The sequence below is a fragment of the Alligator mississippiensis genome, chromosome 8, assembly GCF_030867095.1.
Source record: "Alligator mississippiensis isolate rAllMis1 chromosome 8, rAllMis1, whole genome shotgun sequence".
Lineage (NCBI taxonomy): Eukaryota > Metazoa > Chordata > Crocodylia > Alligatoridae > Alligator > Alligator mississippiensis.
Window position 1 is genome coordinate 14509282 of NC_081831.1, and position 288358 is coordinate 14797639.

The window sequence follows — 288358 nt, forward strand, 5'->3', positions numbered from 1 at the left end:
GGGATGGAAAGGATGGTTTTATGGTACCTTTGTTCTGAAGTTAGAGGAGAGCATAAGCAACCTATATGGCCCATGATTTAAATCCAGGCAGCTTTGGGACTTCTGTAATTGGCATCATTTCCCACATCCACCTCTGGAGCTTGGGAGTCAGGGAGAGGCCAGAGTGCACCCTCACAGTATCTGCTCTGGTGCCTGGAAGCCCGTAAGTATAGCTTTTGCACCAAATGTAGATTGTCCAGGCTTGACCCCAGTGTCCACTTTTGACCTTCTATACTGGGCATTGGGCTCACTGAATCCTCATTGTCACTAGTTGGGGAATTTGGAATTGGGCCCACTGCCTTATAGATAGAGTGATGGATGTAAGTTTGCACTTTGCAGTCGAAAGGGAACCAATGATTGAAATGCTTTAGGTTAAATTGACTTTTATAAATGAATAGTACCATTCTTTAGAGCTACAGTAGTAAAACATCACTCAGGGGAACAGAACAGTTGCTGAGTCTAAGTGATATAATGCTCATAGCATTTGGATATCGTAGATCTCACACTCAAGTTATATTTCCTCTCTCAAGGGCAAAATTGTATGTAAGGAGAGCTCAAGGAAGTAGCTGCTCTTATAGTGTGATAGCATATTGCTTCATTACAGTTCTCTTTAATTTTTTCATGTAGTCATGAAGATGCAGTATGTCTAGGCTGCAACATTAGGAGAGCAAAGCAGGCATGCAGATTACCCCCTCACCCTCAGTTTGGAAAGCACAATGCACTGTTCTGCTGCCCTGACCTATTTCTAGCAAAGGCTGTCTTAGCCAAGCAAGACTGATAGGGAACTAGAAAGGCATAATAATCCTAGAAAATGAGCCTGTATCGGGCATGGAGTTGAAATCTTTCATCTTCAGAAGCAATAACCTTGTCAATTTATGTTGACAAGCTGAACCAGTGTGTCAGATCATGTGACTAGATAAAGAAGAGTGACTTTGCGTCTATGTGGCGTCTTTATTTCGAGCATCTCAAAGCTCTGTACAAGCATTAACAAAGTTTCACAGCTCCACTTGGGAGTCATGCTGTCCTCCAATTTCACTTGATGAAAAAACGTAGGCTTAGAGGTATGAACTCTAATGTGCCCCCAGCATAAAATCCAGTTTTGCCCCAAACCTGATGCAAATCTGTCTCAGACTGTCACTGGGACTTGATCTGACATTGGCTTTTTTGCTGGCCTTTCTGATCAGGGCTGAAATTTTGCTGGTGGCAAAGCTGAGACTAAAACTGGCATCCTGGCTCCTATATGTTTGCGTCAACAGGTTTCCCATGACTTTGTCTGGTTTTGAACATGATGAAAGATGCTTTTGTGCTTTCTCTGTGCTCACATGGGAAAGAAGTCTTGCCCTCCCGTGGAGGTCTTGCTATATCTACCAGCTGTTCCTTCTGCTTGCTCCATTTCCTGACACTGTCCAATTTGTAACAACAATATATATATATATATATATATATTTCAAAATATTGATTTTAGGGGCCATTGCTTTGTGGCTGCTTGCATAGGAGATGATTGATTGCTTTATTACCATGCTCTGGTTTTATATTTATTAAATTAAACAGGCAGTGAAGTGGTTGTTAATTAAGATTATGTTTCATCAAGTGGCCTGTGGAAGAGCGAAAATGCGCCCATAATGTTTTTCCTGGGAGATAATTGGCCCCCGCCTGTTCTAATAACAGTCCTTTTTTTTTAGCATCTCTGCCCTGTTCACCAGATTCAGGAATTGGCGAAGAGGGAATTAGAAAGATTTTCCATAAAGCGCTTAAGGGACCCTCAATGCCTGGCTAATGGGATGATGTTCATTTGTTTTGGACAGTCCGGCTGGCCAAAACAACACTTGTGAAGGCTTAAATTCAGTATACATGACTCCTGGCCCTGTAGTCTCTGAGAGTCTTCAGTATACTTATTCTCACAACAGCCCTTAGAAGCAAGGAAATTGCTATTTTATGCCCATTTCACAGATAGGCCACTGAGATGCAAGGAGCAGAGCAGCTTGCCCAAGATACCATAGGAAGTTGGTGACAGAGCAGGGATTTGAAACCAGGTCTCTAGTCATAGGTCCTGAGTTATAGGTCCTTGTTTCTTGAAGCTGGTCAATATAAGGCTTATGAATAAATGTGCATAAATCATGTCTACGTTTGGTGATAGCTTTGGTTTTACATGAGAGATTCAGCATTTGCTGTCATGGGTGATTATCTTCACAAGAACTTGCCTAGTAAACTGGAGAAATAATGTCTGGTCTGGACTGTTTCTGAACTCATCCCCTTCATGATTTGTCCTGCCCTGTTTTTATTGTTTGCTGTAACTGCTTGCCCAAATTGCATGCCTACTGCAGCACTGTTGGCCTTGCTGTGGGGTGGGTGGGGGTGGTGGTGGTGGTGGAAGTTGGGGGGCTTGCATTTCTTGGCGTTAGGCTGATAGAATTCAGCCATCTATCAGTGCGCTTTTAGACAAGATTGTCTTTATTTTCATACTTGCGAGAGGCTGCAGAGCAGAGCATAGCTGCAGAAAAGGTCAGTGATTATCAAAGGACACACAGTCAAACCGTTGTGAAGTGACCTGCAGCTTGTGCCCAGTTTAGAGCAGCAGCAGCAGCAGCGAAGCCCACCAGAGCCGAAGACCTGTCACCCCCATTGCCTCCCACATCCTCCTCTTCCCCAAGTCAGCCCCAGAGGCTGGGAATCAGGTTCGAGCTCTTTATCATTCTGAATCCAGTGTGGCCATTTCTACTTGCTGACAGGCAGGACTTCATTGCTGAAAGAAGTCGAGTGTCTGAGAGCCATTTATCCATCCACCTACTCTCCATGCCCAGAAGCATAACTTATCCCTGGGGGGAAGAGCTGGATGCTGCACTAGCCAGAGCTACTCTCTTGTTTGCCCTGAGGTAGTCACTACAAGACTAAAGGTCTGGATTAGAGGTGGGACCAAGCATGGGATCTGAACTTAAATCCCCCTTGCACCTGACAGGTTACATTAAAAGCCCCCAGTTCTCTAATCTCGGGCATGTCATGAGCAGAAATGACAGACTCGGCTCTGCTGGAGCTCTCATTCTGCCACTCCTCATGCTATTCTTGGCCAACCAGGAGTATATATAGACAACTTCAGCTTCCATCACTGCCAGCTTTATGAGTCTTCTGAAGCAACCAAGCCTCCTACACCACCTTCTCCCCCACTACCCAAGAGAGCAACACCCAACAGAAGCAGAGACAAAGTTTACATAAGTGAGGTATAAATAGAAATACAGCAGTTCAAGAGCCTATTGAAATAGAAGAGCGACAGCTGAGCAGAGTCCCTGCAAGGCTGGAACCAGACTGTTGGAAGGAAAATGTGTTACCCAAATGGGCTGTGTGATGCAGTGGGCTGGTTTGCTGACCTGGCCCCTCTGCGACCTGAATTCAAAACATGCGGCAGATAAATCACAACAGGGCCCCACATCCTAACTGCCATTTGGGCATGTCATTTGAGAACTGCCGTGTAGCACTTTACTCCAGATTGGCCTGACCACTATTGAGGAGGTGCTGAGAGTCGTAACTAGAGCAGCAGCAGCAGAGCTAGTGGGAGAAGTTCAGGATTAAAAGAGCAGTTACGTTCTGTATCAGGATGAAGGTGTGTTAGTAGAACGTGGTGCCAAGGTTGGGAAGAGCAGTAAGGCTGTGTGGGAAAGATGCAGCCTCTGCATCTGTCCTAGCGATGCCTGGTCCAAGCTGGAGCCCCCAGGTCCCTGGTCCATGACTCATGGCCTCATAAAAATGAAATCTGTCCCTGCAAGTCCCTGGGTACTATGTTCAAACAGGAGGCCAGCAGCACACAGACATCTGAATGACTGGCATCCAGGCACCCAGACATTTTTAGAGCTGGTGAACCCGAAGCAGTGTCTGTCCCTCTGTGGTTTGAACAAATGTCAGCATGACACAGAGAGGAGGTGGCTGCTGGAAAGGGATCCAGGGCAGAGGAAACACGGAAGACAAGTCTGCACTGCTTTATGCCTGAGACCACCACTGACAAATAAGCTCTGTTCACTTCTGGTGCCTGAGAGACCAGCAGTAAGACGGAAGAGGTGACTTGGGAGCAGCCCCAAGTGACTCGGAGCAGCCCTAGACCAGGCATGTGTCCCAGGGCCAAGGCCATACTCAGACTTTGAGCAGGATGCTCAAGTCTGCTTGGGGTGTACCTGGGCCATCTAATTGGCTGAACGGCTGGCCTCTGGTATCTTAATGGAGGTGGGGGGTAGGTTCAAACTGGCTTATTTTGGTGTTGGTAGTCTTCGAGTAGGGATGGTGGCAGTGCAGACATGGTCTGGGGGGACTGATTTGCTTTTCTACTCTCTGGGCACATCTACATGAGCTGCTTTATTGTTCAGTAGAGCAAATTACTGTGCACTGTCTGCGTCTACACATGCAGACACTTACTGCACAATAAACTGCTCTACTTGCAAGTAAATTTACTCCCTGCAAATGCAAGTAGCAAATTTATTCATGACTAGTTAGTGCACAGTAGTGCACATATAGATGTGCTCCTGGTCAGCCCCTTCAGTAAGGGGCCAGCCTCAGGCAGAGCTTCTCCTGCTCCAGGACTGACCAGCTCTATGCCTGCCCCAACCCCAGGCCCCTAAAAGCCTGTGGGGATGCTGGGGCCCAGGGACATTTCTTGGCAGCCTGTGGCCACCATTGGCCACTGCAATCCCCAGGACAGACCCCAGGGCAGCTGCAGCAGCCTGTCTGTACCTCAGCATGGTTCCCTGGCACCACATTGCTGCGCAGCTGCCAGAGCTGTGCCATCCAGCTGCTCAGGGTACTACAGGCACCTGCCAGGTGTGGTAGACCCTGAGCCCACCTGCAGCCAGCTTGTGGCTACTGGGTCCCACTCCAGCTGGCCCCAGCCAACCTGCAGCAGCCTGCCCAGACCCTGCAGTTGGTGCCTGGCACTGCAGTCCTGTGCACCTGCCTGTCCTGCACTGTACCCCTGTGTTGGGTACTGCAGGCAGCTGGCTAGGACTGCCAGCACCAGGGACTGCTGTGCAGAAGCCCAATGAGCCTTTAAGGTAGCTGCCAAGGTCGAAGGAGTGCTCCAACGCCAACATTTATGAGGGGCTGTCAGGCCGCGTGTGGGAGGATGGGCATGACCAGTCAGCATGCTAGTGCCACATAAAATTTGAGGCTTTTCAGGCACAGTGGGTCACTGTCACTGACCACAGCTGTTGGTAGGGGACTGCCCACAAGTCCATGCCATTTATGCGGCAACTGGACGAGGTCCTCGTGCCCCAGGACTGTGGCTGCAGCCATGCTGTGTATTCCAGCACGGGGGGCTGTCCGAGTCTCTGCTATGGCCTGGCACCCGCAGTGATGTGTCACTGGGGGAGGGCTCCTCGACCTGCCAACAGCCCGTGCCGCCATGCTCCCCACCCCTAGCATAGTTGAGTAGTTCTGGGCGCTTGGGCCAGTGCCTGCCTTGCCACCTCCCCAGGCTCAGCCCCACCCATGAACCCAGGCTGACCACAGCACCGCCAGCAGCACCAGCGCCAGCTCCTCCCCAGAGGGGGCCCCTTCCTGGGCAGCGTTCCTGTCCCAGCAACCCAGGACACCACCAGGACCTTCACACCCTCACTGCCAGAGAGCACCAACCCTCGCTGCCAGGCACACCAGCACCACCCACACGATAAGACCCACGCTGCAGGGAGTGTCCCAGCCCTGGCCCTGAGCCCAGCTCCCACTCCCCAGCCCGGCTGTGCTCCCCAGGTCCCTGTGTTCCCCCCCACATCATGCAGGGAGGCAGAAGACAAGTGCCAAACTTTAAGCAGCCTGTGCCCCCACTGCTAGGTGGGCATGGGCCTCTTGCATGCAGAGGAACACATCAATGCTGGCAGTGATGTCCCCCTTGGTTTTGGGATCAGGGATGTGTAGTGCAGCCACAGGCAGCCCTCAGGAGGGCGGCAGAAGTTGCAGGATAGGGCGGGTGTGTCCACTTCTGTTGAAGCTCAGGGTCCCCTGCCAGGTGCATATGTGTGCCTGGGGCACCATGGCCATCAGCAGCAGAAGGACATAGTGGGTTGGGCACCCCTCAGTCCACACAAACAGCTCCTCATGCAGTGCCCAGGACACTTGCAGCAGGGGCATGCTCGAGGTGCATTGGAGGGGCTGGCCCTGGGGCACCTCCCTGAGAAGTCCCCTGTGGGAAGGGCAGGGGCTCTGGCAGCTCGACATCCAGTCATCCAGGAGCTCCATGCCCCCCAAGCTCAAGTGCCATGTGCTTGGTGGCAGCACAGGAGACAGGCTTGCCTGCAGGGGGAGAAGCGGGGGGAGTGGCTTTGGAGCTATGGCAGCATGTGCTGCCAGGAGCCAGGCCTGTACTGACTTGGGAACAGGGTGAGGGAGGCAGGCTGCGTGCGGCCAGCACCCAGTGACCCACTGGCCCCTGCAGAGCATGCAGGGATGGAAGGCTTGGCCAGTGGCTGCCTGCACCAGGGTCTGTCTGGCCAACTTACCATGGTCTGTGGGCACCACACTTGGCAGGTGGAGGACATAGCCCATGAGGATGCATGGGACCGGAGTAAGGAGGCCAGGGACTGGGTGGACCAGGAATTCAGGGACAGGGACAGCCTCAAGGTCCCAGAGCTGCAGACCATGCTGATGGCCAGGGCAGTGGAGGCCTGGACACTGGGTGCTGGACACTGTCCTGGCCCTGGCTGTTGCTTTGGTGCCACCTGCTGCCCTGCCCCTGGTTGCAGCCCTGCTTGCCCCCTGGCAGTTGCCTGCTACCCAGCAGTAGGCCACCCTGTGGGCCTGGGCAGAGGTCCTGCGCTGCTTCTCTACTGGCCAGGAACCCCTACCCCAGGCCCTGCCCCAGGTCTAGGGCCATCCTGCCCCCTTGCCTGGGCCCATCCCCACTGCTCACCTTGGCTCCATGTGGCCACAGAGCAAGAGCTGCCAACAATAGGGCCAGCAGCATGTACAGGCCCTGCTGACCCTGGCTACTGGAGCGGGAGCTGCCCATGTCCAGAAAGCAGCACCTGCTGTCGCCCCTGGATGAGCCCACTGGCCTCGTTGCAGTGTGCACCCCAGGGAATGGCCAGAGGGCCGGGGTCATGGGTGCCTCCACTCTCTAGGTGCCCCCACCCCACAGCCCTCCGCCCTGGGAGGGCACACACACACCACTTGTAAACAATTAGCATGGGGAAGAGGGTGTTTTATTGGTGGTGGATGGTGGTGGGGGGACAGGGTCTGTTGTGGGGGAGGGAGGGGGGTCTGTGTCTGTGGAGGGGAATAAAGTGCTTCTCTGAGAACTGTGCACAGTGAGTGTGGTGCTGAGATCTGTAGGTGGCTGTCCCGCCAGGCTGCAGCGGGCAGTGCAGGAAGGGGTCCTCAGCCAGAACCTCTCACACCTGGTACCCTGGCCCCTGCTGGCCCAGGGTTGCAGTGGGGGGGGAGGAGGGGGATGCCAGGGCCAGCACCATGGCCAGCAGGAGCCTGTGGCACTGGCTGTCAGTGCCAGGGGCAGGGGATGGAGCAGCCATGGCACAAGGATGCAGAGGCTGTAGCGAGTGAGCTGCTGTGTGCTGCTCCCACATTCTGTGTACTGCTCTTGGCCACAAAAGCATCTGAGCAGGGAGCACAGCTGCCTGGTAAACATGACTGCCGACCCCGTGCAGCTGCGGCCGGAGCCTCCCGCTCCCCCTGATGGTGACAGGGAGTGGAAGCAGTCTGCTGCTAGGAGCAGCAAATCTGCTCCCATGTCCCTGCATGTGTGCCCAGGACAGTTCACTCTAGTTTGGAGTTTACTGTAGAGTAAACTGCTCCTGGATTATTCACACATGTAGATGCACCCTCTGAAAACATGTGAGCCCACTGCCAGGCTCAGTGCTGTTCAGATTTATGCCCCAATTGAATCAGCCAGCCCAATCTAGCAGCAGGGACAACTGTACTGGGTTGAATAGGGCAGGACATCAATGTGTACATAAGGACCTAGCTGAACTGCAGATTTGGTGAACCTACGCTCCCTGCCACAAGAACGTGCAATATCTGGGAGTTGATTTGACTCTCACTTTTATACCACAAACCTTGGGACATTAGAGAGTTTTCTTAATGCCCCAACAAATGGAGACAAGCAATTAGGGAAGGAGCTTATCTTTGCTTTTTTTTTTTTGGAGCATACTGAGCAAGTTTCTAGCCTTTGGGGGCTGCTGAGAGAAGTTTGAACACATAACTTGAGCATGTCCTCACAGCCCAGAACCCAGAAGCAGAATAACAGGACTATGCATTCTTCAAATAATTATTTTAAAGCCAGTTCATGATTTGTGTGGAGGGAAGGGGGTTAGGTAACTCATGGCCTTTTGAACATTTAGGGTCAACAATACTGCAAGTTGGACATTGCTCTGTGATGAGGGTGTTCTCTGTACCAACATGGTGGAGTTTCACAGGTGACACTAGTGTTGCCTGAGACCAAATGCCCCTACCCATCTACCAGGCTGAGAACCTGAAAAAGACCTTTCTCCTTGTATATCAGTATAATCTTCAGGTATTTCCCCTCAATCCTGGGAATAAGTTAGAAGTTCTGAAAAGCATGACATGAGACGTGCCCCAGTGAAGTAATAACAGCCTTTCGATGCCTGATCTTCCCTCCCCACCAGACCATGGAGCTGTCCCTGCACATCTACCTTTCTCCACTACTGTTAGTGCTTTGAAGTGTTTTGCATATTGTCAGTGGACACTATTATGACATTATTCATGCTTCAGCAGTCCCATGTAAGATAATGGACAACTGGTTTTTAATATGCTGTGTGGACCCCCACCCTGTAAAAAGTCCATTAAAGAGTGATTTCAAACACAGTATTTATTTATATTTTTCATCCCTGGAAAGTCTCGGGCCCCAAATCAAAATGTCAAATGAAAGGACAGTCACAATTAGAGGCTGGAATGGGATTCAAGCTAAGCCATGCAGCTCGCTTCCTCCCACCGCTTCAGCAGGCAAGCTGTTCAGGCTCTCAGTCTGCCCTTCAGCTACTCCTCAAAGCCAGCAGGCACCTGCCCCTGGGTTTTGCTTTCTAAATGGAGGTGGGTCCACATGCCACTTGCCAGCAGAAGGAGATACTTTCTGATCTGACTCTGCTCTCTTTGGCAGGGGGTAACTCAGGCAGGCTTGGTTCCCTGGGGATTTGTTCCAAGGGGGATTTGTGAGTCTGATTCTCTTTTCTCCTGCCCTGACCCTGCAATGTGTTGGAGGTGGATGCTTCCATGCAGCTGTGCTGGCACCAAGCTATTGCTAAGTGAGTGTAGTTGGCCACTGGAGCATGCCATTTGTGCAAAAGGAACTTGTAGTGGAGGAGAGATGCTGTGGCTGTTTCTATGTCACCTGCCATCTTTGGCCACCAATGGAGGAAGCTTGGATAGGGAAAAAGAGATGGGTGACAATGACAACCTTCCAGCTGCCAGAAGGGCAATTAGTGTACCCTGGCAGTCAGCCACTCAAGATTGCTCCAATGATTGTTTTTTGAAGTGGTGGCATAGAGGAATCTATCATTGTGTTGGATGCTGTAGAAACACAGGACAATATGCAACATAATCCGCACCATGGATGAACTGATTTCCTCCTAGGATTGGTGAGAAAGTGGGTGGGCAGGATAAAGTAGTGGCTAGGGCACTATCTGGGGACTCCAGAGGCATGGAGTCAATTCCCAATCATCTGCAGACTCTCTCTGTGACCATGGATAAATCATCAGGTCCAACCAAAGCCTCAACTGCCTATTGGTAAAGTTGGAATAAACCTTCCCCACCTCACAACGGCTATGATACTAAAACTAAGTGGGGCCATATAAGTATCCAGATAGGTTGAGTGGGAAGATGCAAAGGTAGTTTAGAGTCCTTTTTGTGGCACAACTCAGGGACTGGGTTTATATCTCCATTGGTCTTAATGGATTCATGTCTGACTGACGCAGTGGGTAAGTGGGCAGAGAATCAAGCCCTTGGAGTTTTCTTTGTGCTCTAGGTTTAATCAAGCCCCAGCAACTTGAAACCCAGATTGGTCAAAGTCACTAAGTTTCTATGCAATGTTGAAGATAGAATTGTAGAATGGGTCTAGGGGATGTGTTTGTGTATAGGGGGGAAGGGGTCAGAGAGACAGCTCTCCTCCATCATGTTAGACATTCAGTGACTCATCCATGGATCCAAGTAGAGTTGCGTAGCACACATTTTCTATGCACACATTTCACGTGGTTCTAGTTATGGGTTATGCCAGAACATCAGCAGCACATACTTGTGGCAAATGTGGTAGAGATGCCCAAGACCCACAACTCTCTAGCTGATTGTACAGGTCATGGTGGACTGAATCCTGCTCCCGACCATTTCATGGGCTGCGTCTTCCCACCCTGTCCTTTCTCTACATGGCACATTGTGGGGTAGCAGTATATTGGGGTGTTCCTACTTTGGTTTTTGTAACGTGCTTTGTGGTGAGTGTGGGAGGTGTTGGAGTGGATGTTTGTTCTAGGACTTTTTGGATAAAAAGTTGCCTGTGAATGCCAGGGACTGGGCTGATGTCCCAAAAGGCCTCTTTCAGTCCTGTGCTTCTAAGGACCAGTTGCCTTACTTGTCTAAGACTGTTTTTGTGAGCCCTATTGGCTGCATAGACAAGTGGCACTTGCAATGGGATGGAGTCTTTGATTTTAACTAAAGAAAGGTTTGAAAGGCTGGGTAAGTCCAGCTCCAAACCCAGCATCCCAACATGACGGCTGATTCCCCATTTTTCTGCTGGGCTGAGCAAGCCACCTGAATTGTATGCAGATCTGGATTTGAATTTGGATGACTTGGGGCCAACTCCTAATTAAAAAGAGGCCTCTTCTCATCTTGCACTGCTCTAATCTTACCATAGGCAAGCACTTGTCCTACAGTTGCTGCCTGCAGAGTAAAGGGAGTCCTCATTCATTAGCTTCCAAGTGGATGTTACCCAGTGCACAGAGCCTGCCTGTATTCATGCACTTCCTCCCCTGATTGTCCTTCAGTCTCAGTTGTGGGAAAAATCATTACTGAGCTTTTTGTTCCTTTAATTCGGATGAAAGCAAATGCCATTTTGGCAGGGCCTGGGGTCTGGATGGAAGTTACAGTGCATTGTTCCAGTGTAAGGTAAGGCGGGGAAATGTCTTCCATCTTGGCAATATCAGCCTCCTGCTGTAATTCCAAATAGCTTCTAGTTTTTAGCTTTTTCTGCAGACATCAGAGGCCTCCCAATAGGACTAGAACCTAATGCTGTTATTTTGCCTTCAAAGTCTGAGAGGTGTAGCTTGACTCCCTGTGTGCAGAGAGGCATCAATTATGATGCTCTATAGAAAACTTTGCATCCAGCACTTACTGCCCATTAGAAAAATTTCCGCCCCCACTGAGCTGGGCTTGGCTGTGACCTTGCAGAATGGTCCTGGATTTCATCATTAATCAAAGGTGGTGTCTGAAGTGTTATGATTGGAGAATGGAGTCTCAAAAACAAATTTTGAGCTACTTTTATGAAAGAAGCTTTATCGTGGACCAAGGAACTTTTGTCCAATTAAAAGAGGATGGGGATGGGGATGGGGGCAGGGTATGGAGGGGAGGCCTGGGCATGGGGACATATAGGACCTGGGTTCTCGGACTGGAAAACACTCAAGAGTCCTGGTAACTGTGTCAGATTCATGGTTTGGTGTACTCCTTTGTGCCATAAAAAGCTGGTCCCAGAGCCTGACTGTGTAGTCATCCGGTGTAGTATAAATCAGGAACATCACCATTTCAGTCAAAGGGCCCAGTTCTGCTCCCAGCCACCTTGGTGTAAAGTGGAACTGACTCTATGGAAACCAGGGGGATTATTGGGTATAAAGCCAAGAGAATTAGGCCCCGGGTTTTCTGAAGCTCTCTTTCACTCCTGTCTCATTCCTTTTTCCCTCCCCCACTTAGGGTCTGAACACTTCCCATTGCTGGTCTTATCATCTGTCTTCTTCTTTGTGTGTATGAAAAGGGGGAAAGGATGGATCTTCCCTTTGGCTCTGAAAGCAGCAAGGTTATCAGTCATTCCTATGCTGTCAGTGGTGGTTGTGGGGACAAAGCAGGGGCGGTGACCTTTTGTGATTCTCTTGAAGGGAAGCAAAATCTGGGAGAGACTAGAGTGAGTGACAACATGATGAAGCTGGGAACAAAGATTTTGGTGCGGTTATTTCTTTCCTGGAGACTGTTGGGTTTTTGTGGTGCCAGTGTGAACCAGAAGGGATGATAAGGGGGCTGTGGTAAAATAGGCAGCAAATACACAACTTTCAAGCCCAGAGGGACAAGTGTGATCCTCAGCTGAGCACAAGACATGGATTTTCACCGGGGTCTGGGACAGACGTTGCATAAACTGTTTTGACCCAAATCAGTTCAGTCTGATACTACATTCAACCAGGGTTATCTTAAACCAGTTTCAGCCATTTTGAAGCTGGTTTATGTGCACTGAACTTATGTTATGTTCCAGGTTTAAACCAGTTTCTGTTCACTTAAACTGGTTTATATGTAACCTGTGTCCCCAGCCCCAGTGACCCCTGCTCTGAGCCCTGTCGCCTGTGGGAGGAGCACAGAAGAATTTCTGGGGATCCTTCAGAGAGGCCTCAGTAGTGCGCAGGTCTTGTGCTGGCTTTCTGCACAAAGCTGGTAGTGGTGAGCAACAGGGGTATACATGAGGTGGATGAGAGGATTCAGCTGTTCCTCCGAATTAGAGCAGTAACAGGAGTTCCTAACGGTGCAGAGAAGCAGAAGGCAGTCAGGGTTCTTTGGGTAAATCTAGTATCTTTTTAGTTAGTCTAATAAAAGATATCGGATTTACCCAAAGAACCTCGTCTGCCTATGTCCTTCGACCAACACGACTACAACCTACACCAGAGAAGCAGAAAGTATTTGTCACTTCCTCTGCAGGAAGAAACATGGTGTTGGTTGCTGCAATAACAGTAATAATAGTAGAAATCCTAGTGGCCTCAGCCACCTCCCTTTCCATCTCCAGCTTTCTATTATTAAATGTATGAGTGAATTTAGGCTGGGATTTTCAAGGGAGCTGGAGGCTGGTAGATGCTCAAAGCTTTCTGTCAATGGGTTTTGGATGTCTAATTCCCCTGAAACCAAATGCCGAACTCCTAAGGGATCCTCCGATGCCAGCCTTGAGGGTAACAAAAATGGGAAGATTTGATTGGGATGAAGAGATTATTTATGCTAAACAAACTTCTCCCGTAGGTCTGCTAGTATGCCTCAAATCTGGCTGCCATGCTCCAGCCTGTGATAGCCCTGACCTGATGTAGCCCCGATACTCCTGCATGGGGATCCTTCTCCCTGGAAATTGTCCCAGTTGTGCAGAACTGGGTGTTGGTATGTTCAGGTCTCTCATCTTCACCAGCAGGGAGGGTGTGCATGTGAGGAGCCTTCCCCCTAAATAACCCAGGAGCAGTGGAGGCAGCCTGTCTGATGGAAATTAAACAAAGAAACATTTTTTCTTTAACACATCAGGCCCAGAAGCATGTAGTTGGTCCTTTGTTACCAGCAAATCTCCACTGAGCATAAGCCAAGTAGTCACATGAGTTGTCTGTCCTTAATATGCATATGGAGCCCTCTATTATGTAGCTCTGAGCTGGTTAGGAAATGATTTTCTCTCTGCGAAAAAATTTAATGAACACAAAACTGTTTGTTTTCATTCCGTTTTCATCAAACACTGAAAATTATGGACAATTTTCATAAAAGCTGCTGTTTTGTTGGGAAAATATTTCAATGGAAAATGTCCAACTGTGTCTAATCTAGGAGCTCTGATTCTTTTTCCTTTCTATTGGCATGGTTTTGGCAGGGATGATTCTGTCTTGAGCTCCGGGTTGGACTAGATGACATCCTGAAGTCCCTTCTAGCCCTGTATATTGTCAATGATTCTGTATCCTATGTGATTTTGATACTGCCTTTTTGTCTGTGGAGCTCATGGATTTAGCAGAGTGACTGTGGACTTGCGTCAAGGTGACAACAGGATCAGTGCCCAGGTCTCATATGGAAATAAGAGTTACAGTTTCACAACAGTCATAATATGGCATTTCATCTTGATCAGCCTTATGGGAAAATGCCGGGCTCTTACATAAGCAAGGGAACCCTGCAATTAGTTTATAAAGGAGTGGGTGTTTGTCTTCTCATTACTGTGACTGTGTCATATTAATAATGTGGCACCAGGAAAGCGTATGATAGGAGTCAGCCTGGGTGACGTCTCTGCAGAGGTGAAGAACACACGAAGGAGGGAAAGGGTGCAGAGAGAAGGGAGGAAGCATGAGATGTGTTTGTATGTAGAAGCGCATCTAATACAGAAGAGGACATCATTATGTTACTATTATAGATGCACCAGTCAAAATCATTCCTTTCCTGTACGTCACACACTCTACAGCCAGGTCCATCCAGAGCCTGGTTCAAGTGTAAATTAGGGCAAATTTGCCCTTTTCATTTTGTTTCAGTCAGTCAATCTTGGAATCTGTTCAGCAGCCCAGAAGCTGGCATCAGACTCATATAGAAGAGAGACTTGTTAGTGGACTATTCGGGTATTCAGAAGCAGAGTTGGTAAGATCAGGTCTGTGAAATACAGCCTCATTTTGTACTGTTGGATGTATGTTATTCCTTATACTGCAGTGAAAACAACACGTACAGCAATTAGGAAAAGCCATGATTCCATGGATGGTATGTGGATGGTACCAGAACCACAGGAGCAGAATTCCTCTTGGGCTGAGTGGCTGTCTGTTTGGGAGATGCTTCAGTAATACTATGGTCTCAGCTGTAATAAGGTGTGTGGACTGTGAGCTGCTGGTGACTCTAGGGTTCAGCATTGCTATCACAGAGGCCCTGAAGAATCCTAGCACTTGCCTCTGTGTGTGTGTGCATGTGCATGTGCATGTGTGTGTGCATGCACACATGCGTGCTGTGACTCCAGATGTCTACAGCTGTGTGTGTGTGTGTGTGTGTGTGTGTGTGTGTGTGTGTGAGAAATCACCTCTCCCCTGTGTGGGCCTCAGAACTGTCTCCTCTTATGGGTGGGGAAAATGTCTCACTTGAAAACTGGTTCATGCACTGACCAGCAGTTCTGTTGAAGGGGCTTCCATAGAGTAAGGAGGGAGGTCTGGCCTTCCACAGAAGCTGGGGGGCTAAGTATGACTGGGCTGTGTCTGTGTGCTTGCCAGAGCCAGCTACGTGCAAGACAACTCTGCTAACCACGTCAACAGCTAGGTTCAGTACATGGGAAAACAGGGTGGCATTTTACTTCTTTATGTAGATTTGGTTCTTGATCACACTCCAAAGAGAAACTCCATACAAAGCTCTGGGCCCCTTGACTCACGAGAGCAAAGATTATACAAAGTGAGCAATGAAAAAAGTAGACACTGCCTTTATTTTTCCCAGCCCACCACAGAGTAGCTGGTCACCAGTCTTGTGCCTATGTTATACTTTCACACTCCCGCTCTTCCACCATCTCAGCCCTTGGCCAGTTTCTAGTCCATGACAGGTTCAGAAGGTCAGTAAATTCAGTTGTTTGAAACTCCTTAGGCTGTGATCACCTCTCTTCTCCAGTGCTACCTCTGTCATTTGCTATTTTTTTGTTCCAGGAGATGAAGATGTCCTCATAGCAAATGTTGCCTTTTCACATGGTGACTCCCAGACAAGTCAAATGATGACCCATCATCAAGAATTGCTAATTGTCATGTCAAGGCTAACAGGGCTGCAGTGGTGGGTGCTGTTCTAAGGGGATATTCAGAAATCATGGAAGCAGTACAGGTGGTTCCCTAAACAAGGCTCAATTCTGTACAAAGTTGCACTGGTGTGTGTCTGCAAAAACTCCATTACAAGTATGTTCCCTACATGTGTTTGTAGCAGTTGGTTAACAGGATGCAGTCAGTGCTGCCATGACGCGTCATGGATGAATCTTCAGGCCAAATATCTTGTTCTTATTTCCAATGCAGAAAATCAACTACTCACTTTTATTGGGATCTATGTACTGAGCCTCAAGCACTAACACCAGGAGGACTTTTGGATGGAGCCTTCATAAACAATGAACTGGATTCTGATCTGTTTTATGCCCATGTGAAATCCACTGAAAATCTTACCATAAGGGAGGTGGATTCAAGTCTGGAGTTTCTGTCTTATCTACACATATTTTCTGGTACTTCTCATAAGTGTAGGGGTTTGTCCTGGTGTCTTCCTGGAAAGTCTTCACTTCCTCTGTTGTGCAGCCTGCTGTTTCCAAGTTGACTGCCATCCTCCATACCATAGTGGCTGCATTTACAAGATGCTTCCTGTCTACAATTTGCAAAGTGCTTTGGGGTGCATATCAACATATAAATGAGCAATATTAATTGCTGTTGTCACTGAAATAGGAGTTTTCTAAACAATATGACAGCCAGGGAGAGCGTCCATAATTCTATATGGATGTGCTGCTGATGAGATATCGAATTCTCTGGAGTGAGGGAGTCCAAAGAAGCAACGCAACCTCTGCATCAGTCCTAGCATAGTTGCTTCATAGAAACTGGCCTACACCACACCCTTTTGTTGCCACTAGATGGTGCCCAATTCACAATTTAGCAAGGAAGCTTTCTCCAATCCCTGCTTTAACAGTGCAGCCTTCTCAGGTGGAAACAATGCGGTGCCTGCTCAAATTAAAGCGAAGGGCTGGATGCCGAAGATTGTGCAAGGGAGCTCCCAGGATGGGATGGAGCTGGATCCTGTAACCTTTGCATCCCTAGATGTGATCAGGAGCCCCACTGGGATCTCAGTGCTGTGCCGACTTTTGACTGCGGAGCATTGCCAGAGGACAGCAAGTAGCTGGAAGTGCTGAGCGCTGGCAGGGAGATGTCAGGCATTTGACTCCAGATGAGGTGAGGCTATTGGGAGGATAAAGTGGGGGTGATGAAGGATCCCATGAGCAGGAATCGAGGTCTCCCCCACCTTGCCCAGCAGTGGATTTGTCTTCTCCGAGGAGAGATGGACGGAGAGAAGTGCTGCTATTAGCTACCACCTGCCTCCAAAATGTGAATAACAATAATAATAACAACAACAAAATCCCACCAGTGCACACAGTTCAGTTGCTCTCCCTCTGCTGAAAGGTTGTTCATCGAGAGCAGACAAAGGTTTGCCAGGGAGGGCTTCCCCTTGGAAGAGGAAGAGACCACCTCCACAAGAAGACCTGTAGTCCTTTGCTGTGAACTTGGATCGGTTGGGGTTATTTTGGTACTGCCCCATGCACAAATCCTTCTCATCCAGCCAACCATGAGCTTCGAAGAGTGGCAGCGTGTGGCAGTTTAAAGTGTCAGGTTGCTGCTTTTTCCTTTTCTTTGCTAAGTTTGAACAATGATCACTGTCAATTCGGATGGAAAAATAATGGTCAGAAGATGTCTCGTCACCTTGAGACCTTTTAGGTAAAGTTACTTTTATTGCCCTATTTCCTGTTTTCTCTCTGCCTTTTCAACCTAGCCTGCTTTTAGCACCAGGGGATCAGAATCTAAGAAGTCTTCTAAGACTAAAATCTTGTGTCAGTTGCTGTTTTCCAGGGGAATCGATCCCAGATTAAAATGTCAAGAATCCAAGTAAGTGTGTCTTTAGGTCAGTGTGATGGGAGCTGACATGTGGCTCTGTTACATGCTGCACGTTGACTTCTAATTTATTCATTATGCTAATATCTGGTGGGTATTGGTTGCAGGTTTTTAAATGCCTTTTTGAGTGATGTTTGTACCACACTGGAGAATCAATACATACAAATTAGAAGCTAGCTTTGACTCTCAGTGATAGTGGTGCAAATCCATTGATATTTATGGCTAAGGCAAGATTCACACTTGTAGCCAACAGCAGAATTTGGTCCTAAGTCAGACAGTAATAGCTCCCCTTCCCATTTGTATTTGTGCATTTCCACCTACAGTTCCCTGCAACAACTAGAAAGTTTTACGAGTCTTACAATTGATTTGCCTAAACCCCCTGCAATAAATCTCCCCTTTTTTGGTTCATTCATAATGTGAAGACACATTTTTCCAGTGCTTGTCTGCGCGCTTATTTTGGAGGAAGTACAGCTCATTCACTTTCCGCCAACAAAGGGCACTGATTTGACTCTTATTTGTATGTGTTTTTTGGGGGGAGAGGAATTTGCAAAAACAGGCCAGGATTGAGGGACAACAGGAGTGAAGCAAACTCATCTCAGAAGTTACTAGTCACCCAAGTAGTAGAAAGGAGTCTGTGGAGTGTTTTTTAGGAACTGGGGAATCCTGGGTTTTTAACTTGGCCAGGTTTGGTCAGAGCTGTCTCTTTCTCTGATGGCATAAGCTTGAAGAATTCTAGGTGATGATATTTCTTCTGTCTGGTCTGTCTCCATGACTGGAGTACTTCTTGAGCACATAATGATCTTCAGTGGATTTATCCTCACAACACCCCTGGTCAGGTGGGGTGGTGGTAGTAACTTCATTGTACAGATGGAGATTGAGGCTAACAGAGGCACTAAAGGCCATAGTCACAAAGGTATTTAGGAGTCTAACTCCCTATTGAAATCCATGCGAATTTAGGTGCCTAAATACCTTTGCGAATCCGGATGTGACTTGCCCAAAGTGGCACAGGAAGTCTGTGGCAGTGTGGGGGAAACTGAACCCAGGTTTCCCAGCACTAGTGCTCTAACTACTGAACCATCCTTCTGCATCCTCTGGGTAAGCTGGGGTTCAGGGAAGTAATTCTGGTTGGAAGTAGGTCACTGAGGGACAGCGTCTCCACACTAGCTTGGCAGGAACTTTGGCTGCAATTGCACCGCAAAGAGGTTGAGGGGTAATGAATGGGGGGAAAGGGTGAGCCAGCAAGGCTGGTCTGTGGGGCAGATGTCTATTGGCAGCAGAACTAGCTACCTGCAGTGACAACTTAGAGAAGAGAGAGGTACGTACCTGAGGCTGGGGCAGCTGTGGGTGTATGGAATGAGTGGTGGGAGCCATTCCTTCTTCAGTGGTCCTCACCTTGAGGAAGTCCTGACTCCTCTGAAGCACCTAGAAGAACTCCAATAAGCTTAATGGGTAATTTGTGTACCCCTGGGTTGGGGCAGGGACAGGCTGGGGCATAGACCTATCCAGGAAGCAAGGGGCCAGCAAGGGACCGTAATTGTAGCAATGCACCCGCTGCGCCAGTTGTCATACACTATACACAGGCATCTCCTAGAACTGTCACTTTTTCTCATGATGAATGACACTCAGTTTAACAGAAGAGCAGACTCTGTGTTGCTGTGCTGGGCTTGGGGGCTGCCTTCCACAGGGGAGCATGCCCAGTGCAGCTTCGAGAGGGCCTATTTGCTGATCTTCATGACTATGCTTATTAAACACCAAGATGAAGTTATCAGCAGATGCTTGCCTGTTGGGAGAGAGAATCCTAGAGTGGTAAAATCTTATTTCCAGCTGCATCCCAGGAGCTAGGCTTGCATAGGACAAACAGCAGAGAGGCACAGGGCATGGGCAAAATCTGATTAAAATAAGGCTGGGGAGTCTGACCGGAGTAAGCCCATGAGAGAGTGATGCGGTGATGGTGAAAGGTGATCAGATGGGAACGCCAGCGACAAAGTCCTAAACAGAATTAGGGACTTGGCAATAATCCCTGTGTACCTGGGACCTGATTCTGCTGTCAAACTTGTATAAATAAGGAACCACTCCATTGAAACAGAAAGGCCTACACTGCTGCTGTTCTGTTTTAAGTGAGAGCCAAATTGGATCTTTTCCTACATCTGAGTGCGAAACAAAATACAAAATCTCAAGGAAAATAGAACAGGAATGTGTCTGGGATTGACAAGGTAACTCAGGGGGTTCCCCCTCACAACATTTAAGCAATTCAGTGACCAGTAATTTTTGATGGTTCAACTTGTTAATGGTGTTGTGTTGGGCTGTTTTAATGTGCAGGAGCTGCAAGGCTAGTATGGCCAGGGAACTGTGCTCAAGTGCCCCCCACAGATCCCTGACTTGTATTGATCACAGCTTTTCTAAACTTTCCCACCCACCCAGCTCTGCTGAGGCACCTCACGACTTCATCTGTCATTCCCCCACCCCACCTATCCTAGTCCTTTAGTTTCCACCTCAACTGGTTGTCCATATCTTGATCTGTAATTTTCCCTTATTCCCACCCCCCCCTTTTTTTTTTTTTTTTTTTTAACTAATCTCCACTGATCTGCCAGTGAGGTCCAGTCCTGATCTACAGCAAGCCCTTTTGTCCTGTGTACTTTTAGCACCTAGGTCCTCCAGCTGTAGATCACAATATGGCTGTCCCACAGTCTCTGGTCTGCGGCTGCCTAAATTTGTTGAGTACAGACACAAAGCAGTGCAAATTAGCACAGGTCCTTTGAAGTCAATAGACCAGATCTTCAGCTGGTATAAATCAGCAGGAACCCACCAAAATCAATGGGATGGATTGATAACTGGTTCAAATTGACATAGGTCCAGTATAGTCACCAAATACCAGCAGGAGAGTTGGCCTGTTGAAAGGAAAAAGGACATTAGTCAATTAATTCATTACTTACCTTGCCTGATAATGTTTGTAAAGAGACAAAAAGTACCCAACCTGTAAGTACCCAGGGGATGGAGGAGAGTCACTGGTTGGCAGCACTCTGCAGACACACTGAGGGACATAAAACATTGGAAGAAGGATTTACAGAATCTGGTGGAAGGACTCCTTTTTGGCTTCAAAATCAAAGAGCCCACCAGGGACAGATTCAAGGAAACACCTTCTGTAACTTAGAATTCATCACTAAGGTTGCCGTGAGGTGCTAATAATGCTATGGTCGCAGGTTTGATCCCTGTACAGGACGCAAAACCTTTCCTGCCTCAGGCAGGGGCTTGGACTAGATGACCTCTTGAGGTTTCTTCCAGCCCAACTTCTTTATGAATCTAAATTTCATAGATTTCATAGACATTAGGGCTGGAAAGGACCTTGGAAGATCATTGAGTCCAGCCCCCCGCCCAAAGGGGGGGGGGGCTGGACTCGATGATAGGATCCCAGCAAGATAAGCATCCAGTTTGCTCTTGAAGGTGTTCAATGTAGGCACTTGAACCACCTCCGGCGGCAGGCTGTTCCAGACCTTGGGGGCTCGGACAGTAAAGAAATTCTTCCTTATGTCCAGCCTGAAACGGTCTTGAAGTAGTTTATGACCGTTCGACCTAGTCGTCATCCCTTGGGGCGCTCTGGTGAACAAACGTTCCCCCAGATACTGGTGGTCACCCCTAATAAACTTGTATGTGGCCATCAGATCACCCCTGAGCCTGCACTTTTCCAGGCTAAAGAGCCCCAGGGCTCTCAGCCTGTCATCGTAGGGTCTCCTTCCCTGACCTCTGATCATGTGCGTGGCTCTCCTTTGCACTTTCTCAAGCTTCTCCACATCCTTTCTGAATTGTGGAGCCCAAAACTGGACGCAGTACTCCAGCTGCGGCCTCACTAAGGCCGAGTACAAGGGGAGAATGATGTCCCGGGATTTGCTTGAGAAGCATCTATGGATGCAAGCCAGCGTTTTGGTCGCTTTACTAGCCGCAGCATCGCACTGCAGGCTCATGTTCATCTTGTGGTCAATGATGACCCCAAGTCTCTTTCTTGCATAGTGCCAGCCAACATAGCACTGCCGAGCCTATAAGGATGCTGCGGGTTTTTTTCCCAAGGTGGAGAACCTTGCATTTATCGGCGTTGAACACCATCAGATTCTCGTCCGCCCACTTGCTGAGCCTGTCCAGGTCAGCCTGGATCACCCGCCTGTCTTCTGGTGTGGATGCTTTGCCCCAAAGTTTGGTGTCATCGGCGAACTTGGCCAGTCTGCTTCTGACCTCAGTGTCCACATCATTAATGAAGGTGTGGTCATTGTCCCAATCTCCTGATTCTCAGCAGTGGTGAGTGGTGTGAAAGTGTGTATATAGGAAGCCAGAGACATGTGTTTCTTCAGTGTCCACAAATGAATTGATAAGAGCAAGAGACTGTATTCCATGCCTTCTTTTTATTGCTCCCTTTGAGGATGAATGTTAATGCTTAGCAATTTGCTGTCATTTTCCTCCTTGCTCTGTATAATGACCCAAGCTGCGAGTCCTCCAGTGTTTCAGGACTCTGGACAGCTCATCCCCTCACTGGTTGGTAATGAACAGTCTCCTGCCCGCATAAACCCTTCTGTGGTTTATTACCTATCAGAATACAGAAACTCATGGCCAGATTCTTCTCTTAGCTACTATGAGGTAGGTCAGATGTGACTCCACACTGGATATAGTCCACATCTGTAGTAAATTCAGCTGAGCAGAGTTTGGCTCTGTCCTCTCTTGGATAGAATCCCAAAGCCTCTTATTGTGAGTATTTTAGTCTGGGGTAGAACTGGAGAAAGGATTGTGACTAAGGGGCTATCCAACCAAAGTATCCCAATGCTTAAGCTTAACATGGGATGGTAGTTATACTAACCACCAATGAAAATTGTTCCTTGGTCCAAGCTCTATGTTCTCAGCAAGGTAAAACTCATGGACCAGTTTTGGAACATGGAGCCCAGTACAGGTCTGACATGGGTTGTGAATTTCCACTGCTTTCTATGGATTTAATCCTGACTTATACAAGTCTAAGAGTCAGATCAGATTTAGGTACATTTGGCCCACTCCCTAATATTAGACAGCAGCCCAGATGTCCTTTGAAATTAAACAAAGACCTATCTCCTCTTCAGACATGATCAGAACACAATGAAAGAGATGGAAACTTCAAGCTAAAATGGCCAAACCCTGAAATCTCTTTATACAAATCTCTATATCACAGCAACAATTCCACTGATCAGAATGCTGCTCCTCTCCTAAATAACTTCATTAAGATTTGGCCCTGATATATTTTTTTAAGTGTCTGAAATCTTGAGCCTCCCCCGCTTTCTCTGAAACTCATTTGAAATCGTGAAGATTTTTTTCCTTCCTAACGAGATGCTAGAACACACAGCCCCTTTGAAATATTTTTTTTCTTCAGCAATTGTGGAGGTTTCTTTTTACTTTCTTTCTTTCTCCAGTGGTCTAAATTGTTAATTAAATGCAGTGTTTAACCATCACTCCTTGCCAGATTATAATTATGAAGATTAAAATGCATAAACAAGGTCTTGCATAATGATGAAGATATTATCAATAGGCAGGATTTGAAAGGAGAGCAGGATCAACTCTGATTATTTAAATACCAGTCCCCCAGGTAAGGCTTCATTTAATTTTGCCTTTGGGGACAAGAGGGAGACTGTACTGGGTCAAATGAGACCATCAGGTGAGTCCAATAAACATGATCTTTCTTTGGTTGCAGTGTAGCATTATCATCATTATTTGTTTTTCAGTAGTGCTCAGAAGCCCCCACTGAGATCCATGTCAGTAGTGCAGACTTGTGGGAATAGATGGTGCCTACCCTCACAATCTCACTCTCTCAGGAGACATACCAGTTGAAGTAGGGGTAATGGAGGCATTAATAATCACCACCTTACATTCATAGAAATGAAGCTCAGAGGTAGTAAGTGACAAGGTTAGGGTCATACAAGAAATCAGTTGCAGAGAACAAAATGTGGCACAAGACTTTGATGTCCCAGGTCAGTTCCTCTGTCTCCCTTGGACTGAGGCGTGCTGGTGTCTGTGCTGCTGAGTCTTTGCTGCTGTATTTGCCTGGGCTAGCCAAGTGCAGTGAGCACAGGCATCCTTCCTTTTGCTGTGTAGACAACCCTCCCCATTTATCAGATCTACTTTCACTGAGGGGTGGAACGTGTCCCATCATTTACTGTGCTGCTGAATTTAGGCCTGACAGTCCAGAGCAGGGATGAACAAAGAAGGGATAAAAAGGTTTAAAAAAATGCTGCACAGTTCAGGCATCCTGGCAGTTGAGATAGCTTTGGTTTCTCAGAGGCAATCACCCTCTAGTAAAGTAAGAACATCCCAGAGAGAGGACACAGTATTGGTGCATCTCATGGGCAACCATCGCCATTTTGGTCTCACTTTCAAAGCCCTTCCTAGTCCTGCCCCTCTGTCTTTTCTTTCACTGCTGTGCCCCCCTCCACCCACTCTGCCAAGATGCCAACATGGACCACCCACCACCTCCTGTAGACATGTAGGAGTTTCTCTGCCCCAGCCCTTATGTATGAAATTTCCTTCCTGAGCTGACACAAATGGCCACTATGGTCTGTCGAGAACTTTTCAAGACTATCTGCAATTGTAATGCCTTCTAGGCAATGGCTAGGCTGAGAGGCAGCTGGGGAAAGTCAGTGATTTGCTAGGTAATTGGAAAGCTCTGAGCATGTCCATGTGGAGCTGGCACTTGCTTAGCAAGATGGCCTTGTATTTATAGCACAAGGCTAAGTGGCCTTGTATTTATAGCGCTGGGCTGAGATGCAGTTGATTTGGGTTCTACTACCAGCTTCATTATATGCTGTGTATGGGACACTAGGCAAGTCAGTCAGGGCTTGTCTACCCATGGGGTACATCTACATGTGCATATTAATGCAATGCAATAAATGCTGGTGTTCATCACACTGTAGTTTATTGCTCCCAGGTACATGTTTACTAGAGGTGCATGGATACATCGGTCCAAAATCAGATTGGCACTGATATAAAGAAAATAGATTATATCAGAAATCGGCTTGATGTGGCTGATAATTTGGCCAATAAACGCCTGTGCATGCATGCAACTGCAGCACAGCACACAGGCAGCAAGGAGCACAGACAAGCAGCTTGAAGAGCTGTGTCTAGCTAGTAAGTCTATTGTGGTGGAAAGAGAGGGGGGAGAAAAGGGGCGTGGGGAGGCAGATCAAGTCCCCTATGGTGAGGGAGGGAGTGGGGCTGGGGCAGGTGTTGGAGCAGGTGCTGCCCAGTCAGGGTGGGGTGGGGCATGGGACAGAGCTGTGTCTTGTCCATGGTGGGGGCAGCTCCCACCATGGAGCACATCCCGGGAGGGTGTGGTAGGGGAAGTGTGTGCCACTGGATCTGCATGGGGTATGGGTGGGGTGGGCTGCAGCTGTGGGCTGGGGCTGCGCCGGCCTCTTCCCCGCACATGGGGGGGAGGAGGGTTGGACCAGGGCTGCTCTCTGGGTAGGTGGCAGCAGCGCTGGGAGGGCAGGCTACAGGGGGGCTATGGCAAAATTTGGGGTGGCTGCAGTCACCCCTGTAGCTCCCCTCCCAGCGCTACTGCCACCCGCCCTGAGCACAGTCCAGCCTAGCCCAGCCCCCACTAGGAAGAGCCTGGTGTAGCCCTGGCTTCAGCCCCGGCCCACAACTGCAGCCCCCCCTGCCCTGCCATGTGCAGATCCGGGAGGCACATGCCCCGCCATGCGCTCCCAGGGTGCATGCAGTGACAGGAGCTGCCCCCACCCTGTGTACCTCAGATGAGCCGTAGCTCCATTCTGCACCCCACCCTGCCCCAGCTGGGTTGCACCTTCCCCAGCCTCTCCCTCATCACAGGGGCCTTGATCTGCACCCCCACCCCCACGCCCCTTCCATCCTCCCACCTTCCATCACAACAGCTACTTAACAGCTGCATGTGGCTGTATTGGAAATCAGATCGGTATTGGCCAATATGCCTCCTTAAAAACTGTCTATCGGTATCGGCCCCTGCAATCTCTATCAGTGCACCTCTAATGTTTACACATACACCTGGGGTTGCAGCATGTTGAGCTAGATTGGAGAAGCTCCAGCTGGCAGAAGGCCTGCGGGGGAGGGAGGTCAGCCTGCCAGCCTAGGGCTGCTCCCTGCAGGCTCAATGTGCTGCAGAGGGGCTGGCTGGGGCACAAGGGTGCTTCAGTGTGGGGCCAGCTGGCAGGCAGCCCCCACATTGAAACACCCTCATGCCCCAGCCAGCTGGAACATTATCTACATGTGAGTTGCTGTGGAGTAAATCAGTTTACTTTGTCCTAATAGGGGCACATGTATAGACGTGCAACGTTTACTGCCCAGCTAATTAGTCTACTGCACAGTAAACATATTGCATAGAAGTGCCCAGGGACTCTCAGGAACAGTTCATCCAGATTGAGTAAACTTGTAACTTTAAAGTGGATTAGTTAAATTGTTTTATATCCCTGTGTGGACACTTGTAGCTACAAATAACATAGGCTCAGATTAATCTACTTTCCCTCACTTCTAAAATATCCATGCAAGGTTTTAATGCAGTTTAATTAATCCACTTTAAAGCCACAGGATTGATTTGGATTAACTTTCCTGTTTTGTCTCTGTGTAAACAGGCTCATATGATGGGCTTTTCCAAGAGTCCTCTGTGAGTTAGGCATTGACAGTCAAGGGAGTGCAGCATCTAACACCTTTAGAATCCTTTAAAAATCCCAGCCTGAATCTAATCCGTGTCTCAACTCCCCAGCTGCAAAATAGGAATGACAAAATAGCAATACCTTCCTGCTGCAGGGGGCTGTCCCGAGGAGAAGAACCATCAGTGAGTGGGAGAGGTTTGGATACTAGGGCTGTACGAAGCTTTGGGTGGTGATTCAATTCGGAGGAGATTCGGCCCAATTCGGTGGCTGAATCTCTGAATCCGAATCGAATCAGGGGACCAGTTTAAAGGTCCAAATTGATTCAAAGCTCTTCAAATTGTCAGGAAAGATTCAGAGAGCTTTGATGATTCGGGCAGTCCCTGGTGGCTGCAGCAGGGAGCTGCAGCTGACTCCAAGATGGTAGCACTAGGGGCGAGGGATGGGACCGTGGTGGGACCCCAGCCCCCCCATGGCTGCCCTGGCCTGTCCCAGCCCATGGCATTTTAAAGAAAAGCCCTGGTACTCATTGGGTGCTGCCGGGCAGGGTTTCATGCCCACTGCTTCACGCTGCATGGGGGGCTCTGCACAAGCTCCCTGCCCCCCACCCCCCACGGCTGTCCTGCCCGGGCCAGCTCTGTCCCTTTAAGGAAAAAAAAAAGGGAAAAAAGCCCCTGGACTCACCACTGCTGCAGTGGCCTCTGGGCTTCGGGGGCTTGTGCAGAGCCCCCCATGTGGTGTGGAGCAGTGGGGGCAGCGGGGATTGCCCCCCTGGTTGGCAGGAGCGGTGAGTGCAGGGCTTTTCTTGTTTTTTTTTTCTTAATGGGCCGGAGCTGGCCCAGGTGGGGCACCCATGGGGGGGTGAGGTAGGGAGGTGGGCTCATGCAGAGCCTCCCATGCAGTGTGGGGCAGTGGGGATCGCCTGCCCGGCAGCACCTGCTGAGTCAGGGCTTTTTTTCCCCAAAGAGCCAGGAGCTGGGGCAGGCAGGGCAGCCATTGCCGGGCTGAGCGGGATGGACCTGGCTGATTCAGAGCTAAATCTCTGAATCAGATTTGACCAAATCAATTCAGGACAGTGATTCAAATCACTGAATCGAATCACTTTTCCCCTAATCAGCCAAATCTGAATCTGAAGCGAATACAAGCTGCTTCGGACAGGCCCGTTCGATACCAGGGTACTGAAGGTGCGATCAGTTCAAAACAGCAAATTAATAGCTGTGTATAGGTCTCTTGTTCTTCTCCCTCTTCATACAATGCTTAGCACCCAGCATAAGACACCTGTGATCCTCAGTCAGGCCTGTGGGCATAAATAGTAAAAATATTAAGGAGCTGGTGCTCAGCCTCCACTGAGGACAGAAATCAATGTCCTTGTCTGCAGGGCCTGTGACAAAGTGGCCCGCTCCTTTAAGCAGTAAAGGGCCAGGGCCATGGAGCCCTGTTAATCATCAGAGCCAGCTGGGAAGGGAGCGAGGGATTATAAAAGCCTGCAAGGGGCTTGGTTGAGAAGGAGCAGCAGGTTTGAGTAGAGCAGGGCTTAGTGCTGAAGCAGGGCTGAGCTCACCTTCAAGTGCTGGGATAGGTAAAGGTGACTGAGGCCTGGGATAGGCAGAGGGGTTGCTTGCCTTTGGGATTTTGTTGAAGGTATGGTGATGTGATGTAGAATAAGATGTGATGTAGCTCAGGGAACCAGTTGGTAGGTGAGGGAACCAGAGCAGGTCCCTTTTGGGGTGAAAGAAGAAAACAGTGAACAGCTGGCCTTGTGGTAAGTTGTTCTTCAGAATAGCATGGGGCAAAACAAGACCAACCTGGAGGGTGAGGTGACTTCCCTGAGAGAGAAGATGGTGCCCTGATGAGGGCAGGAGCTATCAAGCTTGTCAGGGGTGGCGCTGGATAAGGCTTTATTTTTAGTGGATGAAGGGAAAAGAGTGATGAGATCAGCCAGTACTGTTCACCACTTTGGTCTTGCTGGGAGCTCAAATGCTAGTTCTTGAGTTGGCTGTGACATGGGGCATTGAGAGGAATAATGTGGTCTGCTCTCGATACAGTGAGAGGCCTGTGGGTAGATTTGGGTGGCACTCTTTAGCCAATTTGGGAGTGGGGAAGGGGGAGGGAAGTGGAAAAACTACTAAGATGTTATGTTACAATTGTTCTGAATCAAACAAAAACACCCTGCTGCAGCTGAGTCAGACTGTCAGGTCTCAGTGTCTTACAACTGTTTCAGCTCTTCACTTAGATGGATTTAATCACTAAGTTTCCTCTATTTAAAAAAATCCTGAAATAGCACACTTATTCAGGTAAAGCAACCTTTTGTTTGACCCAAAAGAAACAAATTTTTCATGCAGCTCTACCCCAGGCACTGTAGCCTGTGGTGAAGAGAGGAATTGTTCTGTTCTGCTATTTTTGCCCAAGTTTCAGTAGAAGAATAAAACTAACTTAATGAGAACTAGGTGCAGCAGTGAGAACCGCACCAACGCGTTTGCTACGCCAAAAGGTCTTTCCATCTACCTTGCTTCTGCGATTGGCAGCCAAGCATTTTTAAAAGTGCTAAATGCTGGTATTTCTTGTTCCCTCAAAGTCTATGGGAATTGTTACCCCAAACTGGACTCTACTCCTGGTTCTCAAAGATGCTTTGAACACCGAACTCAAAAGCTTTTATCCCTTTGGGGAAAAAAATAGCCTGTTGTAGTTTTTAGGTGCCCAGTTAGAAGTGCTGTAGAACTGCTTGTGGAAAATTAGCCAATATGATGTGTTTCTATTTAGATGCACAAACTTACTAGATATTTTTGTAAACCTTGATCATCACTGACCATGTGACCAGTTTTACTTGGCACCCTAGCTGTTTGCCATTTCCTTCAGTCAAACATTGCTGAAGCTTTTTCTTTTAAGTTGGATAAAATTATTCTTCCTTCTGATGGACACATGGCAATGGCTATTATTTTCAGCAGAACAGACTTAGATCAAATCTCAGGGGGAGAAGAGGTCATGACAGCAAGTGCTAGAGGATAATGGAACAAGATGCCTAGGGAAGCTGTGGAATTTCCTTTGGAGGTTTCCAAGAAAGGGCTGGATAGGGGTGTCACTGGCATGCCTTGGGAACAACGCACCTCCCTGCTTGGGCAGGGGACTACACCAGATGACCCTTGATTGATGTCTGTTCCAATCCTTTGGCTCTAAAACAAGAATGACCCCTTTGCCAGTAGGGACAAGATATGGCATGAGACAGAGAGAGCGCTGATCCACCCAAACCTCCCCCATCCCTATTCCTATATCACAGACAACTCATAGTCCCAATGACCATGTTCTGTTAACTTAACAGGGAAAGGGATCTGCTTAGTGTAGTGTCTGTTCCAGCTCACCTCCTACTGAATGAAATCAATAAGAGGAACAAGGGAATGGCAGTGCCCAGCATGAATGTGATCGTTTCAAGTCAAGGTCATCAGTCTGAGCAGCATAGGGCCCACAACCCGATTGTCAGCCTCACACCTCGCTTGTCCTCCGAATGCAGAGCTGGGCACAATGGGTAGCTCATGCAAATAATGGTAGCCTAGTTACATATAGAGTGATATCTTGTAGCCACTTGGCACAGGTGTAAATAACAAAGGAAAGTGCAAGGCCTCTCTCCTTTGGAGGCTTTCTCTGTATAAAAGAGAGCATCATTAAGTTACAATAGCTCTCAGCCTTTGCAGCAGAGATTGGTGTTTGATTTGCTAGATGTTATATGAGACAATGCCTGCACTAAAGAGCTTGTTGTCTGAATAACAAGACACACAGAGGTTGCAAAGGGAAGCAGACACGTGGAGGTGATTGTCAGACCCAAGACTCTGTGCTCCCTAGACCAAACCACTGTGCCTCTGACTAGTGCATTGGATGGGTATTATACAGTTCTTGTCACCACTTCTGAGGAGGTGAAAGGAGACCTGGGTGCCAAAGAAAGCAAGGCCTTTCACTTCTCACTTACCTGCTAACAGCTGGCTTGGGTTGAATAGTGTGGGCATAGCCCCCTTGGACTGAAGAGTTTAAGCATTAGGCAGAAGGTAAGCAGGGTGGCATCTTAGAGACTAACTACACCTATAGCATCCAGCAAAGTAGATTGTTGCTTATGAAAGCTCATGCCTTTTTGAACTAGCTAGTCTCTAAGGTGCCACCCAACCTCACCATCTGCCTGATTTCAGACTAACACAGTTAAGCTTTCTAGTGAACGTCAGCATACATCCCTCTTACTTGTCCAAAATGGGACAAAGGCATAGCCAAAGGAAACAAGAGGTAATGTACCATCATTCTACAGAACAAGACATCACTTAACAAGTTTGGATCTATATTGCATGATACAATATTATGGAGGCCATGAGCAAGCTGGATTCAAAACAGGATAGGCCATTCATATGGGTAATGAGCAATAGGTCAGATAGCTATGAAACATATTAGCCCTCAGGCTTCAGGACAAAAGTCAGTGACTTGGTGCTTGGGGTCAGGAAGACAAGGCTACTATGTCTTCCTGTAGAAGACATGTCTACTGTACTGTACCACTGTCTGTTATAAAGGCTTTATACCTTTCTGTAAAGCATTTGCTACAGGCCATGGTTTGGCAATGGGAAATTGGACTGTGGTTCAGACTGGTGGCTTGAGCTGATGTGATGTGTCATGTTTCCAGAAAGGATCAACACTAGTCATATGGACAACCCTCATTGAAACAGTCAAAAAGGGACTATTAGAGCTAAGAATTGGATCATTGCCAAGGGGCAGAGTTTACGGTCTTGGATCCAACCTTTCCTTCATTCTTCTCTGCTTCCTTCTCATGCAGAAGATGGGCTGTTCAATAAGGAAGATTTGTGCAAGGATGCTCAAGAGTCTGTATGATGAAGACTCTGCTAGGAGTCAGTCCTGTGAGCATGTCAGAAAAGGACCATTCCCTGTTGTTAGTTAATAAGTGGCAGTGACCTGGCTAGCAGGGAAGCTGTTGCTGCTTGCATCTCCTTATCTTTTCTTCTTCTCCTCCCTCAGGATATTTGTGCTGGGAATTGGATTTTTCACCCTATGCTTCTTAATGACATCGCTGGGAGGTCAGTTTTCAGCCAAGCGACTGGGAGACTCTCCCTTCACCATCAGAACCGAAGGTAATTATCAGACATTTGTATTTCTTACACAGCTATTTAGAAAGGAGGCAATCCAGGCCAGGTCTGTCCTCTGTGACTAGTATTTTTTGCATAAGAAGTCAAGGAACTCAGGAGCGCATGAGTTCCATCTCTTTCCATTGCTGCTCCTTGCTAAGCAGACCTTGTGCCTAACAGTTATCTTTACCAGCTGTACTAGCTTAGGGCTGGAGGCCTACATTTCTGGAGATCCTAACACTGCTGGAATCAGCATTAGTTGTTCAATAACTTCCATGTCTGGGTTTACAGTGTATCTATTAAGTGTTACAAGTTCTATAAACATTGATGGCAGATTGGCTGGAAATCAGAGGAGACTATGGGGAGCCTGATCCTGAATATTTTACTGACAGAAGGCTTTTCTTGAGAGAAATCATGTCCAACTCTGTTGGGAGGGATGTTTGCTATTCTAATCTCCTTTTTCCCTTAAAAAGAACCACTGTAAAAGGAAAGTAGGGGGGCAAACTTGGAGGTCTATCTAAACTAGATATAATCTTCTTTATATCAATACTTGATAGAGAGGATAGATAGAGAACAAGCAAAAGGTCCTGATGCAATTTTGATGGAGAAGCGCAAACTGTTCAGGACAAATGGTGCAAAAAGCCTGCCCTAGGTTTGAAGAAGAGTAATGCAAGTGATCTTCCAGCTTCCCAGCTGTTTTTGGGAGCGCAGCATGACAGGGATTTTGGAAGTTGGATGGGGAATTGGTGTTGTGCTTGGCCTGCTCACACCCAGGGGATGGGACAGCTATAGGACAGGGGTGGCCAACCTGCAGCATGAGTGCCTGTGCTACTTATGGCAGCCTCTATGTGTGGCATGCAGCACGTTAGGGAGCGCACAGGCAGTATAGCAGCAGATTGGGCAGAGAAAGGGGATTGGAGTGGCACTTGCAGAGGGTGTGGGGCTAATAATGTGGGACACCTGCCAAAAAGGTTGGTCCCAAGTGCTCTAGGGAATTGTGGAAGGCACATGAGCTGAAGGAAGGGAGCATGTGGCAGAAGGCTCTGTGACCTGTGTGGACCAAAGACTGTCTCTTATGTGCATCTATGAGGCACCAGAAACTACCAGTGATATTAATGAGCTAATGCATGAGTAAGGGCTGTAGTGATGGTCTTGATTTCATTTCAAGGGAAGGTACTAGCTGACTGCTTGCCCAGGGTGACATGTGAAAAGGTCAGGCAGCTCCAAACACTTGCTAAGTAAAAATGGGCCTGTCTACCCATGAATTTATGAGTTCCTAAACTTAATGTACCTTAAGGGGATTTGGGCATGTGTCTATATGTGCACACCATAAGGCACCTTAATGTGGCTCGCTGGGTGAACTCATTTACAATCTGCCCTGGGCAGCACCTCAGACAACCTCCAGCACGTGCAGCCGCTCTGGGGCCTGCAGGCGTTGGGCAGGTGCCACCCTGGAAAAGTGGCTGGGAGTGGAGTGAACAATGAGCACATACCTGGCAAGTATGTTGACTGTGTATGTCGATTGAATGGGCCACTGGGCACTGCCAAGAAGAAGTGGCATTTCTCCAAGGTACAGATGCTGGAGCGGCGGTTCCAGCAGCAGTGGTACCTGTTGGTGTGCTCCAGTGTTTTCAGCTTGGAGAACAGCACCCGTCACTGCTTCTTCTTGGTGGCACCCAGGGGCAGCACAGGGCCCTGCGGACTTGACTGTAGCCCACTCAATCAACATACATGGCGTTAAGATGCCTTAAGGCATCTACACATCCCTTGAGGTGCCTTAACTATTCATGCCTGAATTTGATACCTGCTGATATGCAGGTATCAAATTTAGGTGTAATTAGTCTAAAATCACCATTTTAATGTGCATTAAAGACATGCATGTGTAAACTTATGCCCTTAATGCACCTTAAAAATGGCTAATGCACCTTAAATCAGCATGTGTAGACGCACCCAATGTCATAGATTCATAGACATTAGGGTTGGAAGGGACCTTGTGAGATCATTGGGTCCAGCCCCCTGCCCCAGGGGCAGGAAGTCAGTGGGGGTCAGATCACCTCAGCAAGATAAGCATCCAAGCATTTCTTAAAGGTACCCAGAGCAGGTGCTTCCACCACTTCTGGGGGAAGTCTACTCTGGAGACTCAGATGGTAAAGGAGTTTTTTCTTATGTTCAGTCTAAAATAGTCTTCCAACAATTTGTGACCATTAGAGCTTGTCTTCCCTTGGGGTGCCCTGGTGAACAGATGTTCTCCCAGTTCCTGATGCACAGTACACCCCTTATGTACTTATAAGCTGCCATCAAGTCACCCTTGAGTCTTCGTTTCTCCAAGCTGAAAAGTCCACCTCTCCTCACAAGGCCTGTTCTCTTGACCTCTAATCATGTCCTGCTATTATGACCTCCCACAGGCTGTTCTGATACTAGATGCAGTGCTTCTTGTGCCGGGGTGTTGTTGCTCAGTGTTATCTGAATGGAGTTTCCGCTGAATCCCCTGAAGTCTGTCACAGGATGCTGCAGCTTGCTCACGTAGTTGAATTTAGCTCTTAATAAAAATTCCTCTCCAAGTGGCCTAGGGACAGTAAAGTACTTCTAACTCCAATATACCAAGGCGAGAGGGAATTTTCGAGACAACACAGTCCAGATTCTGTAGCAGCCAGTGTACATGCTCAATTTACAGCAGCTAAGGGTCTGGTCACCTGAGTGAAATCTGAAGCTGGCTCTGTGCAAGGAGAAACCCACGTGAAAGGGAAGGAGGCAGTAGCCTGCCATTCTGTGGGTGGACTCCTGCTGGGCACTAGAGGTGTAACTAGGAGTGGGTGAATGGAGCACTAGCCCCAAAAGCCAATTTAGAAAGGACACCAGAATGGCAGCTACTGGAGACAGCATGCCCAGTGGCCTATCTGTAGAGAGGTAAGACTCTCTAGTGCCCACCCTGTGTGTGTATGCGTACGCACATGCACCCCCCTGCCCAGGGCTCCAAAATTCCTAGTTATGCTTCTGCTAGACACCTAGGGTTCACCTGTGACAGGGAGAGATGACTCCTCTTCACACCATCTGAGCTGAATCCAGCCCATGCTTTCTCCACTAAATATGTGCTGGCTTTTCCCCCTGAGCATTTCTGGCATTTGAATATTTTTTTTTCTCGGAAGCTGAACAAGAAAGAGAAAGCAAATCATTTCTGCACTATGCTTATGGTTCACATGTAAAATAATGGAACAAAGCCGCGTCCCTGGGTGAGTAGATTAAAACGGATTCTGCATGTGAGCCCACTCACAGAATAGGAGACTGTCACCTGATAGAGCACAACAATGTGTGGGTGGATTAAGTCCCAGTCTAATCAGTAGAGCTTCTTGTGCTACCTATAGCATTAAATCTTTCTTGTGTATCTGTGTAAGATGTATTGATGTTTGTGGAGCATGTATGGAGGGAGGGTTCCCAAAATTCGGATGGTGCTTGTAAACTACTTAGTTGACTTGAAAAGGGATTAAGATGTAATACTGCCTTTCGTGCTTGTCTTGGTTTTCTCCCTGGCGGATAGAGTACAAAGGAGTTTTTATTTCCCCTTACCGCCCCCCTAATTGTTCCTATCATGAACTCTATTAAGTCTCTTCTCTAAGGGATTAGTGTTTACTTGCCTGGTTTTAGTCCAGCCAAATAGAGCAATAGAAAGCTGAGAGATCAATGCCTTCCTTTATTTTTGTGCATGTTTTGCTCAAGTTGGGTGTCTTTTCAGACATGTTTCATATAGGCAGGTGGGAGAGAGTAGGCATCTACCATCTGATGGTTACCTGGGTGATGGTCTCTGTTAGTAAGTGGTGGAGTTCGGACTGACAGCAGCTGTTGTATCACTGATTCGTCTGATCAGGACTTCTGTTACAACCCACCTAACCCACCTGCAGGATGTGATTTCAGGCTAAAGCACTGAAAAGTATTATCTTTAAAAAATAGGTGAGTAATGACAGGTTCCCTCATACACAAGGGGACCTCCTTCCTAATCTGATCACCAGCTCCATGATCATTTGAGAAATCTCCCCATGTCCAACCTATGAGTTCTGGTTGACATTAAATGGCTGCAACCCTAAAGTAATTGCTGTTATCATGAAATGCCTCTGAGTACCTGCCTTTGCATATGAAGCCTCTAGCGCGTGGTTATCAGACTCGGACAATGGAGAGTAGTTAACCTTAATGACTGTACTTTTGACTGAACAGTTGGTGTACTAAGGGGTTTGCTGAAGCCCAGGAGAACCATTTTGTTTTTAAAATCTCTTCAGGGAGCTGTTGTTTCATTGGGAAATTCCCAAATGCAGATCAAAGAAGCCATGTGTTGGAACTGGGGCATATAAACCAGGGAGGCTCTGAGATGCTGGAAGCACAGGGCACGAGAGAGGTAGAGATAAGCGTGCATTTGTAGTCCGTGGCTGCTGTTCCCCTGTGGGACCAACTAAGCTCAGAGCTGTTCTGAAAAGACCCAGGGTTCGGAAGAATGATCCTGACCCTAGGTGGGAGGATGCTTCAGTGGTGAGGAAACGGAGGCAGGGAAATAAGGTTGCAGCTGTTCTCGTTTGTGGTTTCTCTTTTCGTCTACAGTCCTGAGCAAAGTGTGACTGGGGGTCTGCTTTCACTGCCATATGATCCTAGGGGTTAAACTGTAGCTCCATAGCACCCCTTGGCTAACATTTGGGGAGCAGGTATCTTAAGTTACTGGTACGACGTGGGGGATCAGTGTTTGTCCTGGGGGACAAAAGCAGTTGGGAGACCGTGCACATCAAAGATCTACTAGAGAAGCCAAGTGTTTCTGCCTAATGAGACTCGGGGGAGTTTAGAGCACCTAGACAAATTGGACTGGCACCCAGTATATCAGCTACCTGAGTGCCCAGCTAGGGGCCTATGACAACTGACCATGTACAGCCTTGGGGTCAGCTCCTCAGCCTCTCTTAATCTGGCTTGGATTGTTCCAGTTGAACAGAGCACTCCTGGAGTTCACCTAAGTGGCAATTCTCCTGGCCTAGTGCTGGCTCCCTGCCAGCTGCCACCATCTTTCACAGATCCTAGCAGAGCAAGCATGGCAGGGCAGTAACATGGCTGTAGCAGATGGCAGTGGAGGGGTAGCTGCAAATAGTTGTAAATTAAAACAACCTTAAAGCTTTAAACTGATCCCTAGCAGCCCTAGGAGATTAGAGGAATACAGAAATGATGTGTCCTGTGCTACGACCAGCATGGCAGAAAAATAATTGGTTCCATGATAAAGGATATTCTCCCTTCTGCAGGCCAATTACCACATAAGTCTCTTGCAAGCTCCGAGGGTGGCTGTAATTTTTTGGGTGGCTTTTGAGGATTTGGTGTTCACCGGTGCATTTTTCAGGCTGCAGGAAACTCAAAATCCATCTCCTTGCTTTCCCTTCTGCAATGAACCTCTTCCCCTGAAGTTGAAATTTGCTGTGTCAAATTCTTCTTGGTTAGACCAACATTGATCCGGAGGGACTTCGCTGCCCGGGAGGAAGTTACCCCAGAGATATGCCTTTACACACAAGGAAAGAATTTGGTAGGGTAAATCCTTCAGGACTAATGCTGGATTGTTTCCCATGAGCTCTTGTCTTGAACTGATGATCACTTAAAGGATCCTAGCAGATGAAATGATGGTGTGTGCCTAGAGCTATCTTGCTAACATCAGTTTTGCACTGGTGTTAACTCCTGATTTCAGTGACACTCCAGTTTTTCACTAGTGTGTTGGTCGCCCTCAAGCCTAAAGGTGTGGGTGAAGAATGAGCCTTTTGCAGGCGTCTTGATGAAGGTGAAACTTTTACTCACAATCTGTTGAGAGCTGATATGTTAAAATTGATTAAATAAATGGGGCCAGAGAGAGACCAGCATCAGCCTGTCACCATACAATACTAGAATTACCATGCTGAATTCTGTGCATGGAGACCGTGGCTGTCTTACTGTACCACAGCAAACCTGCTAAAATGTCCATACCAAAGTATGGAAAGTTACTGACCAAGAAACAGAACAGAAAATAATCAAATATTGCAGTCGAGTGGCTAGGGAGAGGAAAAATCAATCCAAATGTATAAAGTGCCATCTCTCATTAGTTAGAGAGAGAGGTTATTGGTTAGTCTCTCCTTCTGTCAAGCAGTCCTTCACAATGGGGGAGGAAAGAACTGGTCTCTTCAATTCTGAGTTTAAAATGATAACCAGAGCAAAGCAGACAGGCGCAAGGGGGAGGAAGAGGTAGGACAGTAAGGGCAGAGGATGTGGCAGAGTTGATGTTCCCAGGATCTAAAGTGGCTGATTAATCACGGGTGGGTGCTCAATGCTAGTAGGTTGGCCTTGATGGCTGTTGCTCTAGTCTTTGGCTTGCTTCCTTGTAGGACCACATTTGGCTGGTTTGGTCAGGTCCCATTTCTCTGCTGATCTTTCTCAGACAGGGAAGGGATGGGTGGGTCATCTCATTTCCTTGTTCTGGTGCTTGGGTGAAGAGCCCAGAGAGGAGAGTAGGAATATCAAGGAAGATGGAACGACGACAGTGCAAAGCATGTTTCCAGTTGAGGTCCTTACTGGTGCAGGCATCCTGGCCAATGCATAGAGACCTGGGCATTGAGATGTTATGGTGACCCTTGAAGCTCAGGAGTGAAGGTTCAATTCCCTATGGCAAACTGGAGACTTGCTAGCCTTTCCTCCTCCTCTGGGAATGCCTCATTTCCTTCCCTCAAATGATGGCCTGAGAGATGCAGTATGGAACACCATAATGGCTCAGAAAGGGGTGAAGGGTGGAATGGACTCCCCTCTCCTTGTCCTGTGCATTAATTTGACCTTTTTTCTGGCACAGCAATCTTGGCCCATTGCTTTTCAGTTCCATACCTCCCAATTACCAGGTATGAACTCAGTCCAGTCCTTGGGCTACATAAAATGGCTTTTCTGTTTGCATTAATTTAGTCTGTCCCCCTTTTATTCTGTCTCATCTGTGCTTATCGCTCTAGGCAACTGAAACATTTCTATAAACTTGCTTTTACTTCCCCTCAGTTGAACTTATAACTGAGGTAGGCTGGCTGGTGGTTTGGATTGTAGAGATCCAATCTTCTTGCACATTGCAGCTTTAGGGAGGAAGAAATGGGGATTTGCTTCTCTTATCTGGATGCAGGAGAAGCAGTGAATGTTGACTCTGATGGAATTTTGTTAATCATTAATGGTATTTTTCATATCCCTGTGTCTTCAAGTTTTAAAAGTCTTGGGTTTTTAGGTCCTGTCTACCTAATAAACTGAGGTTGCCTAAGAGCAGTGTTTTCCAGGCCACCATGGTGCTCTGCACAAACTGCCTTCTAAAATGGAAGCAGGGTAGCTACATCTGCTCAACACTTCAAGTGGTCTAATTACCACTGATGGGTAACAGGGCTGATTAACCCATCCCTTTACTAATTATCTGTCTGCAGTGCCACATGGACATGGCTACATTGCCTCTGGTTTAGGTGGCAGCCTGCACAGAGCTCAGCATGTTTGAGGGCACCTCTCCCATGCCTAGTAACCTTACCATGTTGCATGGTGCAGCAAGCTCTTTCTATACCTGGGGTGGAGGCTGGGGATGAGCAAGGGTAGGTCCTGGTGCACCAGCATTCCCCCACACCCCTCTTTGATTGATATTTAGTTTTGCTTCAATCTTAAACTGAATAATACAGTCCTAGCTCCCTAGCATGTTAGTAAAGCTTCTAGTTAAAAATAAACTGGAGAAAAATATGTATTGTTTTATATATGATGATAGACCCTGCCATCTGCACCCTCCACCTTTTCAAAATTCTCGATCCTCCCATGGGGATGGGGTGGGAAATTCTGCTGATCACTGGAGAGCAGGGGGAAAGGGAGGAGGAATGGAGTCTTACCTGCCCTGGGTGTCTGCACTCTGGTGTCAGCTGCGACTGCTGCAGCTCCTGCTATAGCAGGATGGGCTCAGGCTGCTGCAGCTGAGAGACTGGCTGTAGTAGCCCTGTATCATAGACTTCCAAGGGGCAGCTTTTGGTGCACTGTTTACTTTCCCTCCCTACCCAAGGCATGCTACTGGGTGCAGAGCTACACCTTCCGTGGTAAAACCTCCTCGGGGGGTGGGGGAAGCACTGTTCCACTTGCTGTGCTCAAACCTCAACCCCCCTTGGATACACTAGTGGGTATGGGTCTGTACCTGCCTGACTCCTACAGACCTGTCTCACAGGGTTGCACTTGCAATGACAGAGACTCTTGGGGGGGGACCATACTGATGTCTCCTTTAAGTGAGTGCCTGGGTATCATGCTTGCCACCTTCTCTCTGTGCTGCCAGTTACACTACTGCCACGTTGGTATGGTCTCAGTTCTGTAGATCTGGTTACAGGAGCTATTACCCAAGGAGAGAACTCGGAGAATCTGATGATGTGATAGTCTTCCTATTGGCTGAGACTTGCCAAAACTGAACAGGCCACAGAGCTCCTGGAGAACCTGCACATCCAGATATGAGCCTGGCTAACCTGCATCGGGGGAGCTAGAAAGGAACTCTCAGCCCCATGGCCAAATGTTGCTGTTGTTTTCACCAACGTAAATCTGAACTGCTCTGACACGTTCTGATTAGAATGAATAAACCCAATTGGATTAATGAATTAAACCTAATATTTAGTTAATTGAATCCATTATAATTAGCTGGTTCTAATCACTTAGAATTAGTTAATTTGATTAATTGAGTCTGCTAGAGCGTTCCAATTGGAGCGCTCCAGCGTCATGCAGCATCTTGTATATTCAGCATCCCTGCATTTCAAATGGCAGTGGGGGTGCTTTAACTAAAGCTTATCAAACGAGCTTATTTAAAGCGATCCCACCACCATTTTGAAATGCAGGATGCTAAATACACGAGACGCTGAGGGCATTTTAATTAGAGCCGCTGCCGAGAGCCACTCTAATTTAAAACACCCTGCCTTCCCCCACCCTGGAACATGTTTATAGGGGCCCAATGTCCATAGGATTACTTTGGATTTGCATTGTGTTAACTCAGAACAGAGTAAAGCCTATTGACTTTTTCCCCCCCATATATTGATCAGGGACTTGGTTGTCTCCCTTATTTGCTGCTTGTTTGAAAGCCCCTGGTTCATGCCCTGTAGATAGAGAAGTAGATATATACAGGGCATGAACCAGATGCTTCCAAAACTAATAGTGTGTGTGTGTGTGTGTGTGTGTGTGTGTGTGTGTGTGTGTGTGTTGACAGTATCTATAGTTTTGAAAGTGTATAAAATATTAGTTTTAGAGGAAGTTTTCCAGGATGTGAATGAATCTGCTTTTGACTTGACTCTTAGAAAGGAGCCTATAGAGCTCTATTTTTGTAACTGTGATTTGGTAGGTAGAAATAATTTATGGAGGCACTTCATAATAGTCAAATATTTTATTCAGGTTCTTATCCATTCCATCATCACAGTCCTTGGATGCCCAGATATCTCCCTAGGATTTTATGTCTGACAATTAGGGAGGGGGCATTTGTAATGTTATGCTAATGCCAATAGCTATTTGCCTCTGTAAAGTTGCACATGGGCACAAAATGCACAATGGAAGGCTAGACTGAATTTCCTCTGGAAATTAGGGCTTGATTCAGATCTGGTTTATGCTGGTTTTTAGAGTGATCTAAAAACATGGGATTTATTAGAGCTCCCCTTGATTTTACACAAGTTGCCATAAGCACAGGGTTGGTTCCTCTGGTTAGAAATCACTGCATGACTTATTTAATTTGTAGTTAAGGATGAGGGACTTTGTGCTACATAGAGCGATGCTTTATTAAGAGCCTATTTAATTTAAAGAAAGCTGACAGTAAGAGAAATAAATACCTATCTTATTACAGTTTCACAGAGCCTCAATAGATCTGTTTTAATAACGAACTGATATTTGTTATAGGCATTATAGATTCCAAGGAAATCAAAGGAATACTGCTGGTGGTACTAGTTACTGTTTGTTAATTAAGTGCCCAATGGTTATCTGAAGTCAAGCTCAAAGAAGGACATCAGTATCACTGGATTGATTTTAAAGCTTATGAGAGCAGGAGGCATTTTGACAACCTCTAGCATGGTTGCAGAACGCACAGTGGAAGGTTGGAGACCCTTTGGAAAACCAGGCACCATCCTTGCTGGTACTAGCAAGCACCCTCACTAACAGGCTCCAGGCTTTCCCTTTGCCTTCCCTTCTTCCATCTGCCTCCATCGATCTCTTCTGATGTGTAAGCCATGATCTAGGGCCCCTTCCTTCACTCTTGAAAGAGGTGACTAACCCCACAGGGCCTGGTCTGCTCAAGAAGTCAATAGGAGTTTTGTTGCCAGTTCCCTCAGGAAAAGGTTCAGGCTCACTGATGTCAACAGGAATTAGTCAGGTGAGTAAAAGCTGCTCACTTAAATCCCTTAACTGCTAGAGTTTATTGGTAAAAGGGAAATCCCTGCCATAGAAAAATCATGCCTTGGAGTGCTGGGCGGGAGGGGACCGGGAGGACGAGGACTTTCATACTACATTGGCAGAAAGTCAACATGAAATTTTTCCTTGGAAGGGATAGTCAGAAAAATTGGGTGTGAGAGAGTGCATTTTTTTAGCTTGTCTGAAAGCAAAATTAACAAGAGCCACCCAGGGAGCCATCTCTTCAGTTTTTCTGATGGAAAATCTGTTCTGGTGAGAAATTCCTGACCCATTCTATTAATTTCTGCCTTGAATACTGTGCCTCTTCAGTCTCTTATAAACATTGCATGGCTGATTAAGTGATATTCTTCACTCATCTGATCCCCATTTCTCAAAGGACTTAAGGGCTATGTTGAATTCAAGTTGCAAAGCCTGAGGCCGTGAGGTACTGAGCACCTTTCATTCCCATTGACTTCAATGGGTGTTTTGCCTGAATGAGGACTGCTGAATAGGGCTCCTGGTACTTTCCTTCTCCATACTTACTCACTGACATTCCTAACTTGATGGGCCCTTTGTAGGCATTTGGTATTCATTTATTCGTACTGTATGTAACTAAGCACCCCCTCATTCAAGCTTGGGGTATATGTTGCATTAAAAATAGTGACTATTTGTTATTTTGGCTTCTCCATTACATACAGGAGCAATGTATCTCATGCATATAACAAGGGCCTGATGCTGAATTTCTTATTCACACACAGAGCACTTATTCCCTGTGGTCTCAATCCTGTAAATGCTTGTTGACATGTTAGTAGTCACATTGAGTTAAATGGGCAACGAGCTGCATACATTCGTATGCATATGCTTAAATGTTTGCAGCGTTGGGACCATTGCAGTGACTTACGTGAGTAAGACTGACAGGAGGAGACCCTGACAGATTGCTTTTAAATAAATTGAGTAAAACCCTGTTCTGTTGGAATATGTGGGAGGGATCCCACTGGCTTTAGTGAGGCCAAAATTTCATCCCAGTGTCTGTTTAGAGCATAACACTTGCCATGGCTATCTAGACTGAAATTTTGTCTGCTGAGAAATTTGCCTTGTAATTCCAGCCAGGTGTCCTGTTGTCCTAGGCAGCCCTAAATCTCAGCCTGACATTAAGCTATGGAGCACAATAGAGTAGGGCCATTGTGTTCTTCCTCTTAAATTCCCTCTGGGAGTATTGCCTTCCCCATGAAATACCTCATGAGTACGAGGTAAATCTGCATGCAGGCAGCTGGGGGAGGAAGTGAGGAGGGTGAAATAAAAGAGCTGGAAGAAGTGCGAGAAAATCCCATTGACTTGTCCTGAGGTTTCCTTGGCCTTAAAACCATGTACACAGCCAATAAGCCTTTAGAAGTGAGGCAGAAGAGAGGAAGGTAGAGAGCAGCTGATGCCACCATCCCAGAGTTGATTGCTTTTTAATTTCTTTATATACATTAAAATATAGTCATGTCTGTGAGGCTCTTGCCAAGTGTTTTTTAGCATGCCAGAAATCAATCTTCAGATGGATTCTACCCTTGATGATTTGAAGTGGAGGAGACTTTGTTGCTTGATAGACAAACAATAACAAGAGCAAAAATCCTTCCCAAGTGCTAGAGTTATTGTATCCTAATCCTGTGCTGCAGAGTACATCCAGATAGAGGCTCCTTTGTTTTGAAATGGTGGCTGAGCAAGTCTATCCTACAAACAAAGATCTGGACTAAAAAGGAACCAGACAAGTCTATACTGTACATTTTTGCATATAGAAGGCACTTTGGGAGTCACCTTGGGCTCCAGAGACTCGCGTTATTTATTCCTTTGTTTTATGGCATTTGTTGGTTTGGGTTTTTTCTTTCCTTTTCTTATAATCTGTGCTTTTTTTCTCTCCAAGAGGCTGTATTTGTTTGTTGTCTTAAGATTGCCAGGAAACTGTCTTGAAACCAAGCACAAAAGTACTGGTCTGAAATAATGGCAAGATCTCAAATTGTTGTGCAGGGCAATAGCTGGAATCCTGTCCATCTCCTCTCACACCCCGGTGTGATCTTGGTAGGGGCTGGTTTTGTTTTGCACTTCAGTGCAGAGTTGGCTGGTGGGACGCCATGCTGCAGGCTGCTGTCACAGGCAAACTCGGCAAGAGTTAAAATAGGATCAGGCATGATACCTGAATTTGGCTTATATTTGTTCTAGCTAGTGTAAAATTCCACTCCCCTTGCACCAGGGCATAAATTAGTGTTAAGCAACTGAGGCTGTAAAAAGACGTAGTCCTACAGTCATGTGCATGGGGGGTGCTGGGGTTATGAAAGATATCAACCAGCAGTGCCCTCTGGCTTGTGCCATATTACAGTAGATGGGCCATAGGGCTGTTCTAATGTGGTAGTCTTGATGTTCCTAATTCTTATGACCCCCATTCAGGACAGCACTTACATACGTATTTATGTTCTATTGAAGTGAGTGAATCTTAAGCATGCGCTTGAAGTTTAATCATGAACTTGAACTGGGAGCTAGAATACCAGTTCTCAAGATGTGGTCCCTGTATCTCTGGTGGGCCTCACAGTGCTTCCAGGTGGGTCGTGTGCGTTTGCGGGTCATCATTATCCCATAGTAATGGGAATGGTTTGGGCAGTAGGAATGTATCTCCAAAGGGATGGCCTCAACTTTCCCCTTCTACCTCAGCAACACGTGGCCAGTTTTGGGAACGCTGTTTTACAATGGGCTGTCTAAGGGCATCTGTACACAAGGAGCGAGGCTGCTCTGACACGCTGTGATTACAGTGCAATTAATCGAGTCTTCTGGAGTGTGGTAATTACTGCACTCCAGCAGCCTCCAGCATCTCATGTATTAGAGTCCCTGTGCTTAAAATGGCAGTGGGGGCACTTTAGATAAAGTTTGTTCAAGCGTTAGATAAATTTCCCTCCCCTGGCCATTTCTAAGAGCAGGGACACTAATACACGAGATGCTCCAGGCGCTTTAATTAGAGTGGCTCTTGGAGTTGCTCTAATTAAAGCACCCCCCTCCCCTCCCAGAGCACATGTCTAAATGCCCTAAATGTCTCTTTTCAGGAATCAGGGGTGGGGAGAAGGGTCTCTGAGTTGTACAATGAGGAGAACAGGTAATTTTTGTGCCCATGTTGGTTGTTTAAGATTAGGGGTGTCAGCAGTGATGGCCTCCCCTCATTCCATCTGAGGAAATTCCTGTCTGCAGCCCTGACATTCCTTGTGCAGTTTTAATTAAATACAGTATTTTTCCCTTACTGTCCTAAACTATTGTGCAGTGTTGCTGTGCATTGTTAAACAGTTGTTAGGGCAAAGAACTGGATGCATATCAGTAATGGGTGAAGTGACTGCTACCTATTATGTACAGTTTTTGCAATCAGTTAGCAAAGTGCCTTAAGATCCTTTTGGATGAGAGACTAGCTATAAATGTAAGCTTTGCCATTAATGGTTATTAGCTCTTTCCAGTGCATGGCTATTGTATTTGCCATCAGAGAGAGAGGAGGTAATTAACTCATTCCATCCTGCAGCCAGGCCTCCTGCTGTGAAATTCATGAGCCCTGACTTGGCATTTCTGGGGGCACAAAGGGGTTAAACCTATTGGAAGTTCATGAAGAAAGCCTGCTCATATCCTGCTGGGATGTGAGAGTCCCCCTCTGAGAGACCCTCTTGCCTATAACCTCCATCAGCCATATGCAGCCTTGTCTCTGAAATATATAGATGAGGCTCCAAAGGGAGTTCTGCTCATTTCAGTGCTGGGTTGCAGCCAAGAGAGAGAGAGCTGCAGAATGCTGACACAGAAGGGCATCAGTTGGCTGGCAAAAAGACTAATTTTTCTCTGCCTCTGACCTCGCTGACTTAGATGGAAAGCTTCTTTATTTCCCTTCCTTCCCCCTAATCGCATCCAGGAGCCAGGAATGATGGCCCAGCTTGTCCAATTTCAAAACCAGATGGAATCTGTCTTTTAGGTGCTTTGAGAGCACACTGTGGCTCGTCCCTCGGGCTTTCATTTTAGAAGGCAAGGCTCTAGCTGACAGCAGGCCTGCCTACCGCTGGGTGATGGCTGTGTATTGCCATGCCTGTGAGGTGGCACCAGGGATGCTTACTATATGGGAAAGGGTAGTGAAAAGCACTTAGCGGTTCTTTTTCTTTGTCCTTTCTGTTTCCACCAAAGTGGATGTCAGATAGCAGAAATATGCCATGAATCTACCCTGTTCCAAGTCTTCTAAGCCTCAGTGATGGAGGAGAGTAACCAGGGCTGCCATTTCAAAGCCCTTGAAGGGGCAAAAATCAGGCCCCTCCTGCTTTGGGGCCATCCTGCTGGCTGGCACAGGGAAAAGCGGCTCGAACTTGTTGGGGAGGGGAGGGAAAGGGGAAATACGAGGTGTGGTGCCACATTGCCTGGAAGGGGGAAAGTGCGTGCTCTTGAATGAAATCCCACAGGAGTACGTGTCCTTCTGTCTGAGGGGCATAGTCTGCCTCCAAGAGGCCAGGTCGTGGCACTTGCTGGTGAGTTTGTGGGCTATGCTGTGGTTTGAGGTTCAGTGGCTGATTCGTGGTCAAGAGACAATGCAGGGACATGGGAGGCCTACATACATTTCTCAGTTCCCTTACAAACTTCCTGTATTGCCTGTTTCCCTCCATAAAAGAAGAATAATACCATTTCCTTGTTCCTGCCCTTTTGATTAGAGACAGTAAGCTCCCCTGGGCATGGGCTGTCTTCCATGCCTTTTATATGGCACCCAGCTCATTGGGGCTCCAGTCTTGCCAACTACTGCTCACCAGAGCAACCATTCAAGGTCTGGTTTTACATTTGGAGCAGGGCCAGGTGTCTTCGTAGTGTAACTTTACTGTATGTCCAGGAGCCCTGTTCTGAACTGGAGGTGGTAACCTTAAGTGGGACACTACTGCCCTACTCAAAGCACTTAATCTTTCCACGTGTTCTTTTCTCCAACCCTTCCCTGCTGATCCAACGCAAAGAAGCCTCAAACTTTTCAATGAATGGCCGATGTGAGGTTGAATTAAACTGCTTAGTCTCCTTAACTGTTCTTGGAGTGTAGTTGTTCAGTGTCTTAACTTCCCATAGGCATAGTTTTGCCCAGGGTGATTGTGTTGTTGGGAACCCATTAACGTGCTCAGAATAATATAACCAGAGTAATTCCACTGATCTCAGTGGAGTAGCTTTGAGTTTTCATTCGTATAAGTGGGCTCAGGATCTGGACTGTTAGGGCAAATTGAAAACCTTATTGTGTACGTGTAATACCATGCACACTACACACTGCATGGTTTTTAAATTGCCCAAACAGTCCAGATATACAGAGGAGAGAACTTAGCAAGTTTATATATAGGGAGAAGCCTCTTTTCAGTGACATACAACTCAACTTTCAAATCCTAGCAACGTAAGAGGAGTCTGCATGTAACCGCGTGTAGATTCCAGCGCTGGAATTTTCATGTGGAATTAAATTATCTCATCAAGAACTGAAGACTATTGAACGAAAATGAAAGTCTTATTTCCTTTTTTCCCTTTTCATTGTCAGCAACACTTTCTCAGATTTCTTTCTGAAATCTATGTAGAAAATATTGGCAGAGGTTGATAATAGGGTTTGGAATGGTGTGGGCATGGTAGTCAAAAGGTGAGAAGAAGAAGGGAGAAAAAAGTTGTGATGTCTGACACACAACTGGCCAGGGAACAGCTCTATTCTGCAAAAACTTCTGAAGTGTCAACTGCTTCTGTTCCTCATTGGAAGAAAAGCAAAAACTTCTGAAAGATTTTACTAAACAGAATTTATGCAGTTTATGGACATCTCTTTCCCTTGCTTGAAAAATACCCAGATCAGCTTGAGTTGCACCAGTGCTAGGGGTAGAGGCGCAAATCTTCTTCATAACACAAAGCAGTCCAGGACATCTCCTCCTTAGAGCTGGGAAGTTGTCCTGTTGACATCTTAGCCCAAATCAGCATGTTTTTGCAGTGTTTCAGTTGCAAGGAAATAGCATTCTTTGATTGGGAGAAACAGCTGGAAAGTCTGAAAGCTATAGTCTGACATGGGATGTAAAAGCCCTCTGAGAAGGAGAATGATAAGCATTAAGCAAGAGGCATACAGACTTGTGCGCTGCAAAGCTTACCAGTCCTTCAGCAGAAAGCAAGTCCCCCATCTAGAGTCCAATACCTGTTCAGTTGCCCCAGGAGCTGCTGCCTTGACATCTCAGTGTGGCATTATGATTGCTGCTGCTTCTGCTTGTTGAATTCTCACCTGCTTGAAACAAAATGTCTTCCACGGAAGGAGGAGAATGCCATACCTTAGCATTTGCATTTCTATTTCCTTGGATGCAAGGGGAGAAGAGCTATGACTCAGGAAGCCATTAAATGGAACCTCTCATCTTGCCAAGGTTCAATTCGCTTTTGCTCCATTGTTAGAGCAGAGCTCCCATTGCAAAGACTGATCCATGTGGTTTAATACCTCATTTGCTTTTTTCCTTAATGAAAGAACAAGGAGCAAGAGCAAGGAGGAATGGTCTTAAGTTGCAGCAAGGGAAGTTTAGGTTGGTTATTAGGAAAAACTCTCTCTCAAGGAGGGTGGTGAAGCACTTGAACAAGTTACCTAGAGAGGTGGTGGAATCCCCATCCTTGGGGGTTTTTAAGGCCTGGCTTGACAAAGCCCTCGGTGGAATGATATAGTTGGGTATGGCCTTACCTTGAGCAAGGGGTTGGAGTAGATGACCTCCTGAGGTCCCTGCCAACCCTCATTTTCTATGATTCTGTGAAATTTCCAAAGAGACAAAAGACCAGGATGCATCAGTGATCAAAGGCAGCTCTACAACTTTATCAGTGTCCTTTTTAAATTAAGCATATACAAAGGGTAGCCTTCAGTGAAAGGCTTACTGATCCAGTTGTGTGCTTTCTTAAAGCTTGGCCAGACTCCTGTAATAAATAACAGACCATGACTGTCCTTAAGTAAAGAGATTGTCATTCGTCATGCACGAGGGCAGTGTATGACACCGCTTGGATGGTTCCATTAAATGATAAAGATAGCCAGATAAATGGCATTATACTTGGCTAGGCCAGCATGTGGCTGGCATCCTGTCACAACATCATACCTGGTCCATGAACCAGTTTCTCTTTTCCCTTGCTTGCAGGTGTTTCTCTTTCCCTTGCTTGAAAAATACCCAGATCAGCTTCAGTTGCACCAGTGCTAGGGGTAGAGGCACAAAGTGCCATATTAGGAAAACTAGTTCAGGGTATCCAAGTGCTCTTTGCCCAGCTTGCATGATAGATACTAGTAGTGTAGCAGCACCATTCACAGTGCTTGCCCCAGTGTCTATAAGGTCATACTCGGGGAAAATAATAGTAAGTCGTATTTGTTATAAGAATGAGCATTTAGGTACCAAGGTGTCCCTCTTCTTGAAAATATCTGGGATCTACTCCATGTTTGAAAGCACATCAGTCTCTCCCTGTTTTAGCTCAGCTAGAATGGTCTTTGATCTCAACAGAAGCTTTCTAGGGAACAGTAGCTCAAGTAAATGGGGCATCTGGTCTCCACCCAGAGCATCATGATTACTCGTAGTGATGAGATGTGATTCAGCCCTGAATGGGCTAAGGTACGATGCAGTAATGACCACTTCTTCTCACAGCCCTGGTATGATTGCCATTTTCATGCTTCCCACTAGGCCTGTGAGAAGTGGTTAGTATTCGCTTTGGATTCAGATTTGGCCGATTCTGGGGACAGTGATTTGATTCCGTGATTTGAATCACTGTCCCTAATCGATTTGGCTGAATCTGATTCGGTTGCGGCTGAATCTCTGAATCATACAGGCCCCATCCCCCACCTGCCCCAGCTCCTGGCTCTTAAAAAAAAAAAGAAAAAAAAAGCCCTGACTCATCGGGTACTGCCGGGCAGGGGGGGGCGGGGCAGAGGGGGGAAACACAATCCCTGCTGCCCCTCACTACCCCATGCTGCATGGGGGGCTCTACACAGACCCCCAACCTCCCCTGCTCCCCCAGCCCCACCATGGCTGCCCTGCCTGTCCCAGCTCCAACCCAAACAACCCGGACTTACTGGTTCCTGCCTGGCAGGGGGACAGTAGGTCCAAGGAGGTGATACTTCCCCTCTATCAGGCGCTGGTCAGACCGCAGTTGGAGTACTGCGTGAAATTCTGGGTGCCACGCTTCAAGAAGGATGCGGATAACCTGGAGAGGGTCCAGAGAAGGGCCACTTGTATGGTCAAAGTCCTGCAGACCAAGCCCTACGAGGAGAGACTAGAGAAACTGGACCTTTTCAGCCTCCGCAAGAGAAGGTTGAGAGGCGACCTTGTGGCTGCCTTTAAGTTCATCACGGGGGCACAGAAGGGAATTGGTGAGGATTTATTCACCAAGGTGCCCCCGGGGGTTACAAGAAACAATGGCCACAAGCTAGCAGAGAGCAGATTTAGACTGGACATTAGGAAGAACTTCTTCACAGTTCGAGTGGCCAAGGTCTGGAACGGGCTCCCAAGGGAGGTGGTGCTCTCCCCTACCCTGGGGGTCTTCAAGAGGAGGTTAGATAGGCATCTAGCTGGGGTCATCTAGACCCAGCACTCTTTCCTGCTTATGCAGGGGGTCGGACTCGATGATCTATTGAGGTCCCTTCCGACCCTAACATCTATGAATCTATGAATCCCCGCTGCCCTGTGCTGCATGGGGGGCTCTGTATTAGTCCCCGAAGCCCTGAGACCGCTGCAAGAACTGATGAGTCCCAGGGTTTTTCTCATTATTTTTTCCTTAAAAAGCCGGAACTGGGGTGGGCAGAGCAACCGTGGGGGGGGGGGGGCAGGGGTTGGGGGGCTCATGGCAGAGCCTCCCACATGGTGTGGGACAGTGGGGGGCAGGAGGGATTGCCCCCCCACCTAGCAGCACCCAGTGAGTGGGGCTTTTTTTTAAAGTACTGGGAGCTGGGGCAGGTGGGGGGGGGCTGGGGGAGCGGGCAGCGGTCAGGGGAGCTGGGGCACAGGCAGTGGATGGGGCCTGGCAAGGGTCCCCCGTGGTCCCCTCCTCCAGCCTCCCCTTTGCTACCCCTACTTACCAGCTCTGAGTCCAGCTGCGGCCACCAAGGACTGCCCAAATCATCAAAGCTCTCTGAATCTTTTCTGAAGTTTCACAGAGCTTCACATCAATTCGGACCTTTTTATTGGTTCCCTGATTTGATTTGGATTTGGAGATTCAGCCACCAAATCAGGCTGGATCACCTCCAAATTGAATCATCACCCGAAGCTTTGCACAGCCCTACTTCCCACCCAGTATGAAGAACCAGGAATCAGGGGGGCAGGCAAAGTTTTGGCTCTAAGTATATGGGACCATACTGGCCATGCAGCTGGCCTCCATCCTTAGGTGTCCCTACCCCCACAAAGTCACCTCTTACCCTGGTGAAAAGTGTCTCTCTAACCTAGGGGTGGGCAATTATTTTGGGCAGAGGGCCACTTACTGAGTTTTGGCAAGCCATCGAGGGCTGCATGACAGGCAGCCAGGGGCAGATGAATATTAATTTTCTAAATGTTTTAGGGGCCCCGTGGGCCGGACAGAATGGCTTGGCGGGCCTCATTTTGCCCACCCCTGCTCTAACCTCTTGCAGTGCTGGACTCCGGTTGTTGTGTGACCTGGCAGCTGGCTGGGATGCAAGGCAGATAAGCCTTCTACCATTTCCAGGGCCTTCCCCAGGGAATTTAGTGCCTCTGCCTTCAGAGATGGATGGCTAACATTGGTGACTCATTTTATCTTTTTGCCTCACGGTCATCAGGTCGTCACTGATTGTTGCGTTGCTCCCTCATGAGGAGGAAGCTTTTATATGTGAGGGAGTTTCTAGCTCCATCGCGATGCAAAGGACCAAGCCAGCCCTCACAAATAAGCAGCGCAAACCTGCAGACGTGAGCCAATAATTGATGATGGAGAATTCAGTGTGCAGCTGCCGCACGCAAACAAGCTGACGGTTAAACAAATATCTGCCACAGGAAAGGAAACAGTTTACAGAGACTGCAGCAGCTCTTTAATTTGACTACAATTAATCAGTTGATAGGCATAAGCAATCTGAGGTGAGTTTCCATTTTCTTTGCTTAGAGAAAAACCGTTCCCTCCTTGCTGTGCTGAGAGGGGTTGTGCTGGTAACTCAGGCAGGTACAGGGAAGGATTTGAGTGACTGGAAGCCTGAATGGTTGATTTAATTGGGTTTCACGTTGCAGCATGGAGCCGCCTGTCTGTCCTCATGCTCTGCTTCATCGAGGGCATGTGGGATCCTTTTGGCAGGAGGCTGGGTTGGGGCCAGTGCAAGCTTCCAGCGCTGCCGTGCGGGTTCGGTGGGTTTCATTACCTCCTTCCACACCGTTTAACCAGCTTGGGATACCTGCAAGACAGCTTGGGGAAAGAGGCTATTGGAGGAATTACACAGCTCAGTTCTGCTGGCTCTTTGGAGGTCTCCGTGGCAGTTCCCAGCCTCTGAAGACTACTGTAATCCTGAGATGCCTGCTTGATGTAAACAGTGCATAGTTGCCTTTGAGTCAAATAGGTGCCCAAGTTAGTGGGAAAGATGGTACCTGGAGAAATTCCATCTCCCCAAAGGGATAGCTAGGTCATGTCCCTGTTGCTTTTGAGCACACCCCAAATACCTCTCCTGCTTGCACAGGCTGAACCCAGAAATGCTATGGTGTAGGTACTTTGGGGGGGTCCCCCCTTCCTTTCAGTGGCCACTCTCAAGCATGTCCCTTATGGAGATCTCGGACACTGTCATGGAGGATGTGGCTTCCCTACCATATTTCCAGGTTTGGCATGTTTGAGGGGGAGTAGGCATGTGGAGTATGCTCAAGTAGCATCCCAGTTGGGCTGTGGTACAGATCTATTGTGACAGGGATCATACAGGTTGATAGAGCCGGGCACATGACTTCAAAACAACAAAATTACACTGGAGAAAATAATCAAGTGTGCATGGATAAGTTAGAAACAAATTAAAAGCAAGGCTTTGTCAAGCAAGTTATCTGCCTAATAACACTGGTGAATAATTGTCTCTAAATGGTATATAAGCAGCCTGTTGTTAGCATCTGATATTTGAAATGTAAGCTGTTTTGATTCAAATTGTATCATATGTCCCATGGTGGGTTTATGATTGGATGAACACAAGTCTACAGATCAGTCCTCCGTCACAAGCACTCATGATTTGAATTCCAAATCGGCTTAGTGTGTCTACTTCCTTAATGTGGACTGAAGCATTTCCACGCCCCACAAACATCCTTGCCAATAATCTCATTTGTTAGGATATTCATGGAGAGCAGCACTGTGCTATGTACACAGCAAAGGGAATTGCTTTAAGAGCAAGAAAATGTATTTTGAAGCATTTGCCCACATCCTCATGCAGATGTCTGAGGGTGCCTGACTCAGTGATGGCAGCAGAAGGACCTTCTTATGTGTCTTTGGGACCTGGCAACTAAAATAAATTGACTACAGCGTACCCACACTGTTTCCTACAGTTGCTCTCTAGGGCTAAACATGAGACTATCCTACAATCTGTTGGTCATAATGGGTGATCCTGGTGATCAAGCAATCAGCTCACAAAACCGCATGCTCTGTAACTTGAAGTATACCTCCCTTCACTGCACAGGTCAGTGACTTCCAGACCTCTCCATAAGCATCAGAGGAAATGCATTGGTCACTTTACTTTCAAAAGTCGACATTTCGATGATATTTATTGTCAGAATTCTGTTTTCTATTTTAAAAATGTTGATCGGCTCTAGCTCCTACTTCTTAACTGCTGGCATGTCAGGATGCTAGCTGTGGCTCTGAAGTCTCTAAGTACTTATCCTTTCATGATACAGCACTTCCTGGTGACAGAAACAGGATGACTTGCTGTCTGTGAGGCTTTAGTGGGTTGTACCCAGATTTCTCAGTAAAGCTGAAATGTTGAAATACATGTTTCCAGGCCTAGTTAAAAAGAAATTCCTATCCCTAGTAATTTTTTTTGAGGTGCGCAGGTGCCTCTTCTGCAAGAAGATGCAATCCATCCTTTTAGGCGAGCTTCCTGATAGAGATGAGACTGACCTGCATCTTGTTGACTGGCAGCAGCAAACACAACACGGACGACAAACAAGGGCAGTGGTGCTGTGGCTGTTAGTGCAAAGCAGTAACAGAGTCTGTTCAGGATGGAAGCTGTGCATGGAAGGGGTTGAGGTCAGTTTTCTGGCAGAATGCACCAGTGCTCCCTGTGAGGGTGGCAGAGGATGCTTGGCAGCACTGTGGCACTGGAGCGGTGCACTGATGAAGTATGAACATTGCTTCAGGAAGAGGTGTTAGAACAGCACTACTGTAGTACCCCGTGCAGGCCTGGGAATAAGCACACTACAGTACAGACCTTTGTCTGGTGAGCTGAGAAAAGTGCTTGAATCTACACAGCCAGAGACAAAGTAAGTCAGGCCGAGAGAAACTTGAATTTAAGTATGGAATTACTCTGGCTCCTGCTCCATCTCTGTTTCTGGCAGATGCTAAATCACTCTAAGACGTCTTTCTTAAAGGGTTAATGCCATGTACAGCAGCACTAGTGGCTAATTCACATTAACTGTGACAAGGCTTCTTTTTTAATTAAAGGATGGATCTGCTTTGAAAAATGTCTGTAAAAATGGCATTAGGATGTTCCACCACCTCAGGTGTGCTAAGTTCACAGTTAAGAAATGTTTGGGGGGGGGGGGGGGGCAAGGGGCGGATGGGATATTTATTTTGCTTGCTAGCTGGTTGCCCTGCAGATTCACCATTGGATCTGCAAGTCAAGATGGCTTCTTTCTGGATCAGATTAAGAGAGATTTCTGCAGTCAACTCTGTTGACAGATCTGTTGCTTACTATGCAGAAGTCAGAATAAATTGCAGCTCTCTTCTCCAGCTGCACCAGCTCCATGTGGCTAAGAGTAGCAAAAGGCAGGTGAAGATGTATGTTGCTCTTTGAAATCAGATGAGGTGGTTGATAGCCAAGAAGCAGATCAGCAAAGTAAGGTGGGGCATTTTTTTATGCAGTTATTTTTCAGAGCAGAATTGCAATTTTAGGAGCTGAATGTTTAATTGGAAAATTCAGTCCATCTGGAGTTACTTTAGTAGCAGGATCCTTCCCTGTACCTGCAGCTCAGGTCTTGGGCTGCTGAGATGGAACAGCAGATCTCTGCCACTTGGTGCTCCTAGTTTCACCCAAGCTGCTTGTGTGACCTTGTCACTTGTAAATCATCACCACAGGAAATGCACCTAGTTGTCCTCTGGTTCCAGTGACTGCCTTTGACTTTCAGGAGTGCAATTTTTGGCAATGCAATTACTGCTGATGCAAGGAAGCGTTTGCAAGACCCACATTCATCATTATATTGTACCAGCCCTTAAAGCTCCCATAAACCCATTGATATTTATATAACCATAAACCAGGCATTTTAATCAGAGTGAGAAATGCATGCCATTATGATGTATTTAGAATACAGCTTTTAAAATAGAGTTCAAAATGTAAATGTAAAACTTTACTATACTTGTAAAAAGAGCCGTTCTATTCTGGGAAATCACTGCTGTGAAAAATGGCATCGTGGGGTTCCACATTTATTGTCTTTCAATGGCTCGCATCAAATGTGTTCACTTCACAAGTAACAAGATGGCTTCTTTTAATTGCAACCCTGCGGTCTGAGCCTGGGCTTTGAGAGTTGAGCTGGACTCAGCACTTTGTGCATCTTTGCTTGGTGAAAAGCCAGCGCACCAACACCCAGTTTCATTGTCTTTAAATCAGGTTTTCAAATACAGATCCCCTAGGCAAGCTCCAACGCTGATTATAAATTGGCACAGCTTAAACGAATACAGTGGGACTATGCTGGTTTACACCAATGGGGTCCTGATCCATTGCTGAAGTAACTGATTGGAACTGGATACACAGTTCTAGCCATGAGCAAGGAGGAATAAAATGTTGCTCAGCATTTCTTTCCTGGTTCTGCAGAGCTAAAAGGAATAAACATTTCTGCCACTAATGTGGCATTTAAGCACTTTTATGGTAGTCACTTAACAGAAGAACTCCAGGTTAAAATCCCAGAACACTTGCTGGAAGGAAAGAAGCATTCATTCAAACAACCTAAACTGATGCACCAGCAAGTTTTCATGTGGGAGGGGAAAAGAAAATCTCACAACAGATATTTCAAGTATCCAAGTTGAACATTGTTCAGTCTCCTTCAATTCCTTCAGCAGCTCCAAGTGGATGTGACATACCTCTTCATTCATAGACCTAAACTGTAATGTTGTGTTGCTGTAAGCTCTAACACAGCTCCTGTGCCCTGCTTGAGGGGTGGCATGCATGTGACAGTGATTGCAAATCATGAAATCCAGTGTTAGGCCTGGTTTGTGGCCGTAGCTCATTGCTAGCTGGTGTCTGCAGGTAAGTGAGTGAAAAGAGGCTGTGTGTTGTGTTGGGGGCTTTGGGAGTGATCCTGTGGTATCTCTACCTCCATTTGCAAAGGGCAGGACCTGGGCCTCATCCATATTCATGCAGCTTTCCTGGCTGGAGCCAGAGGAACAGGATGGATTGCCTCTTCTTCTGTATGTCTCCTTTAGCAGTGGCTGGCAGTGCAGGTGGTGCCAGCTCTGAATACTCTGTGCAATGGTGCCTGGCCCCTCTGGTTAAGCTCAAGGGGAAGGCAAGCTTTGGTGTCCTCAGACTTGCATAGAATCAGTTGTGTTCTTGCCCATCAGTTCTTATTCATGCACAATTGACTTCAGGGAGAGATTTGTCTAGGCAAGAGCCTTAGGAAGCTTGGCCTATGGTTTGAAAAGAGCTTGGAGATCAGAGATGTTGCTCTTTTGCGGTGGGAGCACTCTGGCTAAATACACACAGTCAAAAAGCCTGAGGCTGAATCGATTCCATCTTTGCAGGTTGGTTGAAGCTGCAGAGGGGGGTTAAATTTCCCTTCCCCCAAGCATAGAGCTGCCCTGCTTTGCTAAAAACTTCAGAGATTAACCTGAAGACAACTGGACAGACATTCATTTTTGATTCAGAAAATGTAGCCACATACCTTCAGTGGCTCAGGTCAGAAGCTTGGGGGGTACTAGAGTACAGCTCTCTGGCGTGAACACAGAGCCCATGCTGGCTACACTTCCTCTTCCTGCTGCCCGCAAGGTCTTTGGGATTTGTACTCCAGAATCACATCAGCAGGACTCTGAAAGATTGCTCATCACTTCCTCTTTCTGCTTCCAGGTGCCTCTGGGATTTGTAGTCCACAGTTGCAGCCAGCAGTAAGTTTTTAGCAGGGCAGCTCTGCACTTGGGGGAAGGGACATTTAACCCCCTCTCCCTGGCCCCAGACTCCAGTTGGGGTTTGCCTGGGGTGGGGTGGGGTGGGGTGGGGGGGGGAGCAGTCCCTGCCTCTTCTGCTCCCCTCGCCCCCAACCCTTCTCTGCTGGAGCAGACAGCCCAGCATGACCCAGGGCTGGAAAGCATGCTGGGATGCTGGGGGACTCTGATTAAACTTGAACCAGGAAGGGGTCTGGGACAGAAGTTTCATCAACTGGTTTGACTCAAATCAGTTAAGTCTGATATTGCATTCAACCAGGTTTATCTTAAACCAGCTTGTTATTTTGAAACTGTTTTATGTGCACTGAGCTTCTGTTCTGTTACAGGTTTAAACCAGTTTCTGATCACTTAAACTGGTTTATGTGCAACTTGTGTCCCTAGCCTTTGTGGCTTGTTACATGGAGGTTGCTATACCTCTCGGTTGAACACTGGCTTTTCCCTCCTTCTCTGTCCCTTTTCATATTAGTGATACCATCCCTTGTTCCCACTGCGCAAGCCCCCAGAGGGATGCAGCTGCAGCCCCTTTGCAGCAGAAACCTTGACTGTGAAAGTGCAGCCTGCCAGATTCATCACATGGGGAAGAGAAATCGGAATCAGTCAGCCTGTGGCAGTTCATTATTTCCATAAGCAAGGATTCCCTGGGAATGATTAAAACATTTAATTGATTTGTTTCTATAGCTCATAAAGAGCAAAGAGTATTTTTATCTATTTGCTATTAGCCAACACTACAGAAGAGCTGAGAGGGATATTAGTGGACCCCATGCTTTCCATACCTTTTTGTGCCGAAATCAACTAGAGATGGATGGAGAGGTCTGAGACCAGAACTACTGTGGTGGAAACCTAAGCTTTCATTGTAAAAGCTGTTCTTTTTTTAAATTGTTTTATTTGCTGGCCAAGGCTAAATGAGGGACGTGGGATCAGTTTAGTATGGACTGCTCTAAACAGTTTTGCTAGTGCACCTTGCTGCTCCAGGTTCAGTGCCATTGCACTACTGCTTATCATGTTAGTAGCAATCACCTGCTAAATTTATGGACAGAAAGAGGTGGTTTGTGGGGAGGGGAGGTCCTTTTGGCAAGCCATTTATTTATCCCCAGAATGCATATTCAAGGCAGTAAAGGTTGTGACTGAACAAGAGCTGCAGGTGGAAGGGATGATGGTCATGCTGCTGCTGCCCCAATCCCAGGATTTCAAAAACCAAGGTTCAAATCCATTCTATGGCAGTGGGCATTTGAACTGTCACCTCTCAGCAGGGTGACCTTTTCAGCTGTGTGGATCACTCTGTCTGGGGATGCTGTACCACTTATGTGGACAGCTTAAAACAACCTTTGAGCCTGCAGGTGGGCACGGCTCTCTAGATGTGCATATGTGATGCTCTCCTAAAAGCAGTGGGAAACCTTGGATCAAATCCTCTTCTCTGAAGTGAACATTTCCCATATCATGAAGAGCACTCTGCCTACTGATTACATGGGGGTAATGGCACTTCCTCCTCCAGTAGGTCTGTGACTCTTACCTTCATTTCATCAGTTTTTATTAAGTGTCTGAAATGAAATGTTCTGTTTCAGGCTGAACGAAACGTATCATTACACCTCAAACTCAATTTTCTCTCTGTATGTATGTGTGCGTTCACACGCTTTGGTGAGGAAAAACAAGAAAACACACATTTTAGATTGAGCAATTTTTTTTCTATTATTTTTGTATTTGGCTCATTAACCACCAATAATAATAATAATAACTCACAGCCCTAGTCCTGGCCTCTATTAGAGTCCTGCTAATGCACCTCTATTCTGACCTGCATTTTAATCTTCCCAAATGAGGGTTTTGGACTGTTTTTAGGCACCTCAGTACTAGCTTTTGAGAATCATTTTGTGGCAAGAAACTGTCTGCCATTCCCGTTCCTTTCACCCACCACTCCACACTGAATAAGCTTTATGCTTCACTTCCTCTCTACAACGTCAATGCTCTGTCTGAGGCAACTCCTTGACTCTCAGCTATGTTAGACACCAGTATAATTAATTGTCCATAGCATCTCGGCTCCTAATCACAATAATAATGCTCGCCATAGGTCAGTAGTGCCCTAAAGTCATTATTAGCAAATGGTTGTTTGGTGGCTATTGGGCAATGGATAGTTGGGCTCCATCCAGCTCTTCTTGGGTGTGTGCCCATGTTGCAGCAAAACACCATTGCATTTGGCACCAGTTGGCTTCCTGGCTGGCATTCTCAGCAGAGGAGCCAAGAGCCGACCTGGCCACAGGCAAGTTATTTTCTCATTCCAAGAGAAGGCCCCTGTGGAGCTGGAATGAGGCCCTTTGACAGGCTGTTGTTGGGTGGGGAAGCTGTTGCTGGCTGCCCAGCAGATAGCTACATTGTTGGAGTGCGAGAGGAACAGGTTGCTGGGAGCGTGCGCATGGGGTGGAGGGGAGTTCTGGCATGCTTTGCTAGCATAGCAGTTGCTTTAAGGAATAACAAGAAAACAGATTACACATTTGGGGCTGGACTGTGCTGGATAAGGAGCAGACATGATGGCCACCATCTTGACTGACGCACTGCGGACTGAGCAAGGGCACCTCCAGACCTGCGATTTTTCTCTGTCAATCCAGCCTCAGAGACAGACTCTGGAGCACAAGGCTGTGACTGACTGGCAGGCTCTGTGGCTTAAGCGCTGGAAAAGATGTGTAGCACAGGGATTATATCAGTGCATGTAGTATGGGACCCAACCACATCTCCAGTCTTTGAGCACAGGAAGGAATGTCTGGTGCCAGAAGCCCCAAGGAGAGTCAGGTGGGAGGCAGGGCCATGCCTCTACTCGCTTCTGCAGAAGCTCTCTATGCATTTGGGGTGGCATGGCCATTTTATGCTCCTCATAGCTGCTGCTTAGTATATTCCCTTATTTATCCCAGAAGGGCTATTATCTGAGGCCAGCTGCCCCATAGCAGTTACAGGAGGAGATTCACAGAGACTCGGAGCCAGTTGCATAACTGGCACCACTCCCCTGATCCCTCTCTTACAGCTCCATTTCCTATGTATTTTAAGTCTTCCAAGCTGGGAATCCAGAGGCAGCTCTGTCTCTCATAAACCAGCTTCTCCCACCACAAGATACCAGGGGTATTGGTGCTGATAAGAGCTCACCCTCCTATACAGCACATTCACCTAAATCCTTTGCCTTCTACTAAGCAATTATAAACCCTTATGAATTTATTTTAGCAACAGTTTAGGAATAGAATATTGTTTTGGTTTTTTTAATATCAGATTATTATTATTGTCAATGTGGATGAGTCTTAAATTTCCCAGTGCTGAAATGCAGATGCTTCTGGGGCTGACAATAACACTATATATAATAAACCTCATCACAGGTCTTCAGTATCAAGCATGAGGCTACACAGTGAGTTAAAGGACAAACTCCGTTAGTTGTCAGCTGTACAGCCTGTTGCTCTCCATGAAGACTAGATGCTAGGCTGTGATATGAGGATGCACGCTTTTCTGTGTGTTTAATTGCCGAGCAGATTAATAATAATCGATGGTGTTTGTTATGATGGTGTAATGGCTCAATTAAGAATGGATTTCCATTGTGTTTGGTGCTATACAAAGGCAGAGTAGAGTGTGCTCCTTAGACTGGATGGATTCAGGGTGGGGAAGGGCCTATAAATGTACCAGAAAAGTAAGCCATGTGATGGCAGCAAATGGTGTGCGATTTTTTGTAAGTGTTGAGGATGGGATCAACTACACAGAAAGAAGGGGAGGTGGGTGAGAAGGACAGGGTAGAGCTGAAGACGTTAAGAAAGGTAGGTCAGGAGTGATGCTGACAGAGACTGAGGACAGGAGAGTGCTGGAATAAACAGCTACTTGGAGCAGGGCCAAGAGACTCCCGCCCGCGTGTCCACAGGGCTCAGAATAGCCACAGGTCCCAGATTTTTAATTGCTCCAGCTGGAATTTGGCCCAGACATCACCTCTGGTCTAGCTTGCAGCCCTGGTCTTGCAGGGGAAAGTGCCATGAGGTCTCTTTAATGCCCATAAAGACATGAGGCTCAGTGGTTTGCTGCTGAAAGATGGAAAGACAAGGAGGCCAGATCCACAGCACATGGCCCTTTTGAAGGTAGTAGAGATATGTCCATCTGTGTCACCTGAGGATCTGGCTTGGGACCTTTCTTGCTTCTCCGTGCTGACAGCAGAAGTACCAAAGCCACGCAGCCAAGGTGGGGTCTGCTTGCTGTGAGGTACAGGCCCTCGGTGAGGTGCCCCTGGCAAGACTCTGCAGGGACAACTGAAACACCATGCTTCATTGAGTTGCTTCTTCAGCCACGCAGCTCGCCTTGCAACCAAAATTGCACCAAACTCATGCTGGGCTGGGCTGGAATTCCCTCTGGTGTAGGGGAGAGCCCTTTGTCCTCGAGTGGGACAGGTTTTAGTGACTGGCTGTTTGACAGTCAGGGTTTGCGGGTGCTGGGGGGCGCGCTGCAGAGCTGCCAGGCTGAGCACATGTAAGGAAGGAGCAGCCAGACCAGTGGGGCCCTGGGACAGCAGCGATGTCTGGAAGCTGTAGTGGGACATGGCTTCAGGAGGTCTGAGGCTGGCAGTCGCTGCATGTCCACCAGGCTTCTTCAGTGAAGGCCTTTGTGAATAGGAGGCAGTGAGCATGGGCGCTCTGCCTGGCCTTGGCTTTGCAGCTGCTAAGATGTCTGTCACACAGGCCTCAGCTGAGGAGGAAATTAGGCAGCTAAGCGATCTTGCAGGAGGGGAGAGGCAGTCAGGTGGGGGGCGGGTATGAAGCAAGGCATGACGGTGGAAAGTTGCTGCCCAGAGCAAAATGCTACCCATCTTCAAAAGGCAGTGCAAGTAATTGGATTCCTGGTATCAGTGCGAGCAGAAGGATGCTTTGTCAGTGGTCCGGCCCGAAGGGCTTCAGAGGGGACCTGTACCTGAAGGGGAGCTGCTGCCCCTGTTAGGGGAGGAGGGAAGGGGGGGATGTGCAGTGTGCATGCTGCCCTCTGTCATCCAGCCTGAGGTCTGGCTTCAGGCATGTGGCACGGGGCTTCCTCTCTTCTCTAGTTGCTGGGAGCTAAGTGCATTGCAGGCATCTCCCTCGGTTCCTTCCAATTGTACTGAGTGAAAGGAGAAGGTCATGGACAAGGGAAAGGGGGTCCTAGATTTCAAAGGTGGGGTGGATACAAATCTTCTGCTTATTTCTCTCACCCTTTCATGGTTTTCATCTCCTTTGCCCAATAAGGTCTCCATAGTAGACACTACAGCCTGTGATTTGAGACTTGGAGCCTGGTACTGCCACAGCAAGACGCTCACAAGAAACACTGGCAAAGCCAGGAGGGATCTTCCATTGCTCAAAGGTTCCTCCAGGGGTGGTTCCTTGCACCTTGTGGGCAAAATCCTGGCCCAGTGAAATCATGGGGAGCTCCACCACCATTGTTGGTGAGGCCAGGATTTCACCCTGTGAATGTGGTAGGAGTGACACCATTTCCTGCCACTGGATTCGTGGTAGTTGCCTCCCCCAATCCTGGCTGGTGATTTCAACCAGGCTGTTCCAAGGTTGGGCATTGTAGTCGGAAAGAGACCCCTCCATCTGCAAGAGTGTAGACCAGGGGTCAGCAAAGTTTTGCAATGGGGCCACTTTAATAGAGCTTACCTGGATTTTCAGGTTTCAAATTTTGAGCACGTGCTGCAAATATGCCAAACCAGGCTGTTATTAGGGTTGTGCGAAGCTTTGGGTGGTGATTCAATTCGGAGGAGATTTGGTGCCCAAGTCTCCAAATCCGAATCGAATCAGGGGACCAATTTAAAGGTCTGAATCGATTCAGAGCTCACTGAATCTTTGGAAGAGATTTGGAGAGGTTTCATGATTTGGACAGGCCCCACGGGCTGCAGCAGGGAGCTGCAGCTGACTCTGAGCTAGTAAATACTAGGGGCGGGGGAGGGGAGGGGAGGGGACCATGGGGGGACCCCTGCCAGCTCCCCTGCCCCCTCCCCTCTTCCCCAGCCCCCCCATGGCTGCCTCCCCTCGCCTCAGCTCGGTACTTTAAAGAAAAATCCTGGTGCTCACGGGGTACTGCTGGGCGGGGCAGTGGGAGGGGGGTGACCCCTGCTGCCCCCCCAGTGCCCCACATTGCATGGGGGGCTCTGCACAAGCTCCCCGACCCCCCCTCGCTCACTCAGCCCCCCCCCCATGGGTGCCTTGCCCAGGCCAGCTCCGGCCCTTTAAGGAAAAAAAAACAACCCGAGAAAAGCCCTGGGACTCACCACTTCTGCAGTGGCCTCGGGGCTTTGGGGGGGCTTGTGCAGAGCCCCCCACATGGTGCGGGGCAGTGGGGATCACCCCCCCACTGGCAGAAGCGGTGAGTTCAGGAGTTTTGGGTGTTTTTTTTGTTTTCCTTAGGGCTGGAGGTGGCTTGTGTGGGGCACCTGTGGGAGGGGGCTGGGGGAGTGAGGGGGAGGTAGGGGGGCCCATGCAGTGTGGGGCAGCAGGGATTGCCCCCTGCTTGGCAGCACCCAGTGATCTGGGGCTTTTTTTACAAGTGCCGGGAGCTGGGGCAACTATTTCCAGGCTGGGAGAAGGGTGGGGGATGGGCCTTGCCTGGCTGATTCGGAGATTCGGCCGAATCGAACGGGGACAGTGATTCGAATCACCTAATTGAATCGCTGTCTCCCGAATTGGCCAAATCCAAAGCAAATACTAGCTGCTTCGCACAGGCCTAGCTGTTACTACCGTAGCTACTGCTCCCCCCACAACAGTGCCACCATCACCACTTCTCCCCACTGCCAAAACACAGCTGAAGCCCCCTGACTCTAGGACAGATAATATGGCTCCATGGGCCAGATCTGGTGCACGAGCTGTATGATGGGAGGCAACCCCTTGAGGAGAGAGGAGAAAATTAATTAGTTTCTTTGCTTGGTTGCCACATGTCCTTTCCTCTAACTTCCCACTGTTTCTTCCCATCCTACCTCAGCAAACCCTTGGGGCTGATATGGAAAGGAAGACAACTGAGCTCATTTTCCCTCTTCAGCAAATGCCAAGTGACAGCTTCTTCCAGGAATGACAAGGCTGCTTCAGTTACCCACAGAGTGCGGGACTCATTTGATTTCCAGCCTTCAATTGTAGGGGGAAAAAAAAGAAACAATAAAGGGGAGGCAGAAAAAAATCTTGTTCTCCTTCCACAGCAGTAATGAAAACATCCCTATCTATAAATGTAAGAGTCCATTTGTATTGCTCAGCTTCCTGGCTTTTCTTATTTATATGGAAATATGGAGTGAACATGTGTTAGCGTAGAGATATATAGCTGCAGTCTAATATTAAATACATTTCAATTTAGCCTGTGCTGAGAGAGGTGAAGTTATTCGTGGGGAAAACAATGTCAGGAGCTCTTTCTGTGCCTTCCCCAATTATGGCCACAGATTTGCAAGCCAGATTGATCCATCAGCTGGGGAAGTGGTGGCAATGGGGAACCCAAAGGGTGTGCTGCAGGGATGTTTCTAACATCTGCCAGAATGTGGGTTCCAGGGATATGGGCTGGTCTTGTGGTAAGGCATTGGTGACCTAGACTTGGTCCTGACTGTTGCTGAGACTCCCTGTGTCACTCGCTCTTTTTGTGCCTTGATATGCCCTGCAGGATAAGGAAAGTCATCCTTCCTTTGTCTCCATTGTGTGTTGAAATTGCAAGCCCCCAGGGGCAGAGGGCAGGCCTTACAGTGTACAGGTACAATGGGCTGGATGTGGATGAGATACCTAAGTGCTACATAACTTCCACTAGCAATAATACCAGAGGGAGATGGTATTCTCCAGTAAGTGAATGTCCTCGCCTCTGGCTGCCACCCTTCAATCAAGCCCTTTTTTGGTGGCTCTCATTTCACATCCCATGCCCCTGGAGTGCAGTAGCACTCCATATTGTCATTGTCCTCATCTGTTGTTGATAGGATGCATGGTGCTATATGGTACATTGAAGCTTTATAGCTATCCCAGAAGATGTTCCTGGAGGATAATATAAGCAAAAAGGCACTTCAGTCCAAGTGTCAAGAAAAAGGGCATTTATCAAGCTCTGCCTAGTTGTGGCACCAAAATAAGATGACGCTCTGTAGCAAGGTCAGGGTCCGGGGGGGGGGGGGGGGGGGGGGGGGGGCAGTGATGCTCCCTGGTGGTTCCATGACCATGCTCTACTCTGCCCCTAGGGCACCTTCACATCTTTCCTGCCATGCCTTGATGGTATATAATGATAAATAGGGAGGCTGCCCACAGGCCTTTTCATGGCCCCAGTTCCACTGACCCCCTCACCCCCCCGTAGGGTTCCCTGGCACCCTACTAGTCCTCAGGCCTTTCACTGGGCCTCACTAGTCCTTGGGCCCCTTGCTGGACCTTGCTCTATAACTGTGCCTCCAGGGCACCTCAAGCCTTAAGGGCTAATTGTATGGCTCCAAATCCTTCCATGCACCATGCCCTATGCCTTGCAGGTGTTACTGTCATCACTGTTGTGGCTTCAGTCTCCACCCATTTACTTTAGCTAGGACTTCTAGCCTGGGCCCACTGTATTGGACCTGCCTTTGAGGCATTAGCTCTGATTCGCCCCTTCCAGTCACTGGGCTCATGTTCCCTGGTCACAAAATGCTTGCGCCCCTCTTGGGAGCTGGGGCCCTGGCCCCTGTTTGCTCTTTGCCTTGCACTATGCCTGCTCTGGGTTCAGTAATCACTAGCGCCTTGAGCGTGCCCCTGGCAGGGCTCAAGGCAGTCGTGTGCCCCTTGGGCAGTAATGGGAGCTCTGTTTACCTCCCCTTTAAAGTCCCAACCCAAACCGCCGGTTAAACTGCAACACAAACACTAAGCCCCTGGGAAATAACAGAAATAACAACAGTGGAAGCAGCCCTCTACCCCTTTAAGAGGGCAAACCTTTCTTCCCTCCTTGTGCTGGCATACTTCCCAGGCTGGGCTCCTTGTGAGCTCTCCGAGCCCCACGGTTCTTGCAGGCAGCAAAGCAATCCACCTAGCATCCTGGGGTTCCTGGAGCTCCTAATAGACTGGCTTGCCAGCCCCAGCCCCAGCCCCAGGCTTATATCCTCCCTGGGGCTCTGCCCACTTCTGGTTAGCAGGCTGCTTGCAGGTGCCTGCTAACTGCTTTGTTTGCCCTGTTATCCTGCCAAACAGCAGCTGCTGCACCCTATCTGTCTTGCAGTGCTCCCACATTGGACTGCTTTTCTCTTAGAGAAACAGGAGAGTCCCAGGCTCTGTGTTACACACTTGCAGTCCTATCCTCAATGAGTTATTGCTGAAAAGGTTTTGTGGGACTAGCTATGGTAGTTCAAAAGTCATGCAGGGCGAGGGGTCCAGGAGGCACGTTTTGCCCATTAACGCAGGAGTCTGAGGCAGTTCCAACAGCACAGCAGTCGTCGTTGCATGAAAAGGAGTTTGACCAGTCTGAAGTTATTGGTTTCCATTTCTTATGCTGCAGAGCAGGGCAAGGGTGGTGGATAGATGGATGAATAGATTAAGTAGACAGACAGACAGGCAGATAAGGTATAAACCACTTAATCAGCTCTACTCATGGCCAGCTTAGGTCTGCTTAATTTAACCGATTGCAAGGGAACAGATTTATCGCAAGTGCATTTTGATGATTCTTGGCAATAGATTAATGGCACATTCACCGCATTGTGAAATGTCAATTGAACTAGCAGGCCCATGAGCTGATCCGCAGGAGTTTACAGGTGCCAATCGATGCTGCTGGTATGGAAGCCCCGGCACGCAACTCTTTGTTCAGTTCATGCTGCCTCCCTGCTTTATTGTGCTTGCTGAATGGGTCAATCTTTTCACTGGGTAGTTAAGAAATGTAAATATAAAATTGATAGTGAATCTTGAAGGTCTCCATTCATATAAACCCAATCCTACACACCCCCACACACACACTTTGGGGTACTTTTATCTACAGCTATGGGAATGACCAACCCCCGCCTCAATCCACGCAGCCTAAGCTGTAAGCATCAGCAGGCAGCATTTGAGCTTCAGCCCTTTGTTAGGGGAAGCTGCAGCCTGGGCTTTCTTCCGGAGAGCATCTCAGTGCTGGGTCTGATCTCTACCCTTGATCAAGGATCGCTCCAGCTTGCTGACTCCTCTAAGAGTCGCTACAAAGCTTATCTGTTTGGGACAGGGTTGTGACAGATGAGATCATGCTAGGGAGGTTTGGGCTTAACTGCAGGGTGGTTTTGTCACTGAGGGAGACGGGAGCAAGACAGGATGGCTTTGGCTCTGGGTTTGGCCCTGTTTATGTTGGGTATATGGGCTATGATTTTAATGGGTTGCCTGTCAGATGTGGCCAGAGTCATTTGCTCATTGACTTCTTGATCTTTTAATCTGTTCAAGTCAAAATCAATACAGATAGCAAGCAAGGTAGTGCAGAAGTTGGTGGGGAAATGCAAACTAGTATTTGCTGCTGAGAAAGCAAAAGAGGAGAGAAAAGTGGATTTGGGAGGCAGGCCTCAGCCACCTCAGGGGCTTCCTGGCTGTGGGAAGAATGATGCTCTAGTCATTAGGATGCCAAGCTAGGATTTGGGAAACCTGGGTTTCAAGTGTCTGAGACTTCCTGTGTGATCCTAGGTAAATACTTTGTGCCTCTGTTCCCCACCTTGCATGAAATGGTTTAGAGAGAGATGATCCTCCTTTCTACCCTACTTTTCTATGATTCTATTTGCCAAGTGGTGAAAATAGTACTGCATGGCCTACAAGAAAGAGAGGGGGGTGGTTCTGAGGAAAAATCCATTAATAATATGTGGGGTGCTTTGATATTCCAGTGATGGGGTGATACACATGCCACCGGTGAGGCAGCAACCATTTAAGAAGGCAGAGCAACTTTTAGGACTGGAAGCAATTGAAGCGAGTGCAGAAGAGTCCTTTTCTCTCTGCATTGGAGAGGGTGTCTGCTCCACAAGGGGAATCTAACGGAGCAGCAAGTCCTTGCTTCTGGGAACGCTCCCTCCTAATGCAGCAGTGTCCTAGACAGGTGCAAGCCATGCCTTGGTGTAGTACTGGGAGCCTGTAGAATTCACAGCAATGCTGACAGCCTATTAAAGCAGCCAGGTAGCCTGACATGATGCGAATGATTGCACTAAAGATGGAAGATTCAGACTTTCCTTGTTAGTGACCGATGAGAGAGGCCTGTGCTGGCGGGGAGGGGCACATGGCATGCCTTTGCTGGCGGTGAAGGCAACTGGTGGAACCAGTTGGCTGAGATGAGTGATGGGGGCTGTGCCTGCAACGATCAAGGAGCAACACCCTAGTTGCCTCCATGTCACATCTGCTGCAAGCCAGCGTGTTCTCCATTTCCCTTTAAACACGGTGCTTCGTTATTGAGGTGCTGGAACTCATCGCTCAGGCAGGATGGATTTATCTGACTGCCTGTCAAACCGATGTGCACTCATCAGTGCCTCTCTGGTTGGTCTGTTGCACACACAACTGTGGCCGTCTCTCTTCCCCCTTTGGAGGTTTTGCTAGTTAGCGTCAGGGTGAGGTGCCAGCTGGGGATTCTTGGGGACAAACCTTGAGCATAGGATTGGCTCCCTCCCTGGGCTTCAATCTGTTTTGTTCAGGCTCCCTCTCCACAGCTAGGCCCACCCCAGCCACCCCAGGATGTCACATCTGTCTTCTCAGAGCTGGGAGGGACAATATCTCTGGTATCCTTGGTTTGGTCTAGCTCTGGGATGGCCAGCCACGGCCCATGTACCACAGGTATAATGGGCACTTCAGCTACTGTGTGGCATGCAAGCCCTGGGTGCTCGGTAAACAGATGCACCAGAACGGATGTAGGGGAGCAAAGCGAGGTGGAAATGTCAGGTGTCACCATCAAGGCCTAGGTTAACTCTTCCCCTTTCCTGCCCTTGCTCTGCTCCACAAAGCTGGAGGCTCTAACCCCTAGCCTCCATTCCACTGCCACAGGGTACAAACTCTTTCCGTTCTGGGAAATAGCAGAGGGTGTTGCAGGTAAGGACCGAGGACTATCGGCAGAGCTGTGGAGTGACACAGCTTGTGACACACCTGCCAGCAAGGTTGGCCCCCACTGAGCTAGACATCTAGGTGCCAGCATGACCATAGTTTCAAGACAGCCATGGTGAAAGAAGCCAAAGCATTTCTTTCATTTCATGAGACTTGAAGGAAGTGCTGGGAGGCTGGTGTTTGAACACGTCTACCTTTCCTACAGCAAAGAGGATTGAATCGTCCAGGCCCTTGCATGCTTTCCTGAAAACCTAAGCTGGGACTGGGGGAGCTGGAGCTGATTGTAACTAAGGTGGGAGTCACTGGGGTGTGAAAAACCATCTGGTGAAACTGGAGCAGGTTCTTGACTGAACTTTGCAGCTGGAGATCCTGCAACACGTTCTCCTTCATGCTGACCTGCCTCCCCCCTCTGTCAGAGTTACTGACACCATCCATTAGGGTTGTTGGTTGTAGCTATGTTGGTCTAAGCACACAGGCAGACAAGGTTCTCTGGGTAAATGTGATCTCTTTTATTAGACCAATTTAAATAATTGGAAAAATTGTTCTTTACAAGCTTTTGGGCACAAATGCCCTTCTTCAGGCATAGGAAGAGTCTGCTGGTGTTATAACACCTGAAGAAGCGTGTTTTTGCCTGAAAGCTTGCAAAGAACAATTTTTCCAACTATTTAGTTGGTCTAATAAAAGCTATCACATTCAGCCAAAGAACCTTGTCTGCCTGACACCATCCATGAGATTCATACGCGAGGCCCAAATGGGAAAGCAGAGCTATATCTTAGCTGCTGTGACAGGGGCACCATCGGACGTCTCCCAGATGAAAAGCCATTTCACTCTTTAGTCACATTTTCTGGGTAGATTTAATACTTGCAGAACTGAGGGACCGGTAGCCCTGCTTAGGGGAAGGCAGGCACTATACAGTACTGGATGCTGTATGGCACTGCCTCTCTGAGCTGCAGCACCCCTGTTTTCCAGCCTTGGACGATCCTTCTGTCACCACTCTGCAGCTCTGCTGATGGTCCTCAGTCTTGATCTGTGGCTCCCTCTGCTATTTTGGTCATGGGCTTTCTATCCACGCAAAACTCACTCCCACAGAATTGCTGATGCCTCCCTTTTGTGACCTATGATAGCCTCCAGTTCTGGGCTCCCTGCTTCATCCCTCAGCTTGAATGACATGCTTCAACTCTACTGTGTGCTAATTCAGAGCCCACTCCCAGCCCTGCAGTGTACCTCATTGCTGCTGCCTTACTCAGATATCCATGTAGTTGTATAGCTCTGCCAGTTCACCTGTCTCTTTACACCCAAAGCACTTCATGCTATTCCAGTTCTTCCTGCAGTCTAGGCTTGCTTGCATTCAGATTTCCAACAGTGAATGTAAGTTTAAAGGAGAAAAGAGTTCAGTTCAGTTTTTCATGCCCTTCACATCCCTCATTTCTTACTATCAAATCCTATACTTAGAGAAAGAAACTAAAATGGCAGGGCCTCTTAATTTGGTGGGGAGTAAGAAAGCTCTGATGCTTTAGTATGGAGTTAATTCAGCTGGTATTTTTGGTGGACATAAGTAATATTTTACCGTCTATGAACAATTATTTCCTTGTGCTTGCGCATTCAGCTGTTACCGGACAGCCAGACAGGGATATGACTGATTTCTGTAAGAGTTAACAACAAATCAGGCATGTTATGAACAACAGAGATGCCTTGTGTAACCACATATTAAATGTCAGAAGGATGTTCCACTACCTTTGAACTATTCTGAGAAGATAAAGGGTAGGAGTGACATGCTGCCTGACTTTCTCAGCAGCATCCCTGCTTTGCTCCAGCTCTGAGTAGCCTGTATGGGCAAAATGGACTCTCATAAAACTACAGGTCAATACAGATTCTTTCAAACTGGTTCCTGGCAGGGACCCCTTCAGACCTGCCTTGTCCAGATGGAAACAACCATCCTTCTGCATTTGTCTGGGGGTGGTTCACAAGCCATAAGGAACATGTTGCCTGAGTCTTGTAACTTCCCATGAAAGGGAGAAATTAAATTAATAATGGGTCATCTCTATATCAACTCTACCCTTATGGCCTGTTTTTGGTCTTTCAGTAAAGGTAGACCATGATTTTCAGAGCTGCTGAACAGTCTCAACTCTCCCTGGTCCCAGCTACTCCTAGTCTTAACGTGGGTGCTTAGGGAGAAGACTTTTCCCACTTGCATACTGTGAGAAGCCAGCTGTAGCATGTATAATAGGCCTGTACGAATAGGGAACTATTCGATTTGGGTTCAGATCTGGCTGATTTGGATGCCAGCGATTTGATTCGGAGCTCCAAATTGGTTTCCAGCTTTGATTCGGCCGAATTGGCACCGAAGCTTCAGAGCTGATTCAGAGATTCAGCCATAGGGTATAATGAGGAATCAGTGAAATATCTATAAATTTGTTGTTTGTCTAATTTGGATGAAACTTTCAGGGGTAGTAGCCTCTGCTGAGAGCATGAATCCTGCCAAGTTTCAAGGAGATAGGTGCAGGTGTTCGGGGGAAACTGCACCCCAAATTTTGTAAAGCAAAACTCATGTCACAGGTATGTGTTATACCACAGGGGGGTGATAACTGCAGGGGTGGTGGCCCCTGCTGAGACCACAACGCCTGCCAAGTTTCCAGGAGATCGGTGCAGGGGTTTGGGGGAAACTGCACCTCAAGCTGCAGACAAGCAAAACTCGTGCCATGGGTGACAGTGTCAGGGAGAAGTGAGTATGCTACAGCTTCCCTTCCTCCATGAATTCCTCCTAGGGGTCACTAAATGTGACCTTAGCTGCATGGTCAAAGGCACCGTTCACATCCTATACCTGCAATCCAGTGGTGGCCAGTTGTTCACCTGCACCTGCTGCATCATCTGCACCACCTGTCCCCTTACCATAGTGACATTCCCTATCAACATGAAGGAAAGAGCAGGGAATCTGTTAGACTAAGCTCCAGCATTCAGTTGGGAAGCACTGGCTAGTGGCTTCCCTTGCTACCTCCCTTAAGTCCCAGGACCCATTTAGGACAGTCTCCTTCTGTCTCTGTCTGCAGTGCTGAATACCAATCAGCTATCATTTGGTCTGATCTCAGTGCTAGGTGATGTCTGTGGACAGTGCAGAGGTTAGTTGACTCAAGAGAATATGAACAATTTCCTGTACTAGCTGTTTTTTTGGGGGGAAAGCAAAATATAATCAAACGTTGCTTTTCCACTAGGATCTGAACTCCTCCAAGCTCCTTTGAAAATCTCCACCTAAATTCATATCTGATCTTCAAAGAACCGGACTATTTGCATGTGGGTTATGCAGAGCTGATGGAAAGGTGACTTCCTAACTCCAGTTCCTCGAGAGTTTCTAAGGGGTCACATGCCCAGACAGTTTATACAGAGATGATGCCAAGATGCCAGGGGCTGTGATAGGAGCGAACTTGGAATGAAGATCAGGGGCTTGATAGAGATCTGCTTCATCCAGCATCTCTGTTTGAGCTTGAGCTACAGAACATGAGTTCCTGCAACTGCTCCCAGACTTCCTTCCTCCAAAGCAAAGCCAGCTAAACTTATGATTTCCAACACCCCACCATACTGCTCAGTGAAATGGTTTTCAGTGCATTATCCAGTCCCCAAGACTCACGTGCTTTTGTCCATGTCGTGTTGGGTCTCCTAGTGTTCTCAGCTACTCTCTACTCCTCTGTGGTCTCTTCTATGTTATATTCTTAAAAGTGAGGCTGAACACATCCTGACCTTGCTTCTATCTGACCTAAACTCCACTACCTGTATTAGGGCAGTGCAGGGGAACCATGGGGTGGGCTGTGTCTACGCTCTATCTGTGTATACTGTATACCACAGCATGGAACATTCCCATGTGCAGCGAACAAGCGTTCCTCGCTACACCCCTATGTTGGCCTTTAAATAGGTAGCCCTTGATGGGACATCTGTGCAGAACTTAATTCATAAAGCGCATAGACACTCCAGTTAATTCACCTTCTGAGTACATCTGCCTCCCCTTGGGCTATTCTGCAAGGCTTTAACCACTGCAAATGTCAACAATCCAGCTGATGAATATTCCCCCATTTTCCTGGGATGTCACAATAGACATCACTCTTTAGGGCATGTTTGCTTTTCCCCATTTTCATCCAATTACTTAGCTATATAAGCTCCTTGGAAGCACCATAAACAATTCCCTTCCTCCTGTTGTGTTTACTAGCATGCCTTATGCAATACAGTAACATATGATTGATTGTGATCATTATTTCAGAGTGCAGCTATGAAAAATTCTGTCAGGTTCGGTGATTGCCTTTAAAGAGTGTCTGCCACTCAGAGAAATTGTCAGAAAGCTGTCATACTTTACCAAACTCCAATTAATCTGTTGAGCAGTTTTACTTGTGTTTTCTTTCCCATCATTGTTTGATTATCAAGGGTAATTAGAGGAGTTCTCCTTTGTAATTAGTGGAGCTGTTTGAATGTTTTGTTTTGCTTTTTAAAAATCCTTATCTGCAAGTGTTTTCCTTTTGTTTTAGTGCTTCTGAGTTAAAGTTGGGTTCATATTATTTCTAGTTTGCATGTATTCAAAGATCAATGATGAAAGGTTCACTTTTTAAAAGGATTTTCACCACTGATTAAAGTGTTTTTTAAAACCCACAAACCATACAGTCGTTAGCACAAACTAGTCTTTATCCAACAATTTGTACCAGGAAATACAGTTACTCCTAATTTCTTTGTTGCTGGATGGCATAAAGTTTCAGTCTTCCAGAGAAGAAGAAAAATACTAACATGTATAGTGAAATGTTCATTAACCAAACTTTTAGCTGAGAATGGTTATTTAGATGCCATTAGTTAGAGTGAAATTCATCCCATTGTGGAAGGCCAATGTAAGGTCTATAAAGTGCTAAAGGCCAGCACTATACCTGTTCTAATGGTGCGCAGCTCTTGTGCTGGGTGTCTACATGGGTGAGAATGTCACAATGAATAGTATTGTATCAAAATGCATAATCTGCTCTACTACTTGGGCTGTTTCTTCTGCTTGGGCTATTCCTCCTGCTTCTTCCAGACAGTGCTGCCATTTAGGGCCATTACAGGAAAGGAGATGCAGAAACATTACAGAAGATTTCAATGGGATCTCTGGAAAATGCTGCTAGCCAAACTATGAGCTGTGGTATGTACTGATGAAGGGCTCCCCTTACATTGTGACCCACCTACATTATGGAGTGTAGAAAGTGGCAGCTTCTCTGGGGAGGTTGGGAAGACAGAGACACCAAAGGAGTAGACCCTTGATTCTGTCACCCCAGTGTAACAACGCAGAAACCAGACACCAAACTGTGATGCACAGCTGGGTATGAGTTACAGTTGGTACCCAGGGCAGCCCGTGGGGTAGAACAACTATTGCATTGCTCCTTACTTGAGACTCTTGGGGACTCAGCCTTTAAGTCTGATATAACAGGTTGTAAAACATTTGCGTTTGAGTGCCTCTGTAAGAGCTCTGCCTGCCCCAGATACGCTGCAGAGGTGGGGTTTTTTATGACTGGATTTGCTCTTCCCTTGTCAATTCTGCAGGTGTCCCGAATTGCGCTTCAGGTTTAGAACAAATTAATCCTGGCTCTTGCTTTTTTTAAAAGAGTTGCTTCAGCACTTTTCTTTCTTTCTTTTTTTCTAATGAGACACACTTTCCAAGAGATATAGTAATCGTTGCCAAAAAATGTCAAATATTTCTTGTTATCCTTCTTAAGCTGCTGGAACAAAAACCAAAGACTAAGAGAGGCCTTGGGAAAAAAGATCTTCAAATTTGGGTGGTTGGCGACAAGGGGGAGGAGAAACACCACTTCTGCCCCACCATGTTCTGGCAGTGCAAGTGCTGTATGAAAAGAAAATTCAGCGAAGATTATTTTTATTGCTTATTCCCCAGGGTCGTGTGTGTGGGGTTTTTTTCCCCTGAAAGGAACAAATCTCCCCTCGTCAACAATGCAGCTCGGAGAGCTTTGCTATCAGAAAGGGTCTTGAAGTCTCTCAAAATTACTGTGAAATTGGATCGCTAGGACAGCACTGGGTATAATGTCAGCTTAAGTCAGTGGGAGTGTGGGAAGAGGGCTGTCCTCATGAATAAGGAACTACATTTCAACTTGCGGGACTGGCCTGCCAGAAACTTCTTGTGTGACCTTAGGCAAATTACTGAGACTTTCTGGACCTCAGTTTCTCAGCAATATGAATGGCTGAGAAACTGAGGTCCAGAAAGACTCAGTAATAAGAAAAGTAATAGGAATTGCTGAGAAGAACTGATAGAAGCTTGGTGCCTGAATGAGATGAGCTCTATGGAAAATCCTGCTCCATATCATTCTGTGCCTCAGTTTCCCCATATGCATACTAGTGCTTAGGGCACGGGCAGGCATAACTGAACACTGGTGTAACTGGTATTACAACTTAAAAAAATAGTGGGCAGACTGCGTAAGCCCCTAAATCAGGATAACTGTTCAATCTGGTGGAAGAATTGCTGCTGAAAGATTCAGGGGTAAAACTGCTCTGCTATGTACAGTAATCTGTTCATATCCATCCTAGGATAGCTGCTTGCCAAAGGCAAGCAAACTATTTATTGCCGAGCCACTTCCTAGTAGTGAGGCTCAGCTGAGCCGCACACTGTGAGAACTACCCCAAGATAGCTGCAAGTCTGTCCATCCCTGATCATGGTGTCCTTTTATACTGGTATACAGAGTGGATGGAAATTACTTTGGGGGATGTGTGCTGTTCAGTCCCTAGTACTGACCCATCTCGTAGAGGAAAGGGTTGAGATGTTCGTGCGCGTTGGAAGAAGGGTAAATATATCTTGTTATTCCTGAGGCTGTCTAAGGTGATGCAGGGCAGAGAAAACCATGTTAATAAAAATAAGCAAATAGGTACAAGGCTGGCCAGATTTGCAGGCTGCTTGGTTTGCTTGTGTGATGACATAGTGTGTTTGCATCCTCTTCTTGCCACAGTCAAAGGCACCAGGGCTGTGTGTATGGATCTTCTTCAAAGTTACCTGGCAGGAAGAGTGAAAGGGCTAGCAGCTTTTGCCCTTTCTCTTGGAAGGAGGCTGTGCTACAGGCAGTTCCTTTTAATGGGGTTAAAAAATAGTTCTCCTGGCATGGCTTCATCCCCTCGTTAAGGACTTTTTAACCAAGAATTCTCGCCTGCCTGCCTCTGCCAGTCACACGTTGGTGCATGTGCCTTTGTGAGGGGCCGGCTCTCGGGCTCTGCCTGAGCACTGCCAGCTGCCGCTTAGATTTCAAATAATTGGCAACAGTAAATGACCCCTTTTAATTAAACAAATGCAACCCAGTTAGAAGCTCTATGCAGCAGCCCAGGCTGGAGTGCAGCTGTAAATCACCCTGGCTCTCAAGTTCCTGCATTTGCCTCTGATGAACCCCCATCAGCTGAGATTTTGCACTTGCCTGGCAAACTCATGAAATTACCTCCCCCTCAGCTGGCCAAATTCAGGTGTGATCCTCCCTGCCTTTGCTTATCTCACCCCTCTGAGGTATTCTACCACATCCTGAGTGACCACAGCATGGCTTGGGGAAAAAGGTCTCACGACATGTTTCATGCAATAAATAAAATTGAACCCTCATCATGCCAGCCTTTGTCTCTTCCTCTCTTGTGTCCTGTAGACCATGTCCTTTTGTGAGCTGCAGTGTGAGGCAACCAAAACTAGTTTTTCTCTGATGGCTTAGCTGGCTACGCAAAGGTGCTATGCATTAAGTGCAAACACATTAAGGCCTATGGTCCCTGAAGTGCTCCCTTGAGGTCCTTTATATATCTGCTTTTCAAGGCTGATTTCTACTAGGAGTTGCTGGGGGCTGTGGGTCCTCAGCACCTCTGCAAATCAGGCCCATAAAGCCAGATAACTGCAGGAACCAGCTAGATTTTCAAAGCCCTGAACTCTGCATGGGCAAATGCCTGCATCCATGTGGAGCCCTCTGCAGACTTGGGGCTGAAGATGGGACCTAGGAATTTAATTGATATTACGTATTTGGGTTTTAAGGCCTTCTAGGCAGCTTACGACTGGTGGAATGAAACCCTTGACCCTTATTGGCCCCTGTGAAGGGAGACATGCGCTCTAATAGTGTACAACTGCGTAAATCTGTATCCAGAAATGTCTTCTTCATGCCTTCACATGCAGTTGCATTAGTGCATCCAGCTGTTTTGCAAGTGCAAAATACTTGGTCTCTCTCTTTTGTCTCTAGCTCTGTAAACCCCAGTGGTCCTTAACCACTCTCAGTTTACCCCCAACTGTATTTTCACCCATGCTTTGGTAAGTCACAATAAGGACTCTTAAGTCTTGCTCAGTATTGCCCACCATCTTTTCTAGTGGTCAGCTGGGATGGCCTTCCAGGAGACACTTCATTGATCTGTTTTCTGTCATTTCAGCTGCAGGGACAGTACAGATTTGGTAACTTCTAGAGACCATTTCCCTGTAGCTGTGTTTCTTGTCAGGCTGTGATGTACATGGGATGCTACCCTTGGTGCTCTACCATCTTTGGAAGGTCAAGTTTCTAGTCTTTTTTACCATTGCTGAAATTATTTACCTGTAATCATCAGGTTGGTTTTCAGATGACCTGTCTGAAATTTTCTTAACTGGTTTACTTGAAATAAAAATGTTAAAACTGTGTCCAGCTCCCAACTGGGAGGACAAGTGGATGAACTGACTGCCATCCCTTGGCTTAGTGAGTCTTACTGGCTGCAAAGGTTTGCTCAGAGGGGTCAGTTTTGTAGCCCATAAGAAGCTCAATGTTAGGGTTAGAAGCCTGCAAGCCTAACCTTCTGAGAAGAGCTAAATGGAGTCTTTTGACATCCACAGAGCACAATACCAGAGGCCTCCATCTGAGCAATCAAGGGTAGGGATCTGCTTTAAATACACTAATTTAGGAATGTGTTTTTTCTGGGTTAATTTGTTTTTTCTTTTGAAATTTGATTTCCTTTTAAAAATGGTTTTAGGAGAAAATCAGAAGATGTAATATCTAAATGATTGTAGTCAAGAATACATGACAGCCCTTGATGGCGGGTGTTAGAGCTCTGTGACAGCTTTAAAAGGCATGTTAAGGATTAGCTTGTAATTGCACATTAAGGGCTTTTTACAATATCAAGTATTCACAAGGCTGCTTCAGAGCAAACACTTTATTGCGTGCATCTGTGACTAGACTTATAAAAATACAGCTTGCTGTCCCCAGACTGCTGACTGTGATGCTCTTTTCACTGTTACTATCTGTTGCATCAAGATGAGTCTTTAAAAAGTATTAGCAGTTGGACCAAGAATTTCCCTCTTGTTCCCGATTGCTGGTTTCCAAGTTGCTGAGTATCCCATGACAAACTTTCCTAATGGGTATGCGCCTCCTAACCCAGGGACTGCTAACAGCATGGTTGTGGGAGTTCTGCCTGAGCTGAAGGGGCCTGGGTTCAATCCCTGACAATAAGATGCAGCATGTGCTGGAACCAGGGGTCGTTAGACTTCCCAATTGGGTCTGAAATCAAACGATGCCTTTTTCTGCTTCACACATTGTCTCCTGTGATAGAGCATCTAAAGTCAGAGTATAGTAGATAAACAGACTGATCAGTGAGTCAGGGCAATATGTGGGGTAGTTCTTTATAACAATGGGAACAGCACTGATGAGATATGAGTATCCCCAGGACCAGGCCTCTCTTGCAGATACATTTCCATTGCTGAGATGCAAAACACAGGCATATAAAGGTCTGTCTTTGTGTCGTCTAAATGAGTAGAACTTGCTTGTTGTTTGACTTCATGAGAAGTCTGCCTCAGTCACCTCCTCCCACTTGGAGTTAGAGCGAGAGTGGCTTCTTGTTCTGCTTTGGTCCTTGGTCTATGCAGGATCACCTTTAGTACCAACCTTTCCCTCCCTCCTAGCACCATTATTTTTCTTCACCTACACGCTCTGCAGTGCTGACATGCTGCTGCTAGTAATGGGAAGGCCACTGAGACGTGGAACACACAAAGGGACCAGGTGTGCATAATGCACACACGAAGGGCTGATTTTTGTAGAAGCCCCAAAGGGATAGGGGAGAAAGGAAAGGGCTGAGTGTGCAACTGCCTATCATTCCCAGAGAGACAAGCCCCAACCTAAAACCTGGCTTGGGAGCAGCTTCCCCCTTCCAGCCAGAATGCTGGGGCATTCAAAATGCAGGCCCCAATTGTGCAGGTCTAGTTAGAAATGTGCAGGATACACAATTTATCCATCAAGGATGCCCAGAACACTTCTGATGTGCCCAGCATCCTCTGTTAACCACCCGCTGCTTTGTAAATGAAATGTGCGGTGCCTTTTAAAGAATGCACATGAGTGGAATAGAGGGGATCGGTGTAAACAGGATAAGTTAGGGGTTGCTGTAGTTATTTATTTTTTAACTGGCATGAGCTGAACTGAAGTGAGATGGAAAAACATATTGTCTACCCCCTCACTCCATGCTGGGGAATTCAGATTACTAGAAGATGAGAGGACAGGTTGGATAGAAGACCACTGACTGCTTTGCATGGTAAATCCTATTTGCCTTGTCCCTTCCTGTCAGATGGAGCGAGCACTTGGCAAAGTTAGAGAGAGATGACACATGATAAATGAAAATCTTAAGCCCCTTGAAATGTAATTGTGGAATTCACAGCCGCAGGATCTTACCAAAGGAAATAAACCAATACTTCTCAAAATGATCTATGATATGAATGAGAACAGCTCCTGTGGGTAGTTAGAAGGGCAGCCAATCTCACTAGCTAAGCACTGGAGCTTAGGAAGAATTTCCTCCTTGATGATCTAACCTGGCATTGCTCAATGAAGGAACATTATGAAAACTTTGGTATTGAGAGAGAAGGTGTATGGTTCCTTTAAAATAACTGAGAAGGGTCACTGTCAGACTGGATGGACAAAGATGATGTATACAAAGGTATGTAGACACCTAATGATGCAGACTAGCGTCTCAGTCCACATCCTCAAAGGGAATTCACTTGGAACCCCAAGTTCCGCTTTAAAAAGTCACTAAACTCTTGGGTAGTGCAAGAGGGATGTTGTAGCTGTGATGGTCCAGAAACCATTCAAGAGGCAAGGATTTCATAGGGTGATATCTGTTATTGGATCAACTGTGTAGCTCGGATAAAGTTAGACAAGTTTGAATGTAAGTAATTTTTCCTTGGGTCTCTGGCTTTCAGTTGAAGTTAGGTTTGCAAGTACCAGGTGCTCCAGAGTATGTAGATGCCTAAAAAAGCAGATGGGCACTTAGGATTTTCAGAAGTGCCTGAGCAAATTAGGCATCTGACTTCCAATAGGGTGTAGCAGGGCTGTCCAATTGGCAGTCTGTGGGCCAGCAGTGAGGGGTTAACATGAGGCCCCTGGGCTCCTATACAGACATCCTCATTGCTCTGGCTGTAGAAGGGGCTGGGAGCTTTGGGCTGTCCTCCCTCCTCTACCTTTTGCTGCATGCCAGGGGGCATGATGGCATATCACACAAGGTACAGCATGCTTATTGTGCCAGGGGCCCTGAGGGTGACTATAGACGTACCCATTTGTGTTCTACTTAGAACACATTAGAACAGACTCATAGTTTCATGGTTGGTCGGGTTGGAAGGGACCTGAGCAGATCATCAAGTCCGACCCCCTGCCATGGCAGGAAAGAGTACCGGGCTCAAATGACCCCAGCCAGGTGTTTATCCAGCCTCCTCTTAAAGACTCCCGGGGTAGGAGCCAGCACCACTTCTCTTGGAAGTTGGTTCCAGATCCTAGCCGCCCTAACTGTGAAGTAGCGCCTCCTGATTATCTAGTCTAAATCTACCCTCTGCCAGCTTGTGACCGTTATTTCTTGTCACTCCTGGGAGTGCTCGGGGGAATGGGGACTCTCCCAATGCCTGCTGGTCCCCCCTGACTAGTTTGTAAATGGCCACTAGATCCACCCCCCCAGCCTTCTCTTGTGGAGGCTGAACAGGTTCAGGTCCCGTAGCCTCTCCTCGTACGGCCTGCCCTGCTGCCCCCTGATCATGCAGGTGGCCCTCCTCTGGACCCTCTCCATGCTGTCCACATCCCTCCTGAAGTGCAGCACCCAGAACTGGATGCAGTACTCCAACTGTGGCTTGACCAGTGCTGCATAGAGGGGGAGGATCACCTCTTGGACCTGCTTGTGATGCATCTGTGGATGCATGACAAGGTACGGTTGGCCTTCCTGACCATGTCCCCACACTGTCGGCCCATGTTCATATTGGCCTCAATAATGACTCCAAGATCCTTCTCTGCCTCTGCACTGACAAGAAGGGAGTTCCCCAGCCTGTAGGTCTTCTGCTGGTTCTTCCTCCCCAGGTGCAGCACCTTGCACTTGTTAGTGTTGAAACCCATCCTGTTCTCATCCACCCACCCCTGTAGCCTGCCCAGATCCGATTGCAGCCTATTCCTCCCTTCTATTGTGCCCACTTCACCCCACATCTTAGTGTCATCTGTGAATTTGAACAGGGTGCATTTTACCCCTTTGTCCAAGTCGCTGATGAAGATGTTGAACAGTGCGGGCCCGAGGACCGAGCCCTGGGGGGCCCCACTGCCCACATCCCTCCAGGTCAAAAATGACCCATCCACCACCACTCTCTGGGTGCGGCCCTCCAGCCAATTAGTGACCCATCTGATTGTGTAGGTGTCAATACCACAGTCTCCTAGTTTTTTAATGAGAATGGGGTGAGAGACTGTGTCGAAGGCCTTCCTAAAGTCCAGAAAGACTATGTCCACCGCAACACCTGCATCCAGGGATTTTGTGACCTGGTCATAGAAGGCCACCAGGTTGGTCTGACAGGATCTGTCTCTAATGAACCCATGTTGGTTGCCCCTAAACATAGTCTCCCCTGCTGGCCCCTTGTGGACATGTGCCAGGATGATTTTCTCAAAAAGCTTCCCCAGGATCGAGGTAAGACTAACGGGCTTATAGTTTCCTGGGTCCTCCTTCCTCCCTTTGAAATCAGAAAGCTCCAACCTCACCTCACCATCATGTGTATTAAGCCTCCCCATGTTTCATAATGGCTGCAGGGACACTAACTAAACCTTGTCATATGAGCTTTAGTTAAAGCATCCCTGTGGCCATTTTGAAATATGGGGAGGGGGTGTTAATACACGTGACGGTGAACCATTTTAATTAGAGCAGCTATTCCGAAGCTGCTCTAATTAAACACCCCCACCGCCTTACCCCCCACTTCCAAGCATGTGCATCAGCAACCATGGTGCCCATGTGATGTGGTGCAGTAGGGGAGCCCGCAGCCAGGCAGCTGAAGGTGAGGCAGGCACCACAGGTGGTGCGTAGTGCAGGAGGGCTGCAACCCCCATGGTTTGCAGTCCTTGACTGCTAACGCTGGATAATCCGGGGGTATAAGGCTGGAAGGAGACAAAATAGCTGTGTTCAAACTACCATTTCAGCATTCAGTAGAGAAGCAGCAACACTGCAACATTTTGCAAATTTGTTTTGTTTCCTACCAGAAAGAGGAAACAATACGGGTAAGGCATTTTGAAAGAAGTAGTTTGTCTTTTTAATTCAAAGCAGTGATTTGTTTTTTGAAATGTTGTTCAGCTGTTTTGAAACTATAAAGGAACCTGACAGATACTTGAATCTGAAACCAAATGTTTCATTTCAGATTGAACAAACGTTTTAATTCAACCTACAATGGATTTCCAGGAAACAAACTATCCAACAAACCAAACAACAATTTGCAGTGTGAGGTAGGCCCCAACCTGCCCAGGCCTGTCTGAAAATCCCAGTAGGGCTCATAGATACTTAGGGGTATCTAATAGGGCTGTGTGATGCTTCGTCCCTGATTTGATTCAGCCGAATCTCTGAATCTGAATTGAATCAGAGGACCTCTTAATCTCTCCAAATTGAATTGGAACCCTCCAAGTCGATTCGGAAAGATTTGGAGATTTGGACATAGAAACATCTTTAAATGTTTTTTCTATGTACCTCTAGGTACCAGGCGACTCGTGAATGCTGCAGTGCTGGGGTGCATGGAGTGTCCCACACAAGCGCGGGGCGCTCCCCAGCGCTCTCGGCAGCAGACCTGGAAGTGGACCAGAAGCACTTCCGTTCCACTTCCAGGTTTGCCACCAAGCATATGGATGGCCCTCCCCCCCACTCCTGTGGGACACCCCAGCATTGTAGCAATCATGATCCATGCTGCTACCTAGAGGTATGTAGAAAAAAAACCCATTTAAATCTATGTCTGTGTCTGAATCGCTGATTCTCCGAATCGGCATTGAATCTTCAGATTTGGATTCAGCTGAATTGAATCAGGGACAGTGATCCGAATCAATGAATCAAATCACTGTCCCTGATTTGGGCCGAATCTGAATCGAATAGGGCCCGCTTCGCACACCCCTAGTATCTAAGTATAAAGCTCCCATTGAAATCCGTTGATGGTGTCATCTGATATACTAATTTGTCTCTTTAGATATCTATGCACCTTTGAAATTCTGGCCCTAAGTTGCTTCTTGCAATGAACCTGTGGCCCAGTAAGTCGCACCTGTTCTTTTGAAAACTTTGACGAATTGTATCCAACCTTAATTGCCCATCAAACTTTTTCAAAACCAGACCAGTAGAAATCTGTTATTAACATTCAGAAACGTCTCAGCTGCTTCCCCTATGAATGGGCCAGGTTCTAGGATGTGCTGATGTCTCCTGGGAATCATTGGGTGTGTATACACGTGATCCCAAGAGCAGGTGGGGTCTATAGATCTGCTCTCATTAAAGCACCCAGAGTGTCTCGCATATCAACGTCCCTGTGTTACAAAATGGTGGTGGTGGCACTTTATCTCAAGCTCATCAAACGAGCTTGAGATACAGCACCCCTGCTGCCATTTTGAAGCTTGGGGATGCTGATACACGAGATGCTGGAGGCTGCTGGAGCACGGTGATTAATTGAGTCTGCTCCAACGCGCTGTAATTACAGCACCTAAGCAGCCTTGCTGCTTGTGTATAGGCACCCAATGATATCAACGCTGTACCAAGCCAAAGAGAAGGAGAAGTCTCTTGGTGATTGTCTTGGGTGGCAATGTGGAGTGCTCCACTCATCCTGAAACACCCAGTCCTGTCTGCCTGTGTTCTGGGAGGGTTTTTGCTTTGCTGGGTTACAGGGAATACAACAGTGTGCAGAAGAAGGTGCAGTATTCCAGGCACTTTCCCAGATACGATGACAGCTGTAGGTGGCTGTTGATGTTTTCTGCTTGGCTGTTTCAAGCACAGCTTTGGATTAAGTTGAGTACCATCAAGTGCAACTGATAGATGGCTTGAATTACTTGAAATGCCTTTGGTTCAAAGTGCGAGTCCTGTGTGTGTAGAAATTAGTCATGGGTACTGAAGAGGAATATAGAACCTGAATCAGAGGAAGCACTGGATAGCATAATGGTTTGCTGCATTGGCTATGGGTGCTGAGAAACCTGGATTCAAATGAGATTGGGTCACAAATCAAAAGTATTTGGCCTCACTCTAGCTGATGTATGTTTCATATTGCGAAACCATGACAGAGTTTGATATAGGCTGTTTTTATTTGCATGTACCAGGAATTGCTGCAGCCTACTTCGTAGCATAATGGAGCACATGGGTGGGTTCATGTGCAGGGCAGTGATGGAGGAGGATTCGAACTCATGTTTCCACTTGGTGAGAGCTCAGCAGTCATATAAAGGGACGACAACAGTTGCTCATGTTGTTCAGAGACGTATGTTGTTTGTAGTTCTTCCTAATGCTCAGAGCAAGTGCTGATGTGGGTTGGGACTGAGGTCCACTGGTTGATGGGTGTGGAGTCTGGGTGTGGAATAGTAGGGGCCTGAAGGACCAGTGCTCACAACCGAGTCTCGTTGGCAGAGCTTTGTGGCCCTAAATGGGGGACCACAGAGCCCTCATTGGGCCAGGAACCAAGTGCATCAGCAAGGATGGCTATGGGAGCTTCTCTTCTCACCCCTTACATTGCCCATTTGAGTGCTAATGACCCAGTGCTTTTGTGATCCAACCCTCCCCAAAACTATACATTGCATGACTTCCTGCTCACTGGCTCTGCACTAGTCTCTCTCTTACTGTTTGTGTGCCTGCAGTGATGGGCGCTCTGGAGTCCAGAGGGGTGCTGCGGAAAATGAGCGACATGCTGGAGATGATGGTGAAGAGGATGGACGTGCTGGCCAGGCTGGAGAACAGCACTGACTTCCGGAAAGGGGAGGAAGCTCATTACCCTGTGGACAGGTCAGTGCAGCAACAGGCATGAAGCTACCATGAATTGGGGAAGCCCCTTCCTCCGGCTGCTCTGTTTCCATGAGTCAACCAACCCCATGCATTGCAGGGCCTAACCCTTGAGAGGTGCCAAGTTGCCCTCGCATCCCAGTCCATTCATAAGATCTTTCTGAATTGCCAAATCAAGGCAATTAGAGTTGCGGGGGCTGCTGCTATCAGCTGCCACTGTTCTTTTGAGAGCCTGAGCACATTACCTGTGCAGCAGGGTTCCTGTCACAAGTCTCTCTGGCTGGAATAATCTCTCGGGAATGGAGCTGCTGCCTGCTGGATACAGCCAGCCTAATCAAACATCAGGCATAATTCAGTATCAAAGTATCAGGCAGAGCCTTTTGGCTCTGGGCTTTGAGACCTTTAGATGCTTTTTAGGCCTCTCCATTTAATCTAGAACAGAGCTCAACCCTGCCTCCCTTCCCTCATTTGTGCTACTTACCTCATTGTGGCATGTGAAATGCATCCATCCTCCCCTCCATCCCAGGAGGCAAGGCTGCAGGAAGGATGGTCTAGTGCTTAGCCTGCCCATTGGGAGATGTAGGCTCTGCCATAATGCTCCTGTGTGACCTTGGGCACATTGCTGCATGCCACCGTTGTGTGGCCCTGCAGTAGGAATAATGTATTACCCTGCTGTGCCCTGCCCTGCCCTGCCTCACAGAAAAGTTGTGAGCTTCAAGTGAGTAAAGGCTACCAATACTTGGTTACCATGTGGCTGTGGTAGCCAAATCAGCCCCTAAATACCTACTACTGTTAGCTTCATTTCAGAGATGGGGAGAATCTAAATAACTTGCCCAAGATCATGTGCAAAGTTGATGGGAAAGCATGGAGCTTAGCCCAGGTTCCTGCTTAGTGTTGGCTTCACTGGACTGAACTTCCCCACCCTCTCCCTGACTAGGGACAAATCCTGGCTATCAGGGGTCAGGCCCATCTCTAATCAAAACTAATGTGTTTAAAGGAGAAATGCAATATTTTTAAATGTCTTGCATGATATTAAACTTACTTTTAGGAAACACTCAGAGAAGATTTTTTAGATGTTTAAGCATCTTGCAGCCATGAGTTGCACGTGTTACATCTAGCAAACCATAGATATAATCCTGCCTTATGTCTTCTAAGCCACCTGTGGAGGTCTGTAACACCATAGTAATTGAATGACCATTTGCTAGGGCATCAAGAGTTCATTTATTAACCTCTTATAAACTATTAATGTATGGAAGTTTAACTTAATTGGCAAGTTTTAAATGTCTAAGTCTTTTTACTTTGGAGTCTTGAGTATTATTACTCATGGATAGCATGCATTGCATAGAGAAGTCTGGTTTAGTAGTTTGAGCGCTGCACTAGGAGTAACAGGGAGTTCAGCTCCTAGTTATGCTAAAAACCCGGTGTGGCCTGCGGTGCATCATTTCATCTCCCTGTGCCCTGTGAAATGGGACTCTTCCTTTCCCTCATCATTATCCTGTCTTATCTGAGGAACAGGCTGTTTTATACCATGTGTCTGTACAGCACCTAGCACAAGGAGCTTCTGATAATCATGAGAGTTTTGTGACATTTACTACATATGGAACAAGTGAATAATAATGACAGCAGCACTGCATGGCCATGAGCAGCTGCTCCGTCTTGAGAATGGGGAGGGCAGAGCTGAGGAGGAGAACAAGAAAGAAAAGAGGAAATTGGAAGGCATTTGAATCCTCCTTGCATGTAATACAGCTTCCCACAGGTTGTCCTAAGAAGCTAAGCTGCTTCCTATCACTGGCTGTGCACAGTTTAAATCCACAGTCCCCATTTGTTCTCCTTCACCATTTTCTTATGTTCTTTGCCTCCTGCCACTGGAAGTGCTGAGAGATTTCCACGCACTCTTTCTGGACCATTCTCCTCCCAGGGACATAGACACACAGTTCACAACATACAGGTTAAAGCCCCATTAGGACAAGATTAAGGAAACCTACAAATCCCTATGGCTTGGCACCAGTCCAGCCCAGCAATCCAGCCCTGCTCTTAAATAAGACTGAGGCCACATTCCTGCTTAATGCAGCTGCTGGCTTCTTTGAAGTAGAGCTTTGATTAAGTTAGCTGCAAGTAACTGGGTGGCAGAGTATTAAGGAGATTGCAGGTTTGCTCAGTTGTTTTTTTTTTCTCCTCCTCTTGCCTGGGAGCTGTTGCCTATAGATTAACCATCTCTCTGGCTTCTCTTTTGCCACCCTCTGGCTTTGTGGTGACAGAGATTGGGGATATAACACCAATTGGTCATGCCCAATGGAGCCCATCAAATCCCATTGACAAAAATGTACATTTCAACTGTACCTTTCATTGCAATGATCCTAAAAATGCCATAACTCTGCCTGTATCTATCTATACAAGCCTAGTGGGGGTAGGAAGAACAGGTGGGTCTAGTGCAACCTTGTTATAACAGCCCCTTTCCTGGGACTGGGTAAACAGGTAGTTACAAGAAGATGTAATAGAGATAGTCTATTTGCTGTACCAAAATTACAAAATAAAAATGGGTGGCTGCTCTTGGGACTGTTATAAGCAGGGTTTGTTATAATGAGGTTGCCTTATATATTCACTACATACATATTCATATAATACATTCCTGTATGCCACATATATGATGAATGCTTTAGTGCTGCCATGGAGTAGGCAACAGAGCCATGAAATAAACCTGGAAGCACTTGCACCTTGCAGCAGCTCCTCTGCACTCGGCCCATTCCACCTGACTGCCTCCACAAATACTCACCATGCACCAGATAAGAAATTAGCACAATTATGATCATTTTCTAGATGTCCCACTCAGGACCAAAGCCTGGTTGTATGTGGCACCATACAGGCACACACATGGGCACACAGTTGCTTCCCTTGAAGAGATTATAGGTTGAATAGACAACGGAGACAGGAAGTAGTAGCATTTCCAGACAAGAATCTGAGGCAGGGAGATTTGGTGGCTTGCCTAAGGTTAGACAGAAAGTCTGTGGAAGAGGCAGGTGCTGAGCCCATGCTCTCTAAGTCCCTTCCCAGCACCTTACCCAGAATATGGTCCTCCTGGAGTTTTGGTCTGCCTCTCCCAGATGCAAAAGCAGTCGCTGCAAACAACTATAGTCTGAAGTTCCAGGTTGGTAATATTCAGCTTTGGTGTAGAGAGATTTTAAATGAAATTCAAACAAACTGCCAGGGCCAGAAACACTTGCTGCATCCCATTATTGGGTTGGCATTCCCAGCTCCCTCTTAATATATATCCTGCATCTATTTTTTGCACCGACAGCTTGAGAGATGCCATCAGACCTTCAAATTGTGACGCACTGATTTAACGAAAAGACATTTCACATTGTTTGGAAACGCTTTCAACATTTATTAATACTAATTTTTCTGTCACTTCAAGGCCTGCAAAAATGAGGCTTGAAGCAACCTGGATTTGGAAGGAGAGAGATTTTAGAGCCCTGCATATCTCATGAGGTTAATCTGTCTCTAAATTGTGTTGCAGATAAAATACCTGAGGATGTGGCACCAGGGATGGGGTCATGAACATAAGGCTGGGATTGCCTGCAGTAGCTTCTGGTGGCTTTGCAACTTGTCAGTCAGGCATATCCATCTATATTTACATCTATCTATATTTACATATTTATACAGAAGTTATATTTTACAGCAAGTCGCAGCATTATATTAAAGTTGTCCACTCAATTCCAGTAGTCAGTTTTCTTCTGCTTTTTTGTTGTTGTTGTAAAGAAACTCACTGCTTCCATGATGGTAAAAAATGAGTATATGACCATGTAATTAAAGATGCATACACATTGAGGTTGCCTGGGACAAATTTGAATCCAATTCCTGCCCTCTGCAGGCTTGCTTTCACAACATAAACATTTTAAACAGGGCTTTTAATGAAATCTTTAGCTGTGCAACCTTAATTATAAGCACTGCTGCTCATGCTTTCTATCTCTGCACAGATGCATAAGGATCTTTTGTACAGATATACACAACTTAATGCCATACCAATGGTACACTCATTCATCTTTATAATTTTCTTGGCTAATATCTATTCAGTCAAACCAGTCATTTCTGATTATTTTAATTGCTTCAGTAGCTTAACAACCGTCACAAGAAATTGGAACCATTTGTGCAAACTGTCATCTTGATGACCTATAGGATTAAAAAAATCACATTTCAAACTGGGGATATTTCCCATATTCAGCATTCTTTTATGAACAAGAGTTCAAACGTGCTGCTTCCAAATAGGTCTTGAAGTATGATAGGAAAGACGTGGCATCCTTTTATTGACCTATGCTGTGAAGGTCATATTCGAGGCTCGTAAGGCATGGGTGTCAGATTTCAAGGTCTTTTTGCTTTAAAAGAGCAGTTGAATGGTTGAAATCTGATGAGACTGATGGCTTTGGGTGACCTCTGCTGGGAGGATTATAATGGATGGGCATTTGCAATATATAATCCTGACCTTTCAAGATGGCTGCTTTTATCATGAATTGATGTTCAGGCCAGATTCAAATGCTTACACAGTTCAGAAGCCTGAGGATCAGCTTTGTCTGTCTTGCAGAGTGGAGTGAGACCAGTTTTTCTCAGCCAGCAAACCCTTTGACAAATACAGCCCCCTTTTCTCACCATACATTGTCTGTTAAAACTCTTCAATTTCAGTCATTGATCATGAATCAAAAATGATCCTCTGGATATTTTATGCAAAAAAAATGTCCCCAGATGGAACCCAGCTGGTCCTTGGGGCTGTCGCTTTGAGTGGTCAGTTGCTTTGCACTAAGAAGCCTCATAGTACGGTCTCTATTGGCCGACTGAGCACCTGAAAGGTTTCTAGGATGGAGGAGGGCTTGCAGGTCTCACTTGTGGGCTGCGCACAATTGGCTTAATACAAGCATGTATGCAAGTGTTCACTGCATATATAAATCCTATGCTAAGACCGGCACGCAAGGCTGTGATTTGCACAAGTATTCATCATGTCTGGAATACTCCTGCTTCAAGCAGATATTTGTACAAGTCTGTGCAGCATTTTCTCTTTCTAAGAATATGCTTGGTGGAGGGAGGGAGGAGAGAAATCTCTCAGTTTAACTAAAATCCCACTCCTTGTAACATATCTCCAGCTGTCACGGTTCCAAGGCAGATAGGGAAATTATTTACATGCATATATCCTACCTCCCTTATGCTGACACCATGGAAAGAAACTGCCATGCAGTGTTACAATGCAGCCTAACAGCAGATGAGCTGGGACATGGTCAGGATGACTTCAGTGAAGATTCAAGGAACAAGCTTTCAAAGCAATCATAGAAAAAGTCTGAATTGGTGGAACTTACCTCAAGCGTTCAATGCTGAACTACTGCTCCTCAAGAGGAGATGGCAGTGGGGGTAAGAGGAGGAGGATGAACTAGCAGGGAGCAATAGTCTTTGGCAGAGCTGGTATGTAGAAATGAACGGTGACACCAATTTAGGCAATTTCACAGCAGTGTCAGGATGGTGAAATTCAGCCACAGAGCTTCGCAGGACTGGACTGCTCTACTCTGTTTCAAGCAGAGAAGTGCAGCAAGTAAAAGGTCTGTTTGAAAAATCTCACCCAGAATGTGCTGCCTCTTCAAAATAGGAACCTTTGGCAGGAGTGCATTGATTCTGAATAATTTCATTTTGGGAAAAACTGGGGGGGGGGGGGAGCATTTTGCTGAATGTTTTGATTTTTTTCATTGTGAAATGATTTTTCATTTTGACGTCCATATAAAATTTATGTTTCTAAGAGTGAAAACAAAGAGGAGGCAGCTTCAGTTTCATTGAAATCAAATATTTGGGTTGAGCAAAATTATTTCATCTTTTTCCCCCCGTAAAAATCATGAGATTTATAAATACATGTTTGTATTCCTTCTCGTCTGGAATGCAGACAGATTTTGAAATGTCAGTTTTTCCTACAGAATGGAAATTCTAAGTTTTGATCAGCTCTTTTAAGTATAAAATAAATGCTTCCATAATTCACAAATTATGTGATCCCCAAATCCAGCTCTACTCCTACCCCGTCTGTTCTTTTCCCCTGCACCCTTTGCTTTTCACTCTCTTGACACTCACTCATCCGACTCTACTTGCAAACATCCAGGAGCAATGCATTCTGGGCCTATGCATGGGATATTTCAAGTTGTGTGCACTTCTGTTTGTGTTTGTGCTATAGACTGTGGTGCGTGGTGTACAAACCCCACACGGTCCAGGCATGGGTTAGCAAGCTGGTGTGGGTGCCGTCAACCCTGCCCAAGCACATCTGCTATGGGATGGGATGGGGAAACAGCTTGCAGGATGGGGATCTGGAGGGAAAGCCCAATTTATTTGGGTGCTGGCTGGGAGGGGGAGCAGACCTCCAGCTCTCACTTAAAGAGAAAAACCCGGCTAAGGTGAGAGGCTGACAGGAGACAACTGCCTGTCAGCATCTTGAGGAGAGGAAAGCCTGACATGGGAGCATTTTCATTTGCTACCCTGTGATGTGATGGTTGTTGCTGAGTGAGATGGTGACAAGTGTCCCTGTGCGTGGGGGTGGGTTTGAACAGCCAAGTGAAAAACCTTTCACCCCTCTGTATCTGGCTGCATGCTCACTAGCATGTCACAAGCCTAGCCATGAGCAGGGCAACACAGACATTTGTTTCCTCTTGGCCATTTTACTGCCTCTGGGAGCCATTTATGAGACATGAATAATGCAAGACCTGGTCTTCCATGCTGCTGGGGTTCCTGAATGGTGGAAAACCAGAGCTGTGTTGCAATGGCACCATGAAGTGCTCCGGGGGGGATTTCAAATGGCCAGGGAAAGAAGTCTGAAAACAAATAGCTCCAAAGAGCTAACGCATTAAGGCAAATCTGAATGCAAATAAAAATAAACACATGCTAGAAATACAAGTAGGAAACAATCACAAGCATGTAACTGCAGCCCAAGTACTCTGTCCCACAGGCAGCTGTAATGGGTTGTGTGGCTTCATGATAATCTATCATGCTTCCCTATTGTACATAATGGCCTTCGCAGGGGAATCGGGCTAGATAGAGTGATGCAGTACGATCACATCCCCATACACCTGTGGCCCACATAATTCCTGCATTGCTATTATTATTTGTTCCTCGAATTGAAATTGTTGACTTCAAACTGAGCTCCTGAGACAGATTTCCAATGGAAATGAATCCTGTGTAATTTCAGGCTTCCTGCATTAGTATTTCCCTTTTAAAGGCGTCTCACTTTTGTTTTGTGTCTCTGTGTCCTCTGGAGAGATTTGGGTTTTACGGCCCCATTTCCACCTCAGCACTTGGCCAGCAGAAGTTTGAGCGTGTCCACATCCAAAGCGCCTCTGAATTACTTTACCTCAGCCACGTGGAGCAAGGGTTGTGGTGCCACCCAGCTACCACGGTCCCCTCCGTAGCTGGTACCATCCCACTCTGGTGGCACAGCCGCTGCAATGGAGCCACATGGCTCTGGCCGCTCGGTGCCAAGGGCTGCTGTGCGCCATCAGGCGTTCTAGTGGCAGAGGCCAGGGAGCATAGACAAGAAGCAAGCCTGAAGAGTTTGTTGCTGTAGCCACCACCTGATCTCAAACAGCTGCACACAGCCACCAGCCATGTGGGGTTTAGATCTGATCAGAAGTCTTCCTGCCCACCAGCCGGTCCAAGCCTTGCAACTTGGAAAGTTCCTATCTGAGTCGCCATTGCACAAATGTCTGTCTGCGCACCTCGGACTTTCTGGTGCCCCATCTCTGCTCTGTCCCTCTTATGTACTAAGTCACATAGCAACTCACATTCCTTAATCTGTTTTCCCTTTGCAGTAGGACAGTGCTGTCACCTCCATGTTACAAATGGGGAACAGAGAGTGGAGGTAACTTGCCTAAGGCAGAGTACTGAGCAGAACCCTGCCCAAAGCTCTACTCACTGGGCAGTCCTTCCTTTCTAGTCTCTTGTCTAGGATGGAAACAGATTTCCTAGCTCATTGGGCTCAGTCATATTTTCTCAAGGCAATGGCATCGTGTTAGACTATTCATAAACATATCACCCTGCTTCTTTAAAGTTGGGGATATTTTTGTGTGTTTGCCTCAACTAGCTGCATCGCTGCGATCTCCAGCAGTGGATCTTCAGGTACCAGGTGAAGACTATACAATTAAAGGGTGTTTCACTTCCAAGGGATTAAAAAAAAACAAACAAAAAAACCATTTCTGGTTAATAGTACTGATGCATCAATTTCTCACCCAGTGCAGCAAAGCTGGGAACATAGCAACCCACAAACCCAACCTTTCGCAGAAGCACTCAGCCACTTACAAGCAGATATCAAATAAAATAATAAAGCTTCAGATTTATAGAGCACCTTTATGAAGAATGAGACTGAGACTGCAATGTGTTTTATGGAATATCTATCTAATCCATCATGTCCCACTCTCTGCTGAAATGCAGCCACCTCTAAAGTAGCTGTGTGGCAGCAGTCCTCAGTCAGCAGCCCGGCACAACAGGGTTTTCTTGGGCAGAGGCGAAGAATAGCATTTCCAGATGAAACTACAAGGGGAAGTAAACAGACTGCAATTAATTACCTGTGCTGGAAATCTTCCAGGCTTTTGGAGTAAACAGCTCTACTGTGATGAAAAGTCTCATGCAATCTTTACTGGCGAAAGTTGTTAATGGCTGTCCCAGTTCGCTGCCCCTTCTCTCGTCTCTCGGAGCACACCCACTTGCCCTTTGTCTTTTGGGAATTAGTCTCATGATTCTTCCACTGTTAGAGTGGGAGTGGGGCCCACTGTCCCATGTGAATCAACTGCCCCTCACCCTGCGCATCCTCCTGGATTTCAGAGTTCTGCATTTCTTCTCTTGGGACTGATTAACAGACTTTTGAAACAAATGCAAGAGGCAAGGATTTCTTAGGTTGGTATCTTTTATTGGACCAATTGCATATCATCCTAAGAAACCCTTGCCTTCTGCATGATTCCTGGACCCTCACTCCTACAATATCTTTCTAACGCCGGTTTGAAATAGATGTTGTCTTTGGTAGTTGGGAGGAAGCATTGGAGACAAATGACTTTTGAACAACAAATGCTGATGTACATCTTTGGTTTCATCTAATCTTAAGCTTTTGTCAACAAGCTGTTAGGCTTCTGCTTAAGTTACAGAAGCCAGCCTGTCACCATCTAGCACAGCTCATACCTTCCTGAGAGACTATTTGACTCTCTTTCTGTCTCTGTTACTCTGACCCAGCCAGTCCAAATTAAAGCCTCTCTCTGACATTGTCTCTTAACAACCCTGATGTGTAAGCTGTTAAGGAATGCATTTTCAAAGGCATAAGTTGGTAGAAGGGTGCCCTAAGTGGCATTTCCAGGGACTTTCAGGAACCATCCTACAGCAGTTCATGCAGTCACCCTGGCAATGCGCTGCAACCGCAGCACTTTCTGCAATAGCAGGGCATTCCAGAAGTGCCTCGCACATCACAGCAGCGTCAGTTCTCACTAGAATTGTCTAATGGGATAGAAAAAGGACAGAGCAGCTGGTTTTAGGACCCTCCACAGATCTGGAAACCAAACAATGTGGTCTTCTCATTTAGCGAACTAACACCACTACAGGCCGTAGGGCCGCACAATGAAATTGGGAAACTCAGTGCTGAGTTTCATGCTTCCTGTGTCAAAGTTTGTTTGAACCATCCTTTGATTATGTCTTCATACAGTAGGATTAATATTATCTGGAGGACTTACATACAGAGGTGAATGAAGTCAACTATACTTGCATGAACAGATTGTTGCATGTGTGGGTGAACTGCAGCGGCATCAGCGATGGGGCATGCATATTGCTGATATTCCTGAGGAGAAGTGTTGGCATCCTAGGGCTCCAGTTGTGCTCTTTGCAATGTGATTACACAGCAGCTATGGAACCTCTGGAACCTTTTTGGGTGGAGACTTATAACTCCAGGTGTCACTTTAGCTCCTGCTATTAAGACTGACACTTAAAAAGGGCACCCCTTCCACCGCAAGGGGCCAGGCAGACCTTGAAAACCTAGGCCACAGGTGTAGCTGAGTGTGTTTTCGTCCCTGACAGTCATACAGGTATAGTCATAACATGCACCCTAGCAATGTGATTTCTACCAGTGCAATTCACAGGAGGCTGCAGTAGTAGCCAAAATCCAAATCTAAACAGTCAACGCACTAGCATCCTTATGAACCTCTGGGTTCATCTAATTTTCCTTCTATTGATTACTCCTCTCTTTATTTCCCTTTGCCAAGAAAAGGGTCTGTGCACACGTGTATGTAATAAAAAGGTAAGCAATGGATTCCATAGCATAACAACTCAAAGCCTATGTGCCAGCCAGCTGCAGGAAAATCAATACTCTTGTTAATTGAATGCAAGCCTCGTAAATCATTGGAGGGAAGGGAAATTAAAAGTACTTATGGAAACCTCCTGGAGAGCTTATTTACTGGGCAAGGCAAATATTAGCTTGAATGGGAAATGATAACCCCTACTTATTAGGTGTGTGGAAGGAAAGGAGGAGAGAGTGTATTTGTGTATTTGAGAGACTGGAGGAGAGGCTGATTCAAAAGATGCCCATTCCTAAGGAGTTAGGTTGTACTGTGGTCTGCCAAGTTTTGGGAGCCACTTGGAAATTGGAAGATAGGGAGAAGGTTCAGATGAGACACTTGATGTCAAGAAGCATGATTGCCTGGGATAGTACCCTCCCATCACCCCCACATACAGCGCATATGGGGACATTACTACTCCCCAGCCCACCATAACAGATAGCATAGCAAAGGCACTATGTGCTAATGACCAATTAATCTTGAAGCTTAATTACTGCCAGAACTCAGTTAATTTCCACACACTTTAAGCATTTGTTTCTGTAATAGTTACATGACTCCTTATTCCCCTTGTAATTAAAGTCTTGCAATCTGACACTTAATGGGTGACATTCCCACATCCTGCTGTCTGCCAGCTTGGCTCTATTAATTCCTAAATTATTGCCATTGATAGTCCAGCTCTAGATAAATTGCTGCCAGACACTACAATCCTCCCTGAAATATGGCTTAGCCTTTATCACCATCTCCAGACACTTCCACATTTTACTTCTGGGGGGGTGGGGGGGGAGGTGGGAAGTATGAAAAAACATTGCAGAGTAGCTAATGGAGGAGACTAGTGAAGCAGCTCTGGCACAAAGTTGATATGTGACCTTGGGCACAGGCCTCCTGTATCTCCATTACACCTGTTCTAATCTCCCTGCAGGGCTTTGTGGATTAACTGATGTTTGCAAATGCTTTGCAGTTTGAGGTACTAGGCAGTCAGCACTCCCTGTATTCTCTTCCTGACTGTGATACTAACTGGATGGATGAGCTAGGATAAGTCACCTCTGTGTCTAACCTCTTTGCATTGCTTTCCCCATCTGTACTTCACAAGGGTTGTCCTGTGGTGTTATTAATGGCTGTAAAGTGCTTGACAGTCTTCAGATGCAAGGTGTTGCGTAGTGTCCACAGGTAAATAAAGCGGGTCTTGAGTGACTTCTGATGAAAACTGCCCAGAGATAAAGGTGGGTATGAATTGTATTCAGTGCCAGTGAATACGGGAGGGAACAGCATTGTGTTCAGTTGGTGGGTGGAATCCATAAATCGGTCCCTTCTGACATGAGGTGGCCTTAAATATGTACAGTCTCTGGCATGTTTCACAGCATTGTTATTTTAGCAATTACAGTTCCCCCTCCTCCCCTAAGGACTCCAGTTATAAGACCAAAGTGCTCCATCTCTAGGACCAGCTCTTTGGTTTTAGTGAGTGCAGCACTTAAGCATGATGGGAAAAATAAATGAATAAAGTGCTTGAAGCTGAAGGGAGACAATAGAGAAGACAGCAGTGAGTTTTTCTTAGAGCCCAACTCTTTCCTGGTCTGTTCCCCTTGGATGTATAAACTCATTCTTATCTCAGAGGAAGAAAGAAAATGTTTCTGTTGCTCAAGTTACATGGGAACCTGCCATTTTCCTTCAGGCCCCGCCACCACGTCCGTTCCATATCACTTCTGTTCCAGCACGGGCACATGTGGAGTTAGCTCAGTGGAGCCCAAGGCAATTGAGTTGGGAAAAATATGGTGCGGGAGAGAGGAGAAAGGCGCCTTCCTCTGAGTAACCATCTGGAATCACAGTTTTCTGCCCCTGGGTGGGGATGGGGAAACACATGGGAGAAAAAGCTGGGGTCCCTCCCTGGCTTGCAGGCAGTGAAAGCTTCCCTGCATGTGGTTGGTAAAATGTTTTTTCTTTCCCAGGAGGGAGTGGGAAGTCGCTTTGTGACTGGGAGTGTCTGGACACAGACTCACCCTGTGACACAGCAGGAGGCAAAGTGAATGAACTCATTTCCATTGCCCCTACAGAAACTGAGGATGCCTTTGCCTGTGATTGACATAGGGGGTCATATTGTCACTAATAATTAGTATGGTAGCACCGGGGAGTGTTCCCCAGTGTGCTAGGTGCTGTGTATTCTTACAGGAGGAGATAGTCCCTACCCTAGAGAGCTCGTAGCCTAAGCTAGGCAAGGCAAACAATGGCTGGAAGGGGAAACAGAGGAGTGATGCAACTGGATGAAGTCAGGACAAAACCCCCAGTTTCCCAAGCCCCAGTCCCACGCTCAGACCACTACTGTAGGCTGCCTTGCCCATCCCTTCGGTGTCCATGCTCTACTGCTGTGCATGTCATTCAATTCCTGCTCCTTGCTTTGGCTTTGCTCATTCCCGTTATTCTCCAATACCTGGCCATCCCCCACTCTCCACCAGCAAAATGTTCTCAGGCTAATTCCTTAATAGTCTTCCCTCTCCATTGAGTTTGTTTTCGGCCCGAAATGGCAGTGTGCTGGGAGCCCATTTATCACAGGGCTCTGCAAATGAGGCTTCTCTACACATTAACGGTCTGGGGCAAAGTGCCGACTCTGGCCTTTTGGAGCCAGGACTCATCACATCATCTCAGACAAGTCACACACAAAAGCCCCAAGCTTTCTTCAAGGGCAGAGCTGCTGTTAATAGGCTGAGCAGGGTACTCTCTGCCCCTTGGCCTGGCCCTGAGCAAAACTGTAGTAGAGCAGGGAGGCTAGAGCTGTGGTCAGTGGTTTGGAGAGCACTGGAAACAGAAGAGGGGAAGGAGAAGTGCAGGGGAGATGGGTGTGCAGGGCTCTTGAAGTCTGCTCTGACACTAGCAGGGCTCCTTTGATTTCAGTGTTGCTACTCCTGCTTTATCCCTGTGAGGGTATGTGAGGGAGCCTTGTGCCACTGCCAAACTGGGGACTAATGCCAGATCCTTTCCCTAGGGATAGGTGTGTGAAATTTCCAGCTGCCATGGGGGAGAAGAGTCACACAGAGATCTCCAAGCTGCTGACAGAGAGGGAGAGAAAGAGATATAAAGTGCATTGTAACACAGTGAGCAAATAATAGCACTAACCCCTATGAAACATATGGTGTGAGAGATGGAGAAATGCATGCCAGACTGAGGGGCTATTGATCATGGCAAGTTAGTAGATACTTTATTAAAGTGATAACTCCCTGGTGTCCTCCTTGGGTATAAACCACTGCTCCTCCCACAGGGAATTCTTTCCTTATGCCCCTTCTTGCATCCAAGTAATATGTGGGCCAAATTCTCAGCTGGTGTAGTGCCACCACTCCAGATTAGAAATCATAAAATCATACAAAATTAAGGTTGGAAGGGACCTGAGGAGGTCATCTAAGCCTAACCCCCTGCTCAAAGTAAGACCAGCCCCAACTAGATCATCCCAGCCAAGGCTTTTTCTACCTGGGTCTTAAAAACATCCAAAGATGGATGGTCAGGCCGGTCAGTCTCACCTCCATCCTTGGTAAAGTATTCGAAAAAATTATCAAGGCTCACATTTGTGAGAGCCCGGCAGGACAAATTATGCTGAGGGGAAACCAGCATGGGTTTGTGGCGGGCAGATCGTGCCTGACCAACCTAGTCTCTTTCTATGACCCGGTTACGAAACGCCTGGACACAGGAGGAGGGGTGGATGTCGTATACCTGGACTTCAGGAAGGCCTTCGATACGGTATCCCACCCCTTACTGGTGAACAAATTAAGAGGCTGTGATGTGGATGACTGCACAGTCCGGTGGGTGGCGAATTGGCTAGAGGGTCGCACCCAAAGAGTCGTGGTAGATGGGTCGGTCTCGACCTGGAAGGGTGTGGGCAGTGGGGTCCCGCAGGGTTCGGTCCTTGGACCGATACTCTTTAATGTCTTCATCAGTGACTTGGACGAGGGAGTGAAATGTACTCTGTCCAAGTTTGCAGATGACACAAAGCTATGGGGAGAAGTGGACACGCCGGAGGGCAGGGAACAGCTGCAAGCAGACCTGGATAGGTTGGACAAGTGGGCAGAAAACAACAGGATGCAGTTCAACAAGGAGAAATGCAAAGTGCTGCACCTAGGGAGGAAAAATGTCCAGCACACCTACAGCCTAGGGAATGACCTGCTGGGTGGCACAGAGGTGGAAAGGGATCTTGGAGTCCTAGTGGACTCCAAGTTGAACATGAGCCGGCAGTGTGACGAAGCCATCAGAAAAGCCAATGGCACTTTATCGTGCATCAGCAGATGCATGACAGATAGGTCCAGGGAGGTGATACTTCCCCTCTATAGGGCGTTGGTCAGACCGCAGTTGGAGTACTGCGTGCAATTCTGGGCACCACACTTCAAGAAGGATGCGGATAACCTGGAGAGGGTACAGCGAAGGGCAACTCGTATGGTCAAGGGCCTGCAGACCAAGCCCTACGAGGAGAGACTAGAGAAACTGGACCTTTTCAGCCTCCGCAAGAGAAGGTTGAGAGGCGACCTTGTGGCTGCCTATAAGTTCATCACGGGGGCACAGAAGGGAATTGGTGAGGATTTATTCACCAAGGCGCCCCCGGGGGTTACAAGAAACAATGGCCACAAGCTAGCAGAGAGCAGATTTAGACTGGACATTAGGAAGAACTTCTTCACAGTTCGAGTGGCCAAGGTCTGGAACGGGCTCCCAAGGGAGGTGGTGCTCTCCCCTACCCTGGGGGTCTTCAAGAGGAGGTTAGACGAGTATCTAGCCGGGGTCATTTAGACCCAGCACTCTTTCCTGCTTATGCAGGGGGTCGGACTTGATGATCTATTGAGGTCCCTTCCGACCCTAACATCTATGAATCTATGAATCTATGGAGATTCCACCGCCTCTCTGTGTAACCTGTTCCCGTGCTTTACCACCCTCATTGCGAGAGAGTTTTTCTTAATATCTAGCCTAAACTTCCCTTGCTGCAACTTGAGCCCAGTGCTCCTTGTTCTGTTGTCTGCCACCACTGAGAACAGTTCAGCTCCATCCTCTTGGGAACCCCCTCCAGGTAGTTGAAGCCTACTATTAAATCATCCTTGAGTCTTGACTTCTTTACACTAAATAAGCCTAGTTCCCTCAGCCTCTCCTCATAATACATGTGCCTCAGCCCTTTAACCATTTTGTTGCCCTCCGCTGGACTCTCTCCCATTTGTCTATATCCTTTCTGTAGTGGGGAGTCCAAAACTGGACGCAGGACTCCAGACTGTTATATTCATAACCTGTTTTATGACCAGGTTACAAAATGCCTGGACACAGGAGGAGGGGTGCCTGTCATATACTTAAACTTCAGGAAGGCCTTCGATACGGTATCCCACCCCATACTGGTGAACAAGTTAAGAGGCTGTGACGTGGATGACTACACAGTCCGGTGGGTGGCGAATTGGCTAGAGGGCCGCACCCAGAGAGTCGTGGTGGATGGGTCGGCTTCGACCTGGAAGGGTGTGGGCAGTGGGGTCCCGCAGGGCTCGGTCCTTGGACCAATACTCTTTAATGTCTTCATTAGCAACTTGGACGAGGGAGTGAAATGTACTCTGTCCAAGTTTGCAGATGACACAAAGCTATGGGGAGATGTGGACACGCCGGAGGGCAGGGAACAGCTGCAAGCAGACCTGGACAGGTTGGACAAGTGGGCAGAAAACAACAGAATGCAGTTCAACAAGGAGAAATGCAAAGTGCTGCACCTAGGGAGGAAAAATGTCCAGCACACCTACAGCTTAGGGAATGACCTGCTGGGTGGCACGGAAGTGCAAAGGGATCTTGGAGTCCTAGTGGACTCCAAGATGAACATGAGTCGGCAGTGTGATGAAGCCATCAGAAAAGCCAATGGCACTTTATCGTGCATCAGCAGATGCATGATGAATACATCCAAGGAGGTGATACTTCCCCTCTATAGGGCGTTGGTCAGACCGCATTTGGAGTACTGCGTGCAATTCTGGGCACCACACTTCAAGAAGGATGCAGATAACCTGGAGAGGGTCCAGAGAAGGGCCACTCGTATGGTTAAGTGCCTGCAGACCAAGCCCTACGAGGAGAGACTAGAGAACCTGGACCTTTTCAGCCTCCTCAAGAGAAGGTTGAGAGGCGACCTTGTGGCTGCCTATAAGTTCATCACGGGGCCACAGAAGGGAATTGGTGAGTTTTTACCTGCGTAAACTCACTGCGTACTTCAGCCTTTTCTGCATCATCTGTCACTAGTTTCCCTCCCCCAGTCAGTAAGGGACCCCACTTTCCCTGATGTTCCTTTTGTTGTTGACATACTTGTATCCCTTGCTAGCTGCAACTCCAGTTGTGCTTTGGCCTTCTTGATTTCATCCCCGAATGTCCAAGTAATACTCTTGCACTCCCCCCTAGTCATTTATCCAGTTGTCCACTTCTTGTAAGCTTCCTTTTTGTGTTTTAGCTCACTGAAGAGTTCCCTGCTAAGCCAAGCTGGTCTTCTGCCATACTTGCTAGTCTTCCTGCACATCAGGATGGTTTGTTCCTGCACTCTCAATAAGGCTTCTTTAAAGTACAGCCAGCTCTCCTGGCCTCTTCTTGCCCTCAGACTGGCTTCCCAGGGGATCCTGCCCATGAGTTCCCTGAGCAAGTCAAAGACTGCTTTTCTGAAGTCCAGGGTCCTTACTCTGCTACTTTCCTTCCTTCCTTTCCTGAACTCAATCATCTCTATCCATTTCTATATTCCCCATCAATTCTTCCCTGTTTGTGAGCAGCAGGTCAAGAAGAACACAGGCCACGTTTGGCCTCTCCAACACTTGCACCAGGAAGTTGTCCCCAGCACTCTCCAAAATGTTCCTGCTTCATGTGTTCAGTTCAGTATTTCTACTTGCCTATAAAACATGCAAGGGGCAAAGCCAGCCCAAGGCTGAGGGAAGAAATAGCAAATGAATGGAAGCTATGGGGCTTCCCCCAGCCAGAGGTCAGTGTACAAAATTGACGGCATAGTCTTGCATAGTCTTGCAGAGTATGCTTTCATCACATGGGGGAGTCTTGTTGACTGGTCAGTCCCACCCAGTGATGGACTTGTTCCCTGTGGCTGGTAGCCCTCTGCACCACTGGCTTCCCTGGCAATCCCTCAGTAAAGAGAGTCTTATAAGACTCTTTTTTGCTCTTAACCAAAGGATGATTTTCTTAAGCTTAGAGCACAACAACTTATAAATCTTTTTTTTTTTTAAGTGAAAAATGCTATGGAAGAGCAACATTATCTTGTATTGAATTGCTATAATGCTATTATCTGCCTTGCGCTGTCAATGCACTCAGTCCTGCACAAAGCAATATCTACATAAATGTACTTTAATATATGCAATATAGATCAAAAATATGTTGCTTACATTTCAAAGATTTTAAATATGATGATGTCAGGAGTAAACAAATGACTCTGAATGATTCATGTTGGCCTTCATCCTGGAATTGAGTCCAGAACCCAGAGTCTGAATGGAACCCAACAGGGGTGAAATGACGCGCGCGTGTGTGTGTGTGTGTGTGTGTGTGTGTGTGTGTGTGTGTGTGACTCATATAAAATATGAGTCTTTACTTGTTTACTTGACTGGGACATTATGAGTGGTCTCACCCAGTAGAGTAAAACCCACTTTAATCAACAGAATAATACTCCAGAATCAGGATTTTACCTCTTCTATTATTTAGAGAATCGAGACCTTCGTTTATGAATTGAAACTCTTATTTGTTCATTCTGTTCACAAGTAGCTTATAATTTCCTAACTGCATTTGTTTGGAAACATTTTACTGGATGGTATTGGCAAATTCTTCCTTTTCAGAGTGATTCATTGTGGCTGTATGATATTGGAGATGGTTGAAATAATGGGTCCACCTTTTCATAAACACGCATCCTTTTTTCTGTGAGTTGAAAGACTCACATGCACTGACAGTATTGGTCACTTGGTTAGTTTTGATTGGTTTTGCAGATCACATGTTATTGATTCCTTTTCCTAACTGGTTGAATGTAATTCTTAGAAACGGATGAGTTCAAAAGTGAGTCTGCATTGAACATCATCTAATACTTGTTTAAATTGAGCTGTTTCAAGAAACATTCCTGCCATGAAATACATTTGCTAGGTTATTTGTAGAGAGTGAATACAAAAGGAGCACAAATACAGCCAGAGCAAATTCAGTTCTTTATTCAAGTAGATATTCATGGAGAAAAAATTGAACTGTTTACCATAACCCAGTTATATAATGAAAAAGATTACAGAAAATAGAGATTCTGAAAAATACATTTGAATCATACTTTGTCTTGTAATATTTTTATTTTGAATTGATTTGTCAGAGTTTCCTATGGAGCATAAGAATAATAGTTATATTATTCGTAAAGCTCTTCTCATCTATGGTTCTTAAAGCACTTTGCAAAGGGGGGTGAATATTATTATACTTGGGTTTTATGATGAGAAAAACCAAGACGGAGAAGCTCAAAGGGACTGACCAAATTTCACTCTGGAGCTATTTGGCAAACTGTCTTCTTAGTGCCTGAACCACTGGGGCACTTTCCTTGACTTTTCTGCTTCCTTCAGGTTCTGATACCACACTCACCACTGTAGTATCACAGCATCGTCCAGCAATGCATTAAACAGCGTGGCTGACATCCTTAACCTGCTGTTTATTTCCCCATTCTCTCCCTAAGGGGAGAGGCGTATCCAGTGGAAGGTCTTGTTCTGGTAGGAATGTTTTCTAAGTATATGTTCCTGTGAGGAAGGGCAAGGTCAAAGAAATGCTCCCTGCCCTTAGAGCATGTCTTGGTGAGCTTGGTGATGGCCTTAGATCTGGAGGAGTTCATTTCACCATTTTGGGCCAGGTCTTGAGAAAGCTCTTCTTCCTGCGCAGATCAGTATACCCTTATTGTAGAGCAGCCCATTATGCCTCAGGGATGAAGCTGCTCACTTCAGTCTTCACCTCAGGGCTTTGTGTGCTACTTTTAGAGATGCTGGGCTCAGTTCATGGAGTACATTGAAGATAAGGGCCAAGACCTTCAACTCTATTTAACTTTCTATGGTAAGTAATGAAAACAGATGGACAGGGTTGGTGTGCTTGCCAAGGCCTGAGTTGTTGAGAAATGCTGTAGCTCCTAAATACTGCAGCTTTCATGTGTAGGTAAAGTAAGCTAAAAATGTATGTCCTGGGAGTAAGCCTTTGGTCCTGGGATCCTACAATACGAGTCTACATGGCTTGTAACATGTGGAAAATATATTTAATCATACTAAATAAACCTTATTGTTATTGCAATTATAATAATATGATATTATAAAGCTTCATATATAATTAACTGATCTATATGAGGAGGCAGTGTGGTACACAGGTTAGAGAAGAAGGCTGGGAGTCAAGATTCCTAATCTCAGCTCTTCCACTTCTAACCTAGACTCTGGGCAGGTAACAGTCTCTGTGCTTGGTTTCCCTCTTTTTTCCTTTTTTTTTTTTTTTAAAGGCAAGAATAAAATCCAGATTTGAAAAGAATGATTTGAGATATCCTGGTGAATGGCACTATACAAGCATTAAGTAGGTGATGTTCTCGTTTAGAAAGCCTTGTTTTTTCCCCATCTGTATTGTTCTCACCAAAGTCGCTGCTTTTGGCAGTTAATAGCTAAAATTTCTGGATGAGGAAATGAGTACGTGTGGGGTTTGTATTCCAAAGACAGCATGCGAATAGAAAGAGATTCATCTTTTCATAATGCCCCTTTTATAAAAGGCAATAAAGATGCAGTACCTTGTAAACGGGTAAACCTGCTATAACTAAACAGCTTCTGTGAAGTCAGAGACAAAGCAGGGAGAACCAAATTAATGTGTTAAAAAAAGGAACGGAAAACTCAGCCTAAAGCTGCATTATATGGCAAATGATCTGTCAGTGGGGAAAGATATATTTTAATAGGAGTTTTTGAAACAAGATAAATACTGTATACTGTGTATTATAACCTGAGGTGTGACCTGAATCCTAATCAACGCAAGGAAATATAAATCTAAAAATAATAAAGGGAAAATCAATATTGATGCTTAGAAGTAAAAGTACTATATTTGCAGTAGTAAATGTTTTTAAGGTCCCAGGGAAATTTCATTCCAAAAAACCTACAGTAATTTACTATAGTTTCAGCAGCCCCAGAACTATTTTATGGGATTTATATTGTCACTAAAGAAGAATTTGTTTTTAAAGGCACATGGCTGTTCCCTGTATACTGGTACACCTGAAAACTGGTGGTTACCCCTTTATTTAGACTGGACTAGTAAATACTGACGTTTCAGCTGTGATATAATAGGACATTTCTGTATAGGCAGCATCTAAGGATGTTGTTAGCTGCTCTACAAAGAGATAGTAAGATAAATGGTCTGGTTGTCATTTACATAAAAGGCTTGGACGTACGCTCACACTGCAGTAAGTTAAGAGATGAGGACAGAGTTTTGGTCCGTGTTAACCTTCCTTCTACTTGCTTTTACCCTGAGGAAAGTGAAGAAACATAGCCCTATTTCAGTTCATCACTTAAGCCTCACACAGGCCTTCAAAGCAGAGTTTAAGGGAAGTGTAATTGGTCTGTAGGGCTTGTGTTGATGTACTGCACAAAGATGTGTTTTGGCCTTGGTCAGTAGTTCTAAGTCTCCTTCTCCTTTTTGGTAATGATTAATGGACTTAAAATGTTCCTCTTGTGCTCAGTTATCACGTACCAGGGTAAACCACTTACCTCTTCATTCCCAGTGCCTTGAGTCATGATAAATAAAGTGGAATGTTCCACCAATCGGCTGCAAAATCCTTTGCCCTCTATGAGGGCCAAAGTTTAAATATTTTATTTTCTTCTCCTCTGTTCAGGTTATAAATCATTTTAATGGTGGTTTCAGTAATTTATGCTTAACTTTTTTGTCATCTGCCTAATGGCTTAGATCAAAGCTGGACAAATTCAGAAACTTGGACTCAAGTGCTTTCTCTAAGGCCTTGGCAGACGTTCATTTGTAGAGCTATAGAGTGCTTCAGCTGCCTGCACATCCCAGTGGCAACAGCTGTTGCTGCCTCCACGGACCAACCAGCTCTTCAGCGACAGATCAGCTGGTTGGCGGAGCAGGGCACCAGCAGCTCTGTACCAGCTCTGCTCCCTGTGGGTGTCTGGAAGTGGAGGGGAGAAGGCAGAGCACTCTGGGATGCTGGGGGTCTGAAAGGCAACATGAAACTATTGACATGTTGCATGTAGCGCTGCACAAGGTGGTGCTGCAAGGAAGTTCCTGTTTGTGGCAGTTCCACCATCTTTGTAGCACTACAAACAGCCTGGCCATATGGACACTCACTTTTTGTAACACTAGAATGGCGACAAAAATATAAGCACTGCAAAAGTAACGTGCATCCAAGGCCTAAGAAATGGTTATTTTGGATGAACTTGTGCACAAACCAAAATGACACAATAGGCAATTGACACAAGATTTTGCTTTGTTCCTTTATTTTGAAATAACATTTTCAACAGTTGTTTGCTGTAACGTGACAAAATGCCAAGGACTGTGACAGACATTTTCTGTCATTATTCAGCTCCAAAATCGCTACAGAGAGCATATTTCCTTGCCTTTTTGATCCCAGCCATTTCAGTTTACATTTCATTATGAATAACCTTAGCACATTTTGCAGTGAGTCTTGCAGTACAAGCAGTGTGACATGGCTTTCTTGTTAAAAGAAACAGAAGTGTTTTTTTGCTTGAGCGCGATGATCAAAGATTTCCGAATTGTGTGTTTTTATTGCAGGAACCATTGCGGGTTGCTAGAATTGGCCGTGCTGTTTGGGATGAATACATCCTCACTTGGTGCAGATGGTGGCTTCCAATGGGGTTGTGAGGGTTTACCCCAGTTGGGAATGTAAATGTTATTGGAGCCATACCGATCCTCATTTCATTTGAATGTGATGGTTGACTGGTTCTCAGGCCTGGCTGAACTGAGCTGGTCACAGGAAATGAGAGGCAGGACAAAGGTGGCCTTAAGCCCTTGTGGCTGTATAATTTTCTGGCTGGTTCAGACTTCATGCTCTGTGTTAGAGCAGTCCCAGGGAGGAGGGAGAAAGTAGGGTCACTTATGGCTTCAGGAGGCCATGCTAGAACTTGAAAGGCTCTGAGGCATAGAGTTACTACTTCCATGCTCCTGTTCATCTTCCTTTGATCCTTTCACCTAGACTGGTGCCAGAGAAGTTCCTAGATGTCCAGATCTACCAGGTTAATGTTCTCCTAGTGGTGTTAGAGCAACACAAATGGCTCTACCAGGAGATAAGTATTGGGTTAATTATTACTAAATTCAAAAGCTGGCTAAATGTTTTTTGATAGCTTCTTCCATTTAATAATTCCCCATTTGTGATGGTAGTTGGACATCTAAGGTCACTGACACATGAGTCAAGAGGTAAAACGCGAGACATAAACTTGTAAACAATGTATGATGGTAGATGTACTTCTGAAGGTGTGAGGAAAGAGCAGGCACCCGAGGGCAAGATAAAATAGCCTCAGACTCATCCACAGGTAGATGTACCCCTGTTGTGGAGCTGATAAGATGCTTTTAATGGATGTGTCATGTGTTTGCAGCTTTTAAAAAATCTTGGCTTGCCTCAGGTTATCCAATTTATGTGTCCGTAGTTATGGCTATGTGTTGGTATTTCTTTTGCTTCTTGATGGGATGAGGATACAGATTTAAGGGTGAGATTTTTCAAAAGCTCTCTCTGCTGATTTACCAGCCTGAGCTGTCTTACCTCACTGGAGCTATGCTGATGTGTAACAGCTGTGGAACTGGCCTGGTGCTTTTGTGTGGACAGCTTCCCATGGTTATAAGAAGATTCTCATTATTTCAGTATTCAAAACAACTGGCTGTTAAAATTGACACCCTGGATTAACACCCTTCACTTGGTTGTAATGTGCTAGGGAAATGATGCCCTCTAGCTTTGTATATATGCAGTTTTAAAATCCAGAACATGTGATTCACCAATGGAAATAGGAGGGTTCAATTTTGATGGTCATAAACCATCCTGGAAGGAAAAATGTGGGCTGTTTTTTGCTAGAAAATGGACTTTAAATCAACAACTGAAGCGGTGTTGGTTCATAAAACTAAGGGGATTTTTAGCCTTGAGGACAGAGGCACTTTAAATTCTCAGCCTTCAGGTTCACTGATCTGCTCGAGAACAATCATAAAACTTTAGTGAGTAGGACTCCAAATCAGAGCATATTTTTGCACTGAGATAATTCAAGGCAGTCCTTTAGTTTTTGCTCACTAGTTATGACACTTTCTTACATTTTAATGATTTGGAGAGCTACGAAAAATCTTATGACCCCAGACATTGCAGGAGGGAAAATTGTTTACCACGATACTCGAGCTCATTGAGATGTTGTTGTCTGCAGCTGGAATGGAAAGGAAAATGGTTGAAATAGAAAGATTGCCCCTGTTAAAAGCCTCTCAAGAGCAGCACTTCAGAGGCTCAGATTTCATCACCTTTCCCCAGGCTGAGGCAGATTTGGATTCACATTAAAACCTTTTTACATTGATGAAGATTGTATAGGTTCTTTGATGAAAAGGAGAATAAAACCCATGGTATTGGTTGCTCAGCCCAGTTCAGCAAACCCCTTGACTGCATAGGTTAGTCCCATTTCAGTCAATGAGATTTAAATATGGGCTTAAAAAGGAGGATTTGCATTCATGCTTTGCTGAATGGGGCTATCAAAAGGTGGAGATGTCACAGTCTGATCCGGAAGGTACAGGACATGGGGTTTCTTTTTTGGATGGGACCCTATTTCCCTGGATCCATCCAACCCTGGCTTTTCATCAGCTGCTTGACAGGTGGATGTTTGGTGGGACTTGTTGCTGTTCCCCAGTTAAGGCTCTGCACAAGACTAACTCATGGAGCCTTTTTATTTTCCCTCTGTTCAAAATGGATTGCTTATCTATATGTTGATGGCAACTGCTCCTTCATTTCATGGCAAATGCCACTGCCGGAATAGTAATCAGAACCTCTTCTCTGCGTAGATGGCTAGGTCATTACATTTGGGGGTCAGCTATTATTTATTTGCAGATTAAATGTCCTCTGGCTATACTAAACTTGAGAGCACAAATGTCATGTCCTTGCTCTTTAATTACATGCATGCTTCCATGAGAATGCCTTACAACTGCATGTTAGAGGCAATGCCATCTTCATTCTCAGCATAGCAGGTAATCAACAGAAGAAGGATGAATTTGGTGGTAGTGGGAAGTTTTAATGGCACTTACCAACTATTTCTGGGGGTTCACAAAGCTGGTCAACCCAAGCAGCGTACATGTTTGACAAGGTCGTCATTTCTTCTCTCTCCTTTTACCTCTGTCACAATTCTCACACACTTTCTCTGCTTCTCCATTTTTTTTCACCTTTTCTTCCTCATGATTTTCCTTTCTTCTTTCTATTTGTATCAAATAGCTTGACCAGTTTTAGCAACCCACAAGTGTTCCTTCAGTGGAAACAAATGTAATTCAGAAATCTTTGTTCACTAAGCAGATTGCAAGCCTGGTAATTTTAGGAAGGCGTTTTCAAACAGAATGTTTGAAAAGATTTGAAATAAGAGAAACTAGGTCTCCTGAACATGCACTTTATATATTTTTCTCTCTCTCGTGCCAACACACATGGATGCATGCACACACACACACACACACACACACAGGAAATGATGATGGTCAAATCCTTCAGTCTTTACTCATTGAAAACTCCCATTCCCACAAATGCCAGTGGAATTTTTGATGGAGTGAGTACTGGAGAACTTGGCCCATCGCTGTATCCTGGAGCATTGCTAAAACTGCTGGTACGGGCTTCCCTTGGTATTGTAGTTCACAGTGTGGGAGGATAGATATTTTGGGCAGGAAGCCCTTCTTACTCTTTCTAACAAGCTTGGATGCCTTACAGGAAGGAATAATGTTTTCAGGGTTTATTTATTTACTTTTCAGGTTCCAGCCAGCAGTGGGTTTGATGGAGAGGATCCAAGCTATTGCTCAGAATGTCTCTGACATTGCAATAAAAGTAGACCAGATTCTGCGCAACAGCCTCATGAATGGAAAAGGTAAGAGTGCCTTGTGGTTCCTGACCCTCCATCTGTCCTACACACTGGATATACCCATACGCAGAGCAACATTTTAGTGCCGCACAGATTTTTTAATGGAAAATTGTTCCATATCCAACCACAAAAGGTTTGGATGAGGACACAGGAATTTGGATGCTGGACTTGTTACCCAAATCATTCATGTCTTCAAAATTAGACTGGACAAAATTAGACTGGACATCCCCTGAGAATGGGCTGCCTGGCAAGATTCATAGTACTTCCTGAATTTGACTGTGTGAATTTATTGCACACACAAGGTGGAGAAGTAGCAGGTCTGGGAGCCCTGTCCCCAGAGTAGGTACAGCACAAGCAAGAACACTGCTTGAATACACTTACTGCTTCATCAGTGAGTCTCCGAATTCACCTGGCAAGCCCATGTTGACGCCTAGAAGGGCAGTTCATTCTGCACAGCTGAGTCAGGACAAGGTCTCTCGTTGTCAGGAGTCAGCAGTGACTTTGGATATCTCATTTTTGAGTGCCCAACTGAAGACAATGTAACGGGGCTTGATTTTCAGAAGGCAGGTGCTTTAAGGTGGACAGGAACACGCTTTTGAAAATCTTGGCCTTAACTTCCTTGCTGGAAATAGTGATGCAGAGCAGTACATAGTGTCATGGATATATAGCCACTGGGAACTGAGCTGAGACTCCCAAAACTTTTCTCATTTTCAGAACAACACCTAGATCAACCCTATGTTAGGTATTTCTAAGATGCCCATCAATCACGCAGTTAATCCTGGCCTAAAGGGGGAGGCAGGCAGTCCTCTAAGCCGTATTCTGATGGGTCCATGGAAGATATTCTGGTATCATTTTGGCTCTGGTCCTACCCAGGAGGGAAAAACCCTCATATCTCCAAAGGTATCCAGTTTGGATCATCACACATTTTGGACCACCTGCACAGTGGAGGATTATAGAGTGCAATTTTCAAAAGAGTCCAAGACCCTTTGAATATTAATGAGTTAATGCTAGTAAAGCACCCTGACCACCTAATCAAATGAGCCTGTAGTACAGGTCCCCCTCCATGCCTGATTCTACTGGTTTGCTACAGCCCCACCTATACAGCATCAATACAAGCTGTTGCAACTCATGCCTTTTGGGTCACAAGATCCCCCATTCAACCTCTCGTATGTCAGCCAAGATGGTAGCCATCATACTAATATTCAGAATTGCAAAGCTGTTCCCTTAGTAAGCCATTACTTGCAGGACAGACATTTATAGTCTAGTATACACACTCCCGTGGTGTGATGAGGCACACCACAGCACACTCCTAGTGTGTATAAATCGGCTGTTAGATGCACACCCTGGAGAATGCTATTGTGCTTCTAAAATAATTTAAAACATGTATTTTAATCATGCAGCTGTAATACATTCATTTAATATTAATCCATCTAATATTAATCCTCCACCACAGGCTTGGTCTCTCAATCATCTCTTATGAGCAAGAACAAAAACAGTTAGGGCTTAAGGTGAGCAGAGAAGAGAGAAAGGACAAGTCAAGAATGTCCTAGAGCAGGCTTCTGATCCACCAAGGTTTTGCAGTGACCTTTTAGCCACAGGTATAGATATAAAAAGTATGATTACTCTATGCAGCCATTTGGTTGGGGGTCACTGAATGACCAAATATTTCATCTCAGGGTGCTCCCACTCTTAAGTAACACCCCCCTTCCCCACATTGGGTTCCTAAACATGCCCCTTAAATTTTTCCTAATGATAGGACAAAATCTGATCTAGAGCACTACTCTTAGCAAAGCACCCAAGGAATCAGCATGTGAGCCTGCTGCCTTTTTTGTCTCCCTGCAGAGCTGGAGCCGTTACCTTACTGAATCAAATCAGATGCCTTGAAATGGCAAACACGTTTGATTAAAAACCCAAGATTAATGCAGCGGGCATGAGAGCATTTCATGAATGACTTCCTCGGCATGTGCTCCGGCCGTCCCTGGAGTATGAAATATTTATCATCCTGCTAATTTTTCTTCCTCTGGCCAGGGAAGCTGCCTGTTCAAGCAGCCTCAGCTGTCTTCCCCTCCATGCTAGGATGGGTGTAGGGAAGGCAATAAAATATTGTCCTTTCCTATTGTAATATCAATATTTAATGCCCATCTATATTATGGAACCATGATTTCTAATGAACACAGGCAGCAAAGACCTTATTAACAGCATAAATAATTGCACAGTTGCTGGTAACATGGTAAAGCATGAAACACTTGAAAAATACCTGATCTCCCCTCCCCTGTCATGTTTCCTACTCTTTGCTCTTTGGCTTATGAATGATGGATGGCAGACCAAATGTGGGCCAGGTCACTAGTGACTGAATGTTGTTAACAGCTAACAGGTGCTCAGCAAGAGCTCAGTTGGCTGTTTCTAAATCAGCTCCCAGTTAGTAGGTGCTCCCATCATTAAAATGAACTCTCAAAGGGTGAAGTAGACCTTTCCAAAGGGGCCTGTGTCCCCATTTGCCCTGCTCCTAGTTTAAGGCTTGGTTGAAGGAGTTCTGGGAGTTGTAGATCCCAGGTCTTGTGCAATCAGTAGGCTTCCCAACAAGGAATACTGGGAAAGGAGACTGTACAGGAGGCCATGCTCCCCGGCTGCTGGGAGCATTAGCACTGTAGGAAACAATGAAGTCTTCCCAAGAAAGGGAGACTTTAGAGCAATGGAGGTGGAATGTCAGATAAGCAGGACCTGTGCAGTGAAACTCAGTGCTGCAATAGGTAGGAATGAAAACAGATCTAATTGCATTCAGAATTAAATACAAAAGTCAGAACATGTACATTTCCCATAGTTGCCCCTTCCCCCCAACACACACACACTTTATTAGTGGAAGAGAAAGAGAGCTTATTATTGCCTTTCTGGTACTTGGTAAATAGTTTCATAGTTGGTGGGGTCGGAAGGGACCTGAGCAGATCATTAAGTCCGACCCCCTGCCATGGCAGGAAAGAATGCTGGGGTTAAATGACCCTGGCCCGGTGTCTATCTAGCCTCCTTTTGAAGATCCCCAGGGTAGGAATGAGCACCACTTCCCTTGGAAGTTGGTTCCAAATCCTAGCCACCCTGACTGTGAAGTAGCGCCTCCTGATGTCTAGCCTGAGTCTACTCTCCGTCAACTTATGGCTGTTATTCCTTGTTACTCCCAGTAGTGCTCGGGGAACAGGGACTCTCCCATTGCCTGCTGGTCTCCCTTGGCCAGTTTATAGATGGCCACTAGATCCCCTCTCAGCCTTCTCTTGTGGAGGCTGAACAGGTTCAGGTCCCGTAGCCTCTCCTCATAGGACCTGCCCTGCTGCCCCCTGATCATGCGAATGGCCCTCCTCTGGACCCTCTCAATGCTGTCCACATCCCTCCTGAAGTGCGGCGCCCAGAACTGGACGCAGTACTCCAACTGCAGCCTGACCAGTGTCGCATAGAGGGGGAGGATCACCTCCTTGGACCTGTTCGTGATGCATCTGTGGATGCATGACAAGGTGCGGCTAGCCTTCCTGACTGCGTCCTCACATTGGTGGCCCATGTTCATCTTGGAATCAGTAATGACTCCAAGATCCCTCCCATAAATACCCATATACTGCAATGAGGAGTGCCAGTAGGAAAACCTAGATACATTGTGTCTACTGCTTCCAACATATCTTGAGAACAACTTGCCTCCCAAAATCTCCCATAAGTTAGGAGCTCGGAAATACCCCAAGAGCAGCAGATCTTGCAACAGTAACTGGGTCTCAGATCTTCAACAACAGCTTGGTGGTAGGCCTGTGCGAAACGGCACTGTTCTGTTCTGACTTCAGTTTCAAGGTCTGGACAGAGCAGTGTTTTGTATCTAATTTCATTTTGAGTCGAAATGGTCAGGCTGTTTTGACGCTGTTTTGATGTTTCACCTGACCATCGGGCTGGGGAAAGGAACTCAGCCTAGCTGGGCTGAGTTCCCATCCCCAGCCACACGATCGGGTTGGGGAAACTCAGGTGGGGGAACAACTCAGGTGGGGGGTTGGGGGAACAGGGGTGGGGAGTCACTGCCCCCAGCGCAATCTAGTGCGGCAGCCCAGCTGGGCTGACTTCCCGTCCCCTGCCAGATCTTGCTCCAGGGATGGTAAGTCAGCCTAGCTGGACTGATTTCCCATCCCCAACACTATGGTCGCAATGTTTTGACTAGCCTCATTTTGTTTTGAGGCTATTTCGACACCCTTTGTTTCGCTTTGTTTTTGCTGTTTCAACCTTGAAATGAGTCAAAACAGTGTTGAAATGAAATGGCAAGCGAAATTTTGTGCAGCCCTATTTGGCAGATGATAACAGCACAGAATACAAACCCAAGCTGACTTTGTCCCTTCTCCAACTGCAAACCCCAACCCTGAACCCAGTGCTTGAACTAAACACGTACATTGCTTCTTTGGCTCCATCCACTTGTTAAAATGTATTGGGGGCTAAAAGCAGCTTTAGTTAGTTATGTGGCCTCTCCCTAGGGGTGTTGCTGGAGTCTCTAACTGAGGGAGAAGGATCTCTGCCAAGTCTGCACTGCGAGTCAGTGCCTGCTTCAGTACTCTGACTCTGTGTGTGCGTGTGTGTATGTGAGAAGGAGAGAAAGAGAGTGTGAGTTTCTCTTATGGCACAGGTTGTACCTGAGTATGTTGGCAGCAGTAGCCCCAGGGGCCAGCTCTGACAGCTCAGTGGGACAATTTTTATTGTAGCTTTACAGTATGTGCCTGCAAGGCTGTCAGGTACTTCCTTGGATACAAAAGTCTGTTTACAGATTATTAAAAGGCAGTGCAGGGCGTGATCACAGGCAGGAGCTGGAACCTGAGTTCTGCCCTAGACAATGCCCAATAATTTGGGCTGAAATACAAGTTGTAACTAGCATCATGCCCAATAGAAATATGAACTGATGAAAGGACAAGGAGGTCCAGCAGACAAAGAAGGAGATTTAGGACTCTTGCCTTTGCCTACACTTCCTGTGGGACCCTGAGCAAGGCTCTGTACCTCAGTTTTCCTGTCTGTAGAATGGGTGCCAAATCCTTCCCAATTCCATGGCTTTCCGTGGGACTCATTCAAGCTGGCAAGGTGTGTTCAGAAATATCCCAAGAGCAGCAGAGGAGAAGGAGGCTTGTTTTTTTGTCACACACATTAGTACTGGCTACTGAATGGCAACAGGTGGAGAGGATTGGTTTCTAGGTAGTGACAACTGAATACCTCTGGTCAGCACCCTTCACCCTAAGTCCTGGAGTTTTCCACTATTCGAATGAAGTGACCCACTTCTCCCCATGCCTGACTTCTCTTTCTGCAGTGGTTGAAGGTAGGCGAGACCAGTGTGAGGCACCCAGAGACCCCAAGTACCCTGACTGCTCTGGAAAAGTGGAGGTGAGTTGTCTCCAAGTGGTTCTTAACCTAACCCAATTTCAACGTGCTTTCCTGTGGGGTGATGTCAAGGTGCACAACCTAATTGTTGCAGATTTGCTATTTCTGTACCATTCTTCTCTAGGAAAAAGAGTTGGGGATGAAAATGGAAATAACTGTCAGTGGCATGGAATAATTGCCATCTGGGCATAGGAATTTAATGTAAAACTAGAAAAGCAGCAGTCCATGGAGTGGAGGGTGCAGAAATGCCTGCTGTTCCCTTCAAATCCAAATGTACTTCTGTCTCCCTCTGCCTGGGTACATTTGTTTCTGGCTCGATTACTTTTCAAACAAGAGAGAATGCAGTGCTCCAACTCACAGAGTGCCAGAAGATCAGGAGGCAGAAAAGGCCATGTTATTGCTGCAAAGGGAAAACACAAATCAAAACAGCTCATTGATACTGGAGCAGAAGAGACTCATTTAGTTTTTTGCCATGAGCCTTTGTCGTAAGGACCTAATTGGGTGTCTGATTTATCTGGCCATGCATTTCTTTTTGGTTTAATTATTTGAGTATGAACAATGTGAGGTTTCTTTTTAAATATATGGAGTATTGTCTAGTTTCTGGGGAATAGTCTAAACACTGCAAATGAGAAAGTATCTCATTAAGGTAACGTGACCCTGGTCTCCAATAGTGCATCCTATATAATACAGTTTGCTCTCTGTACCTGGGAATAGGCTTGGCATTTATCCTGGGTCATGATGGCAGTAGTTTGAGATGAACCAATTAAAAGTTCCACCTGCCAGCCACCCACTTTGCTTTAAGTTATGTATTATTTAGTTTATGGGCAAAAATATTAAAGAGCATATTAATAAGACACTACGGCTCTGCTTTTACATTCTCCCAGCACTAACCATCATTTCCTTCCATCTTCTTCTAGGGCTTGGTTAAATTTTGAGTGTAATTTAATTGTCGAATGCAGTAATTCGATCTCCTGTCTGGATGATTGGTGTGTTTTACATATTGAGCGCATAGACACGTCTCCTGAGTAGATTCGTTTTTGTAGTTAAATTAGAAAGAGGCTGGCACAAGCAATTCCAGAGGATGATAGATCTGTGCTGAGCCTTGTGGTTATTCTCCTGAATGCAAAATCACCCTTGGGGAACTCCAGTACATCTCTGTCTCTTTGGATCTCAATACCCTCTTCTCCTTAGGTTATGAAATCCAGAGTTGTGTTTCCAGAGCAGCAAGGCTAACAAGGAGTTGTCACCACAGCGTTTTGTTCTGAATTTCCCCACCCTTTACCTGGACTTTAGTGGTTCTGCCCCTGAAGAGCCTATGCATTCCTGCCAGAGCTGAATCAGATGCAAAGTCAAGGAGGAACCTTCAGTGGAATTTCTCTGTGTTTGGTATTAATCCTACCAAAGTGATGACCAAGGAATCCCAAACACTTTGTAAAGCCATGGACTAGCTCTATTCAGCTGGTGTAAATCAGTATGGTTTCAATGCTATTAGGACTGTGGCACTGTCAGTGAACCTATGCTGATTTCCAGCAGCTAAGCACGTGCCCATTCCTATCCTCTCCCACTGCTTCCAGTTTCCCCACAGAAAGGTTCCCAGGGTCCCTGCCTATAACCAGACTTACAGTGGTCACCTACTGGTGTCTTAGTGGGAACAGAGGACCCTGAAACATCTGTCTAGCATGCCAAAGGCCCAGTTCCCCAGCTTGGGGATTGACAGAGGTCATCCCTTTGAATTGTGTCTTCTCCTGCTTTCAGTGGATGAGGGCCAGGTGGACTTCTGACCCCTGCTACGCATTTTTTGGTGTGGATGGCACAGAATGCTCCTTCCTCATCTACCTCAGTGAAGTTGAGTGGTTTTGTCCTCCGCTGCCGTGGAGAAATCAGACAGCAGCCCTGCCTTCACCCAAGCCACTGCCCAAGGCACAGGTAAGGTCAGTGCAGGCATGTGAATCAGGCCAGCACCATCTTTTAGGAGTATTTCTCTGAGGGCTGCTGGATTCAGTCTCTACGTAGTAGACTGAGAAAGGCAAGGAGATGCAAATGGTACCAGAAGAAAACCTAAATGAGGGAGACCATTGAAACAGAGGGCCTTGTATTATAGATGCCTAGAAGTTCATATTAGATTGGAGGCATTATTAAACCCACAAGCACAGCCTTCTACTGTAACACTTGGCATCCGTTATAATGGGCTGTAGCACTGCTGTAGGAAAGGCTGAACTCAGTGCCTTAGCTTCGTTCTCTTACCCTAAGCCAGGGGTACTCAACCTCTAGCCGACAGCACCATGTCATCTGACCTGTGGAGCTCCCCATGGGTCTAGAAATTTGGTGGCAGGAGAGCAGAAGATGGTAGTGCCAGACCCACGGGACCCAATCCTACAGCGGGGGGGCAGAAGGGGGTGGTGCTGGCTCCATGGAACTCAGTCCTGGCGTGAGGGAGGCAGGAGGGGGCAGCACTTGGGACCCAGTCCCAGTGCCTGGAGGTTGAGAAGGGGTGGTGCCAGGGACCAGTCTGGCCTGCAGACAGTCCAGTCCAGCCCATAGACAGGCTCTGGGATGCTCATTTGGGGAAAAAGGCCGAGCACCACTGCCCTAAGCCATTTGTCTGCTGAGATCATTCAATTGATAGCACCTGTGACTACCTGCTTGCTGCGCAGACAGAAATGACCACATTTCCACACATGGATTTGGTGTTTTCAGAATCTGCAGTGCTAGTGATAGATTCCTCATGTCTGGGGGGAGCCAACCCATTAGTTACAAGAAGGCAAAATACACTTGGAGAGCTGGTGGACACAAGCTACACATCAAACTGAAGGTGTGATAGTGGCATGGGTAGGCCTGCCCTTGCTGGATTTAATCTCTCCAGCCTGGGTACCACAGGCAGTGGACCCCCGGTAGCAAGCACTTCAAGATGTCTGTGGACTCTGGGTCTATGCTGTGGCTGCTGCTCTGTGCTGAAGCCCAAACTGCTGTGTCTTCACTGCATTTTTACCTATGCTGCCTAAACTAAAGCCAGTGCATGCAGGCCTACTTCTCCTGCAGTCGCACCTTCTTTGTCCTGGGTGGGTCAAGCCTCTAGCTTTGATCAAGTATGTGTGAGAGATATAGGATGATTGAGTGTTTTGCCTGATGACTGTTTCACTTAATGCCAGCACTTTTGGCTATTCCTCTGTTCTGACTGGAATCACAGGAGCGGGGTGTCCCTGTGCTTCTGAGTGGACATTTTGGAAGCATAAGGACTAACTAGCAGAAGTGCCTCTTACCATGGTCTGGGCTTCTAAGGCTCCTGCCTACAGCAAGACTGTCCTCAGGTGGAGACTCCTCACTTGCTCTCCTCCATTCTCTAGTTAACTTTCTTCAGTGCCCTAGATGCATTCAATTCATTGCACCCAGCTCTGAAAGTCTGTTCCTCTTGCTAGGTCACTGTGGATATGGCAAGGGTAGAGAGCTGATGTCAATAAGAGAGAAGTTCCTTCTGTGTAGTGCATCAACCCTGTCCCTGACTGCTGCTCACCTTGCCCATATGTTTCAGAGAGACTGGGAATTGGACTTAATGAGGGACTTCTGCATTAGTCAAGCTTTCCCTCCAACCTCCTGCTAGAACTTGGCACCTCTGAAAATATCACCTTACCCAAGACCTGAGTCTTCCCCACAGGTGACTCCTCCTCACAGTGAGATGTCCAGAGCTCATAGTCCCGTCTGGCAGTAGTTGTGCCCCAAGAGTTCCTCTCCTAGATGCCCTCCCTGAGATCCAGCAGGCCCTACACTAAAAAAAAGCAGAGTCTGTGTCTTTCCTAGGCAGCTTTTCGGAGCGACCTCTCTTACCTCCTTGAGCTGATTGGGAGCGGTAAGGAATCACTGATCTTCATGAAGAAGAGGATCCGGCACTTGGCCATGCAGTGGATTCTAGCAACCCGACGCCTGGAGCAGAAACTGAAGGGCAGACGGAGGGATCAGAAGCAGGTATGAGATGAACTGTTTGTGGGAGCCCTTTGTCCTGGGCTGTTGGAGAAGTTGCAGTGCTCATGATGTGGAAGAATGATATGGCAGCAAATAGGAGGCAGTACAAAACGTTGGGAGGAGGGTACAATTAGCCTGTGTCTTTGGTGGGCCAGTAGGGGGCGCTTCTGTGCTGAGCCACCCACCTCGCTGCACCCAACCACCTACCAAGCTCCAAGTGCCTCCTCTGGGGTGCCTCACATCTGGCCAACCCCCTTCCTGGAGCACACCCGCAAGCCTGGGGTAACCGCTGCCACCACCCAGGGGTCTGATCTTTATTCGGGCCCTGTGCCCTCTGGGGCACACAGGCCTTGTAGACCTTGAGGATGCTTGATCCACTGCAAGAACGTGGAATGCTTCCTTAAGCCTGGAGCACAGATAGTAGCCTTCCTTAGTCAGACGAGCATAGGGAGCATAATGCATGCCCCAATCCTTCTCCCAGCAAGTCCACCAAGCTTGTTATAGAGGAGAGCTTTATTGGTTAAAGAGGGTAGGCTTGGGGAAGGGTACAGGCTAGAGAAGTATCACAGAATAGCCCAGAGCAAACAGTACCCGCTTAGTCACTTTTTGACATGCCTCTGCATTACAGTAAGCTATATTTCTAGATAAGTTTCAGGTAAGTTACTCACATGTTCATCTGCAGCGTAGAAGAGCTCCAGAGGTTGTGTTTACTCCATGTTCTCCAATATGGCTCCCCCGCTTCCAGGAAGAAAGGACCCTTAAATAACCTTTCTGACTTCATCCCTTGGACCAACCATAGATCAGTATTCTCAGACCATGGCTGACACGGGTTGGTCAGTTTAAAAAATGTCAGCACCCTTGGGTGAGAGTTTAGGGTTACACAAGACACAGGACGAGCAAGTCCCCCCCCACCCTGGAATTTGCATCCTTTTTACCATGGAGACTAGGTGCCTTCCACAGCTAGAGTTTGTAACCAGAGTGGGGGGGTTTGGGCGGTAGCCCTACATCAGTGAGACAGGCCGGCAGAGAGGTTTATTCCTCCATAGTGCCCACCAGTAAATTGACTTTGTCTGTCCTTTGAAGACCGTGGGCAGGTCGCTAGGTGCATTCAACCAACCAACATCTGAACTGAACTCTGTATACATTCAACCAAGCCCTAACCATCATCTGCACTGAAAGCCAAACTGAGTGTCTGGTAGGGACACTGGCAGTCAGGGCTTCTTTCCTCTTTCTGGGCAGACTATCCTAGATCTCATTTATGGGGAAGTGAAGACTAAGCCAGGAATCCAGCTGTTGACACTGTGTTGGGTGTAGATATAGGCTTTTCTAGGGCACCTGGTTCCTTATGTAAATAGGGAAAGGCCATCCTAAAATCCATGGCTGAAATTCTATGGCACATTCATGTTCATTATGCTGGCAAATTGCCCTGATCCTGGCTGGTGTTGAGCATCCACAACTTGATCACATTCAGTGGGTCCAGATCTGAGGAAGGGGTGCTGAGAGCCCACATTGTCCATTGAAGTCAATGGAATCTGTGGGAGCAGGGCTTCTTTGCCTATTAGGCTTCTTTCCACATTTACTCAAATCTAAGATGACCCTGAATTTAAGACAACCCCCCCCAAATAATTAGATTCTATACATGTAAAAAATTATAAATTTGTTATAATTCTGCTTGTATAGAATATAATTATTGGAGAGGCATCTTTAATGCACCGCTGCAGGGGGCAAGTGGTATGGGGAGGTCAAGCAGCTTGCCTTCTGCCTGTGCCTGTCCCCCTGCCACCTCTGTCCTTTGCCTGCCCCCCACCAGCCCCAGGTCCCCCTTCCTCCCAACAGTGTCTGCTCCCCCTGCCCCCAGCCTCCTCTGTTCCACACAGGCAGGCTTCATCCCTATTTCAGCCTGGAGCATGTCCCCAGCCTGGCCCATAGCAGTCATGCAGGCTGTGCGCTGCTGCTACAGGTCTGGGCTGGGGCTATGCTCAATGCCCCAGGCTGAAGCATGTGTGGAGTCTGCCTGCACAAAGCCACAAGTAAGGCAGGGAGAGAGAGGAACAAGTGGGGGAGCAGAGGCTGCATGGGTGGTGGAGATGATGAGAAGAGGCTGCAGTGGGGAGATGACAGGGTACAAAGGCAGTAGAGGTTGCAGGGGGCAGACAGCAGCTGCAATTATGGGCCTCCCCTGGGTAAGGGTTGGAGCTGAGCCACAGCAGCCCTATGTCTCCCCCCCATACTTTCTTTGTACTCAATTGTAAGCTGCGGGGCTTCCCTCCCCATGTAAAATGGGGAAAAAAAACCCTCTTAGAATCGATTAAATGTGGTACTGTGTGGTACCTAACCATGGATTTGGTTGCTTTTTCAGCTTGAGAGTTTTGCTCGAGTAAAGATGGAATAAAAACCTGGATAAGGACCTAGGAGTTTGGAGTCGGTAGAGTAAGGGGGGCACATAGCCTGGGTTTTAAGGGGTGGTGTGGAATCAAGGCTTGTGGGCACTGGAAAGGATGCAACTATGCTGCTAGGCAGATAGCTAGGCATTGGGCCCAGTGGAGAGGGCTAGGAACCAAGCAGAGATGTTAGGGAGACTCTTCAGTCCTGGCAGCTAATTGCTTAGGGGAAAGAAGCAGGGAGTGAAGACACGGGTGCCCCCCTCCCCACCCACTGCCAAATTACGGGCTTTATTTATTTGCTCAGCATGGCATTTGGCAGCACCTGTTGGGGGGCGGGGGGCAGACAGGAGGCGTAACTTCTTAGCTGGTGGACACTATCCCCCACAGCTGCCAGGGCACTAGAACTGCCTGGGCTTCACCCGATGTCTCCTTCCCCTCTGTGCAGAGCTGGAGTCTGCAACTGGAACCTAAGAGCCCCTCAACCTTCACCCCTTAGGCCCTGGAGACCATCCAGAGGCACAGGTATGCTCCTGGGTGCCCTGGGTGACAAAGGAGCTCACTACACCCCTGTTTGGAGTACTAAGTAGCTTCTGTTATATACACCAGAACTGAGGAACCTTGTTTCCACAGATAGTAAACTCACTGAAAAATGATGTATTGGGTAGACAGAAACTTTTTGCAAATTTGGGTCATGTTTGATGACTAGTTTCACCTGTACATGTTGGAAATACTGAAACATTTTGTCCCAACAGTTTTTTAAAGAAATTTTTCAAATGTTTGTTTCAAAATAGCCTTTCTATTTTAAAATTGACTCAAAAAGAAAAAAAAAAAGATCAAGCAAAAGGGTTAAATAGCTTGAAAACAAAGCAAGACACTTTGTAGGTTATCGCCAAATGATGGTTTGTGTTGTTACCAAAGGTCCAAAAGAGTCTGTTTAGGTTCAACCTGAATTTTTTGTTTGGCCATGAAAAACTCATTATTTATCTAGATCTGGTATGGAGTCATTACTTCTGAACAATTTCTGTACAGCCAGGTCTACAGTGACTCGGTCACGAGAACATCCTCCTCTCTCCTTATCTCTAGATTTTGGTTCATATTGGCTTCCTGACCGAGGAATCAGGGGATGTCTTCAGCCCCAGAGTGCTGAAAGGAGGGCCTCTGGGTGAGATGGTCCAATGGGCAGACATCTTGGCAGCCCTCTTCATTCTGGGACACAGCCTGAAAGTCACGGTCTCTTTGAAAGAGCTGCAAAGGTGGGTGCCACACTGATGTCCACGATCAGGTGGGGTTATCTGTTGGGCTGGTGTTTGTGTTCCTGGGGGGTAAAATGTGCAGTGTTGGCATTTGGAATCAGCAGACTGCATCTCCAGCCATTTGAGGGTTAATCTGAACTCTTATGTTTTCATAGTTGTTGGGAGCCTGGAAACACTGTGTGCGCTGTCATAGACCTTGTTTGCGCTGTGTATTTACCCTCAGTTCAGCCATTGCTGTTGTGGCACCAGTGTAAACGCAGACAAGGAAAGGCCTGATGGGGGCAGTTCACCCTGGCTTCCAGGAGGTGTGGATGGCCTGATGCCCATTCTAGTACGACGGCCGGGCTTCGCTGTGGTGCAATCCCACCAGAGGTTGGACACTGATTGTCGAAATCTCCAGTGCAGGCAAAGCCAGAGAACTTCTGGGGCAGATCCTCAGTGGGCATGAGCCATTGTGACTCCACTGTTTACTCACCAGCTGCGGATATGCCGTTCCTGGGTGCATGACTTGAAGAACATGTTACTCTTCAACTGGTCAAGGGTTCCTGGGACCACTGCAGGCAGCCCAGCCTGAAAAACTAGCATCTGTCCTTGTCTCCCCCAGAGGAACCTGCCTTTTTCCAAGAACCACGCCCATGAACGTGGGATCTGTGCTGTAGAGAATTGGGAACTTGGATCCTGATCTTCCTTTCAGCTGACCATGGTGTCAGTTGGGAGTAGCACACCCAAATCTGACTGAGTGACACTGGTGCAGAGTCAGTGGAAGTAAGAGGTGAAACATGACTGAAGTGTCTGCAGGATGGCTCTGGTCCAAGGTTGCTTTTGTAGACAGGGAAGTCTTCCCCTTTGGTTTCATGTAGCCTGGTCTTTCATGTGCAGCCTTGCCAAGTTACTCAGCCCAGACAGTGTGATGGCAGCATGGATGGAGGATGGAGGTGTGCAGCAGTCCAGCATTCCCAGTTTGCTTCCACTGACTGTGCTGGCATTGTTTAACAGCAATCATGCTACCCTCAGTAAGCCTGGTTCCTGCCCTGCCTGCCCTCCCCTGCCCTTCTCATCCAGAAGCATTGAAAGACCTCTTCACAACGTGCTTAGGGTTGAAGGGTGGGGGCTGAATCCTGGGTATGCACCAGAAACTGCTTCACATTTGCACTGAAGCCTTAGCACAACATCAGAGTAATATAAAGGCAGAGACTTAGCCTAAGGAGACCAGAATGTAAATGACCCACTGGGTTTTTTATTCACTGGATCTTCTGGATTGATTTTTCAAGAGCACCAAGTGCTTGCTTTCCCTCACTAGTTCCTCAAATCAGGCCAGCTGTCATCAGAGATGGAAAAGAGCCATTAATTCCTCTAGCCTAGCAGCCTACCCAAGAGCAAGATAGTTCCTGGTAGTGTATGATGTAGGGCTCTGTCCAGTACAGTTCCAAATGCCTCCAGTAGTGGGGCCTTACACTGTTGGATGTCTAAGATCCAGGCATTTTTCAGGGACTACTACAGATGTTCTCTAAGGGCATTTCCAGTTTACTTCTTTCTGGCCCCTCGTGACCAGAGATGAGCAATTAAACAGACTATATGGCTCAATGCAGACTTGAGCACCCCCCGTTCCAGTGCTGCTGTCGGAGAACCTCAGCCTGGCCATGTATATGCCCTGAACCATCTCTTCAGCTTGATCACTGGTCTCTGGGAAGGAGCAGCAAGGACCTATTTTGTTGGTGGCAAATCCAGGTTTGGGAGGAAAGCCATATAGATGTGCCCTAAATCTTCTGAGCTCCTTTTTGTCTTGTTGGTAATTCACTCCTTGTGCATGTTTGCTGGCAGTAATACAATCTTTGCTAAGCAGGCTGTTGAAAGGACACAGGGCTCTATCACCTCATTTATCCCCAATAGCACGTCTAGATCTGCTATCCAAGTCCCCAGGCACACAGGAGACCCCCCTCTGCTTCTACCATCCCAATGTTTCCCCCTAAAGAGTGATCCAGACCTACAGGGCAAGGGGCAACAAAAATATACTAAAGGCAGGAGGCAAAACACAGCAATCTAAAGCTGCCCCATTGACTAATCAGTGTTTGGGCAATACTAAACCACAGCTTGCCACATAATAATCCATGCTGGAAAGTTCATGAGAGGAGGGGGGAAAAAAGGCCCAACCCCTGCAGCATTCAGAATTAACAAGGGGAATTTGCTCCTGAGTAATTATCTCAGAAAATCATCCTGGGCTTAATGCAAAGCACAGCAGCTTCTGTAAGAACCACGCACATTGCACAAAAATCTTCAGGTCGGAGTACATGCTGTGTGCCGAGGTACGCTGCTGTCAAAATAATATCTGCGTACACTAGGGTGACTGAAGTTAATGCCTGTTTTTTAAATGAAGATCCTCACAGGTGTGGTTAATGGCAGGGAAGACGCAGCTGACTCCTAGAGGAATCGGTAAGGAGTTTGCTTTCAGCAGCAGGTGACTCTGCCACAACAGCCTGCAACGTCATCTGTGGCTTTTTGCCATTCTCCAGAACACAGTAGCTTAGACGTCCATTAGCACAAACAAAATCCCCCACTCTGCACTGATGCTAGTGCTCCCCTGAGACACCTCTGAATGAAGCCCTGAAAAACAGCCTTGTACTGGCAAGTATTCTCTTCCCCTTCCCAGCCAGGACTGAGAGCAACAGAGTACTGGATCAGTACAGCAACACTGCACGCTCCTGCCTGCAATAGAATACAGCCTGGAAATGTTTCCGTCTCTTCTAAGTGGATTTTACTGAGCAGTGGGCAAGCCACAAAGAGACACCAGCTTGACCTATTTCATCTCACGGTTCATCCCGAGGCCAATTTCTTTCTTGGCCTTTTAACCTTTCTAGCACTCTTTCCTGGTAATGGAAGCCAATGCAGCTTCTCTTATCTGGCTTGGAAATACAGAGTATCCATTTGTGATGAAGTTACACGTTACACTTGGACCATTCTAAATTGTGGAATGGTGAAGTTAGCATGTGCTATGAGGAGTCCCATGTCAGGGGTTAATACTGTTTCTATCCTGCACAGCTCTGACTTGCCACTAAAGGGCTGGTGAGCAGGGGCTTGGTTAAGAGCCAGGGCACTGGGCTCTACTCCTGCTCTGGTGGGAGTGTGGGGGCTGGGAGTGGCGCATTCTGGGATGCTGGAGGACTGCAAAATGCTTGTTTTAGCTCTGTGGAGCAGACTGAAGTTACCCTAACATGAGCTCGGTAGAATGGCCAAGAATCAACCTTTGCCTGAAGTGGCATAAGTTTGAGACGCTCAGAGGCCACTTAGCACAAGTTAATCATCTTGAACGTGTGGATGCTTGTGTTCCAAGTGCCCTTAGTATGGGCTAAGTGTAATGTGTGACTTAGTGCCCCAACGGTCTCAGCAAGCAGAGGGAGTAACAATAGTAGAGCAGCACACACCTTCTCAGCAAAGACAAGTATGGTGTACATACAACCGGGCTCAACAGGTACATTTACACTGCTGTGACTGCAGCTCCTGCAGACATATGCGAGCTGGCTAGATTGGGTTTTGCTAGGGATGCAGTCACAGTAGCATGGAGCTCAGTGCAGGCTATAAAACCTGCCCAAGAAGCTGCACACATACTTGGGTGGCTTTTCTAGCCTGTGCTAAGCTCCCTGCTGCCACAGTTAGACTGTGTTTAAGAATGCCCTCCTCCCACCCCAGTCCTATTTCCATCGCCAAACCTGGAAATACACCCATGAAAGTGTGCCCTGCAATGGCTACTATAGAACATGAATGGCACATTGTTTCAAGAGTAACTGGGGAGGGAGAAGGGTGGAGAAATGTCCTCAGAGTGGCTTCATCAGTACATGTCTAGATTCGGATCAGGTGGGAGAGACCACACATAGGGACATCCCAGCCAAACTATGCTGCTGTCATGGTGTGTAGACAATACCCTATAGGGACTGCAGTGATTGTCCTGTAGATGTATCCAGATTCCCTTCTGAGGTGGCATCTGCCACATAACATGTAGGGCAACATTTACTGCACAGACTGTGGAGGCTGCTTCCTCAGAAAGCTTGCGTGTCAAGGTCTCAGGTTAAGCTTTATCTGCTGCTGCTGCTCTGCAATGAATGAGAGATCTGCTGTGAATGATGTCCTTGGGAACAGCTGCTTATTCATATGAGATCTGGATGGGCATAGAAGTCGTGTTAGATTGGAACTGAGGTGCAAGGTGAGCCTTCTAAGAAAGCAGCCAATTCTTTAACATGATATTGAATTATGTTTATTGTTGCCAGTTAAATTGCTTGCTGTTCATACACAGTGCCCCTGTGGTACCAGTGGCTTTACAGCCAGGTATAAAGGCAAGAGCTCTTTCCAGAAGTATTTTGGCTTGTGCGGTCCTTGTGTGTGTGTGAGAGAGATGCAAAGAGCCTTTTGTGTGTGTGTGTGTGTGTGTGTGTGTGTGTGTACGTGCATGCATGCACACATGCATGCGCACACACACATGTACAAGAGAGATGCATACAAGGAGTCTGTCCCTTAGTAGCATAGGAAAGGAGAGGTGATTGGGGCACCATCTCTTGGCTCTGACCCCAAAGAGGGATGAAAAGAAGTGTCTACACTTCTGGACCAGTTGGTGCCAGGTAGTGATGCTGCCCCGTGCATGTCTGCCACCCAAGGCATTCAGGAGTCACAAATTTGCCATGGCATTCCCTGCTGAACACCCTGCACAATGACAAGGGACAAGCTCTATCCTCTATGCTCAAGCCAGTCCAGGGGCCTGAAGCAAATTGCTCCAGTGGGATGAGAGAGCAGGAGGAAGCCATGGGTTAACCAAGGGAGGGACTCACAGATGCGCAAGTTTCCATTTTCCCTAAGGGTAAGACTAGGAAGAAAAGGGAAAGAAAAGGCTTCAGTCATTGAGGGGAGAATCATTGGTGCCCAGCCAAAGGTACGAGTAGTGGGAATGGAAGTGGGTAGGGTGGACATTGGCAAGGTTAAAAAAGACCTCTCCCCTCTCCTCCCTGGGTTTGGCCATAGCACTAGTTTAAAGGGAGGAGAGAACAGAGTCTGAAACAACCCCAGAGTCAATCCCTTTGAATACTTACCTACGCAGACAGTGGACAGATTGATTCCCTTGTTAGCAAAAAGGGCATGGGCAGCTCTGGTCTGTGCAGCACAGCAGGGCTGTGGGAGGGCTGCCCTCCTGCTCTTGGAGCCACTCACCGGACCAGGGTCAGGTATCAAAAGCTTAAAGCCTTTGTGTGCCAGGGGACAGTGGTCACTGGAACACCCCCCACTTTTATAAAGAGCTCGAGAGGCAAAGCCAGGAGGAGCAGTGCATTGCAGAGCCCTTCCCTTCCAGACACATCACTGGTGGCTGAGGGGAGCCTATGATTGCTGGCTCGGGCAGGGTTGTTCTGCTGATGACTTGCTGCACACTCTGCCTTGTGTAAGAACCAGCCCTTGTCTCCTGCCTCTGAGCAATGGCTTACAGCGCACTTTCCTCTGCACTTTATCATTTGTCTCCAGTCCGTGCCGAGTGTTTTACCCTCCCCCTCTGCTCTTGCTGGAACCGCAAGGGAAACTCTCTCCCCTTTGGCATTCAATTTCTCTGCCAGGACTCAATTTTCTCTTTCCATTGAATCTGCTCGAGCTGACTTGGGACTCCACTGTAGCAAGGAGCTTCCCTGAGCGGTGGCTCTGAAAAGAATAATTTCTTTCCTCCCTCACTTAATTTGCTGAGGCACTGGAGTTTTGTGCGGGTGAGTTCATGGAGTATTCCCTTTTGTAACATTTAAAGGCCAAGGGAAGACCGTATGATTCAGTGAAGACAGCAGCCTGTTTGCTTTCTAGCTCCTTTGAAAACTTGCTGCCATTTTTTGTTTCCAGCTAGACAGCGGAGCTGAGGAGTGCTTAGGACGGCCTTCACTGATCCTGGCAATGGGAGGTTTAATAGAATCCATATGATTAATAATAAATCACACTAATAATTAATTGTGCATAGTTAATTAACATCTTGGGACTCAGCTGTGCCTATAGTCACAGCGCTCAGTAAGACATGATACACAAACCATGCCCTTTGCAGGGAGGCTCTGGGGAAGCATCGGGAGTGGGAGTTGCTCTACAGAACCACGATTCCCCTCATCCTCTGCAGGGCAGTGATTTGCTCCAGGCACATGACGCCAGCGATGAATACTGATGCTCCCTGTCCCACGTCAACTCTCCTTGGCCAGTTCTGCTGAGGCTGATAGGACAGAAGAGCATTTGCTTTTGCTTCCCACCCACATGGTTCGGGTCCTGTGGTGCAGCACTGTTTGTCCCTGACCAGACCCAACACCTGGGGACCAGTGCAGAGCTGCTGAGTGTATCTCGCTGACCCTCTCACAGCTTAATGTGGCTATTCAGTTCAAGCCTTAATGCAGCCCTGTGCTTCTTCCATTTCTTTGACACCACAAAATATCTCCAGCACAGTGCAGCTGCCTCCTTTCACGTGCAGTCACAAGTCAATGTCACTGTTCTGCAGAAGTCAACAAGCTGAGGCACAAATTACACAATTAGGCTGCTGAAATGGCGGGGGGTTCGCTAAGTGGGACACAAAACAGCACGAGCTCAGGACGCTCAAGAAAATGCTCAGCATTTAACTACTCATGGGTCTGGCAACAGTGGAACAGAATAGGCCTCGGCTCACCTTATGGCAGGATCGGGCCTGGGTTTGGACAGTGCTTTAGGGCTTTCCTGGATGCGGGGTGCTATGGAATTGCAAAATCTTAGGATTCTTTTTGCTTGTTGCAATGTTCAGCATCCCTTATTTCCTTCCGAAGCTGCATTCACAGGGAGGTTTACACAAATATACCTCAGCCTGTGGTTATCCCTACAAGCCGTTTATTATAAGTTTGATTCTGCAGCCCCAGCAGATGCATCAGTCAGGATCAGGGCCCATTGTGATGGGTGTTTTCCAGCCATGCAGGAAAAGACAGCCTGACCCAAAAAGTGTACAGTCACAGGGTCTGATCTTGCAATCTGATCCATGCCCATTATAGTCCTATTGGAGTCAATGGATAGGCACAAGAGTTAATACACATGGAGGGGATTATGGAATTGGGATGTTCATGGGGTGTGATAGGTTAACTAACTTACATGGCATTGTGTCTTTTTCCTGACTGGATAACATTTTAAGCAGGCAGATAATGGACAATGAAGAGAGAACAATAAATGGTGAATGGCATAAAAATGCACTTTCTTCACAGTCTGTGGGCCAAAATCTGTGAAGCATTTGGGATTCTCAGATTTTCACAGTGAAACTGGTGGTCCTCCAACTACTTGTGAGCCATCCAGCTCTCGGTGTCAGATCCAACTTACATTCAAGCCAATGGAAGGTCCTTTGATTGACCTCGACAGAGGAAGCTTGGTCTTTGACACGGCAGTCAGGCATTTTATGACAAAGCTTTGAGCAGTCTGAGGGGAAGCCTGGCACTGGGCCGGGAGCCAAGAGAGGTTGACAATCGTTCTGACATTGCCATTGATCTTCTGTGTGACCATGGGCAGATCATTTTCACTTCTGTGTCTCTTACCCACTCCCCCCACCAGCCCACCCCATCCTTTGTCTGCCTTGTCTATGTAAGCGCTGTTGGGCTGGGGCTATCTCTTACTGCATCTTTGTACAGCGCCTACTACAATGGGCCTCCACGTTGGTTAAGGATAATAGGCACTACCAAAATGTGAATAATAAAAGTCTGGCTCATCTCTTCTTGTGTGGCTTCTCTGAACCCATGAGTCATGCTGCTTCCTCCTAGCTTAGCCTACTTTTTCTCCTGTAGTTGAATGACATGCAGGTGTTCCTTTTCCCCCCTTTCCTTGTATTTCTCCTGTGAATTTCTCCTGTGAATTTGTTAGCTTCCCTCTGATGTGTCCTGACAGGCAGGAGGCAAAACATGCATGATTATCTGGTGGCTGGTACAAGGCATTGTAGGGCACTTGCTAGTTGAATTATAACATCAGCTGCAATTTGCAGCTCCCAGACTGAAAGCAAAAGCGTCAGGCTGAATCAATTAGTAACAAGGCTCTTTCCTTGTAACTTTTCTGTGGGGTCTCTGTAGGGCAATCAGGAAAGGACAGCGGTGCTTTTGGTGATATCCGCAAATGAAGCAGAGGTGAAAACACACTGAGCCACCCAGAAGAATCTGGACCTGATTCTTATTGGTATAAAGGCCCCTCTTCCTCACTGATGGCACAAGGGGGCCTTTGGGGAAATGAAAATCAAGACATGCTTGTGTGTGTGTGTGCACGCTCATGTGCGCACTGTGCAGAGTGAGGCAGGGAAGGGAAAAGGGGAAATTTATTTGTGAAAAACCTAGTTTGCTTGTTAATGAGGCAGCTTTTAAGTGGATAATGGTAAATTACAAGTACCGTACTGTGTTTAAAGCCCTACACTGTGCGCCTCCTGATGCACCCTCAGAAATAATTGCTACATGCGTGTCTCTGGATTCTGTCGTCCTCCCCCACACTGGCCTACCCCATTGTGATGATGCCCCTGATTTCTTGATCTGCTGTGCTAGCAGAAAAGGATTCATGTTGGCGCTGACTTCCCTGGTTTTCTTTTCTGGTATGAGTTGCCAGTTTCTGCCTTCCTACAGTCAAAAGCAATAGAGTGTCGCAGCCACAGGCTATGAGAAGCAAGGACCACAGGGGCAGAACAAGATAATGAGTGGGGGAGTGGATCATTAAAAATGCAGAATGTGACCTAGAAGAGTTTGCGGTTATTTAGAGCACTGTGCCGGGAGCAGGTGTGGGTGGGTGGGTGTGTTGGGGGATGGATTTCAGAAGTGCCTATGTGGATATAAATGTGACTGCTGTAAATGAGAGTCAGAAGGTGAAAGAGAATGGATGTCGTGGCCTGGGACACGGTGGGCTCCTGACTTTCAAAGGAGTTTAACTGCTCCTCAGTATGATCAGTCACAGCTCAGCAAAATACTTCGTTTTAAGCATAGACTTGAGTCCCATCAGCTGTAATGCTTAACTTTAGCCAACAGGGATTGTTTAATGGTGATTGGTAAACATGAGCCTCAGGGTGTCTTGGTTCTGTGAGTATTATGTCCATTGTATGGAAGGGGAGAATGAGGCACTGAAAGGTTAAGTGACTTATGTTCAGTCGCACAGGAAGGCAGTGGAGGTTGGAGTTGAGGGGTGGGGGGCAGGGAGTTTGAACCCATTTCTCCTGTCTCCCGTTTCCACTTCATAGACATACAAGCTTCCTTCTTCTCCAGTGACATGGAGTTGGACAATGTAACCCTGATGGGAGAGGCACTGCAGCTTGTTGTGGCTCTGCTCCAAGTATTATAGACAGATGGGAAGGTCAGTAAGAAGAGAAATATTATATTTAGACTTATAACAGAATGCATAGACCACCCCCGGTGCAGAGCCTTTTGTCTGGTACACATTTAATTATAGGCGTTATTTTCCTGTGCTTTCAACAGTTGCTGAGGTACATTCATACTACAAAAATGTGCCATTCAAATGTGGGCTTCACATCCAAACTAAGGCATTTCTAATTATTCTTTGGCAGATAAAAGCAGCCTTTTTTTATCTTGTGTGCGTTCATGTTAAAACTAGAGAGAGATCCAGGTGCAGACTCTAGCAGAGCTTTATGCCATGTACCCAACTAGCAAGATGACTGCTGCTGTTATGCAAGCAAGCTGGGAACTGCATGTGCAGATAGCCCAAACTGGCCAATTGGACATGCAGTTTTGTGATTTGTATGCATGGATATTTAATAACTCCTCCTTGGTTTGTTGTTGTGGTTTGAACTCAGGACTTAGACACATCAGCCTCTCCCTTGAGCCAAAGGGAACTCTGTGAATTGTCAAAACTGGTGGGTCGTTATCCTCATTGGTCAGAGATTTCATATGAAGTCAGGGACTGGGTTGCAGGTAAGGTGTGGAAATCAGCTCAGCTCCCATTTAGACACACATATTTAGAGCATCTAGCCCCACTGGTGAGTGCTGAACCCCTGAACATCTGGCCTGTAGAGAGAGATGCATGACAAAGGATCAAGTGGTTGGTAAAATAATTTAAGTATAATATTGTATATTATATGTCAACACTATACCTTCTTCCATATCTGACTGAGATGAGATGGTTGCACGTGTCCATTATGGAGATGTTTTCAAGTGACACATTTCAACTGGGTTTTTGATAGCCGTGGGGCCAGGTTCTTACCAGGTGTTAGTCGCTGACTCCAGCAGAAGAGATGGCTTAAATTATTCCTCTGAATTCCATTGCTTCTCAGCCACCTGCTGCGTCCTACGCACTTCCCATGCCTGGTGCATTGTTCCAGAGTGTAGATCAATATTTCAGCAGCTTAACTGCTGGGAAGTGAAAGGGTTTAGAGGCTGTAGGCCGTGTCTGTGTGTGCGCCTTAGGTATTTAAAGGGAAGCATCGCTGTGAGACAAAAAGTCCTGCATATTCAGCTTCAGCCACTAGCTGGAGTAGGTGGAACATCAGGATATTCTTTGCTAAAGGCTGTTCGCAGCTTGCTTGACTTCCAGTAAGTTTGGGCTGTTCGCTTTGGAAGTGCATAGGGGCACAGGGCTTGCTTCCAATTTGTTTATGCCTTGGGGTATAATAGAGGTGGTAGTTACAGTCTAACCAGGGGAGTAGTGCAAAGGTATGAAAGAAACCCACTTGTGTGCGTGGGCTTTGTGCCAACAAACTACACAGCACTGAGTTGCCTTTAGGGCCCAGCTTCTCACTTGGTGTTAACCAGCTTAGCTCCACTGACTTCTGATTCCCACCAGCTGAGGTTCTCACCCTAAAACCCCTCACATCACAGAGATCTCTATCGGCAGCTGGTGCTGAATATCTGTAGCTGTACGAGTCGGAGATAATCTTGTTGCAAAGCGGTACGTTGTGATAACCGACACACTCCTGCGGTGATATCGTTATTCCCTTTGGCCTTTCCAGCCAGGTGCAGCTGTTTTCATTGTGTAGCTCCCATGTCAGCAGATGCACAATGGTATAGCTCCCAGATTAAAAGCCATATACTTTACAATGAAAGCCCTGCAGGTTGGGGTGATTGCAAAAGCTGTTTCCGATCATTAGAGAGGCCTCTGTTCCTTTGAATAGGTGGTGAGGTAGATTTATTGCCAATTCCCCCATGAAGAATGCGGATAAACAACATTGCCATTGTAAATAATAAACTGGAGGTATTTCTTCCCCCTTTGTGGGTTTTGTTCCATGAGAAAGGAAGGCGCATAAATTAGCAGGACTCGCTGAGCCGTTAAATTGCACTTCTTCATGAAATATGTTTATTTGTACCAAATGATGACTCACTAACTGGATTTTTTGCAGTCTGCAAAGGCCTCTGCCTAGCCAAGCTATCAAAACCTCATTATATCATCAATGTGTCCTTTGTATAGGAGACTATGGGAAGAATCTTGTGTGCAAAGAGCACCGATCCCGTGCCATTCGGCCTCACCGCATGGAGCCCCTTTCCTTGCACGCATGCACAGCCGCCTCACCTGAGAAGTGGAGCAGGAGCCCGTGAGTGAAACCAGTCAAAACCCTTCTGCTTAGGAGCTTGAGAGCCTGTGGAAAGGTCTAGATGGCTTGAAGTGTCAGGTTTCTCAGACTATATTCTTAAAGGAACAATTTCCACTCCAGGGCCTGCAGCCCTCATTTCAGATGCCAGGAAATGGACCCCAGACCGCAGTTTCCAAGTTCACGGTGAGCTCTGGTTGCTCAGATGAGCACTCTTGGCTGAAGTCCCCTATCGCTTCTGTTTTCTAGGAATAAAGTAAGATATTAGCAGCTCCAGCAGATGGTGCTGAACGTGAGCTTGCTGGTCCTTGACTCGCACTATGAGAGAACAGGGTTTAGTTTGCTTGTTGGTTTAAACCAAATGAATCAATGACTAGATTGCTCAGTCCTTCCCCCGCCACCTGTTTGCTCTTATGAGAGACACAGGGTTTATCACTAGTTAAGGAGGAGTTAAAAACTGGCAGCCCATCACTGATGGAAAGTATTATGAGTTGTATATAGGGAGGGCTTTTTGGTTTTGTGGATAGCTTTAAAATAAATGAACTACAGGGCATGTTAAAAAAATACCCTTGTTAGCCTCAAGAATAGAGCTGGGACCTTTCAAAGGGAAAATACATCGCAAACTCCAGACTGCAATGACTTCACTTCACTTTAATCCTTGTAAACACTAGGGAGGGAGAAGGACTCTGTAGGATATAAAGAATAATGCTGGCACAAGAGTAACTGGGTATAAACTGGCCATGTATGAACTCAGGCAACGACTTAGGCAGTTTATAACCATCACCACAATGAGAATCTGGAACGGCCTTGCAATGGGAATAGCTGGGCAAAAACCTAACTAGTGTGGAGACAGAGCTTGTTAAATTTATGAATGAGATTATATGAGGTAGTTAGCTGTCTGTGATAGCTGGGGACTGGACCTGTGACCTTGGAGGCCTCACTAGTCTGACTTGCAATATTTCAGGGTTTTACTTACCCCATGTGAGACAGCCACAATTACCACAGGAACAGTTTCTGAATTTGTCCCCTTTCCTTGATCCAAAAAGAAATGAGGTTGGAAAAGCAAAGGAAGGAAAGGCAGTAAATGCAGATATTTTTTGCAGGAGAGATTTTTTTCCCCCCTGAACTCAGCCCAACTTTTAAAATAAATCTCTGGGGCTCATTCTCTTATCTCATCACAGTTTTCACTCATGTAAATCCACTGACTTCTGTGGAATTACTCCTCGTCTGCACTGGTATCAGAGGAGAATCCAGTGAGAGATGGTAATATTGTACCATATGGAGCCCTCTGATAAGATGCCCATTCAAATCTCCCTGGACCTTTTGGAATATGTTTCATTGCTTACCACGCCAATGGGCTAGAGCTCTCTCTTTGCTCACATTCATAGTTCAGTGAATGTGCTACCCTGGGAGCTTTGCCTTCATTGCTGGCAAAAGCCAGGATAAAACTAGCATGTTCCTACTGGACTCCATGTTAAAGGAGTGGTAATCTGCCAGCACTGCCTGGAAAGCCCAGCAGAAACCCTTTTACAAGTTGAAGAACTTTTCTTAGAAACGAGCTCAAAATCTCCTGGTTATTCTGTCAGAGCTTGGGGATGAAACTATCAGTTACACCGGGGATTCAAATGCCTGATTTCCTGCTAATTGTTATGGGAATTGGGTGTCCACATTCCTTCCGTGACTTTGCACAGCTCAACTAGGCCTGTGTGAGCGGTTAGTAGTCGCTTTGGATTCGGCTGATTCGTGGGACAGTGATTCGATTCAGTGATTCAAATCACTGTCCTGATTCGATTCGGCTGATTCTTATTTGGAGATTCAGCTGCTGCTGACTCTCCAGATCAGCCATGCCTATTCCCTGCCCTCTCCCAGCCCAGCAAGGGCTGCCCTGCCCACCCCAGCTCCCAGCACTTGGGGGGAAAAAAAGCCCAACTCAGTGGGTGCTGCCTGGCAGGGGGTGATGCCCACTGCCCCATGCTGCATGGGGGGGCTCTGCACCTCCCCTCATGCCCCCAGCCCCTCCCCCCCCATGGATGCCCCACCTGGGCCTGCTCCAGTTCTTTAAGAAAAAAACCCAAAGCAAGAAAACCCCTGGACACCGCTCCTGCCGGCAGAGAGGCTATCCTCCCTGCCCTGTGCCAGGTGGGGGCTCTGCAGAAGCCCCTAAAGCCCCGAGGCCATAGTGGGGGGCAGTGGGGATCGCCCCACCCTGCAGCACCCAGTGAGCCCCAGGACTTTTCTTTAAAGGGGTGGGAGCTGGGGCAGGGGGGCAACCATGGGGGGGCTGGGGAGCAGGGGGCACATGGGGGGCTGGCAGGGGTCCCCCCATGGTCCCCTCCCCCAGCCCCCTCTCCCCTGCCCCTAGTACTTGCCAGCTCAGAGTCAGCTGCAGCTTCCTGCTGCAGCCACTCGGGACTGCCTGAATCATTGAAGCTCTCCGAATCTTTTCCAAGGATTCGGAGAGCTTTGAATCGATTCGCACCTTTACATTGGTCCCCTGATTCGATTTGGATTCAGAACTTTGGCCACTGAATCGGGCTGAATCTCCTCCGAATTGAATCACCACCCAAAGCTTCGCACAGCCCTAATCTCAACCTGAAGCTCTGATGGATGAGACTATCAACTGGCCTAAATCAGAGTGGCTCCATTCATTTCCATAGTGCTGTTACTTTGGGCGAGTTTCTGGACACACTTAAAATAGACAGTAGTGGATGGTATTCAGAGCATGAAGGCAGCATCCCTCTTAAGTCCCACATAAGTCCTAACTGGACTTTGAGTGAGGCCTGGACCTTTTGCTTTGGTGTTAATTCCACCCAGTTTGAACACATGGACTGCGCCAGATTTCTCTGTAGAGGGATCAGGGGAGGGAAGCAGAGCTGCTTCACAGCTGTCACTGTGATCTCCAGGCATCAGTAGCCTCCATGGTTCTTGCCACAATAGCTACTTGGTTTGCCTGATCTTGGATCCACCAGTGCTATCCCCACCAAATGCTCCCCCATTCTTGAGTGGGAAGCACCAGTGCCTGCGAGCTACGAGCTTTACTGACGGGATGTAGCCCCCACTCCTGTCCATGAGACTCAGGCATATTGCATTCCTTTATACACACACCCATTCTGCTGTTAATCAGTGCCTTTTGCCTCCACAGAGAGGAGGGGACAGGATTTTCCATCCCTAAGTGAGAAGCTGATTATTGAAACGCATCTGATATTGCCAGCATGCAAAGCCCTCTCCAGCTCCTCTCCCGTTCGCTGCTGATAACAGAGGCCAGCAGTAGAGCTGCAATTAAATATGATATAGAATATTGGTTTGAGCTGTAGAAGTGTCCCCCAGGATCAATTTGGTACTGGACCTTTCAGGCTGGGGAGCAATAACTTGGAAGCAAAACTTAGGTTAATTTGAAAATAGGTCAATGAGATGTGCAGATAACCTGCAGTAATCTAAATTCAGAGAGCCTCTGCCAAGCTCTGGCAAAGGAATGGGTCCCTTGGTTGATTAAAGTACCTATAGGGGGAAAATAGCAGGACAAGAACCTGCCGTAGATTTATTCTGGAGTATGCACAGCTGTTCAAGGCAGATGTCTAAGAGCAGCCAGAAAGGCACAACTCTACAGATGGCCATGCTTCTTTTAACTGGCTTGATTAAAGGGGAAATAATATCAGGGATCACCCACAGCATCCTTCATTCAATATGTGCGACTGGAGCTTTGCCATTGTCATCGCTAACCCTCTGCAGCCATGACTTCATGGACACGCGTATCCATGCAATCAGCATGACATCATTATCCAGGCATTTCAGTTTTTCGGGGGCTGGATGGGAAGATCAATCAAGTCACTTGTTTCCTTCAGTCGCTTGTTTATTTTTGAGATTAAGGTTTTCACAAGCGGCCCACGATGCAGGGATCAACTGCTTTTTTTCAAAACAAATCTCTCAGCTAAGCTCTCTGAAGAAAAAGGCATTTGTGCTCATCAATTTTATTTGCATAATTTCAAGCGCCATTAATAGTACATGGCATGAGGAAAAATTACCGAGATTTCACTCCAACCATGAGTGAAATTGGGTTTAGTAGAAAATTAGTTGACTTAACTGGCAAATGATGAAAGCTCCAATACAGAATGTTTAAGTAAGGAGGAATAATAATAAAAAAAACCCTATAAGGTGCAGACTGAATTTGCATGATTAGAATGTTAAAATCAGGAGCTATAAAGTGCCGAGGAAGAATAGAGCAAGCAGAAGGGGCAGAGCCAGTTGGCTGTTTACATTTAAAACATTGTTAGCTGTTTTAAAGGTATTGATAACTCAGAAACACAAAATCTTCAAGGCTTGTGGATCAATATGCTAACTAAGGAAATCCTGGAGGGGGTTGTTACAGGCACAAACTAGAGATCAAGATGAGCTACTGCTTAAGCACAGGTCTAGAGCGTGTGGAAAGAAAAAGAAAGAGATCATTAATGAGTATTCCAGTTTGAGAGATGTATAGTCGAGGTCTCGTGCAGCCAGTTGTTAAACATCATTAAAACTTCTCAGAATTAAAAATGAGTTTTTAATGCTAAAGGTATTGCAGGGTATCTCTATTTTTGACAGCATTATTGCAGGCAAAGATGTATTAATCACTGGCCTGGAAGCTAGGGGTTATGTAGAGACCAGCAATCGTGGCCTGACTACATTCCACAAAGTCAGTGGACAGCCCCAACTAGTAATAGGTATAATCTAGGGCTTCTTGCAGATGTTTAAAATTATAAACAAAACCCCACACTTTACCAGAAGAACCAGCGCATTACTTTGACCCAGCTCTGCAGCATCTGTATAGATCAGGGGCTTCAGCAGGGGGTTTTGGCACTTTTCGGTAAAGCTGATTCAATCAGCTATTAGATAAAAGCACCAAAAAAGCCCCATTAATGCACCTGATATTTACAGACATCAGGCGCCGGGTCCAAATAAGGTGATACTTCTTCTGGGCATGTGCAGGGCTCAGGGTAGGGACTCTCCACGTTTAAAGTGAAGCACTGGGTTTTTTTTGCTTTTTGTAACATCTGTAAGCAGGTCTCGAAAGGGCTAGTTTTTTCCCAAGCTGAGCAAAATCATGAGCAAAATTGATTCGAAGGAAAAATGTAGTCAGGAAAATATGTATCAAAATCAGAAGACTTTAAGAAGAGTTTATTAGGTGGCCATGAAACCGTGATTCCACAATCAAAAAAGATCATGATTTTAGCTTATTCAGTGGTAAAGTGGTAGAAGAACTGATTACAGAAATAAACAGAGGAGAGCTAGCAATGAGTACAAATGAGGAGTTGTGAAGTACAGAAAATTGATAAGGGAAGCTGAAGACCTTGGGGTGGGGAGGAGAACCATGACTGGTGGGCCTAAACATAATAACGTTCTTGAAGTACATTTGTAACAGAAGAATTTTTGCAGCAATATAGGCTCTTTACTAGTTGAAGATGGTAAAGATGTTAATCAAGATACCAAAAAAGTGTTCAGTAAATACCATATTTACTCAAATATAAGATGGTCCTGATTATAAGATGCCCCCCCCAATAATTAGATTCTAATGTACAAATACGTTATAATGGAAAATGTACAGATTTGTTATAATTTTCCAGGTATACAATCTAATTATTGGAGGTTTGCCTTGAATTAGTTAACCTCCCACTGTTACAGCAGGGAAAATAAATCTGGGGGATCAGATTTGGTCCCCTTGCCTTCTGCCCCCCATCTTCTTCCCCCATCCCTTCTTCCTCCCCCACCCTCACCGCTGTATTGGGCTAAATGTGAAATCAGCAGGCCAAGAGTCTGCAGCCTTGGGAAAACCTTGCTGAAGAGGTTTTTGCCCCCGTTATGCCAATTTTTTATAAAACTTAGAAAGCTGAGAAATTTACATGAAAACCTGGAAAGGACTAATATTAAAAAAGGACAAGCAGGAGGACCCAGAAGTTACAGGCCAATTAGTCTGCTATCAAGTTTAGGCAAAATAGTTGAAAACCTACTATAGTATTCAATTAATAAAGAATTAAAAGGTAGGAATATAATTAATGTCAGTCAACATATTTTTATGGCAAATAGGCCTTGTCAAACAACCCTTATTGCATTCTTTGATCTGAATGCTGGTTTGGCTGATAAAGAAAACTATGTAAAATACTTAGGCTTTTATAAGGGGTATGACTGAAAACTGCGTGACGTTCTGATAAAAAATTTACCACAATACAATATTAATAGAGCACACATTAGATGGCTTAAGAACCATCTAATGTGCAGCGCTCAAAAAGTGGTTGTCAATGAGGAGTCCTCTTCCAATGGACATGTTTCTAGTGAGGTTCTGCTAGCTGTCATACCAAGGCCAGTGGTGTCCAGCGTTTTAAGCTGTGATTTGGATATGTGTGTCAAATCACTGCTGCTGAAATTGGCACATAGTGCAGATGCAACAACTGACCAAATTGCAACTATGAGGCAGGGCAGTCATGCAGAGCAGTCTGGACTTCAAGGCAAGCTGAGCCCATTCAAAGAAAACACATTTCATTAAAGCCACAGTCAGAGTTATGCATTCAGGAGCAAGGAATCCAGAATGTACAGAAGAGATGACTGAAAGCAGTGGCTCCAAGAAGGATTTGAGAAAGGTTTTAATCAGCCAACAGCTCAACAGAGCTCCCAGCATGATTCTGGCAAAAAGGGCTGTGACCCTTAACTATATAAACAGCAAACGGTTAGTAGGGGGAGGGAAGTGCTTGTACTTCTGTGTGCAGCGCTGGTGAGATATGACTGGAATGCTGTGCACAGTTGTGATGTTCACATTTTAAAGAAGATGTTGAAAAATGAGAATGAGTACAAGGAAAAAAATCACAAACCTGATTTGATGGCTGGAGAAGATGTCTTAGAGTGAGAGGCTGAAAGAGCTCAGACTGATTAGCTCGTCAGAAAGAAGATTGAGAAGTGACCTGATTATGGAGTCTAAGTGCCTTCATGGGGAGGCAAAACTGGGCACTAGAGGGCTCTTTACTCTAGCAGAGGAGGGAAGAACAAGAACCAGCTGCAGGAAGCCAAAGCCAAGCTCAAATTAGAAATAAGACACATTTTTAATACTGAAGGCAATGATAGACTAAAACAAGCTCCCAAGGGAAGTGGAGGAGTCTTCAGAACAAGACTGGCTGCCTTTATGAAGGATCTGCTTCAACACAGCCCACGTTATTGGGCAGTGGGCAATGGGTAAAACACAGTAGCTGAGATGCACAAGATGCTGGATTAGATCATCCATTAGTCCTTTCAAACCTTAAACGGTGCAAAGAGATCAGTCTTACAACTTGTAGGTAGTGGCTCAAAAGGAAAACAGATGGGGATAGCCATCAGATGAAAGACTGTCCTTTTAAACAAAGTCACTGGACCAGATCCTCAGCCAATATAAATCAGCACAGCCCTGTGGATGTCAGTGGAGCTGTACTCAGTTATGTGAACTCAAGACCTCTCCCAAGGTGCTGCACAGAGATGCAGGAAACAAAGTGTGGAGTCATAGCTTGTGGACTGCATCTGGGGACAAAGTCTTGCAACAATGGTGTTCTACCATTGGGAAGCCTTGGAAGCTATCGGATGTCTGACCTTCCTTCAGCACCACACATAACATGTGTTACTATAAGCACCTAAGTGTGACAGTGTGTCCAATGGGAATTCATCTGGGTTAAGGAAAATGGCCCTGTATTTACCAGATCATTTGCTTAGTTGGGTAAAATTCCCCCCTGATCAGAGGGCCATGCCCTTAAATCCAACTTGGAGTCAGGCTCCAGGGTGTAATTGTCCCTTGTGGCCTTAAATTCCGTGAATCTAATTTGAGAACTTGCTGGCTATCTTCACAGGAGCAGATCTCGTCCTCAAAGGCACATGAAAGCTGGTGATTAGAAATGTAACCCTTCTGCTGGGGACAGGTCATCAGTAACAAGGACTGGTTCACATTTTGGGGTACCCCATAAATTATACCAGTGGCTTGAGCCCCCACCCAGAAATCTGGGAACACTAAAGTTGCTGGGGCACCCTGTATAAACAACCCCCAACCTCGCAAGCAGTGTAAACACAAACACCCACATTTATTACAGGCAACCCCCGCTTAATGCTGTTTCACTTAGCAGTATTTCACCATACTGCTCATTTTACATTGATACCTGATTCTACTTAGTGCTCAGCAAGTTTTGTTATAATGCTCATGGGCATTGTACAGCTGGCACTCAGACTGACACTAATCCTGGCAGCCCTGATTCTGGTGATTTTGGTAGCTTTAGAAAGTGATTTTGGTTGCTTTAGAGTGGTTTTGGTGGCTTTAGAAAGTGACAAGTGGAAGTTGGTTTTGCTTAATGCTTCGTTTTTCAGGAACCAGTTAAGAGTGCTAAGCAGGGGGTGCCTGTACATAAAACAAAACAAAACAAAACAAAGCATTAAATATAATTTTAAAGCACTATTAACTACAAAGCAAAGTCTAGAGGTGGGGTGACTTCATCCATACCCAGGCAGTCTGGGACTTGGGGCTCCCCAACAGGTAGTTCTGAGGGCCTGAGCCCCTGTACCTGCCCTTCAGCAATGGGCTGGAGTGAGGGGCCCATACAAGAAAGTCCCAAGGTCATTGTTCCTTGGGTTTACTGTGTCTTGGGGAGCTGGTTGAGAGCGGAGGTGCTTCTGCATTGCAAGAAGCTCCCTTGCTCCTGGAGAAGGTACAGCGCTGATCTTTGCTTCTATGGGAGGATGTGTATATGTGTGTGGGGGAGGGTGGGGGTGACTGCAGCTCCAGCGAGCATGCACACACCCCAAGACTTCTGGGCTGGATTATATGGTTTGCTAAAATGAGAACTGCAGGACAAACTCAAAAGGGAGCCAGGTTGATTAATGACTAGAGCTGGCCCAACTACACAGCTTGACTGGAGCAAAGGACCATCAAAAGAAACAAAGGGGAAAAGCCAGGCTTACCCTCTAGGTCTGGTCCACAGCTCCACTGGGAGCAGAAAGTTGCAAACCTCAAAGTTGCAAACCTCAACCTCAGCCCCAGCCCCAAACTGGCTGGATTAGAAACTCCCAGGTTTCAACCCCGTTTAAACTGCCAGGCTTAATTCCTAGCCAGCCAACCCAAGGAACCAATACTCTCCTCCCTGGTATTAATCCCTTAAGCTCTTAGAAAACGAGGGAAGAAAAGGAGGAGAGAGGAGTTCCCAGCCACTGAGTCAGTTCTCCCTCTCTCTCACCTCTACCCGAGTTTCCCCTTTCGCTATCTGCAAATTCCTTCTCCCTTGGAGGAGTCTTCACTCTTCAGCAGCCCCTAGCAGCTTCTCTCCTCCCCAAACCAGTCTAGCTCACCTTGTATCCCCCTGCATGACATCACCCTGGTCTCATCCAGTCAGGGAGCACCACAGTCCAGCCTTTGTCCCAACCAATCTGCCCGAAAAGTCCTTGTTCTCCCTGGGTCAATGAGGCCAGAAGACTTGACATATTTTGCCTCAATACAAGGCCCCAGCTTTCCATGTGCAGCACATGGCCAGAACGACAGGGGTCATCTTGCTCACATACAACACACACACACACACACACACAAAATACAATACACAACCAAAAGCACAAACTGTTCCATACATAACCCAAGTGTGCATGGGTGTTACAGAAATAACTTCACCAACACCAAGGCATAAATTAGCCAAGCTACAAGAAAGGAAAAGGAAAAAAGTCACTGGCCAATGTTCCAGCTTGGGGAAGCACAACCCATGATCAGTTGGTAGCTTCTGGGAGCCTGTTTGTATGAGGATGCACTCCCTAGCAGGAGTAAGCAGAGCATCATTTGGCCCTTTGCCTCATTGCTTGAGGAGTATTGATTTAGAACGATGAAGGTTTATAGCCTGCTTTCTCTCGTACAGCAGAAGACTGCATAAATTCTTCTGCTACTTACCCTTATTTATCATTGGTGGTTTTATATATTCCTCAGTGAATCCCGCGTTTGTATATCGTAAGTCATGGAGCTGTCCATTGACGCAAGTGCTGATTTACACCTGTAAGGCTGGAGATATGGAGATAAATGTTATTTTGCTTCTCTTTGATACCAATAACCCTTATGTCTTTTTCCCATGATAGCTCTGCTTATTTTCCTTTTTCACAGTCCACCAGACTTTTAAATGTATAATGAAAGCAATATTGAGTGGTTGTTACATAACAATTTTTTGCCACTTATGTAGCATGGTAACACTGATTATTAAAATATCAAGGATACTTGCTTTTTATCTAAGGATCTCAAAGCACTTTACAAAGATAGTTGAGCACCCATAGTCCTTTTGCAAGTCTCTGTTTCCTTAAGAAATGATCTGGCACCTCTTGCTGTGGTATCGGTGCTCTTCCCAAAGGTGTATGGGGTTTTTCTTCCCACCACCCTTTGAAGGGCATTACTGTTACTGCTGTTTTAGAGATGGGAAACCAAGGCTTGGTGAGGTGGGGTCAGTGTGTCATGCAAGAAGCCTGTGCAGAGCCAGGAGTCAATTCCACCTTCACTGACTCACAAAGTAGTGCCTAAAGGGATGTACTTTTGCATATTTTTAAGGTATCCTGAATCCCTGGGGAGGGGATGGGGAGGGAAGGTTTTCGAATGTATGGACCCAGATCTCCATTGTCCTCTGCCTTTTTCCTATGGTTTACAGCCATGCAACAGAAGCAGTCAGAACAGTAAGGGGTGTTACCTTCCTTGCACTGGGGTCATTGGTTGCTCAATTTGCAAGGCACTGGGGAATCTGACCCTACAGCTCTTATGGAGATGGTAATATTGACAATGCAAATAGATAAGCACAGTTTCTTTTTTCTTTTTTTTCAAATTTGGCTTCTACATCCAATTTCCCAGTTGCCTCCACACCTGAATTTCTCCCTCTCAAATCAACTCAGAATCACAGAGTACTTTTTAGACAACAATCTCAAAGCACTTCACAGATTTGAATGGTTCCTTACCATGCATCTCTGAGCTACTATAGCCTGAGCTCTTATTGCTGTGGTAAAGTGGAGGTACATGAGACAGAGAGGATAAAAGAAGAAACGAGTCACAGAGCTTGGAATAGAACCCAAAGGGCCAAACTTGCAGTGTCCTGCATTGCAGTCAGGCTGTGAGATCTTTCCGTTACATGCCATCTTATTCAAGGAATGACCCCCTTGACTTCACTGGGATGTTGTATCGTGTAAGGTTCTGCTCATTGTCATAATTCATATTGCAGGTGAAGTCAGGTTCCCGTGGTGCAAGTGCATAATAAGAGGCAGATTTTGTTGCAAAAAACAGATTCAGTAGACAAGACAGAGGCACAGAGAGGTGTAAAGTAACTCACCTAAGCATTGCACAGCAAGTTGGTGGCAGAGTGGTGATAAGAATCTGAGTCTCTGGACCCCTTGGCTAGGGTGCTATCAACCGAACAGCATGAGCAAGAATATCAGACACAGTCGCCTAACCATCAGACAGTGCTTTCTCTTCGGTGCTATCAGAATGTAACTAATAGGAACAACCATTTACGTTCCCATCTCACAGAGCAGATAAGTGGAAAGATCAAGTACTATGCACACAAGTATTTGAAAGGAAGCAGAAAGTATTTGAAACGTCTCACCTCCCTTATAGATTATCCCCAAGCCTTTCATTTACCTTGGTGTCTTTCAATGGAGTAGCAGGATTTTCTGGTTGCCTCTCTCCATTTTAATGTTGTGCCTAGGGACTGCGATCCTGAAATGCTTGATGGGCAGATACGTGCTGGAATATGCGGAAGCTCTCACAGGCTGACAGAACGCTCGAAATTGGGAGCTGCAGCCTCTCCTTGTTGCTTTATTTATTTCTCTTTTTGGGGTGGTTGTGGCAGACAAGACTCTTTCTATTCCTATCATCTCCCCAACCAACCACTTAGCGTAAAATTGCCCATAAAAGTGAACTTAAATTACAAGTGATAAAACGACAGCCTAGTCTATCTGCAGCTGACCCTTTCTGTTTTACGCTGTGCTAAAGCTTATATTCTTTGTGACAAGAGCAATGAAGCAGCGGCAAACACTTATCTTCAGCTAAGTCACCTTAAATTGAAAATCCTTGTTTTTGCTGGCTTTGGAGAGCATTGTGGTCCTTTATTTACTCCTTTACTCCAAGTGTTGTTCTGTGTAGTCATCAGAGCTTTGGGATGAACCCTGATCCTTACATGGGTTTATCTAAGTGGACTATGTCATGGGTGCAAGGGAGGAAGGATCCTTCTACCCACAGATGCTAGCCATTATACCTGTGTACCCAGCACCCCCTGGAGTACAAGTGACCCTATAAGAGAAGGGGGAAGATACAAAGTCCTGTAGTTCAGACTTGTGTGTACTGGCCAGCATAACTCACCCATCCCAGAGAGGCAGTTCACTCTGAGCCTTTTTAATGTTATGGTTGAATCAAAGCTATAGATTGGAGCATGGATCTTGGAGTCCAAATATTCCTGAAGGTGATACCAACACTTATCTTCCTTAGAACCTGCAAGAATGGTGCTATTTTAGGCTGCTTTGGCATATAGTGAGTATATTACAGGAAAGCTGGTTCCATAAAATAAGTTTGATTCAAGTGATTTCAAATTGATTCACTTAGATTAAATGGAAACATAAACAGAAGTAGGTCTGTATCTAAGCTTCTTGATTCCAAAGGAGTGAACTTAGGAAAATTAAGGGAACTAGTTGGTGAAGTGAACTTGAGTAAAGCATTCAAAGACTTAAATGTGGTGAATGCTTGGAGTTTCTTCAAGTCAGAGATAGAACAACTGTAAAGAACTTGCCTCCCAAGTATGGGAAACTACTGTAGGGAAGGACTCCAGATCAAGCTAGATAAATACTCACTTCTGAGGGAATATTAGAAGGAATCAGAGCAACACAGAATGGAAAAATGGATGAACAAGTCAGATATTAGAGACCAGGAAGTATAGGGATAAAATGAGAATAAACAAGAGGCCAGCTGAGTTAGTCCTTGGGAAAGGCATCAAGAGGGATGGGAGTTCATCAGGGGAAAGACCTAGATTTATAAGGTCCCCTGTAGGGGTGTGTGAAACAGGCCCTATTCGATTTGGATTCAGATTCAGCCCGAATCAGGGACAGTGATTCGATTCACTGATTCAGATCGCTGTCCCCAATTCGATTCGGCTGAATCTGAAGTTTTTATGCTGATTCAGAGAATCAGCAATTCCGCCATAGACACAGCTTTAAATGTTTTTTCTACATACCTCGAGGTACCAGCACGGCTCATGATCACTGAGATGCTGGGGCGCATGGAGTGACCCACAGGAGTGCAGGGGGTCCTCCATGTGCTCAGTGGTGAACTTCTTGGTCTGCTGGAGAGTGCACAGGGCCCCCCCCCCCGCACCATCCCAGCTCAGCAGTCGGCCACAGGGGGACCCTGGGTAACCCCCCAGACCCAGGAGGCACTAGTCTCTGAGTCAGGAGGGGCGCGGGGGGGTGGACCCTGCATGCTCTGTGGCGGACCCAAAAGTAGACTCGAAGTGCTTCTGGTCCACTTCCAGGTCTGCTGCCAAGCACACTGGAGACCACCCCCCACCTTGCGCCCCCCTCCCCCTTGCTTCTGTGCGACACTCCATGTGCTCCAACATCGCAGCATTCATGAACTGCGCCTGCTACCTAGTGGTATGTAGAAAATACATTTAAAGCTGTGTCTGTGTCCAAATCACCAAATCTCTCCGAGTCGATCTGGAGAGATTAAAGAGTCCTCTGATTCGATTCAGATTTGGAGATTTGGCCACTTAATTGGACCGAATGTTCACCAAGTTGAATCAGGGACTAAAGCTTCACACAGCCCTAGTCTGCTGCCCTGCCTCTCCAGCAGGGGAAGCTGGTGCACCCCTGAAACAGCATCTAAATTGCATAATTAAGTGTGCATTCCACGGCCTCAGACAGTTAGAGTGGTTCTTGGCCAACATCACAGCAGGCAGCTCTACCCAGACAGTCACTTGCAGAGAAGAGCCGGTGGGAATCCAAGGATGGAGGCCCTGGGCAGCCCTGATAGAACCATCTCCCCACGGCGAGAATGGAGTTCCAGGCTGGTCTGAAGGAGGGGAAGGATGGTCTCTTTAAAACACTTTGTAGGAAAATGAATGTTGACTTTGCAGAGTGAGCAAAAGGGCTTTGGCTGTGTTCAATGGCTGATCAGTTCTTCCCTGTTCTCTTCAGTAATTTAGGGGTGCCTCCTGGACGGGGCAATTGCCCCTTGACGATCCCTTTGCCTTTTGACCTCATTTACACTGATTACCATGGCTTACAGCAAATGAAGCAACACATGGGGCTCTCCTTTAAGAAATACAGGTAAGAAAAATCACTCTCTTCCTTTCAGAGGCTTCTTTTATATAATTACTGCTTTGTTTTCATTGGGGTTAAATAGGTGTAGACAGACTGAGGCATGTTCTTGCCAGGGGCTTTGTAGATCTCATCATGCAGCTGTGTCGATGGATTTCCACGTACTGTCATTCCAGTACATGGGCTATGACTGCCAGTTCCCCTCAATTCGGATTCTATTCTAGCATCAATCTCTCCCTGTCCTTCAAGCAGGATTATCAACTGGGCTTGCCCATGTGCAGGTGTCTGGGAGTTTTATACAGGACATGAGGCACAGATTAGACTCGCAGGCTGCCTCACCTCAGCCAGAATGTGAAAGCAGATTCTCTGCCATCTTGCAGCAAGATGCATTGAGATTCCCCTGGCCATGCCACCTTTCCTTTCCTTTACCAATTGGCCTGCAGCAGATCTCCAGCACATCCTAAAAAGTTGGGCCCTTTGTTTCCAGCCTTGTTTATGTGCACAGCTCTGACAGCTGGTACATTGCCCAGTGAACTGCCTCCACACTGTTTCCCAGCTGCTGTCATAACATGCTGAGATCTGCTTGGGAAGGAGGGAGAGCAGGCTCTCAAATCCTACCTTAAAACAAAAACTAATTATAAGGCTCTGTGCTGGGGAAGCAAATAGTTTCAGGGAGGACTTCTTGTGTGTGTGTGTGCATGTGTCTCTAAATAATATGTTTGCCACTCTGCAGGTGTGATCTGCCACAAAAGGCAGAGAGATCTCTTTGCGTTTGCAAGAAAGAGGACCCACATGCCCAAGCCCATTTTCTCCTTTCCTCTTCAGCACTGAGAGAGACAAATGTCCCCATTCCCTGACATAGCAGCAGCCAGCAAAATATGTGATTTAATTTAGTGCTGATAGTCCTGCCTATTTATTATGTTTTCTCCCATTCCTTCCACTATCCTACATGATTTTATTAGAGAGAAAAATGACAGGCAGCATTATTGCTTTTATTATAAATGCATTTACTCTGTAGGCTTAGCTTGGGCTTTTTTTTTTTCCATCCTCTCTCTTTTTCCACTTTTCCTATTTTCCATCTCCCTCACCATGGTAATGCCTGCCTCAGCATTCCTGGGATATGGGGGAAAGCATTAAAATGTCTCCAGAAGATGTATAATTTTGTTGAAGATGTTGGGCCAGTGAAAGACCTGAACAGGAACCTGGTTTATTTGCAAGGAGGGAGTCAAGTGAATCTTTTCCTTTCCAGAAGGGATGTTGAAAATACATCCTTCCTTCTTTGCTAAACACTGACCAGAAGCCCTGACAGTGTGCTTCTTAATATGGGAGCAAATAACTTCTTGCCCGGAGGTGGGGGTCAGCTCATGGCCAGAGTCAGGACCAAAGTGCATTGACAGATGTGGGGTGACCCGGCTTGGATCAGTAGGAGATGAGATTGGGGTCTGTGCCTTTGGAGCTCTGCAAGGGGAACTTCCCCCATTGACCCCATCCCTTGCCAGGCTAAGTAGAGCTGTAATTGGGGCCCTGTGCTCTCCCAAGCACAACATCCACTACTCCTGAACTTTAGGGTGCCAGTCACCCAAAGGTGTCTACACAGGAGATGTCAAAAGGCAAACCCCCAAAAAGTATTACCTGGGGCATTGTGCCCTGCATGGAAGGGCAAGCACGGTGCCTTGGTGCTCACATGGATGCAATGCAGGTCTGCACTGTCTTTACCTGAAGGGTGTACCTAAAAGCCACAAGAGAGCCTTTGGGGCACTGCCAATCCAAGTATGATGGCAGCAATGTGTGGCAGCTAGGACTGAAACAGATAGACTTCTTCTCACCACCATTGGTCTGCATTGGCAGAGTTGCTCAGGCAAATCTTGTGCAATTGCCTTCTGCATCAAACCCAGCTCTGACCATGGTTGTCAACATCCTTTCACCTGCACTAACAAGCCTAAATCCCACTGTACCTTCAGCATTAATAGCGCTGATCTTTTCCAGGCCTCTGGCCATTGGGCAGCAAGGCAGCACAAACCTGAACAAAGCTTTGGCCTCTGGAGTTCAAGCACATAGCACTGCCCCAAGGCAGCATTACCTTGCCTCTGTATCATCCCAAAAGGTTTTCATGGGGCGCTGAAGGCTTCTTTGACTCACCGTATGGATGCTCAAGTCAGTCATTGGTCATTGATATGAAGGATCTGTCTTCTCATGGATTGGACTGCAAGACCCATTAATCCTTTTAAAAGCAGTAATTCTACTAAATGCTCATCTCCTCAAGTCCATAGCAGCTCTAACAACATCTTGGTCCTGAGATGGTGGAAGATGGATCTCATGGGTTGATGGTGTTTGTTGGCAAAACGGAAGTGAAACGTAACCATTGTTGTCTTGCTTGGACAGGTGCCGTGTTCGGGTCATTGATACCTTTGGGACAGAGCCAGCTTACAATCATGAAGAGTATGCCACCCTGCACGGCTACCGGACGAACTGGGGGTACTGGAACCTGAACCCCAAGCAGTTCATGACGATGTTTCGTAAGTGATGGCTTATTTAGTTCTCGGATCCTAGGAGGATTTTTTTTGGTACTTGCATGTTTGATAATTGCAGATCATCCTGTCAGATCCAGGCCAGCAAACACAATGGGAATATGCAATTAAGTGTTTAGGGTGTCTACTAACCACTCTTGGGCATCAGCCTGCCAACCATACCATACCTAGCCCAACCGTGCACCCTTCTTCCCCCCTCCCTCCCCCCCCCAAATAAGTCAGCTGCACTGGAACAGGAAGAAGTTCCTGAGACTAGAATAATTCGAAGGAAAGCAGCTCTTATTTCTCAGTGCTCAGAAATTTACATTCACTCTCCTGTTTGTGCTGGTTGCCACAAACAGGCAACTCAGATATGTCCAGTTCATTTTTAGGAACAATTGGTATCTTATTTCCAGTTCGAGGGGCCTTCTGATTTTAATTTGTAAACAATTACCAGGGAGCAGCTAATACCTGGGTGTGCATCTCAGTCCCCTGTACTCTGGCTCCCCATTCTACACCAGCAGGGCCTGGGAAAGGATGGGCAAACACTGGCACGTCCACACTGGGGGAGTGAGTGCTTCACATGGCCAAAAACGCCCCTTTCTGTCCAGCTGAGGCATGCCATTGAGAAGATCTTTGCAGTCTCATCTAGAACTATAGAGGTTTCAATACCCATTCGCCTAAAGTAAGGGGGTGCACAGAGGATCCCCTAAAGAGGGACAGAGCCAGAAAATAATCCCCCTCTTCATGCTATGCTCAGACTGTGCCATAAAAGCAATGCCAAGCTCCTTACCATGTACTTCAGGTCAAAGCTGGTTTCTCAAGCATGCTGAATGGGATGTGTGCTGCTTCCATCTGACCTTAACCTTGACAGCGTGCCCTAAGGAAACGCCTGCTTAATGGGCCCTGTTACTTTAATTAGCTTTAATTCTTTTCTGTCCCACTCCCACTGTTTTGCTAATTATGTTCTCAGCCTGCCCCAGCTGCTCCCCTCCTCCCAGTGTTCGGCAGTGAAGGACTTTGCTGTGACATGGTGATTTGTCAGCCCAGAGATTCTGCAGGGAGCAGTCCCAAGAGCAGCTCAGCTACCCAATCACTCCTCCTGCAACAGCAGGGGTTTTAGCACCAGAAACCCAAAGAGAGGAGGTGGTGGGAGGGGCAGAAAGCTGGAAAGAAGGGATTTATCAGTGTGGCAGAAGTAACATCAGACTGGAGGATTTGTTTTCCGTGAGCAAAATGTCAGAGAGTTCTGTTAATGTGGAAAAGGGCTGCTGCTATGCCTGCTGCTGGCTGCCGTGGTCCCTCCAGCCATGAATGCCTTCCCAGAAAGTACTTGACACTCTGATCCCATAGCTGCTGCAGTGGGGCTGTGCAGAGCTGCCAGAAAAGCATGGTTGGGCACCTGGTCTTGGGGCTCAGTGGTGGTGGCCCCTTTCTGGTGGTCTACCAGAACTTCTGCTGGCAGAAGTCAGCACTGGCAAGACCTTGGCCCACCAAGTAAGTGCCGGCAATGAAGAAATGAAAGCACTCCCCCACAAGGGAGCCTGTGGCAAAGCCAGACATAAACTCTACTCTCCAGAGTTTCAGGTCGGTGCCTTAACCATAGAGACCATCTCAGCCTTTGCCTTGGTTAGCTTCACTTCTCTCTCATGTGTGCCCACCCCAGTGATGACAACAAATCCTTTCATGGAATGGGTGGGATTCACCGGGATATTCCACAGGAAGAAAAGCTTTGAAATATGCTTCCCAGTTTAGCCCTTGGCAGCCACAGTTTGATCTGGGGAGATTCAGAGTGTGAAACCAGCTTTTGGAAATGACAAGAAAATAGGGAGTTGAGCAGGGATGTGAAACACCAGATATTTTTCTCCAAGAAAAGTCTTATTTCCAGTTTGGGCATAGCCCATCTGGAGACAGGCAGCTGGTTTCAAGAAAGGGGCTATAGTTCCAATTTATCCACTAACCCGTCAAGGGGAAAGGAGTTTTGCTCATCTCAGTTGAGCCTGGTGACCCATTATACATGCAGTGACTCAAATATTTTCTACCCCCTGGCTGGATATAATCTATTTGGCAGTCTAGGAAGTGCCTTATATTTTAGAGAGACCTACAGGCAGTTTTCATATCACATATTTTAATAGCTTCTGTTTGCTTTTTCTGTTCTCTCACTCCTGGAGCCCTTTAGACCCTCTTTGCATTTTGCGAAGTGTTTCTGTGGTACTGAAACATCGGCCCTTAAGGGCTGCACCATTGCCTCATTTCTAATGCCTCCCAATATTTCATTCCTCAGATCAGCCCTGGCCCACATCTCCCTACTGAGCATATCTAACACCAATGCCTCCTAACCCAATAGATGATGGATGCCAGAGTGGGTACTGAATAGGGGATAGGTCATTCTAGATGTGTCTGGTTCAGTGCTCTCCCTCTATAGCATCCACTTCTGCCCGAGTCAGAGACAGGATACTGGGCTAAATGGCTGACACAGTCTGGCACTTCTTACATTCCTGTGTTTTTCTCCCTGCCTCTGTGCAGAGGGAGGTGCTGATGGCTGAGCTGACAGAGACACTTTGATGATTAAGGCAGTCACCTGGAGCTGGGAGTCTGCACATCCTTATCCGCAGTCGGATGGCCATGCCCTTTCCAGCATAGCTGTTCCCAGGAAGAAAAGTGTTGGAGGAGGGAATCCTGAGTCCAGCCGGGGGGAAATAAGGGGGGACTTTCAGCTGGGGGATCCTCTGCACCCAAATGACACCAGGGATACCTTCAACACCTAAATTCCCATTAGCACAGAACAAGCATGGGGAACTGTGTTTACCTTCTCCATGAATTAGGGTTATAGCCCCACTCTCCAGTACAAGTAACCTCCATGGGGAATGCCAGTGAGGCCAGGCTATGTGACACAGGCTTTGGGAAGACAGGTGGTGGCCTGTGGAAGACCCCTCTCTGCTCCAGCACGAGTCTAACACATACGGGTTCTTTTCCCCCCTTGGTTTCTGTAGCCCACACTCCTGACAACTCTTTCATGGGCTTTGTGTCTGAGGAGCTCAACGAGACTGAGAAGCAATTCATCAAGTCCAACAAAGTAAGCAACATGGCAGTGGTGTACGGGAAGGAAGCCAGCATTTGGAAGGTAGGTGCCCTCACTGGTGTGTCCAGACTACAGAGAGCTAAGTCATGGTCCCATTGGCATCAATGGAGGCTTCTGAAAAAATTATCAATTAAGCTACACTCCTTAAAAGCAGAGCCTGGAAAGACCTGAGGAGACATTTACTCCATCTCTCCCACTGGCCTATGTAGGAGTCATGGGAGTAATAACGATTGATACATCGTTCTAAAACTTACTGTGTGGACAACCAGCCAGTTGGAGTTTCTTGTACCCTTTTTGGGAGCAGCTGGTGCTGGCCCCTGCCAGACGGGATACTGGACTAGAGGGGCCCTCAGGTTAGATCTGGTGTGGTAACAGCTATGTTCCTAATATCCAGAAGGAACATTTTTAAGGATGTAGATTAGCCAAAGTGAGACAGAAAGGACATTTGAGGCATTGTGCTGAACTAGTCAGCTTCCCACAGTTAAAATGGTTAAGGTCTGCATAATTTCCTTTGTGGAACTGAGTTGACAGTGTCAACTGTTTGCATACCTCCCTTGCCATTACTTGTGTCATAGCAGTGTGTAAGGACATGAATCAAGACTGGAGCCCTGTTGTGCCAACATGCATGGTAAGAATCAAGTCCTGTTTTACAACCTAAATAGCCAAGGTAGACATGGGGTCAGAGCCAAAGCAGAAAACCTGGTGTTACCTGTCCAAGGTCACATGGCAGGGCAGTAAATGGGACTAGAACCAGGTCTTCTACGTCCAGTCCAGTCCCATCTATCGAACAATCCCAACTCTCACCTTCAGCTAGTAACAATCTTTACACACTGCTAACCTGGGTTAGATTTGAGCTCATGAGGTAAATCCTGTATTCTACTACTTCTCCCCTGAAACTGGACCAAAACTATGCCATTCCTCTTTGAACATACAGTTCAATGGTCTTTTGTATCAAAATGGGGAACATGGAACATAAAGGATAGTCTTAGCTCCGGCCTCTTTTATCTGGATCAGACCCAGTGCTTTTCTTTGCATCATTCATTTGCAGGATCTAATTATCCCTCTCTCTTGTTTTTTTCCTTCTGTGCTTCTCCATGGGATGTTGCAGCTGCAGGTACAGTAGTGCACAAGTCTCTTGTCTTTTTAAACTGGGCATTTCAGCATAAAAATAAAATATCAGGGACAAGTGTGATGGTTGAAATACAGTTTCAGGAGAGCAAGTGCAAAGAGCTTGCATTTTCTGTGAGTCACTAAACCCTTCCATGCTGCCAGCTTGTGTGTATAGTCTGATATTGTTGGTCTTTTGGTCTTTCCAATGCCCCATCTTTCTATAACCAGGTCTTAGCAGGCTATTCTGAGTCCTGCATTTGCATTTCATCAAGTAGCAAGATCTCTGCAATAAAGCCTGTTTTAACAGAACTTTTACTAACAATTGGGCTCCTCATTCCCCTGCCCTACCTTTCTAATGGATCTTTTTCTTTGTAAATCATGTCTCTTTGATGCTTTTGTGTGCTGTTCATTTTCTGGCACACAGCTATTCATGGCTCCCAACACCCAGCCTCACCTCCTGCAGCAAATGATTCCAGCTCTGGCATAGCTCCCTGGGCTCCACTGATTTCTCATTCCCTTGCTTCCTATGGATTTATTTATATAATTAAAATCCTTTCACTGTTAGGAGCCATTAGCTGTTGTAAAAGGGGCAAGGAATGAATCTGAGACAATTTGCTTTCCAGGAGAGAGGAGCCTGGATCAAAACTTTGCCACCCAGAAAACTCAAACTTTGAGGAAGATCTGAGCCAGTCACTAGGTCCACAACCCTAGTTATTAGTGTAAATAGGTTAGTGGAACTGTCATCCATTTTGTGACAAATGTAAAATGTGCCAGTATCCAGAATGGATAGATGAGCAGCTATCTGGGTAATAGATGCTCACAGTAAGTGATGTTACAATAGTTCAACTCTTGGTGACAGGGCAGCAGGTAATAGCCTGTTTGCCTATAGAAAACAACCAGCTTGATACAGCTGTGGATGCATAATACTTATACCTATGTAATTTATACAGGTGTAATCTTACCTCTCATTTTCCCTGAATTAACTCTACACAGGATTCAAATAATTTGCAGTGGTGCAGGGATGAATGTCTTGCATCTGCTCTTTCTATAAACACGATGTGTACAAACCTGGAAGTATCTCTTGATAGAAACACGTCCAACTTCTTCAGTGTCTATACTATGTGTAGTTACTTAACACCTGTGCAACCCAGATGTAAAGGGCTGCTATCTGATAACAGCTTATACACATTGGTCTAAATGATAATGCAGAATATCCTAATGGAAGGGCAGAGAGGCAAGGCAAGGAGTGTCCAAAAGAAGCGGGTGTGCAGAAGGGGACAGAATCTCTTAAAATGCTGGAGTGTTTCTAACATAAAAGCAGAGATGAGCCTGGACACGAGCCTTTATCCATGCTCTCCACAGGCCTGGGAGACTGGGGGAGCACTCTCGTGGCCCAGGTTTCTCTCTCAGTAAGTGGGGCTGTGAGGAAGGCAGAGGGTTACCTGGTGTCTGCAGAAGAACACGTTCCTGTGCTGACATATTGCTTTGGCAGCTAAATACTACTGCTGTTGCAGCATTAGCCATGGGGACTGCTTCAGCTGATGGGGGAGGATAAATGATGTCAAGGGCCTCTTTCCCATTAAATCCCTGACCGTTCAGGTTGGAAGGATTAATCAAGAGGATGTGCTGGGGGTTCTGTGAATTGGAAGAAGTCTTTGATATAGCCTGCTTTCCACAAATGCCAGGCTCCTGCAGTCTCTGCATCCCCCCCACCCCTTCCTGCTTACCCCCTGCCCAGGCAAGGTGTCTTGTGGCTTGTGTTCTTCTGTTAATGCTGTTGAGAGTTTTTATCCAAGGCTTGTAAAGAGCCTGGAGAGGGAAATGAGAAGTAGTGTGGGGAGAGATGCCGAGGCTGCAAAGCTCAATGCTGATCTCAGCTAAATTCAAAGGGAAGGCTGCTTCTCTTTTGTTGAGCACAGAGAAGAGACCCTCGATGAAATCCATGCTTGGAAGGACTGTGTGGTGCCGTATTTGTCCGCAGGGCTGAGTTTGCTAGAACAACAATGAAGTACTTCACAACTCCGTTCAGTTCTGAAAGGGTAATGTCAAGCAAGCTTGGGTAGTAATCAGCCTCTCCTCCACAGTCCTCTACTCACAAAAAAAGTGTTGGAGTTTTCTATGTTTGCTGTGTGGAAAATTGATACTCTCCAGCTGGGAGTGCCAGCCTAGGAGTGTAGCCAAGCCATGTCAGAAAGTGCCCATCTGCTTCGGCATGTTGGAATAACTTCAGAGGAGGAAGAGAGTGATTCCTTTCTTACAGGCGAGACCCTCTCCTCCTTCCCTTTGGATCAGTTGTGGTAATTATGCAGCAAGTGTATTAGTGAAATAAATAGGCACCCAAGTGATGGCATTGCATTTATCCCGCTCTTTTGACCTCATCACCTACAAGCTGGTGGCTACCTTATCTCCTCCTCCCACTACTGAGCACCTTCAAAGCCCCATGGTACCCTATTAATGGAGCCTTGTGGCAATAATGTGGTCTGAATCCAGGCCTGGAGAGGAGACGAGGCAATCACTCCACCTCTTCCCAGCATTGAAGACAATCTTTTTTAACATCTCCTTCTCCTACCCACCCCTTCCTTTTTTCCAAATTATTATGTACTGAGGGACACAGTGATAGAGCATTTAAGACATTGCACTGCAGTTCCAGAGGCATGATTATGAGTCGCACTTTGCATTGATCCCAGAGGCTTCCCCCAGCTGTAAATAGGATCCTGGTCCTTTTGGTTGAGCTGTCAGAGGCAACTGGATACAGTACAGTGCTAGCTGCTGTACTCCCTTTGTGTGTTGTTGGCTAAGAAGCTGGTGTACATTAACTGTATTAGTCCAGCGAGCTGTTAGGTTTTGTAGGACTTTGATTTTACGGGCTTGACAGGCACCATGAATTTTCTAATGAGCGTGTAAGACTTGGTATCTTTTGAATCCTTTGGATGTAGAAATCAGGGTTGAACTCTTGTTCTTGTTGCAGTTACTGGGATTTGGGCCATTGAACTCAGTGGGGCCAGGACTTTCTTCAGTTGTATCCCAGCAAAAAAGAGATTCTCAGGTTTCCCATGGCATACAAAGCACTTGCTCTTATCCTTAGTAGGTGCCCACGTTACTGGATTTGGATACCACAAAAATGTGGAACACAGAAACCCTATTTTAGGCAACTCTTAGAGACGTCTAAATATTTTTAATGATACGATCTTGCTCCCCTTTGACCTGCTGCAGCTGAAGTCAATGTACTGAACAGAGCTAATTGAAAATCTGCCATCCACAGGACTTTTTGATGGACAAGTCTTTTTCCTCTAAAAAGGTGTCACTCTGTCTTCAATCCTTTGAAGTTTCTGAGTGCTTTTAAAAATAGAAAACCATGAAACATACACCAAAAAATCAGGTTATCTCCCTATTTCCTGATAGTAAAATAGAACAAAATGGAAAAGGGCAAAGGAGAAATGTGGGAGGAAGGGGGAGAAAAGAATTTTTTAGTTTACATTTTCAAAAACCTAAAAAATGTTCACAGGGAACTTAAAAATGTTTGTTTTCAAATCACCCCTCCAAAGCAGAGCTTTTCAAGAAACTCTGGTACTGACAAAACCACGTATACAAAAGGATTTACATTAACTACCAAATAATGTTTTAAAACTCTGTAAAGCATTCCTAAGGGCTTGATCTTGCACTACTGGCATTTTACCCTAGAAGATTTACTATTGAGTCCAATGGGATGGGATCTTGACCCTAAATGAGTTTATCTGCCCATATATGTCATATAGACTGCATGATGTGTACATAGACCAGGGGTGGGCAGAATGCAGCCTGCAGGCTGAATGCGGCCCGCCAGGCCATTCTGTCTGGCCTGTGGAGCCCCTAAAAAATTGAGAAAATTAATATTTATCTGCCCCTGGCTGCCTGTCACGCGGCCCTCAATAGCTTGCCAAAACTCAGTAAGTGGCCCTGCGCCTGAAATAATTGCCCGCCCCTGGCATAGACTCATGTGCTGCTTATAGGTTTTATTGATACTCATTTTGTTGGTGCTTTATAACTCCCTTATGACCTCACCCACATCCCAAATTCAGGTCTTTTGAATCTTTGTGTCATTCTATCCCATGCAGCCAATGAACTCCAGGAACATGAAATTGTGCCTCAAAGTTTTCAGCCAGCAAATGTCAGCAAATGTGGGTTTCTCCATCCGTATAATGGGGATGATAATACTTGCCCTCTTCAAAGGTTCCTGTGAGGATTAAATAGTGTTTGCACTGCACTTTTCAGATGTAAAGTGCTACAGACACATTAAGTGTTGTTATTGTGTCATACAAGATTGAATCATCTGAGTGTAGCACAAAATGGCTATGCATTAAGATTCAAAGAGCATGAAACAGTATAGGAGGAGCATTCTTATATGAGAGTTTACTAGAATTGGATTCCAGGGTGTGTGTGCATGCATGTATGAATGTGTGCGGGAGTGTGAATGTATATATACATACAACACAAGTACATGCACACACTTCCTGCTATACGTATAAGTATATGTAGCTGCATGATTAATTAAACACCACTGGAAATCATGTGCTTTTTACAATACCAGAACTGCCTGATTCCAAGGCTTTGTCTTTAAAGGCATCTTATGGAGAAACTGAGATCCAAACCCATGCATGCAGAAGAAAGTATGACCTGTCTTCCGTGTCTCATATTGTTGTCTGTGAAGAACTTCCTGTCCTGTTCATCTTTATGGCTTCTTGATATGGGACAAAGCTAGCATCATAGGCACTGACTAATTTTTGCTGGAGGGGGACCCTGAAATGATGGACATGTGGGAAGCTTTATACATTTCAGGTGACAGCCCTCTTCCCGACGGGGTTCAGGGCCCTCGGGCCCCCATGGCATGCAGGTTTGAAGTAGAATGACATGTTTCTGGGATGGGGAGAATCCAAAGCTGAGCTTTGTCTCTGTATTCAGTAATGGGAAGAACAATTAATAGGTTGTACAGAGCTGGAGATGTTTGAACACAATTAACCTGTGGAGCTCACTGCTGTGGTAGTTCATTAAGGCAAATAAATATCATTGATTTTTTTCCAAAGGATTAGAGATTTATACAAGTGAGAAAAACAAAATGGGATATAAATTAGAAGAGCTTCACCTCAGTGCTTTAGGACATGAACTGATAACTGGTTGGGGTCAGGAATATAAACTCTTCCCACCACTTCACAGTGATATGGGATCATGACATTTGATTGTATTATGGAAGATTTGGGACTTCCCCTGGATCCACTCTGATGTATGGCAGGACCAAGATATGGGCCTGGACAAATTATTAGGCCCAGATTTTCCAAAGTACATAGATGCTAGCCTCCGTGGTTGCTAGGTGCCTAAATAACATTGAGAATCTGGGTCTTCTCTGTTCTAATTTGTCATTTCTTATCAGTCTTTGTGCATTTGAGTAGATCCTACACTCAAGTACCTCAAACCCGATTGGAGGACCTGGTTCTACTCTTAGTCCGGAGTAATCCATGGCATTCAACAGGACTGTACTAGTGTGAAACCAGTGTGACAGTCCAAGAGCCCTAAAATTCCACCTTCCTTGCAGGGGGATTCCATGCTGTGCAGACTGAATCCCGTTGCATGATGGTGAGTCTCTCCCTGTAAATGAAGACAGTCTTTCCTTGCTAGATAGGAGGACTTTAAAGGCTCCAGGACAGAGATCAGACTTAGGCCCCTTCCCTTTCTCTTGGCAGCATGGAATCAAGTATGTCTTTTGGGGATCTCACGTTCATCTGACCTTCTTTGCTTTCTTCTTCAGGGCAAAGAGAAGTTCCTGGCCATCCTCAACAAGTACATGGAAATCCATGGCACTGTGTATTATGAAACCCAACGTCCTCCTGAGGTCCCAGCCTTTGTCAAGAACCATGGCCTTTTACCACAGCATGAATTCCAGCAGCTGCTGAGGAAAGCCAAGGTACACAATGGGGGGCTAGGCCTGTTACAGGGAATTCTGACAAAGTCCAAAGTTATTCTCCCATAAAACAACCAGGTGGTATGGAGGTAGAGCAGAGTTACCCTGGGAAATGTAATCTAATTAGAAGAAGAGAAGAAATCCATTATCTGAAGATCTTTTAGCCTTCCATGGATTGCAGGCCACATCAACAGCACTAATTACCCAGGAGCTGAGCTGAGAAAATAATTGCAACTGAGAATTAAATCTGACGAGTTTTTCTTTTTCACAGATTGTATGTAGAAAGATTACAAAACTCTCCAATCCCTTTATTATTCAAAATTAGCTGCTAATTTTTTCCAGCAGTAGTAGTCATGATTTTTGGTTTTCAGGCCATTTGAAATGCGAATTGTGCAATCAGGTACAAGGTTCACACTGTGATCTCTCTAACTAATTTCTTTCATTTATGTAGCTAAAATGTAGGCAAATGACTTGCATAAATTGCCAAAACGGCCCCAAGGTAATGACTGATGGTTAGATTGCCCAGTTTATACTTTGTTAGTTAATTATACAAGTCATCCATTGGGAAACAGAAATAATGCTACATGACTTATGTGGCTAATCAAAGGGTACAAATTGTGAAAAATGTGGAATACGCTTTTGGGAGCTATTTGAACTTTAAAATCCTTTTTGGAAACTCTTGGACTAGTAGAGCTTGAGCAACTCATGGAGAGCAAAGTGAGAAGGTCACAGGTGTCAGCACATTGAAATTCCCTTTAAGGTTCCAGTGAATAATCGCAGGACAGTTTTGCTAATACTTACTCAGCTGTGCTCTGGAGTTGGGTCTCTGTGACATTATAGCAGCCTGATGGTTCCAAAATGCCATGCCTTTCCTACTACTGCCTCTCTATTGGTTAGAGTCAGGTAGAGTATGTGCTTCCCCACCCATCACTCACACTGTCCATCCACTGATATGCTACTCCCCCCCCATCATGTTCTAGCTGATGGCTCTTCCTATGTAATGATTTCCTACTGTGCTTTCATTATGTGATGGGGAAACACGTACTGGTAAGTACCCTGTGATCAGGAAATAAAGCCAGGGCACTGGATGGCAGCTCATGAATTTAAGGCCTTTCCCCACCTGGATCCCTGACTCTTACTCAGGAAGCTCTTTAGAATTACAGCAAATCTTTCCTTGTGGAATCAGTGGGATAAATACAACCAGATGTAATTTCCATTGACATTAATGGCCCAGAGTTGAAAATATACTGTGTGCAATCTGACATTCACAAGGACCTCATTTTGGAGAGACCCTTTTAACACATTTAAGCTATTTATGAATTAAACTAAGAGACTCATCAAGAGCTTGGTTGTATCAGGCTCCAGGAGAGCAGAGCTGAACACCAAACGTGGAACTTGCTGAATTTGAATTGGTGAGTAAGGTGAAGTGTAGGGTTGCCAAGGTCTGGGCAACAATATTCTTGGTTCATATTCACCCAGGTTTTCTTTTTTTTTGCTTCTTACAGCTCTTCATAGGCTTTGGGTTCCCATATGAAGGTCCTGCCCCTTTGGAAGCCATAGCCAATGGTTGTGTTTTCCTGCAGTCTCGTTTCAATCCACCACACAGCTCCCTCAATCACGAATTTTTCCGGGGAAAGCCTACATCAAGAGAGGTAATTTTGCTTACATGATTCTACAATATTGAACAATGACAATATATCAGATAGCCACAGTGTTTTCTTCTGGATTTGAACTAGAGAAGGGGATCAGCTGGAAAATTCAAATATTGATCAAAGCCTCCTCCAAGTTCAAGAGAATGGTACCTAGGATAAATGTAGTATTTTGCCCTCTCCATCTTAACTGCAGCCTGCCAAGATCTAGGGAGTTTAAATAACCTGGAACCTGGGTTTAGTTCTCAGTTTTACAAAATAAAACCTGAGCAAAGAGACTTTTGCCTAAAACTCATTCAACCTGGCCACAGCTTGACCTGCTGATCCCCACATCTGGGATTGAAAGTTCCCAGGAAAATTTGGGCCTGAACTCAAAATAGGAATGAAGGTTGTTTTGCAGAGGGAAGAAAAACCCACCCTCTTGGGCTTGCCCCTGGCTACAAATTCAATCTGAGTGCAGCGGGAGTTCTTTCAAGTTTAAAAGGTTGAGAAAATTGAACTTTGTATTATTAATAAAGTGGATAAGGCAATGTAAATCCATGCTTCCCTGTGGAGAAATTTCTTCCACTGGCCACACCAAGGAGCTCAATCTCTGCTTTTCTTTCAGATAGATTAGACTCAATCCTAAAGCACCCTCTCTTCTCTCCCCACCTCCGCTGCTAGCCCCTTCTCTGCCAGTCCCCAGACTGAACTGCAGCTGCTTTCCCTTTCCTGAGCAGTCAGTCCATTTGCCCTTCTTACAGTGTGGTGGGTGCCCACTCACATCCCATTTATCTTACTGACCTGTGAAGACAGAGAAAGGCTGCTGTAATTAGCTCCTGAAACATTAATTCTCCTCGTGTGCCGCTTGTCCATTATGCCAACAATACTGTAACTTACATTGATATTGGGAGGGCTTGACTTGGTCCTTAATGACTTGCTGAAGGCTGTCAGAGGCAAACAGTTCCTAAAAAGAGTGTACATGTGTGTGCATGTGGGTGAGACAGAAGACTTACTGCTGCTCATTTTGTTTTATGTCTTAAAAAAGCCAAGCCGGCCATCCTGAGCCACTCTTGCTAGGGAGAAGCATGACCGGAAAAAGATACAACTCATTGCTGTCATCCCTCTGCGTATTCACCTCTGAGCCTTCTGAAGGGTCCAGGGAGGTCTTGGGTTTTATAGTTTGTGTTTGAGTCTAGCTGGTTGGTTGATTTGTTAGAAGAATGAGAGGGTTAATTCAGACTGAGCCTCTTGCTTGTGAGATGGATGGCCCTGCCTTTTGGTTCAGCTGATGCTGTATCCTCTTTAGCCCACTGCCAGGTTTACTCAGCTCTCGTTCTTCAGGGACTTGAGAAGTGAGCTTTGTGCTGCGCTCTGAGGATGACAAGTGGCACTGTCTCAGGCCTGCTGTTGAGAAGCCTCCCACTGTGGCGGCAGGGTTGTTTGACTCTATATGCTGAACTAGAAGTGGATTTGGAAAGTCAGGCTCCCTCCAGAAAACACAGCAGAAATGTTGAGGATGCACATATAATGTTGAGGTGATGTTGTTGCCATGATGATCCAGGAGATATAGGAGAGGCAAGAATTCTTGTGGGTGATACAATTTATTGGACCAACTGAATGGTTGGTATAGATATAGGCAAGCTTTCTTATATCACAGCACCCTTCCTCAGGCCTTACAGTGTGTAAGTGGAGAAATCTTCTTCCCTCTCACTTAGCACTAGCCCAAGAATGGACACATCAGTGTGGCTCTTGGTCTTGGAAAACCTTGATTCATAGATTCATAGATGTTAGGGTCGGAAGGGACCTCAATAGATAATTAAGGTGCACCTGGGACTGGTTCTTATTTGAGTTGGATTTTCTTTGATTCACTGAGATTGAGATTTTTGTGGCTGCCAAGATTTCAACCCCCAGTTCTCACAAATATTAATGTGAATGGGGTGTCTAGATTCATTAGATAATTGTATAATGTTTTAAATGTTTAGGGGGTGGGGAGTGTTTGGATTAAATACTCCACTTGGGGCCTATCTTGGCCTTCAGTAGCTTTTTCACCAGTGTCCCTACTGCCATTATGTCACCCCTCCCAGTGCCTAGCTGCAGGGAGGTCATTGCTTGTGGTCACAGCACTTCCTTTACAGAATGTGAAGCAGTTGGTATTTGTTTCATTTTTCAGGTATCCTCCCAACACCCCTATGTTGAGGACTTCATAGGGAAGCCTCACGTATGGACAGTGGACTACAATAATTCTGAGGAGTTTGAAGCTGCTATCAAAGCAATTATGAGGACCAAGGTAATTCCTGGCACAATTCATTAAAACACTGAGAGAACCTCATCCATTGTTGAGCATGGCCAGCTGGTGTTCCAGGAGTTAACGGCACAAGCAACTGCTAACAACCCAGTTGTCCCTATGAGACTTCCCCAGCATTTGGAGCCTTTTCTTTCTAGTCGCCTCCTAAAATGTTGTCATGTGCTAGCCAGGACTCCCAGGATCCTGTTCTTGAGTTTCAGTGGGGCTTGTGTTCCTAAATCACCCCAGCTCAGACCTTCAATGGTGTTCCAGTGTTTTTTGGCACCTGAATACCTTTCAAGGCCTGGGCCCCAGGCTTTTCTAGAGCTGAGATAAGTAAAATCTGTATAATTAATAGGGCTGTGCAAAATTTTGCCCGCTGTTTCATTTTGACGCTGTTTTGACTTGTTTCGAGCTCGAAACAGAGAAATCGAAATGAAATGAAGGGCTTCGAAACAGCCTCGAAATGAAACAAGGGCAGCTGAAACATTTTGAAACTTTCAAAACATTTTGAGTTTCGAACCTGAAGCTAGGCTTGCCTGCAGAGAAACAGAAAGTAAGAAGAGGGAGGGGAAGAGGGGGAAGGACTGCTCTGATACGGACTGTGATGGTTTGGCTGCCTGAGATGCCCAGAAACCCCTGCACCTATCTCCTTGAAACTTGGCAGGCTTTGTGGCCTCCACAGGGGCTACTTTCCATACCTGCAGTTTTCACCCCCTTTGACTTCACACTTACAAGTGACATAAGTTTTGCTTTCAAGAATTCAAGGTGCAATTTCCCAGAAATCCCTATACCTATCTCCTTGAAGCTTGGCAGGCTTCATGCCCTCAGAAAGGTCTACCATCCCTGATGTTTCCATCCAAATCTGCCATAAAATGACAAAGTTATAGGCAGTTTTGTGCTTCCCCATTATAGCCTATGGGCGAAACATCAAAACAGTGTCGAAAAGGCAAAACAGTTTCGACTAAATGAAATGGAACAGTGGTTTCGAAACAAAACTCAAAACTAAACACTGGCCTGCTGAAGCGGAAGTTGAAACGAAACGGTGCTGTTTCACACAGCCCTAATAATTAATCATTTGAAGGCTCATCCATCAGTTCTGAGTCCTTGCTACGGGGAGCCCAGACTTTGCAATTCTAGCTCAGTTCCAGTGTAGGCCTTCAGCTGTAGATGATAGAGGTCAACCTAGGGACTGGGTGCTATGCTCTTACATATTTGGGTACATCACTGACATTTCTTCATGGCGGAAACTGAACTTTGGAACATCTTTCAATTAATGCCCCCTCTTCAACTCTTCCTCATCATCTCTTTCCCCATCAGTTAGAGAGTTAACCCTTTCATGTAACCAGGATGCATTCTTCCCATCATGACCCCTCTTTCCAGTGCTGCGATATTTAACAAGCATTAGCTACCGCTGACTCTTCCCCCATGCAAGGAGACAGTCTGTTTTGTCTGTCCCATATCTCTCCATGCAAGTGCTGTAAGAGCTACAGATCACTTTTCATCTACCATTTCCCTGCCACTTTTCATTTGACTATTAATTATTGTGATTTGTTAAAGAACAATTCAATAAGAATAGGAAAATCCCCATGTTCCTTTTTTTTTTTTTTAAGCAATGCAGCAAAAAAAAAAAAAACCTTTGAAAGATGCAGCACCTGCTTTGTAAGCTGACTTGGAGACTTAAAAACATACTCGTCATGAATATTTACCTCTCTGGCAGCAGGAGCCTTTCAAGTTGTCCAAATTATTAAAGTCAATTTTCCTAGAGGGGATAAAAGTGCTGATCTCCATTTTGCTCACAATTTGCTTTGGGTAGGATAAGGTGTCCCTGTTGTTACAAAGATGATATACCACAAAACAGCATCTTAATAAATCATGGTTTGGGTCTGGCTCAGACTGAGAGGAGCCAGGAAATTCTCTAGCTTCTTCAGAGGGGGTGTTTTGGGGAGAATTTTCGGAGTAATGTCTATGCAGTGAGGCAGCACTACGCCGAGATACTTGAGTTCCCTCTGCACATAGTAGCTTCCAAAACAGAGATAGTATAGCTGTATCCCTGCAGTGCTGTGCTTAGGAAAATAAACTCAGCTGCTGAGAAGATCTTCTTAGCAAAGGTATAGCAAAGGACTAGTCAGGGATGTGGTAATACTGCTTGGACTTACAAAGTTGGTGTGGGCAAAACCAGTCTGGGTGTTCCTTGGTGACCATGCAAGAGTGAAGGTCTTCTCTCTAGGGAGTAAACCTGGCTATATAGCACCCTCCTGCTGAGAAGGGTCCAGAGCAGGGAAGTTTCTTGCGTCCATTCAGCCCTTGAGTTCTCTGTGAAATTGCCATCCATCAGGCAGATCTTCCCTAGCGGGGGCAGCTTTGTGAATCCCACCTGCTCTCTTCGCAGCCATCGCACCTCAGCATCAGCTGGAACAGAACTGTTCACTTACAGGGAACAAGACCACAGCCCTTGAACCATCCATCTCCTTCCCTGCAAGATCACACACTGGAAAATGAACTTCCAGGTTCAGGAATTCCCTTAAACCTCTAATCACTTAATGTTCTCATTTAGTAAAACACCTTGGGGAAACCTCCAGCCACAGCACAATGGCACTCACACCAGCTAAGCGCCTTCCCCTCAAAGGTCTTGAAACTATATAAAAAAAATACATTTACTGAAAACAACCATTTGAAGAGATGTTCCTCTGGTCTCACACCTGCTGAGGCCTGAAACTAGGGCAGCCTGATTTCCCTGCATGGTTTGATGGCACCACTGGCATCCAAAGCTGAGGAACCCACATTTCCTGATCTCGCTGCATCACCTGTTTCCCATGTTTTGAGCATTGGCTGTTGTCTTTGGGAAGCACGAGGCAGCCTGAGGGCAACGCACAGTGAAGGCAGTCAAAGGACTACCATATATTTCTTGGCTGGTGACTTCTCAAACTTCTCAAATGCTGATCCAGAACTGACTGAGGAATGCCAAGCAATAGATACTTGTATCTATCACGGGGTCGGACTCGATGATCTATTGAGGTCCCTTCTGACCCTACATCTATGAATCTATGAAACTTGTAGCTAGATCTGCTGGTATCAATCTACATAGCTCTATAGAAGCCCATGGAGCTACGCTAACTTACACCCACTGAGCATCTGGCCCTTTATTTCCTCTCACTGAAGCACTTTCCGAGCCATTCCTCTGCTGGTACCAGGGGTGCTGGAACCCAGTGGTTCCTGGCTAGACAGCCTTGCTTTTCTACTCAGGGTTATACCAGTAGCCAAATGTGGGGTCAAGAAGGATTTTTTTTCTGTGGGTCAGGTTAGCACAAACTGTGGGAGGTCTGCTTTCTTCTGTAGTATGGGGCATGATCCTTGGCCTGTGGTCTTCTGAGCCTGTATTACCCACTGACTTGCCAGCTAGTGAAGTGGCAGAGCACTGGCGGCGCTCTCACCTCTCCTGCTTTTACCTATAGCGTGTTGTAGGGGGTTCCTGGGGATTCTGGTTTCTTGCCTTGTAGTTGTATGCGAGGTCTGAAGCGGTGAGTACCGTGCTTCTGTGTACATGCTAGGTATTTGTAATCCTCTGACAACAGGGTCTTCTCTCTCATAGATCTGTGGACCCCATGGGAAAGTTGTTTAGTAGCTGAGGCAAAAGTAGAAACAAATGGCAGATTGTCCTCAGCTGCCTTCTGGAAGCAGGGGGATTCTTGCTGGAAGCAGCATGAATGAATTCATGTCCAGCCAATTGTGGTTTCCCTTACTGAGCTCTCTTGGCTTCATACAAACAGTCTGGAGCAACCCTCGGCTGGACTGTGCAGCGCAGACAGCCAGACAGGGGAGAGAAGTCATAAGGAGCAGCAGAGTTGACCTAAGGCTGTTCCTGATTGCTTGCCAGACTGCAAAGTCAGCTCAGCCTCCCTCTCCTGGGGCAGGTTGCACAAATCCCCATGGTTTGTTCAGCAGTGGACGACCCTACCCACAACCCTGTGAAGCCAGTGGGAATAGTTGGGTTCCCCTTTATGCCCCTACCCCACCATGAGAACAATTTCTAAACAAGGGTCATGAGAAAAGCCTTCTAGCAGCCTCTTAAAAAGAAGGGCATAGATACATCTTCATTATGTTGCTTATTACTAGGTTGATGTGACTATAGTACTGGGAAAGACTGAACAAGGAAGAGATAAGGTGAGATGAGTAGGAAGAGAATGACGTGTACTATCTGAGGTAACTAAATGCACCAATAAAAGACTAAAAACTAAAAGATTGGTCTAAGTATTTGGGAAGGGCCCCAGGAAACAGAAATAAACCTTCCATCATGTGTTTAGAGTAGTGATTCTCAACCAGGGTGCTGAGGCACCTTAGGGTGCCCTGAGATCCTTTGAAGGGTGCCATGAAGTGTGTGGAGCTAAGCAAGGTATGTGGATATAAGCAGATAAGTCCAGGATTAGGCTTGTCCCTGCCTGGCCAATCCCTCAGCCTCTCTTCAAGGAGGTGTAAGCACTGTAATGAATAGGCCAGTTTTTGAAATTGAGTGCTACTCAGTTTACAGACTTGTGGAGGAGGGTGCCTTGAGTCCATCGGGGGGGTACCTCAAGTCCAAAAAAGGTTGAGAACAATTGCTTTAGAGGCTAGAAGATCTAACTTACTGCAAACCATTGATATGTAGACCCATAAACAGCGCTCCAGAGAACAGCAGAAAGGGCTACCCTGTAGTCAGCTCTCGTCTTGGAACTAGCACACATACAAGTGGTCTTTCCTTGCTCTGGAGCTGACAACTAGCTGGCATTGTGACACCAGTAGCCATGGAAGCAGAGCTGCCGGTCTCCATATGACAGCTTGTTGGAAGTGAGCTCCTTGGTAACTATTTATGCAGATTCAAAGGGCACAGCTTGCTTTGGTCTGGCCTCATCTCTGTTCTTCCAGAAGACTGCAAAGAACATAGTGAGCCACCTTATAGAGATATTTGTCATTTTTGTGCATCCATAGCAGAATCTCTGTTAAAATTAAATTAAAAATAATTATGTCCCTGCCGCTGGGCTGCCTACCCAGCTGTCACCGAAAATTGCAGCAAATGGCATTGATTGACCCGACGCCATCTGTGCTGGTGAGATGTTCCCAAAGAGAGGGGAGTACAGCTGCTGAGCTGGTGTTTAAAGGCTACCTGCATCGCATTCCCTGCATGTAGCATAATGGCTTAATGGAGGTCACGTCTTTCCAGCAGCCGTGCAGAGTCAACAGCAAACCATGGGCTCTAAAAAAGAACAACCACCTCTCCATCCAGCCATGTAAGAGGTCTTACCTCTCTGCAGAAGGACAGTGATAGATAGTCCTTTCCTTTCTGAATAGTTAAATGCATGAGATATGGGTTTTGTGTAGTAGTCTTTGGGGTTTTTTGGAATGTGTGCTCCGGTTCCCTGGCACCCTGATCCTTATTTAGTTAGTGACGCTCACACACACTGGGCATGAAGTGCTGCTCTCCTGATCTGGGAGTGGTTTATATCTGCTCTGTGCTCAGACTGCGCTGATGTAAAGGACAATGCAGACTTCAGGGTAATGCAGAGTCAAGCCAGCGGTGTCAGTGCCTTGTCAAAGTCCCTAACAGGCATTGAGTTTGATCACCTTTCATCCACAGGTGCCTTGTAAAGCCACTTCCAGTAGTGCAACGAGCAGTGGGCACCCACCAGCTGTGGGCATCCACTTAGAGAGGGCACATACATGGCAGTTGCTGCCCTTGCTGGCCTGGGCTCAGACACTGGCTGTTATGCCTCTGGCCATTCCACATCATGGCTTAGTTGAGAGGCCCAAGACCAGAATAAACCTTTAGCTGTGGTTTGGGAGTCACATGCTCAGGGGGAGCCAGGTAGGCCACAAACAGATGGTATTACAGGGCAGGAATTCAGGTGTCCTGGCAGAGCTGCACGTGGCTGAGGCTGGATGTAGCAGACGGGGCTGCAGGGCAGGACACAGGCACGTTGACTGACTGTCTGAAGGAGCTTGTGCTAGTGCTGTGGGCCCCTCGTGTTTCTGAGCATTGAACTGACTCGCAGCTTTTTGAGAAACAGCAAAGAAGGAATAGTGAAGCCTTGCACTGCCATGCGGTATGACCCGTTCCAAAAGGGGAGTGCATGACTTGTCTTAGCTTCCAAACCCAAGGGCCATTTCTCCTCTCATTTAGATCACTGCTAACTCTCATTTTTTCCACTGGTAAATGAGAATGACATCTTGGCCTTGTATCAGGAGGCAGGGGATGTTTTAGATGCACAAAGGTTTGTCACGGAGTGTATATCTGTACTGCTTCCACGGTGTTGTCAAGACAGCTGCTGAGAAGCATGTCTTACCTACCTGCTCCCTGCTCTCTACATGCCAGACTCACAGATAAGGCAGTAAAACTGACCTGAAGGTTAAGGGCCTAAGATGATGCCCCCCCCACCCACTTCCCTGGGAGCACAGCCAGAGCAGAGCCAAGTCAAGCCCACGAGGGTAGGGTCGGATGCAGGCTGCCCATCCTGCTGCCCTCCCATCAGGAGCCCTGTGCTGGTCGTACCACCATGGCAAGGCACCCTCTGCCCACCCAGCAGCAGTGTGGGGCACAACTCTGCCTCTGCCCCCACTACTGCCAGGTGGGCACAGGGTGTCTTGCTATGGTGCCACAGCCAGCATGGGGCTCCCAGAGGGAGGGCAGCAGGGCAGGGAGCCCCAAGCCTGCAGTTGGCAGCCTGCATCTGCCCATGCACAAATCTGGGGGCACATGCTTCTCATGCCCCTCTCCCTGGGAATGTGCACACAGGCAGGGAGCTGCCTTGCCCACCTCCTCACGGATGAGCTGCCTGTGGCTCTGTCCCACTCCCGGCCACAGGCCCCATGCACTGCCCTGGCTGGGCAGCTCCTCCAGGCCCAGCCCCTGCCCCACTTCCTCCCTCACCGTGGGGGCCTCAATCTGCTCCCACACCCCTCCCCATAGACTTACCTGCAGGCAGCTGGGGAAGCTGCTGCCCACCGCTGCTTGGGGCTGTATTCCTGACCACGTGCATGTGTGTGCATACACACATGCACGGGGCATCCCCTGTGTCCCACTCCCAGCACCAGCAGCCCTTTGCACGCTGGAACTCTGCCAGCCTGCTAGGGGAAACCTGCCGTTTCTTGCATTTTCCCACTGTGAACAAAAAACCCGGATTCCTGCACAATAATGGGAATCCGGGACGAATGCTGTCCCACAGTTATGCAGCCTAGGACTGGGACTTGATGTTCCCATTTTGGGACTGTCCTGCTCAATTGGGGACAGGTGGCCACCCTACACTCTTCTTCTCAATGCCCTCAGGCCCCCATGTACTCAGTACTTATGCATTTACCCGTGCATCTTGAATGGCAATTAACTTGAATTAGCCATTATTGTCCCGAGGCAAAGTGCTAATTCAAGTGCTTTGTATGTAATTAACATGGGATGATGACCTTGACCATCTGTAAGATCCTAAGATAAAAGACTGTCCCGGGAGAAATCCAACATCTTTTTTTAGACGCAGAAAGACCACAGCAGGTCAGAATGTTTTTATCTCTATGGATTTTTATTCAAGATCTCTGGGTTTATGTTGTAAACCACTTTTGCCCACCTAACACTGATAGCACTGCGTGGCATGCTGCAGCACTCTTGAAAGGCTCTCAGGGCATCCTCCAGTATCATAGCACCGGGTTGAGAATCACTGACAGAGACACAGCCTAAGTGCCTGAGTCGCCTATGAAAAATGGACTTCGATTCCGAAGTCACATAGTTGACTTTGAATTGCTACCTTTTGTCTTCACACTGTAAAATAAATGGATTTATGAAACTCTTCACAAGAAGCTGGTCACTATGTCCTGCTAAATTGGTGAACTACAGTACTTTTCATTTGCATTTCAAGTACAGGTAGGCTACCGCCATTATCTACTGAGCCAAACAAGAGAACTTGGGTATTTCATATTAGATGGTAGCTTAAAAATAAAGGGTGAAGTGTGAACCTCTTTGAAGTCAACATGAGATCTGTTATTGAGTTGAGTTAATTGAGATCTGGATTTCATTTAAAATGAGCTGCTACCAAATTAACCTTTATGTTGCCAGTATATTAGTTCAGGTTTATAGGTTCTCTCCCTGAGGCTATATAAGTTGTTCTTGCAAATGCCACTCAGGGTCAGTCTTATAAGATTCTTCCCTCTTTGCTTAAGTCCATGTCTTAAATAACTAATCACCTAACAGAAGGGGAAAGCAAAGGTAAAATCAGTGCTTCTATAAATCTAGCACAAAGTATCAGTAACCTATTTACAGCTAATGCAGGGGAGTTAAGGTGAAGGATCCAAATCTGCTCTGTGTTCACCCCAATGCGATGTCATTTTCTGGGAGCTCCCAGCATGATATCTGCAGTGGACATAAAGAGAAATTTAGGGTCTGATATTCAGAGCATTGAACACCTGCAGCTCCTCAGGAGCTCTGCTGATGATAACGGTGACCACTGAGGTTAAGCTCGCTCTTAGCAAGTAGGACGTAGAATTTGCCGAGTGCTCTGGATTGCAAGAGACCTAGTGAACTCTTCAAAGTGTGGAATCCATGATTGTAGTCAAGCAATTCTTTCAATCGCCGACCATTTTCTTCCTTGCCTTCTTATTGCTGAAGGTACAATCTTGTCTAAACCACAGCATTTCCCAGCTATGTGCTCAGTTTACTTCTAACCTAAATCTTTATTAAGTGTTATTCTTGGTTTAAGGCTCAATAGCTAGTGATTTCTGTGGAAGACTATGGTGCCTCACAGCTTAGCCATGAGTGGAGAAGTGTCCCCAAGGAGGGGACGAGGTGAGGAAGCAGCTGACCCCCTCACCCCCACCCCAAATGTCCCCATGGTGCCAGGAAATGCTGTGTGTAGACATCATGCACAAATAGGCACATCCCTTGCAGACCTGCTTGGACTCCCCAAATGAAATCTCTGGGTCTGTCCCTGAGTATCCTCAGAGCTCAAAAACAACCACCGTTACTGGAGATCACTTTGACGGCTACCTCAGAAAGATGTCAAAGGTTGAAAAAAAGCCCTGGAGACTGAAGTCCCCCCTTGCTCTCAGCCACATGAGATCCATCTAAGGCCCTGTTGCAGCAAAGCAGGTGGGCATGTATTTAAGTAACCTGACTTCCACAAGAGTTAAGCTTCTGCTGAAAGACTGACTTATTTGGTTTGTTATATTAGGGCCTAAAAGAGGAATAAAGCTTCAGCAAAGCACGAGGTAAGTTTTTCCTGGCCTGACCTGAATCTGTCCTATGGCAAGAGATATTTAGCCTTCATGGCTAGCAGTCTGGATCCTAGGACTGGTCTTAAGTGTCTAAAGCCAAGTACATAGAAACCCTCCCATTGACCTGAGGAGGTTTTACATCAGATCTTGAATCATGAAAAGACTAAAAACAGCAGCTAATGCCACAATATTATTTTTTAAAGTGCAACAACTCCAGAGGCAAGTCATTTTTTTTCTGTTGGGAAGTGACTGATTAGGCTAATCCTTTAACACATTAGCGCTCCTTTTTTAAAGATGTTGTATAAACCCTCTGGAAACAGGGAGAGAATGTAAAGCAACTTCCATTTATTTTTTAAAAGGCTAATTTATTAGCGATACTGTCAGAGCAATTAGGCCTAAAAATTGACCTAGCTTAAAAGCCTTATTATGGGCTTTTGCTATGGGAATCCCCTGGTGTTTTGTCTTTAAAATAATGTTGGCTGCAGCAGGAAATGAAAACAAAATCCAGTGGCAGGGAGGAGGAGAAGGCGATTAGGTCCTCAGCCTGGCTGAATTGCTGAGGGTTGCTTTTTGCAGGATGAGAGTCATGACCAGGGATCTAGTTTTCCACTGGGGAATAAAGCAAAAAATCTCCATTTAAAAAACACAAAAATCTATGTTTTTCCACAACCTACGGAAAGCACGGCAGCATCCCACAGACAGCAGCCATTTCTACCCTCTTTTATTTTTTCCCACGGTGTTTCCCAACTCGGCCAATCAATGGCAAACCTCTCATCACCGACTGACCGAGAGGCAATCACCGTGGCAAAAATAAGAGAGAGCAGAAATGGCGCCGTTCGCCGCGCTTTCGATAGGTTGTGGAAAAACACAGATTCTGAGTTTTTCCAAGGTTTTCCATAGTGAATGGAAAATTGGATCCCTGATCATGACTAGAGCTGGGTGAAATTTTTTAACTACACCTTTTTTGGGAAAAATACAGATTTGATGACACCCGAATGTTTTGAAAATGTGCCTGTTACTGTGAAATATGTGTCCTTTTTTTTTAAAGCCCAGCTGTTTGACTTCATTCCAAAATTTTCAGAACAAAATGTTAGGATTTTTCAGTTCAAAGTAACTTTTGGTTTCAAAATTTCCTTCAAATTGATTAAAAATATATTTAAAAAGCCCCCAACAACTTAGGAATTCGAAAAAAAACGTTGCATGTTAGTCGAACCAGATGTTTAGGCTGAACTGAAATGGATGCATCTTGTGAGCCATGTTCATGTTGGGTTAACCTGAAACAAACTTTGTGTAACTGTCAATGAACCGAGAAAAAACAGTTGTCACCCAAGTGTTGTCACAAGTTTCAAGGCTTTCTCCAGGCTGTGCCTCAAATGACTCAGGAAGCCAAAAGATGCCTCAAGGCCTATGTTGGATTTTCCATGGAAGTGGATTTTCTTAAGTTGTTGGCCTCAGGTCCCCCTAAAACAACTGGTGTGCTGTGTTGCCGTGTGTGTGTGTGTGTGTGTGTGTGTGTGTGTGTGTGTGTAGAGAGAAGAGCTTTCAAGAGCGTCGGATGCTGAAGCACAATGGGAATGAGTATGAAGGATTCTGATGGGCATGCAGGAAGGGTCTATTTTAGGAGCATCAATCTGGTAAAGATCTTAATGTTAAAAGGGGAGACAACCTGTATTAAAGGGTTCTGCCTGTCTAATGAGTTTGCAGATGTTTTCAGCGTGTCTCACGTTTTAATACAAGATTATCTTGTGTCTCCTCTTTGACTCATGTTGGCGTGCACAGCCTCCACTCCCATTCATGGCTGTGTAACCACTTGAAGGCAACTTACAGCAATTGTTCCAACAGAAAGTTAATATCAGAAAAGTGCCAAATGTTGTTTTAGCTGTGAGCTGCTCCAATAACTACTTGGTGCTCATGCACTAGACTAGTCTCTCAGCACACGTATGCAGATTTAGCCCCATTGTAAAATCTAAGGCCTTTCTGAATGACTGTCCCACCTCAGTATAGAGATTTGAGAGGAGCTATCCCCTGTCCAGTGACAGTTTGTCCATAGCTAGCATGTAGAGTAGTACAGCCATGGGTTACCTGCTGTTCGAGAGCTCCCACAGCCCCGTCACCATGTCTACTATGGCAAAGATCTGCTCTGACCCTTACTCTAAGGTTGTAATGTTAGAAGTTGCCAGGTGACACTGCTGTGATAGTGTTGTTAGCTTTGTTTTCTTAAATACATAGGGACTAGATCCTGAAGCAATGTCTACTGCCAGCAGTGCTGTAGTGCATTTTAGCTACAAAGCATTACCACCAGTACAATCTGTTCTCCGCCTTGGTTTCTATCAAGATGATACTTTGGTGCATCTACCATCTATAGGGTGTACCATACCCATGCAAGCAGGCAAAGCAATAACGTTACCAGAATGGTACAGGGAGAACCTAGGTACCACTGTTGAACAAACACTCACTGACGCTCTCCTTCAATTGCTAGTGTGTTTGCACTCTGACCAAACCAGATGCAGTCCTTTTGATGACTGCACTTGGGCACATGCTGCAAATAAATGAGGTGAGATTCAGATAGCAACCTCATCCCCAAAACACCAGTTGGTCTAGATTGGCCTGGAAATGGACCCTTTGTTCTCTGGAGAGATATTTGAATTTTAGCTTGAACCCAAGCTTAGTTGATGATAGGTTACTTCTCAGTTCAGGCAAGTTTTCTGTACTGCTGAGATGCAAAAGGAAATTCCCCCTGATGCACCCCTCACCCACCTAAACCCAACAGGCCAGCAATCAAAAGTCTGGAACCAGCCCTAGATGTCTGACCATTCCCCAGTCTGGCCAGATTCTTGTTTTCCCAATTGCTTATTGGCTCCAATGATTCCTGCCCTATTTATAATAAAAGATTCAAGTGGTAGAGACACCAAGCACCACACACCCTGGGAATGAAATCACTGTGCAGTCACACACAGCCCAGAAGAAAGAAAAACGAGACAAATTACAGCCCACTGGGAAAGGTGAGGCTGGAAGAATTGTTGCTATGATGAATTATATCCATTGCCTGAAGGTTAGAGGCGAGAGAAGGAAAGAGGTTTTCTTTTGAGGTCATTTACTTGGGCTTCAGTTTTTTCTTTGTCAAAAATAGTTCCCACACAAGCAATTTAACAGACCCAATATTCTGGTGTAGTGAAGGGAGAAGCCTTCATTATATTAAAGTCAAACATACAGGAATATAATGGGAAATTATACATTTCTGGCTATGCTTGGGAAAGTGGCGTATTAAGCATCGCAGTGAAAATAGCTGGTTAAAATATCCCCAGCCTGCTGTTTCATGCTGTTAGACAATTGTATTAGTTTTCTACTTATTTGTCTGATAATGTTTGGATTTTTATTATTATTATTATTACTGTTCTTTTGAGTGCAATTTTTTTTCTTCCCTTTGCTGTTGTGATTCCCACTGAAGACTCAGCCTCGCCCCCTGTGGATTTCCCCTTCAGCAGGGGAAATTTAGGTTGGAGATGAGGAGAAACTTTATGGCCATGAGGGTGATCAAACACTGGAACAGGCTAGTTAGAGAAATTGTGGAGTCTCCATCCTTGGAAGCTTTGAACAGATGGTTAGACAGACTTGGCTAAGCTGGTCTAGTCAGAGATGATCCTGCCCTGTGCAGGGGGCTGGACTTGATGACCTTTTGAGGTCCCTTCCAGCCCTGCTTTCCTGTGATCCTGTGCTCTCCAAGTTTATCCCTGTGGTACTGCTCAGAGCCTCCCCTGACCACAGTGGACCTCATTCATCACGGTCCTGCAGCCCCTTTGCAAAGCCTACACGAAACAACTGCACATTCCCCACGCGCTGAGGATAACTGCAGCTAGCTCCTCAGGCCGTGCCCCACAGAACTTGTAGCATAGGGGTCATACAAAAATCCATGTGGAAGGCTTATTTCAGAAATTGTGGATGGGACCATCCTAAACTCAGGTGTTGCAAAGCCCAAAGAGGCTATGCACGGTCAGAGAAATCCTACCTGGTCTGGCATTGAATTGGTGTCCTCAAGATTTTGAGGCTTAGTCCCTGCACTGGGATCTGCCCCATAACTGGAACTGGAAATCTTGTGTTCTGCTCCATCAGCATATGCAACCCAGTACAGACACTGGCAATCCTGTGCTGTGGCGGTGAGGGGACCTGTGCTGTGGTAGGGTGTGGTGAAATCAGTGCTCCCAGCATGTGCCTGTACGCTGTTGGTTCTAGAGGTGCGGCACGACGGGGCTGTTGTGCTGGGAATGATGCTCGTGGTGGTGAAGGACCCATTTAGCACCGCTGAGTAGGCAGACTTTCAAGAGAGCATAGGTCCCACTTTTGGTCTTTCAAAGGAGGCTGGGGGAACATTGATTGCTGAGCTCTTTTGGAGATCTGAGAAAATCATCAAGGAAATTCATAGTATTGCATTCACCTTTTACCAGGTGATGGTCAAAAGAATGCCACATATTCACTGTTCTCTATGCCATTCCTGACCTGTGGCTGTTGGGTGTCTGACAAGGCCCAAAGTACCTTACAGCTGCTTTCCCCGGGGGCTGTACTTGGTTATATTTCACAGTATGCTAACATGCTGGAGGCAGGCGTGATCCATGACAGCCCTCAACACATGAACTTTCTATGGTACTGTGCATGGCTGTGTCCTGAGAGCAGTGTGGCCACTGGCTAGCATTCAGTAGTCACATCAGGGAATCAGTGATGATGACTCAGTCATGCATCTCCTCTTGTCTCTTCCCAGAACAGATGGTGGTGGTCTTGTAATATCCCTGAAAAGGTGGTTTCCACAGGGGCCCAGCCTCGTGGCTCCTTACATCATCTCACCATGCTGAATGGCAGGGGCAGGTGGAAAATCTTTAAAGATATATTTCAAAGAAAGAACCCACCACTGCAGCCATTTAGTCACAACATAGTCCCATACAGATTGAGGCCACCTCCCCTTCCATATAATCCACTTGTAATGGGCCGATTGTGAGAACTCTGCCTCCACACAGCCGGCAAAGGAAGTCTGACAGCACCAAGGAAACACCGAAGGGACTTTGTCCTAGGAACTCATCAGATCTCCTTTCCACTTGTCCTCCTTCATAACTGGGCAGATTTGTATCCTACACCAAGAACAACAAAGAAATCTTGCTCATTTCTGAGCCTCTTCTGCAGTCCATTACAGTAACTCTTGCTGGTGGATTTTGATGCCTTATGTCAACACTTCACCATCTGTTCTTTGCAGTGAGAAGTGAGGCTTTGATTGGGAATAAGAATAGTTTCTTGAAGGCGGTGTTTCCTCTTATCCTGCATTGCCATTCTGATCATCTCTGGTGACCTCCATCCATATGCCCTCTCCCTTAACCCACTGCCAGTGTGACTTCTCTGCTTCCTCTTGTCTTCTTGATTGAAGCACTTGTCTCCTCTACATAAACCATGGTGCCCCATCTGTTATCCATCCTCCCTTGGGCTTCTGTTTTCTCTTTTCCCCTCTCTCTCTCTATTTATTTTCTCTTGTGTTTAGAATTCAAATCTTGTGGTCAGGACCACACCAACATGCCAATTTCTTGAAGATAATAGTTTAATTAAAATCTGACAGGCCCGGCCTCCTCTTGACAGCCTCGTTAGCGATGCTCCTGACTGCGGGAATGCCAGCACTTGTGAGAAGGATGCGCTGCCTGTAAAGGGGAAAAAGCTGCTGGGTGCAGCCTTCCGGCCTTGACTTACACCCTTGTACCTCCATTGCCCTCAGCTGGGCTCCCAAAAGCATAAAGAAGGGTGGGATTATGCCCTTGGGATCCCCATCAAATTCCTTATCACCTCCTGTCAACTTCAGCTTCAGTGCATCACTTTCCTTCATCTTCCTGCTGTCCTCCTGGGAGAATATGAATGTCCGCTGCTTCACATGCCCGTCAGAAGTAGAGTCTTAAGGCTAGATTTTGCCATAGTTAGCAGGGGAGAAACCTGGAGGGACCAAGCAACATCTGAGAGCTCCAGGGGAAAATTAGAGAGCAGGCTGCAGTGGCACCTGAACTTTGCTTGAAGAAGGTTGAGTCTATGATTCTAGTGACAGCAGAGGAAGCCTGCCTGCGTAGCACACCTCGGTCATGGTAGAGAGGCCCTAGGCCCTTTTAAGTCCACCTGGCAGTGGACAGTGAACAATTGTGTTAGCTCCCCTTGTTACATGGGCACATCCACTGGGCCCTGGGATAAAACTACCCAACTCGTTGGATGTAGGCAGCCTGGGCACCTTCCAGCTCACCACCTACAGCAAAGGGGAAAGGTTCTGCATCCCATAGAGAAACCCTGAAACTATCCCATTCCTTGTTAGAAATGCATGATCAGGAAGAGAAAAAATATGTTGGCCCTCATTCCTCCTCTCCCAGACCTCACTTGGGTCTCATCTTTCATTCACTGATTGCAACTTGTCTTTTAGACTGTGAGCATTTTTCAGGTAGGGACTGTCCTGTAGAATTGACTGTCCAATGCGTACCTCAATAGGGCCCTGCTCTTAATGAAGTAGGGGCTCTGGGTGCTACCAGAACAGTAGTAGTAAGACGCAACTGAGCTTCCCTGCCACTGCCAAGATTAAAGAGGGAATATTCTGTCTCCCTTAGCTCTGCCCCAGATAACGTACTGATAGCATTCTGCCAATAGACAGTCAAGCAGACAGGCAGGGCTTGCTAGGAGAAAGGAACAGCTGTGTAAAGAACTGGCAGAGCACCCATCAGATTCTTTTATCAAAGTTCTCAAGTCAAACCAGGGCGAGCTCAATAATTCATGGGCAGGATCAGCTCCTGTCATTATGTCGAAACTGATTACTGCATGCACCTGTAATTAGATATAATGGGTGTAATTTCTAGTCTCGCTGAGATCTCAGAGCAGGATATTTATGGCAGGAAGTTGCTTAGAGGTATCTTCTCAACAGGCTGAGTCTTTGGAGCTTTGACTTGACAAGTACTTCAAAAGAAGAAGAAGAATTCTGAAGTTTCCCATCGGCAAAGCTGAGGGAATGTTTTTAAACAAAAATATTTCTTTGTTTAGAATCCATTAGCTGTATGTGACTCCACCCCTACAGAGGTGCATTCCAGGTGTAGGGTACAGCATTGCTACCCTGCTACATTTCCCCCAAAAGATGTGCTGCTTTCACCATTGAGGCACTTGCATATTGTTTGCAGAGATGATGTCTCCCTGAAAGATCCTGGGTCAGGAATGACATGTGAATGCCAGAAAATCAATAGGTCCAGGACTGAAATGTATTTCCTCCCAGATATGGGACTTCTAGAATCAGTTGGCAGTGCTGCAAGGGTTGTGATGTTATTCCAAGTGGGTAAAATCATTGTCTATCTGCTTGGAAGTAGAGAAGCAACATATCTCATATGTAGAGCATCTGTCTGTCTATCTACATCATTTATGGCCCTATCGCTGTAGTGTCTGAACAACCATTAAAAGACAGGTCCAAGAGACAGAACTGCGTTCATGGTATGTGTGTATTGAGCAGGTAACAAATGAGCTTATATGTGGTCAGGTGTAAGTCCAGGTAGTGGTGAGGGGATTGTACCAGGTAGTTGGACATTTCAGAATGTGAGGGTACCTTTTTAAGCAAAAGAGGCATAACGCCACACCCTTCCTCTGCCGTGAGCCCACTGATGCAAAACGAAGTAGACTGAAGCATCCATCAGAACAGCAGTGTTTCATAATCCATGCTAAAAATACATCATTCATGTAAATGATAGCACCTACCCAGAGAGCAGGAGCTGAATGCTGTTTATAAATAGCAGACGGGAATGTGGAGGTGGGGTGTCAGAAATCACACAGCCTCAGAGCTGTCAAAAATATATTAGTTTCATCCCAGCACCCACCCTCTTCCAAAGGCCTCCTCTGCACCATTGCCCCTTGTCTTGTAATGGATCTCACATCCCAGGGTCCAGCTGGCCAAACAGCTTCTGCTTTGAGAGTCACATGCGTGTTATGGGGGAGAATTGACTTAGGGCCTCCTATGACCATGTGCTTATGAATTACATGGGACATTCTTGACTTGTTTGTTCCTCTTTCCATTGGTCTCATGACATCTATCACTTCTCTGTGCCCAAGCACTCCCAATATAGCAATCACCACAGTTTCTAGGGCTCAGTGCTTGACAGTGCATGGACAAGGAAGAAAGTTGGCTTCCACTCTATTAGAGCTACCAAGAAGGGGCTCAGGGAGTCAGTAGTAGGAGAGAAGAGACTTTATCATCTCTAGGTCACCCATTTGGGCCTGGCCCTAGCTCCATATGGCAGCATCTGTGAAATGAATGTCTGGTGAGTCTCAGCCTAGTTCCTATGTTAGGAATTGGAGAAGCAAGGATGATATCTTAGGGTGATATCTTTTATTGACCAACTAAATGGTTGGGATAAAGTTACACAAGCTTTCATATGCAAGACGTTCATGTTGATGTCCTAGTGCTGATATTGGAGTTCATTCTCAGGTCTTCTTGAGTAGTCTGCTCCACTGGTTTGCAGACCTGGGTGCATATGGAGAGCATGTGAGTAGGCAGGGCCTATGTCTTCAGCCTGGGGAGCGCCAGGCTGTACAAATTGCCCTGAGATGCCTTCTGACCACAGAGGATTTCCTTCCATCTTGGGGTTGAAGGACCATGACAGATAGGAAGAGAAGAAGCTGGCACTTCCTCTAGTCGCTGCAACTATACACAACCCCTCACTTTCCTGTGCTGTTATCCTGACCTGTCACATTTTTAAAGAAAAAATTGCCTCTGTCCCCAAATATAAAATCCAACATGAGCAGAGAGAGGGAAATGCTCTTTCCAGGTACAGCAGAAAGCCTTGCAAATGAGAGTGAGGAATTGCAGAAAGGTGTCTTTAACAGGCAGGGAGTGTGTGAAGCTGTTTATAGGGTGCTGAGGGTCACAGGGCTCCTGGGAAGAGGAGCTTTGGGCCAGGACGTGACCTCTGGAAGACTTTTGTGGAAATACAAATATTTTCATTTTTTTGGTCCAAATTTTTCCTTGAAAGTTGTTTGGAGTTTCCTTCCAAAAATGATAAAGAGGACGCTTTTTCAGCCAACCGGTTTCAGTTTCCTGGACTTCAGGTTTTTTTGGATGACTCCACCTTCCTACCATGAAAGTCGTAAAAAACAGATGTTTCCGTTCTGATGACAATAAGGTAGTTCTCATTAAAAGAAACAATTATATCTGAATGAAATAGCCCAAGCCGCCTTAGCCATGGTCTCCCCAAAACAGTCTTACTTATTTTGAAAGCCAGCGTGAAGTATCCCTTGGGCACCCAGTGTGTCACCCAGTGTGAGGTACCCCTTGTCCTGCCTTCCCACAGGAGGGTCTCATCACTGTCCTTTCAGCCTTTGCCCTGGTAAAACTCCAGCCCAAGAAGTATGGTTTTCATTGCTAAGGCCAGCCCTTTGGTTGCCTGAGGGACGCCAGGGGGATGGTGCCATGTAAGGCAGGCCTGTGAGCTCCTGGCTTGTCTGTTGATCTGTTCAGTCACATTTAATCCCCCACTAATGACAACTATTAAATGCTGTCCCTTTGGTTTTAAGCAGAGAAAGGCCAATCTGGAGTGGCGGCTGGTGGGTTTAGTGTAGCGCTAATCAGGGCGAAAAAACAAATAGGAAGAAGTCAAGCCGCAAGTCACAGCAGATGAAGAACTCGGAGATAATGAGAAAAGTGACTCAGTGGGATGGAGTGGGATTCAGCGCAATAAGGGAAGATCAACAAAGCAGGTTCGAGTGCTGACGATGTTTACTGCATTAATCATGAGGAGGTTGGCACAGTGCCAGCTGCAGGCCTATTGGTGGTGAGTAATTTCATATAGTGCCTGGTCTCCTTCCAAACTTGCAATAGAAACCCTTTATTCCTCTGTGCCCTGACATCTTGAGCCTTCCGCTTTTCCCCCCACACACTTTCTTTAGCCTTGCTCACTTTTACAGCTATTCATATCTTCCATTTAAATGCTAATCGGTCTCAGCAGAGTGCCCATTTTACATACAGCGCATCTTTTGTGGTGCAATAAAGCTTAAGCTCCGGATGCTAAATATCCAATGAGTCTCTATTAGGCTTTTTTTTAATTTTCCCAAAGGTTGCAGGAGTGGGAAGTAGCAAAGGAGGAGGGGAAGTGATTTATTGCTTGCAAAGCCAGGGAGTGAGACACAGATCTTTCCTCTGAGGTACCATGTTGGCAATCCTTTCTGCCTTGCACTGGGTCCCACCTATTTCCTGAGTCCTTCTGTCATTTATCCCAACTGGCCACACAGTACCTTTATAACAGCGGTTCCCAACCTTTTTTATACTGCGGATCGGCAAACTCACTCGCAGAAATTTAGCAAACTGGGTATAGAAACAATTTAATTTACATATTTAAATATATTTTTTACCTGGGAGGTTGTGAGAATCGGATCAGGCTGGGGCACCGCAGCCGCAGGCACCGGGGGACCCTGCAGGGGAGGGGGCTGCGCAGACGGTGGCCTGGGGGGACCCAGCAGGGGCCCCCGGGGAAGAAGGGGCTCCACTGCCTTCCCTTGGAGCAAGCAGCGGAGCTGCCTCCCCACCTTGGGCATTTCCCTGCCCACATCCCCCTGCTCCCAACTGCAGGCGGGGCTAAGGGGTCCTGCCCAGTCCAGGCCCTGGCACCTGCTGTGCGAGCAGCACCTTGCTGGGCGCAACCATGGTGGTGGGAGCAGGACAGGGTGCACAGAGCTGGCTGCCTCCCTCCCAGGGCTGCCTACCCACCTTTACCCCGCACGTGACTGCTGGCAGTGGAAGCCACTCACCCGGGTGGACAGATGGGTCTGAGCCAGGGCAGGCAGGCGGTTAAAGCTTTTGCCACAACCTGGCAGCCAACCCTTCACAGCCCCATGCCAGGCCATGGCCCAGTGGTTGGGAATGTCTGTCTTATAAGAAAGTAGGTCTATAGGAAATGGAAGAGCTGAGCCAGTCATCAGAGCACCTGTTATTTGACTCAGGTCTTGCCCCCATGACCAACCCATGGTCCTGATGTGGTCCCCATGAAGTCCTTCTCTGCCATCAATGGAATTATTGTTTTTAGGCCACCTGTCTGAGTGCACTAACTCAGAAGGATGCTTTTTTCATGCACAGTGCTGGAGCACCTGGCCAGATGGTACTTTCATTGCTAGGTAATAGATGAGTACACTGGAGACTCCTGAGGTCTCCAGGCTGGTTTGAATGCTTCATTAGCAATACCTACACTTGTCTTCCCCCGCCACCCCTTTTCTCCCCTCCCATCCCATACTTTTCTGCCCTTTGTCTTCCTAATTTCCAGCTATTTCCTTTTTCACAGACAGCCTCTTTACTGTAGTGTCTCCCTTACTCACTTTTGGCTCTCCCCCCTGCACAAAAAAACTTCCTTTTCCCCTCCCTTCCCTGCTCTACCTTTTTTTCCCCTTCTAATTTTTACCTATTTACATTCTCACTGACCTCCTGTCACACTTCTAGCTTCTCTCATTCCTTGGAGTCTCAAAACAACAGACACTCCCTGTGCCTGAGGAAGGGCGATTGCGCCTGAAAGCCTGCAAAGACCTTTTTCCAACTACTCAGCTGGTCTAATAAAAGATATCACATCTACTCAAAGAACCTTGCCTGTCTTATTAGCAATAGGCTTTTTTGCCTCTTAAAATTGTCTGCACTTGAGTTTCCTTTCAGAGTAGAACAGTGATTCTGCCAGATCGGAGAGTTCAATATAAAATATCTGTGCATCATAATGTTACTGGACAATGATATTCAGTAGACTTGCAGTATAGGCTACAAGTTGGGCACAGCCCCTAGATGGGCATACCATGTCCCCTCCCAGAGACTGTTGATGTTTTGGTTGGCTTGGTAGCTTTTCTCTAAACCTATTCTGAGCACCAGCTGGGGATTCTGCTGTCTTGCTTGTCTAGGGGAGAATAGTCTCCTTATATTCCCCAACTCTCTGGTGCATCCATGCAGAAGTGGTTGTGATTTGGCCTGGAACATCTGCCAGTAAAAATAAATGTGAGAAGCAAGGACGATATTTTAGGGTGATATCTTTTATTGACCAACCAAATGGTTGGGATAAAGTTACACAAGCTTTCATATGCAAGGCATTCTTCCATAGGTCTCTGATCATAGGAAGCTAGGCACAACATAGTGAAAAACCTTACGGGGGGAGGTGTAAGAAAAATTCTCTGACACAGCAGACATACAGCTAGGAAAAGAAAAGAAGCTGATTACTGGGAGGTCAATGCTATCAAAAGGGAGAAGGTTCATTCTTACCTTTCCTGTGTGGAGAGAATTCAGGAATTGGGTAAACTATAATGTGCCATAAACCTGGTTTGGTTTAGTTAGTGTTTAGTCCTTGACTTTTAGTGTCCAACCAGCGTATGTATTTTTGTTCCCAAGTTCACCTTTTACAGGTGTTAGGTAGATTTTCCTTGAGTACAAGGATAGTGAGGTCACAGAGGAAGTGATTGCTCCTAATGGTGTGTATGTCTCTGTACTTTGCATTTTTTCTGTGAGAGTTCGTTCCGTTGCATGGTTGCTGTTTAGTTTCCCCCATGTAGTTGGATCAGAACTGATCAGAAGACGCACCAAACTACAGGCTATACTGAACAAAGATCAGACCTTGAGAGAAATATTCCCAGCCCCTTTGTTCCTGGCTTTCAAACAGCCCCCTAACCTTGTCCAACTCATCATCAGAAGCAAATTCTCCAGTGCCCAACAGACATCAAGTGGGACACAGCTTGGCCTTGGCAAGAAGTGCTTATTCCATCAGCGCATCTCCTGTGCCACTGCCATCAATGGCCCCCACAGCAAAACAATCAGAATTCATGGTTCCTGCACATGGCTTTCCCCAAATGTGATATACCTGATCCAATGCACCAAGAGACCTCATGGCATCTGCGTGGGTGAAACTAAACAGCAACTTCACACCAGAATGAACTCTCACAGAAAAAAAATATAAAGAACGGAGACATACATGCACCACTGGAGCATGCATCTCACAGAGCAACCACGCTCTCTGACCTCACTATCTTCTTGCTCAGGGGAAATCTATCGAACAACTCTAAAAGGTGAACTTGGGAATAAAGACAAAGCATGTAGCCGTGTTGGTCTAAAAGTACAAGCAGTCAGTGTGCTAGAGGTGATATCTTTTATTAGACTGACTAGACCGTTGCAAAAAACATTTTTCTTTATTTGCAAGCTTTCGGGCACGCATGCCCTTCCTCAGGCATAGGAGAATGCAAAGATTGCACTGAACTCAGGAACAAAAATTCATAAGCTGCCTGGACACTAAGAAACAACGGCTAAACATTGATATTGGTTTTGTGGCTCATTATATTTTACCCAACTCCTGAATTCTTTCCTCTCTTTTGACAGCCATGATCTTCCAGTAATCAGCTGTCTTTCTCCTGCTAATTGTGCCTGCTACTCTTCAGATTTTCTCTTACCCCTCCCTTCTGCTGTGTTTCACTGTGCTGTGGCTGGCTGCTTGTGATCAGAAACTCAAAACAGAATGTTCTGCATTTGAAAGCTTGTCTAACTTTCTCCCAACTATTTAGTTGACCCAGTAAAAGTTATCGCCCTAAGAAATGCTTGCCTTTCACATAATTTCTGGACCATCACAGCTATACTATCACTCTTACACAACAGTAAAAGTAAATAGATGGGGCTAGATCCTGACAGGCCCTGAGCATCTTGAATAACCATTGTTTGGAGATTTTTTTCTAAAAAGGTGCTAATCCCCCTGGATTTCCCACCAGCATGATTTCCCATTCTACAAAGTGCCCTCAAGTCCTACCAAGGTCAAAGGGAACTGCCAGATGCACAATCCCTCCAAGGGCTTAGCCCATTATTGGGAAAGCTCATGGACCAGTGCAGTTGCTGCTAGCATGTTTACCCCTCCAGGTAGCAATAATTTATCCCATTGTTCTGACTTGGCATCTCCAAGTCAAAGGAAAAGGGGGAAAGGACAAATCACACATAGGAAGAAATAGGAGTTGGGAAGTCCAGATGTGATGGGGCCAGGGACAGTGGATGCCAGCAGGTAAGGATAACCAGACCTTTGAAAGGAAAAGGCTGTGACTGAAGAGATTGGATTCATCATCCCAGGAGGGGCACCACAGACCTGCGTCTCAGCTCTGCATGCGTTGCCCTCTAAACAGGAAGCAGCATAGCCCTGTCCATACAGTATTTTGGGCAGTCTGGTTCGCACCACTGAGTGATGGTGCCATTTAGCCTGTTTGCGGTACCATACTGATGTGGCTGTATCACTTCTGGTTTGGGAGGTAGCAAGTGCAGAGCAGCAAGGACGATGCTGCACCCAACCAGCCAGCGTTGGAGCCTGCCGGGGGAAGTGGAAATCGATTCATTATCCACCTTGACTTGAAGCTATGAAACTATGACTTTTTTTCCCTCACAACTGCTCTGCACACTTTCTTCAAGGCCACCTGAGGGGGTCATTTTCTCAAAGTAGAGCACCTAACCGGTGCCAGAAATGGGAGAATTCATTGTTTTCCTTTTAACTTAGTGGTGGTGGGAAATGCTCCCTTGACAGCACTAATGTTCAAATCCCTGTTCCACAGAGAACATGGGCCATGCCTGTCAACCAGAAAAGCTACCTTCCAGCACAGGTTACCTCCTCCTATCCCGTCCAGATGGCAGAATAGCCTAGTCTTTGAGATCTGTGAAATCTTGGCACTTCTCCTAAGCCTTCCTGCAGGGTTGCCAAATTCTTGCTAGTATTTGTAGTGTTTTTTTGTTATGGACACCAGAAACTGGGCTAATACCTGCCAAAATCATTTCACACAAGCCATCAAATAACTAGCTTATCTTTTGTGCCCACTCATTGGGTCCAAATAGGCTTGATTCTTGAGCACCTCTGTTGCATATATAGTAGTCTTGCTGTGCTATGTAATGTTTTAAATCTCTAGGTTTTGCACACACACACACCCTACTCTACAATTCCTGGGTCTGTCCCCCACATCTGTAACATCACAGATTGCCCTTATTGTCCAGTGTCATGCTCAGTCTGGATCCTTTGCTCTATAGTAATTGGATCTTTACTTCCTGGGAGAAAATTGTTCACCTCTTAGTGCCTAGTTAAACCTTTCTCCTTTCAGACAGTCTTTTCTTGGTTCTTTATGCCACTGGAGCTTGCTTGTATGTTTGTGCCTGAGCATTTGGGAGGTTTTTTTTTATAGCTGAGCAAATTTCTAGTTTATGCAGAGCTGTTATGACACCCATATCACAAGATCCCAGCAAAGCAAAAGATAACGGGTCTTGAGCTTAGATTTCTTTTCTTTCCCAGCTAGACAAAGCCTTATCTGGGATGATGTAGTTGGGGCTGGTCCTGCTTTGAGCAGGGGGTTGGACTAGATGTGACCTCCAACCCTAATTTTCTATGAGTCTATGATTCTTTGTATCCAAGATTATCTTTATTTCCCAGATTTTCCTCCATTCCTGCCATAGCTTATCATATTTGCCAGTCTTTTCTTACATTTCCAGTTGAACATTTTTGCTAAAATAGAAAAGGGAAGTCCAGAATGAATCTGGCGATGACTATGACAATGATGACTGGTAGTGCTAGTACCATGAAATTTGTTGTTTGGTAGGGTTGTGATAGACCTATTTAATTTTCTGTAATGCTTGTAATTAAGGTGTCAAAACCCCAGTTTTCAGTGAGAAAACAAAGTCTGTGTTAGACCAAAAAACAAATCAGTAAAAAACATTGTGAAAAACTGATTACCTTGGGTGCTAAAGTTACCAATATTTTGCAGGAGCTTTTTTACTTAAAAAAAAAAAAATAAAGACCATTGTTCCAATGAAATCCCTGTTGCAAAATGCTTAGCAACTACAAGTATTACTGTTGTTCCTAAAATCCTGAGAAGCTCCAGTAATGGGTGCCATGATATAACTTTGTGCAACTGGTTAATGAAAAGAAGATCGCCCAGAAATGTTTGCAGTGAGAGACAACAGTTGGCTAACAACAGATGCAAGGGAGGGCAAGGAAACTGTGAGACAATTAAGCTCAGTCTGCTAAGCAGCGGTCACAGCCATAGTGATAGAAAACTTATGAATCTATCATGCTCCCATTAATTACTAACGGGCTGATCAAAACCCAGTGGTATCCTGACGTCTCCTCTTCAGGCCCGTGCACAGATTCTTATGAGCTTGTCATCCGAAGGAGCGTAGGTATTGTCAACGGGACAAGTTTAAGGACTTTTGCTGGGTGTAGAAAGGACTACAACCACATGCTGTTAATTCCCAGGATTTGTTTTGAATCTTAAGTGCCACGTTACGAGCTCTGATCTTGTAGAAAAAAAGGAAGGGAAGGCATGACGATGTCTCATTAAGAGCCACTTGTTCTGCTGTTCCCGTCTGTTGTTGGGGTTCCTGTCTTTCAAGTTCCCGCTTCATCCACATGCCTCCTGGTAACAGATGGCTGCTTGCATCTGCTGATGTTTCCTTCTGAACATTCCTGACAGGTCCAACATGATGATCACCAGCATCCCTGAGGATACTGGGCAAATGCCCAAGAAAACTCTGTCTAAGAGGCAGGCTAGAAGCCAAGTTCATGCATGTATCCAAACAGCAGACTGTGATAATGGTGCAACACACTCCTGAATTAAACATCCCTGGATGAGAGACACTGGAGACTTGCTAAGCAGCACCACTCAGAAATTTCCTGACCGACATTTTGCCACTGGAAAACGCTGATTCGTCAAAATCAGACGTGTCGATTTCTACTGGGGTTTTGTTTTTTAAAAAAGATCAAATCATTTTGAGCAGACAGACGTGCCCCTTGTCCAAATGAATTCTTCTTTTCCTAGTGGGTTTAAACTGATAAGCTAGAGAACAGAAAAGTCAATTCCAAAATGAACTGTTTCCATTTCATCACAGCAAAGGTTTTGAATTCACCCCAAACAATTTTGTTTTCCAAACATGTCACTTATGAAGAAGAATGGCTGAATTCATTCTGGAGCAAAGTGATCCTTTTCATGCCCCACTGCTACCCCTGGGGACCAGATCTTATGCCATCACCATCAATCGTTGCCGATCTTTGGTGCAAGCAGCAAGGCAGTTTTATGGACTTGTTGGCATTTGCCCATTTTATACCCAGCATTCACTATTCCCAGTATGGAGAATGTGCCTGGACATGAGGTTTTTGCCAGTCCTGGCACTGTGGATGGAAGCATGTAAAGTCATTAGTAAATGGCTGTGAGAGCATTTGAGTATTGGGATTACAGGCAACACAGGCCTCAATGTAGGTGATGGACAGCAGAAAGCCCTCGGCCGAGGAGAGGAGAGTAACCTTTCTCTGCTTGCTTATGCCTGTGTCCTATTGTTTCCTTTCTACAGGTGGACCCTTACCTGCCCTATGAATACACCTGTGAGGGAATGCTGGAGAGGATTCATGCTTATATTCAGCACCAGGTCAGTGACCCGTGCCCCATCCCACCAGCGTGTACACACTTGCTTGAGCCTTGATGCCCACTCAATTACTCCCTTGGCAGCCAGTTACCTGGTAGGGGGGTGGTCTCTGCTGTTGTTTTCTTGGTTCTGATGGTGGATTTAGTGTTCATTAAAAATGAGGGTCATATGCTCTGCCTAGAGTCTGGTATCGTCACAATGAGAGCTGTAAAAGTGAGAGTTTCTTGAGCTTCTCAGGTAGTCGCCCAGGCCTACAGCTCCTTCTCCTGTTGCTGTATTAAGTCATTTCTGACCAGGGCTTGGGCTGCAAAGTGCTGCTTCTATTTCAAAGTATGTTAGCTGACCCAGGGATAGGAGCAGGGAGCATGCACAACAGTTGTGTGAGCCATTCCTGGCAGGGGGGCAAGGTAGGGAGTTGCTCAGGGATGAGGGACACCTTCTAGTTCTGACACGAAGCATGGGGATTTAGGGGCCCTCCTTCTGCGGGACCCTGGGTTAGCTCCAGAGCCCAAGCAGAGCTGTGTGCATCTGAAAGAAACCTGGGGGATGAGTTAAACACCCCAGCAAATATTTCTCTGCTGTATGTGGCTTCTGCACCCCTGTCTTGGGAATCTATTGGCAGGGAGCTGCTTGGGAACCCAGCAGTGCCAGAAGAGAAGCATTGCCTGTGCCAGCAGCGTGGAGACAGCCCTTTGATCTCCTTGCTGCAAGAGAGGGCCACAGCTCCACCAGGTCAGGACTGGAGTCATTAACCGTGTCTGAGTCATAGATACTCAGCCTGTGGAGTCCCTTAGGCATCACCTTTGGGCTGGTGGAGTGGGCCTGAATGATTTATCACTGAGCTGCAGGCAGCTGCCTGTAGACCCAGCTGCAGTGTAAAAAAAAAGGTGTTTCTGGAAGCTCTCCCCCCCAGGCATTAACCCTTCCCCTCCCACCATACTCGCTGACCTAGGCTTTTCTCTCCTGCCAGGATTTCTGTGCTGGAGCTGCTGCTTCTCTATCAGCGAAGCCCGGCAGCCATGCTATGCAAAGCTCTCTGAGCCCCTTCACCCTGTTGCCCAATGCCAGCCACCTGATGTGGGCACGCAATGCCAGCAGCAGCCCCCAGGCCTGGCCTCCCATGAACTCCATGCAGGTGTGGGTGTCTGAGGTGCGGAGGGCCTGCACCGAGACCTGCCAGGAGCATGGGCTGGTCTGCGAGCCAACGTTCTTCAAGTTCCTCAACAAAAAGGACGTGTTTCTCCAGTAAGTTTTGCTTTCCCCCCCCTTCTCCTCTCTCTCTTCCTTGATGGGCTGATACCAATATTCTTCTACTGCCCCCCAGTCTGTGGAGCTCAGAAATGAATTCCTTGGCTCTCTTAATACTCCTTCTGGCCAGGAGAATGGCACCAGCCCCATCAAAAACAGGAGGCTGGTTGAGACTTCTCTTCAGTGCCTTTCTCCCACTGTTGCCCTTCCAGAGGTGGCTGCTGATGCTGGCTTGTCCCTGTTCTGACATGCATTACAGGTGGACAAACTGAGGCATAAAGAATTTAAAGGGTGGAGTGACCACAGGGCTAGCCAGAGTCAGCGAAAGCTGTAGGTGCTCAGTGTCTCTGAAAACCACAGCTAAAGGCTGGGGAGATCAGCATCCCACTCCAGGACAGATTTTCCTCGGGGCCCCTATGTAAGTCAGTAAGTAAGTGACCTGAGTTTCAAAGGCCTGTGGCACAGAGCTCCTTGGAGGGGTCTCAGTGTGAGTAGATGGTTTCCCTTTGAAGCAGGTGGCCCCAATTGGGTGTTATTTGGAACAATTTGGCCCCCTGGGCCACACACCGATCCCGCAGGGCAGAAGTTGAACCCAAGTGTCCCGTCTGGCAAGCCCTGATTCTGCTCACTAGACAGCGCTCCCTCTTCTCGCCCTAGAAGGCCAGCGTGTCCTGTTCGGTGTCTGGAGTTTTGCTGTGTTCTCCTTTTTGCATTTATGTGGTCAGCTGCCGGCCCCCTTGTAGGCCAGGCAGCCGGCTCAGGCTGCTAGAAATACGGGGAGAGGCCTGTCGCTTCTGTGCTGAGTGCCCGAATGGCTTTCTGGTGCAAAATAAATGTTAGATTATTCAGGCACCTTTTCTCTCCCCCCCTCCTCCCCTTTTATATCTTTCTCTATAAAAGTACATTTTGAGCTCACAGCAGTGAAGTTTTAATAGAGCATAAATCTGCCAGCCGATTCCGTGCTGCGCGGCGGACAATTAAAATGCAAGCATTACCATTTCTGTCACGCTGGTCAGGCAGGCAATTTGAGTCCTAGTGACATTTTTATATGATAAATTAGAGCTGGAGCTCGCATTCCACTCGCTCCTCGCCTACTCCCCCCCCAAACCACCGTTTTAGGGAAATGGTTGGTTCGGATTCACTAGTTCAGATCAGCATTTATTAGAGATGGAAAGTATCTGGAAATACCCAGCAGCCTTGCGCTGACCAGAGGAGATGCCAGCCTTCCAGCACCACCTGCAGGTGTGAGCATAGGCTGGAAGAAGCAGGAGGCTGGTTGAGACTTCTCTGCAGTGCCTTTCTCCTGCTGTTGCCCTTCCAGAGGTGCTTGCTGATGCTGGCTTGTCCCTGTTCTGACAGCCAGTCCCTTCCAGCTGTGAGACCCACACAGATGTGAGATGTGGATCTGCATGTGCCTCATGTCAGAGGACTGCCCTGCAGAGCCGAAGTGAAATCAGTAGGGAGCCTGCATGTCCATCTGAGAACGGGAGGTGGCTCATCACATGACTTTGGGGCCAGCCGTTTAGGTTTTGCCTGCGGTTCACATGGGTCACACAGATTTCACGCATGGGTCATGCCGAGCACATACATTTCACGATGGAGCTGCTTGAGCCATGCTGTTCTCATGTGCTGATAGGACAGGTAACTTATGTCACACGTAGTGTACATGTGCTTACAGTGTAAACCGTACGTGAATCAAGCATATTGTTTTAATGAGCAAGGCTAACAAGTGCTGTGACTTTCTAAGCAGGAGGCTCTGTGAGAAGTTCTGTAAAGGATAGAATAGGGTTAAAATCCCAACCCCTTCACCTCACCACAAGAGTAGTTGCTCCCCCTGCCGCCCTCATCCAGTTAGACATGGATCCATCCCCTCGAGCAAGAATGGGACATAGTTGCCTGCAGTGAAACTCAGTTGTGTGTGTTTGTTCACCAGGCTTAACATTGCCTGCGACAGCACCGAGTACGAGATGAACCACCTGTACCCAGCTGTGGCCGAGAACGTCCGGGAGTGCTACCTCCAGAAGGAACCGCTGCTCTACAGCTGCGCCGGCTACAGCACCAAGTACCGACGCCTCTGCCCATGCCGCGATTACCGGAAAGGACAAGTGGCTCTGTGCAGGGACTGCTTGTGATCCTGCTCCCGAAGCCTGGCAGCGTGTGTTGCTGCACACCATGTGCAATGAGTAGCTTTTTCTCAAAGCTTCTGCAATACTTGAGAAGAGCAGGACGGGTCCCTCTTCTTGGAAACTCCTGTTGAGACTTGGATGTCAGCCTCTGTGGGTTGTGTGTCTGCCAGTCGACCGTGAATGACCATCGCCTGATGTTGGGTTTTAGTTTTATTTTCCCCTTGAGAAACATCTCCCACCGCCAAACCCACCTGGACCTCAGAGGAGCTGGGAGGGACCCCTCAGCCCTATCAGCAAGACAAGGCACCAGCAGCCTCCAGTTTGGGGTTTCATCCTCTTTTAACATCCTTGATTTGTTTATTTATTATTTTTTAAATCTGACGAGCAGTAAATTAAAACAGAAAAACCACAGTCACAGTCTTCCTGGGGAGTTATTTGAAACCTTCTCACTAAAGTTGCTTAAGCACAGGGGGCAGTTTTGGAAGGCCTAAGTGCCAAGACACAGCTGCAAAGGTGGCTGCACCTGGGGTCCTTTTAATGTTTATGAAGTGAAGGGAAGGACATGCAGGGATGGACTCTTACACCTGGGGTCAAAGATGGACACTGTAAGGGAGAGAGCCGCGGCTCGCTGTGTGGTTCTCCAGCTCCTCAAGCAATGTTACTTTCCCAGATGAAGGCCTGGGCTCTATCAGCCAGTGCTCAGCATCTCCCATCACTTGGTTGCACTCTGAGCCGCTGTGAAGCTTGGTTTATACATGTAAGATGGGCTGACCTCTGGCAGGGTAGAGTGGGCACAGCTGGCTGGGAGTCACAGTTGGGGTGTGCCAGGGCCTGGCACTACCTTACCTTTGAGAGGGCAGTCTGGTACACAAGTCACCAAAGCCTGATGTGCCAGGATTGGTGCTCAGCACATCAGCTGGCAATCACCTTTGTGTACCTGTGCACAGTCCACAGTAAGCTGGGGTGGAGGAAGGGACAGGCAGGGAGTTGCACCATGCTGTCCCAGCAGTGCGCTGGCAAGAGTTTGGGTGTGGGTGATCTGAGATGGATCACAATGGGTATTGCTCCATAGGCTGAGGCCCATTATAAAGGGACTAACCCAGTGTGCACATCTACATGTGCAATTAATATGAACAAATAAACTCTGGCACAGTTTGCACTGGAGTTTATTGCTCCCTGGTGTGCCATTTGCACATGAACCCAGGACTGCATCACATTGAGCCAGGTCAGGGCAGCCTTGGCTGACAGGGGATCTGGGGGGGTCAGCCTGCCAGCCCAGGGCTGCTCCAACCAGGCTAAACGTGCTACAGAGGGGCTGGCAGGGGCATGAGGGTGCCCCAGTGTGGGGCTAGCTAGCAGGCAGCCCCACACTGAAGCACCCTAATGCCTCAGCCAGCCCCATCAGCATCTACACATGCATTGCGGTAGGGTAAATAACACCACTGCAGGACAGTCTGTGTATTTACAAGTCCTAACCTATGGCGGTGTTTATTAGTTGCTGCAGCCTAATAGGGCTGCACGTGTAGATGCTGAGACTTTACTGCAGAGCTAATTAGGCAACTGGAGTAAATGACTTGGGTAGATGCATCCAGGGACAGCAACACTGATTCTGTCATGCGGGTGCTGCTCCCAGGCTTGTGAAGTTGCCAGAATAGCCCTGGCTGCACTGAGCAGGAGCCCATCACACCACCTTTCATGCCATGTGGAAGTCATTGTTGCTATCCAAACCCAATAAGGTCTTGCTGCTTGGGGAGGAAGCACAAAGTTTGCCCCTTCCACTGGGGACCACAACCCCGAGAGCCTGGAACTTATCCTAGGTGCCTCCAGTTGGTACCCACTGTGTGCCTGCAAGGGATGAGATTTAGAGGGATGCCTCTGCCACTTCCTTTGTGGAGTTGGGGTGGCTGTGCCAAGACATGGTTAAGGATTGGATGTTTTGCTAGTGCCAGCATGGGATTTGGGGTTGGGGCTTCCCCATCCTCTCTATAGGCACCTCCAGATGCGGTCGTGACTCTTGTTGACGGTGTTAGAGGGACTGAGTTCAAATTCCAAAGAACCCCTGGTGATAGCAGGATCCATCCCTCTGGGAGGCAGCATAGATCTGTGGGTTGAGCATTGGCTGGATACACACTCCCTGTGTGCCCTTGGGTAATTCACTTCATTTCTTTGGGCCCCAGTTCCCAATCTGCAGGTGGGAACAGCAGCACTGCTCTTTCTTACCTGAAAGGTTTGGAGGTCCTTGGATACTCTGGTAGAAGAAGCCACTAGGCTATTGCCCTGGAAGAAGGGGTACATCCAGCCTGTGGCCTGTACTTCAGCTATCCTTGCTGTATGAGGCTGTCACTGCCAGTGTGCAGCAAAGGGTCCCACCTGGCCAAAACATCAGTTAAAGCCAAATCAGTGAGCTAGCAACAAGCTGCACCACATGCCAAGTCTCTTAGATTACTGCAGGGGGGAAGGATCCATGCACATTAGAGGGTCACATGCCCCCCAAAGCCCCTTCTAACAATAGATCCAACCAGGACATTGAGAAGACAATGGGTGTCCAAGTGGAAAGCACAGACAGATCCAACCCCAGCATGGGCTGGGGTCCTGCCCACACCTTGGAATGCAATGGGAAAAATCAATAGGATAAACCAGGGGGGAGAATAGCACTGTTGGATGCAGGATGGCAAGTCAAAGGGGGCAAAATCGTGGGGAGTCTGGACTCCTCCAACCCACCTCTGCATGACCCATGAGGCCCAGGCAGTGCAGATTCCAGTGCAATGGTGCTGCATTATAAACATGTGCACAGTCCCGCCTGCAGACCTCCCCCTCCCCCTGCACCTCTGCCCCAGTCTCTGTGTGCACCTGGGCTAGTAGATGGAGCACCTGCTTCCCTGCAGTGGCCAGTCCCTGAAAATGGTTACGTTTTTATTTCTGCTGCCAGAACTGGTTCTTTAGCTCATGCAGGGGAGGTGCAAGCTTTGAGCATTGCTGGTCTGGGATTCAGCTCCAAGGAGGGTGCCACCCTTTCACTGTTGGGATACTTTGGTGGATAGCTGCTGCAGCCTAGGAGCTTGAAAAGCTGTCCCATGCATTGCTACAAATAGCTAAAAGAGGACAGCTGCTACATACAGCACTGGGCAATCAAACTGAGCTCCAAGACCCTCTCCTTGGTCTGCCCCTTCCCACTATCTGCTTTCTACTACACCACCAGCCCTTCTGACAGCCTCAGAGCCTGATATGCCAGCCCCTTGCAATACTACCATCCAGATCGGCCTGGCCAGTCCTGCTGCTCTCCCTCCTGTACAAGTGATAGCCTTCTACAACAGCTACTCAGGACATCCAATATGCAGCACCTGGCAAGCAGACCAAGCAGCACAAGAGCATGATTGAAGGTGCAGCTGTAGCGTGAAGTAGCGCATCTGTGCTGGGTTTACCTAACTAACAAGGTAACACTAACAGTGAGGATGCAACTCCACCAGCCAGTAACCAGAGTTATAGGGCTCGTGGGATTTTTGCACTCCGATGGCTAGCACACAGCACATGCCATGCATCTACACTGCTGTTGTTCCCCGTGTATACTAGACTGAGCCAACACAGACAAGCCACAGCGTGTACTACTTTCACACCTGCATTTCACCATCCATAGCCAGCTTCCTACTTGGAGAGAGAGGGATACTCTGAAACAGCACTGCGTTGTGGTGGCAGTGTACAGAATTACACACACTTAGTGTTGCCGTCTAGTTTGTACAGCACCAGTTCTCTGTTTGCTCCTCTCTGCCTCTTGTACACGAGGACAAATCTATGGGCACCCTCCAAGAGAGGAATCGCACTCACTCTCATCTCTCTGCTGATACAATGTGAATTATACTCAGCCCAGATTCCCTGCCACGGCTCAGAGCATCACTCTACTACTGCAGTATCAGTAAGGAAGAGGATGCCACCATGTGGTTGATTGGGCTGACCTAGGAGTCGTGTTGTTTGGCAGATCAGGTTTTATCACTAGAAATGTGGAGAGCAAAGGCCCCCACTAGATACACAAACCAGCCCTCAAACTTGCCTGCCAGCCAGTGCTGTAACAATAAGAGACCTCATTGAACTACAGAGCCCGATCCCAGCTGGTTGTGGCTTGAAGTCAAAGGAATTATATCAATTCACAGCAGCTGAGGAACTGGCCCTATATTTTATACTACTCAAAATGTTTCTGTAGCAGAGGATATTTTGCAGACCAGAGGGCCAAGAGCAATAGAGATGACCCCAGAGTTTTAACACTAATATTTATCTCCAGCAATAATTGGTGCTTTTGTGGCCTGTGGAACAAGGCTGTGGTGAGTAATATCTTTGCCTTCTTGCATTTACTTTTTCATTTGTCAGCATTTCTCAGCTCTCAGCGCTGGGTTTCTAATAGAACCAAGGCCAGCAGTCATTTGCGATTCCCCCAACTAATGTTCCTTAGAGATCATAACCCAATCCTCATTTATGCTAAGACTTTTCTACCTTACTGCACTCGCATCAAGGGAAGAGTAAGTGTATTATCGCAGTTTGGATTCCAGCAGCGTGTAGGAGTCCCGGCCCCAGCCCTTGACTCCTTACTGCCTGCATTGGAACAAACCCAGAGGAAAAAAGCAGTCCGTGTCCCAGGGTATTTATAATCCAGAGTCATTTAATCTAAAGAAATACAGTTTACTGCCACTTTAAGGCACTTTGCTCTGCAGTGCTGCCTCAGGGCAAATTAGCAGCGTGAATAAGCTTTAGCTCAAGCCTTGTGAATTAGACAATGTAATGCATGTCCCTATAAGTACAATGGTAGAATATAGCAAAACTATCAGATTCCCACGTGTGAAGCCCAGAACACATACAATGGGGAACGTTCGGGCCTTGCCTTCCCGAGCAAGAAAAGGAGAGTGCATGAGACACTTCATTGTGAGGATCTTTGTCTTCGTTCCTGAAGCCTCATCACACCCGACACAATTGCCTACAGGAACTCTTTGCTTGCTTCAATCTTTCCGTGTGCTTGTATGTCCTCCCCGTGCACGTTTGCACGTGGGCGTACATGTCCCATGGCAGGGCTGCTCACATGCGTGGGGCTTCGTGCCGGGTGGTTCGTTGTGGGGACCTGTGTTTGACTGGGGACACGCGCCAGTCTGTTATCTGGGAAGCCAGCTACTTGCCAGGGGGTCATCACTGACCTTCGGGGTTTTTGTACAAGAAACGTTTAGCCTCTCTCTTTTTATTGAAAGCCTCCATGATATTCTAAAGATGGGGCTCGTGGTTGGACCTGCCCGCTGAGACAGCAGCTGCATCAAGAGCAAACGTCCTGGTGAGGGGTGGGGATCTCTGCCCTTGGGACTGTGCGGCTGGCTGAGCTGCGGATCAATGATGGTGGTGCCCCCTCAGGCCTAGGTGAGAGAGAGCCTTTGGTGGTCTAAACTTATTTTTTATTGGTGGTAGGACCACTTCCCACATGGTTAAAGAGGGTGGGGTTTTGCCCTGGGTCAGCTGCTCTAGTATCTATCTGCCTTGTGTCTGCTTTTACCCTACGGTAAGTGGAAGATAACCCGCCCCTCTGTGAAGGATAAGCTGCCGTGGTTCACCTCCCAGTTATCAAGGGATAAGAGACTGCACACAGACAGGTAGAGCGGAGCAGCTGGTGGGTGATTAATTCTGCCCCTGTCTTACTCCACGGTAATAGTTCACCTGCTTCTAACCTTACAGGGGCACTGAAGGGCCCCAGTTAAGATCACTACTGCATTGGGCCAGGTGCCATACAAACTGGGGGAGACTGCCAGTATGGCTAACAGACAAAAGTGGAGGGAAACTGAGGCACAGAACAGGGCAAGGAGGGCAACCTCCAGAGGGAGGTTGTAGAGCTGCAAGTAGAACAGGTCTCCAAGACCAGGCTGCCTCAGACAGGCCACTCCTGGTAGCCAGAGAGAAGCTGCAGGACAGAGGTCTTGATCCATAGCATTGGTTTCTGTTTGATTCTCTTCTTTGGTTCTAGATCTCAAGAGCTGGAAGGAAAACTTGACCCATAAATCCAGCCCACAGGTCTTGAATCCCCTTGTGACCAAGCTGTGCTATAAGGAGGCAGCCTGTCTCTCAGCCAGGAGCTTGGATTACTTCTCTATCTCCATTCCTTTGCTTTGCAGTGGCTTACGACAGCTGTCAGAAAATAGCCTGGCATCGCATCCATCCCTTGGACCCCATCACATAGGTCTCTGAAATGTGAACCCATTGTCTCAGAGATGCTTTCTCACCCCTATAAGCATGGTGACTAGGAGTGATTTCTCTCCCCTATCTAGCTGGTGTCAGCCTCCTGTCCCTTACTGCACAGTGCCCACTTCCTCTGACACGCAGGCGAGATATGATGCAGCCCTTGCAAGAGCTCCCTGATCTCTCCAGGTGAGGTCAGGTAGAGGCTGCAGCTGCTATTGCTGTCCAGAGTCCACCTGCTTTTCATAAGGGCAAGCGATATCAGAGCTGTATGGTTGCAATGGGCAGCTGCGAAGCTTTTCCCACCTTATGAGAGACAGAACCCCTGGCTGTCCTGGTTTTTTTTTTCCTTCCCTGGTACTGTCACAGAAAGGAGATGGGCTCAGAGGTGCCTTGAGTGCCAAAGGTCAGGAAGGCAGTGCCTGGGAGGATGGAGAGTGAGAAGAGGCATGCACCACATTACTGTACCAAGATAGTGCTTCACTGAGCTCTTGTTCTACGCCAGGACTATGCAGAGCATTGTGGACCTCCCTGCTCTGAAAATGTAGACCGTGCTGCTTGAGTTAGAAGAAAATCTCCATTCAGTACTAGCAGTACAAGGTCTAGGACACAGAATCAAGCAGTTCTGATTCCGTACAGCCGAAGGCAGTAGCTTACACGTGTGTATGTTCATCTGGGCATGTAAGTACACACACACACATGCTCATGCATATACATGAGTCCACACTAATTCATTGCATTGGACATGTCATTCTCCCAGCTGTAGGCATATAGCAGGGCAGTGTGGGGAACTGGTCAGCCATCCCCACATCACCACCTTCTCCTTGGCCCTGGGCACCCCAGAAAGTTCTTTCTGGGCTCTGGTGGTCTGTGGCTAGGAGTGGAAGGGAGAGGGTTGGAAGGGAAGCCGGGGGGCCATGTTCATTGAGCTCCAAGGAATGCAACCACAGCCTGAGGCCTATGGGAGGAGACAGATGCTCAGGCCTCTCCGAAGATGGTCAATGAGACCAAAGCAACATGTAGGTTCCCCATTCTTGTCTTAATTTGCCTCAGCCCAAGCTGCTGCTAACCTGACTATGTACCATCAGAGTGCCTCAAGACTTGGTTGCCCTTTGATCAAGGTGCTGCTGAGATGTTCATCTTCCCAGATGCACTTTGCTCTCATCCAAGAATCTGGGGTTTTCTTGATGATGTGTGTGTTTGGTGTTGTGCATCTCTCATCCCTTCTGGCTTTGTTAGCACCGCTGCAGGCTGCAAGGTTGATCCTGGAAATGAACAAAACAGCTGGAGCCCCCAACAACCCTGCAGCCACCCTGGCAGCACAGGGATCCCTCTGGCAGAGGCAAACTGAGTGAAGGCTTCCTAATGAGGCAGGGCACTGAAGAGGCAGATCCAAGTCCGATGTTGTGTTCTCAAACAGCCTAGGGAGAGCTGGTTTGAGTCTATGCTTTATCTCAGATGTTGTATGCAACTCCAGGTGCAGCACTTAGTCTCTCCATTCCTCATCTGCTTTCCTACCTCACCGAGATGGCTTGAGGGCAGGCCCATTAATGAACCTCGTATATTCAGCTCTTGTGCTTTTAGGACCCATGCGAGCACCTAAGGCAAGGAGAAAGAGGAGGTGCTTGTGTGACAATAGAGATGCAGGCAAATGGGAAATGCTGCCTGAGTCCTTTGCTGGTCCCAGTCAAGAAGCAACAACTTACAGGCAGAAGGACCCACCAAGCCAGGTCAGTCTTCCTGCAGCTCTTGGTCCCCTTTCTGTCACTGCAGCTCCTGTTCCTCCCCTGGAAGTGAGCTGATGCACCCCTCCAACCACCCTCAAAGATCAATGCAGCCTAAGTCAGGTGCTCCCAGGAAAGAGCCACAGGCCAGTGGAAAGTGGAAGTGGAGCTGTGTGAGCAGCAAACTCCATCCGCGTGGAGCTGTGCCATAGCTCTGGCTCCTGAGCAGATGCCTCTAGTCACGGCACCAGCTCATCCTCTGCTCCATCAGTGTTTTCTCTGTCAAGTGCTCTCTCCCCCGTCTCTCGCACTCCCCCATTAATTGAAGAGTCTGTGCTTCTAGCATGGTCACCCCTATGTACTGCCTCACTGGTCACACTGATGCCCTATGCCAGTGGCCAGAACACCCTGGCATGTGACCGGATGGCCATTTTGCACTGCAGAAAATAGGGATTTGGGGGTTTAATTAACTGCTTTGCATGCGATGCTCAAGCACGCTGGATGCTATTAAGCTGCTTTTTGTCTTCCCCAGGGACAGTACTTTTCTGGACGAGGGGTGGCCAGGTAGCTGAAAACAGCTTCTCCATTGTTCCTCCCTGGGCTGTTAACTGGATAGGCTGCAATAAAAGCAGCATTCTGCTTTAATCACCAACTTGCATGACCCGCAAGTGACTCGGCAATAAGAGACTCGGGAGCTGCTGAGCAATCTCCCCTGTGATCTGTTTGCCAGCACTACAGCTATTCAAAGTGACCCAGCTGCTGAGAGCCATTGCCCGTCAGTGTCCCCCTGAGAAATTACCTCTCTGAAAGACAGACGAGCACAAGGGCGGAGGCTGAGGAAAGCCGAGGGCCTCAAAGGAACACCGAGAGCTTGTTTAGGGCAAACAAGTAGGTACCAAACCTTCTGTGGGGAGAGAGGTTTTAATGGGATTCAATAAAGAGAAAATCGATGGGAAGAGTTTTCTTAAATAAAACTAAAGAGTATGTATTGCTATGCAGTCCTGCAACCCAAGCACAGCTCTGATGGACAAGAACTAGGGCATGAAACAGGCCAGCCTGCCGACACACAGAGAGCTCAATAAACAGCAGAAACAGTGATGAGTGAGGACAGACGCCAAGGGCTCTCAGCTTGAAACTCCGTAGGGCGGTGAGAGGCAGTGAGAGGTGTTTTTGGCAGGCGTGCCACAAATTAGCTCAGGACCCTCAAGGAGTGCCACACTGATCCCCTTCCTCTGCCCCAATTCCTGCTCTGCTTTCTGCTTCCTGCCCTATCTACTGCTGTGCTGCCTGTCCCCTCTCTGATTTGTCACGTGCTGCACACACAGAGGCCACCTGTGCCACTCCTGGTACCCATGCCACAGTTTAGCCACAGAGCACCAGAGTGAGTATGGGCAACACCAAATGTCCCTAAACCATGAGTGATGCCCCCCAAACCATGCACTTGGCTTCATACTCAGGAGCTTCCCTGTGGACTCTGTCATTAAATGTAGTTCGGTGTGTTTTCTGCCTCTGCCATGTGGCCCTGAGCCTTCTGGTGGGATGGTCTCGAGCTTTTGCTTGCAAACAGGAGGGCAGGGGGCTCCTTTATAATCTCTTGATTCCAGCTGCAGGTGTCAGAGGCGTAACTAGGAGTTTTTATGTCCTGTGCAAAGATAGCAGAGAGTGCGGGAGAGGCAAGCAGGGTGCTGAACCACTGCAGGGGGGTTGGAGGTGCCAGAGAGTCTTACAGCACAGAGGCAGCTACTGCCATGACACGGGCTCCCCTGGGCTACATTTCTGGTGCCCCCCACTAAATCAGTGCCCAGGGCTAGCGCTGCACTCTCCCACCTCTACTTATACTACTGGTAGGTGCTTCAGGAAAACCGCTAGCTATCAGGAATCAATACCCCAAGTGGACTCGAGTCGGCGGGCAGCTCCGCAGTGTTGAGGTCTGGCCCTTTTTGATTTTCCCGAATGTAGGGGTGGACTCTGAACTTCAAAACAACTCGGAGTCTGTTTCCCAAAGCCTCAGTGCCTATAACAGTGGCCAGGCTTTTCTACATGGCTCAGCTCTCACCGAGACACCCCACTAAGGTGAAGCACTGCTGTGTATCGGAGCATGTAGCTGGCCCACAAGCAAACAGATATGGTCTGAAAATGAGGAGAACTCGCAGGCTAAAGGCAAGGGAGGCAGGTGGGGTTGATGTCCAGATTTCCTGTCAGGACTGCCTCCTCGCTTGTAGGGACTGAATGGCCATGGAGACTGCCTAATGCACCCGTGGGGAGGAATAGTGTCTTGCCACAATGCAATCCAGGGGCTGACTGCCAGCGACGTGTCTCTCATTGGAGGGGAAGTTTGACTGGGGGTCAGCATAGAGAAGCTAGTCCAGTTACCTCCAGGGAAGGGGCTGCAGGAAATGCTGTGGCATTGGTGAGCTGAGAGAGACCTGCTGGGTGGAGCCAGCGGCTGCAATAGAGGGGTTTGATGCAGAGCATAGCTAGACTCAGCCACAAGGCCTAGGAGAGGTAAGCACAGATAGTCCAGGCAGCAGAAATGAGAACCCAGCCCACAACAAGCTCAGAGCAAACATGCCCCAGTGACTACAGCAAAGGTCCGTTCTTAGCAGGCACCGGACGGAGAAGTAGGGCAGGGGGCTAGCAGAGCTAACTGGGTCAGAGAGCATTTATCTGTGTGCTTTGGGTGAGAGCAAATAAAGCAAAGCAATTTAGCAAGAGGTAGAGCCTCGCCCTGGGGTGTGCTTGTAACTACCTTCTGGTAAGTGAAGGCGACTGGGGCATATATTAGCCCTGTTCCAGTCAGAGAGAAACTGCCTTGATTTAGCTTTCAGTTGCTGTGGGGTGACTGCAGGCACACATGATTATCATGCATCCGCTGTTACCCACGAAGCCTCCTCCCCCTGTTAAAGCACTTTGCTGTATTTGTTTCTCCATAGTTTGGGCTGTGAAAACTGAGGGATGTTGTATCGATGGGCTGAGATCAAGTGTAGTACCATGTGCATGTCCCAGAAACATGTATGTTCCCAGTGCGGTCTCCTGGCCAGCAGGGAACTTGCTCTGCTTAGATTGCAGCATTGCATTTTTACTGAGAGTTGTGCCCATACTTGGGCTTACTGCCTACCCGGAGGTGGCCCAGGGCCCCATTGCATTAGCAGCCACACAGCTGACCAGGGGGAATCACTGTCCAGAATCGATTCGGCCGAATTTCCGAATCAGCCAGGCCCATCCCCCGCCTGCTCTCCCAACCCGGCAATGGCTGCCGCATAGGGCTGTGCAAAGCTTTGGGTGGGGATTCGATTTGGAAGAGATTCGGCTCGATTCGATGGCCAAATTTCTGAATCCAAATCGAATCAGGGGACCAATTTAAAGGTCTGAATTGATTCGAAACTCACCGAATCTTCAGAAAAGATTCGGAGAGCTTTGATGATTCAGGCAGTCCCCGGTGGCTGCAGCAGGGAGCTACAGCCACTCCAAGCTGGTAAGTACTAGGGGCAGGGGAGGGGACCACGAGGGGACCCCTGCCAGCCCCTCCAACCCCCACCCGCTCCCCCAGCCCCCCCCCATGGCTGCCCCCACCTGCACCAGCTCCTGGTACTTTAAAAAAAAGTCCCAGTGCTCACCGGGTGCTGCCAGGCAGGGGTTGACTGCCCCCCACTGCCCCACGCTGCAGGGGGGGCTCTACATGAGCCCCCCCGAACCTCCCTGCTCCCCCAGCCCCCCACAGGTGCCCCGCCTGGGCCAGCTCTGTCCCTTTAAGGAAAAAAAAAAAAAGCCACGAAAAGCACCAGGACTCACGGCTGCTAGTGCGGCCTCGGGGCTTCGGCAGCTCGTGCAGAGTCCCCGCGTGGCGCGGGGCAGTGGGGATCACCCCCGCTGGCAGAAGTGGTGAGTTCAGGGTTTTTTGTTTGTTTTTTTCTTAAAGGGCCAGAGCTGGCCCGGGCAGGGCAACCCTGGGGGGGCTTGTTCAGAGCCCCCCATGCAGCGTGGGGCAATGGGGGGGAGCGGGGATTGCCCCCCTGCCCAGCAGCAGCCGGTGAGTGGGGGCTGTTTTTTAAAGCACTGTGAGCTGGGCCGGGTGGGGCAGCCATGCGGGGGGGCGGGCTGGGGGAGCAGGTTGGGGTCAGGGGTGCTGAGGGAGCAGGCAGTGGATGGGGCCTGGCAGGGGTTCCCCCATGGTCCCCTCCCCCCTCCTCCAGCCCCCTACCTACCAGCTCCGAGTCCGGCCCCAGCTCCCTGCTGCAACATGCAGGGACTGCCCGAATCGCCAAAGCTCTCCGAATCTTTTCTGAATAAATTCGGAGAGCTTTGAATCAATTCAGACCTTTTTATTGATCCCCTCATTTGATTCAGATTTGGAGATTTAGCCACTGAATCAGGCCAAATCCCCTCCGAATCGAATCAGCACCCATAGCTTGGCACAGCCCTACTGACCAGCAGCTCTCCGTTTCACAGCACTTATCAGCGTGGTTGTCTGGGAAAGGAGTAGGGCCCCGAAAGGTAAATCCTTCCCCTGCTCATGTGTGAGGGGTAGGAGGCGGGGACCTTCTCAACCCAGCCTGGTGGACACTGCCACCAAAGCGAGGCTGTTCCTTTAACACAGACGCAGATAAGAGATCTGTGGGCACTGCTACAACTGTCCTTGAACATGGGTCATTTTAGTGCAAAGTTTGTGGGCAGCTTCCATTCCAGCTGGGCAAATCTAGATAAAGAGAAACATTGATTAAATAATTTCATGGAGAATGGGGAGCATGTGTACAAATAAAAGCTGGAAAGCCTCTATGCACAGACTATTTTTTCTTTCCTAATAGTGATGATCATAATGCTTTGCATTTCTGTGACACCTTTCATCTGAGAATCTCAAAGCTGGCGGCTCACAAACATGATCCTCGCAACTCACCTGCGAGTTAGGGAATGGGGGCTCGGGGAGCTGCCTGCAGATGGCTCTGTGCACTGCAAAGGTGTCTACACCACCATAGCAGTGGTCCCAGCACCAAGGGGCTAAAGCACCCCAGCCACCCATACCTGCTGAACTGCTCTAAGCATGGAAGTTCACCTGTCAGGGTACTTCAGGATCATCCCCATTGCTGTTCTTAGGCCTGAGAAACTGAGGTCTTGACAAGGAGCACAATCAGCCTTGCTGATGCATTTCAGCTCCAGACTCATGGGTCTGGAGTATGTCTGCAAGGTGTACTTGGGAACCACCACTACAGCCATCAGGATGTGGAGGGTCCAGCTGCAGAGGTAATGCAGAATAAACCATGTTCTGCATTTTTGGAAACCGAGATGAAAATAAATGGCTGAGACAGACTCAGTTAAGATTCTGGGCTCACCCACCAGGTTGAAGGCAGAGTCGGGCACAGCCCATAATTCCTGACCCTCCCACAGTCGTCTTTGCCATTTCTATTCAGAAGCTTTTAAGGTAGCAGCCATCTTCTGACAGCCTAAAAGGCCCTGTATTACCTAAGACAGTCACAGGCAGTAACTGTCATAGACAACAATCACAATTATCTTCCATTAAAGCAATTTTCTCAAAGCTTAAACATCAAAGCAGATATTTCTACTCGCCTTGGCTGGATGCAGCCTCATATCCTCATCCTTTGTGGCTAGGTGGGTGTCTAGATCCCAGATGGTTGTGCTAGCCCTTAAATAAATTACCTGAAGCTCCATGTGGAGCTATATGGAGTATACACGTTAGAAGTCATGTCTGTAATAGTCTGAAAGTTGTGTGTAAACTAAACATGCATCTTGCTCAATGTAGCCCCTGTGATAGATGCATAGGGGGAAAGCCTGTGTTATGCTTGTTCATGGTTCCTAAAACAGAGAACAAGGGTCAGGCCAAAGGTCCATCCAGTCCAGCATCCTGTCCCAGACAGTGCTGCATCATGCTTGCTTTAGAGGAAGAGTGTAAGAAATAGGATACGTGTAGAGTGATCACTGGTGGGAGGATATGACATGCAGTGGGTCATAGGGCTCGGGATAGGCATAGCCTGAGGTTGCATACCTGACCTTCGTGTTTAATAGCCCCTGGTGAACCTCTCCTCTGTAGGTTGCCTAATTTCTTCTTGCATCTCGTTATATTTTTGTCCCCCACCTGGTTCTGTGGCACCAAGTTCCACGGTATGTTTGATCAGTTCAGGTGTCCGTTCAAATCCCACAGCTACCACCACACGATGAAGGTGTGGCTTCCAGGGATGCTGGTATGAGATTCAAGTTTCCCTGAATCCATCATAAACCATTGTGGCTGGGAGGACTACCTGTTCTACGGGATTATACAGCATGTAGCTCAATCATGGTAGGTACTAGGTACTGCAAGAACATATAGGAATTATATTAAAGTTTGCTAATCGAGACAAGGAAGTCCTTTATTGTGCACTATAGTATAGCGAAGTCCCTTATTGCATGACAAGGGTCAGTATTCAGAAGTTAATATTATAGCTGTTTTTTTTTTGTTTGAAGCTGGCATTTTATTACAGAAGCAATTACTGCATTGATATCAGGACATAACCCAAGGTATGAATGAATTCTGGACAGGGAGCACCAGGCTGAATATCACTGCCTAACGCTGCAGCAGTATACAACAGTGTGACGCCAGGAGAGCAAACTGAAGCCACCCCATTACCAAACTAATACAGGTCTCATGGCATATAGCAGTGGTCTCTGCATGTGAACAGTAACGAGCGCTCTCCTCCATCTCTCATTGATAAAACACCAGCAGATGCAGAGAGGGTGCAGGGGCAGAGTTGTAGCCCTTTTTTAGACCACATTGTGGGAACACTAACCAGCAGATCAAAATCATTCCCAGTCTTCCCTTCCTTCCCCTCCATGCTCAGTGGCACTTCTTCTCTCCTCCTGTCCCCTTCCTCCCCTGCCCACCACTGCCTCTGGCTAACCCTATAGTTAACCCTAGGAACTGTCATTCTTATCCCTATAAAACTCAATTAAGGAGAGCATCCTTCTTCCAGAGAGGTGCTTATCCAAAGTCAGAGAGAGTCAGCATAGGCACAGGTGCTCTTCTGTACTGGGCTCATGGTTCTCTCCTCCAGTTGAAAATAATAATTTTAAACCCCTCATTTCTTAAAGCTTCCCATAATGCATTGCACAAGCAGGCCTTATGGTGTGAGTTTATAAGCATATAAGAATGGTGGAGTGAGAGGGACCTAATGCATCCGGTCAGCTGCTATCACAGATGCCAGGGCACAGAATCTCTTTCATGAACTAATCCAGCCCCACCTTACCAAGTACAGCAGTTGGTTCCTTTTTTTGCCACTGCTCCAATGGGAAGGCCGTTCCAGACCCTCACTGCTCACATGAACAAATCTAGTCACGTAAATGAGTCCTTCTAAATTCAGAATGCAAAATAATCTGGCTTTTAGTTTCCTCTAAAAATCCAAGTCTAGGCCTGTATGAGTGTAAGCATTTCACTGTGATATGCAACCTATTGGTCCAAAATAATACATGTAAGTTTTCCTCTTGATTTCAGTGGTGTATCCTTAAATGTATTAAGACCAGGCATTGCTCATTCATCAGGTTGTTGTCTAAACTCTAGCTACTGACCATGTTCCCATGTACATGGGAGGTGCTGCACTGACCTGGGTTCGTTTCAGGTTTTCTTATTAAGCAACAGCATGGAAACTTCAAAACTACATTATTGCCATAGAAAAGAGATTATAGCTACTGTATCTCATTACAAAGAATAAAACCACACCAAGAATTAAAATTAGAATAGAATTAAAATAGGATAATTAAAAATCAAATAAGTCCCTGTCAGCTACACCATCTGATCATTGCTACATCTGCCAGCTTCTTTAAAAGGAACAGAACTTGGATTAGGATTCCTTTCAAAGTGTCTGTTATGTCAAGGCTTTCAAATGGTAAGCTGCTTGCCCCGTTTTACCCTGCAGTGCCCCTCTGAACAGAAGCCTCTCTATAGGAATCAGATCCACTAAGAGTATTCACCTTCATTACGTTATGGATATTATGAAACAGGGCAAGACATTTCTAAAACACTATATTGTTCTGGTACTCATACATTAGCCATAATTAGGGTAATTCTTCTTTAGTGAACAGCTATTCAAGGATCTCTGATATAGCTAATCACTGAAAATTTTCTTTAGCTTATTAATTGCTATTATTGTAGCTCATGAGAGAAGGGGCAGGAGGCGCAGTAACAGTCTTCAATTGCAACACGGGCAATTTAGGCTGGATTGTAGGAAGAGCGTAGCGAAGCAGTGGAGCAGATCACCTAGAGAGGCTGCAGACTCTTCATACTTGTGCATTTTCAAGAGCAGGTAAGAGAAACACCTGTCTGGAGTGGTTGAGACAGGGAAGATCCTGCTTTGAGCAGAGTTGGACCAGGTGACCTCACGGTCCCTTCCAACCCTATGGTTTTATGATTCTCTCCAATCCCCTGCTGAGGGCAGGGCTCCATTGGCCTGGGTGCTGTACAAATGTATAGCACCTCCCCAGTTCTTCAAGCCAAATAACTTAAAATCTAAGTAGACAAAGTGAAGAAGGGGACATGGACACACTGGTCACTGTCAGAGCCTAGGGAGGAATACACAATTCCAGCTCGCCTGTGCAGCACCTTCTCCCCCAGATCATGCTCCCTCTCTCTCTTGTTCCTTAATACCTCTCGCACTTCAGGGTTGTGACCAGTGAATAAAAGTCTTAGCAGCAAGGGGTCAAATTCTGAAGCCCTTGATACGTTGATGTCAAGGGCATAAGCTCAGTTAAAGCCCCTGAAGTTAACTTGCATGACTGCTACACTAGCCACAGTGGTCCATGACGCTGCTCCTGGGGTGAAATCTGCTGGTCAAAAATGTTCTGAAATTGTACCTAGCCCCTTCCCTCAGCTCCCTGCTTCAAGAGCAGGTGGGGCTCCCCGCGTGCTGGAGGGCTGGGCAGAGTGGGGAACTGGCCCCTCTGGTGGGGGGGACACCTAGGATGGCCAGCTGGGCTAGTCAGGAGTAGGGATCCCAAGTGTGTTTCCCAATATTGCTCCTTTGTAAAATGTTGGGGTTTTTTGGTTTTGGATCCTTTGCTTCAAATGGAAATGATTTCTTTTTTTATTTCAAGAGTCCCAGATCTCTTGTGACCACAAGAACCTGATTCCTGGCCACTGCTGTCCAGAGAGGAAACCAGTCTCTGTGAGCCACTTCAGGCAATGCATGGAGCCTCCTGCGACTCTGCACTGCAGGAATGAGAGGTGCCTTATTCCCTTCTGTTCCAGCTGAAATGGGAGAGTCAGGAAGAGAAAATTATTAAAGCAACCTTTGACAGAAGCAGAGCATTGGCTGCAATGGTCCTCCTGCGTTATCTGTGGCAGGTTAGCATGTTATGTCTTGTGTTGTGTCAGAATTGATGGTAGCTTTACTCAGAAGTTAGATTATGGATTTGTATAGGGTGGTTTTGATAGGGATGAACCTGCCTTAGGCAGGGGATTGGACTAGACTATGGAGGTCCCTTCTAGCCCGACTTCTTTATGATTCCATGAAATGTGTCTGTGGGTTGGCGCTGGGCAGGGGATTTAGGCAGAGGCAGAGGCTGGCTTGGTTGTTCTCCAGGGATGCATTAGACCTGTAATAAAAATGTTGAGACTCTGATCAGCACTCTCCCACAACTGCCTCCTCTCCCTGCCATTCTTTTTACCAGCCCGGTGCTATATAGGACAGTGTCACATAACAGAAAAGCATTTACAGGCTGTCTTGATGGGCAATCAGCTTCTATCCATAGCAGGCTTATCCCTTCACCAGACGCTAAGTGACAGGTTTCTCTGAATGCAGCCCGCAGAGCTGTAAATCTGAGCAGGGCAGATGTAATAGGATTGCTTGTTCTGCTCTTCTGTTATCTAGGGTTTTATTATCAAAACATTTAACTGCTTATCCCTTCTGCTCCCCCCCTACCCCCACCAGCTCCCCCCCCCCCCCCGCCTTATCAGGCACCAGTTTAAAATGGCAAATTGCACCTGGGATGCAGGGTCTGGCAAGAGAGGCCCATTTGTTTCCTCTAATGGGTTTATCAGGAAGTCAAGAAGCCATCAAACATGTGAGCATTGCTGTTTATTTCCCAGGCAATGGTCCCGGCTGCCACAATCTCTTCTGAACCAAGCTCCCCTGTCTAACAAGGAAACTCGGGCGACCCTGATCCAGGAGGCTGGGCTTGCTCTTTTTCAAGGTCCTGTTTTGACAGTCCTGTTTCCCTGATGGAGCGCTTTGCCCAGTTAGAAAGCCTTCCCAAAATAATCCAACCCATCTAATCCCTGTCTCCCTCCCTTGCCCTGCATTCTGTTGGGAAAGCCAGCATCATAAAGGAAGTTAATAAAAATGGAAAAAAACTGCCCTCAGACTCACCGAGTGAAAAGAGTAGAGACATCTCTTGCCTTTTTAAATGGAAAGAAATGGGGGGAGAGGGAGGAACAAACCCTTTTGAAGCTTTAGAGCTGAGTGTTCCCTTTGTGATCAGATCAAATAATAATCCCCAATGACACTCATTGTGACTTGTTAATGGAAAGCCATTAAAACTCTGGATCAATATTTTCTCAGGAGAGATAGGAGCTATTCAATGTAATTCCCCAGGTGGGGAAAGAAATACCAGCTGCCTATCAAGAAAACAGAGCAGCTCGGAAATGCTGAGAGGGAGCTCCTCTCATCAGCCCATGCACAGGTGTGAAAGGTTCAGAGGGGACGAGGGGGAGCTCCGAGCATGGCAGATGCAGGCGAATAAAGAAGTGAGGCACCTCCAGAAGGTAAGGGGCAGCATCCCCCAATTTTTCTTCTGACCACCAGTGCCTGCATCTGTCACGTTACAGGGACATGCTGAGTGTGAGAGCTATCCATGGTCCCAATAGGACACAGGTGGCCATCTGCTGAATGGGGTGAAGTCTAGACCCTGGATAGTCAAGGAAATTTTTATTGCCTGGTTGTCCACAATGTATTAACATGGGCCCTCCCCATCTCTAGAGACAGGTCTCCACCCCCGGTTCCCATCCAAGGCCAATGCTGCCGCTTTCCGGCTTCCAAGCAGTCAGGTCAGGCCATGAAGTGACTCCCACTCCCATCCTGCAGCTGGCAACTGTAATTACTATTTAGCCATCCTCAGTCCAAGGGTTGGTAGCACGATGATCAACCGGCTCTCTCCACACTTGTCTGTGCTTTACTAATCTTGTTGCCTTATTGATCCTCAATTCCATCCACTGCTGTATATGCTTTATTCGCACTCTTCTCTGTCTTCCCCTCCTTCCTTCCACCAATCTTTGAATGCTTGCCTTCTCTAGGGAGTCTCCTAGCCTCGACTAAGCGCACGTCCACAGAATGTTAAATTCTTTCTCTTAATTGTGTTGATAAGGTCTCTAGTGATTGTACTCCCAGCTCCAATAATGAAGAGGAACTGGTAGGACAAAATTGTCCCTATGCTCTCTGTAATAATTACATACTAGTCCTTGTTGGAAGCCATAAGAAGCAAAAGGAAGATGGGAAAGTATTATGTCAACATTGCTATTAGCCAGCAGGGGCTGTATATAGCAGGACCAATGTTGGGGTCTGGGAGGAGGCAGAAAAATAAAAAAGCAAATATAAAAGAAAAAATCACCGTGAAAGGTTTTCTTGGAAATCTGCCAGCATGTGTAGAGAATGAAAAGGAAAGTTAGTGAGCAAGACAGAATATAAATGATCTTCTTGCCTAAAACTCTGCTGATAAATCACCAGCTGCCTGGTGGAGAGCTCTTGCACTTGCTCCTTATAATCAGTCCCAGGATGGGCTTTTGTCTAAAGGCCAATCAATGCTCAGCACATCTGTCGGCATGCGTTTGTACACAGCGAGACTGGAAAGGAAAGAGACGCTCACCTGGGCTCTGGCATCTCCTTCTGCTGCTTTCCCCAGCCAGACCAGAGGGTAAACACATGCCAGCTGCTCAGCTGGGAGAGGGAGAAAGGGCAGCAGAGGGCTGGGGGTTTCAATCAGTGCCATGCTGTCTCCATCCAGTTTTGCCTCTTTTTGTCATTCCCATCTCGTACCTCAGCCAGATCTATGTTCTCGCGTTGAGCTGGCATAGCAGCACTGTTGGTCAGGACTGAGATGTGAAGAGAGGGGCCCCTAACTGAGAGGCAAAAGCCTTGGCGTACGTGATGTTATCTTAGCAATAGTGCTCTTTCTCTGATTTAGTTTGCTTGCTCCTGGATGTGTTTACTATACTGGCACCAGGCATAACTTTGCCGGTGTAGCTGCATGCACAGTAGGGACACGGCCGCTGTGGCATATTGTTATTCCTATACCAGCAAGGCACTGTAAGTGTAGGCATAGTCTTAAAAGAAAACACCAAGAGGCCATTACCAGCTGCAACTCCATCCAGAAAAAAACATTCACTGCCTAGGAAAGCACTGCAGGCTGCAAACCTGGTTGCTGACTAAATTGAAACCCTGCAATGCATTTTTTACTAGCTGGGACATCTCCTTCTCCTTTCTGCCCTCATTACTGTGTGTGACATCATTTTCCAGGAGCTTCACATGGAATCTGCTTTCCTTACCCATAGATTTCCCCTCTGTCTGCCAGTTTGTTACTGCAGGACTGACCTTGAGTTTTGGGCTGCACAACATGGGCTTATTGTAGGGATGCATGGGAGCACAGGGGATGTGCAAGCTGTGCAGCCACTGTAGGACTGCATGTGAAAGCTGGGCCAAACACCTCAGCTTGGCACTGCCAGGTCATTCCTGGATTATAGCCTTTATTGTAGACTTGCTAGAATGGAAACACATGGTTTATTGTAGGGCTGTTCATGTGTCCAGGGCTGCATATGCAGGCCTGGGTTATTTCCACACTATGCAATACTGGCTTGCTGAAATGATCATGTTTTTTTAAAAAGTATTGAAACAATATTTTTTTTCCTAGTTAAAATCAACAGCTTCTCTCTGATTCCCTTAAATAGCTTATAACTACAGCAAAGTCACAATATGTTCAGTGAGAAAGAGAGCTTGAGGAAGAACAGGGCCTGATTCTCATTTCAACTAAGACCCTTTGATGCCAGTCTGCCAGGGTGAAGTAGCTTTGAAATTCGTGTATATACACACTTTAGGGTTCCTCTGCACAGAGCAGCATTAAGGGGCTCGAGCATAGGGGAGAATCAGGCCCCTTTGCCTCCTTTCACAGGCTCATTAATAATTGTACACCAGCTGGGTGAAGCTGTATGAGCATCAGAGGCAATGACCGCATGCAGAATTGATGCAGGTAGAAAATGCCTCAATGAGAGTAACACACTGGTTGTCTCATTCTCGATGCCGCTCTTCACTAAGGCAGCCTAGGGAAAGGGCTGATGCTCTCATAACCTGACATGTTTCACAGCTGGCTCAGCATAATTGAGCCTAGAGGGTTGTTTGTTTAATCAATTAATTGAATTAATTAATTTTCAGGAGACACATTCAGAAAAACAATAGCAACTGCAAAAAGTCCTGTAGTCGCCTCGCCCATCAGTAGAAATAGGTATCTAATCTAAATCTATGCACATGCAGAGAGAGAGGGACTTAATACACCCCATGGTGAAGCACTGAAGCAGAGCTGAACGGACAGGGAAGCCGAGTGTCTGGACGGGGAAGACTCTTTAGGAACAGTGCTGAGTTTTCTACCAGTTGTGCTACACTGAGAAGTCAGGAGCTCTTTCCTCTTTCATCTGTGCACCCTTTTAAATCAATTTACAATACCAAGACCCAGACATTTTGGCCTTGCTTTTCCTCAGGACCTGTTCTCTGATAGCTGTGATCTTTGGTCTTTCTACCTCCATGCTCGTATGTCCCATACGTAGGAATGCATTACATTTTCTTTAAAGCCCCGAATGGACTCATCTCCTTAGTTTCAGCAGATGTGTTTGGAAGCGCAAGGTCCCTCAGAATCCTTTGGGATGGCAGATGAAAAGGAGTGTGTGCGTGCGTGTGTCCATATCTCTCACACGCACCTGTACCACCTCTGCCTCAAAACAGTTCTGGACCCATGAAGAGATGCAAGAACTGGGAAAAAGCCACTTGGGCTGGCACAACACCCACCAGGTAATCCAAAACTCAGATGGCTTGATTATCATTGTGCACTAGAGCCTCTTTGTACTGTTCCAGCAGGGTAGGGGGAACGTAAAGTGAGAGCAAATGTAATTTATGCTCATTTTAAGACCCATTTATATGGCTTGGGACACTTCAGTGTATATGGGAGTATAGATTGGAAAGGCCTGCCTTCCTTCTCATAACTGATGTATATGTCCGCAACCCTTTTTTTGGTGAAGAGTGCTGCATCTACTGCCAGGAAGTGTCTGTAGCTCAGGAAAGGACCAGAGCCCAAGGGACCCAGGAACTCCCATATTCTAATCCCAGTTCTTCCACTGACTTGCTACGTGATTTCAGAAAAGTTACTTGACCTTTTGGGCCCCTCAGCTGTTTATAGAAGTAATCATACCTAGCTCCAAGCACATTTTAATTGGCTATGGTTTGTCCAGGAGAAATAAGTATTATCATGATACAGTAACACTGCATGTGCTGATATCAAGTGGATAAAGAAGACTGATAGATCTAGCTGCTTACCTGGGGGTCTGAAGCTCAATGATCAAGGGATGGGCTTGGGGAAGCAATTTCATAAAAGTCTACAAGGCAAATATTTTCACACTTAATTAACTCATTGAATTAGTCCCAATTAAAAGCTGTAATTGGGATTATAGTGGTTAATCATCATTCCACCCCCAGCAACAACCACACTATCTTTATTAGCTTTATTATAAAATCATAGGATGTTTAATTATTTTTTTTTAAGCAACTGGAAACGGAGGATGAGAAGATAGGTTATCAAGTCTATTACAGTCCAGCTACACTTCAACCCCAGTTAGATCCAAATGCAGAGTTCAGGATGTCCAGAAGGGAGGACTGAGTCTGTGCGGCTTCACGTGCAAGTGGCAAAGGTTCTTCTTCTTCACTGGAATCGGAAACCCTCCCCGAGTCCTCCAACCTCTCCCTGCATCTGTGGTAGGGCAGAGGTGTTTGCTGCAGAAGGATGAAAGTTAAAATGGATCATGGTGACTGACTGACTTGTGAAGTTACTGGGAGAGAAAAGGCAAATCCCTTGCATTTGCAGTTTGAGCCCATGCGGGTATTTAGTTTAATCCCTGTGTACAAAGGGCACCACATTGTTTTGCTGAGTCCAATCTTTACTTGCTCTCCTTTTGGTTCCCCCTCTGACTGCTGACTAGCAAACCGCACTCATGTCTTCCATCCTGCTCCTTTCTTCCATACAGTATCTTGGCACTTCCTGGGCACATCTACATGTTCATTAATGCATTGTAGTTACTGCACATTAAGTTTCGTACTTGCATAACCAAGTACTAAATCAATGCACAGTAACTCCTACTACTGGGCAGTAGTGCCAGTTTTCAGTGATGCTTACTGCGCAGTAGCCTAATAGTACTGCATAGTAGTGTATTGGCACAACTTTTGCCCAGCATGCTACTGCACTGTGTTATTAGGCTACTGCTCAGTTAGCATCTCGTGTAGACACCCCCCTGTCTATAGAAGCATGGACTTACTGTTAGGTTTTGGAGGGAGTATATTCTTCTTGAACTGTGTGTTGGTGGGGAACATTGCGGCTTGGTTTTGGTGTGACACCTCCAAACTGGCTTTCAGTGCTGAAGGTCTGAGTATGTCTGCAACCATAGTGCTGTAGTCTTGCTTTCCCTGGACCCAATGCTTAATTCCCAGGGTTTCATAGTTTCATAGTAGTTTGGGGTCAATGATGCTGTCCCAGGCAGAAAGGTTCTAGTTAAAGTTTTAGGTGCTTAGCAGCCAGCATTAATAAGGACTAAAAAGCTGAGTTGTTAAAAAGGGAGTAGTAGAGTTGGGGGCATAGCTAAACATAATGGGGGGAAATGACAAAGGATCCTTGGATTGAATGGCAGCAAAGCTTCCTGAATATGCTGGGCTGTGGGGAAGCCTCCTGAAGGATGTTAGATACCAAGTTGTTTGTGACACTTAGAGCAAGACTGTACAAAATACGAGTAAATGTACAAAAGGGAACAATCCTGCCCTGGTCCCCAGGATATAGATTAGATGGGACTTATAAAGCCTTTTCACTATTTAACACCCATCATCGGTGCAATCTGAACACAGGGAATAGAGTATTAGAGAGAATGCAAAATATCCTGCAAATCATGTTGATTATCTTAAATTAATCCATTGCATGCTGAGGAGAGAATAGCTACGGCATCCTTCCACACAGATCTGTCCAACTGTTTCCGTCTTCGTGTCTAGCTGCTGATAGCTCTCTTTCTGCCACGCTGTGTACTGTATCTATCATTCTCTGCATCTCTAGTCTCTGTCCTCTTGAATGCATAAGCAGATTTTCTTCCCCCTCTGAAGCTTGACTCTATCACCTCATCCTCAATATGACTTTATTCCTGGAGGGGTTTGATTCATTTTGTGGACAATATTTTTGGTGTTTTTCATAATCTCCATTGAATGGGAAGCACTAAAAGTAAATGAAAATAAAAACCTGAGGACCTTAGTGAGTTTTTGGTCCCATATCAGTGACTAGTTTGAAATCCACAGTGGGACTGTAAAATAAATCTGCATCTGCCATGTGTCACTTTCACAAAGCTTGTTTCTTTCCCCGACCATAGGGACATTTAAAAATCCTGTTTATTGCACTTTGAGAAACAGCCAAATACCTGCCAGGGACCTGCTTCCTCACTAAAGACAAACAGCAACAGCAAGAAATCTTCAGAGATAGGGGGAAGGGATTTGGATTTAGGTTAACTCTCCACAAGAAATGCACTTTGATTGTATGGAAATGCTGGGACACTGTGCCAGTGAAGCCCTTGAATTGTGGATCCAGCTGTATCAGATCCTGTGCAGGAGAACCACCCCTCCCACATGGATTAAGCAATGCTGGTGAAATTGCAGCTATGCTGGGGTACCATTGCCTACACTGTGCTTCTGCTGGTACAAGTGGGGCAGCAGAAATCACACCTCTTCGCATACCCTGACCACAGAGCAGTGCTGGCAGGAAGCTGTAGTATCCTGAGCATCTCTAAGTACAGAAAAGAAGTGTTCTGGAGCTGTACAAGAAAAATTACATGTCCAGAGAAATTCAACAAAGCAGGCTAAAAATCTCACTGCCATGGAAACCAACAAGACATTCTCGAAAGTTCGGAGGGAAATCTTGCCGCCATTCAAGCCACTGTTTTAGAGCTCCTGGGGGGTGGGATTCTCACTGCCCAGGAAATTAGTAGTCTGGTTATTTGCTGTTGCTAATTGTGGTGCCAGAAAGTACTATAATAGAGCACTGGGGAGCAGTGTAGGAAAGCTGTCTTTGAAAACCAGCTGTCATTGCAAAGCAGTGGGGAAAAGCCTCAGTGCCGGAGTAACAAGTACATCGTTCTACTTCCTCCACAGGAAAAATGGATCTAGAGCTGCTTGAGCGAGCTTGCACCAGTGGATGAACTAGCAAAAGCAGTCTTGAGCTGTGCAGAAACAGTCCCTCCTGGAGAAAATGGTTATCTTGAGATTTCAGTCTTTTGTGTTCTCAAAAGCAAAACCTGAGCATTAGAAATCTAGACAGCAATCATGGGAGGATCCAAGGCCTCATGTAGGAAGGGTTGAAGTTGTGCAGAAGCCTGAAGAGAACAAGGACCATGACATGTGGCCAGTGACATAAATATAGAGGTCCCTGATAAAGGAAGTGGAAGAAGGGTGAGGTGAGGTGAGCTGAACAAGTGGCTCCAGTCGCACAGGGCCGCAACAAAAATGCTAAGGAATAAGTAATTCCAAGACTGGGTGTATACAGAATTGAATAGCACCTCCCACCCCGAAATCAAAAAGCATCTTATTTGTTACTTCTAAAATAGTCACAGATTTTATCTGGGAAGAATTTCCATGAACAGCATCAGTACATGGGGAAGATTGCACCCTTGACTGTGATATGTTTCCCAGGTGTACACCCAGATGACTTCACCAGTGGTTTTCCCCTTTGGATTGCATTGTATAAATGCCATTAGTGCTCAGAGAGCACTTGTCTAAGCCACCTCCCTCTCTCCCCCCAACCCCAGGAGCTGCTTTTCAACACAACCCTGATCTGGCATTGCACAACAGAAAGCGTGTAGAGACAGGCTCAGGCTTTCCTGATGAGCTCAGATCCTCTATAACTGCTTGAGAGAATTATTACCAATAAATAAACTAGCAAAAGCATTCTTGTGCCATGAAGTATCTTGTGCTGTGTAAAAAAGTCCCTCCTGGAAAAACTGATTACTTCAGATTTCATTTGTTGGGGTTCTTCAAATAAAAAGTCAAAAGTTTGTGTTGGAAATATTGAAACAAAATGTTCTGATGTTTCCAAGATGAAACATTTCATTTCAAAACTGCAACACGTTCTGTGATTATTTTTTTTTTTTAAATCTTTGTCGCATTTTTTGGCCAAAACTGTTTGCCAGATTCAACCCAAATCCAGCAATAGTTTTGATCCTTCAAAAACACTTTCAGCAAATGTACTGTTCATCAAACATTTAGCCCACCCTAGCTCTGTGTTTTCCACACTATCTTCTCTACCCTGTCATCTTCCATATGGAAGTATTTGGCAGCATCTCATAATAAGTAGTCTGAAGAGAGATCCTCAGTGAATAGATAATTGCTGTTCCTGCAGCACAGAAGGCTGTAACCTGCCATCTCATTCTCTCACCTGCATTCATGAAAATGTATCTTCCACCACTTTCACTCCCCAGCTGAAGCACTGTTTCCTAGATACAACCTGTCCCAACTCCAACATGTCCAGAGAGCTGTGGCTTACATCGCAGTGACCTGTAATGCCTTCATGCTAGTTGAGCATGGGTCTGTGCACATTGTAAGTATAAGCCCTATGATGTCTGCTTTGCATGATGCCCTAAGCCTCATAGGGGCAAGCTTTGCCTATGCTGATGGGGCACCCTTTCCAAAGTCCAAGAGAATTTCCATCAGTGTGGACTGGGGTAAGCCAACTAGTCCACAGGAGAATGTCATGAATGAAGCATTGCTTAGCATTTTGGGTGGAGACAGGCAAGTGCAAGGGCAAAAGTTTAGAGGAACAGAGAACACAGGATAAGCAGCCTGGGACAGATCTGGAAGGAGCAGAGTGGAAGGATGGCCTGGTGGTTACAGTGTTAGCAGATCTGGATTCAATACCCAGCACTGTCACACTTGCCCTGTGTGACCTTGGTCAAGCTGTTCTCATTATGTCTGTATAGCAACCTGAAGATGCTATTGCTACCTGTGGTAAATCTAACTAGCCAGGTAGCAATAGCAATAAAAACAGTGCCAGGAGCTTTGGCATGTGCTGGCACCTGGGGTCAAACTAATCACACATGCTCTGATTGACAGCAGATGCCATAGCTCATCCCACAGTGTTTTCACCACTCTTGTTCCCCTTGCTGACTAGATCACTCCAAAATATGTGTTTGTTAATATGTGATGCATCTTTTAAAATGTGTGTCACAATCATCCCTTTGTTTTAGACATACCCTGAGTAGTCCTATGTGCACCATGGTAATATCTGTACTTCCTTCCCTTGCAGGCTGTATCCACTATGCTTCTAGTATTATGGGAAAGGGGGCTATGTAAGTACCTAAGTACCTGAAACACAGGATGGTCTGTCCATTTAAGGGCCTCAGGCCAACAGCCAAGTTTGATTATCCACCCACCTGGGGAGGAAAGCAGGTGTATCCTATAAAGGGGTGCTGGAGCTCCATTGAAGAAGGGCTGTGCAGAAGTGAAGTGGCTCTTAAGCAGGCTGCAAAGCAGAGTAGAAAAGCAAAAGGAAAAGCTTCTAGGCCCTAGGATCTGTTTTGCTCAGAGAGTTGCTGTGTGAGTTTGTCGAGGGCAAAGGATGCCTTGGTGCTTGGATGTGATGCCAGTCCTTCCTTGGGGGATGGCACAGACTTAGGGGGCTGCAAGTGCCCTGTAACAGCTCTTCCACTTGGAAATTATGCATGTTCCTGCTACAAGAGGGACTCATGACTTGGGGGTTCCTACATGCCCAGTACACCCTAAATCAGTGGTACTTCTGAAACTTTGTCACTCCAGAAGAGAGCAAGGCTCCCTGACTCTGCAGGGAAGGTGCTGGTTAGTCTAAGCATGAATTCGTCAAGGGAAGTCACAAAAGAACTTGGGAGAGATGCTGTAAACTGTTCTGCAAGGGAATAAGCAGCTTCCTACTAGCTTAGGACACCACTACGTGGAGAGTGGGATCATGGCCAGCAACTCTAAACTGAAGGTAAGGTTGACTCTGGCATGTATTTCTGTCTTTGGAGATGGGGATGTTCCCTGGCCTAATGGAAGGTGCTGCAAAAACCACTTGCACCTGTGAGAAATGAGTGATTTCCAGGGAGAAGGTGGGAGGGATGGGCAAGTCCTTCCCCACACCCTATCCAGTGCTCTCCCTTTGCTACTGGGTTAACTCTCACTCCTGCTCATGGACTGTGCTTGTTCTCAGTCCAGGAATTAATATGGCCCTCGCACTAATGGCAACCTTGAGACACTCTTTAATTTTTAATGCTTCAATAAAATTGTAATTACAAACACGGCAATTCAAGTTGTCAGGAAGAAGTAGCAGCTTCCTGGGGTTTAATTATTCAATAGGAATTAATGAGGGCAGAGGTAGGTTTTGTCTGGACCATTCATAACCAGCCCAGGATCCCTCCCAGAGAGGTGGGGAGAATAGAGGAAAGTCACCTGATCAATGGGAGGACAGGACTGTCTGCAGTATCCCCAGCCTGGCGTACAGGAAGCTACCAGGGGTCTCTGACCCCAGGACCAGTGGGGCAGCGGCATATCGCTGTGGCTAGAATCAGTACACCGGACTTCTATTTCCAGCATGGCTACAGAGTTGCTTGCATGGTCCTTTTCAAGTCATTTTGGGCTTCATTTGGGTAGGGCATGCCCTGGCATTACAAGTTAGGGCCAAAATGCCACAGTAAAGCCATTAAGAGTGAGGCATGGTCAGGACGTATGGCACATATGGCCTATACCATTGCTTTTGGCTGTGCCTTTCATACCTGCTCAGTCAGCCCAGAGTTCATCCTGCAAGACAGGCTGCAGGTCACTGGCAGAGCAGCAGAGTCCTGTGCAGGAGCCGCCTGCCCTGGGCCAGGCTCTACTAGTGCTATTAGCACCTCTTAATAAGAGAACCTGGCAGCAGCAGGGTGATGCTGTGGGAGAGTGAGGTGAACGAGGAGTAAGTAGGCAGGGGTGGAGCTGACCTAGCAGGGCATTGCAGGTCAGGCTGGTAGGTCTTCTCGCAGAGCTGTGTGAACCAGGCTTGCATTATGCTTGATATAAGCTTGTGTGTCTAAAGAAGCCCTGTGCCTAAGGAAAGAACTTTGTTCCAACTTCTCAGCCGACCTGAGAAAAGATGCACATCTACCCAAAGAACCTTGCCTGTCTATGTCCTTAGAGGCTTAGACAAACACGTCTACAACCAAAAATCCTGTGTGTTAATGGTGCCTTTGCCTGCCTTAGTCACCATGTTCAGCTGTCAGTGCAGGCTGTCCCCTCAGCCCTGCCGTTCAGCTATCCCCCGCTGAGCGCAGCAGGGACAGTGCCGTCTACCAGCACCTGTCCCAAGAATTTCTCTTGGGGCAAGGTCTGAATGATGGATTTTCCAGTCAGAAAAGTTGACATCCTCAGGACATGAGACATTTATTTGACTTTTGTGCCCTGAACACCCTTAAAGAAACAGTGACACACATGTGATCCCTTGTGCCAGCCTGACCCTACTCCTTGGATCTGGCTTCAGGGTGACTCTTCCTCACTGTGGACCAGTGATGTAGCACTCTGGACCACATTAACTGTCTCACAAGTGTTTCCATGGCATTTCTTAGGCTGATATTCCTCCTGTTAAAATTTAATAAAGAATATAAATTAACCAAGATGCTTAGTGCTCAGCACATTGATTCAAGAGATCTCGGGTCTATTTCTAGTTCTGCCAGTGACCAGTGGCGTGACTTAGGGAAAGTTACTGTGCCACTGTGTGCCTTGGTTTACTCTACTATGTTTTGGCTGTCTTGTCTCTTCAGATGGTGTGTGCGCCAGTGCAGGAAGTGCCTCTTACCTTGTGTACGCACAGCCTCTAGCACAGTGGTGCTCAACCTTCCAGCCCTGCGGGCCGGATGAATGGCACATGTGATCCTGTGTGCTGGCCCGACCCAACACACTGGGTCTGGTTGCAGGGTGACTGCCCCGCTGTGGATCAGTGATCTAGTGCTTTGGGTCACATCATCTAGCTGGCAGGGCTCCCCACAAGTTCAGAAATTTGACAGAAGGGCAATGGCAATTAATGCCACCACCACACCCAGGGCTGGATTAATGCATATGCACATTAGGTACGTGCCTAGGGCCCTAAGTGAAGAAGGGGCCAAGTTGTGCTTATTTTACATATTATAATTATAATTATAATATAATTATAATATAAATATACAGTATTAAGTAGGGGCCCATGGTTTTCTTTGCTTAAGGCCCACGAAGGATTAATCCAGCCTTGACCACACCCCTGTCACCAAATTTCTGGTTGCATGGGGAGCCCCACAGGCCAGAGGACATGACTCCATGGGCCAGAGGTTGAGCACCACTCCTGTAGCAGGGTGGGGTCCTGATTCTAGCTGGGGACACTAGGGATCTCTCTACATGTGCAGGTAAAGGTACAATGGGATCTAATACACGATTCACATAATCACACCTCCTGCCATGCCACATTACTGGCGATCGTGGGGGTTTTAAGTACCCCTAAGGCCAGGGCTTTGTGTCACTTGCAATCTCCCAGCCCCAGGGGTTTCATGCACCCCCAGCGCAGCCATGCCCCACAACTGCCAAGACTTGGCGGGGTCCCATCATGCTGCATCCCTGGTGCTGGGAGCCCTGTCAGATGATGAGTCTCCCAGGCACTGGGAAGGCCCTGCTAGACAGGCAAATTAATGCTTGATAGCAACCAGCTATAAAGCTAGTACACTTTTGAGGTCCAACTTTATAGCAGGCTGGAGCTTTTAATGGTGTGATAGTTATTTGTACACGTAGCTGGTCTCAAGATAACACGATTAACCAGTTAATTGAACAATACCTCTAATGTGCAGAGGTGGCTGAAATCTCCCATAGTGCTTATAAGAAATGTATATTCTGAAAAGTCAATGGGGAAAATGGTGTTTACTGCCCTAGAAACAGGAGGCACTGTAATAATATTCTCATCCATACTTCACAAAGCATTTTATAATGTTAGTGGCCCAATATCCCTTGTTTCTACAAGCAGAGAAAGAAGAGGCAGGAAGAAGGTAAGCAACCTGCCTCTGGCAGAGCAGTATGAGCCCAGGCCCAAGACTAGAGCCCTGTTCTACTGACTCCCGTTTGGGTGCTCTGTCTAGTACATCATCGTGCCTGTCTCAAAGCACCTCTGCATTAGATGCTGTAGGAACAGCAGTCCTTGCTCAAGCCCTGGCATAATGCACGGATCAAATGTATCAAAACAGTGACACCTATGCCAAATAAAGCAAACAAGTCCATGTCCCACGAGCAGTAACTAACTAGCCAATCCATCCGATTACAGTGAAAATAACAGAGTGTTTCTAAACACAGGTTTAGAAAACAGTCCAGAAACTGGCTGCTGAGTAGCAACTGAGCCTAAGGTGAATTTGAAAAGATGCCTGAAACACAGCTTTTTACAATGGGAGCATTGGCAAGCCCAGAACCGCAATGCACCAGCGCCACTGAGTACCTTGATTGTTAGAGAGGATCGGACAAGGGTGAGATGACTTCCCAAAGTGCTGCTCCTGTGTGCGTGAGAACAACTTGTGGGGGGAGCAGAGGGGAGGAGAAGACTGGGGAAGGTAGAGAGCGGTCGGGAAATGTTGGTCCCTTGGGTTAAGAAGCAAGCTGGTTCCTGAGATGCTGTAAATAAGCTTGCAGGCTGAACAGCCCCCTTACTGGCCGTGGTCACTACAGCTCCCTGGCTCTCTTTCCCACATCCTCAGGCTTCATAACCCAGTTGTCTGCCTAACTGCATAATAGAAAAATAGGGCTGGAAACTAAAGGGGATCACCTAGATCAGTCCCTGTCTGTCCCAGTGCTTAACCCCCTGGAGAGTGACAAAGATCTTCCTAATTTCCCATTTAAATTTCCCTTGCTGCAGTTTGAACCCAGTACTACTTGTCCTAAATGCAGTGGCTATAGAGAATACTTGACCGCTGTTCTGAGTCGCTGGCTCTGTGGTAGCTGTCACAGTGCACTGGTCTATTTAAGCCTCCGATGCCTCGCCCACTCCCCTGCCAGTGGGTTTGGACATGGGCTAGTAGTTGAGTCAGGTAACCCAGACCATGGGATGGGGGCCCCTGCTCGATCAGAAAGAATAAGATCTCCAAGGAGTAGGAAGGCAGTCCTATAAGAGATGCAGGATATGGGGAGGTTTCTCCTGCAATCACAGTGCTGCCTAGGGAGAGGGGCTGACAGATGCAGACAACATCTATGCTGCCTTTGCACCACAGGGCATTGCACCAAAGCAGGACACACGTGCTCCAGAGGCATTAAACTTCAGAACAGCGTATCATAGCTGCCTCAGAGCAATGTTTAGTGTGCATCAATCAGCCCTCTGTCTTGCATGTACCTGTTGATGTATGCTCGGCACCACTCTAAGGCAGCTACACCATCTCCATTTCAAGGTTTAGCATATTTGGAGCAGGCATGTTCTCTTCACTGAAGCACTTAACACCTGGATTTTGTAGTCACTTTGAATCCAAAGGTAGGGTAGACACTCCCTGAGAGACCTAAGGATTTGGGCTGAGGTAGGAAGTGTATTCATGGAAGCAAAGGGTATGAGCAAATGGACCTTTTCCTGCTTACTAACAGGTACTGCAGGAGGCAGTGGGAATTGAGGGGGGCCTGCGGTCATGAACAGGCCCTCTGAGTAATGTGCTGTGGACCCCCTTCCCTCATGGGGAGGGAGTCTTATGCTTTAACTAGAGGACTAATTCACCTCTGTAATCCAACAGTGTGAAGAGCTGGCAGACTATTAGAGAGGTGGAGACTTGACCAGAGCAGGGAAGGTGAAGGGGATGCAGGACTGGAAAGTAAGATAAGCTTTGTTGTATTTTCATGTACTTCCGTGCCAGCCAGGTTGCCAGGGGCAGGACCTTGCTTGCCCTGTCCATGGGACCATGGGTATCTGCTCTGTGCAGGGCAACCTTCCTGCTGTTTGCACTTCATACAGAATTGCCCTAAGCTCCAAACCTGCCTTCCTATGACTTTGAATTTGAAAGAGAAACATTCAAAGCTTAACCCTGGATCTCCTAGGGCTAGACTCTAGCTGATGTTTGGCATTGCTCTGCTGGGTTCACTGATTTACACCAATTGAAGGATCTGGCCCCTACTCCTTCTCTAAGTTGCTAAAAGGCAAAGATAAACAAAGCTTGTGATTTAGCAAATGGGAGAACCGGAGGATGTTGAGAATTTGGGGAGCTTTTTTTTCCGTATGTTGACTTGCAATGGCAGTGCATTGACATAAGTTAGTCTCAATCAGGAGGGAATTTAGGGGTGTGGTTTTGGCCACTGGAGGCAGTAGAGTAACAAGACTGGTATTGGGCTAGAGGAGAGATGGGGAGAAGCCACTGCAAGGAGACTGGTAAAAGGAAAGGAGGTATAAGGTGAGGCTCTTGGCTTGAAGGAAGCAAGAGATGATGTGGATAGGAGCAGAGTTGTGCAGAGCCTAGGGGAGTCCTCAGTTGGATGCTGGAGGCAGGAGTTGTGAGTGTCCTGGGTGGTCTCACCATGCACAGATCCTGCCTCTGTCTGGGTGTGCTGTTACTCCATCAAACATGTTGAAGGTCCTGGCACCTGCAGACCTTTCATCTAAAACAATGGCCCCAGAGCAATCTGCAGTGGGAACTGGCCTGCTTTGTCTTGCTCAGACCAACCAGGTGTGTGCTGAATTGTTTGGGCTTCATTTTGAGCCCTCTCCTGAGGAGGATGATCATGCCAGATTGTGGGTCCCATAAACATTGTGTGTGGTGTGGATTCAAGCCCAGTACGGTGTGGCTCAATTGGGACTTCAAACCCATTGCACAAGAGGCTTCAGGCTGACTTCCCAGATCTGAAAAGCAAGAGCCTTATCCACATTGCCATCCAGTCCCTTCTATCCTTCAGTTCCTAAGCAGCCCACTAATGTCTGTGGACATCTGCATGGAGATAGCCTTTGGCAATTGGCACCAAACAAACACTGTTTGACAGAGCTGTTTGCTGGAAGAGTGAGTTATTGATGTTAATAGTTATTTGTAATAACTTCATTAAAAAACAGACCAGCTGCTTAACCAGCAGCATCTGGATTGGTAGGAAAATAATGAGGGCCAAGGATCCTAATAATATTAAGTTATCTATTTACGAGGCACCAGTTGAACAAATTGAATTGTGGTGAAGAGGCCATGAGGGTTATGCTAAAACCTTGTAAAAACGACTGCTCTGTTGATTAGGTATTTGGGGAAAAAAGGCAGCCTAATTTGCAAGGGAAATGAAATTATCCTGCACTTGATCTGCAGTTCTTTCATGCAATGCAGGTTTTGATTAGCTACTGTGGGGAAAGGTCCCTCTTGTTTTATGTATAAGGAGCTGTGCTCTGGGACCTGGCCCAGGGTCTCCTTGGAGCGCAGCAGACTTGTAGGGCTACAGACGGGAAGGAAGAGAAGCACTGGTGCCGCACCACTCCAGCTGCACCCACGGCTTCCTCTGGAGAAGAAGAGCTGAGTTCGGTGTCACTGTTGTCATAAAGTGAAAACTGCCTGTGACCCCTTATCAGAGGGATGGGCTGGTAAAGGGAAGCCCAGCTACCATGGCAAGAAGTTGTGGTAGCAGCCAATACCCTCTTTATGAAGTGGGCTTTTAAATTCATCCCCAACCATCCCTCTGTTTCAATAAGCCTGCCTCAGCCACTTCCAGTGGCTAGATTTTTATCATTTTGTATATATTTAAAAATATCAAAAAGGTAATTCTAGATAAGCCATTAGCAAAACAGAAAGAAATTCCCCCCCCCCCCCAATAAATAAATAAATTGTGATATGCTTATTGGACCAAAAAACTTTTCTGAGGCAAATTGACTCCAAGAGAGCTGTACATTAGTTGACCTTAACAGAGAAGCTAGTAAAATGTAACTTTGTCAAGCTCTGATTATTTGGACATACAGAGGAGCAGATCAGTCTTTGCTGCACCGCCATGTAATGTTCCTCTGGGAAGTAAGAGCAGCACTGCCACAGCTACTCTGGAAAGTCAGGAAGAACCAAGGCCTTGTCCTCAAAAAAAGGAAAGCACCCATTTTAATATAAAGCATTCTCTTAAATCTTATAGATTTCGCTGGGACTTAAGTGCTTTTTTGAATGGGTTTAACATTCTGCTAATGTTTTCCTGTTTAAAAAAGCAAATGCCTGAACAAACAACTGCATGCTGTATTCTCCTCCCAGAAAACAAACTCCCCATATTCAGGAAAATTGCAGGGATACTAATAGGAAGAAAGTGAACCACAAGGTGAAAGTGAACCCCCCTCCATCTTCACCACCAGCAAGAATACGAACCAGATGTCACAAACTGGTAATAAAAACTCAAACACTGATGATCAATGTAATTATTGCTTCTCTCTTTTTTTTAATATGACCATTTAAAAACATGGATTCTTTAGACTTGACACACTGCTCTTCTGCTGCAGTATAGACCAATAGCCAACACAATACATTGCTCTGAGTTTCTTCAATGACCAAACCAAAGACTAAATTCTTCTGGCAAGGTTGGGTAATCCAGACTAAGGGAGGGATTTTTTTTTTTCCTTCCTGTTATCTTAGGTTACTTTTGCAGTGTGTGCAAATGATTAACTCAGATGGTATTGGATTTTGGTTATAAAACACAGTGCTGCTTAGAAGAGTTAGCATTACAATCAGTGGCTTAAACCCTGAGTCAGCCAAGAACTTAGACTTGTGCTTATCTCTTAAGAATTGCCTTAGTCCCATTGACTTCTGCTGAACTGAGACTTTATTTCTTAATTGGGATCATAATGTAGTTCATTTCTCAAGACTTACATTCTCTCTCATACTGATTCTAGAGAACCGACTAGGGCTTTTTTCCTCAATGAAATGTAACTTTAGATGTGCGAGTGAGTGGGAGTGTGCCCGTCATGCCAAGCTGTCCAATGCCCCTAGGTCAGGGTAGAGAATCTCAACCAAAAGTGCCAATTTGTTATGCCAGGTTGTTAACTATGACTTGAAGTCTTCTGTGGCAACTTGTTTAGTTCAGGAACATGGCAAAATTGTCCTGACAAATAGCTTTTCTTCTGTTGCGGGAAAAAAATGCAGTTTTGGATGCCCTGTGGCATTTTTGGGACTCTGGGTCTGTCTCAGCAAAATGATTTTGGCCAAAACAGAAGGAAACCTTTTTTGAAAGCTGAAGAAAACCATTTCAATCTCTGGTATAAAGTGAGCTCAATTAATTAAAAAGAAAATCTCTCAAAACCAACCCATTCCCGAGCAAAATGTTTTCTTAGGCCTAAAGCAAAACTTCTATATGGCTTTTCTCAACACTTGCTTTCTGTGCCTCTAGCTCAAGCCAGGTGGGTTGCTAGCACTGGATTATCAGGAGCACCACACTTGTTGCCCACCCAGTATGGCCAAAAGCCTGGCTTCCATCCTGCTTGGTAGGCAGAGCTCTGCATTTTGCTCAGCCATATTCATGTTCATCCTCTAAACGACCCCTTTCTAACAGGTAACAAATGCATCTGGTCTGTCCCTAGGCCAGGCTTTCTGCATATGAAAGGAAACAGAGCTGCAGCTGAGGACTGTGGGCAACAGGGGCAAAGCTGCAAATACCAGATAATGACTGGCTGTCTGATTAGCCATTTGGGCCCTCTTTGTATAGCATCTATTGAAATATAACTGCAGTCATTTAAATATGCAAATCTCTCCAAGCCACAGAAGTAAGAGGGGTAGGTAAGGCAAAGCTGCTCCAATTTGATTGTACTTATAAGGCAACCAAGGAGGAAGAATGCTGGCAGTGGAGGCCAGATGAAGAAAGCTGTGGATAGATATTGCGGCTAATTATCTCCAGGTGTCATAAAACAGACTGGATGCTGAAGATCTGGGGAGGGGGGCAGAAGAGGATGAAGAGAGTAATAGCTGTGGGTTTGGGCCTTGTAACATGGCTGGGAAATGTATTTATATTTATTTTTTAAAAATGTTAACGGGGGTTGCAAGGCCCAGCACCTGGGTCAATTAGTTGTTTGGGTATCTGGGAGCTAGGAAGAAGTGACATTGTGGGAAGCACAAGCTGCAGATTCCAAATACCAGCACTTCGCCGATGTTTGCATCTTCTAGCTAAGGATCTGAGCGTGCTTGGCTGAATACTGGCTTCTTGACAGCCCTGTAAAGTATTATGTCCATCTCAAAGACAGGAAAGCTTGAGATGCTGAATTGCTTTGCCAAATTAGGGCCTAGAAAACTAAACAAGGTGCAGGGCAATGGAAAACTGGCTTCAAGCTGTCTCTCATAAAGCAGCGGTTCTCATCCCTTGTTAGACTCAAGGCAGCCCTTAGAAAATGCTAGCTTTTTGCTTTCATGGATTTCTTGCCTACAGAAAAATAACAGAGCAATTCTTCAGTTGCAAAGAACTCAATGTTTTTGGTGCTCTGGAGTCTTATTTGAAATCTCTGGGTGAATCGTATGTAGGTGTTTGCATATGTGATATGGTGTGGCACCCTACAAAGGATAACACAGCACCCTCATTGATAACTACTGCTCTGAAGGATCCCCCTTCCTCCTGTCAATAGGAAGGCCCTATTCAATTTTCCTGCCCTGAACTTAGACTTTCCATACGCTTTCATTCATTTCCCTGAGATGATGTTTCAAGATGGGGAAGATACACCTGTCACTGAGCCCATAATGGCAGTAACAGTTGCATTCATCTTCCAAAGAGATTGTTTTTCATTTAAAATGCTTTTGGGATCACTCAGGCCAGGTTCTTAGTTTGCTAGCTATGTCAATCCACACCACCTTGACTGGTGCTATGATGACTTCTGCTAGCGGAGGATCTTACTTACTGAAAATGAAAGGAGCTGAACAATACAAGAAGTTTCAGTCAGTCTGATGTATTGTTGACTGCCAATGTACTATCCATCAACTGGAAAAATATTTTGGATCTAGCCATGGGTTTCTTCAAGTCGGTGAGGCAGAGGAACAGACCAGTCAGCTGCTTCGTCAAACTGTTCTGAACACTGATAGTGAAAAAAGGATGCAAGGTCAAAAATATGGACTGTTACAGGACCCAGCCTGACCAGTAAATGGAAGAGGTTTTTCATGAAGGCCTGACATGTGCTGTGTTCCTCTGTGACTGCACACAACATGTGAGGGTTAGGAAAGATGACACAGTGGATAGGGTGCTGGGCCAGGGTTCAAGTGCCATGGCTAGCTGTTTGAAACCAAGACAGTCATTTAATCTGTCCTGATCCTCACTTCCCCTTCTAGAGGATGAAGCTAGTCCCTAACTCATGGTGGGGAAGGAGTATGGGTGCAACTTCTGTTACTGACTTTGAAGTGTTTGAAGTGATTAGAGCTACATGAATAATGAAAAGAAAGCTTTATCATCTATTGAGCTATCTTGAAAGATAAAAGACAGTTGGGGGAGAGGTAGGGTAAGACCTGCCTACCTTGCCATTCTGTCATGTGGTGGCCAAGGAAGGGACCTTGCACACTTGAAGACATGGATGGCTAAAGAATAGGAGGAGGGTGTCAAGTACCTCATGCCCAAAATGGCATATATGGCCAGCCAAATCTATTAACCCCTTGAACTGAAATGTTGGCCTCTCTCAACCCTTTGCTGGCATAGGTTCCCATGAGGTAGCATGTGGCAGTTCTGGATGGTGAAGGGGAAATACCATGACCACCAAGGCGGTTTTCCTAGTTGCTGGGGATAACTGCTTTCCTTGCATGGGGTAGTACCTGCAGAGGTATTGTATAGTTAACCTCCCACTTGCTGCTCGAGTGGGAAGATCTTGGCTTTATGCCCACTTTATAGAAATGGGAGACTCCACTCTAGCTTGCTCCTGCAGCCTTATGGCTGAGGGCAAGTGAAACTCGGGGGCATCTGAACCATAAGTCTCTGGGCTTGAGCCTGCAAGTAGGATGCCTGCCAAAGGATTTGGAAACATCTGGAGCCCCAGGTGGGGGTGAAGGATGTTTGCCCATAGCAGGGCCACTTATGCTTCTGGACTGACTCTCAGATTTGGAATTGATTTGGATAATTTGGCTTGGAACATGAAAAACTTTCATTAAAGAAAAAGAAAACCCCAGTTCTGGATGGTGAAAAGACTAGTGTCACTTATGGTACCCTTCACTCTACTGACTGCCAACACGAAGGGAAGCAGCTGAGAGAGATGAGAACAATTTATCCCAGAAACCAGGAAAATGACATGGGTGAGAATTGTCTGTGAGCAAAAATATATTTCTCCAGTGTCTGGAGAGGGTGATGATAGCTCCACACACTGAGGAGTTGTGGGAGAGGTCCTGTGTAGGAGTTATTTCAGAGAGCTGCTTGTATGTGCATGGGAGGTGGGAAAATGTAAAGGTCCCAACACAGTTGGAAAAAAGGTGTGAAGCCCCTCTAAATCACGTGAGCAGAACTGCAAGATTACAAGATTTTCCTGCTAGAAAATGTTGGAATAGTAGGTAGTTCGCTCCTCAGTGATAGTCGAGCTGTGGGAATAAAACTGCTAGGGCAGGTTGAATTAACAGTTCTCCGGAGTCGGGGATGAGTTTGCCTTCAGGTCAGAAAGCCTCCTTCCTCCACTTTCAGATTCATCGCTGCGCAGCCACTGGAGGCTCACTAGCCTGGGCTGGGTACTGCTTGCTTTTTGCCTTTTGTGGGGTGGGGAGAGGGGCTTTCCCCTTCTCCCCCACCTAGCCTAGGGCCACACCAAGGCAAGGGCATTTGGCCTGTCCCCAGCACTTCCTCCCTGCCCCCTTTGATGGCAGGTGCCAGACTGCGCAAGTTCCCATTCCCTGATACCTCTTGCCTCCCCAGCAGCAAATCCCACTCTCCTACAAAGCGTTTGTGCAAGGAGTGACGGGGGTCTGGGGCCTCGTCTCTTTGCAGCGTTGCAGCAGGTGATGCCGGGTTCAGACTCCAGTGTCTTGCACTGCCATTTGGCTGTTGCTATGGAGATCTTTCTGCTCATACAGCTCCCCCCCCCCCCCCCCCCTTTCCCTCTCTGAGTAAAATGAGAGCACACGGGAAATTGAAAAGCACAGAAGGGTCACGGGGCCTTTCCTCATACCCGTGGGGTCATCTGTGTTCAAATGTAAAATGAAAAGGCTCATGTCCTTGCAAGTCCACATTGTTTTCAGCCCTCGCTTTTCCCTTCACTTGGTTGCAGGGGTATTGATGAGAGTGGCCAGCGACTTCTGAGCAAAACAATATATTTTTAAATCAGGTCAGGCGCATGTCTCTGCAGCCACTCCACCGACGGCTAGCGTGGCCAGAACCCATGCAGTAAATCCCAGAAGTGAACATGCCAGCACAGTAGACAGCAGTGGGGACTGACTGGTGACAAAATTAAAGGATTCATAGCTCAGTTCTCCCATTGCTTTGGTCTAAAGGTCTAATACCAGAGCACAGCAGTGCATTGCTTCACCAACATTTCTAGCAGTCTGATGGATGTGCCGATCCCATTTGGTCGACACCTGGAACAGAATCCCTGTGCCCAGAGCTGCTCTTGTCACCATCCTGTTTCAACAGGGATTGCAACCGTCTTGTCAGTCACTGGTGGTGGATGGACGTTTCCTACTGGGGGGAGACTCTACCTTGCAGAGTCAGGGTGAAGAGATAGTAGTAACACACCTAACGTGCTTCTGCTTTGACGGCGGTGGACCACGTATTCAGATTGGCCCTTTCACAAATTCCCCTCCCCCCCCCCGCTTCTTTTCCATGCTTGTTCTCCAGTTACCTTTAATTAGACCCGATACTCCTGCAGTTCTGAACAGTATTGTTACAGCCTGCTGTTAGCTGCTTTGCTTCCACCCCAGAGGATGGTGTACGTATTTCAATGGCAGAGGAAGCAATAGGTATACTATACAGAGCTTTAAATTTTATAGTCAATTGAAAAAGCATTCTAGAGGATTTTTGAAAGGTGTTATATTAATGCAAGTGATTCCCATTCTCCTCACTCTCCCTGCTGGGTCTTCCTTGCAATCTCTTGTAAATGAGTGGAGTCATTCAGATTCTGTTGGCAGAATAAACCTGATTTAAATTGGAGACTGCCTTTCCCTAATTTTTCATTTGACCTGATTAAGCACCCTGTCTGTATTGGCTGGCCTGCTTCTGTTTACCCTTCTCATAGGAAATACCACACGGCATTCATTTGTTGTTTTGAGCAAACACGGCTCTGGTCTTCCCAGAAGCTCCTGACGCCAGGTAGGGATGGTACAGGACTTGTCACATGCAGCTATTCTAGAATGGTCTCCTAAATTCAGTGGTGAGGGCAAGGAATTTGTATTGCTTTAAGATGGAGCTTGATAGGTTTATGGACAGGGTGGGATGATAAAGGCCCTCTTTGGTGTGATAATCAGAATGTGCCTTATTATCCGAGTCCTTGGTATTCTCTTGCAATGAAATGTGATATTTGTGTGTGAGATGTCAAAAGATCACAGCCAAAAGGGCTTTGGAGAACTCCTCCATGAATGCATTGTTGGATACAGAAGGTGTATTTTCCCCTTTCTAAAGCAATGGAAATTCCCTACAGTTAGAGAGAGGAATTTTGGATTAATACCCTTGGAGCATTGATGCACTCCAAGTAAACTCATATCTAGTAGGTCTGGCTCTTGAGATTAAATGGATAGGCTCAAATGGACAGTCAAATGTGGATTGGGGAAGAATTTTTTTTTTTCTCAAGTCAGACTGGCAAAGGCTACTGGAATGTTTTGTCTTCCTCTGCATGTAGCCGGGGGCTCAGCTTCTTGCACAGCCCTGGTTGGAGCACTATTGGCCTTTGTTCAGGCCACAGCTATGGGTGAAAGCCCTTGCAGTGCCAAGGGAGCAGTTGCTTTTCAATGGGAGAACTGGGCACCTCCTTTCTTTGAGTGTTTAATTTATGTGGCATATGTTATACATGACACAGCACTAGGGGTGCACTGATGGAGATTTTTGGGGCTGATACCAATAGCCAATTTTTAAGGAGGCATATCAGCTGATACAGATTTCTGGTACAGCTGCATGCAGCTGGTAAATCTATTGTGATGAGAGGGGAGGGAAGGAGCATGGGGGGGGGCAGATCAAGGCCCCTGCAGTGAGGGAGGGAGTGGGGCTGGGCTGGGTGCTGCCCAGCCAGGGTGGGGTGGGCACAGGAAACAGCTGCAAGCAGCTTGTCCGGGAGTCGTGGGGGGGGGCTCCCGCCTCTGCATGCACCCTAGGAGGGCATGGGCAGGGTGTGTACCCTGGATCTGCGCAGGGCAGGGCAAGATCGGCTCAGTCCACAGCTGCAGCCTGACTTTGCTTGGGGCAGGCGGGTGGCAGTGGCACTGGGAGGCGGCTACAGGGCAGCTACAGCCACCTCAAAATTTGCTGTAGCTCCACCTTTCAGTGCCACTCCTACCCATCCTGAGCGCAGCACAACCCAGCCCTGGCCCCAGCCCACCCTGCCCTGTCCCATGCAGATCCAGGGGCACGTGCCCTCCCGGATGAGTGGCAGGAGCTGCCAGACGAGCAGATGAGCACCGGACAAGCAACTCCTGGGCAAGCAGCATGCAGCAGTAGGAGCCATGCCCTCCCAGACAAGCCACGGCTCCGTCCTACCCCCCGCCCCTGGATGGGCAGCGTTTGCCCCAGCCCCACTTCCTCCCTCACTGCAGGGGCCTCAATCTACCCCCCCACCCCAAGCCTTTCCCCTCCCCCTCCCCTTCTACCACAATAGACGTACCAGCTGCACAAGACTCTCCATGCTGCTGGGCTGTGCTCCTCATTGCCTATGTGCTGCACTGTGGCTGCGTGCATGTATGGGCCATTTATTGGCCAAATTATCGGCCACATCAGGCCAATTTTCCGATACAGACAATTTTCTTTATACCGGTGCTGATCCTATATCAGTGCACCTCTACACAGTACCCATGCATGGGGCGCTTGGTAAGAGGGAGTGAATCCAGGATGTCTGGATCTAAATGCATCTACTGCCTGATCTTCCACATGGCTTTGTCATTCAACTGATTCACCTGTGTGGGGTCCACTCCCAAAGAGAGGGGCAGAGCTCCATGGAAAGCTTGTTACAAGAATCATGGGCTAAAACAAAACTCGGATTCAATGGTTCCTGAACTGGCCCAGTTCTGGGCCTGGAGAAAAACCTCTGCAGTTTAGTTGCAAGGAATGCTAACAAGCCCATCTTAGCTATTTGATCTTTCATGAATCAAACGGCTCCTGTCATTTTCTTTAATCCGGTACAGTTCATTGGGTTCTCCTTTCCATATATTCTACTTTTTATTGGGGACAATCCTTTCCAAGTGACTACACTTCTATTCTCTCTCCCTGGTACTGGCAGGTTACTGTTTTACTGCATGTTTTGTGCTCTGTATACACGCACCAAAGGACTTCTTATTTTATAATAACTTACAGATTGTATTACAGTGGAATGAAATTTCCATCTAATTTTCTGGCTGTGTAGCACTTTGAAAAATCTCCCTGATAAAACTGTAACTGCTACTGTTCCCTGTCAAACTGTGGTGTTCACCACTTCCAGAGAGCTCTCTTCAGCCTTTGGTGTTTGGAGCAAGGGAGTGTGAGAAGCACATGGCAATAGGCTCCTCTTGTTACAGCCTTGCTGAGTAACTACAGTCAAAGTAACATGGTAGGGCTGTGTGAAGCTTCGGGTGGTGTTTCAATTCAGTGGCTGAATCTCCAAAGCTGAATCGAATCAGAGTGTTGCCCTGTGGGGTCAGGCCAACTCTCAGGATCTCAATATTCACTGTTAGACAGGAGGGTGTGACACAATTGCACATATACAAACACACAAATCAATTAGGTGCACACACACACACTACCAGCTCAGGCACATACACACCCAAACCATCCCGGGCACATGCATACCTTTCAGCAATTCAAGCACATACCATATACACCCCAAAACTTAGACACAGATCACTAATTTGTATATCATGCACACAATGACATATATACACACAGACACTCACCAGTTCACACACGTATAACCCACCTACACATACACACAGGTGAGTTCCTAACTTGGATGGTACAGTGTGTCTGTGTTTGCTTGGGGTACTTGGGGGAAGGTTCAGGTGAGAAAGAGAGAGTTAAAGTGTAGGGAGTTAAAGTTGCCAGAACTGGGATTAGAACCAGTGGACTACAGAGAAGCTGGCTGAGGAACTGAGGCTTGGGTTTACTTAAGGTAGACTGGGGTTGGAAACTGAGGGAGACAGCTGAGATATTTGGGGGGGGGGCAGATAAGTGGTAGGAAAGAGGAGACAGCCAGGAAAGAAACTGAGGCAGAAACCTGGTTGCTCAGGGGAAAAGGAAAAGGCAGTGGGGATAAGACAGTGGCAAAGAAACAGGGGGTTTGGAGGCAGAGAGGAGCTCAGGACAGGTGCTGGAGGTGGCAGTGAGCCAGAAGCAGGAGAGGGAGAAATGAGACAGAAGTCAGAGGAGTGAGGAGCAGAGATTGGAGCAGGGCCAAACCATAGTAAAGCAAAACCCAACTTAGGGGTCCAAATAACAGTTTTATTAAACAGACAACACACTACACAGCCCCATGAAGTTATTGGTACACGCGCACGTACACACACTCAAGCACACATGCACTCACAATGGCAGGAGGAGAAAGAGACAGAATGGAAAGGCTGGAGTTCAGGTAGGGAAGAGAAGCAGAGTCCAAGTCCTTGGTTGAAGAGGGGGTGGGGGGTGATAGCTACCTATCCAGGCTGGAAAGGGGTCCTTGTCCAGTAGGTGTTGTCCATAGGGGGGTCGCTGGCAGGGCCTCTGGGTGAATAGGTGGTGTGGCATGGTGCTGGTCCAGATGGAGAGGGTGTCCCACTGGGTCTGTCTTCACTGCCCCTTTTTATAGGGGCAGACCTTGTGTGACCCTAGTGACAGGAGGCATGCCCAGGCAAGGGCCAGCCCTGGTGTACTAAGCATGTGCGCTACATGCAGGGATGTGCAGTTTTGGGTGTCTGTAATGGTGGGGTACAATGGTAGAGTTGCTGGTTTTGCAGGGTCTTTTGTCTTTTAAATGCTGGGGCTTTTTCCACCTCAAGTGCCGGGAGCTGGGGCAGGCGGGCCGGCCATTGCCAGGCTGGGAGAGGGGTGGGGGATGGGCCTGGCTGATTCGGAGATTCGGCAGTAGCCGAATCTCCAAATCAGATTTGGCTAAATCGATTCGGGGCAGTGATTTGAATCACCGAAACGAATCGCTGTCCCCCGAATCGGGCGAATACTAGTCACTTCGCACAGGCCTATAACAAAGTCCCTTGTGGAGACATCCTCCCCAGCTCCTTCGGCATCTGCCCTGCCTTCATAACCCAACCACATCATTGAACTTGTCTTCCTGGCGTCGGTCTTCTCAGGTCTTGTGCGCATCACTCCTTTAGTACAGGTTATTGGCAGTGAACAAGACCTCTGGCAATTTTGAATGGTTGCAGGAATGAATTGATTGAATGAGCCCTCGATTTCTCTGGTAGAAAACCCAGAGGTGGTACTTGCAATGTTGTAATGTTGGCAAATTTTCCTTGAGGGAAGTGAAGGGTGAAATCCTCTACCCTGCTCCTTGAGAAACCCAGGGCCGCTCCTGCTCCACAGACCGTTCCAGAGAGGGAGCCTGAAGGGGCCTGCAAGCTGCTGCACAAGTGATCCTCTGTTAAAAGAATACTGAAACTTGTGCAGAATTGTTGCTGTGGGGGATGTGTAGCTTCTTTCCAAGCAACCAGTTTGTTATCACTGGCATGTATTAAAGAAAAGTAAATTTGTCCAGTTAACAGATGGGCTGATTCACAGAGCTGACTGAAGAAAAATACAGGCATCTTGCTCTTTTTGAGAGGGTTAGGGTTGTTCAGCCAGCTCTCACTAGCATCTAAGATGCATGCCTAAAACTGTAGCCAGGGGGATGCTGGTGCAGCTGCGTGGGGAGGCATCAAGATAGGAGTCACCCTAGTACTTTCCAGACCTCAAGGTCAGGTCTGTACCAAACCAGGCTCCTAAGTAAATCTAAGCAACTTCACTACCTACCAGCAGCCCCAGAGAAGACTGGCATTGAGCTGTTGCAGCACAGGAGAGTGTAGCTCCAGGTTGTATAACCGATAGCCAGGTGCAAACATCCCTTTAGTTATAGAAGGAAGATCCTGTCTGGTCAAGCTTCTACATCTCTCTGTACTTGATGTAAAACCTGGCTTTATCATTTACTAACTACTAGAGATGCACTGATACACTGGTCCAATATCAGATTGGTACCAATATAAAGAAAATTGGCTGTATCGGAAATTGGACTGATGGGACCAATAATTTTGGCCAATAAATGCCCGTGCATGCACGCAGCCACAGTACAGCGTGCAGGCAGCGAGGCGCACAGCCTGGCAGCATAGAGAGCTGCCTCCAGCTGATAAGTCGGTTGTGGTGGAAGAGGCATGGGGAGGGCAGATCAACACCCCCTGTGGCAGGGCACTGTGTGTGCCTGCCACTTCAAGGGCCTGGACCTGGCAGCCACCAGGTGCCTGATGAGGGCAGCCACTTTGGAGTCAAGGGCTGTCTATATAAACAGGGCAGTTTGGCTGCTGGAGGGAGGCAACAACATTGCCTGGCTGGAGGGCTGCTGAGATCATCTGGAGGTAAGGGAGGAGCTGTAGGTGATGGTAAGGAGGCTCCTGGTCCTGGGCATGACCTAAAACTGCACCCTGCTGGGAGTGGGTGGCCTGGTGGGGCTCTCAGTGGGGCGGGAGCCCCCAGGAAATGCCAGGCCGGTTACCACCCCAGTGAAAGGCGGGTTGGGGTACCTTAACCCCTAGCCCCCACCACCAGGTGGGTAACCCCATTTGTGTGAAGGGCCCAGAGGGCAGACCCCGGGAGAGAGTGAGGGGCTAGAGACCCAACCCGAACGAGAGAGTACCCTCGACTGGCCCATGCTGGGGCCAGAACCAGGATGGTCAAAAAGGCCAGGGTCCCACCACGAGGGATGCCCAAGAGCCGGGGGTTTGGGGTCCTGACTGGCCTTGAGGTGGGCCAGGGCTGGTAGCCAGAGGTCCTGGGGGACTACACCCGAGAGGGGAAAATAGTTTCGGGGGGGGGCTAGGTAGCCTGAATGAAGGCAGAGAGGCCGCCTGAGTGGAGGGATCATGGAGGGGTCCTGTTAGGAGGATTCTGGGGGCCGGTGATGATGTGAACATCAAGATGCCATCTGCGAGGCTTGGGCTGTGGTATAGGGAAGGAAAGGAGCCGCAGAGAGTGCCCCCTTGCATTGGGGCACCAAAATGGGTAGCCTCCTGCTTAATTGACATCAATTAATTAATCAATTAACATCAAGGTGTGGTGGACGAGAAGGCGGGTGGTTGGCCCAAGAACAGGTGGGCGGGCCATGGAGATCGGCCCAAGTAGGCCCCCTGTTACACCCCCCCACAGTAAGGGAGGGGTCAGGGGCAAGGTGCAGGACGGACCCATAGCTTGTCCAGGGTGGGGAAGCGGCTCCTGCCACTGTGCACACCTCGGGAGGGGCTACAGAGGGGGCTGCAGCCACTCCAAATCTTGCTGTAGCTCTCTCCCAGCACCACCGCGTGCCTGGCACAACCCCGGCTCTTCCCAGTGCATTGTGGGGACGCGGGGGTTGAGCTGTGAAGAGCTGGGGCTGCGCCAGACACACAGCAGCAGCGCTGGGAGGGAGCTACAACAAAATTTAGGGTGGCTGCAGACCCCTCTATAGCCCCCGCCCAAAGCCCAAACCCCAGCAAGCAGAGCTTGGTGCAGCCCCAGCTCCAGCCCACCCGCCCCACCCTGCACAGATCTGGGGGGCATACAGCTCCCCTCCCTGTACCCTCCCAGGGTGTGCACAGCGGTGGGAGCCACTTCCCCCCCCCTCCCCCCCCAGCCCCATGACTGCTGGTTCATCCCATGCCCTGCCCCACCCTGGCTGGGCAGTGCCTGCCCCTGCCCCTTCCCTCACCTTGGGGGTGGGGGGGGTTGATCTGCCCCCCCCCCCCCACACACACACCCCTTCCCTCCCCCCCCCCCCCCTTCCACCACAATGGATTTACCAGCTTGAGGCAGCTCTCCATGCTGAAATTGGATCGGTATTGGCTGATATGTCTCCTTAAAAATCAGATATTGTTATCAGCCCCAAAAATCTCTTTCGGTGCACCCCTACTAACTACCCTAGTTTTAAACTTTCCCATTGAGGCAACTCCTCCATTACTGGGAATGAAGTAGGAGTCATCCTACAGGTGCACCACTTTGGACTGATCCTGGACATCATTCCTGTCAGTACTTGGCTGCAGGAGCCCAGGTGTCATCAGTTGTGTGTCAGTCAGTACGGAAATCAGTACCTCTCAATAGTATGGGCAGGGACAAGATACTGAGCTCTTCCCAGGTGCTCAGCTGGAAGTCTGAACCACAGGAGACCAGTAACAAGCCTAAGGTGCTTTTCACAAACAAAAGTGTGTAAATCTGAGTGTCCGAACTATGTTTCAGTTTGTGTAACCTATTTTACCTTGGCTGAACTGTAGACACATTAGCCCTGATTCTTATCCAGCCTAAGCTATTCAGTAGTGTTTGTACCAAAGGCAGGTGTGCTACTGGTGGCACTAGGCAGATGCCAATAGCTACAAAGAGCCAGGCCTACCAAGATGTTTTTAACTAACAGGGCTTTGCAGCTCTTCATCTGAGAAGGTATCTCCATACACCATGCTCTTTCTAGACCTGTGGTTCATGGACCCCCTGGGGGTCCACAGGCTGTCTAAGGGGTCCGCAAAAGATGACTATGATCAATCAAAAGTGTGTGAATACCCACATTTACAATTCAAAGGGATCTATACCTATCAACATTTTTTTCAGGGTTTGCAAATGACAAAAGGTTGAAAACCACTGCTCTAGATCTCCTCTCTGACTCCCCAAGCAGTAATCCCTAAGAAGTCTGGCTCCTTCAGATAACTGACCTTTCCTGTATCAGCATTTCTCTGTCCTAGCATACCCCAGCATGTGGCAGTGTTAATCAATGATGATAAAAATAAAGTAAGCTGTGACCAGCCTGTTGGTAACATCATTTGTGTGCATTAAATGCACAATTAGAACCCCTTTTTCATGCATCCCACCAGTGGCAGGCACTCATGGGTTCTGCATTTCCTACACAGCCAATGCAATCTGATTCTCCTATTTTACCTTGTCTTTGAAGAAAAGCTTCTTGGCACATCCATGCCCTGTTACTCTGATCTTTCAGAAGAGCATGGTACTTGAGCTCTCTGCCTTGCTTTCTAGCTAGCTGCAGTGGCTACCACCTGGGCTCTCTCATTCTTCAGAGCATGTCTTGGAGAGTGTCTCAATTCTTTCGCCTGGCACTGAGGAAGGAGCACTCGGCAACAGTGCTGCCATGACAAGTCCTGCTCAGTTAAGTGCTAATTAGACAAGGGTTGGGGCTGTCGGCAGACTGCTCTACCCTGCTCAAATTAATTAGATGTGCAGCTTGTTAAACGAATTGCTCCAGCCAAGAGATCAGGCTCTGGGGCTCAGGAGAGGCATTAAGGATGTCAGACCTGGTAAGGAGCGTGCTCGAGGGGAATTCAAGTGGCAGCATGTCTTTGATCACCAATATGCACCTGAATAGGAGCTGATGACAAAAGGATGTAGGGATGATGTGCAAGTGCATGGTGGTCTCTGGGAATCTGGACTTGCACCACTTCTAACATGTGCAATTAGGGAAGCTCAATCCAGCTGAGTAGACAAGGGGTTTGATTGGACACATCCTCTTTTATTCCTTTAAAAAATATTAGTACTATGTTTCACCCTGGCTAAAGGGGCTGACATTCTGTATGTAGTAATAGAGCACTTTTATTGGGGCAGTGGCAGTTCCAACTCCCATTCCCCCTACTGTATTTTTATGGCAGAATTAACTGTGTGTGTGTGGTGCCCTTTATGCATAGCCTTTTTAAATAGCTAAGGACTCTGCTGTCCCACATGTGTTCTCCAGTTTAGCACATGCTGTCAGAGAATGCACAATTTCTGAAATTCTCTTGCAGACACCACTGTTACAGGGCTGCAGGCACCATGCCACCCTGCTATTGGCTTTAGCCCAAAGTCCTGCGAGGACCACTTCTCTGAGGACAGGGCAGTTTGACCTTACTGTTTGCCATGATGGCTTGCTCTCTCCATGCTAAGCATATTCAGATTACTTTGCTGGGAGACTTAGTAGCCTGTATTACAGACCAAATAAACTTCTCACTTCCTCAAGGAGCCCACTCTGTTTAAAGGCAGAACTCAGAAGTAACTTCTTCACCTCGCCACTTTCCACAAATTTGCATTAGATCACCTATGTCCCAGGCATTTATTATCTTGGTCTCAAACACTTCTTGCAGGTGATGATCTCTTCAGCTGAAGCAGTCTGAAAAGTCTTTACTGATATCTTAAGCAACTGATTGACTACAATGCATAAGGGTTCCTCAGGGATTGCATTGGAAATTTAAGATCCCCACATTCAGGCTTGGACATGGACAGGAATTTCTATAAGGTTTCCGGAGAACTTAGTGATAGTGGAAAGTGTGTAATTATGAGAAACTTTAATGTTCCTCATTGGACAACAAATACTACCAATAATGGTAGGGTGCAGATAGTTCTGGATTCATTTAGCCAACAGATTTCTCTCCAATTGTCACTATCAATAAGAAAGGATGTGATCTTTTTTTTTTTGATCTAGTTTTGGCAAGTTGAGAGGGTCTTAGAAAAACTGGTTCTGGAAAATAATCTTGGAACAAGCTAGCATAAGTTGATTCAGTTCTGTTTAAATTACAGGATGGACAAGAAGAGATCTTTCAGTGGTCAAAGAATGTATGTATAAAGTGAGACTAGCCACAGGCTCAGCTGAATTGGACCTTGCCAGAAAATCAAAACAGGCTGCCAATGCTGCTTTAGTCATAGCAGTGAAATGCATTGGGAGGGAAGTAGGGGTTGCTGTGCACAGAAGATGGGGTAGACAGCAGGGACCACCTACGCCCCCAGTGAGAATATAGTGTGCAGTTCTGGTTATTACTGTTCAACAAAGATTAATGTGAACTGCAGTACAAAGAACTATCACTAGGGTGGCTAAGGGAAGGGAGAACCTATGTTCTATGGAAGGAGATAAAGAGCTTGGCTTGTTTTACTAAGCTAAACAACAGTGGAGAGGGGATATGGTCAGAGCTTGCAACATGGCAGTTCTGTGCCCTGGCAGCAGTGGACATGGAGCAGCACTGGCTGCCATGCTGCTACAGGCCATAGCTGCTATTTTTGTGCGTGTGTACACTCCCCCCACCCCCAGTGACACTACTGGATATTAGGCCTGTGCAAAGCTGCTAGTATTTGCTTTGGATTTGGATTTGGTCAATTCAGGGGACAGTGATTCAATTCAGAAATTCAGCCACTGCCGAATCAGCTGAATCTCCAAATCAGACAGGCCCCATCCCATGCCCACTCTCCAGCCCCCGCATGGCTGCCCCACCCCACCTGGCCCCAGCTCCTGACTCTGGGGGGTTTTTTGGGTTTTTTATTTTTTTATTTTTTTTTAAAAGCCCGTACTCACCGGATGCTGCCAGGTGGGGGGGCAATCCCCATTGCACTGTGTGGCGGGGGGGGGCCGGTCATGAGCCCCCCGAAGCCCCAAAGCTGCTGCAGCACCTGGTGAGTGGGGGCTTTTTTAAAGCACTGGGAGCTGGGGTGGGTGGGGCAGCCATGGTGGGGGCAGAGGGCAAGAGCACTCGGGGAGGCTGGGGGTACAGGCAGGGAATGGGCCCTGGCAAGCCCCCATGGTTCCCCCCCCCCTTCCTCTAGCCCCCCACTTCCCTGTCCCCTACTTACCAGCACGGAGTCTGGGTCCAGCTCCCTGCATCAGCGAGCGGGGACTGCCCGAATCTCTGAAGCTCTCTGAATCTTTTCCAAATTAATTCAGAGAACTTTGAATTGATTTGGATCTTTTAGTTAGTCTCCTGATTCGATTTGGATTTGGAGACTCCGCCACCGAATCTCCTCCAAATCGAAGCACCTGAAGCTTTGCACAGCCCTACTAGATATGGTTACTTATTACTGATATATTTGTGGGGTGAATATTGGGAAGGGGAAGAGCTATTTAACTTAAAGACAATATTGGCACAGGTCCAAATGTGGGTATGTTGGTTATGACCAAATTTAGATTGGAAGGAGTGGGTTTTTGGAATGGGCTTCTGAGGTCAGTCATGGGAGCAAAGAATCTGATTTGCTGAACTTGGCAGGTTTATGAAAAGGCTTGGAGTATCATTGATTAGCACGAGTCAAAAGCAGATGCAAATATCTGCAGTACCATGTCAGGATTGAGGTAACTCCTTCTATTTGTGGGATTATCAGATGTCTCCAAGCTTCTGGGCTTCTGCTGGTCACATGGCAGGGACCTGGGAAGGAATTTTTTCCCCTCCAAAATGTTTTATTGGCTTTCTGAGAGGGGTTTGCTTTCCTTTGAAGCACTGGACATTGGTCACAGCTGAAAGGGAGAGAGTCTGCCTGGGATGTGCTAGTGCTTCTGCTGGTACTTAAACCCTTGTCAGATACCTGGCTAAAATGCATTGCTTTTCCATTAAGGATCAAGCCAGTTGCCAGATATGAGGTCAGGAACGAATTTGTCCCCCAGGTCAAATTGGGGAGGCTCTTGGCCAAGGGCTTGGGAGGGGGGTTGCTTTCCTCTATAGTAGGAGACCTGACCCAAATATTTCATTGCTATTGCAGTGGCTGGGAATTGGCATGGCCCTCGTTTCCCTTATTTCCTTCCAGTCCTATGTTCTTAAATTAAATCATCCTTATTTCAGGCTGATCTGGCCTGGTGGTAACAGGAGCAATACTGATGGCGTGTATTGTCTTTATCCATGTCAGTGCCTGCATGTAGGCTGACTTTGCAGAAAGTACAGAGAAAAAATTGCTTTAACCCTTTTTTCCTGTTTTTTTCATAACCTGGAGAATTCCTAAATTTCAAAATGTAGCAATATTCCATTTAATTGCGTAGCTAATTTGACCATAGGAGTAACTAAATTGACCCCTCTATGCATCCCTTTAGATAGTTGTGAAATGGGCATTATTACATTGCCACACCCAGATGTGAATCCAGTATCTGGCACAGCCCTACGGCTGTTTAATAAATACTAAACCACCTACAATGGGCAATACATGTGTAGCTAAGATCCCATGGTGCTTCAGACTTTCCCCATGCACTTCTTCTGTGATACTGTACTCTCACTGCACTGAAAAAACAAGTGCGTTTCCTAGCAGAGAGTCCCATGAGTCACCTGAGAAACAGAATTCAGGAGCCAAGGGGCAAAAGGACTTGATCTGTGTGAATCTGGATTTCTAAATGAACCCACTTTGGGATTCATACTCTACATATGGATGCTTTCCCTGAACGTTCTCATGATGTAGGCTTTTCCTGTTTAAACATGCTCCGAGCGAAATTCCAGTTTTGCATATGTGACTATTTTGCAGAAATCAAATAGTGCGATTATTTAAGATGAAAGTCGCTGTGCTCATCTGTTCATAAAAGTCCCGTGCACCCTACCTGACCTGCCACCAGTAACCACCGTGCCTTGAATTGTGAATATCTACTGTTACTCCATGAGGTAAAAAGTGTCAAGAGATCTTCATTGAAGAAGCTTTGTGCATTAGTCTAGGTAATCCCCACACACTGCAATTTGCAATTATTCAGTGTGAAATACTTGTTCTGCTCTACCTTGTCATCCTAGCTCTATCCTCTGCTGCTACTATTAGATTATGTTCTTTTCTAGAGGCAAAAGAAACCAAAATGACTCTGTCTCTATCTGGCAACCCAGGTTCTTCTCTTTAGAAAATGTCAAAGGGAAGCTGCTCTGTGCAATCTGCTTGCAATGCAAGCAGTTATATAAAAAAGAGAAATAAACCAGGTAAAGAAGTGGAGTTTGCCAACACTGCCTTTCTATTTATGATTTCACAAGGTCAACAATAATCCCCACAGCTACAAGCACATAAAAATTGATTCTTTCATGAAGAGATTGATGGATTCTTGGCCAGGGCACTTCTCTGATCCTAGAGCCCTCGGGCAGTGGTGCAATTTATGGAGATGCTGTGTTTCGCTGTAGGGAACTAAATAGCTTCTCAAAATGAGACTGAGCTTTTTCAATTCAGACCTGGGACCCCAAGACACTGCTGTAAATAAGAATGTGCTTCCTCGTGCTCCAGCAAATGAACTGTTAGCTTGTAGGTCCAAATGAGAGTAGCTCTAATGCTCCGACCCAGCTGGCGCTGATAAGAGAAAACCATCATGCCTCCAGTTCTCTGTATAACCTATTGCGTGCTATGTTTGGTGCAAACTAGGTTTAGTGCTGGTGAAAGGTGTGGTGCTGAGAGTCTGGAAGCTGCGCTCTATATGTAGGACAAAGTGGCAAAGGCAGGCCAGTGGCTGTGCAAGCTGATGCACTCTCACTGCAGGTCTCAGCTCCTCTTTCTGGCAGGGGGAAAAAAAGGATTTTTAAAATTCTCAAATCAGAACCATTGTTTTCTAACAGTTTTGGAAGGGCCAGAAAACCAAGACATCTATTACCTACACAGGCATATTCTCCATGGTGGTTAAAGCCTTGATACCTCTGCTGCAGAAATCTATGGGGTGTTAGGACTATTGGCAGTACCCTGTATGGTCTGGCATATAAGAATTGGGTGATGCCACTTTTAGTAGTTGGCAAGCCCTGGCTCTAACAACCCTCGCTGTTCTCCCCTGCCTGTGTGACCTCTTCATATGAAGTCTGTTACATAAAAAGCAAGGCACAATGGGATAGCTGCAATAGCATGGCTGGCAGGGGAATTGGAAGGTCAGCTTTGAGATGCATCAGCAGAGCTGAATGAAGGAAATGAATGTATTGCTCTAAAAAATAAAACTAAACGGTTCTGAAAAGCCGTTCAGACTTCGGCACTCTGTCCAGCTCCTAATGTGTCTGGTTTTTATTCAGGAAATAGGGCTGTGTGGAAGGTTTAACTGTAGCTCTTAAACTTAGTGTTTTACTTTCTCTGAATCTACAGCATTTCAGTAAAAAGGTGCCTAGACTTAACTAAGCGTGAGAGATTGTCTCCTAGACAGTGTACTTGAGGGTATCTCAGCATCCTTGCTCCTCACCAGATACCCTAGACAGGCCTTGCACATCATCCATGCCAGTGGCCTGATTTCCACCTCCCCTCCCCTTTGTATAAATATACAGTGCCACTGACTTCCTTATATATTGGTGAAAGGAAAATTGAGTCCCAAGTCTTTGGTTTAAAGAAGCTTCCTACCTGCAGGACAGGCTGGATTAAAGTGGCAGCAGGGCGTGGGTTTAAGACCCGGGGGAAATGAGACAGGAACCGGGAACCAGTTGAGGTGAGGGGACTAGAGGAGACCAGATCTGATGAGTAGGGACCTACCAAATTCATGGTGGAAGTAGGCTGGGTGGCAGCTCCTTTAATCATGCAGGTCCCCCCTGCCCCTGTCGGCAAACTTTCCCGGGAAGCAGAGTTTTGGTGATACACAAGCCAAAGACAACGGGCTTGTTCCTCCACTCGTATAAACTCATGTAGTCCCTTCCTAAGGGAAGCTAAAACTGCATTGAAGGAGCACTCTGTGCAGGACTAAAGACTTGAGGACCTTTGTGTTGCAAACTCTCAAGAAGCCCACTCTCCTCACGCAGCATCAGCAAGAGCCACTTTATTTGATGCCTAATCCCAAAAGGAAGAGGGAGGAAATGATCTGTGTTATTGCATTAATCCCAACTCCTGAAGATGAGGTAAATGAAGGGTTAAAGGAAAAAGATTAAAGCCGATGGGGAGAGCAGACACACAAATGGGGGGGGGGGTTGGTGACTTAAAAGACCCATGATAAGGAGAGCTGTTGGGGGAGTATAGAGAGTCTACATAATGACTGGGGATTTTGGTGCCCTCACTTCACTGAAAGCATGAAGGTGTTAAGTGCCACTGGCCTCCTCTGCCCACATTGCAGCTCTAACTCTTCACTTACCCACTTCCAAGAGTGTCCGTGTCCTGGTGCTGGGTTGTGTTACTGGTGTTATAGACAGGCCTACATCTTTAATCATCAGAGAGGAGCGGTCAGGGATGAAGAAAGATTTCCCTAGGAGCTGCTGCATTTGGTTTAGCAGCGAGCTGTGGAGTCACAACATGCTTTGGGAAGAGCCAGCCTGGAAGCTAGGGAGAGGGGCCTGTTCACAAGTCTATGGACGCTCATTAGTGCCTGTGGTTCCTCATATCAGCACCTCCACCCTTCATTTTCCCCAGATGTTTCCTTAGTGAAGGCATGTGGCCACGAACACTTCTGGTGAATGTGTGGGTCTCTGGCCTTGGTAGAGACAAGAGCCCTTGCTCTAGGCACTCAAAAGGAGTCCTTATCTCCCTGCTGCGAGAGACCATTTGTCACCAGCAAAATACTTGGACAGAGGATCTCCCTAGTACAGTGAGGATTTCATATCTTGGCCCAGGTTTCATAATTTGCTGCAAGGCTGAGTAATACAACCCAAGCTTACTAAGCAGTGTATGATGGTGAATGGTAACAGGATGGAGTCAACATCCAGCCAAGTGTTTAAAGTGCTAAGCTGAGCCTCCCCAGAAATTGCTTGGTAACCTTCCGTTCATTGGAGTCCTCCTGGGGACAGGAAATGCTGCTGTTATGGGCAACCTTCATGCATCTTTTTGGAGACTAGTTGTAAAAATTCTCTGAGGGGTTTGATAAACCCCGACACAACCTGACAGCACTTTGTTCTCCAGATCTGGCGTGACAGGAAGACAGGGGGTCAGCCTGGGGGTTACAGTCTGCAGTCTGGGCCTTTCCTATATTTTGAAATTTGCTCTCAATGCCTGCTTGCACTTCCATGTGATGACAGACCAATATCAGTATGTCCAGTGCTTAGATCATTCAACCTGAATCACCTAGTCACATACACCCAGGGCTCTGCTGCAAGGCCATCTGAGAGATCACACGGGAAAACAACTCTTCCAAACTCTTTTCCTGTCCCTGGAAATGCTGCACCGCCTGTCCCACCCAGAACACTAGCTTCTTGGGGCCCTTTGGGGAGAAGTGCTCAATGACCCCAGCTACCTGAGGCAATGGTCTTAATTCCCCAAGTGTCTACCTCTTGAATGCAGGCACTTCAGCCTCAGCTCCCTCCTTTTACTGTACTGATGCACTGGGATTTCTGCAGGTGTCCCAAATGGATTATAGGGAGGCAATAAGCATGGCTGAAGGTACATGCAGACCATCTGTAGCATGTCATTAGACCTCTGTGGCACTTTCAAAGACCTGGCCTCCAGGCTGTGGAAGCCATGGCTCCAGTCCTAGTGCCTGGCTCCATTTCTCACTGCACAGATTTCCTTCTCTAGTGGCTGTTTATTTTGCTGTGGGCAGTGCTGGGGCTATGCAAGCCACATCCTACATAAAAAAAAGTGGTGGAGGGATTCTCTCCAGAAGGGATTACATTGCGGTGCAGTTGTATACCCAGCAGCAAGCACTCCGGGACTTGCTGGCTGACTTCAGCAGGGTGCAGCATGTACCTCTGCTGCATGGCTGAAAGAGGTGGAGGCTGGAGCCATCCTTCCGCCTTCATCCCACATGCTGCAATCCCAGGCTCCTCGGTTCTGGTGCCCTGGGAGCATGACCAGGGTAGCGCCTGCCCCTGTTCAGGATAAAGCTGGCGAATTTTAGGCCTCCTCCTACAACTTCCAATTTACAGACAGCTAGCCACAACTTAACTGCTCCCTTCCTAGCTGCCCTTGTGTAAGTAAGATAGCTGTCTGAATTGTCCTCTTCCAAGTACAGTTTCAGCCTGTGCCCTGCCTGCCAGATGGCGGCAGCAGCCCAAGCCTCTTGTGCTAGGTTCCCCTGACAGCATGTCACTGCCTCTGGGATACACGTGATGAATGAGAAGCTTATTTCCTGTCAATCTCTGAAATGTTTGCATCCTTTTGCAATAGGCACAGCACTGCTTTGCCAAATGCCTCGCCACTAGGTTCCCTTTAAGAAAACAGATATGTTGGGCAACTACATGTTCATTAATGTGCCATTATTACTGCACATTAAGTTTAGTACTTGTATAACCAAGTACTAAATCAGTGCACAGCAACTGGTGCTACTGTGCAATAGCATCGGTGCATAGCTTTTTAGTGACGCTAACTGTGCAGTAGCTTAATACTACCGCACAGTAGCGTATTAGCATGGTTTTGGCCCTGCATGCTAACGTGTAGTAAAATTAGGCTACTGCGCAGTTAGTGTCTCATGTAGATATGCCCATCAAATCACAGATAATAGCAGATGCTTTTCAACATTGCTGTCCACCAGTGGGAGGAAACCTAGACACTTCTCTGAAGCATATTTCTCATCACTTTGTTTCAATTAATTGTAAGCTACTGAAAGTCCTGGAAAGAGATGCCAGGCCCCTTGCCTGTAAATGAGTGCAGCCTGGGGAACAAGAGCTGCCAAACCAGGGACCTGGTGGCTGCCTATAAGTACATAAGGGGTGCGCATCAGGATCTGGGGGAACATCTCGTCACCAGAGCGCCCCAAGAGATAGCAAGGACCAGTGGTCATAAAATCCTCTGTGACCATTTTAGACTGGACATAAGGAAAAACTTCTTTACTATCCGAGCCCCCAAGGCCTGGAACAGACTCCCTCCAGAAGTGGTGCAGGCACCTACTCTGAACTCTTTCAAGAAACATTTGGATGTTTATCTTGCTGGGATCCTTTGACCCTAGCTGACTTCTTGCCCCTGGGGAGGGGGCTGGACTTGATGATCTTCAAGGTCCCTTCCAGCCCTGATGTCTATGAATTGCCTTGGCAATCACACTTCTCATCCTGGAGGAGTTATCTTGCCTCTCTGGGTCAAATCCTCCGCTGTCTTGATCCAGATCCTCAGCTCTGCTAAGTTTGCCCCAGGTGGGTAAAGCATATTTAAACCTGGATGCATGGCACAGCTGGAGAGTCTGATCAGGGATGTAGGGAATTCTTGGGTAGCAGAAGACAGTAGTGGCAGCTCCTTGTCCCCCATCCAGGATTCACAGAGAAATTGGAGCCAGAATATCTCTGTATTTGGCCTGTCCTACAGCTGGAATGGCCCTTGTTGGCAGTCTGCCTGAGACAGCACCTGGAAGCTGCACCTGGGACTGTGGCTCAGGGCCATGATGATACAGAGGGGAAGGGCTGAGAAAAATAGAGGGCTTGAGTAAAGTAGGTTCTCTGATCAGGCTACTGGAGGCTAAAAGTGCACGTGGTGCGATACTGTTGAATGTGCGAGTCCTTTCCCTGCAGTAAGTAAATCACTTGGTTTTAGCTGTGCTGCTTCTGAGCCCATATGCAATAGCTTGGGGCAAAAGGGCTTCCAAAAAGTGATTTCCACTCCCATGCAAAGCCTAAGAACTGGAGTGTAGTGTTCAGCTGACTTGGCTAACTGAGCTGGCAGTGCTGCTGCTTCCTCTACAGGGTTGCTCCCCCACCTTCTTCCCCCCACCCTAATCTTCCTTCTCTCCATTTCTGCCCCCTTGGTACGTCCCTGCCATTATCACAAACAACGGAGTGGGTTTCAGGGTGCCTAGCGTGCCTTTCACTTAAAGAGGGGAAGAAGTTGCTTGAGAAGCAGCCTGCTGGTGTGATAGATGCCAATTAGAGTCACCTGACCAGAAGGGGGCCAGGGCTTGAAGTATATAAGCCCAGGGCCTGAGCTGGTCAGGGAGTCTATCCCTGGGAGCCTCAGAGAGAGTAGGAGGTTTTGGGTAGAAGGGCTAGAGCAAGTCCCCCGGTTAACATCTGAGCTGGGGGTGAGCAACACTGATGGTTTGTAGAAGGTACTAGGGGGAGGTAAGAAGGTCCCAGCTGGCTCAGAAGGGAAGAGTGCTCAAAGAGAGACAGGCAAGGCCAGGGCTGAGGGGGCTCAAGGGGTGTCACAGCCACCTGTGGAGCTGAACCCTATTACAGTCGGGCACTACTGTTTCAGAACAAATCTATGTTGTGATACTTGTGGCTGTGCGCCCTGTATAACCTGAGTGCCTGGAGTGCTTTCATTCCCTGGCATTCCTGCCATGAAAAAGTGTGGTCTGGTACATAGAAAATGGGACAGCAGAGGACAGGACTCCAGCTATTTCTGGGTCTGCTGCCAGTGTGCTGCATGACTTGGATGAAGCCTGTACAAAATGTGAATCCTTTTGCTTTCATAGATTTCATAGACATTAGGGCTGGAAGGGACCTCGGAAGATCGAGTCCGGCCCCCTGCCTCAGGGGCAGGAAGTCAGCTGGGGTCATAGGATCCCAGCAAGATAAACATCCAAATTTCTCTTGAAGGTGTTCAGAGTAGGTGTTTGAACCACTTCCGATGGCAGGCTATTCCAGACCTTGGGGGCTCGGAAGAATTTCTTTACTGTCCTTACGTCCAGCCTGAAACGGTCATGGAGGAGTTTATAACTGTTTGACCTTGTCATCCCTTGGGGCGCTCTGGTGAACAATCGTTCCCCCAGGTACTGGTGAACACCCCTGATAAACTTATAGGTGGCCACCAGATCACCCCTGAGCCTGTGCTTTTCCAAGCTGAAGAGTCCCATAGCTCTCAGCCTATCATCATAAGGTCTGTTTTCCTGACCTCTGATCATGTGTGTGGCTCTTCTCTGCACTCTCTCAAGCTTCTCCACATGCTTTCTGAATTGTGGAGCCCAAAACTGGATGCAGTACTCCAGCTGTGGCTTCACCAAGGCCAAGTACAACAGGAGAATGACATACTGGGATTTCCTTGAGAAGCATCTATGGATGCAAGCCAGCGTTTTGGCCACTTTGCTAGCTGCAGCATAACATTGAAGGCTCATGTTCATCTTGTGGTCAATCATGACCCCCAAGTCCCTTTCATTTGTAGTGCTAGCCAGCGTAGCACTGCTAAGCCTATGAGGATGCTGCAGGTTTTTTCTCCCAAGGTGGAGAGCCTTGCATTTTTCAGTGTTAAACACCATCAGGTTCTCGTCTGCCCACTTGCTGAGCCTGTCAAAGTCAGCCTGGATCGCCCCCCTGTTCTCAGGTGTGGATGCTTTACCCCAGAGTTTGGTATCATCGGTAAAACTTGGCCAGTCCACTTCTGACTCCAATGTACACATCATTAATTAAAATGTTGAACAATATAGGTCCAAGGACAGAGCCTTGAGGGACCTCACTGGTCACAGTGCACCACGACAATTGACTTCCATCAACCAGCACCCTCTGGGTCTGACCACAGAGCCAGTTCCCCAGTCAGAGGATTGTGGTGAGGCAGAGGCCGCAGTTAGCCAGTTTTTCTAAGTGGGTCTGACCATGGAGCCAATTCCCCAGCCAGCGGATTGTGGTGGACCCGAGGCCACAGTTGGCTACTTTTGCCAAGAGGCGATCATGGGATACCAGATAGAAGCTTTTTTTGAAGTTAAGATATATGACATCAATCTCCTCTCCCTTGTCCAGATGATAGGTCACCTGGTCATAAAAGGAAATAAAATTGGTCAAGCAAGACCTACCCACAACAAACCCGTGCTGGCTATCCCTCAGGATGTTGCCATCGGCCAGTCCATTAAGAATGGCCTCTTCAATAATTTTTTCTAAGACCTTCCCCGGGATAGAGGTCAGGCTGATGGGCCTGTAGTTTTCCGGATCCACTTTCCTCCCTTTCTTGAAGATAGGCATGACATTGGCCTTCTTCCAGTCTTCGGGCACTACACCAGAGCGCCAGGAGTTCTCAAAGATCCATGCCAGGGGCTGAGCTATGATGCTTGCCAGCTCCTTGAGTACCCTGGGGTGTAAACCATCAGGGCCAGCTGACTTGAAGGTGTCCATCCTGTGAAGGTGTTCCTTCAGGAGGTCAGCACTGATGGCGGGTAAGGAATCTCCCTCCCTCACCCGGGGCCTCCCTGTCCCATCATGGGCAGGGGCATCCCATGGGACTGATGAAAGACCGATGCACAGTACTCATTTAGTAGGTTGGCTTTTTCCTGGGCATCAGTTGTCCCATCTGGTTTAGCAGGGGTCCAATGTTGCCCTTGCTTTTCCTCCGGCTCCCCACGTATCTAAAAAAGGACTTTTTTTATTATCCTTGATACTTGTAGCCAGTTGGAGTTCCATCGCAGCCCTGGCTTTCCTGGTTTGCTCCCTGCAGGTCTGGCCCTTCGGTTTCCTTCTAAAACATCTGGCCTTCCTTGGGTACAAAATTCCATGGAAGTTTTAGGACTTTTTTGATTAAAACCAAGAGGACCATGTAATAATTGCTCATCTATAAGCTACCTTTTACATACTTGCTAAAGAAGGATTAACAATCTAGATCAGTACTTCTAAACATGGGGTCTCCCAAAGGCCATTACTTCTTCACATAATATTCATAATAACTTGGGGATGGCTAGTCTTGGTACAAATTTCCAAGTGTGTTTGCATGCGTTTCATTATTCTTTTATTCAGAAAGTTGAGCATGTATTCAAGAAGCAGAAAGTAATGCCTTGTGACTAAACCAATCACGTGCAACCAAATGGTGAAAGGCCAAAGCAAACAGTTAGCAGTAAATAAACACAATGAAATGTGTCCATGTCAGCTGTTCAGATAATTAGGGATAACAAATACAAGGACAAATATCAAAGTGTCATCAAATTTGATTTGCCAGGAGAAGAAAAGAGCAGGTTGAAGAAACGAGCCACACACACACAGGCTCACTAGTCTAACTTTCTAAATCTGAGAGTTAAACTGGGATTTCCATAGCAGCATGTGAGTTGTGTGTTCAAATCCCACTGAGTTCCAGGGAGGGTCCCTACCTCAGCCCACTTTGAAAAATCCTAGCCTTCAACCCTTGCTACACCCTTGCCATCTTTCTGCTCTGAATCCCTTTTACATTTAGGCCAAACGGGAAAGCAGAATGATGGGCCCAAACTACAAAGAGCAATTTTCGGAGTCTTCCAATCTAGGTACATGTGGACCCAGAATTATGGTTCAGACTAAGCTAAAATCCACTTGCAAAATTCAAAACCAAATCCATCTGGGATCTTCACTTCTACACTGGCTGTGTCCTGGAAGTGATAAAAGATGGAGATTGTACTCTTGTGTGCTGTCTCATCTTACTTCCAGCCAATCTGCAAACATGAAGTAGGAATCTTATGGACAGCTGAGTATTCAGGCTTTTGGCTGTTTTGGAGTTTCTCCTCCCTGGTTAATTTGGAGGTGGGTGTGCTACCCCTGGCCACATCTGGCTTCAGGGTCCTGGGGTATCACATAGCCTTGGCCAACCTCCCAGTCCCTAAGGCTGAGGCCACCTCTCTGTGGACTCCGGCGCTTTCCCCATGCGCCGGAGTACATAGTCTAACTATTTACATAGTTTATTATTTACAAAATAGTCAACATATGAATGAAGTCAATAGCAGAACAGGATATCAATAATATAATTGTCAAAGGCATCAATGAACTAAAACACTGTAGACAAATTGAATCAAAAACACCCTCAGTACAACTCCCAGCGTAAACCTTGAGACTCCAGTGCATTTCAGCAGGAGCACGCTGGTGCTGCTGCTTCAGAAAGCCCTGATCTCCGCTACAGCCTGTGTGGGGAAGAGCGGCTCTCCTCTACCCTAGCTCTGTGGTATCTGCAAAGAAATGCACACTGTTTCCTCTCCCCAAAAGCACCTTTCTCCAAATCCCAGACAAGGCCCCTTGTGCTAATAACTGAAACAACCCTGGGTTTATCACCCACCCAGCCCCAAGGTGGCTCTCAGTTAACTCTCCCCAGAGCCTTCCTAAATCAGCACCCTGCCCTCCTAGGCACATCTACAGTACCACCCTTTCCCCTCCACACGGGTCCCTCTGCCTCACAGAGGGAAAAAGGATACCAAGTTGTCTTCTCCCCATCACTAAGGACAGGTTCACTTCACAGGCAGGCTGCAGGGTGGTTCCTCCCCAAGCTCTGGGGCTCCTTCCCTTCTCTGAGTCTGGCTGAGTCCCCGGGGCTGCGTTCCCTCTCCTCTTCTGCCTCAGGAGCCAAGCAAAAACATGCAGATGCTTTTGCAAGCAACAACTTTCTGCACCTCCCTGCTGCAAATCCAGCAGCAGCTGTTACAGTAGCATTAGTTAATTTTTTTGTGACAATGCATCTGCAAGCCATTGGTTTCAAAAGAATGAACTGCAGAGGTGAGGCTATAAAATGTGTCCGTGTATGTCCCTCCTGAGTGAGGTGAAAACTTATTTGAAGACAGCTAAATAAATTTCACAAATCTATAAGTAATTCATTGCCCACTTTTGCAGCATGCATTGTTGAAACCCTGAGAAAATACCTTGGACTTGAGAGAACAAACTTAGCCTTGATTGTAGCAGACGTAATGCCATTGACTTCAGAGAAGATGCAACAAGGCTGAATTCACCTTGACAAGTGTGCGAGTTCCTGTCTAATTGAACCTGGCTACCCGTATAACTCAAGCTTTCTTCCCAGGTTTAACTCTGAGGTTGACCTGGCTCTGCTAGTGAAACGCTAACAGGTTCATTTTCAGAAATGCTGCGTAGACAAAGTTGGCCCCAAACCTGTAATTGTTTAATGGATTAGGGAAGCTGACTGACAAGACAAGTATCCAGATTTAGCAGAGAGAAAGCTGAGACTACAAGAGTCAGTGCAGAGCCAGGGACTGGGAAGGGAAGAGAGCTAGCAGTAGCAGGAATAGAAAAGGGATGGACTGAGTGCCTCTACATGAGATGTCTACTGTGCAGTTGACTAATTAACTGATTAATTCTGGTGCACAAAACAAATACACTCTGCAGTAGGTTAGGACTTGTAAATACAAGTCTTAATCTGCTCCGGATTTTTATTCCTTTTTAATGCGTAGTAGTGCAAGTATAGATGCTACCCTGACCCCTGGCGTCCCCTGCCAGCCTGGGCTGCTCTGACTGGGCTCCATATGCTGCACATGAATAAACTCTAGAGCAAAATAGTTCGGGGTTAGGGGGGGAAGGGGTTGGGGTTTGTTTTGGGGGGGGGGGGTTGCTCCTGAGCACATATTCAAATGGTGCACCTGGGAGGAAAAAACTGGAGCAATAAGCTCCGGAGTTTATTTGTGCGCATTAATCACATGTGTAGATGTGCCCACTGGGGATTTGGTAATTGGGGTTAGGGGATGTGGAGGCCTAGATTTAAAAGGAACTAACTACAGGGTTGGACAACAAGCAAAGTTAACTTTCTGGGTACAAAGAAGTAATTTGGCCATTTTCATGAAGGTCCCTTTAAGCCAGGCTGGCAGTGTAATGGGGTCTAAAAGCAGATTATTTGCTTCCACTTCATTAAGTAGTCTAATTTATACTGGGGTAGTGTCTACAAGCCACAGTCATGGGCCTGGGCTCCATTGTGTGAGGCTGCGTGTGAACAGAGCCAGAAGGAAGCCTCTGCCCCTAATGTCTGCCAGTCAAAGGCATCTTTGTACTGCCAGGGTTGTGTGAAGGTGGAATTGAGAGTCCAGCTCATTGGTTGCTGGTTCAAGCACGGGCCTCAGAACCAGAATCTCCATGTTCTCTACCCTGCTCTGCCACTGAGACAGCTGTGCCCCATATCACCACCAGCCTTCAGGGGGGCTGTTGTTTTTAATCCTCTCCACAAAGGGTTCTGGCTGGAAGTGCTATGCAAGTGCAAAGAATCGCTCCTAACAGAGCAAATCAGACATCCCCTTTATGCTATTTTGCCCTGGAGATTGTTGATTAAATAGCCAGATTCTACTGAAGCTGGAGAGGCTGATGGGTGTCCGTGTGTAGAAAGACATGGCCATAGCAGCACAGACCCTCTAGATAAGGAAGAGGCCCTGGCCTAAGATACGCTAATGGCTTGAAGTTTATTTTTAAATGCTTTTTTATTGCATTTTGTGCTTGCAGAAGAAATACCAGTGCATTCTCCTTGCATTCCATACCCCAGCATGAAGCTGAGCAATGGCCATAATGACAGAATTCTACTTTTGTGGGGTGAAGGGGATGTCTGGGGAGGGGAATCTGCTGCTTCTTCCAATAATGTGAAGACTTCTGCAGCTGTGATCACCCTGCAGCAAGGGTGGGAAATGCACCAGGCACAGGGGCCACCTCATCATACCAGGTTTGGCAAGACTTAGCCACTTGAGGAATTAAAAAGTTGTTGGGACTGGCATTAAATTGGTTGCACTGTGTAGCTGCACTCAGTCCCATGAAGCCGTATGCCTGCTGCTTTAGTGAAAAACCTGAGACCCTGCCCAAGTTACTTTAAAGGTTTCTGAAGGAGGGCATGGCTCAGAACTGAATAAACTGCAGTGCCTGGAGGTGTGAAACCATGGTGTTTCGTGGGTAACTCTGATTTGCACCATTTTTGTATGCAGAGTCCAACAGCCACTTCTGTTTTTCCAGGGTAGCACAGACGAAATGCAGCATGCTCTCTCCTGGAGACTTTACATACAAGGAAAAAAAAATTTCAGGCTGCAATGCGAAAATACGGGTTTGTGAACTCGGCCATGTCTTGAGGCCTGGATGAAATTTGACAAGTTTCTGCTGTGTTTTGTTTGCTTGCCAGAAGTCAAGGCAAAATAGGACAGATCTAATTCCATTCTCACCTTGCTTTACACTGGTGTAACTCCTGGTACAATCACAGCTGTGCCTTCACTCCTCAACATTTCCCACGAACTCCCTAGGTTCTAAGGCAGGATGATAGAACTAAATTCCCCCCCCCCCAAATTTCGGGATGTTTCTGGGTTTCTCTGGAGCCTTACATGGTGAGTTGTGAGGTGGTGCCTTGACAGGGTTTCTGCCTCCATCTTTTGAAATGTCACAGTCATTCTGGGTGTTTCCCTTTGCTTGGTTCAAATGAATCGCTTCCCTTTGTAGATGGCACCTCTAGGGCTTTAGGAAGGTGAATGCTCCAGATGGATGTTAACTCATTTATTCCATTAATGCCAAAGCCCAATGGGAAGCAGAGAGTCTTGGGTTGAAACAAAAAAGAAAACAGGATTTTCTTTAACAGAAAGATTGTCTTTGACTTCAGTGGAAGCTGGACCGAGCAGTGACGTACGGTTCACTAAATGAAAGTGAAAGGGCTTCTCACAGTGGCGTCTCCCACAGCCCTTCACCAGTTGAGAAATGGGCTGATATCTGAAACGGGTAAACATGATGACCTGGGTAATTATAGACCTGTCAGCCTGGCATCGATCCTGGGCAAAATTGATGGAACGCCTGATGTGGGAATTGATTAAGCCAGTATTAGAGGGTAACATAATTAACGCCTATCAACAGCTTTATGGAAACCAGAGCTTGTCAAGCTATTCTTTTTTTTCCCTTTGAGATCACATGTTTAGTTGCTGCTGTGGATTTCTGTGAGGCTTTTGACTGGGCACCACACAGCGTTTTGATCAGGAAGCCTGAACAATACAAAATCAACCTGGCAACCAGTATGGGGATTAAACACTAGCTAACTGATTGGCCTCAGCAAGTGAATGTAAATGGAGAAATCTCATTGATCAGATGTGTTTTCTTGTGGGGTCCTGCAGGAAAACCACCCTTGGCTCTACCCAGTTTAACTCTTGTATCTGTGACCCTGAAAGAAAAGATAAAATCATTAATGCTAACATTTGTATGTGACATAAAGAGTGTGGGGGGGAGGGAGGCAGGAAAATAATGAAGAAGGCCAGTCAATGATCTAGACCGTAGAGCTTGGTCTGTAAGGCAGATGCAAGATGCTATGGATTGTAGTACAACCAAATAGTCATGCATCTTTGAACAAAGATAGCCAGCACTAGACATTTTTAAATAAAGCCCAGATGCTTTACTCACTCAAACAGGAATTAATTTGGAAAAGTCCCATGCCCTGTACTACGCAGGACATCAGGGTAATTTACAGTCATCCCTTTCTGGCATGCTAATTTATAAATGAAGAGAAGTCATGATGAACTCTGAGGTCTTGGCTGAACACCCAGAAGGGTGGGAACGTTGCCAGAATTTAGTAAGGCTTGGCGGAAGAGCTGGACTGACATAAAGCAACATAGGTCATGGTTACAGAACCAGTGATATAGGAGGGAGGAAGAAAGATACTGGTTTCTTTCCTGTGCTCTGGAAAGAAGACACCTGCTGGTTCTCATGAGTTCTTACCTGTATCTTCTTCATTAGGTCTCCGCACTCCACACTCCATGAGTGCTCTCAGAACAGCCACTTCTCATGGGATACCTCCCAAGCATATCAGGATACAAACAAATTCTCCCCTCTCCAGAATACCTAGTTCCCTAAGCTGTCTCCCTTTCCCTGAGACACGAGTCACATACCTTTGTGGTTCTTCAGTCTTGACTGGCCTGTCTGTGAGGCCTGACCTGAAGAGGCTTCTGGGAGAAGGCCAATCTGACAACCTGAAGGGGGGGTTCAGATTCACAGAACCTGGAGACCATGAGGTCAGGACCTAATGCATCTGCTGCAGTTTGCTGATGAGTAAAGAAAAAAAGGGAACTGCCCTAGACTGGCCAACAAGCCTGTAAAATTCTGGGCCTAGCGGAGTGCAAAGACAGCAATTTGAATTTAGAAAATAACAGCTTGCAAAATGAGATAACGGCTTGGCTTTAATCCCAGAAAAGGCAGTGGGGCTTAAAGTGAACCCCCCCTTTTTGGGGGAGATAACTGGTGGGAGGAAAGGTATATAAAGTGAAAGCACTAGGTCCGGGGTAGAACTACTTCAGGGAGAACAAAGCTGAGGACCTGATGAAGGAGACAGTCTTGCCACCCTGGATGCAGGGTGGGGTTCCCGAGACCTATCGGATAATAACAGGGGATAGGGTGTGGAGTGCCTTTTCTCCAGCTCGACATGCTTGCAGCTCAGAGGCTTGTTATAATATTTTCTGTATGTATCATTGATTTTTCTTTGCAATAAAGAGTGACATTTGGGTTTTACCTGGCATGTGACTTGTGGGTTACTCACCTACCCTTTCTTGGGAAGGGAGGGAGCCCCTAACAAGTGGTGGAGAATGCGGGCATGAGAGACCCTTCCTCGGAACAGCCTGGCCAGCTGTGTCAGAGGAGCAGTAGACATGTTCATGCGCCGGCGAAAAACCATGAGTCTCTCCGAACTTAGTAAGAAAGTACATCCATGGTCCCCCTCTGGAGTAAGGGACCTTAGGTCCCTTGCCGCGGTGGAGGGAGTTTTCGCCCAATGGCAGGCAGGCAGAAAACCAGGGAAGACGGTGTTACTAGAAGGCACCATCTCTTTGTTGTGGGAAATGGTGGGAACTTTGTTGCCCTTAGAGGATCCAAAGATGGAGGAGGGGCAAGGAGTAGCGGTGATCGATCTGGTCGGGGATCAGAATGACCAGCCTACCCCCTCCTCTTCAGGAACAAAAGTGGAGACAATTCCACCAGAGAAGTCAGAGCTAAGTGCAGTTATGAAATCTAGGGTACACCAGGTGCCAGATGGGAGGCCTGCAGGGCAAGAATGGGAGGTGATTCCTTGGAAGCCAACAGACCTCCAGACTGAATTGGCAGGCTGGATAAAAGACGCTAAAGAGACCTGGGACATGTGGGCTAATAGGGTGGTGTCCCAAGAGTTAGACAAATTTTTCACCCCTAGAGAATCAGCAGCAGTAATAGCAAAGATCTTCCCAGGGTAGTGGTACAAGTCAGCCCAGGCCTCTTCCATGATAAATCCAAGGCTGATGGGACATTTTGCCTACCGAATAATGGGAATGGTGTTAAAATCATTGGATGCCTGGGAGTTATCCAAGGATCGACATGCCAGAGAACCTAAGTGGGTAAATTGGTGGGGGGGTGTGACAATTAAGTGGGGATGTGTTCATCGAAGCAGCTTTGTATGACCAGTTAAACATTGACCCCCTGTGGGTCCTAGTCACTCCAACTGTATGGGAAAACACCCTCCACAAGAGGACAGGCCCCTTGCAGAGTCTTCTAATGCAACGATACGATACTTGAATGAACCATTCCCTAAGAGATGTTATAAGGAGGTTACAGACTTTAATTAATTTGACCGAGGAAAACCCGAAGTTGAAACGATAATAAAAGGAATGTCAGCAGAGGTAAAAAAAATTCCACGCTGACAACTTTGAATTGAGCTAAGGAAGGCTGGACTCCCCCTGAAGCAAATTAATGGGAAACCCACCGGTGAGTGAACACTTCTCTGATGAAGCCTCCATTACCTAATACATGTCCTATGTAAAACACCAACCAGGTATCCCAGCCTGTGAGGCCTGTCCCTTCTTTGAGGACAGCACTGGGAATTCTCTTGCCCACTAACCAATTCGCTGGCGATCCCAAACCTTCGTCCCAGGCCTTGCCCAGCACTTCCTAAGTTCAGGCCTGCAGAGAGTAGCTGTGTTTAATGTTTATTGCCTCTCCTCGTTATAGTCGATTGCAACCATGTCATCAAACTGTAAACCTATGAAAATACAGTTACTCCTCAGTGATATAGGGTGTCACAATCTATTTTCTGCTGTTATTTCCTACAACTCATGAAGTTGATAAAAGAGACCAATTTTTTTTTTTCTTGAACTGAGCTGACCTGGAAAGTCTGAGGGAAATATTATCCTAAGACGATAGGACAAGAAGATGCATAGAGAGTACGTGCAGTGAAAGAGACACTGAGCACGTGGGCATACAGAGCTCCATCCATGGTGCATGCTGGATAAACCACACGCAGGTGTGCAGACAGGAAAGCACAGAACAGATGAGTGCACATACGAGCATGTACCTGCACAGACCTGGAGACACTGATATGCATCTTCCCTAAATACATTTGTGATTCCTTCTAGGGCTGCCATCTGTACTCTCCACCAACTGGTCTGAAATCTTTCTCCTTCATACTCCTTGTCTATACCCCATTCTGCTGCCCGCTGCAGAGTACCCAGCCAGTCATGGCCAGTGTGGGTGACAACTGAGGACACATGATTCCCTACCCCACCTTTTTTTTTTCTTTTGCAAATAAATCAAAAAGATCTATTTATCAACTTAGTGAGATTTCCATAACAGTTCAGTGCTGGGTTTCTTTGAAAATCTGACCCATGGTAGCAATGCAGAAGTAACCTTTGCTTACATTTCCATACCAGGTTTCTGTTCCTAATGAAATAACTTTGTTCTTTCCTGCATGGCTCTTGTCTGACTTGTGCACCTGTTCTTTGTATGAAAGTCAAAGGATTTTCTACGTGTGGAAGTCGCATTGTACTGTGGTTCCTAATTCACTCCAGTCTGTAGGTGGATCCAGAACATTGTAAAAGGGGATGCAGGAGCTACGACTGGTGCCACAAGGCTAGCTTCATCCCCTGATCCTAGCTGCTGCCCCCCACTCCCACCCCACCAAAGTGGGCAGACCACACTATGGGAGCAGCAGCCAGGGAGCTTGAATCCACGTGTCAGCAAAGAATCCACACCCCCCACTTGGCACACCTTCCCTTCCCTTCCCTTCCCTTCCCTTCCCTTCCCTTCCCTTCCTTTTCATGGCACTGCCTCTCCCTCCTGTTCCCCACCGTCCTGTCCACTGCTGCTGGGGGTGGAGAGAGCTCCAGAGTTGCTCCTATCCCACTCCAGCCAGGCTGTAGCAGGAGCCATGGACAGTAGTGGTTGTGAGCAGCCTCCTCTTCCATGAGCCTTCTTCTGGGCTTGTGGGGAGCCACCTGGGTGGGGACACGGTGGTACAAGACCCTGCCCACTGTCCCCAGCTGAGCCTGAGCCTGGCTCCCCATGCAGCCAAGTTGGAGCTGGGCTCTGCTGCTCCCCCGTCCTTGGGCCAACTGGGGGCAACAGCATCTGCTGGCAAAGGAGAGAGGAAGGGAGGGAAAAGGAGGGGACCTGCTTCTGAGCATAGAGGGGATGGGAGAGCAGGAATCCTTATCTGCTTCAGGGACTTAATCTCTGGCTGCTGCTCCCATGGCATGGTCTGAAATGGGGGTACAACTGTCCCCCTGGATCCACCCTTGCTCCAGTCCAGCCCAGGTCTAGGAAGTCCCTCTGTGGGGACATCAGGAATGCCGGGATGTGTTATTTTGGGAACTAGGAAGAACCACAGTGTGTGTCTGGGTGCATCCAGACGAATGCAGTTGTGCGGTATGTGGCGCTGCAAATGTGTTTGCAGCGCCACATACCACACAGTCCAGAGTTCTCCGCGCTGCCTGAGCACAATGCCCGAGCGTGCACTGCTCCATCCCCCCCCACCGCAGTTTTTTTAGACTCCTGGATATCCAGGGGTAAAAAAAAAAGTGGAAAAAAAACCTGAAGCAGCGCACACTCAGGCAGCATGCACTGCTAAAAAGCGGAGCCATGCTGCGGCTGCCGGCCAAGCTCCACCCGGCAGGATCACCACAGCTGCAGCTCCAGGAGGCCCCCAGGAGTCCAGGTAAGGCTGGGGCCAGCACAATGCTGGAGTCAACCTCCCCTACGCCACCCGGAGCAACTTGCAGTGCACCAAAGCGTGCGTGGCACAGGCATTCCCCAGGGACAAGAAATGGTGGCACAAGGTGCACGGCCACTGCTTGTCCCTGGGGAACCAAGCATCTGCGCACATCTGGATGCACCCTCTGTGTCCAGCAGCCTTTATAGCACTGTGCCCTTTCACTATGTCTGAGGAGCACATGGACAGCTGTTGGGTGTATGATTTGGTAGCAACAGAAACACTGAAATCAGAAGAGGTCTCTCTCTCTCCTCTGCTATAATCCTGTTGTGCATCTCACGCTTCTTTTGGACTCAGCATCCTCACAAACAGAAAAGGAATTTGTTGAAATCCTACAAGCTGGCCCACCCACTCCAGATCCCTCCCCTAGCTGGTTGAAATGCTGGTCTCTTTCTCCGTTGCCATAGGAACAGACGAAGGCCTGTAAAGCATCACAGTGGGGTGCACGTCGAGGTCACACGCTAGAGCAGGCGACCATTTTATAGTGATAATAAATTCAGGGAATTGGGAATTTGGCCAAGGCAAGGAACAAAAAAACTTCATGGGCAGGCGGAATGGAGATAAATGAGCAAAACTCATTTCACAAAAAGCGACCGAACCTGGCACCGTGTAGATGAAATCAGGGAAACATCATGTCTATTCCCTGAAGGGTGAGGGTAGGAAACCTGAGCCAGGACCTAACAGTGCCTTTGGGGCCATTATGTGTCAAAGGTGACTTCCAGGGTTAAATTACAGCGAGGTGGAGGATTGGTTTCAAAGCTACTGGTTAGCGTGGCTGGAAGCTGGAAGGCATAGGGGCATGTGCAGGCCAAACAAAAATGACCCTTGTAAATGAAGAAGCACCCCCCCCCCCCCAACCTTAAAGTACATTGCAAAGGTGCAAAATAAATCACCTTCCTTAATGGGGTAGGGAATAGAGACAGCGAGCCAGATTCTCAGCTGGTGTAAGATGACATGGCTTTGCCGGAGACAAGGGTGAGCCACAAGCTGATGTATGCTAAATGAAGTTGTGGCCCAGCATCACAACCAGGAGAGCCATGTGCTGCCAGCGCTGCTGCTCCTGAAGACTGGGGAATGCTGCTTATTTCAGTCAATGGTGGCTTGAGTGTTAAGATCAGGGGTGCACAACCTTTCAGTTCTGTGGGCCAGATGAGTGGCACAAGGCCTGGCTGTGGGCTGGATCTCTTGTGGGGATGGCGCGAGGGACTAGGTCCCATGCTACCTTGCCCAGCCCCACGTGTTAGGATCCGACCCAGTGCCACCTGGCTCTGACGACCCAATCTAGCATGTAGAGCTCTCCAGGGGTCCAGAAAATTGGCAGCAGGGGAGTAGCAATTAATGCTGTCACTTTTCCCCTGCTGCCACATTTCTGGACCCATGGGGAGCCCACTGTGCCAAATGATATCACTGCACACTGGATCTGATCTGCAGGCTGGGGGATGAGCACCCTTAGTTTAGATCCATTGGGTTTTTGTGTCTCAGTTAAGCCCTGGCTGTGGTTGCTCCACACAGCTGTGCTGTTGAAATGCTACCGGCACCATGTTGGAGGAAAGCTGACTTCAGAGATTCATGCCTTGAGTCCTCCTGCTAGAGTTGAGCACTTCCCAATTTCAGCCTGGAAACAGCATCATGCTACTTTGCTAACTAATCACAGCTGAAGCAGCTCTAACTTCAAGTGTTATGGCACATCATTTTTAGGCCCCTTAATAAGATCAGGAGCCACATCCAAAGTTGTGGGCTGTGAGCAATGAGTCACAGTTACCTGAGTGACATGATAGCGGGATGTGTTGAAGCCTATTGAGTCATTTCTTTATTACTTTGACAGCCTCATAAGCAAACTTGAGGATGTCCTGGCTATGTAGTGGGAGAGGAATAAAGTCTACCCAGTTGAGATAGTTACAGAGGGAAATGGTGGTGTCCAACAGGAATCTCTGTCTAGGAAATACTATGAAACTCCCTGTTGTTCATAGTCTAGTCTAGTGTATTCCAGAAGCAGGGTAGTGTTAATGTGCCTTAAAGGAGGAAAGGCCTTCCTGCCAACAGTGGCTTGAGATTTCACTCCCTGTCTAATCTATCAAAGATAAAGATATCTCCACCCTGCCAATCTGAATTCTGCTCAAGGTCTCAAGGATAAAGCACTAGTACTGACTTCATGGTGTCTTTTAAGAGACATTTTGAGGTTTTTATGATAAAGGCAGTGCTACAGAAGAAGCCCACTTTTCAGCAGTATAAGACCCTAATAGTGCCAAAATCTACTCACTGAGAGTGCGACTGAAGCCAGGGGAGCTCCATGTGAGCCGATCCCTTTCCATGACTACTACTACTACTACTTCTCATATCCTTGTCATAAACTAGACGTTTTTTCCAGAATTGTGCACAAGCAATGGCTCTTTCCTTCATACAAGTCTCACCAAGGAATTGGCAAACAAGCAGGTGCTCCGTAGTCTGCACTTCACTGTACTCGCATGTATTGGTGTCATTAGAGTAGCCCCATTTGATCATATGTGTTTTTGATCTTCCAGTTTACGTGCACAGACAGTTCAGACATTGCCATGTTTCCCAGTCTGTATCAGCCCCCCTGCAAAGGTCCTCCTAAAGTTCCAGGTCCATTTGAGGGCATTTGTTTGCACATGATCTTTCCTTCCAAAACCTCAGTCATGCCCTGTTAGCCATCAAGTCGAAGGGTTGCAACATTGGTCACAAAACTCTTTGGCACTTTGAGCTGTTTGGTTACTTCTGTGTGGATGCCTGGGGTCTTCCATCTGCCATGATCTTTCTTTTTGGCCTGCTACCTTTCTTCTCGTATCGGGTGGTGCAATGCCGACCAGTAAATACAGGCTATCCTTTGGTGTTGTCTTTAGACATCCTGTTATTTCACAACAGCTGTCATTTACACATGGGTCTACTATCCGTGATTGGTACCTTAGACTGTTTCTAAACCCAAGATCATCATGAATTTTCCCTGCCCATTTCCACTGTGTGAGCGAAGGGAGCTAGGCTGCCTGTGAGAGTTCATTCAGATTATGCCCTGCTGATGTCGGAGAGTTTTGTCACTAATGTCAGTAGATGGAGGATCGGGATCTACCGAGAGAACATACTACCAGGGTATACGGCACTGCATGTTGCAGTAGGTGTGGTTCTGTATTGATAATTAAGTCCACAAAGCAGCTGATTATGCTTTCTATTGGAACAGGGGACCAAGTCTCAAGCATCAGCAAAACCCGTTCACTTTATTGGCTTAATAATACCATATTTCTAATCGAGGCAGGTTGGCAGATCAGTCTAGAATGAAGGTGAGCTGCACCCCAAGTCTCTCAGTGAGCGCAGTGATGTTGCCACAAATTTTGAAATAAAGTGTGTGTGTGTATGATAAAGCCTTGGTTGGGATGATATAGTTGGACGGTCCTGGTTTGAGCAGGGGGTTGGACTTCAGCCCTAATTTTCTATGATTCTTCCAGGCTCCCCCACCCCCAACAACTTCTGAGACTTGAGATGTAATTTGCACCTTGACAGGCTATTGGCTTGTGGAGGCAGGATTCCTCACACTGGTTTAATCCCCTCATTATGCTGAACAAGTTGGAGTTATTTTGAGGAGAGCTAATAGGTACCAATTTACACCTCTTGGCAGTGCAAGGTCTGCACTTAGCCCTAGTGCTTGTTTATCAGAGGCAGATTTGGCTGATTTTTAATGAAAGGAATGGTCACTAGGGACATGGGGCATCTGCCAGGGATGCTTCCTGTTTGCAGTTTTCTTCCCAATTCCTCCCGGTTTGGTTTGGTTAACCAGGCAGTTGTAGTAACTAAGAGACCTGAGCTGTAGCTGGGGTTCATTATAGATGGGCATGGGAACTCACTCTAGCTCCATCTCATCCACATCCCCTCTCCCCCATTAGTGTTCATAGCCATTTTAAGCAAGAAGGAACAATTTCAGAGGTTTCTCCCTCTGAGGGGCTAAGTCAGGTAAAGTCATTGAGCAGGGACCCAGTGTCTACCAAGAAAGAGAGCTCCTCCTTTTAATGAGTTGCTCAGTCATTACTATGATGCAGCACATGGAAACAATGGGTCTGATTCTTCAGCTGCCCACAATCATATCATTGGGATCCACATCCAAAGCAAATGTAGCTGCCACCACCACGTTTGGGTGAGCCTGGGAAAATTCAGGATCCATTTGTCCTTCTGCTTGCCAACCTGAATCTGCACTTGGATTCTGCCGCACTCTCTGGGAATGGCTTTGCCCAGACCCATTTGTGCTCAGAGCATGAGATGCATAGATATTTATCCCTCTAAAAGAGAAGACGGGCAAGGACACAGCTTGCTTCCCCATGCTTTGCTGTCACCTGAGGACATTGTACCACACTCTTGTTTATACAGGAGTGAGTTTGAGTCTTGCTCTAGACTGTGGACACCTGGTTCTTTGGGCTGAGGGGGACTGAAAGTGGCTGGATGTGATGCCAGCTCCATCACTCCCTCATGTGCCATTGGCTACACAAATGAGTGAGCCTATGACATGCTAATCCCATGGGGCTGTAGGCATAAGGGGACCCTAAACCTCTTGATCGATGATCTATAGCCCCTTCCCAGGACTCAGGCCCTTAGAATGGTGGTCACTTCTAAAACGAAGGTCAGTGGGCTCTGGAACAGGACTGAATGGGTTTGTATCCTGTAAAGCCTGCTACTGGCAAGCTGTGTAGGGAAGGTGTTGCAGGGAGAGCTGTGCGTAGTACCCAGCAGGCTAAAGTACATTACATAGATTGTTATCAAAAGAAATATTGATGTAGCTTTTGGACGGGTTTTTTGACATCCCTAGGGTTGGTGAGTTAGAATAAAACAACTGCTGGAGGAGGAATAGGCCTTTCCCGTTCACATAACGTGGGCAGAACAAATCTCACTCCCAGTGCTTATTGCAGATGCAGAGCATCCAATGGACAGCTCTGGAGACGGCATCTGTACTCCCATAATGCAGGTACAGTGGGAGCAGCTTCCCCCACCACTCCTCACTGCTAATGTGTTTTCTCTTCTGGAGGAGAATCGTCATATGTAGTCCATAGCTCTTACAGAGTTTTACCAAGGAACACCATGTCATTTATCCCAGGTCTACAAAGCGGGGAAACGACCAGCTCAGTTTGACTTGTTTCAAAGCCATCCCACTCTGTGCTGGGCAACACTGCCTCTCTCCTAGTGCTGAGATGGGACCACACAGCTCTCAGCCAACAGGGTCAATACCTGTGCCTGCAAGTGCCAGGGCTGTTTTTGTGCATTTTTGTGATGGGGTCCCCACTAGTGGGACATGGGCTGAAACTAAAGGTCCATTTCACCCTGAGATGCCATCAGATACCCATTTCGCCCTGAGATACCATCAGGCACCTCTGGGTCGCTACACGCTTGGGAGCAATTCCTGATGTCTTTCCTTTGTATTCAATCCTTTCTTGAAGAAACTTTACCTTTGAACTGGATCCAAATGAGAGACAAATCTTGAGCCAGATAGATTTGGGTTTCAAATTCTCCCTGTGCCTACCAACAGTTGGGATTGTCTGATCAAGGATTTTGGTTCTAACTTCTCTGACTTCCATCCAACAACCTAGGGGAAATTGTAATACTTGTAATACTTCAGAGTCCATCACTGGTTCTCTTGAGCCATATAGCCCTGGTTTCCTCCCAAAGCTGCTTGGTCTTCTTGCATAGCAGCTGGCATTCCTCTGAACACCAAAAATAAAATAAAATAAAAAGGAATGAAGTAAAATGAAATCTGCTGGCTGAGATGCCTTCCTTCCCATCATCCTCTGTGACCCAGTTGTGGTGCATGTCATGATTATAAATAGCAGGAGACAGTGCTGGGTAGTAAATCTTCAGCTAATCTTCAGTCCCTTGGGGGAACGCCTTCCTGACTGCACACAGCTGACAGAACACAGTAAGTTCAACCACTTGAATTTCATATCTAAGGACAGGAAAGGATTGAAGGCAATTTCTTTGGAACTAGGAAGGAAGAAGACAAGTACTGGGATAAAGGGAGAAGAGGCAGTCCCAGGTTCTTTGGTCTCCTTCACCATTAGTTTCGGTGAACAGAATGATGAATGTGGGTCCATATTTGAGAACTGTTCTTTGAGGAGCACTGTCCGTTGTGCTCCTCATTGTGCTCCACCTCTGAGGTGGTTGGCTCCAAAGCCACATCAGGTCTGTGAGATTGAGATGGTGAGAGAGCCATTTCTTTGGTTCCTTTAATGACTGTAATAAGATGTGGAAGCCACTTGCTAACAGTTGACTCCTTTGCTCCCATCATTATTTACTTAAAATCCATGACAGCCCTCTAAGGTCAACAACACATGTTATACTGCTTCCATAAATGAGGAAATTGAGATGTAGGGAAATTAAGGCCTAAAGTTTGAGAAGTTTCTTGCTCATTTTGGATCCCTGATTCTGTGCTTGTCTTGAGATACATGGAGCCTATTCTGTAAAGCTGCTGTCCACCCACCAGGCAGCTCTGAACATCAGGTCCTCAGCACCTGACATCTGGTGTCTGAAAATCTGAGATAGTCCAAATCAGTGGCTAACCTGGACAGACTCTGGGAATGGCAGGAACCAGCTCCAGGAATCCTGAGTTTAACTCTCACTGCCAGAAACTCTGTGCCTAAGTTCTCTGGAAAACTCAAAGAAATGCACTATAGAAGGTCACTGGCCCAAATGCACCTTCATCCTCCATTTCAGGAAAGCCAAGGGAACCTCCTGGTATGCTTCATGGACTGGCCCTGTTCACGGACTGCATCACTTCCTCCCTGCTAGCATGCAATCTCTGGCGCCTGATTTAAAGTTGCCCTATGTTCTCTTTCTACAAAGTTGCCTGGTGGTCTCTTTCCCCACAGCTATGGGCTATAGTTGTTGCTAATATGGGTGCACAGAAGCTACACAGGCTCCCCAGAGAATGCTTCGGGTACAGAAGTCACGCAGCTCTGTGCCCCCCACCTCCCTCCAGTCCCCTACAAGACCCTGCATTGCCTGGCTGCTACAAAGGGTGAAGGGGACTTGGGTACCCAGCTGTCACCTTAATGAATGACAGTGTCCAAATAGGCCCATGACAGTCCCAGAATCCCCTCTGTCCCTGCGCCATTGCAGAGGGAACATGGGTATAGCATCTCCAGGGATAGAGTTACTAGGTCCATTGAATCAGAGGTTTGTGTGTGTCATTCCTCTGACCTAAAGGGATGCCTATCCTGCCTGCAGGACAGAGTAGCAATCTCTGACCCATGATTGTAAAATCATGTGTCCAATGGAGCAACGGAGGTGAATTAGCTATTTGCTCAGGGCTCAGTGGTTGGAAGTCCTGCCTGAATGCCTGGGGATCTGGGATCCTGCCTTCTAGTTTCTGCTGAACCAGGGAGTTGGGAAGAAACACTTGTGTTTATACCTCAAGCCAGCTACTGGAAAAGTTGGGGTACAAGGCAGGGCCAGACTGCATGACCTTTGACAAGATGAGCCTGCTTTAGGGACTACGTTATCAATCAAAAATCTGATTCTCCTTTAAGTGACACTGGTGTAAGGGAGAGAGGAGTCAGGCCTCGCACCTCTTTGTCATACCCATGTACTGGAGAGCTGGTCATATCCCATACCTCTCTCCCCTCAAAGGCCTAGGTCCCCCCATTTAGTGCCACTCAAAAGAGTTAAGTCATTAAGTGGCTGCAGGTAGGAACAGGGAATCCAAGAGCACTTGGTCACATTATGCAGCAGTGACTCTTCAGGCTTGCTTTTTGTAGGTCCCTCTTGACTAAGACAAGTGGAAGGAGGAGGCTGATTTAAGAAAGTGAATGTTAAGCCCTGTGGAGAGGGTCTGAAGTATTGTGCCACAGCAGCTGTGGACGGTCTGGGGGCATTCTTGCTAATGCAGGTCAGTGTGACACCTGTGGGGACACTACGCGTCTTAAGTCTTCCAGGACTGATGCTGAGGCTAGAAGTGGAAATGAAGAGCTCTTGAGACCTCTCCATATGCAGGTGTTTGCTGCCCTCTCCCTCAGGAATTTACCTTCCAACGTACTTAGCTTCCATAAAAAGTACAGTACTCAAACCACCACTCTCTTGCAACATAGGAAGCCAAATAGGGTTTCTGTTTTGATGTGATAGATACAATGGCATTGAATATTTTCTTCATGTGGCCATGATTTCCTTTCCAGAAATCTCAGAGAAGTTGGTAAACCTCTGTGGAAGTCCTGCTTTTCAAATGGGGAAAAACAGTCACAGAATGGATAAATGCTGTATCTGATAGGTTTGGGGTAGAGCCAGGGATAGAACGCAGGGCTTTCAGAATACAGGTACAGGGAGTCACTTGTTGAATGCAAACAGCAAGTGCAAAAAGGGGATAAAGTTCCCCTAGGTTGTGTGATAATAAAGTCTTGGGTTAGCAGTCAACAATCACCAAACAATAACTTGCAGTAGGGCCCTTGCCGTGTGAACCATAAGCTCAATTAGCTGCTGCTTTATTTTGCTGCAATCCAAAATGAGAACCAAACACTCTGAAGTCTGTAGAATATCTTGGTGAAGCCTTATCCCATGATATAAGACTAAGAGTGAATCTAATATTGTCCTTGTTATATGGTAATGGAGAGGATCTCATTGTTTCAGGAGCTGTACAAACACAGTAAGAGACAGTGCCTGCCTAAGGGAGCTCACAGCCTAGCTAGATGAGGGCTTAAAGTACAGAAGGATCATTAGACCTCCTTCATGGATTTTCAGTTTTTATTGTTATCCCATAGTGGGGCTTGCTGTTTAAGAAACTTGGGAAGAAAAGGATAACTGAATGAATAATATGCATCTGTAGCTCTCAATGAGTTGCTGAAGCAATGGTATGGCAATCCTGAGATGGCAGGGACTGTAAGCTCAACAACATCCCAGAAGCTGCCAAAGCTCCTGCAGCACTACCGAGACTGATAACCTACTCTAAATTTTGCAATGGGATCTGCATAGGTAGACAGTAACAACAGTGACACTCTGATGCCAGCAGTAGCTAGCTCTTGTTATCAGTAGATTTCAAAACGAAGTTGGGCTCATGCTACCCAATATACAGATGAGGAAACTGAGGCCAAGAGAAGGGAGGGGGCTTGAAAAAGCTCATTGGACGGGCCATAGAAGGGCCAGGACTTTGAAGCATGATGTTCTGGTCCAGTGCTCAACCTAAGAGGCAAAACTGCATTTCATTAGGGCTCTGTGTACTAGTATCCATGTGTGCACATTCAGGATAGGGACCAAACAACACCCACAAACTGCTGGCACCAATGTGAGCTACCTCCATTTCCCCTCTCCTCTCACTTCCAACAAGTTCCATCATTTTTCTGCTCCCATCCCTACCTAACCACCCGTCAGCCAAAGCAATCCCTTTATGGTGCGTATCCTTCTGAAAAAAAACCATGCTGCATTAGCCTAAGGGGCATCATTTCAGGAAGAGGAAGGCAGAACAGTAGAAAGAGAGTCAGTGTTAAGGGGTACTTGGAAAATAAGAAGAAAGTAATAGATAAAAGAGTGTGTTGGGGAACCATACCTGTCTGGGAGGGTTTGTTTGGTCGCTCCCAAGCTCTATAGATTGACTGTGTGGTGTGAGTTGTTTTATAAAGGTGATGAGGAGAGGAAATTATTTCATGCATATGCATTTATGGAGACTGCACGCGCTAACTGGCACTCAGGCATTTGCCTTGGATGCAGACTGCCCAGTGCCATAGTGCAATGAATGGGGGTTGGGTTGGTTTTGGGGTCCCCCCCAGCTAGAAAGCTAGAAAGATTAGAAAATAAATAATCCCGCAACAACACAGAGGATGTTTCATTCCTGAAGTCAGCCTAGCAGATGAAATGCAGATGTTTCTCCTAGGAGGCTGATAAGAAATGATGACACTTTTTATTATTTTCCCAGGAAGGATAGTTCAGAAGGACCACTCGGGGGATGCATTTTGCCACTGTAATTGGCTTTCCCCCCACGCGTCGCTGCAGCGGAGTCGAGCAGTAGGCAAACAAGTTTTGCCTAATTCCCAACCTGTTTGAAGGCTACAGGGTTCACAAGTTCAGCTCTGACTTGAGTGTGGTTGGGTGCTTAAGCAGAGACAGGGGATAAAAAAAGCTGAAAGGGAGAAACAGGCCAGAGAAAATGCAGAACATGGTTTGAGCAGGAGGAAGCAGTAATTGTCTGCACATTAAACTGTAGGCGAGATTATGGCTTGCTTTATGAGCCCATTCAGGGCACTCAGGATGAGGTTATGTGCCCCCCCTTTACTCTCTTTTGTGTGCTACTGAGTCAGTGCACAGTGGAAGCGCTGTCTCTATGGGGTTGTAAGGCTTTCACACACAACTGGGTATACAGTCCTGTGGCTGGAGTCCTCCCTCTTTGTCCCAGTATCAAAAAGGTTCTGCTGAGTAAGCTGTGCTCAGGAAAGGGATGATCTAGCTCATTTCCCTCCTGGAGCATGGGAGAAACCAGGCACTGAATCGTAACAGCTTGGTGCCTGCTCTGCACCTGGGTCAGGGACCTACACATCCTATATAAATCCCTCAAACCTATGGTAAGGATCCAGTCTAAAACTCAGTGAAGTCACTGGAAATTTCCACTGATTTCAGTGGACTTTGGATCAGGCCCCAAATGAAAAGCAAATGGACTGAAAAAAGGAGCAGAGAAGTGGAGCGAAAGAAGTGCCAAAACATAAGCGATCTAGTAACATTAGTGCGTACAGACCTTTGGTACCCAGATGCAAGCACATTAGAGTAGGGAGAAAGCATTCTGGGCTGAAAGTATTCATTTGTGGAATAAACTTCCCAAAGAGATCAAATTCAGCCAAATTTGATCATGCTTCAGGAGGAGCAGCCAACTGCTCCACCTTGGCTAAGTGCTTCCTCCATAAACATCAGGATGATGAGAATGATTAAAAGATAAAAAGCCTATTCCACACGTACAATCTGTGCTGACAGAGAACGGCAGAACACCCCATATGGATCACCCTGGGCATATTAGATTTACCTGGAGAACGTTAGACACTATTTGTAATGGGAGCTGTAGAAAATCACTAGCTATAGAGCAGGGCAAAATATTCGTAACTAATGGACTGGATTTTGGTTTTGGTTTTGTTTTTTGCCTCCAGTGAAATTTCCCTGTTTCCATGTTCACAAAGCTTCTGAAATATTTAAGCAACTTAATAGTGGGTTGTTGGTTTTTTTTTTATTTCCTGGAAGTCTACAAAACCCCATAAAGCCGTTTTGGCTGGCAAAATCTGACAGTGAAGAAAATACCCTCCCCCTCCAAAAAGCCACATCTTGGAGTGGAGCAGATACACCTGTGGCACGGCCAACAACTTATCGGCACCAGTGCTAATGTCTGGCTTTAAAAACTCTGGGCACTTACAGAGCATTGGATGAAATTCATGCCCATTGCCTGGCCTTTAAGGATCAGCGGCACTTGCCTGTTTCAGTTATAGGGGGAAATGAGTACCAGCTTGGGTGACCTGTCCCAGATTGTACAACACATCCGAGTGGAATCGGGAACAGAACCCAGGTTCTAGATCTCCTTAATCTCATCCACTGGGTAGCAGAGCCCCCAGGCATCAACAGGCCCATATTTTCAGAGCTGGCTATCTGGTTGCAGGTGCCCTATTTGAGATTCTGTATCTGGCAAACAATGGTCAAGGCACCCAGAATCAGTGGCAGCTCATGCAACCTGGAGCTGCAGTTTCTTTGAGCCTCCCTTTCTACTTAAGTAAGTCAAGGATAAAAAACCTGAGGACTAATCAATTGTTACTTACAGAGCCTTTTACATGTTTTAAGTGCTAGCTAAGTGCTGCTGAGTAGTACTAAGCAGAGAAAACACAGGAAGTGCTGTGTTATTTATTTCCCAACACATTTCCCATGGGGCAGGGAGTTAAAATGTTTGCTAAATGTCTAGGACTTTATTTTGCTTAAAAGACTCTACACCCTCTGCAGAAATCTTTAAAATATTTTGAGGTGTTTCTTTCCCATGCTCCTCTGAGGCTTTGAGTTGGGCACTAGGATAGAAGGCAACAGATTATTTCTACATCTTGCTGAGTCCCTTTGGTATCAAAGAAAATGGTTTATTGTACTTCTGAGCACAGGTACCGCTTGGAGTTTTGGGGGAAAAAATGCTAGGACAGATCTTCTCTTCTCTGAACACTTTTCACACCCATGACCAGGAGTCTGTCTAAGCCGATGGAAACAGCTGTGCTGAACACACTCTTCCACAGTGCTGCCAATGAAAGGGACTCCACTCCTGCCCTCGCTGTGAGCTCTGCTCACCCTTGCAAAGGTCATACTTAAATCAGAAGATGTCACTTGCTTTGAGCATTTATCTCCTCCTCAAACTGCTTCTCACACATCTGTCTTCAGGCAAATCCAAGGGAGCCATGCCCCCACACCCCTGACATCATGCATATACACACTTGTGCTTCTATTCTGAAAAGAGCAAGTTTTCTTTAGAGGCAGGCAAGGAGAGAGTGCTGACAGGACCTTCCTGGTGCGCTTTATACTTCCGTTCCCTAAGGTGGAGCGGTATCTTGTACTTACTGGTGCTTGGCAAACTGAGATGTCTCAGAGGCTTTCGGGAAGAGACTGGATGGGCATTTGGCATGGATAACTTATGGACAACAAATCCTGCATCTGCGCAGAGGGTTGGATTAGATGACCCTTGAGGTCCCTTCCAATCCTAAATACAGTCTTGCCAGGAAAGCAACCTTCCAGGAAGCATGGTAGAGTGGGAGCTAACTTCATATTCAGGAAATAGCCAGGGACTGACTACTGGCTTATGGAAATGGACCAGGTACACTGATTGTGTGCAGAGCTGGGCAAGGAAGAAGCAAACTTGCCCTTCTTTTGGCTAGGTGAGAGACTGTAGCTGGCTTTTTATGAGGGCACAGATCTGCAGCCAAACCGGCTACAAACAACTCTTCACAGACACTCTACCTGAGAGCTGGGGCTGACGGTGGCTGGGTGCCTTCGGCTTTCTAAAATAGGGCTGCTGCTGAGTTGACTTGCAAGCCAAGGCTTCCTCCTCCCTTCCAGGGAACAAGACTTCAGATCTTTCTTTGGACTAAGCTGAGGCAAGTCCTCCCTTTTTCTCTTGGCTTTGAACTCAGACCAGGAGAAGCCCTGTTACATTTGTTAGCCCCTTGAAGGGACAGGGCATCATTTTAAATCTACTTTTCCCATTTTCAGTAAAGCACATGATAAAGGCACTCAGATACTACTTGGATTTGCAAAATCCAGTTCCCCTCTGCCAGTTCTTAAGACCTTATAGTTTTTTTCCCAAGTCAGACTGGTCCCATTCCTGCATTTCCTACCTTTCCCCGAAGGCATGAACGTGTGGAAGCCAGTGTCAGCTGTGATCAGAAGAGATTCCTCCATTCCGAATTCACTTCACAAAAGTACTGACCTTCAGTACACAGTGAGAGACGGAGCAGCAGGACTTTGGGGCAGTGGCCTCATTTGCAGCTGGCCTCTGTGGTGCCACTTTACTCTGCAAAGATGCTCTGAGAACATGAAGTAAGTGGATCTAAGCTAAATAAGACTCATTCAGGATCTGGGCCATTGACTTGACGGATCTTCCTGGAATTTGCGGCTCTGTGACAAGCTACACCAGCTGCAGGTCTGGATCAGAGGCTCTGTCTTCTTCTTGGACAGTTCTACTCACTACCTTTTAAGGTGTGCCTGAACAGGCAAGACATTGTGCAGCAAGTGAGGATGTGGATTTCCAGCACCCAAGCACTCCACCCTCAGTGGGTGTCCGTAGCGTGCATTACTGATGCCCCTGTAGGGCGTACAGTAGTTCACTTCTCTCGAAGTGGAGTAGGTTACACCTGTGCAAACACTGAAGGCAGAATTCTATTTTGCCTAGTAGATTACCAAAGTGCAGCTCGAGACCAACCCTGAGTTACCTAGCAAAGGATAAGAGTGATTCTGTTACCCACTCTAGGCACATAGTCCAATTATAGGAACAAGGAGATGGGTGTTATGTCTCCAGAAGGTGATGCTATTCCTATAATGACAGCGCGTATATGAGCCCAGACAGGGAAATTGAATCGCTTTGAACACTTCAGCTGGGTAACTCGAGAGTTGGTTGCAAGCGGTACTCTGTCTACTGGATGGAACAGAATTCTGCCCAAGTGTCTGCTTGGAGATGGTGTGAAAGAGCTGGCACCGTAACTTCGTGCCCTAGCTTACTGCACTGTAGTAAGCCCTGTCTAGAGCAGTGCCTTCCAACTTCTCACGGCCAGCTCCCAGCTCATCGTACCAAGACCTCTGCCGGACCTGGCAAGAGGTACTGGTATTGCTGCAGCCTGGCCAGAGGCCAATCTGTTCAACATGTATTGCCAATAGGCCTCTGCATTTGGTAGCTCCACTGAAACAAAAGGTAGTCGAGTGGCGGCGGATGCTACTACTCCGTCCTTCCTCTCCAGGAACGTGCGTACTGGTTAGAATTTCCATGTTAGCTCGAGGCCTGGGGTACATATGTTTTTCCTTCTAATCTACTGCAGTCTGTTTAATAGGCTGTTTAGCTGGGAGGGTTCCTCATAAACATTTCCCTATAAAATATGTATATCTTATAGATCTCTAAAGCAGCTGGCTTCAGCACCAAGATGATTGGCCCTTCCAGCTCAGCAAGCTGTTCACCACTGAAAAAGGTGACAGTGAGGGGGTATGTTTTATGGCTTCCACCTAGTAACAGAGCAGCTGAAAAGCTAATGGCTCCCTGAAGGGTAATGTGGACCCCATCTTTGTTACAATATGGACTTCCATCGGCTTGAGCTGTGCATCATTCCTAGAACATAATTCAGCTCCACACAAAAACACGATGCTCAAATGTCACAGGGCTGCTATTTTAATACATGCTGCTTTTCCCAAATCCCCTAGTTGGGGTTTTTTTTTGATGCATATATAGTTAGAAACTGTAAAATATGCATTCCTCAGAGCTTTCAGCATTTGATGGAGCAGAGTTGTGCTCAGCTCAGACAGAAGACTGATCAAGGCTTTGAAGGATTTAACAAGTGCACACAAAATCAGACACTTATAAGAACAGCCTGATTTTTCCAAAAAAAGCCAAAAAAAAAAAAGCCATGATATTACAGCAAGTTAATTAGCTTTGTACCAATCTAGCAGTAGGTGCTGAAATGTTTAGGTAAATAAGATCCAGGCATCAAATTCAGTTTTCAAGAAGACTCTGATTCTGTTTTCTCATATTCCATACTGGCCACAACTGGGGGAAACTGTGTAATCCAGTCCCAAGTCAGGTTAGCAATACTGTGCAAGATGCATTGCTTAAGGAGGTTTGTGAACCTCCAGCCCCGCCTAGGGTCCAGTGAGACTGCAACTTCACATTGTTATGACCCCAAATAAAGGAAAGCAACATGCTTTCAGCTGCTTCACTTTGTGGGGGATTTGTTTGAATCAGAATATCAAAACAAAGCCCGGTGTATTGTTGTAGGCCCACATGAATTAAGGCCACAGTTTGGGGTCAGTTTGGGGGGGGAGAGTTTGGGGGTCTTGCTTGGAAGGGTGTATCTGATGTCTGTTAGATGTGGTATGGTATCCAGCTGTGTGCTGTGCCCCTGTGAACAGAAACCTTTATGATTTCCACGGCTGTTTCTGATCCTGCCCTTTCTGTACTATTCTGTCTTATTCATTGCGCATTGCCTTTTCTTTTCCATTCACTGCATCCTAGACATCCCACTCTATTTACTGTATAAAGATGTGTGCAATTCCAGTCTCTCTAACTGTCCCTTTGCAGTGAAATGAGAAACCCTCATCTCATGACCTGGATATTTATTTTCTATTCATAAGCTTATATAACACTGGGGGCTACTCAAGCCCCACGCTTGTATACCGAATGATTAGACCCTTTCACGGTTTGGTTTCCCTATCTGTAAAATGAAAAAAATATTCCTCTGTTTCACAGTTGGGCATTGTAAAGCTTACACAATACTTTGGCATAGCACTTGCAGACAAAAAGTGCTACTTTGGTGCAAAGAATGGCTACATGTGCTTTCCTTGTCTGGCAAATATGCTTTATTATTCATTTCACTGCCATCAGGGGATGAAGAACAGCATTAGGTTATGTGCAGTGAGAAAGCTGCAGATTTATCATCCATCAGCAAAAAAACACAATCCCCTTAACTCTGACAGATGATCGGATCAGATGCTCAAAGGAAATAGTTGCCTTAATTTTCTCCAACATTCTGTATTTTTTTCCAAGTTTTGTGTCACCTTACATTATCTCCATCCACTTTCTTCTCTGTAATTTTTTTCTCTTTCTGCCATTAACATAATGGACTCTTTCTCTGTCATAATCTTGGTGGAGCATCAGACTGCTCTTGTTGCTAAAATGTGCCATCTGCCTATTTTTCACTGTTTGTTCCCTACCCCCAGCCCCGCACACACTTACACGCAAGTCCCATTACCTCTCCTCAGTTTCCAACCATCTGAAAGGGGAAGCAAACGAAAAAGGAAGAGCTCTCCATAAAAATCAGGAATCTAGTCTGGTGTGTGTTTATATTTGTGCTGAAACTTCTTTTTTAAATGCAACTGTGTGAGGTCTGCCGGGTAATCGGATTTAAACTGCTATTTAAGCAAAATTTTAATCAGCAAGTAGGAAAACTTGATATAAACATTCTCATTTTAAGCTTGTTTCACATTTATATTTTGAATTTATCTTCCTAAAGGAAGTTTAATTCTCATTGGTTGGTAAGCATAAAATTTACTGATAGATAGTATCTTTACACTGAATTCGGCACTGCTTTTGGCTAACCAGGAGAATATACTTTATGTACATTTATTTAGGCAATTCTATAGTTTCATATATATTTATTCAGATTCTTTTTTTTAAATAATTTTATGGTGGTAGACTATGATGACCGATACGTGTCTTTTTCACTAGTGATGTGTCAGGTTTTGTTTTAATAGAAAATGGCATTAAAAATGCATAAAACAGCATGCTCATTTTAATTCTGCCAGTATTATTAGTAGTATTATTTTAAACTACTTTAAAAGTGCTAGATTCATACAAAAATAAGTTTATCTGAACGTGTTTGCATTTAAAAGTGATTTATTAAACAAAGGAAGTTCTATCTGTAGTGAGGGAACTGAATGAATTGTTCTGGCTACTATATCCTTTACAATTTTAAAACTAATAGCTCTCATCCTCTCTCAACTAGTTTTTGCACAGATGGGGCAGGGGGGGAATGAATTTTTTTGCTTTTTCATCTCCCAGTTGGTTTCTTGACATTGGCTAAACTAATCATTGAACTGAACCAGTTTAATAACTGGTAATAAAGGAAATAATCTCTCTGCATGTGCTAAGAAGGTTATTGCTATCAAATGCTGATTTAGCATTTCAACAAATTCAAGTTCCAAGTGCTTGACTACCTGCTTCCATCAGTTCAGTGGTCCAACCTCCTTTAAAACGTTGGTAGCAAATATTCATTACTTAATATTTGTTAAGTTATAAAGTTATTTGACTAGACTATAATAAAATTAGGTCTTAATATAGGTTGGCCACTTATTTTTAAAGAAAAATATCTTTAATGAAAAGTAACATTGTATTTAATGTCAATGTTAAAAGAAATGTGATTTTTCTTTAGTAGTAAATTATATCTGTTCCAAAAACTTACCAGACTGGGCTAGGAATGAAAAAAAGGAGGAGTGTAATTAAATGTATATTCAAATCCCAAAGAATGTATTGACTGTTTAATTGGGAGTGTGTGCTGCACACAGTTAGGTAGTCAGCAGGGTATGAATCCAGGGCTTTATGCTCTAAAACCATACAGCGCTACTTTGAACTATGAGAATAATTTTGTGAACCATTTTAGGGACTGAAAAGGTAATTGCATTGCTGTCAAATGGCAAAGAACCTGGTTCCGGTGGCATTCTGACTAGACCGTATAAGATGGGGGGCTACTTAATCCAGTGTTTCTAGATGTTTTCATTTAGTACAATGAAAGGGAGTGCAAAGATAGCCACAAGAGTACAAAGATGTTTCTATTGTCTATATAAATAAGACGCGTAATTATGTCAAAAGTGACAGTCATCAGGAATCTCCCTCCTAGCGGCTGCTGTCAAGTTCCTTCCATAATTATACTCAACACTTTTACTTGCCATGTAGCTAAGAAACTTTTGCCTATGTGTTCTCAGAAAACGGAGGAACAATGGATATGATCTTTGTAATGCAGCAAACAGAAGAGAACTGAAGAGATCACAATACTGATCTCAGTTGTGGTTTTTTTCATGTTTCAAAGGCATGAGAAACCATCAGCAGAGGAAAGGTACAGAAACTTTCTGGTAGCTAAGCTAAGATTGGCTGCCCTGAAAAATCAAGTGTAATAGTTGGACAATTTTATGATATGATAATAGCAAAAGTAATGGCAGATGGGAATATCTCCACTCTATTTCCAATTATACATGTTTTGAAACAAGTCTGTGTCCTTGCACCTATATTATATGGTATCTTATTTGCCGCTGTGCTGCCAGTTGCTTTCCATGACTGATAAAGCTTAATATTCAACTCAGCACAGGTAGAAACCAGTTCTGAAAGTAAACAAGAGTGCCTGAGAAAGTTGTCCATGAACTTCTGTTTGCTGATAGTAATGCCTTCATTCCCAAGAAGATAGGCAAATCATCTGTCCAGCCTTTAACCGTACGCTTGGTAAAAATCAGGGTTATCAGACATAGAGAATCCATCAGTGAATACCTGAGCCATGAGATGAATGGCAGTGTTCTTCAACCCTGAAGGACAACAAGGATAACATCAGCAGTTGGCTTTTACCATCAGTGTGGGGCAGTTATGAGAGAGGGATTTATAATGTGGTTTTATGTTAAATCTGGGAAAAGCAGCTGTGCTTTTAAATAGAAGCTGAGGAATACCTGCAACTTCCCAAGACTAAAACCCCAGAAGACTGTCAACAGTTTCTTACCTCTCCCCACTGTGGACCTATATTCTCATGTTAGGATGTGCATTTGGAAGCTGGATGCTGTCTGTTAAGTGCCCCATTACCCATCGTTGGTATGCCCACCTGCTAGTTTAAACTCGCACTGCAAAAGCTGAACCAGCTTAGGCAATTTGATATGGACACGGGACTGGGTTTCACTCCTAGCTCTGCTGCTGGTTTGCTTGATGATCTTAGGCAAGTTGCTTGCTCTTTCTTGTGCTTCAGTTTTCCATCTCTGAGAGTGGGGCTAATGATACAGACCTTGTTAAAGCAGCATTGAGATGTAGGGATGAAATGCATGACACGAGAGCTAGGCTTTGCTTATTTTGGTTCCCATAAGAACATGGCCTGTCAGTTTGCGTTCTAAACTTGAGAACCTATACTTGCCTCATTTATCTCCTGTCTTCCTACCATGGTCTTCCCAGTGAGCAAAATTCCTGGAACGTGGCAAACAATACACAAGATCTTGATAATAACCAGCTCTGGGAAATAAATGTTAAAATAACAGAACCTGAAGTTACACAGACCAGCCCATTCCAGTTCGTATACATTGCCTGCTATCCCTTTAGTATCTAAATTCCTTGAATAATAATGCAAAGCCTTCTTTAGAGACTATCTAATTAAAAGTAAAGATGCTAAAGGCATACATTTCCACTGCATTGCTCAGTGGAAAATACATACTATTGACCTTAAGAAAGAAAAGAGGCTTTCATTGTAACGTACTCCACTAGCCTTTTTGGCATTGATCATGAAGCCGCAGAGAGCTCACAAAGGAACAGAAATAAAGGCAATCTCTGAAAGGAAGATAGGTATGAAGTATATTTTCAAAGAGTGGATAGTGATTTTGGGTGCTTCCAGCAGTCTGATTTTTAGAAATTACCAAGTACTTGCTTTCTGAAATTTGGCCCTAAAGCAGAGGCATCAAAAGCACTAGATATGTCTGAAAGATAAGGCCATGTAGTTTCAAGGAAGAAACTATATGGGAAAAACCTGTTTTAAAAAAGATGACAGTGTAATACCATGAAGTCGCTATTTG

General features: G+C 46.9%; 1 protein-coding gene and 1 long non-coding RNA gene across 2 annotated transcripts; both read left to right on the forward strand.

The window, feature by feature from the left end:
* Window positions 1-16581: 16581 nt before the first annotated feature.
* MGAT5B (alpha-1,6-mannosylglycoprotein 6-beta-N-acetylglucosaminyltransferase B) lies at window positions 16582-196263 on the forward strand. Its single transcript, XM_019494448.2, has 17 exons — window positions 16582-17420; window positions 31223-31335; window positions 85037-85181; window positions 110426-110538; window positions 115838-115911; window positions 117664-117834; window positions 119704-119868; window positions 123333-123502; window positions 149169-149300; window positions 151674-151807; window positions 154792-154922; window positions 161770-161925; window positions 163428-163574; window positions 165724-165840; window positions 192407-192481; window positions 193449-193723; window positions 195660-196263. The coding sequence occupies exons 1-17, from the start codon at window positions 17353-17355 to the stop codon at window positions 195856-195858; spliced, it is 2385 nt and encodes a 794-aa protein (XP_019349993.1). The 5' UTR covers window positions 16582-17352; the 3' UTR covers window positions 195859-196263.
* A 3377-nt stretch (window positions 196264-199640) lies between these two features.
* LOC109284779 (uncharacterized) lies at window positions 199641-222096 on the forward strand. The gene is made up of 3 exons (XR_009463841.1): window positions 199641-200165; window positions 212847-213096; window positions 221180-222096. It is a non-coding gene; the product is annotated as an uncharacterized LOC109284779 (long non-coding RNA).
* Window positions 222097-288358: the final 66262 nt, after the last annotated feature.

What these genes read in the sequence shown, in the direction of transcription:
- MGAT5B (XM_019494448.2), top strand. Translation starts at nt 17,353, where the DNA reads ATGATCACTGTCAATTCGGATGGAAAAATAATGGTCAGAAGATGTCTC. An exon ending in GTCACCTTGAGACCTTTTAG is followed by an intron (nt 17,421 to 31,222) that starts GTAAAGTTACTT and finishes CTCCTCCCTCAG; the next exon opens with GATATTTGTGCTGGGAATTG. An exon ending in GCAGTTCATGACGATGTTTC is followed by an intron (nt 151,808 to 154,791) that starts GTAAGTGATGGC and finishes TGGTTTCTGTAG; the next exon opens with CCCACACTCCTGACAACTCT.